Source organism: Macaca nemestrina, chromosome 15 (genome assembly GCF_043159975.1).
Source record: "Macaca nemestrina isolate mMacNem1 chromosome 15, mMacNem.hap1, whole genome shotgun sequence".
In the NCBI taxonomy this organism is placed as follows: Eukaryota; Metazoa; Chordata; class Mammalia; order Primates; family Cercopithecidae; genus Macaca; species Macaca nemestrina.
The window spans coordinates 86,122,573-86,366,365 of NC_092139.1; the positions used below are offsets into that span (position 1 = coordinate 86,122,573).

The window sequence follows — 243,793 nt, forward strand, 5'->3', positions numbered from 1 at the left end:
GCCTTCACCTGCACCAAAGAAATTCAGTCTAAGATGAAAGCTTACTAGGCTTCAAAATAGCTCGCTTTGTCTGTTCTTATCAGCCTGCCCAGGTACTTAGGTCATAAGTCAAAAACTTGAAGAACCCCTGAGCTAACTAGGATTGCAATGCATTGCGGGCTGCAACAAAATGCAGCAAGATAACCCTAAAAAAAAAAAAAACAAAAAAAAAAACAAAAAAAAACCACCTATAGCCCCTACCTAACAATCAGAACAATCAATAGGTGATGTCCAGAAAGGTTGTAACCCCATAGTACTCAGTGTATGAGGAACTGGGGGAGGGACCTGTGCACTAGGGGATAAATTGCTTGTTGAAACTGTGCTGGGTGTGCCTGTCTGTCAGAAACCCGCTCTTGCAAGACCGTCATTAAAAGTCTCATTTTGGCTGATCTCTGGGTCTCTAAGTCCATTCTTTGGGTTTGGATGAGTGAGTTTGTTTCTCACACCCAAGTTGGAGTGCAAGGGCGCGATCTCAGCTCACTGCAACCTCTGCCTCCCAGGGTCAAGCGATTCTCCTTCCTCAGCCTCCCTGGTAGCTGGGATTACAGGCACGCACCACCATGCTCAGCTAATTTTTGTATTTTTGGTAGAGATGCGTTTTCGCCATGTTTTGCCAGGCTGTTCTTGAACTCCTGACCTCAGGTGATCCACCCTCTTCGGCCTCCCAAAGTGCTGCGGTTACAGGCGTGAGCCACCATGACCGGCCAAGAGTTCTTTATATATTCTGGCTATTAATCCTCGTTAGATATAGGACTTGCCAATAATTTTTTTCATTCTGTCAGTTGCTATTACTCTGTTGACTGAGTCCTCTGATGAGCAGAAGTGTTAAGGTTTGATGTAGTCCCTGCGGTCTGGGTTTTGTTAAATACATGCTGGCCGGGGGAGGGAGGGGGTCAAAACCCTGCAGGAGGTTCTGTTACTTCTGGTGATGCATTGCTGAGCTGGGGCGTTCTGTGATCACATTTAACTGGCTTTCCTCGATTTCTTTCCAGCCTGAAACTCACGTGTGGAGTTTATGAAAGTTCTTCATGCAAAAGTGAGTATTGTCCCCAAGGTTGCCAAAGCCGATGCCCTCACCTGAAGGAAAGGGAGCATGTCATAGGAACGCTGGTTCCTGGATGTCTTTCTCTGGGGCCTATGTCATGGGGGACAGAGTCAGGTTCCACTGTTGATTCTAAAAGAGAAAACCCCCTTTGAGAGGTAAGCATTGTTGGTTTCCTAAAAGTAAGAAAAGTCTCTACTTGTCAGAGAGACTGTCTCCTGCGGTTGCCCGGACGCCCTTTCCACAGCCCACGAAGGGCACGTGGGAACCCTGCTCCTTTCCGGGTCCTGAGCCAGTAGTTCCCGGCTGTGCCAGGGGCAGCGCAGAGCATTTCCCACCCCCACACACACCTTGACAGGCCAAGTAACAAGAGAGGCCTTTCTAGAAAGTCCCTGGAAAAAGGCTCTTTCCTCCCAAACCGGGAGATTATGCTTTGTACGTCTGTTGTGACAAGAACCTTTTCTTGTTTTCTTTCTCAAAATGACAAATTGATGACAGGGCAGATAAATCGTATTTTCTTTCTTTCTTTCTTTCTTTCTTTCTTTCTTTCTTTCTTTCTTTCTTTCTCTCTGTCTTTCTCTCTTTCTCTCTTTTTTTTTTTTTTTTTTTTTTGATGGAGGCTCGCTCTTGTCACCCAGGCTAGAGTACGGTGGCACGATCTCAGTTCACTGTAACCTCCTCCTCCTGGGTTCAAGCGATTCTCCTGTCTCAGCCTCTTGAGTAGCTGGGATTACGGGTATGTGCCACCAAGCCCAGCTAATTTTTGTATTTTTAGTAGAGATGGGTTTCACCATGTTGGGCAGGCTGGTCTCGAACTCCTGACCTCAGGTGATCCACCCGCCTCAGCCTCCCAAAGTACTGGGATTACAGGCATGAGCCATCATGCCCAGCCTTTTTTTTTTTTTTTCTTTTCTTTTCTTTTCTTTTCTTAATAGACAAGGTTTCACTTCCAGTCACCCAGGCTGGGGTGCAGGGTTTCAATCCTAGCTCACTGCACCTTCGAACTCCTAGGCTCAGCTGATCCTCCTGCCTCAGCCTCCCAAAGTGCTGGGATGACAAGCGTGAGCCATCGTTCCCAGCTAAATAGTGCTTTTTCTTCTCCCTAACACTGAAATATAGAAAGTATGAAAAAGCCACTCATGGTCAAGCGGCATGTCCCTGCAGAGCTGTCAGCCACATTGCCTCCCAGAATCCAGGTTGGGGGCTTCTGATGCTGTCTGTTCCACATGACCCCGCAGCCTCCTGAACCGACTGATGGCACCAAATGCTTATCCTCATTCCAGATGGCACCTTGTGGTATGTAGGAAAGTGACCTCTGGGCTGTGAGGTGTGTAGCAATGTCCCTGTGGCCCATCCCTAGACCGTGGAGTGGGTGATGTGAACCACAGCACCCTCCAGGACATCACAGGGTCCCAGCACTATTGTGTATGCTGTGACTCTGTCACTCAACTACTTTGAGTCTTCAAAGACATTGAATTGCCATTGTTCAAATACTTATTTGCCTTTGGTTCCCACTCCTTCCTCCCTGTGATGGGAAGAAAATTGGGGAATGTGCACCCAGAGAATGTCGGGGCTGGATCAAGCCCCTTTTCAGTCACTGTCATTTATAGTTGAGATGTGAACTCTGCAAAGGCAGTGAGTCCAGAACATTCTTGTTTCCAGTGCATATCCACTGTGACCAGGAAGCTGCACCTAGGTCTCTGACTCCAGCCACCCATACCTCCTCTCCCTATACCCAGAGTCCTGGATGAAAGCATGAGTCCAGGATGCTGGGAAGAGGGCAGACAATGACAGCTCCCAGGCACTGTGGACCAGTCAGGCTCTGTGTTGGGCATTCCTGGCAGACAATGCTGTAGTTAGTTCATCCTCTCAAGGACACGTGAGATGAGGGTATCATTACCTTAGAGATGGACGATCTGAGCCCTCCATCAGATAAGCAGCGACCCCGCTGCAGAGAACTGAAAACGAAGCTACGCTTGTTGACTTTTTCCCCCATCAGCTGCCTCCCACTTCCCCGACCTGCTCTGTCTCGGCAGAAAACATCAAGAAGGCAAATCCACACAGCCCTTTGGCCAGCTCATTTGCACACACACTCACCTCGGGGATCTCTGGGGGTGTCTTGGATGCAGACCTCCACCCCTCACACCCTCACACCTGTCCGTCCAAGGGTCAGGCCACGCTGCAGTGCCTGGGCTGGCCTGATGGAGATGCTGTGCCAGCTGGGTCATGGCGGAAAAACAGCCAGGAATCACCCAATGTCTATTCCTTCCTTCCTTTCCATTTTCTTTTACAACAGCAAAACGATGCCAAGATTTTTCTGTGCTTCCCCTGTTATCGGCTGATTTATGGCCTCCCTCCCCAAGTCCCTATGTTGAAGTCCTAACCACCCAGTCCCAACCCCATATGACTGTATTTGGATAGAAGGTTTCTTTTTTTTCTTTCTTTTTCTTTCTTTCTTTCTTCCTTTCTTTTCTTCTCTTTTCTTTTCTTTTCTTTCTTTCTTTCTCTTTCTTTCTTCTTCTTCTTTTTTTTTTTTTTTTTTTTTGAGACACAGTCTTGCTCTGTTGACCAGGCTGGAGTGCAGTGGTGCGATCTCAGCTCACTGCAACCCCTGCCACCTGGATTCAAGAAATTCTTGTGCCTCAGCCTCCTAAGTAGCTGGAACTACAGGTATGCACCACCATGCCTGGCTAATTTTTTGTATTTTTAGTAGAGACAGGATTTCACCATGTTAACCAGGCTGGTCTTGAACTCCTGACCTCAAGTGATCTAGCTGCCTTGGCCTCCCAAAGTGCTAGGATTACAGGCATGAGCCACCGCACCTGGCTGAGAGAGAGTCTTTAAACAGGTAATTTATTCAAAATGAGGTCATGGGGGTGGGCCCTACTCTGGTCTGACTGGTGTCCTATAAGAAAAGGAGACCAGGGCCTAGCAAGGTGGCTCCCAACACTTTGGGAGGCCAAAGCAGGAACTTCCAGCCCAGAAGTTCGAGACCAGCCTGGGCAACATGGTGAGACCCCCATCTCTACAAAAAATTTTAAAAATTAGCCAGGCTTGGTGAGGTGCACCCGTAGCCCCAGCTACTTGGAAGCCTGGGAGGCTGAGGCAAGAGGATCGCTTGAGCACTGGGAATGTGGGGCTTCGGTGAGCCATGATTGTGCCACTGCACTCCCATCTGGGCAACAGAGCAAGATCCTGTCTCTAAAACTAAATAAAGAAAGAAAAAGGAGAGATTAGGACACAGGTATGCCCAGAGGGACAGCCCTCTGAGGGCATGGTGAGAAGACCGCCATCGACAAGCCCAGGAGAGGGTCCCTGGAAGACATAACCCTGCCCACGCCTTGATCCCAGACTTCCAGCCCCCAGAATATGAGACAATAAAGGTCTGCGGTGAGGCCACCAGCCAGTGGCACTTTGTAATGGCAGCCCCGGGAGGCCAAAACAGCTGCCTGTTCCCCACTTCCCTCTCCCAGCAGAAGCGCAGGGGCTGCTCCTGAGCCCCAGCTGCAGTCTGTCACTGTCAGCGCTAATGCGAAGCTCCCCTAAGGCTGACTTGACAGTATTGGCGAGTGGGCGTGACCGAGCAGCCTGCATCTGGTGCTGGTGAATGGGTACTTAGGTTCTTTATTGAAATGCTACTTGTAGCCCGCTGCTTCCCGGAGCTCTTGGCAACAGCCCAACTTTATGTTCCAAATAGGAAAAGGCTGCTTGATTTAAAGACTCGGACTTCATTAGGCGTTACCTTGATTTATGGAAAAATAATACTAAATGATTGCATAACAATGGCCCACTGCTCACCTACGTGTGGCCTGGGGCTAATAAAACCGGCACGTTCGGCTCTCCCGCGATGACATCAGCTTGTACCAACCCTTGTCTTCCACATGGGAAACGTGTTATGTGGTTCCAATTGTACCTTCACTTGGTGAAGGGTTGTGTTAAGTGATTCCAAAAATTGACTGTGTATATTTTCTCAAGGGAAGTTATTGTATATTATTTTAGCCGGGAACATCTCTTGCACACAATTACCAATCAGAAGTGAAGTGAAAATCAGGATTTGTCCCCCAGCCCACCTGGCGGATCTGACGCCGCCCCAGGCGCAGCCCGTGCGGGCGGGCGCTCTTCTTTCGGGCCAGGCACTAGGAGCCTTTGAGAGGCTGCAGGAGGAAGCCCGGCTTGAGGCCGTTCCTGTTTTGTCTCGCTGGAATTCAAAGATATTTGTTAATCCTTTCCCCCCACTTGAGTTGAGAAGGCCTGGAACGATGTTTCACAAGCTGTGCCCTGTAGAGCTCCTGGGGAAACTTGCTCAAAAGAATGACTTCTCCAGGAGGGAACTAATATTTGCTTATTTTCCCCCCACCTAACTTCCCAAGGGAAGGCTAATCTGTAGAAACACAGAAACTTTGGAGGCCAATAAAATTGCAAGCAAGAGAAGGGAGATTGTTTCATTGTTGCTACCATGAAGGAGAGTTTGTTTTTACTGGATTTCTTTTTCCCTTCAGGAAGGCTCTGGGTAAGAGTCCTGATAGATTATTCCTGCACCCCTGGTTCTGGCTTTCCCCCCATTGTTTCAATTGCCCTGTTAATCACTACGATCTCAGTCAAGGTCAGTGCTGCTGTTTCATGTACTCGTGCCCCGCCTGCCCTCCTCTGCCGCGGATTCCCATGGGGATGTGTGTGGCCCTATGACCACCCTTCCGTGTCACCAATCACACGGAGTAGCCCTGAGGCCAGAGTGGGGTATCGGCAGGGAGGCGGCACTTGGCATTTCCCAGCCTCCTCTTGGATGCCTGGGGTCCTCTTTGCGGGGTTTGGTGAGGTTCTGCTGGGGTGAGAGCGCTCGGCAGCCCCAACTGTGTCTGCTCACAGGCGAAGCATTTATGAGGCAGCTGGATCCCATAACAGAAACAGGGAAACCAGAGGCAGAAATGACATTACCGAGTGGCTTAGGGCACGGCCCTTGGGCATGCTAAGTCAGGGTTGGGGTAGCAAAGTATCATATAGGGAACTGAAATGCTTTTCAGTGCACAATGGCAGTGAACTGGATGGGAATCTTCCGGCCGGGAGAAGTCCAGACAGGGGGAAAAAAGTGTAGACAAGGAAAAGGAGTGAAAGACTGGACCTGGAGGGTGGGGCCTCATTCCCAGGAGAGTGGGCCCTGCCCCAGCAGCTTCCAGATGGAGACTTCAGGGACCTGGAGAGGGCAGGACCAGCCCCTCCACCCTCCCTGCCCCTCACCCTCAAGTTCACCTTCAGGGCTGTCTTCTTGCTTACTAAGGCCTGGGAGAGTTTAATTCCAAAGCAGAGGATGATGACTGGAGAAACGGGTGCCTGGTTGAGGGTTCAGCATCGGAATCCCTCCGTAACCTCCCAGAAGCAGAAGGGGTGGTGTCCAAGGGTTCCCAGGCCCCTCCAATGATGAGGAGCCCAGACCCTACAGCATGCCTTTGCCCCCTCCACACCTTTCCTGCTGACAGCCCCACCCCACGCTCCTCCCCATCTCACCCGCGTGTGTGTGTGTGTGTGTGTGTGTGTGTGTGTGTGTGCACGCGCCCCCCCACCCCCAGACCTCCCGAGACAGCTCTGGCAACCCCATCTGCCAGGGGTCAAGTGAAATTCCTCTGGAATTAGCATTTTTCACATGGAAACGTTCCTTTCTTTTCAGTAGTTATGGTCATCAGCGAGCCCTCTTAAAAGGGATCAGGTGTCCTGCTTTTGTTAAAATGACGTTGTCTCCTAACTCTCAGAGAAGAGGAAAACTGTCTGTCCCCAGCCGGCATGCTGGGGCACAGACCACTGAAGCCAGGGCTTTGGGCTCTTGGGGGTTCTGGAGGCTGGAGGGAGGGAGAAGGGGGAGCAGGACAGCGTGCTCTGTGTGCATAGTGCTCCAGGGACTCCGTGTCAGGAACGGCTGTGTGCCCACAGCAGGCTCCAGGGCCGTGCAGAGGAGAAAGGAGTCCCTGGGGCAGAGATGCAGGTCTGCCTCTCATCCTGAGCTCTTTCTGGTGCTGCAGGGAGACGTGTTTCTTATCTGAGATGTGGCAGACATTTAGAATTGTTGCTCAGAACTGTCTCATCTTAAACCTTTTAACCAGAAAGTACAGAACCATTGCTCCAGGGGAAATACAGGCCTGTGAGAGCTTCTGTTTGCAACATTTCATTCACTAATCCATACAAAACCTTGTTGTGTGTCTGTTTCTGTTGAAATATACTTTAATATATATTATTGCTTCTTTAATGTTGTATTCACGACCAGCAACACCATAACTCTTGCCTGAACGCAGCTCATCTAACACACATATTTAACACACATATTTTCCCTATACAGCTCATTGCAGCCTTTTTTTTTTTTTTTTTTTCTTGAGATGGAGTCTCACTTTGTTGCTAGACTGCAGTGCAGTGGCGAGTTCAAGCGGTTCTCCTGCCTCAGCCTCCCAAGTAGCTGAGACTACAGGTGCCCGCCACCACACCCAGCTAATTTTTGTATTTTTAGTAGAGATGGGGTTTCACCATGTTGGCCAGGATGGTCTCAAACTCTTGACCTTGTGATCTGCCCTCCTCAGCCTCCCAAAGTGCTGGGATTACAGGCATGAGCCACCGCACCTGGCCTTTTTTCTTTTTTCTTTTTTTTAAGAGATTGGGATCTTGTTCTGTCACCCAGGCTGGAGAGCAGTGGCATGATCACAGGTCACTGCAACCTTGACCTCCTGGGCTTAAGTGATTCCCCACCTCAGCCTCCCAAGTAGCTGGGACCACAGGCTCACGCCACCACATCTGGCTCATCACAGCCTCCTTGTGCTTAGGAACACTAGACAGCCCTCAGGGTCTTTACCTATAGAGATGTCAGAGGCACTTAAACCAGAGCAACTCCATCTTGAATAGGGGCTAGGTAGAATAAGGCTGAGACTTACCGGGCTGCATTCTCAGACAGTTAGGCATTCTTTTTTTTTTTTTTTTTTTTTTTTTTTTTTTTTTGAGACGGAGTCCCACTCGGTTGCCCAGGCTGGGGTGCAATGGCGCGATCTTGGCTCACTGCAACTACCACCACCCAGGTTCAAGCAATTCTCCTACCTTAGTCTCCTGAGTAGCTGGGACTACAGGTGTGCATGACCACGCCCAGCTAAATTTTGTATTTTTAGTAGAGATGGGGTTTCGCCATGTTGCCCAGGCTGGTCTCGAACTCCTGGCCTCAGGTAATCCACCCACCATAGCCTCCCAAAGTCCTGGGATTACAGGTGTGAGCCACCGCGCTTGGCCCCCTGGTTAGGCATTCTAAGTCACAGGATGAGATAGGAGGTCACTGCAAGATACAGGTCATAAAGACCTTGCTGATTAAAACAGGTTGCAGTAAAGAAGCCGGCTAAAAAGTCATCAAAACCAAGATGATGACGAGAATGACCTCTGGTCATTCTCACTGCTACTCTCACAAACTGTCAACAATTTGACAGTTTACAAATGCCACGGCAATGTCAGGAAGTTACTCTGTATGGTCTAAAAAAGGGAGGCATGAATAACCCATCCCTTGTTTAGCATATAATCAAGAAGAACCATAAAAATAAGCAATCAAGGCCGGGCGTGGTGGCTCATGCCTGTAATCCCAGCACTTTGGGAGGCCAAGGCAGGCAGATCACAAGGTCAGGAGATCAAGACCATCCTGGCCAACATGGTGAAATCCCGTCTACTAAAATGCAAAAAAATTAGTTGGGTGTGGTGGCGCACACCTGTAGTCCCAGCTAATCGGGAGGCTGAGGTAAGGGAATTGCTTGAACCCGGGAGGTGGAGGTTGCAGTGAGCTGAGATCGTGCCACTGCAATCCAGCCTGGCAATAGAGCGAGACTCCATCTCAAATTGAAAAAAAAAAACAAGAAAGCAACCAGCATCCCTCAGGGCTGCTCTGACCATGGAGCAGCCATTCTTTATTCCTTCACTTTCTTAATAAACTTGCTTTCACTTTACTCTGTGGACTCACCCCTAATTCTTTCTTCCTTGAGATCCAAGAACCCTCTCTTGGGGTCTGAACTGAGACCACTTTCCGGTAACACGGACAGCAGGGCAATGGCCAGAGGCCAAATGAGACAGTCAGTAGCGTGTGGAGGCAGCGGCAGGTGCCCAGGGGCATCCCCGGCCCACCCCCAGAGCCTGGCCTAACATCCAGGCCTCACAGGCTTCAGGCCAGGACCCCACCAGCAACCCCCCACCCCCAGCACCCCAGGTGTGTATGGGTGGGTGGGGCCTCCCGTCAGCACACACGGGGGCCTGTCACACCCCTGCTGCACACAGCCTCTGCACCCTGGACTGCATGCTGAAGCCTGGGCATCAGAGCCATGGGCTGGCCTTGGCAGGATGCATCTCCCAGCGACAGTGTGGTCACTTCTCCTGTCTTTCTCTGGCTCCGATGACACCGTGAAGCAGCAAACCAGGCTCCTGAAGGGACCTCTAAAGATACGGTGTGTGCAGGGACCCCGCCTGGGGTGAGAGCAGCTGGAGCTCTGGCCGTGATCATCTCAGGCTGCCCAGGTAAAGGTGTTTCCCCAACAGCCCTGGCCACGGCCAGCCTTCTTCCCTGCCCACCAGTCTCATGGCCCTCCAGCCTTCCCTCCTGCCACCTGGGCCAGGGCCAAGAGTCTTGGAGGGAGGTTCTCATTGCTACCAGGTGACCTCTGCTCCTGTCTCTGGCATGGAGGAAAGTCACCCTTGCTATCAATTTAACACAGATTATAGATCATGCTTGTTCCCATTCCCACCACCTGGACATCCTCCTCTCCTGGACCCTATGGCCTGTGTGTGGGGTGCATCTGCAGGAATAGACCTTGCCTCCCTGGAGTACTCCTTGGCTTACAGCCCCATCCTCCCTGGGGTCTGCTACCCTACTGATCTGAGCGTGCACACTGCTGACCTCCTGACCCACTGTTTAGGAAGATCGTTCCTCTCTAAGCCTCCTGTTTCCCTGCAAATACTCTAGAGCAGGGGTCCCCAACCCCTGGGGTCACAGGAATGGGCCACACTGGCAGGTGAGAGGCAGGCAAGCAAATGAAGCTTCGTCTGTATTTACAGCCACTCCTCATTGCTCAAATTACCCCCTGAGCTCTACCTCCCGTCACATCAGCAGTGGCATTATATTCTCATAGGAGCGCAAACCCTACTGTGAACTGTGCAGGGGGATCCAGGCTGTGTGCGTATGAGAATCTAATGCCTGCTGATCTGTCACTGTCTCCCATCGCCCCCAGAAGGGACCATCTAGTTGCAGGAAAACAAGGCCAGGCTCCCACTGAGTCTACATTATGGTGAATTGAACAGTTATTTCATTATATATTACAACATAATAATAATATTATAATGATAATATAATAATAATACAAGTAAAGTACACAATAAATATAATGCACTTGAATCATCACAAAACCACCACTCCACCCTCGGTCTGTGGAAAAACTGTGTTCCCCAAAACCAGTCCCTGGTGCCAAAATGCTGGGGACTGCTGCTCTAAGGCATAGCAGTCTTTAACCTTTTGGGGCACCATGGAGCCTTACAGAGCCTGATGAGCTCCATGGACCCCTTAGAACTGCTGACGCGTGTCGCTTACATTCAGAGATGGAGGAAATGCTAAACCTTAGTGAAAATAAAGATGTATTTTCTCCCATCCAAGCTCCTGAATGCCCTGAATGTCAACCGTGGAGACCTTGGGGAAGCTGGACAGGGATGTATGTACAGATTGACAGTTCAGAGTTGCCACCAGGGAGAAGCATTTGCAAAGCACAGGCTCTGCAAACAGGGTCTACCTCCTCCATCCCCCAAGCCTGTCTTCTGCTTCACTTTGCCAAGACTCTGCCTTGCCCCAGTGTTGGAGCAGGATGCCAGATGGCAAGATGGGTTTATGGGCTGGGTCTTCTGTTTGGTCAGGAGAGAGCCCATGGCAGCTGTAGGAACTTTGACGGGCAAGGGGCAGGGCGAAGTGAACCCATAGCATGAAAGTATGTGAACGCTATGTCATGGAGGGCACCCCAGGCCATGTCCAGGCCAGCTTCACCCTGTCTCTGGGAGAAGGGAGCCTGGTCAGAGCTGAGGAGGCTCCAGGGCACCAGGCCTTGTCCCTCTTGGGCCTGGGCATGATGCTCCCCAATGGTATGCGCCAGTCTTGGGACCACTGCTGCCGACTGTGTGTCTTCCTCCAGGGTGCAGAATCCCTTGCCAAGCTACGTGGGCCGATGCCAGCCCCTAGACCTCGAGGCTGCCTTCCTGATGGAGTACTGCCATTTGGAAGGGGTAACTTTGGTGGTCATTTAAAAAATCATGGTAAAATATACATAACATAAAATTTACCATTCTTTCTAACCATTTTAAAGTGTACAATTCTGTAGTATGAAGAACATTAACATCATTGCACAACCAGCACCACTGCCCATTTCCAGAAGGTCTTCATCTTCCTAAACTGTAATTTCGTGCCCATTAAACTCCCCATGTCTTCTTCCCCCAGCCCCCGGCAACCACGATTTTACTTTCTGTCTCTGGGAATTTGATGACTCATATAATTGGAGTCGTGCAACTTTTTGTGTCCGGTTGGTTTTACTCAGCAGAATGTCATTTCATCCACGTTGTGGCCTCTGTCAGAAGTTCCTTCCTGTCCAAGGCTGAGTGATGCTCCGTGGCAGGTTTACACCACATTTTGTTTTCCTGCCCATCCGTGGAGAGGCACTGGGTGGGTCCCTCCTTTTGGCTTTGGGAATGATGCTGCTGTGAATGAGGCAGTTAGAAGGTGGCTTTTAGAAGTGTGAAACCTGCCTCTGGGAATTTTAATTTCAGCTCCCAAAAACGAGTGAAGTTAGTCCTTCTGTGCCTGGCTTATTTCACTTAACACAATGATCTCCAATTACATCCATGCTGTTGCAAATGACAGGATCTCACTCTATTTTCATGGCTTTGTAGCACTCCACGGTGTATCTGTACCACACTGGCTCCATCCATTCGTCTGTTGATGTTCGACACCTTATTATTGACTGTAGTCACCCTGCTGTGTAATAGATCTCTTTTCTTTTTTATTGATATTTCACAGTTGTACATATTTTGGGGCACATGATATTTTGATACATGTATATAACATATAATGTTCTAATCAGGGTCATTGGGATGTCCATCTCCTCAAACATTTGTTTTTTCTTTGTGTTGGGAACATTCCAATTCTAGTTATTTTGAAATATACAGGCCAGGCGCGGTGGCTCATGCCTGTAATTCCAGCACTTTGGGGGACTGAGGCAGGTGGATCACCTGAGATCAGGAGTTCGAGACCAGCCTGGCCAACATGGAAACCCCGTCTCTACAAAAATACAAAAATTAGTTGGGCGTGGTGGCAGGTGCCTGTAATCCCAGCTACTCAGGAGGCTAAGGCAGGAGAATCTCTTAAACCTGGGAGACGGAGGTTGCAGTCAGCTGAGATCGTGCCACTGCACTCCAGCCTGGGCAACAGAGCGAGACCCCATCTCAAAACAAAACAAAACAACCCCAGAAATATACAATACATTATTGTTAACTATAACTTTCCTACTCTACTTTCAAATACTAGAACTTATTCCTTCTAACTACCTATATATATTTTTTATCCCTTGTAATCTCTTTTCTTGTGGGAGGAGTGTACACCCTGATGGTGTGGGGGGAAACCCGCCCCTTGTTGGAACCAGGATTGAATATCACTGCACGGGAGCTGAAAGTTCCCGCCCGGCAACGTCCACCCTTGGCTGTGAACCGGAGAGCCCAGGGCTGCTCGTTTCCAGCAGTCCTGGCAGAGCACCTCTGCGGAAGGTGGTGAGGGGAGGAGAAGGTGCATTCCGCAGGGAGAAGCATCAGAGTGGGGGCCAGGGACTCTCCTGCATCTCCTAATTGCCTGACTGTCATGTGGCCGATCAGCGCGCTCCCAGCATTACACACAGCAGTCATCCAAAGACAGGCAGCGCCTCACAGCCCTGGGCTGGAGAGGAGAATGGAGGCTGGAGGCCCCAGAGATTTGGGATAGGAGGAGAAAAGGAAACAGAGGTGCCCCTTACTGTCTTATGGCAGAGAATCAGTAAAACCACTACTGGAGTTCGCCGGCTTCTCTGAATCTTTGTAGAATCTGTCCCACCTCTCGCGCACCCGCGATCCTCTCCAGCTGCGGACACAGTGCCTGTTCAGTCTTCTGTGAGACTACGGACTCACAGAAGGGGGCTCTGGGGACCCCAGGTTCTCTCCCCTCGCTGAGGACAAGAGAGGGGCCCCCACCCCATGTTAATGACGCAGGGCCTGCAGGGACCTTAAGTGGCATTAGCACGGCATGGAACAAGAGAGAAAATTCAGAACCTCCAGCTCGTGATGTGCAACGACCGAGAATGTGGCTGAGTGTGGCCCCCTTGCAAAGGCCTGGGCCCTCTTTAACAGGCGCTGGCTGCCCTCTAGTGGAGAAACGAGGACTGGGGGCGGGCGAGCTTGCTCAAGGACACTCACCGGGGAAGGGCGGTTTGCAGACAGGTGTCGTGTGTAGCAACGCGCCCCCTGTTTCGGTATATCTGTGTGTATGCGTGTTATGTGTCAGGTGCTGCGGGCATATGAAATGAATTACAACGTTGTTATGGGCTGGACTGGGTTCCCCCAAATTCACTTGTTGAAGTCCTAAGCCCTGCTCCCTTAGAATGTGGTTGTATTTGGAGACCGGGCCTGTAAAGACCCGAATGAATTAAAATGAGGTCATTAGTGTGGGCCCTAATCCCATAGAATGGGTCTTCTTCTCCTTCTCCTTCTCTCTTCTATAACATCTAAACTAAGATTTATTTGCATTAAGCTTTCAGAACATTTCCTGCAGCTCAGGTAAAAATAGGTAAGTATTCACAGAATATGTCTATGAACTCTAAGTCTAGAGTTCAGAAAGGTATTTCAACTAAAATACATCAGTTCTCACATCAAAATCACTTAGACATTACTGATGTATTTGGAAGCGTTTCCGTATAGATGTTTTAGACTGCTGGTACTGAATGCTTTAGAGGGTCAGGTAAACACAGTTCTCATTTGTTCAGCAGTGCCTCATTTCCACTACATAAAATTTGGTCTCCAGTTCTACTACCAATGCCTGCTTTACATGAGGTCATACTGTGTTGGTACCACGTAAGGCGATTATATTACGAAAGACCTCTAGACCACCTTGTTCAAATGTAACAGCGGGTTTCAGTAATTCCAGGAGCAAGGGAATTGTCTCCAACAATTCTCAGGTTGATAAATTTGATTTTCCAAGTATTCTCCACAAAAGGGCAGCAGGTGAGCCCAAAAAATTGTTCAAAAATGCCCAAGCAAGTGTTCCCTCGATGGACAATCCTAGCAGTTCCAACCATCACCAGCCCATGAAGAGAATAAGCACATTTCAGTCCACGTGAATCTAGGTTGGGCTGAAAAAAAGAAATTCTTTTACTAGTGATGGCAAACGGAGACTCATGATTTCTGTCCCATGGTAGTCCATCACTTTTTTTTTTTTTTCTTTGAGACGGAGTCTCTCTGTCGCCCAGGCTGGACTGCGGTGGTGCGATCTCTGCTCACTGCAAGCTCTGCCTCCCGGGTTCATGCCATTCTCCTGCCTCAGCTTCCCAAGTAGCTGGGACTACAGATGCCTGCCACCAAGCCTGGCTTTTTCTGTATTTTTAGTAGAGACAGGGTTTCACAGTGTTAGCCAGGATGGTCTTGATCTCCTGACCTCGTGATCCGTCCACCTCGGCCTCCCAAAGTGCTGGGATTACAGGCATGAACCACGGCGCCCGGCCTCTTTTTTTTCTTTTTTTAGAAAGAGTCTCACTTGGTTGCCCAGGCTGGAGTGCAGTGGCGTGATCTCGGGGCACTGCAGCGTCTGCCTCCCAGGTTCAAGTGATTCTCCTGACTCAGCCTTCCAAGTAGCTGGGACTACAGGCATGTGCCACCATACCTGGCTAATTTTTGTATTTTTAACAGAGATGGGGTTTCACCATGTTAGCCAGGCTGGTCTCAAACTCCTGACCTCAAGTGATCCACCCACTTCAGCCTCCCAAAATGCTGGGATTACAGGTGAGCCACCATGCCCAGCCAGTCTATCAAGTTTTGTTCTGACTTGTAATAGAACCTAAGCTGGACATCATGCTGTGGTTCCTATTCATCTTGAGGTGGTCCCAGGAAAGAATTATGAGAATTAAGAAGTCCAAAGACCCGGTGACAGAATTCTCCCAGGCAATGAAAATCAACCTTTTCAGCTTTTTAATCTTTTGCCTGCTGTTGAAAGAGCTGGATGTCCTCTGTCTTTCTAACCGGCTCTGGTGTTTCCTTCAATTTTGGCTCTGATTGTTTTTGTATGCTGAATAAGACTGTTTTTTAGTAACTGGAGGTATAACCCCCCCCCCGGTATTGCCAAGTACTTAAATGTGACTTTTTGGTGGGAGTTTTTACGCCTCAGAAGTTCTGCCCTTGGACTCTCCACTAACATTGCATGAACGGCACTCCAAACCCTCAAATCAGCAAGTGCTGCCCATGACATGGATAATCCTGGAAGCTATGCCATTGTCACCACCACGACCTCCTGGGGGTCCCGGCTGCCCAAGCCTGTGTCGTGGTTCCAAAACGGGAAAGGTTCCCTTGTGTTCCTTGCAGGGTGTGGGATGGGGGTGTGGTTCGCTTCTTCAAGATGGGTAGGCCACAGGGCTCCAACCCCAAGGCAGTGTCTAGAGGTGAATGTTCACAGCTGAAGCCTCAGTTGGCATGTGCTACTGTTTGCTCTTTTAGTTTTGCTGTCTATAGGAAGCTTAGACCCTCTACTTGTTGCGTGGACAGAGGGCTTTGTGTATCCCGGGTTCTTGCCTTGGTGTACCGGAACAATCAGATCACACATGGGCTTGGAGAATGGGTGCAAGGTTTTATTGAGTAGAAGTAGCTCTCAGCAGATGAGGGAACCAGAAGGGAGATGGTTTTCCCCTGGAGTCGGGCCGCTGGGTGGCCCAGGCACTCCTCCGACTCCCCCGGCCAAACTCCACATCATTCTGTGGTCAGTGGCATGCTGCTGCCTGTCAGCACATTCCTCTTGCCATTCGGCCACTTGCGTGTCCTTCCGCCAGTGTGTTCCTCTCCACTTCCAGCCGCTCCTGCCTCTGTCTTGCTAGGGTCTGGGTTTTTATAGGTGCAGGATGGGATGTGGCAGCAAAGGTGGTCTTGGAAAATGTAACATTTGGTCAGGAAATGCCTGTCCTCACTTATGTTCGTGGGGGTGGAGGCTTAGGGACCACACCCTCCTCTACCGGGCACTTCCCTTCCCCTCTTCTGTATCATTTAAAGGGACCATGCTCCTCCCTTCTCAGCATTTCCGTATCAGTTCCAGAGCAGTGGATCTGCCATGGTGGCCGGGGTGCCCCAGGATTCTGCCTAAGCAGGGTCTGAGACTATCTGGGTGCTAGGCCTCGAACCCCCTCCACTCCTGGGCTCCAGTGACCTGGGGTCAGCGTGAGGCTTGGGATGGGGTGGCTGCCTTCCATGGCACAGCTCTGCCCTTACATTGGTGGTCTTCGGGCTGCACCAGGCAACTGGTGACGGTGTTGCACAGGGCCATGAATCTCCTCATTGTCCAGTAGCCCAAGTAGGTTACGACAGCCCTCCATCTCTGGAGAGCTGAGTCCTGACATCTCGACTCCCGGGACAGAGGGAGAGGACAATGGCAATAACGTTGCCCCTACGGTCCACCAGGCCCGTGCCTTGGCAACACACACAGAAGTCATGGCAGGTGTTCTTATAAGAAGAGATTAGGCCTGTAATCCCAGTGCTTTGGGAGGCCAAAGTGAGAGGATTGCTTGAGCCCAGGAGTTTGAGACTGTGTCCAGAATTGGTTCCTTCTGGTGGGTTCTTGGTCTCGCTGACTTGAAGAATGAAGCTGTAGACCCTCTGGGGAGTGTTACAGTTCTTAAAGATGGCGTGTCTGGACTTTGCTCCTTCAGATGTTCAGATGTGTCTAGAGTTTCTTCCTTCCAGTTGGTTCGTAGTCTCACTTGACTTCAGGAGCGAAGCTGCAGCCTTTCACAGTGAATGTTAACGGTAGTGCGAACCCAAAGGCTCATAAAGGTAGTGCGGACCCAAAGAGTGAACAGCAGCAAGATTTATTGTGAAGAGCAAAAGAACAAATCTTCCACAGCCTGGAAGCGGACCCCAGCGGGTTGCCACTGCTGGCTCGGGAGTAGCCAGCTCTTTTATTCCCTTATTTGGCCCAACCCACATTCTGCTGATTGGTCCATTTTACAGAGTGCTGATTGGTCCACTTTACAGAGTGCTGACTGGTCCGTTTTTACAGAGTGCTGATTGGTTTCTTTTTACAGAGTGCTGATTGATGTGTTTATAAACTCTTAGCTAGACACAGAGCGCTGATTGGTGCATTTCCTAACCTTAAGCTAGACAGAAAAGTTCTCCAGGTCTCCACAGGATTAGCTAGACAGAGAGTGCCGATTGGTGTGTTTACAAACCTTTAGGTAGACACAGAGCGCTGATTGGTGCATTTTTACAGAGTGCTGATTGGTGCATTTACAAACCTTTCGCTAGATACAGAGCACTGATTAGTGTGTTTACAATCCTTTAGCTAGACAGAAAAGTTCTCCAAGTCCCGACCCCACCGAGAAGCCCAGCTGGCTTTACCTCATAAGACTAGCTTGGACAACAAAGTAAGATCCCATTTCTAACAACAACAACAAAAAATAGCCAGGTGTGGTGTTGTGTACCTGTAGTCACAGCTACTCAGAAGGCTGAGGTGGGAGGGTCACTTGAGCCCAGGCAATATAGCAAGACTCTGTCTCTACAAAAAATTCAAAAATTAGCCTGGGACTATGCCTGTAGTCCCAGCTACTTGGGAGGCTGAGGTGGGAAGATCACTTGAGCCTTGCAGTGAGCTATGATCATGCCACTGTGCTGCAGCCTGGGTGACAGAGCAAAACTCAGTCTCAAAGGAGAAGAGATTAGGACCCAGACAGGCACAGAGGAAAAGGAAAGACTCAGTGAGAACGCAGGGAGAGAACGGCCATCAACAAGCCAAGGAGAGAGGCCTGAGAAGGACCAACCCTTCCAACCTCCAGGACTGCGAGGAGTAGGTGTCTGTTGTTTAAGCCGCCCAACCTGGGGTACTTCACGGCAGCCCCGGCAGACGAACACACACACGGATTCTGTCCTTCAGGAGCCAGCATTTGTAGATAAATCACGACTGAACGGCAACGGTGAGCAAAACTCAGTGGCCCTTGCCAGCTTCCAAACGCCCAGCTCTTTCTGCGTGCAGCCTCAGGCAGTGGCGCCGGGCACACAACCATTCCTAGCTCAGGAAACCAAGGGGAAGAGGTTCCGCTGCAGGCCCGGGAGCCCAGCCCATCCCTAAGCCTAAAGACCTAAGCCCGGGGTTTCCCAGGGGAGGGGCACAGCCTTTTGAAAGCAAGAGGAACTTCTGACAAGGTGAGCAGGGTGAGGAAGGTATTGATTTTGATTTTGATTTCCCCTGAATTCTGTGTAAAAATAGAGGGGGCAACCAGAACCCAGGTAGTGAAACCAAAGCCCACGATGGAATCTACAACCTAGTGAGGGGAGACCGCGGCCTCGGGGCAAATCCATGAGGTCTTGGCATCTGTGGTGGGGGAAGTGCTGGGGGAGGCTGGGGGGCGGGGCAGAGGGGTGGGGAGGGGAAGATAACACCTAGCAGAGCTGAACCAGGACGCAAGGAGAGGGAGGCGGCGGACTGCCGAACGAGCAGAGGAGCGCAACAGACGCTGGCAGGCCGCAGGGAGGGGCACCCTCCTTTAAGTTTAAGGATGCAAATTTCAAGGTCAACTCCTACGCAAAGGATTATAAGTGTTTTATAAAAGAAAATAGGACGAATAATGTAAAATGGATGAAAACTATGCCCCAATCATGTCCAAACAAACTTTAAACAAGTAAGAAACTGATACAAGATACGTGACAACATACATACATTTCTCTGAACTTAAAACTTTTTAAAAATCCAAAATGAATGGCAAGAATTTAGGGAAGGGTTATAATGAACATTTAAATAGCATTTCAGGCCAGGCGCGGTGGCTCACGCCTGTAATTTCAGCACTTTGGGAGGCTTTGGGAGGCTGAGGTCGGCGGATCACGAGGTCAGGAGATCAAGACCATCCTGGCAAACACTATGAAACCCCGTCTCTACTAAAAATACAAAAAGAAAAAATTATCCGGGCGTGGTGGCGGGCACCTGTAGTCCCAGCTACTTGGGAGGCTGAGGCAGGAGAATGGCGTGAACCCGGGGGGCAGAGCTTGTGGTGAGCGGAGATTGCGCCACTGCAGTCCAGCCTGGGCAACAGAGCAACACTATATATATATAAACAAATAAATAAATTTCATTTTAGAGATGAACATTACACAAGAAAAACAGGAGCAAATAAACAGACAAGGGCCTAAGAGAAATAGAAGTTGAAAAGAAAGAAAATGTTTGAGTCATAAAGAAAAGAGAAACACATAAACTCTCACTACAGACCAGTGCTAACAGAAGAACAGTTCAACTTGATGACAGGAAACACTAGTTTTGAATCTTGATTAAGCAAAGTTTCTCCTGTACACAAAAAAAGAATTCCAAGGATAACAAGTGTTGATGAGGTTGTGGGAAATTAGAACCTTTCTGAACTGTTCCTTGGAATGCAAAATGGTGCAGCCACCATGGAAAACAGTATGGGGATTCCTCAAAAAATTAAAAATAGGGCCAGGCATGGTGGCTCATACCTGTGATCCTACCACTTTGGGAGGCTGAGGCGGGAGGATCCCTTGAAGCCAGGAGTTCAAGACCAGCCTGGGCAACATAGTGAGACCTTGTCTCTACAAAAGAAAAAAAAAATTAGCCATACAAGGTGATATGCACCTGTTGTCCCGGCTACTCTGGAGGCTGAGGCAACAGGATCACTTTAGCGAAGGGGTTTGGTTTTGCAGTGAGCCATGATTGTACCACTGCACTCCAGCCTGGGTGACAGCAAGACCCTGTTTCAAAAAAATAAATAAACTAGAATGACCATGTGATCCAGCAATTTTACTTGTCAGTATACCCGAAAGGTTCGAAAAGCAAGGTCTCCAGAAGACACCTGCATACCTACGTTCACAGCAGCATCATTCACAACAGCCAACCTAACTTAGGTTGCTTGGGGTGGAGAAACCCAAGTGTCAGTCAACAGATGAATAGATGAACAAAATGTGGTTTACACATACACTGGAAAATTTAGCCTCAAAGAGGAAAGGAATTCTGATACATGCCCTTATATTGATGAACCTTGATGTCATTAGGCTCAGTGAAATAAGCCAATCTAAGCCAATCACACAAAAGACAAATACTGTATGATTCAATTTATATGAGGTACCCTGTGTAGTCAAATCCTTAGAGACAGAAAGCAGAATGATGGTTGGCAGGGGCTGGGGAGGTGGGGATGGAGCGTTGGCGTCTAATGGGACAGTCTTGGTTTTTTTTTTTTTGAGACAGAGTCTCACTCTGTTGCCTAGGCTGGAGTGCGGTGGTGCAATCTCGGCTCACGGCAAGCTCCACCTCCCGGGTTCCTCCATTCTCCTGCCTCAGCCTCCCGAGTAGCTGGGACTACAGGCGCCCGCCACCATGCTCAGCTAATTTTTTGTATTTTTAGTAGAGATGGGGTTTCACCATGTTAGCCAGGATGGTCTCGATCTCCTGACCTCGTGATCCGCCCGCCTTGGCCTTCCAAAGTACTGGGATTACAGGCGTGAGCCACTACGCCTGGCCGACAGTCTCGGTTTTACGCGACAAAGCCCTGGAGGTGGGTGGTGGTGAAAGCCGAATGTGAATGCACTTATTGCCCCTGAACTGCATGCTTAGAAATGGTCAGAGTGGTGAATGTTATGTGTATTCTACCACAAATTAAATAATTTAAAAACAATTCCATTCCTCTCATTAGTAGAGCTATCTTATGAAAAACTGTACAGTTATTATATTTTAATTTCGTCAATAAAAATTGTGTGGAAATGTGTTTCTCTCTTGTGATGTAAGTACCTACATGGTATCTCCAGTTTTGCCTCTTCTGCTGCAAGGTCTGAAACATATTCTCTCTGGCCCTGCACAGAAAACGGTTCCGGACCCTTACTCTAGAACAGGGTTCAGATGCCCAGGAAAGACTGAAGGACCAAGCTTCTTCTCTTCTTCACCGGATCCCTCTGGCAGCTTCCGGCCCAGTGAAAGAGAACCCAGGCCTGTCCCTCCGCCCGTGGGTCTCACCCCACAAACACCGGCCTCCCTTGCCTCATCTCTTGCAGCTTAAATCTCTTTCACCTACGAACCGACTCATGTCTCAGCCTTAGAAGGATGCCCTGGGCTCTGAACTCCCTGTTCCTCGGTCCATGCACATCCAGGCTCTACCCCGGGAGTTCCAGGCCACCTTCACTTCCTATATCCTGTCCCTGCTCTCTGTGACCTCTGATCCCATAGCCCCAGGGCTCTAAGGGTCCTCCCACCTGAGTCGATGCTCAGGCCAGCCATGAGCAGTCCTCTGGGGATCCTGATTCCCAAAGAGCATGATCGCAGGTCTTTCTGGGTCCCACCTTGCCCTACTTCATGCTTCCGTCTCTAGCCACACCCCTGCACAACCTGTGACCTGGCCTCAGGACATCTGTTTCTCAGGTCTGCTGTATAGGCTTGGCTGCCCATGGCAGCAGGAAGAATCTCGCCTCCCCTGCTCACACAGCAAAGGTGTTTAGGCCTCACATTGGGGAAGCCCAGGGTGGGAGGCCCCTGACTCCTTGGACCCATGATGATATGAAGGGTATCTTCTTATCTCTGCTCTGCCATCCTCAGCTGGCTTTCCTCCACTGCCATTTCAGTCTTCACACCAGATGTGATAGTGTCCCAGGAAGAAGAGGCCATCTCTTCCTATGGCTCTCTTCGTCAATAAAAAGTACATTCTAGAAGCCCCGTGGTAGGCTTCCCTGTGGCTTGCACAGGACTGAATCACAGAACTATGCCCTCAGCAGTCACTGGCGGGGGACAGGGGTCATCCGAACTGGGTGGAGGCCGGAACCTGACACCCCTGAGCTGTGCTAGGCAGAGGGCTACTGAACAGAATTGAGATTGTGAGGCCAGAGGGCCAGGCTGACTCCCTCCTGCCCCAGGTGCTCTTTGGTGAAACCCTGCTTGGTCTGCAAAGCCCAGCTCACTGCCCTCGAAACTGCCCTCCTCACCTCCTCTCTCCTAGGCCTCATCCACAGTCCTGTCTTGGGTCAGACAGCCATGTGCCACGTCTGTCCTACCATGCAGCATCTGCCCTGTGGGGGCGTGGGGGGATTCTCCGCCACGTTCAGCACCTCCAGGGCAGGGAGTGCATTTCACTCAGCGCCACATCCTGTGCACCCTCAGCCATGCCGGCAGAGTGCGTGTGGGGAAGGGTCCGAGGGACCCCAGGGAAGACAGCACTGTGTCTGCATCCAGGAGAAAGTTCTGAAAAAAATGGAAACCTCTGTGACTAAAATGAACTGACAACTTTGTAACGAAAACAATGACTTTGCTCTTCCAGGAAGCGCAAAAGGAGCCTGGGGTATTGCACAGGACCCCCAGGCAGTGGTCAGGAGCCCCAGGCTGTGGTCAGGAGCCCTGGGCAGTGAGGAGGAGGAGCCCCAGGCACTGGTTAGGAGACCTGGGAAGTGGCCAGGAGCCCTGGGCGGTGGCCGGGAACCTCAGGCAGTGGTCAGGGGCCCCAGGCAGTGAGCAGGAGCCACGGACAGTGGCCAGGAGCCGCAGTGTGCCAGTGTTCACTCTGGCACTCAGGCAGAGACATCTGGACCAGCGTCCTGCATGGGCTGGGTCTCAGGCTCCTTGCTCCATGAATTAGCAGAATCTCAGGCGCCTGTTCTTGAACATGGGAAGGTGACATAGTACTTCTAGTAGGTCTTTTCCTAACTTCTTCCCTTTGAGTTATTCTTTTTCAACCTAAGCATGCCAGGGCATGACCTTGTGATTCTCAAGGGGCCCTAACATGGGAATGGCAGGCATGGAGTAATTTCTACCTAGGGCGCCGTGCTGGCCAAGGCTTTCCCAGCTTGGAGCAGACCTCATGCTCAGCCAGGAGACTGCCCAAAGCCTTGGTGAGCTCCAGAGTCTCCTCTCCCTGCAGGGGTGTCTTCAGGAGCCCACAACTCAGCAAGTCCCTCCTCAGTGAAACGCACGGGAGGAAGCACTGCGAGGCCCCAGGCCTCCAGGAAGTTGGAAGGTGCTCGTGGGGTGTGAGGCAGGGCAGGGCTGGGGGTGCACAAGGTTTACAGAGGCAGTGAGTGGAGTTCTGTTAATAGGGAAAGGAATTAAAAGATGAGGTTCTTGGACTTTGGGTCTCGAAGCCCAGAAAACTGAGGCAAGGGGGCCAGAGTCAAACGGACAGGGCTTGTCTGCACAGGAGCCAGTTCAGCCAACATCAGAGATCATCTGTCTGCACAACGGCCTGCTAGTAAAAGTTTTCCAGTTATTGTTCACACGTGTCACCTTTGAGGGTTTGGAAACACTCCCTGGGAACTCCCAGGGTGCTCAGACAGATGCTGTGGACAGGTGGCCCGTGTGCACTAATGATCTTTTTTTTCTTTTTGAGACAAGGGTCTCACTCTGTCACACAAGCTGTAGTGCAGTGGCATGATCACAGCTCACTGCAGCCTCAAACTCCTGGGCTCAAGTAATTCTCCTGACTCAGCCTCCGGAGTAGCTGGGACTACAGGTGCGTACCACCACGCCCAGCTAATTTTCTATTTTTAGCAGAGATGAGGCCTCACTTTGTTGCCCAGGCTGGTCTCGAACTCCTGGCCTCAAGTAATCCTCCCATCTCAGCTTGGAAAATTGGTGGAATTATAGGCACGAGCCACTGCACCTGGCCTAATCATGCTATTTATATGTTACGATGTTTTGATATCTTGGGAGGCCAGTCTGGCTGGGAAGAAACAGTCCCTCCCAGAGGCAGCTAAATCCTAGAGATGATGAACAGCTTGCCTGGGAGCCTGTTTATTCACATGCAGATCAACCAGTCCCAAGTCCATACCCCCAACCACCCCCTCTATCTAACTCTCACAACCAAGCCACTATTTCCTGGGTCCTGAATCACACAAGACCAGGCAGCAGGCACTAGGGATGGCCCTATAGCCTGGCCAGCCAGTCTTACTCAGACCAGCCGATCCTGAGCTGTACCCATGCCCCTCTGGTCTCAGCTTTCCCTGTCTCTTCTCTGCTTCCTGACCCAACCTGGGTCGCCCCCTGTGGCCTTGTGGGTGGGACGAGTGTGCCCCTCCTCTCCAGAAGTATGAATAATGAAGTATTTCAGTGGCGCTGGCCACTCTGTGGGCGCTGACACCTCCGTGAGTTAAACTCCCACAGGCGCGGTGGGGACGCCTTGTGACTCAGCTCCTCAGCGCCAACACGGGCTGCCCCACCGGCCACGGCGCGGCCAAAGATCCCAAAGAGCGTTAGCATCTGTAGCCAGCCCCCCATTGCCACCCTGGCTCTCCCGTAACCTGACATACATAGTGCTGCCCTACTTCACCTCAGAAAAAGGACACACATTTACTCTCCATTTTTTACTTAAAAGAATTGTTTAGATTGTGGTAAAATACATATAACACAACATTGGCCATTTGAACCAATTCGGTGGCACTAAGCACATCCACATGATTGTGCCACCATCTCCACCATCGGTCTCCAGGACTTTTCAGCTTCCCACCATAAACTCTATTCCCACGAAGCACTCACTCCCCATCCCCATTGTCCCTGGCGCCCACCATTCTATTTCTGTCTCCATGGATTTGACTCCTCCACGTACCTCATGTAAGTGGAACCATGCAGTATTTGTATTTGTCTTTCTGTGACTGGTTTACTTCACTGAGCATAATGACCTCAGAGTTCATCCCCATTGTAACATGTGTCCGAATTCCTCCTCCTCCTCCTTCTTCTTCCCTCTTTTTTTTTTTTTTTTTTGACAAGGTCTCACTCCGTCACTCAGGCTGGAGTGCAATGGCAGGATCATGGCTCACTGCAGCTTCAAACTCTAGGGCTCAAGAGCTCCCCCCGCTTCAGTCTTCCCAGTAGCTGGGACTATAGGCACGCACCACCATGCCTGGCTAGCATTTTATTTTTGTACAGAGAGGGTCTTGCTAGGTTGCAGTCCTCCCACCTTAGCCTCCAAAGCGCTGTGATAACAGGTGTGAGCCACTGCACCCGGCCCAGAATTTCCTCCTTTTGAAGGCTGAGTGATGTTCCATTGTCTGCACACACACAGTTTGTTTGTCTTTTCATCCATCGATGGACACTTGTGTTGCCTACACCTACTCGTAGCTCCCTGGCTGTTATAAGTAGTGCACTATCTCTTGTGTGCAGATGTCTCATGGAGACCTTGTATTCCTGCCTGTGGCATTAGTGCAGGTGGCAGGCAGGTCGGTGGGCAAGCAGGTGTGCCCTGTGGATGAGGAGAAGCCTTTTCTGCTTAAAGCCCTGCATGGATGAAAAGTTGCAAAATACATTTGATTTTTACAATTTGTTCAAAATTAATCAAGCAAACACTGATTTTCATCTATTTTCTGAGCTCTCTGCTATAAAACAGAAAACCACCACCCTCTTTCCAGGGGAGCATCTTCTTCCTGGCTCTCCGCTTCCCTTCGGGCCGTGGCGGCATCCTCGGCTCCTCCCTAGCCCATTCATTACACACGGTTCTTCCTCCTCTGCATCTCGAGGCCACTGACTTCTTTGGGAGGTTCCTCTGAGCCACCTATGTGCGGGGTGGGTGGTCATGAAAAGACACCAGTTCCGCCTCCAGCCGGAAGTCCCTCAAAAGCGAAGGGCACTGAGGACAAAACCACCCACAAAACCACCCTTCCCTTCTCTAAAGGAGGAGGGGCGGTGCAAAACCCGTTCTTTAGAACAGGGTCCCCAACCCCTGGGCCGAGGAGTGGCCTATGAGAAACGGGCCTCACAGCAGGAGGTGTGCAGCGGACGAGTTAACCGCCGGAGCTCCGCCCCCTGTCAGATCAGCGGGGCGTTCCATGCTCACGGGAGCGCAACTCTATCGTGAACTGCGCACGTCAGGGATCCAGGCGGTGCTCTCTTTCCGGGAATCTAATGTCTGCTGATCAGAGGTGGAACAATTTTACCCCGAAACTATCCCCCACCCAACCCCATCGGTGGAAAAATTGTCTTCCACGAAACCGGTCCCTGGTGTCAAGAAGGTTGGGGACCGCTGCTTTAGAGCATGTCCTCCGGGTGGAGGCCAAGAGTGGTACTTGCTCTCCGCGTGCTCTCAGCATCTGCTTTTGTGGTGGCTGCAGTCCAGTGGGTCTGAGAGCGGCAGAGCGCGGAGGTGTAGAAGGAGAGGAGGGAGGAAAAGGTGGGAGGAGAAGAGGAAGGGAAGGAGAATAGGTGGGGGAGGGGACAGAGGGGCAGTGTTGGCCGAGTAAGGGGGTCCGCTCCACGACATCCTGCGGTGCCCACGCAGCAGCGGTGCCAGGTCTTCCTTCCCCACCCATGCGTGGTTACCTGTGGCCGAAGCGGCAGGCGTGCAGGGTGTGACTGCAGAACTGCATGGATCAGACACCGTCTGCCTCCTAAGGGGGCTATGGGACCGAGGAGGTGGACCCCACGTTGGCCTTGACCAGCTCTGCCCACCTCCTTTTGGGAACAGATGTGCCAAAAACAGCCAGGCTAAGGAAACATGGCTCGCACACCAGGAGCCCTGGGGAAAGACTACAACGATCCTTTTAAAATTACTTTTTCCTGACTGTAGTCATAGTGTAATAATTTTAAAAAGTTCAGGAACCATAGAAAAGTATACAGAAGAAAATTAAAATTACCTGGTGCCGGCCGGGTGCGGTGGCTCACGCCTGTAATCCCAGCACTTTGGGAGGCCAAGGCCGGCAGATCACGAGGTCAGGAGATCGAGACCATCCTGGCTAACACGGTGAAACCCCGTCTCTACTAAAAATACAAAAAAAAAAATTAGCCGGGTGTGGTGGCGGGCGCCTGTAGTCCCAGCTTCTCGGGAGGCTGAGGCGGGAGAATGGCGCCAAACCCAGGAGGCAGCGGAGCTTGCAGTGAGCTGAGATCCTGCCGCTGCACTCCAGGCTGGGCGACGGAGGGAGACTCCGTCTCAAAAAAAAAAAAAAGAAAAATTGACCTGGTGCCCCCACCAAGCCACAGTGATCATTGTTCATGCCTTAGCAAATTTTCCTGGATTTTGGTAAACAGATATAAGTGCATGTTTTAAGTGGCAATATTCTATATTTAGTTTTGATCCTTGTTTTTATCCCTTTAAAAGGATTTTTCATATCATTCAATCATCTCCTAATATACAGTTACCAGTAGCTGCCTTCATTCCATTAGACACTGAAATGGATTTAACTGTTCTCTGGTGGTTAGTTATACATTCTTGTATCTTTCTTCTTTCCTGGTATACATAATGTTGGGAGCATTCTGGAGCAAGATGGCTGTACTCAATTCTTGAAATTCCTAAAGGATAAATGCCTGAAGGAGAATCTCGGATCAAGGAGGGGCTCCCGGAAGTGCTCTGGACCCTGCTAGAGGCACAGGCATTGGCCACAGGCCGCCACGCATACCCTTTAGAAAGAGACTTTGTCATTGTGATGGGCCAAAAATGAAACCTCACTTTATTTTGAGACAGGGTCTTACTCTGTCACCCAGGCTGGACTGCAGGCTCACTGCAGCCTCGACCTCCTGGGCTCAAGTGATCCTCCCACCTCAGCCTCCCTAGTAGCTGGGACCACAGGTGGGTGCCACCATGCTGGGCTAATTTTGTATTTTTTGTAGAGACGGACTTTAGCCATGTTGGCCAGGCTGGTCTCAAACTCCTAGGCTCAAGGGATCCTCTCGTCTTGGCCTCCCAAAGTGCCGGGATTACCGGTGCGAGACACCACGCCCAGCCTTTTCCACTTAATTTTGAAGCTTGGAGATAAGTTTTATATAGGCCCATGTATAACTGCCTGAAATCTCACTTTAAAACTAGGTGTAATTGTTTGCTGCCTGCTGAGGCTGAGTGCTTGTTGCCTATTGCTTGGCTCTTTGTAGTTGTCTTTTGTGAATTGCTTTTTCTTATCATTTGCCCATTTTTGTACTGGAATGTTTACCTTTTCCTTGCTGATGTGCAAAAGCTCTTCAATTCCCTTGTCATATGCCTTCCAGCATGTTATCATACTACAGCCTGGCCTTTGCACGTCTATGGGTTTCCATAGCCAGACCTCTGGCTTCTTATCTCCACGGCATCACCTTTGCTCCTATGCTTAGATGATGCTTGCACATTTGAGGGAAAGGGAGCATTTTCCTGTTTTTCCCCTGTATTTGGTTTATTACATTTGGCTCCTAAATCCGGTGGTTCCCAATTAGGGGTATGCATCAGATTTCCCAGGAGTGCTTTTCTAACCATAAGTGCCTGCCTCAGTCAATCCAGATCTTCCCATCAGCCCCGAGGATGGGGCCGGCGATGGTGGGTGGGGGTACAGCCTCGCTGTTTTGGAAAAAGTGCCTCAGATGGTGCAGATGCAAGCCTCTGATTACGGGCTTCTTCCTTCTGCCACATGTGTGATGTAAGATAAGGATGCTATTTTTATTGGCTTATATTTTAAGAATAGCTGATTGCACAAGTATATTTACTGTGCATGCGTGCCTTCTTTTCCCACTCAGAATTTGGTTTATATCTAAACCAAATTCTCAATTATAACATGGGAGCATTTCCCTTTAGCCTGCAAAGACTCAGTGTCTCAGTTGTGGTGTTTCTGGTTCCCAGGCCACTTGGAAGACACTGGAGCTCTGCGATCTTGGTGGGGACCTCAGTCCCAGCTGGGACTCACTGCAGACCCTGTGTCCCCGGTGGGGCTGGGCTTTGCTAGACCTTTGGAGCAATAGTTGGTCAGGCTTGTGGCCCCAATCCAGCCAGCATCACACACTGTCCAGCCTCCCTCTGACATCAGCATAGGTCTAATGTCAGCTTAGGCCCTCTGCCCCAGGGCTGTGCCCAAGGACACCCTCCTGCTCTGGGTCCTAGGGGAGGGAGGATCTCAGGAGAGGCCTCTCCTCATCTCTGGCAGATCTCTCAAAACGGCCTTCAGCCAGGATTCCAGACACCTGAGCTGGTGTGAGCCCACTCCCCATTGCTGGCTCTCAGGCTAGAGTCAGGCCAGGATGTCACCAAGTTTCTCGGAGCTTGCAGACTATTTACCCCTCAGCTGGACCCCTGGCCCACCAGGGACTTGAGCAAAGCTGTTCCATCAACGCAGGGGAGGTGAGACCACATCTGATCAGGGGCCTGGTGTACGCGCCGCACCATCACTATCTAGGAAAGGTTCAGCACCCCAAGCACAAAGAAGCTGGACTTGGACAACTGACAGCAAAGCATGACCCATTTTACGTGAGGCAATGAGTCTGAAAGCAGGTAACTGGGACACCCGAAAGCTGAAAGCACAGAGGGGCTGGCGAGGCGTGCCTGGACCTCTCTCTCCCCAGGGGTGTCTTCCCGTCAGATTTATGCATGCTCTTGCCAGAGGGCAAGCTTGACAGCCGGCTGCCGCTTGATCGGCCCGCCCCTCCTGCCTCACCTCCTGTGCCTCGGCACGTGGCCACGTCCCCCCAAATCTCATACCCTCTCCACCGCACAGAGATCTATCTTGGGTCCCCAAGGCCACGTGGGCAGCCCGAGTCCTTCCCTTACTTGGCAGGTGTTTCCACAGCACTGGTGTTGCTTGTTCCCTCCCTTGGGGAGCTCTCTTCTGACATAAGCTCTCCTCTCGGGCTGCTGCCTCTCAGTCCCTGGCTGGGCATCTTCCTTTTCTCTGAGTTGATGCCCTCCAGGGCTCTGTCTCTGCAGCTTTCCTCACGCAAAGTGTTTTCATTCCTTCCCAGGCCTTGCCTCTCTTTTTATATGAGGGCCCCAGAACTTGTCTGGAGCCACAGACCTCTTGTCCTCACCACTCCTGGGGCCTCTGCAATTGGGCACACATAGATCTTTCCCAGTCTACTCCCACTCCAGTGAGCGATCCCACGGCCTCTTGCTGCCTTCACAGGCATCAGGGGCACAGACATTCATGTAGCCTGACGGCATCTCACCTTGCACTTCTTCCTGCTCACCTGTTGGGGGTGCCACAGAGGCCCCTCCATGCCAGGACATGTGGCTGAGTAGGTTTCCACACTTAACTTTTTTTTTTTTTTTTTACAGCTTTATTCAGGTATTATTTACTTAACTCCAAATTCACCCATTGTATTGAGTTTAAGTAAATTTACAGAGTTGTGCCACTATCCCTTCAGTCTAGTTTTAAAACATCTCTATCACCCAAAAAACATTTTCTTGTGCCTGTTTGCAATCCCCACTTTCTGCCCCACCCCTGGCTCAAAGCAGACCCCGATCTGCTTTCTACCTGTAGATCTGCCCCTTGGGATTTTTAACATTTACTTTTCACCAATTCACTGCAGGAGGTTGGGTCTCAGCAAGAATAAGGAATGGCTCTGGAGAGGTGATTCCAGCTAAATGGTGGAGTAAGGACTTCTGGAAATTCTCTCCTCCAGAAAATTGATGACAATGCTGGCAAAAAATCATCATAATCAGCTGTTTCAAAACTCTGGAAATTAACCAAAGGCACACAGAAGTTTAGGGAATGCTTATTTAAGAAAAACAGCTGACTTTCAGTAAGAATAGTGGGCCTCGTGGTGCTTTGTGTGTTTTAAGACACGTTCTTGCTCAGTCTCCCAGGCTGGAGTACAGTGGTGCCATCATAGCTCACTGTAACCTGGAACTCCTGGGCTCAAGGGATCCTCCTGCCTTAGCCTCCCAAAATGCTTGGACTGCAGGTGTGAACCACCATGGCTTGCTAATTTTCTAATTTTTTGTAGATATGGTGTCTCACTATGTTGGCCAGACTGGTCTAGATCTGACCTCAAGCAATCCTCCTGCTTCAGCCTCCCAAAATTTTGGGATTACAGGTATGAGCCATGATGCCTGACCTGTGTGATGTTTTAGCCTGCACTGTTCTCATCATTCTCCCCTCAGCTCCACAATGGCCCTGGAGACTAACAGCCCACCACTATGGTGAAAATGAACATATGGCAGCTGCTGAAAGGTGTAGAGAGGGTTGGAGCTCTTGCAGAGCCCCATTTCCACAGGACTGTCATTATTTGAGCTCTCTGGTGGTTCCATAACGACCCCACCCACAAGGCTTTCTTTATTTGATAGGACTTGGGGGATGCCCAGTATAAAGAACTGTTTCTCCAGGAGCATTTGTTGAAAACAACCAGAGGCGATTGTTAGATATCATGGTTGCCTGAGGTTGTGTATAACAGTTGGAGCAAATAACAGGCTAACTCAAATATTTAAAAGGAAAAGCTGGGAAATAAGATGTCTATATGGGCTTTAACAAGCTCTGACACATTCTTGGGAATCTAGAAGGCCATGTGTAGGGATGAGTGCATACTCAGAATCTCAGCTCTCACCTCTGGCTAACCTTGAAGCTCTGCACAAGTGGGAAGTAAAGAGTAAGGTGGAGTTGTCACCTGCTTGGCTGAGGGTCAAAAGTGTGTCCCTACCCATACACAGAGTCCCTCAGCAAAGGCTAAGAGACATACTGGTTCTAGGCATCTAAAAAAATTTGTGTCCAATGATTCAGCTGCCCATTAAGCTAACTGAATAGAGACTTCAGTGGCCACACACAAAAACAAATACAAATTTTACATAATTAGCCCAGGAAAGTCACTGAACAAACAAACAGCAACAAACCCTGGGGAGAAGGGGGTGCAGGAATCTGATTTCCAGAGTTGCCACATTGTATTATTTTAAAAGATCAGTTTTTAACAACAAAAATTATGAGACACTGTCCATGAGAAAGCCCAGATATTGGATTCACTGGACAAACACCTTAAATGAACTGTTTTTATTTTTATTTTATTTTATTATTATTATTATTTTTTGAGACAGAGTCTCACTCTGTCACCCAGGCTGGAGTGCAGTGGCACGATCTTGGCTCACTGCAAGCTTTGCTTCCCGGGTTCACGCCATTCTTGTGCCTCAGCCTCCCGAGTCGCTGGGACTACAGGTGCCCGCCACCACTCCCAGGTAATTTTTTTTGTATTTTTAGTAGAGATAGGGTTTCACCATCTTAGCCAGGATGGTCTCTGACCATGTGATCTGCCTGCCTCAGCCTCCCAAAGTGCTGGGATTACAGGCGTGATGAACTGTTTTTTGTTTTTCTTTTGAGATGGAGTCTCTCTCTGTCGCCCAGGCTGGAGTGCAGTGGCCAGATCTCAGCTCACTGCAAGCTCCACCTCCCGGGTTTACGCCATTCTCCTGCCTCAGCCTCCCGAGTAGCTGGGACTACAGGTGCCTGCCACCTCGCCCAGCTAGTTTTTTGTATTTTTTAGTAGAGACGGGGTTTCACCGTGTTAGCCAGGATGGTCTCGATCTCCTGAGCTCGTGATCCGCCTGTCTTGGCCTCCCAAAGTGCTGGGATTACAGGTGAAATCCACTGTATTTCTATACAGTAGCAATAAGCAATGTAAAAATAAAAGTAAGAAGATAATTCAATTATAATAGCATGAAAAAAAAATACTTGGGGTAAATTTAACCCCAAAAGTGAAAGACTTGTACAAAACATTGTTGAAAGAAATTAAGGAAGACCCAAGTAAACGGGGAGACATCCTTTGTTTGTGGATTAGAAGATGTACAGTTGGCCAGGCATGGTGGTTCATGACTGTAATCCCAGCATTCTGGGAGGCCAAGGTAGGTGGATCACTTCAGGTCAGGAGTTCGAGACCATCCTGACCAACAGGGCAAAACCCCATCTCTACTAAAAATACAAAAATTAGCCAGGTATGTTGGTGGGCACCTGTAGTTCCAGCTGCACAGCAGACTAAGGCAGGAAATCATTTGAAATCGAGAAGCAGAGGTTGCAGTGAGCTGAGATTGTGCCATTGCATTCCAGCCTGGGCAACAGAGTAAGACTGTGTCTCAAAAAAAAAGAAGAAGAAGAAGATATACAATAGACCTTTGAATGATGGTGGCAATTCAGGGCACAGTTGAAAATCCGCGTATAATTTTTGACTCCCCACAAACTTAACTATGACTAGCCTACTGTTTCCTGAAAGCTTACCAATAACATAAACAGTCAGTTAACACGAATGTTGTATGTTATATGTATTGTATACTGTATTCTTACAATAAAGTAAGCTAGAGAAAAGAAAATGCTATTAAGAAAATCACAAGGAAGATAACATATACTTCCTGTTCCTTAAGTGGAAGTGGATCTTCATAAAGACCTTCATCCTTGTTGCCTTCACGTTGAGGAGTCTGAGGAGGAGAAGGAAGGGTGGGGTTAGCCTTGCTGTCTCAGGGGTGGCAGAGGCAGAAGAAAATGTGTTCATATGTGGACCCGTGTCATTCAAAGCTGGGTTGTTCAAGGATCAACTGTAATAATGCAATACTCCCCAAACTGATCTACAGATTCAGTGTCACCTGACTTCTTTGCAGAAATGGGCAAGCTGATCTTAAACTCATATGGAAATGTAGGGGGTCCAGAATAACAAAAACAATCTTGAAAAACAAGTAAGAGCAATGTTGACGACTCACACTTGCTGATCCCAGAACTTGCTACAAAGCTATAGTGAGGGAGACAATGTGGCACTGGCATAAAAATAGACATATAGGCCGGGTGTGGTGGCTCACGCCTGTACCCCAGCACTTCGGGAGGCCAAGATGGGTGGGTCACCTGAGGTCAGGAGTTTGAGACCAGCCTGGCCAATATGGTGAAACCTGATCTCTACTAAAAATAAAACAATTAGCCAGACATGGTGGTGTGCGCCTATAGTCCCAGCTACTTGGGAGGCTGAATCGCTTGAACCCGGGAGGTGGAGGTTGCAGTGAGCAAAACTCTGTCCAAAAAAAAAAAGAAAAAGAAAGAAACCCCATCTCTACTAAAAATACAAAACTTAGCCAGGTGTAGCAGCTCATACCTGTAATCCCAGCTACTTGGGAGGCTAAGGCTGGAGAATCGCTTGAACCTGGAAGGCAAAGATTGCAGTGAGCCGAGATTGTGCCACTGCACTCAAGCCTGGGCAACAGAGTGAGACTCTGTCTCCAAAAAAAAAAAAAAAAAAAAGAAAAGAAGACATATAGATAATGGAATGGAATTTAGAATCTAAAATTAGACCCTCGTATTTATGGCTAACTGAGTTTTGATAAGGATGCCAGCATGATTTAATGGGGGAAAGAGGATTCTTTTCAACAATTGTGCTGAGACAACTGGACATATCCACATGCAAAAGAATGAAGTTAGGCTCCACCTCATACCATATACAAAAATTAGCTCAGAATTGACCAAAGACTAAGTATAAGAACTAAAACTATAAAAGTCTTAGAAGAAAATAGAGGTATGAATCTTCATGACCTTGGATTTGGCAATGGTTTCTAAGATATGACAACAAAAGCATAAGCAACCAAAGAAAAACAATCGATAAATGATAGATTATTCAATAAATTATTTAAAAATAAATGTATTCATTAAATCAATAAATGTAAATATTTTCATGCTGCAAAGGACACTATAAAGATGTGAAAAACACAACACAAAGAACGGTAGAAAATCTTTGCAAATCATACATCCGAAAGTCGCTGATGGAACTTGTATCTAGAATATAAAAATAACTTTTGCAACTCAGTAATAAAAAGACAACACAATTTAAAAATGTACAAAGGAGCTGAGTGTGGTGGCTCAGGTCTGTAATCCCAGCACTTTGGGAGGCTGAGGTGGGAGGATCACTTGAGCCGAGGAGTTCAGGACCAGCCTGGGTGGCATGGTGAAACTCTGTCTCTACTAAAAATACGAAAAAAAAAAAAAGCTGGGTGTGGTGGCACACACCTGTAGTCCCAGCTATTCAGGAGGCTGAGGTGAGAGAATCACCTGAGCCTGGGAAGTGAAGGCTGCAGTGAGCCGTGATGGTATCCACACTCCAGCCTGGGTGATGAGAGTGAGACCCTGTTTAAAAAAACAAATGCACCAAGGACTTGAATAGGCATTTCTCCAAAGATATGCAAATGGATAATAAGCACATGAAAAGATGCTCAATGTCATCAGCCATCCGGGAAATGCCAATCAAAGCCACAATGAGATACTCCCTAGGATGATGACTATAATCAAAAAGATATTACAATAATAAGTATTGGCAAGGATATGAAAAAATTGGAACCCTCATGCACTGCTGACGAGAATATAAAATGATGCAGCTGCTGTGGAAAACAGTTTGGCAGTTCCTCAAAAAGTTCAACATTGAGTTATCACAAGACCCAGCAATTCCACTCCTGGGCATATACTTAAAAGAATTAAAAATGTGTGTGGGACACAGTGGTTCACACCTGTAATCTCAATGCTTTGAGAGGCCAAAGCAGGAGCTTCACTTGAGTCCACGAGTTGGAGGCTGCAGTGAGCTATGATCATGCCACTGTACTCCAACATAGGTGGCAGAGCAAGATCCTGTTTCCACATATGTGTGTATAAACGTAGATACATAATAGTCAAAAGATGGCTGTCAACTGATGAGTGGATAAACAAACCGTAAAAGATCCATACGATGGAATATTATTTAGCCACAAAAAGGAAAGGCTCAGGCCCTACCTAAATACTAAGCCCCAGGTTTACACAGAGCCCCAGGTCACATGAGGCTCAGGTAGACACTGGACTCTAAGTAGACTTTAGGCCCCAGGTTCACGGCCACACCTCAGGAGGATACCACACCCTGGGTAGCTGTAAGACTCCATCCAGACACCAGTCCCCGGGTGAAGAATCTAGGCCCCACCGGACATCAGGTTCCAGGTAAACACCAAGCCCCAGTTGGGTATCTAATCCATAGGTGGACATCAGGCACCAGGTTGGCACACAGTCCCCACATAGATACCTACACCACAGGTGGACATGAGGCCCCAGGTATATACCCAGTCCCCAGGTGACTATCAGGCCCTAGGTGAACACCAGGTCCTAGATGAACATCGGGACCCAAGTGGATACCCAGGCCCATGGGAAACATCAGGCTCCAGGTGGACACCAGGACCCACGTGAGCAACTAGGTCCAGAGGTACATCAGGTTCCACATGGACACCCAACCTCCAAATGGATACCGAGCCCCCAGGTGTGCACGCCAGTCCCTCAACAACTGAAAGGTCATATATTCTCAGGCCAGATGCAATAGAGTCATCTCTCCCAAAAATATGGGTTTGGGAAAGCGAAAACTACACCTCCCAATCATTCTCAAGTCAAGGAACTCTTAATAGAAGGCCAAAGACACACCGAAAGAACCAACCATGAAACTCCCGCATCCAACACGAGCGCAATGCTGCTCAACTAGCCCCAGAGCAGGACCCGCCACAGGCTTTGCAGGGAGGACGCACAGATTAGAAGGGAAGAATGGAAATGTGGGACCTGAGATTGCAATGTAAGGAAAGAGAAAAACGCAACCGTGCATACCAGCATACCAAGAAACCCAAGAAAGAGAGGGTGACATGGAAAAATAACTAGCCCAGGCCCAGTTTCCCATGAAACATTAGAACCCACACTGCGAAATGAAATGGCAGGCCGAATCAAGCCCTATCTAGATTTTCAACTGTGGGTCTCTCCTAGACGACTTAAAAGCCTACAAATCGCTAAGGCCACCCTGAACATGTCCTACCCACCTTGCTGAAATTCACCACTGGGAAAAGATACCGAAACCTACGCGGTTCTGGAGCTCACCTTGAAGCAGCTTCCTGCAGTCCCTGGGCGCCACTGGCTGGCTCTGTGACTTTCTTGGAGGGCCCACATGCAGGCCAGGCCCCCTCCCTCAGCTCCAGTGTGTGGCTGCCAATGACCCAAGCGGCCTGGGCCTGGGCTCCTGGCGCCCTCGAGGAGCTGCCCTGCGTGCTCACACAGGCTCCCGGTGGCGGGCAGCACAATACTCTCACTCTTGGTCACCAGTCCTTTCCCCAGGGCAGTCTGGCGGGGCACGGCTCCAGAGCCCCAGGTTTAGCACCTGCCTGAGATCTTCATGCCATAGGCAAAGCAGTAGGGCAACTTACCCAGGCACTGCCTGAGCCAAGATGGCGCCTTCCTCACAGCCTGTGCAGGAGGGCGAGGTCCTCGATGATGAGGGACTGGGCCAGGGCAACTCCCAGCCCGTTCTTCCCAGAAAGAAGGCAGGTGCGTGGGGACACACCACCTACAGGTGGACATAGGCCCCAGTGGACACTGAGGCCACAGGAAAACATCAGGCCACAAATAGACACTGGACATCAGACACCAGGTTGACACCAGGACCTGGGTGGACACCAGGTCTCAAGGGGACTCCAGTCCCTGCACAAACATCAGGCGCCAGATGGACAAATCAGGTCGCAGTTTGGCACATAAGCCCCAGGTGGACACCAGGCCCCAGCTAAGTATCAGGCTCCAGCCTCAGGTAAATACCAGGCCCCAGGTGGACACAAGGCCCCAGGTACATACCAGGCCCCAGCCCGAAACCGGGTCCCAGAAGGACATCAGACATCTTGGTGAATGTCAGGTCCCAGGTTGACACATAGGCCCCAGTGGAACACAAGGCCCCATTTGCCAGGCTCCAAGTGGATGTCCAAACCCCAGGTAAATATCAGGGTCAAGGTGAACAGGAGGCCCCAGGTGGACAACAGGCCTCAGCTAGATGTCTAGGTCCCTGGCGAACTCCAACCCCTTGATGAACATTAGGCCCCAGGTGAACCCCCTAGTCCCAGGGGAACATCTGATTCCAGATGGACGTCAGGCTCCAGGGAAGTCTTTCCATCTTGAGACACCCAGTCTCAAGATGGAAATGAGGCCTTAGGTGAGCATCAGGCCCCAGGTGGACACCCAGGCCCCAGGTGGACACTCAGATGCAAGGTAAATACCCATCCCCAGGTAAACACCAGATCCCAGGCAGATTACAGTTCCCAGAAAAACACCCAGGCCCCAAGAAGAAATCAGACCCTAGGTGAACTCTTTTTTTTTTTTTTTTTTTTGAGGCGGAGTCTCGCTCTGTCGCCCAGGCTGGAGTGCAGTGGCGCGATCTCGGCTCACTGCAAGCTCCGCCTCCCGGGTTCCCGCCATTCTCCTGCCTCAGCCTCCCGAGTAGCTGGGACTACAGGCGCCCGCCACCACGCCCGGCTAGTTTTTTTTTTTTTTTGTATTTTTAGTGGAGACGGGGTTTCATTGTGTTAGCCAGGATGGTCTCGATCTCCTGACCTCGTGATCCGCCCGTCTCGGCCTCCCAAAGTGCTGGGATTACAGGCTTGAGCCACCGCGCCCGGCCTACCCTAGGTGAACTCTTGTCTACAGGTGGACATCAGGCTGGGTATCCACCTGGGACCTGGTGTTCACGGGGTGGGGGCCAATGTCCACCTTGGGCCTGTTGTTCATCTGTGGCCTGGTATTCACCTGGGCCCTGAGAGTCAACCTGGTGCCTGATAGCCATCTGGGGCCTACATGGCCACCTGGGGGCCTGTTGGTCACTTGAGGCCTGGTGTCCTCCTGGGGCCTGATGCCAACATGCAGCATAGGTATCCAACAGGGGCCTGATGTCCATCTGAGGTCTGGGGTTCACCTGGGGCTTGGTGTCCACCTGGAGCCTGGTATCCATCTAAAGCCTGAGGTCTGCCTGGGGCATTATTATGTCCCTTGAAGACTAAGTATCCAACTAGGGCCTGATTTTCACCTGAGGCCTGGGTATCTGCCTGAAGTCTTGGTATCCTCCTTGGGCCTGAAGTCCATCTGTGACATTCTGTCCCACTGGGGCCTGGGTGTGAACCCGGTGCCTGATGTAAACCTCAAGTCCAGTGTGCACCCAGCTGGGACCTGACGGCCACCTGAGGCCATATATCCACCTGGAGCCAGGGTGTCCACTTGGGGCCTAATGCTCACCAGGAACGTAAGTATCCACCTGGGGCCTCATATCTTCCTGGGGCCTAGGTGTTGATGTGGGGCCTGGGCATCCACCTGGGGCCTGATGTTCAACTGGAGCGTGGTGTCCACGTGGAACCAATTTTCAACTGGGAACCTGATGTCCACCTGGTGCCCAATGTCCATTTGGAAACTGGAGTCCACCTGGGAACTAGCATACACCTAAGACATAGTGTCCACCTGGTGTTTGATGTACAATGTTCACCAGGCTTCAGGTGGACACCAGGCCCCAGGTTGACACCCAGGCTCCATGTGGACACTGGGCCCCAGAGGAACGCCAAATCCCTGGTGAACATCAGGCCCCTGGTGAACACACAGGCCCCAAGTGGAAACCAAAACTCCAGATGTCCAGGCATTAGACCCCATGTAGATATCCAGGCCCCAGGAAGTCATCAGGGCCCCAGTGGACACTCAGGCCCCAGGTGGATATTCAGTCCCCGGTTGATACCCAGGCCTTAGGCGAACAGCAGGCCAAGAATTCCAGGCCCCAGGTGAATAGCAGGCCCTAGGTGGACAGCAGGATCCAGGTGGTATCCTATGTATCCTAGGTGGATACATAAGACTCTGGTGAACATCAGGCCCCATGTGGACACCCAGCCCGTAGAAGGATACCAGGCCCCATGAGGATACGAAAATTCAAATAAACACTAGGCCCCAGGCTGAAATCAGGTCCAAAGAGGACACCAGACCTCCAGTGACAACCTGGCCCCAGGGGGCTATGTGGGCCCCAGCTGGATAGCAGGTACCAGATTGACATCCAGGGCCCAGGTAAACACCAGGTCCCAGAAGAACAACAGGCACAAGGTAGACATAGACCCCAGGTGCACACCAGATCCCACGTGGATATCTAGGACCCGGGTGAACAACAGGCCCGAGGTGAAAATCCAGTCTCCAGGAAGGCACTAAGCCCCAGGCAGACACCAGGCCCTAGGAGGACATCAAGATACAAATGGACATCAGGCCTCAGATGGACACCAGGCTCCAGGTGGACATCAGCCCCTAGGTGAGTATCAGGCCCCAGGTGAACACCCAGTCTCAAGGTAGACATCAGACCCTAGGTAGACAGTAGCCACTGGGTGAACACTGTGCCCCAGGCAGACACCAGGTCTCAAGTAGACACTCAGTCCCCAGGTGGACACCAGAGACCAGGCAGCCTGATAAGACTCCAGGTGGACACCAGGCTGCAGGTGGTACCAGGTTCCCAGCTGATACCCAGGTCCAGGGGAACACCCAGGCCCCAGGTAGACAGCAGGAAGCCAGTGCACCCCAGGCACCCGGGTAGACACCTAGGCCGCTGGTGAACATCAAGCCTCAGGCTGGATACCCAGACCCCAGGTAAACACCCAGGCCCCATATGTCAGGTCATTAGGTCCCATGTAAACAACTAGGCCGCAGGAAGTCATCAGGCCCTGGTGGACACTGAGACCCCAGGTGAATATCCAGTCCCAGGCTGACACAAAGGACTCAGGTGCACACCAGGCCCCAGGAGAACTCCAGGCCTCAGCTGAAGATCAATGCCCCAGTTGGATACCCAGGCCCTAGCTAACTACCAGGCCCCAGGATTCCATCAGGCTCCAGGTTTTCATCAGGCCTCAGGTGGATACTACACTCTAGGTGGACGTCAGCAAATGCCCAGGTCCCAGGTCAAAACCAGGTCCCTGATGAACACCCTGAGCCCAGGTAAACATGAGACTTCAGGTGGACACGTGACTCTAACTGCACATCAGGCCCTGGATGGACACCCGGCCCCATATGGATACCTAAACCCCTGGTGAACATCAAGCCCCAGGTTCACATCTGGGTCCCAAGTAAACACCTAGGCCTCAGAAGTCCAGACATCAGGCCCCATGTGGAAATCCGGGTCCCAGGAAGTCCTCAGGCAACAAGAAACACACAGGCCTCAGTTGGACATCCAGTCCCAAGTTGACACAAAGGCCTCAGGTGGACACCAGGTGCTAAGAAAATGTCAGGCTCCAGCTGAGATCAACCCCTGGGTGGTCAGTACTGGCACCCGCTAAAACATGTATGAGCCTTGAAAACATCATGCTAAGTGAAACAAGCCAGGCACAAAAACCCACACAGTTTGTCATTCCATTTACATGAATGTCTAGAATAGGCAGATCCACAAGAGACAGAAAGTGGGTTAGTGGCTGCCAGAAGCTGGAGACAGGGGAGAATGGTGGGTGACTGCTAATGAGTACAGAACGTTATTGGGAGGTGATGAAAATATTCTGGAATCACATAGTTTATGATGTGGCATAACATTTAAAATATGCTAACAACTGCTGAATTATACACTTTAAAAAGGTGAGTCTTTTTTTTTTTTTTTTTTTTTTTTGAGATGGATTCTCACTCTGTTGCCCGGGCTAGAGGGCAGTGGCATGATCTCGGCTCACTGCAACCTCTGCCTCCTGGGTTCAAGCAATTCTCTGCCTCAGCGTCTTGAGCAGCTGGAATTATAGGCACCCGCCACCACATCTGGCTAATTTTTGTATTTTTAGTAGAGATAGGGTTTTATCATGTTGCCCAGGCTGGTCTCAATCTCTTGACCTCATGATCCACCCACCTTGGCCTCTCAAAGTGCTGGGATTACCAGCATGAGCCACTGTGCATGGCCAAAAAGCTGAGTCTTATAGCATGTAAATTACATGTCATTAAAAAAAAACCAAAAACCAAAAAACATGAGGTGGGTGTGGTGGCTCATGCCTATAATCCCAGTATTTTGGGAGGCCAAGGTGAGAGGATAGCTTGAGCCCAGGAGTTTGTGACAAGCCTGCTCAACAGAGCAAGACCCCATCTCTACAAAATAAAAAATTTTTAAAAACTTAGCTGTGTGGTGGCACGCACCTGTAGTCCTGGCTACTTGGTAAGGCTGAGGAGGGAGGATCGCTTCAACCCAAAATCTGAGGCTGCAGAACTAGTATTACACCACTACGTTCCAGCTTAGGTGACAGGGTAAGACCCCCATCTCTTAAAAAACAAAAAAGAAACTAATAAAATAAAAACATAAAATCCAAACCAAAAAGAGATGGGAGGGGAGGCAGGCAGAGACAGAGGGAGAGAGAGAGACCAAGAGACAGTCAGAGAAAGAGGAAGGGGGAGAGGCTTGGACTGACTGTCTGAGTCTCCATTCAGACAGATCGCTGGTGTGTTGTGGGGGTGCAGTTGGGGAAATGAGGAAACTCCAGGCATCAGGGGGCCCCATTTGAGATGTACCGTCCAGAGTGTGAGAATTCTAATGAGTAGGCAAGGACCATAAGAACCATTTTCTTTCTCCCTCCCTCCCTCCCTTCTTCCTTTTCCTTCCTTCCTTCCTTCCTTCCTTCCTTCCTTCCTTCCTTCCTTCCTTCCTTCCTTCCTTCCTTCCTTCCTTCCTCCCTCCCTTCCTTCCTTCCTTCCTCCCTTGTTCCCTCTTTCCCTTCTTTCTTTTGTTCTTTCCTTCCTTTTTTTTTTTTTTGAAATAGAGTCTCACTCTGTCACCCAAGCTGGAGTGCAGTGACACAATCGTAGCTCACTGCTGCCTCGAACTCCTTGGCTAAAGCAATCCTCCCACCTTAGCCTCCTGAGGAGCTGGGACTACAGGCATGCACCACTACACCCAGTTAATTTAAAAAAAAAATTAATAGAGATGGGGTCTTGCCATGTTGCCCAGGCTGGTCTTTAGCTTCTGGACTCAAGTGATCCTCCCACCTCGGCCTCCCAAAGAGCCGGGATTATAGGCATGAGCCACCGTGCCCAGCCTCTTTATAAATAAAAGATCAGCAACACAGAAAACAGTTTGGTTAAAATGCTTTATATTTCTTCTAAACTCTTCTCCCAAAGTAAAATAAATATCTTTTTAGTTATAAGTAAATCTGCTGTAATGTATTTCCACCTGGTGAGGCAAAGGTCCTGCCCTCCTCTGCCCGCTGCCCCTGGTCCTGCTGAGGGGCAGCCTTCCTCCCTCGCAGGGCAGACAAGTCACACTGGGGCAGTGTCTGCCGCTGCTTCTGGACTCCCTGCTCACGGACTGGGAGGGGGGCCTCTGGCCCCTGAGTGAGATGGGGCAACAGACTTCAGAATGTCTCAGCCTGAGAGTCACATCGAGAGCCACTGGGGAAACGCTGATGTGGGCTGATGCTGGATGACGGAAAACATTGTGTTTCTTGCTTTTTATTTTGTCAGGTGTGATGACAGTACACTGGGATGATATTTTTAAATTCTTTTTTTTTTTTTTTTTTTTTTGAGACGAAGTCTTGCTCTTGTCCCTTAGACTGGAGTGCAATGGCACAATCTTGGCTCACTGCAACCTCTGCCTCCCGGGTTCAAGTGATTCTCCCACTCCCGAGTAGCTGGGATTACAGGCGCCTGCCACCACGTCTGGCTAATTTTTGTATTTTTAGTAGAGACGGGGTTTCATCATGTTGGCCGGGCTGGTCTCAAACTCCTGACCTCAGGTGATCCACCGGCCTTGGCCTCACAAAGCGCTGGGATTACAGGCATGAGCCATCGTGCCTGGCCTAAAATTCTTATCTTTTCATGTATCTCAAAATATTTAGGGATCAAATGTGTCTGCGCCATGCTGGAAATACTTTAGACAAAGAAAAAAGGAGAGATGAAGCAGATAAAACAAAATGTTGATAATTTTAAATCTAGCTGATGGGTATATGGGGGTTCCATTTAATATTTTCTCTCCTACTCATATATGTGTGTGTGTGTATATATATATATATACCTTTCAATATTCTCATTGAAAAGTGGCTGATTGGAAGCGCATCCTCAAAGATGTTTTCTCCACTAACTCCCTTTTTTTTTTTTTTCTTTTTTTTGAGACCAAGACTTGCTCTGTTGCCCAGGCTGGAGTACAATGGTGTGATCTTGGCTCACTGCAACCTCTGCGTCCCAGGTTCAAGCTATTCTCCTGCTTCAGCTTTCCGAGTAGCTGGGTCTACAGGCATGCACCACCATGCCTGGCTATTTTTTTTTTTTTTTTTTTTTTGGTGTGTATTTTTGGTAGTGACAGAGTTTTGCCATGTTGGCCAGGCTGGTCTTGAACTCCTGACCTCAAGTGATCCACCCGCCTCGGCCTCCCAAAGTGCTGGGATTACAGGTGTGAGCCATCAATGCCTGGCCTGCTAACTTACTTCTAAATGATCTTGTTCTCTTTGAACAGAAATAAAGATACTATGATCTTACCACTTTAGAAATTAGAATGATGAAATTTAGAAAAACTAGAGATGATTAAGATGAAGACAGACATGAAATCATGCCAAAAAATGCCCATGCTGTGTCCAGCAGGGGCTGCAGCTGCAGAAATGCTCGAGTGGTCAGTGAGGGTACTCACTGCTTGAGCATCTTGGGCTGCCAGATAGTGTAAACCACCCCACACCTATCAGCAGGGCACTGGCTACATCCCACAGATTGCTGTGCCATGGTTTAAGGTCACATTGCAGCAGAGCAGGAAGCATGTGGCTGGAGGTGGCATGGGGCCAGCTTTCAGGATGTATGGTCTGGGCTGAGCTGCAGTCCTTGGAGCCTGGGCAGCTGTTCTGGCCCTGAGCCCTCCGACTCTCCCTGTGGTCTTTCTCTTTCTGTCTCTCTCTGTTACATAGCCTCCCTTCCCTCTCTCTGCTCTATTCTCCTTCCCCCATCCCCTCTCCCCTCACCCCTAGATCAATTTTCTTAGAAATCTCCAGGCGCAAGTTTGGAGGTTCCCAATTAGGGTGCAGGCTGACCCTCAGGTGCATGGGGATCCACCTTGTCCAGCCATGGCTGGCCCCAGTGCTGCGTCACAATGTAGGCACTGAGAGTGGATGGGGTGGAGGTGGGCATTTACCACACTATAAGGGATCAGTCAGTACAGACCAGGAACAGGCTGGATAGTCAGTAACCGTGCAGTTCTGGAAAAACCCACTCGTTTTGTGCAGAGCATCTTCCAGCTCCTTCATCTGCCAGGGCCCTGCTGTGCCTCCTCCCCTCTCCTGCCCCCTGGGACTCCGCCTCCCTCCCCTGCTTTCTTTTCTCCTGGCACTTGTCCCCATCCCACGCTCCACCGCGGGTTGTAGCAATGACTTATTTGCGTATTGAGGTCAGTAGATCTCCTCCCTATGAAGACGGGTCCCTCAGGGACAAGGCTGTCTGTGCTGGTGGCCACGGCAGGCCGGCCCCTGAAGCCTGCCCCACATGGTAGACAGGCAGCTATTTGCTGAATAAATGAAGGGGTCAGGGGATCACTCATAATATTCATTTTATTTTTTATGCTTTCCTTTTGGTTTTCAACTTTTCTATAAAGAAGACATTTTATACTAGAAAAAAATATTGCTTCAAAATGTAAATGTGCACGGAGCAACAGGGACTCTCATGACCGGTGGGAGTAAAAAGTGGTCCAGCCATTTTGGAAGACAGTTTGGCAGTTGTTTACAAAACGAAACATACTTTTACTATACAATCCAGCAATCACACTCCCTGGCATTGACCCAGATGAATTGAAAACTTAAGTCCACACAAAAACCTGCACATGTATGCTTATAGCAGCTTTATTTATAATTTTGCCAAAACTTGATAGCAACCAAGATGTGTGGATAAATAAACTGTGGTCCATCCAGACAACAGAATGTTATTCAGTGCTGAAGAGAAATGAGCTATCAAGCCATGAAAAGACTTGGAGGAAACTTAAATGCCTATTACTAATTGGAAGACTCCAGTCTGAAAAGGCTACATACCGTACAGTGCCAACTCTATGACAGTCTGGAAACAGCAAAACCATGGAGACAGTAAAAAGATCAGTGCTCCCCCCCCACCCCGGGCTCGATGGCTCATTCCTGTAATCCCAGCGCTTTGAGAGGCCAAGGCAGGTGGATCACTTGAGCCCAGGAGTTCGAGACCAGCCCGGACTACTTGGTAAAACCCTGTCTTCTCTACTGAAAATACAAATTTAGCCTGGCATGATGGTGGGTGCCTGTAATCCCAGCTACTCTGCAGGCTGAGGCATGAGGATTGCTTGAACCCAGGAGGTGGAGGTTGCAGTGAGCCGAGATCATGCCACTGTGCTCTAGCCTGGGCCACAGAGCGAGACTCTGTCTAGGAAAAAAAAAAAAAAATCAGTGGTTCTCATAAAAACATCAGTGGCTCCCAGGGGTTGTAGGAAGGAGGTGAACATGTGGAAAAGGGAGGGCTTTCCAGGCAGTGAAACTGCTCTGTGTGATTCTACAATGGTGGACACGTCATTATACATTTGTCCGAATTCACACAAAGCTCAGCATCCAGAATGAACCCTAGTGTGCACTGTGGGCTCTGGGGGATAGACCGCATTGACCTAGGTTCATGGATTTAGCAAGTGCGCCCCTCTGTGGGGTGCTGACGGGGGAGGCTGCGCCTGTGGGAGCGGAACATATGGCTCATCTCTGTAACTTCCGCTCAGTTTTGCTATGAACCTAAAACACCTCTAAAAACTAAAGTCTATTAAAACATTTTAAAAAGTACATTTCAGGCTCAGTGAGGTGGGAGGGGGTGGTGGGGGGTTCCCAGGCACAAAGGGAGCAGGCACGCCCTGCCCTCGAACGCTGGGAGAAGCTGGGCTGGCTGAACTTGGGGAGGCCTGGCCCCGGGACCTGCAGGGAGCCTCTGGAATGTGGACGTGCAGGCTGACCCTGCTAGTCCTGTGAATGCCAACCAACCTGCCACTCCTGGGCTCTCTGGCACGGTCGCCACAAGTGGCATCCCAGGACACTCGCAGATGCACCCTTATCTCCAGACCAGCTGGAGACCTGGCCTGAAGCTGAGGGTTGGCGGCAGGAGAATGGCCCAGGCAAAAGTTCTCCTCCTAAAGTTGCTTCGGAGGGAGGGCTGGGGAGGGCCCTCGGGGACCCTGGGAGCATGAAGACATCTCCACTGGACTGAAGACAGGGATAGAACCAGGCATGGCGGGCACAGCCAGGGTGCACGCAGAGGATGGCGGCCCGGGGCTCAGCATCTGCTCACCTCACGAGGGTGGCACTGCTGCCTGGACAACCCGCATAATTCCCCAGGCCTCACGATTTTGGATTGAGAGATGAGCTCAGCATCCCCTCACAGGGCTCTGGAGGGTTTAGCAAGAGGCTGCGGTGAAAGTCACACCTGGTCCACGGCTGTGTCTGCCACCTGGGACTCTCGGCTTCCTCTGCCTGTGACTCTGCAGCCAAGTGGCCCTGCCCCCAGTGCTGGGCACCACTCTAGATGAGCAGTTTGCCTTCCTCTCTGGGTACAGATGATGAAGGGCGTCTCCTGGCATCCTGGGTGTTTCTGGCAATCAAGTGGCCCCTGCCCAGGCAAGAGTCCTGCTAGGAATCAACACAGCCTGCTTGGGCTGAGTTCGTGGGTGGAGGGCATGGGATTCCTGGAGTCGCCAAGCCGGGGGGCCACCAAGCCTGTTTTCCGCCGTGGCTGCCTGGGTGCAATGCTTGTGGCTTTGGGTGCTGGCCTGGCCCGTGGGGCAGCTGCACGTTTCCCTTTTGATGGAATTCTGTCTCCTGCAGCCATACATTGTTTGACTTGAGCGTGTTTTTCTTGGCTTTAGGAAACAGGATTAGTTGCACCCTTTGTAATTTTTGGTATTAAAGGTATTTTTAACAAATGCAGTCAGTATCGTGGGAACATCCTGAAGTTCCTGGAATGTCTGTAGTCTGAAGTCAAGCCTGTTCCCACCCCCGGCCTTCCTCTTTAAAGGCCTGATGTTGTTCGATGGGATGTCTATTTTTGTTCATTTAGGTTTCAAATTGAAGCGTGACTAGCACTGGGAAACTGGCACTCCCCTGCAGTTAGCGCTTCTTCCTCTGGCCCCAGATGTGTGACGGCAGAGCAGAGGGGCAAAAAGATCTGACAGCACTGTGTGCTCTAGGCAGGGACAGCTGAGGGGCCAATGCCCCGTCCCTCCTAGCCAGAGGAAGATGCCCCCATCTGTTCACTGCACCCTCCAGTGGGAAACAAGAAAACAAGAGGCAATGCATTTGCAGTCACTACATTAGGAAGGGGTACTCACTTTCCACCAGTAAGTGATAAATCACTGATAAGAGAGTGCTGGGAAGGGAAGAACATGGTCCCTTTAAATGATACCAAGTGGGGAAGGGAAGTGCTGGGTAGAAGAGGTCATGGTCCCTGGCTAGGGCTCCACCCCCACGGACCTAGGTGAGGACAGGCATTTTTGTTGCATTTCCCAAGACCACCCTGGCCTGCCATGCCCCTGTCCTGTGCCTGTAAAATCCCCTGACACTCTAGCAGGCAGACACACAATCGGCTGGATATGGAGAGAAGCGGATCGGCGGAAGAAGACGCAAGCGGCTGGACGTCAAGGGGAGCACGCTGGCAGAAGAGCACACCGACAGAGCACACCAACAGACGCCGGCAGAATGACACAGAGTTTGGCTAGGCCAGTCAGAAGAGAGCCTGGGCCGCTGAGCGTCCAACTCCAGGGGAACACCATCTCTCTTCTGGCTCCCCCATCTACTGAGAGCTACTTGCACTCAATAAAACCTTGCACTCATTCTCCAAGTCCAGGCATGATCCAATTATTCTGGTACACCAAGGCAAGAATCCAGATACAGAAAGCCCTCTGTCCTTACAACAAGGTAGAGGGTCTAATTGAGTTGGTTAACACAAGCTGCCTATAGAGCACCCTGTAACACACGCCCACTGGGGCTTCAAAAACATTTACCCCTAGACACTGCTGTGGTATCAGAGCCCCACAACCTGCCCATCTGTGTGCTCCCCTATAGGTCTGAGCAGTGGGGCACTGAAGAAGCCAGCCACTTTCCCGCTGCACGCCCTGCGAGGGGGACAAAGGAACTCTTCCCATTTCATCACCACCAACAGCAGCTTGAGACGACACCCATTTGCAGCCTCACAATTCCACGAGGCAGGAATTTGAGTGTGGCGTAACTGGATGCTCTGCTTCCGGGTGTCTCCCGAGGCTGCAGTCAAGGTGTCTGCCAGGACGGTGGTCTCATCCAAGGCTCCGTTGGGTGTGGCTGCCCATCCAAGCTCACTCACGTGCTCTTTGACAGGACCCAGTTTCTCTGGCTGCTGGACCAAGGCCCCATCTCTTGGCTGTCTCTTAGCTGGAGGCCGACTTTGGTTCCTTGCTGCATGGTGGCAGCTTCCTGCACCAAAGCCAGCAAGGGTAAGATTCTAGTCTTTTGTAATCTAATCACAGTGTGACATCCTCAATGTTGCTACATTCTGTTAGAAGGAAATTACTCAAGGGGTGAACACAAGACCATGCCTTCCATGAGGCAGGATCATGGGGCCACCTCAGATACTGTCTACCACAGAAGCGTGTAGAGACGATCCAATCCTTGCTCATATGTGCATTCACCAGAAGGTGCTTTGGCCCCTGGTCCAGAGTGGGAGCACCAAGGTGAGGCTCTTACCCCCTGCAATCCTTTCAACTCTCCCATCTCTCCATCTCCTCCTCTTCAGAATGGGGGTGATGGAATCCACTGTGCGGTTTTGTAATGTTTTTAAATCAGATGTTGTACTGGGCCATTCTTGCATTGTTATAAAGAAATACCTGAAACTGGGTAATTTACAAAGAAAAGAGGTTTACTTGGCTCACGGTTCTGCACGCTGTACAGGAAGCATAGTGGCATCTGCTTTCACGGTGGCCTCAAGAACACTTCCCATCTTGGTGGAAGGTGAACGGGGAGCAGGCACAGCACATGGGGAAAGCAGGAGCTGGGGTGGCAGGGGCGGGGGATGCCACACACTTTAAAATGACCAGATCCATAAGAACCCACTCACTATTGCCAGGACAGCACCAAGAGCATAGTGCTAAACTATTCATGAGAAAACCACCCCCATGAGCCAATCACCCCCCGACCAGGCCTCACCTCCAACACTAGGGATTACATTTCAACATGAGATTTGGGGAGAGGCACACATCCAAACTATATCAGATGGGATGAGAAATAATGAAGAGCTGACCGTGGCGTTTTGCTCATAGTAGGCACCCAGGAATCCTTGAATGAATGAATGAGTTTCCTGTTGACACAATATAAGTGCTATGATACAAATGTATATGTCCCTCCCAAAGTTCATCTGCTGAAACACAACCCCCAAGTTGATGCTATTAAGAGGTTGGGCCAGGGGCCGGGCACGGTAGCTCAAGCCTGTAATCCCAGCACTTTGGGAGGCCGAGACGGGTGGATCACGAGGTCAGGAGATCGAGACCATCCTGGCTAACACGGTGAAACCCCGTCTCTACTAAAAAATACAAAAAACTAGCCGGGCGTGGTGGCAAGTGCCTGTAGTCCCAGCTACCCAGGAGGCTGAGGCAGGAGAATGGCATAAACCCGGGAGGCAGAGCTTGCAGTGAGCTGAGATCCGGCCACTGCACTCCAGCCTGGGCGACAGAGTGAGACTCCGCCTCAAAAAAAAAAAAAAAAAAAAAAAGAGGTTGGGCCTATGGGAGGTGATGGTCATGGGGGCAGAGTGCTCTTATAAAAGAGGCTCCAGGGAGCTTGTTCAGCCTTTCTGCCACATGAGGACGCAGCCAATAAGGTTGCTTGGAGGCAGAGCGCAAGACTCACCAGACACACAAAACCTGCCAGTGCCTTGATCTTGGACTTTCCAGCCTCCAGAACCATGGGCAAAAAAATTCTGTTGTTTATAAACTATCCAGTCTCAGGTATTTTGTTTTATTAGCAGCTGGACAGCCCAAGGCAGGGGCAAAGCCCCATTTTGAGACTTTGGCAGCAAGAAATACATGAGAATTCCTTCAGAATATGTGGATTCCTGTGGAAGTGAAACCCAGCTCAGCCCCCAGGGAGTGGGGAAGGTCAGGCCTCTAGCTTGGACTTGGTCACTTTGTTCTAGAGAATTAGACGCTCAACAAAGCTCACAGCTGAGGCTGAAGAAGGAACAACCCAGATGAGGAAGGAGCAACACATTTTTCTTTCTGGCTTATTTTATTTTATTTTATTTTGAGACACAGTCTCACTCTCACCCAGGCTGGAGTGCAGTGGTGTGATCTTTGCTCACTATAGCCTCTCTCTGCCTCCCGGGCTCAAGCAATCCTCCTGCTTCAGCCTCCCAAGTAGCTGGGACTACAGGCCAGTGCCACCAACCTGGCTAATTTTTCAATATTTTTTATGGAGATGGGGTTTCACCATGTTGCCCAGGCTGGTCTCAAACTCCTGACCTCAAGCAATCTGCCTGCCTCAGCCTCCCAAAGTGCTCTGATTAACAGGTGTGAACCACCGCACCTGGCCTCTGTCTTCTATGTTAAAAAAGAAACTTTTATGTGCTTATAAGTAAAAGTGATGCTGGCTAGCAGGAAGGCCCTAATGGAGAGGCTAGAAAGGAATGCAATCCCACTGCCCAAAGAGGCCGGCCTGGCTGTGCCAGAATCATAGAGTGGGGGTACACTTTCACCTGGCACAGCTAAGCCCACTCAGACCTGCCCAGTCAGAGCTGGGCAGGAGGTGGTTGGGGACACCCCCCAAGTGATTCTGACAACCTCCTGATTGCAAGCTCCCTCCATGCAGCATCTCCCGTGGGTGAGGTCAGGCTCTCGGAGCAGTTTTCTTGGTCTGCTTTTCCTCGTGTAGCATTATATCATCCACATTTTCCAGTGATGTTCTTCTCCCTGTAACTCTCACACCTGTAATCCCAGCACGTTCCATAACTCTCACGCCTGTAATCCCAGCACTTTGAAAGGTCAGGAGTTTGAGACCAGCCTGGGCAACATGGTGAAATCCATCTCCATAAAAAATATTTTAAAATTAGCCAGGTGTGGTAGCACTGGCCTGTAATCCCAGCTACTTGGGAGGCTGAAGCAGGAGGATTGCTTGAGCCTGGGAAGCAGAAGCTATAGTGAGCTAAGATCACACCACTGCACTCCAGCCTGGGTGACAGAGTGAGATTGAGTCTCAACATAAAATTCTACAGGTGTTCTCCCAGCTCGCAGCCCTCGTCAGGTTGGCATCTGACATCGTAGGCCTTTTCTTCTGTGTTTCCATAATTACATATTTACATGGAAATATAGTTTTGGATTGTTTTTTCTTTTTATATAAATGGTATCATACCATGAGTGGCATCCTGTGTCTCACCAGTTTCCCACTGTGATATGTCTTGGTATTTTTTCCAAGATTGGACGTGTCACTGACACACATTCTTTTCATTGCTTCACGTTTTCAAGGTTCCAAGCTTCCAGGATTCCATAGTTCCAGGGTTAGATGGTTCCATGGTTCACTGGTTCCAAGGCCCAAGGTTACATGGTTCAAAGGTTCCAAGGTACTATCATTCCATGCTTCCAAGGTGCAATGGTTCCAAGGATTAATGGTTCCATGTTTCCAAAGTTCCTTGGCTCAAAGGTTCAATGTTACCATTGTTCCAAGGTTCCATGGTTCCAAGATTCAGTGGTTCTAAGTTTCTATGGTTCCATGGCTCCAAAGACCAGTGATTTCACAGTTCCAAGGTTACATGGTTTCCTAGCTCCAAGGTACAATGGTTCCCAATGATCCAAAGTACCATGGTTTCATAGTTCCAAGGTTTCATGGTTCACTAGTCCCAAGGCCCACAATTACGTAGTTCAAAGGTTCCAAAATACCATGGTTTCATGCTTCCAAGGTGCAATGGTTCCAAGGTTCAATGGTTCCATCTTTCCAAGGTTCCAAGGTTCCATTACCAAGGTTCAGTGTTACCATTGTTCCAAAGTTCCATGGTTTAATTGTTCCAAGATTCAATGGTTTCAAGATTACAGAGTTCTAAAATTCAGTGGATCTGTGGTTCCAAGTTTCCAAGGTTCCAAGATTCAATGGTGAATGGTTCCAGGGTTCCAAGGTTACAGGGTTTCAAGTTTACAGGGTTCTAAGGTTCTGTGGTTCTGTGGTTACAAAGTTACATGGTTTCCTTGTTCCAAGATTACATGGTTCCAAGGTTCCAAGGTTTCTTGGTTCCGTGACTCCAAGGTTTCCTGTTTCCATACTTCCATATTTCAGTTGTTCCAAGGTTCCATGGTACCAAGGTTTCATGTTTCCTGGTTCGAAGTTTCAGTGGTTCTGTGGTTGCAAGATTCCATGGTTCCATGGTTGCAAGGTTTCATGGTTCCATGGTCCAAGGTTCCAAGGCTCGAAGTTTCCAAGGTGCCATGGTTTCAAGGTTCATGGTACCAAGGTTCAATAGTTCCCTGGTTTGTTGCTTCCAAGTTATCAACATTTCATTTTTCATTTGCCTCCACCTATTTGTAGACACCCAGATTACATCCAGAGATTTTACTCTTATCAACAATATCACCACTATCAGCTGTGCTTTTTGTTTTTCCCCTTGTGCACATTTGGGAGTGTTCCTGAAGGGAAAAAGTCAGGAGCAGAATTGCTGGATCCCAGGAAGTAATGTGTGAAATGTAATCAATAGCACCATATTGCCCTCTAATGCATCTATATTGGTTGCAGTCTTCCAGGAGTGTATCTGAGTACCATTTGCTCATTATCCTTGCTATGACACAATGTTATCAACTTTGATAATCTTTTTTTTTTTTTTTTTTTGGAGACAGAAACTTGCCGTGTTGATAGGCTGGGATGCAATGGTGCGATCTTGGTTCACTGCAACCTCCGCCTCCAGGTTCAAGCAATTCTCCTGCCTCAGCCTCCTGAGTAGCTGGGATTATAGGCGTAAGCCACCAGGACGGGGTGATTTTTGTATTTTTAATTAAGACAGGGTTTCGTCATGTTGGTCAGGCTGGTCTTGAACTCCTGGCCTCAAGTGATCCACCCTCCTTGGCCTCCCAAACTTCTGGGATTACAAGCATGAGCCACTGTGCCTGGCCAATCTTTGATAATCTGACGGATGACAAAGATATCTCATTTTAATTTTCACTTCACTTGAGTTTGAACTCTTGCAATTTGCTTATTGACCACTTGTGTTTCATTGTTATCTGTGAATTGTCTGTTTTTATTAGGTAGGTGGTCTTCTTGTTGCTATGTAGTTGTTTTTTTTTTTTTTTTTTTTTTTTTTTTTTTTGAGACACAGTCTCGCTCTGTCGCCTAGGCTGGAGTGCAGTGGTGTGATCTCAGCTCACTGCAGCCTCTGCCTCCTGGATTCCAGTGATTCTCCTGCCTCAGCCTCCTGAGTAGCTGGGATTACAGGTGTCTGCCACCATGCCCAACTAATTCTTGTATTTTTAGTAGAGACAGGGTTTCACCATGTTGGCCAGGCTGGTCTCAAACTCCTAACCTCAGGCGATCCGTCTGCCTCAGCCTTCCAAAGTGCTGGGATTACAGGCATAAGTCACCGCGCCCAGTGGTAAAGATTCTTTATGTGTTCTACTAGCAATTCTTTGCCTTTGTTATACATATTGCAAACATTTTCTCCGAGTCCCTCATTTCTCTTTTAGCTCTGTTTCTGGTGAGTTATATGTATTGCCTGATGTATCAGTATTTTCTCTCTAGGTTCAGAAACTTATGTATTGTATTCTCTACTTTACCAACAAAGTTTCCTATTTTTTTCTTTTCTTTTCTTTTCTTTTTTTTTAGATGGAGTCTCACTCTGTCACCCAGGCTGGAATGCAGTGACACAACCTCGGCTCACTGTAACCTCTACCTCCCGGGTTCAAGAGATTCTTTTGCCTCAGCCTCCCGAGTAGTTGGGATTATAGGTGTGAGCCACCACACTCAGCTAATTTTTGTATTTTTGGTAGAGACGGGGTTTCACCATATTGGCCAGGCTGGTCTCGAACTCCTGACCTCAAGTGATCTTCTCGTCTCAGCCTCCCAAAGTACTGGGATTACAGGCATCAGCCACTGCGCCTGGCCTATTTTTTTCTTCTGTATCTCATCAGTATTGATGTCCACCAGCCAAAGACCATCTGTAGTCAACAAAGTTAAGTTTATTGCTTTGTTGCAAGTGAGCCTGCACATTTAAAGGAGTGGGTCTGGGGACTACAGCTAGTCATCGGATGTCCTGCCAGGGTTTGGACAGAGTTTGTTAACTGAGGGGCTTACTGGAACAACGATGAGTGGTCTTGTCTTTATGGGTTTGTTTTGTTTTGTTTTGTTTTAGAGACAGGGTCTCACTCTGTTGCCCAGGCTGGAGTGCAGTGATGTGATCATAGCTCACTGTAGCCTCGAAATTCTGGGCTCAAGCAATCCTCCCACTTCATCATCCCTAGTAGCTGGGACTTCAGCTACTGTAGAGGCGGAGTCTCACTAAGTTGAGCAGGCTAGCCTCAAACTCCTGGCCTCAAGGGATCCTCTCACCTCAGCCTCTCAAAGTTCTGGGATTACAGGCATGAGCCACCATGTCCCACATGGTCATGTGTATTCATGGGCCAATTTGTCCATGGCTTATTTTAGGACACATAGATCTGAATGAACTGGCATTAAATAATGATGCTCACCGTGGCTTGATCTGGCACAGTTGACCTGTTTTGTGAGTCAGGGTATGTTTCACAAGCTGTGGTTTCTGTTTTAATCCTCAGTTTCCCCAAACAGACTGGGTGCAGCAGAACCCGTTGACACCTGAGCTGTGTCTCTCACACAGTCATTTTCCTGACCCGCCTTGGCTTAAGGATCAGCTGTTCTCTTCTGAACATGCCATCATCGATTTTTGTGCAAGTCAGATGGTAGCCTTTCCGACATCTGCAACATCCTGCCCCCTTGTTCTTTCTGTTGGATCATCTGGCAGGACATCAGCTTTGTGGTGGCATTCCAAAACGTGGATATGCATTTGGCTACTGCAACACAGATAAATACTAAGACAAGGGTTTTTATTCACAAGTGAAACGTATCTCCTATGTTCTGTGATCTATTGGGAGCTTTCTGAGATGACCAAGTGGTTTTTTTCCCTTTGATCTGAATGAGATTTGTTCAACTTTGCCAGTGTTTGAAGAATTAGTTCTATATCTGGTGATTGTCAAGAGTTAGGGTCTTGGAAGCACCAAGAATGGGGGTGTTTTCCCTCTCCGCGGATTCAGCGACTCCACTGACAATGGAGTCCCTGAATCCATGGAGAGGGAAAACAGCCAGGAAAATAAAAACCAGAGACACGCCTCATGCAGAGAAGCCCCAGCAGTGGGCCGAAGCGTTCTACTCCGCTGATCTCTGCTCGTGGACCACTCGGTCCTGGGAACCCTGACCCACACGAGGTCCACGGTGGTGGCCTTGGCATTGCCCCTAATTGAATTCCCTGTAGTACCAGTAGCCACCAGAGCCTGGAACAGTCCTTGACTGAGGTTCTTTAGATATTTCATCCACATGGCTCATTTCCAGAGCTTTGTGGATACCAGGAGCCTTGGGGAGAATGTAAGTAAATGTTCCATCAATGTCAGTTCAGCCCATCAGGTCTAGAGTGTAGTCTAACGTTGATGCTTCTTTGGTCATTTTCTGTCTGGATGATCTGTCCATTAGTAGAGTGGTACACTGAAGTACCCTACAAAACTGTAATAGATAGTAAGAATAAGTGTTTTTGGTTTTTTGGTTTTGTTTTGTTTTGTTTTGAGACAGAGTCTTGCTCTGTCCCCCAGGCTGGAGTGAAGTGGCATGATCTCTGCTCACTGCAAGCTCCACCTCCCGGGTTCATGCCATTCTCCTGCCTCAGCCTCCCAAGTAGCTGGGACTACAGGCACCCGCATGCCTGGCTAATATTTTTGTATTTTTAGTAGAGACGGGCTTTCACGGTGTTCGCCAGGATGGTCTCCATCTGCTGACCTCGTGATCTGCCCGCCTCGGCCTCCCAAAGTGCTCGGATTACAGGCGTGAGCGACCACGCCCGGACAAGAATAAGTGTTTTTGTTCTGGATTTGGGAAAGACAAAGTCAAAGAGTTGTGAGAGAACTTAATATATGAATAAGGCTAGAAATGGTTACAAATTATATATACAGATAAATGTATATAAAATATATAGAGAAAAATATATATAACAAAAAGTTATACATATATATACACATGTATGTGTGTGTGTATATATACATACACATGTATGTATGTGTATGTATATATACACACATATACATAGATTTTCCAAGACAGGGTCTCACTCTCATTGCCCAGGCTGGAGTGCAGTGGTACAATCTCAGCTCACTGCAGCCTCAACTTGCTGAGCTCAAGTAATCCTCCCACCTCGGCCTCCCAAGTAGCTGGGACTACAGGCGCATGCCCTCATGCCCAGCAATTTTTTTGTATTTTTAGTAGAGGCAGGGTTTCACCAATTTGCCCAGGCTGGTCTCAAACCCCTGGGCTCGTCTCGAACCCCTGGGCTCAAGTGATCTGCCTGCCTCAGCCTCCCAAGGTGCTAGAATTACAGGTATGAAGACTTCATTTTCTTGGCAGTCATTTTAGGACAAGTTAAGGATGGAGCCAGAATAAATCCAGCTGTATTAAACCCTGAAATTCCAGTCTTTTCTTCTAATAACTTTAACACAATGTTTTTCCTTTTAGAAATGAGGTCTCACTCTATCACCCAGGCTGGAGTGCAGTGGCGTGATATAGCTCACTGCAGCCTCGAACTCCTGGGCTTAAGCAATCCCCCTGCCTCAGCCTCCTGGGTAGCTGAGTAGGCACACACCACCACGTCTTAGTTTAGTCTTGTGCTGTGTAAGTAGAGCTCCCTAATCAGACAGCAATGTATTTTTCTGTGGGATATATGACCCAAACCTTTGTGTTTTCCAAATGGATAGCCAGCTGTTCCAATTTTATAGACTAGTGTGACTATTTTTCTGTTCATAAGAACACTTTAGAGAATATCAAGCACTTGTATCTTTCTGTTCACTTAGGCTCACTTTCTGGAGTTAAATTTCCTGAACTGGAATTACTGGGTCAAAGGAATGAGACTTTTGAGGTTCCTGGTGCACGTTACCAATAGTTTTCCAAAAAGGTTGTACCCATAGGCAGAAGTGTCCATCCTTGGATATTCTAATTTTAAAAGATATGCTTTTCAGCCGGGCGCGGTGGCTCAAGCCTGTAATCCCAGCACTTTGGGAGGCTGAGACGGGCGGATCATGAGGTCAGGAGATCGAGACCATCCTGGCTAACACGGTGAAACCCCGTCTCTACTAAAAAATACAAAAAATTAGCCGGGTGAGGTGGGGGGTGCCTGTAGTCCCAGCTACTCGGGAGGCTGAGGCAGGAGAATGGCATAAACCCGGGAGGTGGAGCTTGCACTGAGCTGAGATCTGGCCACTGTACTCCAGCCTGGGCGACAGAGTGAGACTCAGTCTCAAAAAAAATAAAAGATATGCTTTTCTAGTGTGGATGAGCAAAGTATCTTAACATTGCTTCCATTTACACATCTTTTTTAATTTAATTTTTTATTTTTGAGATGAAGTCTTGCTCTGTCACCCAGGCTGGAGTGCAGTGGCACTATCTTGGCTCACTGCAACCTCCGCATCCCAGGCTCAAGCAATTATCTTGCCTCAGCCTCCTGAGTAGCTGGGATTACAGGTGCCCACCACCACACCCAGCTAATTTTTGTAGTTTTTAGTAGAGATGGGGTTTCACCATGTTGCCCAGGCTGGTCTTGAACTCCTGACCTCAAGTGATCCGCCCACCTCGGCCCCCCAAAGTGCTGGGAATACAGGCATAAGCCATCATACCCAGCCCAATGTACACATCTTTAAAAAATAGTGAGAGGTCACTTCACACACATTGGGGGTGCTACTATATTTTAAAATAAAAACAGAAAACAAGCGGGGTATGGTGACTCACTCCTGTAATCCCAGCACTTTGGGAGGCCGAGGCAGGCAGATCACTTGAGGTCAGGAGTTCGAGACCAACCTGGCCAACATGGTGAAAGCCTGTCTCTACTAAAAATACAAAAATTAGTCGGGTGTGGTGGCGGGCACCTGTAATCCCAGCTACTCGGGAGGCTGAGGCAGGAGAATTGCTTGCTCCCAGGAGACGGAGGTTGCAGTGAGCTGAGATCACACCACTGCATTCCAGCCTGGGCAACAGAGAGAAACCATCTCAAAAAACAAAACAAACAAACAAACAAACAGAAAACAAAAGTGTTGGTGAGGATGTGGAGAAATTGGAACTCTTGTGCGTTGCTGGTAGAAATGCAAATAATGGAGCCACTATGGGTTCCTCAAAAAATTAACTATAGAATTAGCATTTGATCCAGCAACCCACTTCTGGGTATACACACAAAAGAATTGAAAGCAAGGACTCGAACAGATACTCGTGCACCTACTATTGCAACAGCCATGAGATGGAAGAAATGTTATTCATAACCCAAATGTCCATTGACAAATGAATGGTTAAACAAAATGTAATATAAACTTACAATGGCATATTATTCAGCCTTTAAAAAGGAAGGAAATCCTGATAGATGCCACCACATGAATGGACCTCGAGGACATGATGCTCAGTGAAATAAGCCACTCGCGGAAGGACAGATTCTGCATGGTTCCACTTATGCGAGGTTCCTACGGTAGTCAAAATCATAGAGACAGAAAGTAGAATAGTGGCTGCCAGATGCTGGGAAGAGGAGACAGTGGGGAGCAGTTGTTTTATGGGGACAGAATTTCAGTTTGGGAAGATGAAAAGTCCTAGAGACAGATGGTGGTGATGGTTGCACAACAATGTAAATGTGCTTAAGCCCATCAAAACGCACACTTAAAAATGATTAAGACGGCCGGGGGCGGTGGCTCACGCCTGTCATCCCAGCACTTTGGGAGGCTGAGGCAGGTGGATCACAAGGTCAGGAGATTGAGACCATCCTGGCTAACATGGTGAAACCCCATCTCTACTAAAAACAAAATAATAATAATACAAAAAATTAGCTGGGCATGGTGACAGGCACCTGTAGTACCAGCTACTTGGGAGGCTGAGGCAGGAGAATGACGTGAATCCAGGAGTTGGAGCTTGCAGTGAGCCAAGAATGCACCACTGCACTCCAGCCTGGGCAACAGACAGAGTGAGACTCTGTCTCAAAAAAAAAAAAAGATTGGTTAAGATGAAGAGTTTGTGTGTGTGTGTGTGTGTGTGTGTGCGCGTGTGTGTGTATAGGCCGAGCACAGTGACTCATGCCTGTAATCCTAGCACTTTAGGAGGCCCAGGCGTTTGAAACCAGCCTGGCCACTATGGAGAAATCCCAACAATTTTGTCATTGTATTACAAAATACAATTTTTGTATTTTGTAAAAACACAAAAAATTAGCCGGGCATGCTGGTACGTGCCTGTAATCTCAGCTACTCGGGAAGCTGAGGCACGATAATCATTTGAACCTGGGAGGTAGAGGTTGCAGTAAGCGGAAATCGTGCCACTGAAGTCCAGCCTGGGAGACAGAGCGAGACTCTGTCTCAAAAAAAAAAAAAAAATATATATATATATATATATATACACACACACACACACACACAGATATATATATAAAATTATTATTTTTTGAGACAAGATCTCCCTGTGTTGCTCAGGCTGATCTTGGACTCCTGGGCTCAAGTGGTCCTCCTACCTCGGCCTTCCAAAGTGCAGGGATTATAGGCATGAGTCACTGCACTCGGCCTGTCATGTATATTTTATCACAATAAAAACATCTGTGAGAGAACCATTTCTTCCAATGCTGATTAGCCAATCCTATTTTTGTGTGTGTGAGTTTTCTCTTCATTTTCTGAGCCCACTTATGTCTGAGCTCTGAGTCCCAGGAGGCCAGTGGAGGAGGGAAGAGGAGGACTCAGCCTGAGGGTGACGGGAGACTTGCAGAGGCTCCTGGCGGCATGGGGGAGGGGACAGCCCAAGGGAGGCAGTTCCGTAGGCCAGGCAGTGTGAACCCCAGGCTGAGGCAGGTGCTAAAGAAGAGGCCATCTCCTCGAGGCCCTGACCCTGGAAGGCATTTGCAGAACACCCAGTGCCTGGTGACATTTGGGGTCCTGAGCCCAGCCAGCCTCCGAGGATCAGCCCCACCTGTTATGCACGGAATGTTTGCATCCCTCCAACATTCATTGTTGCAATTCTAACCCCTAAGGGGGTGGTACTAGCAAGTGGGTCCCTTGGGAGGGGAAGAAGTCGTAAGGGTGGAGTCCTCATGAATGGGATTAGTCCCCTCGTCAGAGGGGCCCGGAGAGCTCTGCCCTCTGCCACGTGAGGATTAAACACGAAGTCAAAAATCTGCAGCTGGAAGCGGCTCCCACCAGAACCCAACCAAGCTGCGTCCTGGTCTCAGATTTCCAGCCTGCAGAACTGTGAAGAATACATTTCTGTGTTTAAGCCACTCAGTTTACAGTATTTTTTAATAGCAGTCCGATCTAACTAAGCTGCCACCCCTGGCTGAGCTCCAGCTAGACAGAAAGCCTGTCAGGGCACTCTCGGGTTTAACTCCCCAAACTCTGAGAGCGTGTTGGGGCCAGCTGGTGTCCCACACCTGGGCCACTTATCTGCAGGACAGGGGTGATGGGGGCTCCCCCGTGTGTCGTGACCCCTGGGGGAGGTTTTCTAGAAAGTGCATACACTTGCTCTGTACGCATCTCCGCCATGATCCAGGGTGCTCCCATCTCTGCCCCAAGCACCTGCTCCAGAGGACGCCTGGTCCCACCGCTGAGGGACAAGAACCCTGGACCAGGCCCTAGCCCGGTTCTGGTCAGGCTCGGCCACCAGGGGGCGGTGTGGGCTGCAGGAGGCTGCTGTCCCTGAAGCCTCCGCGTTCCAGACCAGGACCCCACCCCACTGGGTGGGCGTCTCCAAGGCCCTGGTGGATTCTGTAAGCTCCGACCTATTAATAAAAGTGGTTCTCTGTTGTCCCAGTCGCCTAAAACGCTGGGAATCTCTGAGGTGTCTACTGATGGAAGGGCAGCCAGAGCCGGCCAAGGCAATTCCCAAGCCCACTGCTCAGCCTCGCAGATTTGACTGTGCAAGGGTCACCCAGGGGAAAGGTTTCTAAAAATACAGGGACTTCCACTTCCAGGAAATTGAGTAGAAGTACTTTTCCCTGTTCCTCCCCCTATGTACGGCTAAAAGCCTGGACACCACACAGAAAGCAAACATAAGTGGACTGTCAAAGGTGAAGAGAAGAGCAGAGACCCGTCAGGGACCTCAGGACCTGAGGATGACGGGGCGGGCAGCTCTCTGTGGTTTCTTTTGGCCTCATATATCTCACTTCTGGAGCTGAAGAAGCCAGTAAGCTGGAAACAACAGACACACACGAAAGTTGCTCCAGTGAAAGCTGCTGTGTCTAGCCAAAGAACCAGGAGGGAGCAGCCTGGCAAGGCCAAAGCGCTTAGACAATAACCTGTCTACTCCAGCCATCACCACTGAAACACCCTCGGCCACCCCAGCAAAGGCTAAGTGGGAGCCTAGACTCCCCACTTTGGGAAGCCATGGCAAGGAACCCCAACATCTCCCCCTGTGGTGTCAGAGACGCCAAGGAGGGAGCCGAGACCGCCGCACCCACCCCTGACCCATACCCCATTGTGGAACAGCCTGAGCTTCCACGCTCCCTGCCGGTAATGCCGCTCTCTCCCGCTCCCTGCTGGGGGAGGTGGTGTCAGAGGAGGCAAAGCGAGGAGCCTGGATCTTCACTACTACCCAGTGGTAATGAGGCCACCCCGATGGGCTATCAGCAGAAACCACATGGGGAGCCAGACCCTGCCCAGAGTAAAGAGAAAAAGAGTTCCCTGGGTATAAATGGAGACTGAGTGGGGAACCTGGACTTTATTCCACCCTGTAGTAACAAGGGGCCAGAGCAGCATCAAAAAAAAAAAAACAGCACACCACCACAATGTTTACAAAAGCAACAATAGAAGACTTTGGGGCCAGGCATGGTGGCTCACGACTATAATTCTAGCACTTTGGGAGGCCAAGGCAGTGGATCACTTGAGGCCAGGAGTTGAGACCAGCCTGGCCAACATGGTGAAACTCTGTCTCTACTAAAACTCTGAAAATTAGCCGGGCATGGTGGCGCACGCCTGTAATCCCAGCTACTCGGGAGGCTGAGGCAGGAGAATCGCTTGAACCTGGGAGGTGGAGGAGCTTGAACCCGGGAGGAACTCAGTGAGCCGAGATTATGCCATCGCACTCCAGCCTGGGTGACAGAGCGATACTCTGTCTCAAGAAAAAAAAAATAGAGAAGACTTTGGGAAGTGATGGGTGTGTTTATTACCTTGATTGTGGTGATAGTTTCACGGGTCTGTATAGACATATGTCAAAACTCATCAAACTGCCTATTTTAAATATGTAGTTTCTTGGGTTTCAATTATACCTCGATAAAGCTATTTGAAAAACAGAAAATTTATATCAGATCCAGAGTCTCATAACACAAAAATGTCCACGTTTCAAAAGAAAACCGCTCATTACCAGGAAGATGGTTCTCAGTGTGATGCAATGGACTGAAACCGTTGAATGCAATTAAGTGAAAAGGGGTAATCAGTAGATGCCAACAGTAGGTGGTGAAGATGTTAGAATTAGCTCACAAAGAGCTGCTTTACAATCATAAAGCAGCCATCATAAAGATGCTTCAGCAAACAACTAAGAGCATATTTGAAACAAATGAAAAAATAGCCTCAGCAAAGAAAGAGAGAGAAAGTCTTAGGAAAGAAATCGAAGAAATAAAGAAATTGGAATGGAAATTTTAGAAGTGAAAAATACAATAACTGAAGTAAAAACTCAGTGGATGGGCTCAAGAGCAGGATGAAGGGGACAGAGGAAAGAACCAGTGAACTGGAAGACAGAGCAATAGAAAGTACCCAGTCTGAACAACAGAGAAAATAGACTGAAAAAGAAAAAAAGAACAGAGTCTCCGGTATATGTGGGACTGCAACAAAAGACCTAACATTTGTGTCATTGGTGGTCAAGAAGGAGAGGAGAAAGCATGCAAGGCGGATAAAGTACTCAACAACTGCTAAAACTCCCCAAATTTGGCCAGAGACACAAACCTACAGATTCAGAATGAATCCCAAATAAGGAAAACCCAAAGCAATCCATGCCAAGGCAGCACATCACAATGAAATTTCTAAAAACTAAGGACAAAGCAAAAATCTTGAAAATAGCCAGAGAAAGCAATGCCAATGCCAATACTCTATAGGGAAAAACCATTTGCATTACTGCAGACTTCCCTTCGGGAGTGATAGAGGCCAGAATGAAGCAGCACAAAAGTTTTCAAGTGCTGAAGGAAAGGAACCATCAGCCCAGAATCTTACATGCAGTGAAAATATCCTTCAGGAATGAAAGGGAAATCAAGACATTCTCAAATGAAGGAAAACTAAGAGAATTTGTTGCCAAAGACTTACCCAAAAAGAATGTCAGAAGGAAGTTATCAAATGGGAAGGAAATAATTAAATAAGGAAAGAAGGAAAAAAACCTAGTAAGTAAAAATAGGAGTATATGAGTAAATACAATAGGCTTTTCTTCTCCTCTTGAATTTTGTAAGTTATGTCTGATGACTGAAGCAAAATTTATTGCACTGCCTAATGTGATTCTAAGTGTATGTAGAGGAAAGATTTAAGACAAGTTACATTATACATGGGGCAGGATAATGGGATACAAAGAGAGGTAAGTTTCCTACCCTTCACTCAAACTGAAAAAAATGACACCACCAGTAGATTGTGATAAGCTGTATATAATGTAGAACATCCACTAAAAGGCTATACAAGGAGCTACACTCAAAAACACAATGGAGGGCCAGGCACAGTGGTTCACATCTATAATTTCAGCACTTTGGGAGGCTGAAATGGAAGGATTGCTTAAGGATAGGAGTTCAAGACCAGCCTGGGCAACATAGTGACAACCTGACCCCACAAAACATTAAAAAATTAGCCAGGCATAATGGCACATGGCTGTGGTCCTAGCTACCCAGAAGGCTGAGGTGGGAGAATTACTTAAGCCCAGGAGTTTAAGGTTACAGTGAGCCATGTCACTCCAGTCTAGGCAACAAAGTAAGACTCTGTCTCCACACACAAAAAAAACAAAAACAAACAAAAAAAACCCCACTCTATTGATCAATCAAAATGGAATTCCAAAAAATGTTAAACTGATAAAAAGTCAGGAAAAAGGAAACAAAAAACAGAGAGCAAACAGAAAACAGATCAGAATAAAATGGCACAATTATACCCTCACATATCAATAATTACATTAACTGCAAATGTCTTAACTCACCAATTAAAAGAGATTGGTAAGATGGATTTAAAACATGCGACAACTGTATACTATCTACAATAAATTCACTTCAAGATGTTTCACACAAATGTTAATCAAAGGAAAGCAGGAGTGGCTAAATTAGTATCAAATGAGGCAGACTTCAGGGCAAAGAAAATTACCAGGAATAACACTGACATGCAATAATAAAAGGGTCACTGCAACAGGAATGCATAGCAATCCTAAACATTTATGTAACAAACAACAGAACTGCAAAATATATACAACAAAAAGGGATAGAACTGAAAGGAGAAATAGACAAATCCACAATTGTGGTTGGATACCTCAACACTCCTCTCTCAACAATTGATAGAACAACTAGACAGAAAATCAGCAAGAAAATAGAAGCACGCAATGACATCATAAACCAATAGGATCTAATTGACATTTATTGAACACTTTATTTCAACAGCAGAATATCCTTTCTTTCCAAGTGCCCAGGAAACATATACCAATATAGACCATATTCTGGGGCACAAAACAAACCTTAACAATTTTCTAAAAATTGAAATCACATGGTGTGGGTTCTCCAAACACAATGAATTCAAACTACAAATCAACAGAAAGATAATAGAAAAACCTCCAACTACTTGGAAACTAAACAACTCATTTATAAGTAATCCATGGGAAAAAGGAGTTTCAAGAGATATTTTTAAAAATACATTGAGCTGAATGGAAATGGAATACAAATGTCAAAACACAGAAAAAGCATTGTGGATAGGAAAAATTTATACCATTAAACACATACATTAGAAAAGAGGAAAAGCCTCAAATCAATAAGCTCAAAAACCTCAAGAAACTAGGAAAAGAAGAGCAAAATAAACCCAAGGCAAGCAGAAGGAAGAAAATAATAAAAGATAAGAGCAAAAATTAATAAAATCCTTATAAAAGTAACAGAGAAAAATCAATGAAAGAAAGAGCTGATTGTCTTTTTTTTTTTTTTTTTTTTTTTTTTTTTTCTCGAGTCGGAGTCTTGCTCTGTCACCCAGGCTGGAGTGCAGTGGCGCAATCTCGGCTCACAGCAACCTCCACCTCCCAGGTTCAAGCGAGTCTTCTGCCTCAGCCTCCCGAGTAGCTGGGATTACAGGCACACACCACCATGCCCCGCTAACTTTTGTATTTTACTAGAGACAAGGGTTCATCATATTGGCCAGGCTGATCTCAAACTCTTGACCTTGTGATCCTCCCGCCTCAGGCTCCCAAAATCCTGGGATTACGGGTGTGAGCCACTGCACCCGGCCAAGAGCTAATTCTTTGAAAGGTCAATAAAATTGACAAAACTCTTATCAATACTAACCAAAAAAAAAGACATAAATTACCAATGTCAGGAATGATAACTCTATACATACAAATTTGACAACTTGGATGAAATAAACCAATTTCTTTTTTTTTTTTTTTTTTTTTGAGACGGAGTCTCGCTCTGTTGCCCAGGCTGGAGTGCAGTGGCCAGATCTCAGCTCACTGCAAGCTCCGCCTCCCGGGTTCCCGCCATTCTCCTGCCTCAGCCTCCCGAGTAGCTGGGACCACAGGCGCCGCCACCTCGCCCGGCTAATTTTTTGTGTTTTTAGTAGAGACGGGGTTTCGCCGTGTTAGCCAGGATGGTCTCAATCTCCTGACCTTGTGATGCTCCCGTCTCGGCCTCCCAAAGTGCTGGGATTACAGGCTTGAGCCACCGCGCCCGGCCCAATTTCTTGAAAAATACAAACTACCACAACTTACCCAATATGAAAAAGATAACTTGAATAGGGAATTGAATTCATAATTTTAGAACTCCTAAAAAAGAAATCTCCAGGCTCCTATGGTTTAAATAGATAATTCTATCAAATCTTTGAAGAAAAATTTATCACTATTGTTCCAGAAAATAGGTGAGGAGAGAAGACTTCCTATTGGTTTTATGCAGCTAGAAATACAGTGATACCAAAACTGAACAAAGGTAGTATAAAAAAAGAAAATCTCGGGGCCGGGCGCGGTGGCTCAAGCCTGTAATCCCAGCACTTTGGGAGGCCGAGACGGGCGGATCACAAGGTCAGGAGATCGAGACCATCCTGGCTAACACGGCGAAACCCCGTCTCTACTAAAAACACAAAAAATTAGCCGGGCGAGGTGGCGGCGCCTGTGGTCCCAGCTACTCGGGAGGCTGAGGCAGGAGAATGGCGTGAACCCGGGAGGCGGAGCTTGCAGTGAGCTGAGATCCGGCCACTGCACTCCAGCCTGGGCGACAGAGTGAGACTCCGTCTCAAAAAAAAAAAAAGAAAAAAAAAAAAAAAAAAAAGAAAATCTCAGACAAATATCCCTCATGAATATAGACCAAGAAAATATTTAATAGAATATTAGCAAATAGAACTCAGCACTACATACAAATAATTATACACCATTACCAAGTGGAGTTTACTCCTGGAATGGATGACTGGTTAAACATTCAAAAAGCAAACAATATAATTCACTGAATTTACAGGATAATGAAGAAAAATCGTATCAATTGATGCACAAAAAGCATATGACAAAATTCGGCTGGGCGCGGTGGCTCACATCTGTAATCCCAACACTTTGGGAGGCCGAGGCGGGCGGATCACGAGGTCAGGAGATCGAGACCATCCTGCCTAACATGGTGAAACCCCCAATTAGCCGGGCGTGTTGTGGGCACCTGTAGTCCCAGCTACTCGGGAGGCTGAGGCAGGAGAATGGCATGAACCCGGGAGGCGGAGCTTGCAGTGAGCCGAGATCACACCACTGCACTCCAGCCTGGGCAACAGAGCGAGACTCCATCTCAAAAAACAAAAAAGAAAAAAAAAACACATTTGACAAAATTCAACACCCATTCATAATAGAAATTCGAAAACTAGGAATAAAGGGGGAGCTTTGTCAGCTTTGTAAAGGGCATCTGTCAAACACCTATAGGTAATGTGATACTTTTTTTTTTTTTTTTTTTTTTTTTTTTTTTTTTTTTTTTGAGACGGAATCTCACTCTGTGGCCAGGCTGGGTAGAGTGCAGTGGCGCCATCTCACTCACTGCAAGCTCCACCTCCCTGGTTCAGGCCATTCTCCGGCCTCAGCCTCCCAAGTAGCTGGGACTACAGGCGCCCACCACCACACCAGGCTAATTTTTTGTGTTTTTAGTAGAGACGTGGTTTCACCGTGTTAGCCAGGATGGTCTTGATCTTCTGACCTCGTGATCTGCCAGCCTAGGCCTCCCAAAGTGCTGAGATTACAGGCATGAGCCACCGCGCCCAGCCAAGAAATGAAGTTTTTATCAATCCCTGCAACAACCGAGATAAATCTTCAAAGAATTATGCTAAGTGGAAAAAGCCAGGCCTGAAGGATTATATACTATATGATTCCATGTCCACTTACATAACACTGTTGAAATGACGTTATAGAAATGCAAGACAATCAGCCATTGCCAGAGGTTAGGAAGGGGATTCGGTGGGAGGGAGGTGCATGTGGCCATAAAAGGGCAGCAGGAGGGAGCCTCTGGTGACAGAAATACCTCATATCTTGACTGTACCAGTGTCAGCATCCAGGCTCTGATGTCCTACCGTTTGCAAGATGGTACCATTGGGTACAAGGGACCTCTCTGTGTTGTTTCTTACAACTGCCTGTGAATCTACAATGATCTCCACAGAAAAAAATTTAATTAAAAAAAATTTTAAAACACATAACAGCAGTCCTGTGTAATTTGGGTCACGCAGAACAAGTCTGGATCATGAAGTCTGTGAGGCTGGTGTTCACTTAACTGAGAGTGTGTCTAGTTTTAAACCAATATCTGCATTAAAAAAAAAAAAAGGCAGAGTCGGGGGCCACTCTCAGAGAGCGCTGTTAGGTGCTCACCAGCAGAATGCAGACGTTGCGTTTTCAAAGCTTTTAAGCTTTTCAGTTGCATTCTGAGGAGCCAGCTATGGATCTGTGTCCTTGATGCACAGCCTTTGCACCTCCTTCTGCCCTCACGCCCTACAGCCCCCTCTGGGCTCTGCACAGGGGCCTTGCTCTCTGGGACTCCACGTCCCTGCAAAATTTGTCTCCCCTTCCCTGGGTTCCTCTCCCGGGGCTGAGCTGAGGACAAGGGCCTGGTCTCCTCCTTGGAGAACCCCACAGCACCCTGCATTTCGGCGTGGTCTGTGGGCTCCTTTCAGGGGCTCCTCACGTTTCGCAAAGGGGTAAGGGAGCAGGGCCAGCTGCAGATCTCCCTCCCCTGTGACAAGGACATCCTAGTCGAAGAGCCCGTTTATCTTTGCTCTTAAGGCTGGGCTCTCTCAGGTCATCGTTGCCAAAGAAATGAATTGCAACACAGCTCCGCAGGTCCCTGCACAACTGGGGCACGGGCTGGCACTGGGCCAGTGGGAACCTGTTGGGGAGGCTGTGAGGCGCTTCTCTGCATCCGAGGCTGCCACGCCCTGTGCACGCTTTGGAACTGGGTGGATGGGGTGTGCTCAGGAGGAGCTCTCAGCCCTTGGCTGGGAGTCAGAGGTGTGGTGGGTGGGGCGGGGAGGGTTGTCACAGCTGCAGGGCAGCCTTGATGTCTGCAGTTGGCTTTTTAATTTGTGGTCACAGCCAACAAGTGTGGAAACTGCCACAGGACCGGCTTGAGTGGAGCGGCTGCAGGAGTTGCTTCATGACTGTGGTCTCACCCCGCGTTTTGCCACCCATCCCTGCCTGACCTGGCTTCCTTCCTTCCTCCTGGGTACATTGGCCCCTGGCTCTCTCCTCGTTAACTGGCCCCTCAGACCCCGGCTGGTCGGCCATCTGCAGCCTCCTGGGTGACACCTTCACCCCTGCCTCCTCGGGGATGTGCTGCCGCCACATCAATCTCCCTAACACTCTGGTCATGCCACCATTCTGGAGACCTCCCTGGTCTCTCTCGCAGGGTCCCCAACCTGCTCAGCCCAGGCCCACTGCCCTCTCCCTGCCCAGACACGTGTTCTGTGGCCTGGCTGTGCCTGCCCACACACCTGCCCTCTCTGAGGCTCATGTGTGGCATCCAGGGGCCCTTCCCCAACAGCTCCGCCTGGTGCAGCCTCCCCCTCAGCCTCCTCTTCCCCCCAAGCAGGGTCTGCAGAGGCCCAGAGGCTGCCAGGATTAGTAGATGTCGGGGTCGTGCTTACTGGGCGTGTCTTATCCCCCACAGCAATGGCCTTGGAGGTCAGGGACCCGGCATGGCTGTGCTGGCTTGGGATTTAGAAGCTGTCTCACCAGAGCCGGGCGCGGTGGCTCATGCCTGTAATCCCAGCACTTTGGGAGGCCAACGCGGGCGGATCACGAGGTCAGGAGATTGAGACCATCCTGGCTAACATGGTGAAGCCCCGTCTCTACTAAAAATACAAAAAATTAGCTGGATGTGGTGGTGGGTACCTGTAGTCCCAGCTTCTCGGGAGACTGAGGTAGGAGAATGGCATGAACCTGGGAGACAGAGGTTGCAGTGAGCCCAGATCGCACCACTGCACTCCAGCCTAGGGGACAGAGTGAGACTCTATCTCAAAAAAAAAAAAAAAGAGAAGCTGTCTCACCAGAACCCCGCCTCAGCCCACAGCCCCAGGCCTGTTTCCTTGAAGGCTCTCCTGAGCCCCATGCCTGGTTTTCTGGCCAGTGCCCTTGGCAATGACCCCTGCTCTCCGCCTGCGGCTCTAGGCGTCCCCTCAGCCCCAAGCCCCGACAGGCGCTCCCTGTGTCTGTGCCTGCAGCCCCCAGGACTGGCCCACACATTGGCTTTTGTCTCTGGGCTCTCTGTCATCTCCTCTTCCTCTTGCCACCCTCTGCTCCCAGGCTGTGGATGTGGGGCATCCAGGAGCTGGCTGGCAGAAAGAGAAGCAGGTGCCCTCACGAAGTAGGGAGCAGACATTTGTGCTGCTTTTCCCTTGGGGCTTGGGGTGGCCACTGGGGCAGGACATGAGGACAGACCAGCCCTCGTCCCCTCAGTGCAGGGGATAGATCTCACTGCCAGGTGAAACTCTGCTGACCATGTGTGTGATCCCCTCAGCTTGGCTGGAGGCAGGAGGTGGTGGCACCGATGCAGGTTGGGCATGGAGAGAATGGAGCAGCCCCTTGCCCCGACACAGGCCCCATTCCTGCTTAACCGGATGTTCCAAGGAGAAGCACAGCCCAACAGGTGTTCACGGGAAGCTCCCATCACTGCTGTCCTGGGAGAGGCCCATCCTGAATGAAGTGTGTTGCTCAGATCCGGAGAGTGCTGCATCTTCGCAGGTCAGGGTGGAAACCTCCTGGTGCATGGCCCGAGAGGGACACCCGTGGCAGGGCCAGCCCCCGTGAGACTGCACAGCCGAGCTCAAGCAGAGAGTCTGGGGCCGGTCACATCCCACGTCCGACCCTTAGCTGGGGTCCTGGGGGAGCCCCTGTGGCTTTTTTACCAGCCACACCTGCATGCAGAAAGCTGAGTGTCTGCTGTGGAAGACCACAAGTCACATGGCAGACACGGACACTCGGCCCAGGCGATGCCGACCCATCAACTCCTACAGGACCACAAGCTCCTCTTGTGGTGGCCAGAGACTCCCAGTGGGTACAGATCCACTCAGGGCTGTCTCTGGGGTCTTCTGGAGAACAGGAAAGCACAATGAGCTCCCTAAGCCTTTCACTTCAAGTTGTTTCTTTTAAACATTTTGCTTCGTGGCCTTTCTTGCTCTTTCTGTAAAAATCTACATTGTGCTACCTTTTTTTGTTTGCTTGTTTTTTTGAGACAAGGTGTTACTCTGCCACCCAGGCTGGAGTGCAGTGCTGCAATCACGGCTCACTGTAGCTTCAAACTCCTGGGCTCAGAGGATCCTCCAGCCTCAGCCTCCCAAGTAGCTGGGACTACAGGTACATCCCACTGCATTCAGCTGATGTTTTGAAAAATTTTTTTGGTAGAGATGAGGTCTCACCATGTTGCCCAGAGTGGTCTCAAACTCCTGGGCTCAAGCGATCCTCCTGTCTTGGCCTCCCGAAGTGCTGGGATTACAGGCGTGAGCCACTACGCCCACTCAAGATAGTGATTTTGTAACTCGTTTGTTTCTTCTCCATTTAATAGCTGGCTTTCCACTGTAAGGAAAACTGCCCAGTCTCCCCTCCGGTTACCAGCGAAGGCCTGTGCGGTTTTCTTTGATCCGGTGAGTTATATTCAGTGACTGTGGTGCTTGTTTGGATGCTGGCTGACCAGCCCCGTGTCCCCGGCATGGTGGAGCACGCCCTTGCTTCCTGGCACCACCGCTGCACCAGGCTCAGCCTGCACTTTAACTGCTGCAGCGCTGGAGGCAGCCACTTCCCTGAGGAGCCCTGCTTCCTTTTTTTTGTTTGTTTGTTTTTTATAGAGATGGGGTCTCATTATATTGCCCAGGCTGGTCTCAAACTCCTGGACTTAAGTGATCCTCCCACCTTGGCCTCCCAAAGTGCTGGGATTATAGGCGTGAGCCACCATGCCTGACCAAGCCCAGCTTTCTTAGAGCAGAATATTTCTTCCACTCTGGGGTCCAGGCGTGAGTTGTGCTCACTTTACCACAGTATCATTTAGATCCTAGAAAAAAATAATTTGTAAGATTATAATATGTATAAATATACAATTAATAATATTATTAAACATCATTGAATTGTGATTATATTATTAATATAGTTGTGTTATTAATATGTGATTGTACTATTAATTTTAATTGTCATTGCAATTAGTTATAATGAATCCATAATAACTCATACCACGAACTCACAGTCACTCCTAGTCCTGCCTGGCCCTGTAGGCTCCTCCTTGTGTCCGTCATTCCATATCTGTACCTCCTTCTACAAGAGAGCCCTAACTTCTAACGGCATCACTATATCTATCATCTATTTAGCCCTCCAAACACACAAGACACTTCCAGAATCTTCTTATTCTCCAGGGGGAATCGATTCATCAAAGCACCAGAGGCAGCCGGCGTTTTGGCAAGAAAACACAAGAAACTTCCATTTCTTTGGAAATTTGATCTAGGAAAATGTGTCTCTCTCTCATTTTGCTAATGGATGTCTGTTTATCAGTCAGAGACCGTGAAACGACTCCTTATTTTGAATATCAGATTTTTTTCTTATTCTCAAACCTCAAAACAGCTTGGTCATAATTTATTTGGAAATTGTCTGAAAGGTAAAAAAATAAAAACAGAAACAAGTAATATGCCTTGTTACTACTCTTTAATTAGGTAAAAGCCTGACTTCTTGGGCTGCTGGAATGTAAATTCTGAATAAAATGGCTGGCTTTCTTTTTAAGGCTTTGCAGCAATGTTAACATTCGGCTGCCAACTAAGTCGATTTTAATTGCCTTTACAGGAGCCTTCACTTTTTCTGTTTGTTCCATTCCACTCTTTCCTCAGTGGATAATCCCGCATGTGAAGATTCCTGTGCAGCCGAGGGAGGCAGCTTTTGGCTTGTGCTCTGGGTGTGAGCGTGGCCGTTGGGAACGCCTTCTGCTCAGAATTCCGTGGTCTCAGCAGATCGTTCAGTCTAGCCACTGGGACGGGGCCGACCGCACACTGCTGGACCTCTGAGCGGAAGACGTGTGGGGTTAGGAGGAAAGGAATCAACAAAGTCGCCTTCTTGCCTGCTGACCTGCCTTGGTATGTCACCATTACTCAGCTCCTTACAGAACAGGAGCTTCAAGCTTTCACTGGACAGGCTGGCTTCTTCCTGGGAGCCCCCGCCCAAGGTGGGGCCTGGTGGGGTGGGGTCACTGTCGCTGCTGGAAGCTTTAGCTCTTTTCCCTCAGCTTGACCTCCTTCGGCAACTAATTTTTTGAACTTTTTCTAATAGGTAACAGAGTCCCAAGATTCCAAGTTCCAGGAGCATGAAAGGACTCACTTGTGGAGATTCCTGCCTGGGGCTCTCACCCACCTAAGGAATGCCATCCTTGTCACCCGCTCACGGGGCAGCTCCTTGGTATCCTTCCAGGGTGGTGTGTACAAGTACAAGCACATGGATGCGTGAGCATTTTTTTCTTTTGCTGACATATTAATATACCCTGCAGCACTCTGGGCTCATTGGCCTGCAACTTTTTGTTTGATTTTTTTTTTTTTTTTTTTTTTTTTGAGACGGAGTCTTACTCTGTGCCCCAGGCTGGAGTGCAGTAGCGCGATCTCGGCTCACTGCAAGCTCTGCCCCCCTGGGTTCACACCATTCTCCTGCCTCAGCCTCCCGAGTAGCTGGGACTACAGGCGCCCGCCACCTCGCCTGGCTAATTTTCTTGTATTTTTAGTAGAGACGGGGTTTCACCGTGTTAGCCAGGATGGTCTCGATCTCCTGACCTCGTGATCCGCCCGTCTCGGCCTCCCAAAGTGCTGGGATTACAGGCTTGAGCCACTGCGCCCAGCCTGTTTGATTTTTAATTACTTACTTTTTTAAAAAAATTGTAATTAAATATGCATGACATATATTTACCATTTGAATCTTTTTTTTTTTTTTTTTTGAGACGGAGTCTCGCTCTGTTGCCCAGGCTGGAGTGCAGTGGCGCAATCTCGGCTCACTGCAAGCTCCGCCTCCCGAATTCACACTATTCTCCTGCCTCAGCCTCCCGAGTAGCTGGGACTACAGGTGCCCGCCACTGCGCCCGGCTAATTTTTTGTATTTTTAGTAGAGACGGGATTTCATGGCGTTAGCCAGGATGGTCTTGATCTCCTGACCTCGTGATCCACCCGCCTCGGCCTCCCAAAGTGCTGGGATTACAGGCGTGAGCCACCGTGCCTGGCTTAAGTTTTGTATTTTTGTAGAGACAGTATTTCACCACATTGGCCAGGCTGGTCTCAAACTCTTGACTTCAGGTGATCTGCCCTCCTCGCCCTCCCAAAGTGCTGGGATTATAGGTGTTAGCCACAGCGCCCAGCCCATTGTTAAGTGTACAGTTCGGTGATATTACATACATTCACAGTGTTGTGTAATTGTCACCACCATCCATCTTCAGAACTTTATGCATCTTGCAAAACTAAAACTCTGCCCCCATTAAACAGCAGATCCCCCATCCCCTGCCCCCAACCTCTGGCAACTCCTATTCTACTGTCTGTGCCTGTGACCCTCACTACTCTATGCATCTCACATACGTGGAACCACATGGTATCCGTCCTTTCGTCGCTGGTTTCTTTCTCTTAGTGTAATGTCCTCAAGGTTCTTCGGTGTTGGGGCATGTGTCGGGATTTTATGGTGTGTGAATTATGTCTCAGTTTAAAATGTTCTAGAGTTACCCAGTGGTGATGGATACACAACTCTGTGAATATGCTAACAACTTCTGACTGGTACACTTTGAGTGGGTAATCACTCTTTGAATTGTCTCAATAAAGCTGTCATTTAAAATAAAATACCGATCCATGCTGGCACGGAGAAGGACTGGGAGACTCTGGGCAGAGTGCAGGCCCCTGTGTCTGGAGGAGTGAGGGGCCTGCTGACCTCATCCCTGGCAGGCGTCCCAAGAGTCTAAGTTCCAGGCCTCAGGCCTCCTCACGTGAGTCTTGTGTCCATGGCTCGGGCGGAGTGGTGACCTGAATAGTCCACACTGCTATGTGAGGACAAGTGTGGCCCCAGATGGAAGGCCTGAGCGGAGGCAGCAGGGATGAGGGTGGCATAGGTGATGTTATGCACAGACTTATGTTCCCCCTTCCAAAACTCCACACCGAAGCCCTCACCCCCAGGACCTCCGAATGTATATTTGGAGGTAGGGTCTTTAAGGAGGTAGTTATGTTAAAATAAATTCATGAGGGGGTAGGCCCTGATCCCATATGACTGGTGTGCTTCTAAGAAGAAATTGGGACACAGACATGTACAAAGGGACAACTCCAGGAGGACTCAGGGAGAAGGTGGCCGCCCACAAGCCAAGGAGAGAGGCCTTAGTCAGAACCAGCCCTGCCCACACCTTGATCTTGGACTTCCAGCCTCCAGGACTACAAGACAATAAGTGTGTGTGGTTAAGCCGCCCGGTCTGAAGTGCCTCAGGGCACAGACACAGGTGGTAATGAAGCCAGGCGAGAACATTTTGAATGCATCTAGGGATAGAATCAGCAGGACTTGCTGATGGATCCAATGCAGGACAAGCAGGTGACCCTAAGGTTTTATTTGAGCAAATGGTGCAGTCACCAGTCAGACGGAGGACCCCCAGGCAAGCACAGTGCAGTTTCTTTGCAGGTGCATCCATGAAGGGTGCGATGCCTACTAGACATTCAGGAGCTGCAGCCAGGTGGGCGGCCCACGGGGGAGTCTGGGCTTCTGGGAGGAGGACGCAGAGCCATCCTAGGCAGGGCAGCGGTAGCACCAGCCCTCACTGGAGCCGGGGCCTGCAGCCTCCGTTGGTGGCACACACGGGTGAGGTCTTCACACCGCCTACACTAAAGCAAATGAACAACCAAAATCATGAGACACCCTTGGATCAGTTTTGCCTGGAAGAAGTCATTTCTTTTTTTTTTTTTTTTTCAAGATGGGGTCTCACTCTGTCACCCAGGCTGGAGTGCTATGATGGGATCTCAGCTCACTGCAACCTCTGCCTCCCAGGCTCAGATGATCCTCCCACCTCAGCCTCCTGAGTAGCTGGGACCACAGGCATTCGCCACCACACCTGGCTGTTTTTTTGTTTTTTTTGTTCGTTTGGTAGAGACGGGGTTTCGCCATGTTGCCCAGGCTGGTCTCAAACTTTCGAGCTCAAGCGATCTGGGATTACGAGTCACTGCGCAGGGCCAGGAGAAGTCATTTCTGTGCACCTCAGGGGAGCAGTGTGGACAAGGCCGGCAGGGCCCTGCTCTGGGGCAGACTCCCTTGAGGGAGAGCCTAATATGTAAATGAAAAATGAAATGTGCAGGAGAGTGACTGGTCAAGCAGCAGTGCCGGGCAGCAGGGCCTGTCCGGGCAGGGAGGCCAGCGGGCTCAGAGCACAGCCAGCAGGAGCCAGCCTCCAGACAAAAACACATTTGCTAAAATAACTTTGCTAAATTTTTAAATATTTTTCAAATGTATACCAAAATTTAGAAAAATTTCCTCTAAACTTTGCTTAAAACGTGCTAAAAAGTGGGGACGAGGCTGAACAAAGGCCTGGCGCCAGCAAAGGCCAGTGAGCAGTCCTGAAGAGGAGGGAAATATTGTCAGGAGGTGGCCAGGCAAGGAGACCACCCCGGGTGGGGAGCGAGGAAGGTCTCCAGAGCATCTCCCCACCCCCGATTGGACCCAAGGCACTGAGTAGTTTGCAGAGGGCAGTGCAGCCACCTTGGGCCAGGGTCCCAGCCGCTTGTCCTCTGTCAAGAGTGCTTTCTTGGAGATCTCCTTGGATCATGAGTTTCGGCGAGGAGGGGTTGTCTGCACAGGAAAAACGCCGCTGCCACTGGAGACTCACTGCTGCCCCCGGGATGCTGCTGATTTGGAGTGAGCTGGCCAAGCACAACACAGAGCCCCCTCCCCAAACTGGGCTGGACAGCGCCGGGCCCATAGTCACCATGGAACGTGCTCTCTCACTCATCACCTTTCCTGGAGCCTGAGCCGGCTTCATTCAGCACTGCAGTCCTCCCAGGGAACCCCAGCCAACCCAAACAGCCTTGTTTGTGCGGGGCTCTGTTTCCCAGTCAGGGTACAGGGCAGCAGGGCGGGAAGGGGCCTCAGCAACTCCCCAGCAGCCGGCCTGGCTTCCCTGCTCTGTTCCAGAATCTCCTCCCCCACATCCCCTGCAGCCCCCAGCCCCCAGGAACACATCCCCAGTGGGCTCTAGCCTCACCTACACAGCCCCCACCAGACCCCCTGCACCCGTGTCTCAGAGGCTGTCCCAGAGACAACTGACGGCCCTGCCCATCCAGCCGGTCGCCCCGATGCCTCCCCCACCTCCCGCACCACATCTGGTGCCACACAGCTGGGACACAGACATGTACAAAGGGGACGGCCCCCATCCCCTCTCCACTGTCACTGTCCTGGCCCCAGGCCTCCGTTGTGCCTTTGGGGAGTCCTCCCGCTGCCCACTCTGCTATCCAGAGACAGACCAATATACATTATCCAGTCTGTGACAGAGAGATAAAAGATTCACCAAAATTGTTTAAAAGGATGAGATTCTACAGATTGTATTTTTCAAAGACGGCCACACACTTCCTTCTATCCCACATGCTCTTCCAGAACCCTGATACTATCTGTGAATCTCAGTAATCTCATTCCCTTATAAACCACAGAATGCCACAGAACTGATGCTGCAGAGCTCCTGAGGCTGGGGCGCAAGAGATAATGCAGCACCTGCCTTGGGTGCTAGAGCACTATGCACAGAGACTTGGGGCCACCATGCTTTCAAGGTTGCCAGGCTAGCCCACCTGCACAGAGGTGGCTGCCAGGCTAGTCCACTTGCAGAGATGGTTGCCAGGCTAGTCTACCTGCAGAGATGATATAAGACTTCATGGAAAGAAACAAATCCAGCCAGTTGTTCCAGCTCCAACCACCGTCTACCTGGAATTGCATCAACTACCCAGCTGAGACATCCTGAATTCCTGACCCACAGAAACCATAATATAAGATATAGTAAGACTAAATTGCTACTTTTTTTTGTTTTGTTTTGTTTTTTGAGATGGAGTCTCACTCTGTCGCCTAGACTGGAGTGCAGTGGCTGGATCTCAGCTCACTGCAAGCTCCACCTCCCAGGTTCACGCCATTCTCCTGCCTCAGCCTCCCCAGTAACTGGGACTACAGGTGCCCACCACCTCGCCCGGCTAGTTTTTTGTATTTTTTAGTAGAGACGGGGTTTCAGCGTGTTAGCCAGGATGATCTCGATCTCCTGACCTCGTGATCCACCCGTCTCGGCCTCCCAAAGTGCTGGGATTACAGGCTTGATTCACTGCGCCCAGCTAAATTGCTATTTTAAGTCACTAAGTTTTGAGTTGCTATGCAGCAATAGATAATGTTATGCAGCATTTCATAACAGAATAAAGTCCACAAAGAGGCCCACAACATGTAGCCAATTGATTTTCATCAAAGATGAAATTGGCAATTAAATGGGGAAAATCAAATATTTTAAACAAATAGTGCTCGAACTATTGGATAAATTGGGAGGATGAACTTTGACTTCTACCTAACACCATACGCAAAAACTAATTCAAGGTGGGACACAATGGCTCCTGCCTGTAATCCCAGCACTTTGGAAGGCCAAGGCAGGTGGATCACTTGAGGCCAGGAATTTGAGAGCAGCCTGGCCAACAGGGCAAAACCCCGTATCTGCTAAAATACAAAAAATTAGCCGGGTGTGGTGGCGCATGCCTGTGATCCCAGCTACTCAGGAGGCTAAGGTAAGAGAATTGCTAGAACCTGGGAAGTGGAGATTGCAGTGAGCAGAGATCGCACCACTGCACTCCAACCTGGGTGACAAAGTGAGACCCTATCTCAAAAAAACAAAACGAAAACTAATTCAACATAAAATTATAGTCCTAAACAATAAAACTGCAAAGCTTCTAGAAGAAACAAAGGAGAATATATGCATAATCTTGGAGTCAGTAAGCAAAGATTTCTTGGAAAGGATGCGAAAAGCATGAAATATGAAATTTTAAAATTGATAAACTGGATTATCAAAATTATAAACATCTGTTTCTCAAAAGATAACATTAAGATGAAAATCATCCAGGTGTGGTGACTCACTCCTGTAATCCCAGCATTTTGGGAAGCCAAGGTGGGCAGATTGCTTGAGCCCAGGAGTTCAAGAGCAGTCTGGGCAACATAGCAAGACCCTGTCTCTACAAAAAATTTAAAAATTAGTTGGGCATGCTGGTGGACACTTATGGTCCTAGCTACTGGGGAGGCTGAGGTGGAAGGATTGCCTCAGCCTGGGAGTTTGAGGCTACAGTGAGTGATGATTGAGCCACTGCACTCCAGCCTGGGTGACCGAGTAAGATCCTGTCTCAAAAAAAAAAAAAAGAAAGAAAGAAAGAAGCCAAAAGTCATTGTCATAAGAAAATATTTTCAGGGGACGTATCTGACACTGAACTTGTACCCATATTTTTGATTATTGATTCACAGAAGTTCTGTGTATATTCAAAGTTCTAAAATAGGCAGAATTAATCTGTGGTTATAGAACACAGGTCAGGCCGGGTGCGGTGGCTCACGCCTTGTAATCCCAGCACTTTGGGAGGCCGAGGCAGGTGGATCACTTGCCTCCTGACTTGGAGGTCAGGAGATTAAGACCATCCTGGCTAACATGGTGAAACCCTATCTCTACTAAAAATACAAAAATTAGCCAGGCGTGGTGGCGGGTGCCTGTAGTCCCAGCTTCTTGGGAGGCTGAGGCAGGAGAATGGTGTCAACCTGGGAGGCGGAGCTTGCAGTGAGCTGAGATCATGCCACTGCACTCCAGCCTGGGCGACAGAGCCAGACTCCATCTCAAAAAAAAAAAAAAAAAAAGAACACAGGTCAGTAGTTGCCTAGACTGAGGTGGGGGTGGGAGGGTGCGAACTGACTGTGAAGGGACACAGAAAACTTTCTGAGGGTAATGAAAATAGGGTCTTGATTGGGGTTTTGGTTACATGGGTTTATATATTTATCAAAATTCATTGAATTGAGAACTTAAGATCTGTGTATTTCACTGCATGTAAATTTCACCTCAATAAAATAATTTAAAACAAACAAAAAGGGACATGGGTATACAATCTGCAGCAAGTAGCTTAAAATAACAATGATAGCTATTCCAGGTCCTTTGCCTTTCCATATAAATTTTAGAACAGTCTTCTGACTGTTTGAATATCCACTAAAAAACCTAGCTTGTGTTTTTATATTTTGATGTAAGGAATTTGATAGGAATATATTGGGGCATAACTGACATCTTTACAATACTGAGTCTTCTAATCCATGAATATGGTATATCTCTTCATTTATTTCGATATTCTTTGGTTTCTTTCATCCACATTTTGTTGTTCTCAGCATAAAAATCCTATACATGTTTTGTTAGACTTACACCTGAGCATTTTACTTTTTGAGAGATTATAAATGATATTACATTTTTAAAGAAATACAATTGATTTTTAATTTTTTTAATTTTTTTTTTTTTTTTTTTTTTTGTAGAGACAGGGTCTTGTTATGTTGACCAAGCTGGTCTCAAAGTCCTGGCCTCAAATGACCCGCCTGACTGAGCTTCCCAAAGTTCTGGGATTACAGGCATGAGGCATCTAGTCACAGTTGATTTTTGTATGTCAATCTTATATTCTTCAACTTGCTCAAGTGAGAAGAAACAATCTACCTGATTTCAAGGCCTATTCCATAATTATGGCATTTAAAACTATATGGGATTAGCAGAAGGGTGGACACATAGATCAATGAAATGGTAGAAAACCCAGAAATAGATCCACATAAACATGCCCCAGTGATTTTTTAAAAGTAAATTTTATTGTGTATATTTGAGGTTTACAACATGATAGTTTTTTGGTTTAGGGTTTTTGGGGTTTTTTTTGAAACAGGGTCTCACTCTGTCGTCCAGGCTGGAGTGCAGTGGTGCAATCACAGCTCACTGTAGCCTCGACCCTCCAGGCTCAAGCTATCCTCTCACCTCAACCTCCCAGACAGTTGGGGCTACAGGTGTGCACCACCACGCCCAGCTAACTTTTCATATCTTTTTGTGTAGAGATGGGATTTCACCACGTTGCCCAGGCAGGTCTTGAACTTCTGGGCTCAAGCAATTCTCCCACCTCAGCCTCCTAAAGTGCTGGGAGTACAGGCATGTCCCTAGTGATTTTTGACAGAAGTTCAAAAGCAACTCAATGAACGAAGGATACAACAAATGGTGCTGAAGCAACTGGACATATATAGATGTGTTAGGCCATTCTTGTATTGCTATAAAGGAATACCTGAGACTGGACAATATATAAAGGAATGAGTTTAATTGGCTCACAGTTCTGCAGGCTTCACAGAAAGCATGGTGGTGGCATCTGTTCGGCTTCTGGGGAGGCCTCAAGAAGTTTTCAACCATGGCTGAAGGTGAAGGGGGAGCAGGCATCTCATATGGCAGAGCAGGAGCAAGAGTTAGGGGAGGTGCCAACACTTTTAAATGAGCAGATCTTATAAGAACTCACTCACAATCATAAGAACACCACCAAGGGGATGGTGCTAAACCAATCATGAGAAATCCACCCCCATGATCCAATCACCTCCCACCAACCATCACCTTCAACACTGGGGATTACATTTCAGCATGAGATTTTGTGGGGACACAGAGCCAATCCATATCAATAGGCAAACAAAAACAAAACCAGAAACCTCAATCTCACATTTTATTAAAAAATCAACTCAAAATAGAATGACAGGCCGGGTATGGTGACTCATGCCTGTAATCCCAGCACTTTGGGAGGCCAAGGTGGGCCGATCACCTGAGGTCAGGAATTTGAGACCAGCCTGGTCAACATAGCGAAACTGCGCCTCTACTAAAAATACAAAAAATTAGACGGGCATGGTGGCGGGCACCTGTAATCCCAACTACTCAGGAGGCTGAGGCAGGAGAATTGCTTGAACCTGAGAGGTGGAGGTTGCAGTGAGCTGAGATCACACCACTGCACTCCAGCCTGGATGAAAGAGTGAGACACCAGGCTGAGCATGGTGACTCACGCCTGTAATCCCAGCATTTTGGAAGGCTGAGGAGGGCGGATGATCTGAGGTCAGGAGTTCAAGACCAGCCTGGCCAACATGGCGAAACCCCATCTCTACTAAAAACACAAAAATTAGCTGAGCGTGATGATGGGTGCCTGTAATCCCAGCTACTCAGGAGGCTGAAGCAGGAGAATCTCTTGAACCCAGGAGGCAGAGGTTGCAGTGAGCTGAGGTAGTGCTATTGCACCCCAGCCTGGGCAACAGAGCGAGACTCCATCTCAAAAAAAAAAAAAAAAGGAATCACGAACTTAAATTTAGAATGTAAAACTATAAAACTTTCAGGGAAAAAATACAGGAGAATAATCTCTAGGATCTAGAGCTAGGGAATGAGTTATTAAACTTGACTCCAAAAGCAGGAGCCATAAAAAGAAAAATTGATAAATTGGACTCCATTAAAATTAAAACTTTTGCTCTGTGAAAATTTCTCTCTTAAAAGCTGTTCTGTTCTGAGAATAAAAAGTCAAGCTACAGACTAGGAGAAAACAGTTGCAAAAGACATATCCAACAAAGGGCTAGTACTAGAATAGATCAAGAACTCTCAGGCCAGGCACAGTGGCGCATGCCTGTAATCCCAGCAATTTGGGAGGCCAAGGCAGGTGGATTACTTGAGGCCAGGAGTTCGAGACCAGCATGGCCAACATGGCAAAACCCGTCTCTACTAAAAATACAAAAGAAAAAAAAAATTAGCCGGGCGTGGTGGCACACATCTGCAGTTCCAGCTACTCAGGTGGCCAAAGCACAAGAATCACTTGAACCCGGGAGGCAGAGGCTGCAGTGAGCCGAGATCATGCCACTGCACTCCAGCCTGGGCGTCAGAGTGAGACTGTCTCAACAAAAACAACAACAAAAAAACCCTCTCAGACTCGACAATAATAAAAATCCAATTAGAACGTGGACATGAGACATGAGCAGACATTTCACCAAAGAGGATACACAGATAACAAATAAGCACATGAAAAATACATAATTAATCATTAGGGAAATGCAAATTAAAACCACAGTGATATCACTATACATCTATCAGAGTGGCAGAAAAAAAAAAAGGCTGGGCACAGTGGCTCATGCCTGTAATCCCGACAATTTGGGAGGCCGAGGCAGAAGGATTGCTTGAGTCCAGGAAGTGGGGCTTTGGTGAGCTGTGATTTCACCACTGCACTCTAGCCTGGGTGACAGAGTGAGACCCTGTCTCAAAAAAAAAAAATTTATATATACTTTTTTTAATTAAAAAAAAGGGCCAAAAAAGGTGATACTGTTAAATGCTGCAAAGAATTTGGAGAAACTAGATCACTCATATACTGCTAATGGGAATGTCAAATGGTACAGCTACTCTAAAAAACAGTTTGGCGGTTTCTTTTTTTTTGAGACAGAATCTCTCTCTGTCGCCCAGGCTGGAGTACAATGGCGCCGTCTCGGCTCACTGCAACCTCTGCCTCCCCGGTTCAAGCGATTCTCCTGCCTCAGCCTCCCCAGTAGCTGGGACCATAGGTGCATGCCAGTACGCCCAGCTAATTTTTGTATTTTTAGTACAGAACTACTTAGCAATAAAAGGGAAAGTTGTCAACACACAGTAACCTGGATTAATCTCCAGAGAATTATGCCAAGTGAAAAAAGTCAATTCTAAAACTTCCCACACTGCATGATTCCATCAATGTGACATTTGAAAAATGCCAGAATCGTGGAAGCGGTGATTGAGAGACTCAGGAGGGGAGGAGAGTGCAAACCAGGCGTGGCTGTCAAAGGGTGATGGGAATGTTCTGTACCTTGCCTTGATCAATGACAACATCTAGCTTGTAGTATTATGATATTATAATACAGTGGTTCAAGATGGCATCCTTAGGGAAAACTGGGTGAAGGGTATCTGGACTCTCTTTGCATTGTTTCTTACACTCTATCTCAAAATACCATGTTTCATTTTAAAAATACACAAACCCTGATGACTAACTTAATCGAAGTATCCTACTGGAGATATTTTCTGGGGAGCAGTGGGGAGCCTACCACACTCCTCCTTGTGGCTCCATTAGCCTCTTCTCAGTTGGACCAGGGATGATGGTGAGGTGCTGCCGAGGAACGTGGTGGGTCCAGCTCTGCCTCCAAAGTCAGCGAGGAGCAAGGAGGAGGTGTTTGCTCTGTCCCTTCAGCAGTGACCAGATTGCAAACAGGGAGGCAGGTAAGACTAGGACTTGAACTGTGTGTGGTCGAGGCGAGGAGTTGAAGAGTTGAATCCTCATCCTCTGGAATGGTAAGTCAACATAGAGCTAAAAATACTTGCCATGGAAATGTCTCCCACTGTGAAAGTGTTTGTACACCTCTGTTTTGTTTTGTTTTGTTTTGTTTTGAGACAGGGTCTCACTTTGCCACCCAGACTGGAGTTCAGCAGTGTGATCTTGGTTCACTGCAGCCTCTATCTCCTCCTGGGCTAAGCAGTCCCCAGACCTCAGCCTCCCAAGCAACTGGGATTACAGGCGCACACCACAGTGCTGGTCTAAATTTTTGTATTTTTTGTAGAGACAGGGTATCGCCACGTTGCCTAGGCTGTCTTGAACTCCTGAGCTCAAGTGATCTACCTGCCTCGGCCTCCCAAAGTGTTGGGATTACAGGCATGAGCCACCCGCGCCTGGCTTCCCTCTGTATTTTAATAGTCTTCAGAATGATGTTGGTCATGTAATAAATATCTAGACACCAATGTCTCTCTTTATAAAGATATAGATAGACTGATAATATCATAGATAAAACATGATATTTTATTATTATTATTATTATTTTTGAGACAGAGTCTTGCTCTGTCCCCCAGGCTGGAGTGCAATGGTGCAATCTTGGCTCACTGCAACCTCTACCTCCTGAGTACAAGGGATTCTCCTGCCTCAGCCTTCCCAGTGGCTGGGACTACAGGTGTGAGCCACCACGCCCAGCTAATTTTTGTATTTTTAGTAGAGATGGGGTTTCACCATGTTGGCCAGGCTGATCTCGAACTCCTGACCTCAAGTGATCCACCTACCTCGGCCTCCCGAATTGTTGGGATTACAGGTGTGAGCCACCACACCTGGCTGATTAATTTTTAAAAATGCTAGTGGGTAGCTAGCTTTTTTTTTTTTTTTTTTTTTTGAGACGGCGTCTGGCTCTGTCGCCCAGGCTGGAGTGCAGTGGTGCAATCTCGGCTCACTACAAGCTCCATCTCCTGGGTTCACACCATTCTCCTGCCTCAGCCTCCCAAGTAGCTAGGACAACAGGCGCCTGCCACCACACCCGGCTAATTTTTTGTATTTTTAGTAGAGACGGGGTTTCACCGTGTTAGCCAGGATGGTCTCGATCTCCTGACCTCGTGATCCACCCGCCTCAGCCTCCCAAAGTGCTGGGATTACAGGCGTGAGCCACCGCGCCTGGCCGGTAGCTAGTATTTGTGAAGCCCCTTCTCTGAGGCCCCATGCTGAGTGTGTCACCCATGGTCCCATCTGACCTCGCTGCACCAGGGAACCACCTTCCACTGCTGTCCCACTGTACAGATGAGGAGCCCAAGCTCTGGTCCAGGTGTGAGCAAGTGACAAAGAGCCCTACAGCCCTTCCCTTCACAGGTGCTTCCCTGCAGGTGGAGTGGCCGGGTGTCCTCAGACCGGGTGGCTCTCCCTTAGGGACCGTGGTGGGGCAGGAGGGAGGAAGGAGCTGTTGAGCATTCGGCACAACCCACGCCTGCTCTGCAGTCAGCCACATGGAAGCTTGATTGCCATACAGCACAGATTGCTGCCTTTCTATGTTGCTGATGGTTTTTAAAGAGAGGGGTTTGGGGAGGGGTGGTATGAAATTGATCATTTCTCTGTTTCCTCACTACTGTTCGCACCTATTTTGGGTGTTTTGTTTTTCCCTGTCCTCTGTGCACTATGGAAGCCTCTCAAATGGCCACAGAAAGTGGTTAGTTTCTTTGAAGAGCATTTGAACTGAGTGAATTTTCAAAATGCATGGCACTGACAGAGCAATGAGAGTCCCAGCATAAAGTCCAGGTCAGTTGCCATGACAGATGGCATCTGTTGTTGACAGAAACATGGAGCCAGACTGAAACTCCAGCGGCCGGAGGGCTGCGCACCTGGGCAGGGCAGTGCCGAGCAGAGCTCCCAGTTTGGGTAGCCCGTGGGACTGGGTCTGGCACCAGCCTTGATTTCAGGCTGGAGCAGAGTCACCCGGTCGTGCCTCTGTTTTGTTTTCTGCGGAGCAGTGGGGGGCCCACCACACCCCTCCTCGTGGCTTCATTAGCCTCTTCTTGCCTGAACCAGGGATAATGGTAGGTGGTGCCAAGGAACCTGGTGGATGCAGCTCTGCCTCCGGAGTCAGCCAGCAGCAAGAACGAGCCCCTGCACCGTCACTGCTGCAGTGACCAGACTGCACCCCCCAGAGCTCTGATCGCCTCTCTGGGGGCTGCTGTGAGAAAACACCTGGGTGGTCTCAGACCCCAGCACTCGGGTGGCTCTTCTGAAAGAGCTGTTGTTCCCGACCCCCAGCCTGTGAACAGAGAAGGTGCCAATCCCACAAGAGTCTCTAGGCCCTGGGCCTGCTTGGACCTCATCTGCTTACAGTTCATGCAGGTTCTCTATCCCGGCCTTGCCCTCCTCCCAGCTGTTTCCTAGTCTCCTTCGTCCTGCAGGAGCTGCTTTTGGTCTCACTCTACTTTGTTGAGTGGGAGGCATAGCAGCCTTGAGAGCTAGAAAGCTCCCCAGTCATCACCTGGGCCAAGTCCCGCCATGGACAGGTGAGTGTCTACTGTTTCGTAGAGGCAGAGACTCACCCCAGGTCCCACGGGCCGCTAGCACTGGCGTGGGGCAGACCATTCACCTTGGCCGCCACACAGGTCACATCCTCCCCTTTCAGCCAGCGTGCCGGCCCAGCCTGGACTGGCCCAGCACCTCTTCTCTGCTTCTGGGGTCCTGTTCACCCCACGAGCCCTCTCTCCAGCTCTCCTTGGATAAAGCCCCACGCCCAACCTGGTCCCAGGCACTGGTGTGTGGGGCAGTCCTGGGATCCCCAGCAGACTGAGCTCAAGGGGGTCATGCAGACCCCATCCAGGCCTGGCTCCCAGGAGGGAACTTCCCACCCATTGAAATGCAAACACTGGAATTCCGAGAAGCACTTCAGATCCATACGGGGCCCCGAGTGGGTTTGATTCCGCCCCTGGATGGAGGGCTTCCCTGTCTGAAGTCAAATGACGAAGCAGAGGCCTGGTTCTGGTGGTGTAACCCAGGGACCCTGCCTGCCTGGCACTGGTGGTGTTACCTGGGTACCCTGTCTGCCTGGCAATGGTGGTCTGCCTGTGTACCCTCTGTCCAAGTCTTGGGGTGCCCCTGTTTGTGGTTTGAATGCTTGTCTCCACAGATTCATGTGGTGAAATCCTACCCTCAAGGTGATCATACTGGAAGGTGGGGCTTTTGGGAGGTGATTAGGTCATGAGGGTGGAGCGCATGATTGGGATTAGTGCTCTTATAAAAGAAAGCTGGGGGTCAGGTGCAGTGGCTCACGCCTGTAATCCCACCACTTTGGGAGGCTGAGGTAGGTGGATCATTTGAGGTCAGGAGTTTGAGACCAGCCTGGCCAACATGATGAAACCCCATCTTTACTAAAAATACAAAAATTAACCAGGCATGGTGGCGGGCGTCTATCTGTAGTCCCAGCTACTCAGGAGGCTGAGGCAGGAGAATCACTTGAACCTCGGAGGCAGAGGTTACAGTGAGCCGAGATCGTGCCACTGCACTCCAGCCTGGGAGACAAAGCAAGACTCTGTCTCAATCAATCAATCAATCAATCAATCAATCATTCAATAAAAGAAAAAGGCTGGGGTCAGACACAGTGGCTCAAGCCTATAATCCCAGCACTTTGGGAGGCCCAGCTGGGAGGATCACTTGAGCCCGGAGTTCAAAACCAGTGTGGGCTACAAAGAGAGATCCCGTCTCTACAAAAAATATTTTAAAAATTAGCCAGATGTGGTGGTGTGTGTCTGTAGTCCCAGCTACTTGGGAAGTTGAGACAGGAAGATTCCTTGAGATTGAGGCTGTAGTGAGCTGTGATTGGGCCACTGCACTCCAGCCTGGGCAACAAAATGAGACTCTGCCACTACAAAAATAAAAATAAATAATAATAATAATAATAGGCCGGGCGCGGTGGCTCAAGCCTGTAATTCCAGCACTTTGGGAGGCTGAGACGGGCGGATCACGAGGTCAGGAGATCGTGACCATCCTGGCTAACACGGTGAAACCCCGTCTCTACTAAAAAATACAAAAAAACTAGCCAGGCGAGGTGGCGGGTGCCTGTAGTCCCAGCTACTCGGGAGGCTGAGGCAGGAGAATGGCGTAAACCCGGGAGGCGGAGCTTGCAGTGAGCTGAGATCTGGCCACTGCACTCCAGCCTGGGCGACAGAGCGAGACTCCATCTCAAAAAAATAAAATAAAATAAAATAAATTGAATAATAATAAGAAGAAGAAGAAGAAAAGAGGGCCGGAGAGATACCCCTCACCCCTTCCACCATGTGAAATTACAGAGAAAAGATGATCTAGAGCTAGAGGGCTTCACTCTCTCCAGACACCAAATCTGCTGGTCCCTCGATCTTGGACTTCCAGCCTCCAGAGTCGCGAGAAATAAATGTTTATTGCTTAAGCCCTGCAGTCTAAGGAGTTGTGTTATAGCAGCCCAAACAGACTATGACACCCTGTATTCATTTGCTGAGGTTGCTATAACAAGGTCCCCCCAACTGGGTTGCTTAAATGGGGTGGTAATGATGGAGGGCATTCAGCCTACACTCAGAAAGGTCTTTGCAGGTGGCTGGGGGCCCTGGAGCTTGGGAGGAGGTGGGTCTTGGGAATTCTAACCCCCCCACACACATCTCTGGCCAAATCAAGTTATTTACCCATTTTTGAATCAGGTTTTCTTGTTGATGATGATAGTCTCTCTTTGTGATTCTCGAAGTAACCTCAAGGATCAGGGCAGCCAAGACAGTCCCAGTCCACTGAGGCACAAGTAGGGGTACTGAACCGGGCCCCTCCTCCATGCTGCAAGATGACTGGGCCCTGGCATGGGACAGGGGCTTCTGAGGATGCAGGGGTCTGTGGTTGGACCCCCGATTTGACCAGTGTCTGTCGCAGTGTCTGTCTGGGAGTCATGGGCTCTGGTCGAGACCCTGGGCCAGAGGTCGGGCAAGGCCTTGCAGGCTGTTTTGGCAGCAAGGCCCAAACCTGGCCGATGGCATGCTGGCCCTGCACCCGAAGAAGGAGACCCGCTTAATGAGGCCCTCACCCAGGCCGAGCCATGTGCATCAGCCCTGCCTCCCTCACCCCACCTGCCATGGCCAGTGCCTGCCCAGGGCGCCTCTGCTGGGCTCCAAGTGCCCCCACCCCCAGCCTCTGAGCCAGCACTGGAGGCCCAGCCCCACCCTCCTGGCTATGAAGGCCTGTGGGGTGTTGATCCCCCAATGTGAAGCCCCAAGGAAAGAGGGTCTCTGCCACCACTCCGGGTGTATGGGGCCCTCCGATCTGTGCCACTGTGAGATCTGGGGCTGGCAGCTGCAGTGCAGACCAGAGGTACAAGTCCTGCCCTCACCAGTGCCCCCGCCTGCAACCCTCGCTGGCTGGCAAGTCCTAGAGGGAGAACTGGGTGGCATGCTGGCACTGTCCTGCCAGGAGGGCCACACGCAGCTGCTGCTCACCAGGCGAGAGGGGGCAGGACTCACTCAGGATGGGCCTGAAGCTGCAGTGGCTGTGAAGATCCCTGGCTGCAGAATGAGCCCTTCGGCAAGAGACCCGGAGGGGCGACAGAGTGACTCCTTTGTCCTGCAAGGCCCCACTTGGGTCTCCCCAGGTTCATCTCCCAGGTGCACCTGATCATGCTTCTGTCTTTGGCCGAAACCTGCTCAGCCACTTCTGAGAGGATACTGGTCAAAGCGTGCAGGGTTAAGGACTGGGTTCTGTACCTCCTCCCTGCCTTTCCCGTGAGGACGAGGGGCCCCTCCTTTCCTGCAAAAGCAGCCCCTGTCTTGGGGGCTCTGTCTCCTGCTGCTTCCCCATCTCTAGGGGACCCTAAGAGGCTCCACCACTTTAAAGGCAGCCTTTGGAACAAGGAGGGGCAGGAATCCACTTCAGCCCAGGATGTGACAGCTGGCTGGCCACTGGCCACGGAGGTCCAGCAACATGCTTTCCCAGTCGAGTGGGAGGACTTTGGCGGCATCCTGGTGTAAGGTGTGTCTGTCTCCACCAAACGGGAGTCCCCTGCCCAGGGCCAATCATGGCTCCAGCCTACAGTGGGTGCAACACATGCTTGATGGAAAATGGGGTCCAATCTGGGGCAAATGAGGAGGAGGGCAGAGCCACCACTACACCCTGCAAGCGGGAGCAGGAGCCCTCACGCAGGCCCTGGCCATGGCACCCGGGGAAGGCCGCTCCTCACCCTCCCAACCCCCCTCATCAGCCCCCGCAGCAATGTGTGCTGTGCAGTCTGGGGCACGCAGAGCTCTGGCTGTTCTCCATGGCAGAGGCGGCCTCCGTGGCGTTCAGTCCTGGGGGCTGGAGAGGACACAATGGCAGGGAATGAGCTGAGACTGGAGTCCTCATCCTCACCCACGTATGGCCATCACCTGAGGCCTCGAAACCAGGTGATGGGCCGCCAAGTTGAGGGCTCTGGCAACCACCTTCCCCATGGGAGCCTGGGCGTGCAATGGGCAGTGCATTTGCATGCAGCACCATGGCCCAGGGAACAGAGCTCCCGAAGATGGGAAGGCAGGGTCCTGTTTATTCCAGAGTGATTTTCAGATCTCTCTTGCCAGACTGGGAGGTGGATGCAGTGGGGAGCTGGAGCCAGTCCCTGGAGCCCAGCGCTGAGCTCTTTGTGATGGAGGGGTGGGGTGAGCCACAGGATCTAGGTCACCATGCTCTGGCCCTGCTCTCTGCCTTTCGCAAGCACGTGCTCTTGTGGGATGTTTGTCATGCTTCGATGCATGACATAGGAGAATATCAACATCGGTGCCATTTCACATCTCTTCATTCATCTGCTATTCTTCCGCCTTCAGCTTCTCACAAAATCACAGAACTGCAGTGAGGACAGAGAGCCTGCCGGGACAGCCTGGGGATGGTCCTGTGCAGCCCCCTCAGGCAGCATCCCTGTGGGGGTTCCCCTCCGCCCCCTACCCTGGGGAGCTCTTCCCGGCTGAGTCACACTGCACACCTGGTCCCTGCCCTGGGCTGCTCTCTGCATTATCTTGCAAGCGCTGTCCCAGACCCCTTCAGGGGACTCTGAAGGCCCATCAGATGTGGCTGCGGACCCACCTCCCTCAGAACCTCAGCTCTGGATCCCAGGCTGGCTCCCTGCCGTGGAGCACAGGCGCCCTTTGTAGCACTCACTCCAGCTGCCCAGGGAATCGGGGACTTGGTGTGGACCGAGACTCAGCCCCCTTGAAGCCCTGTTCTGTCCACCCCTGCAAGACATAGGCGGCTTTAACCAGGGCCAGGCAGCACCCTCCAGGCAGAGACAGCTGCTGTGGATTCTGTGCTCTTCTAATGGGCACGTCTTCCCATCAGTGACGAGGACTGATTTGTGTAGTGACCCCCTTACATTTTTCTGACAAGGAAATCAAGGAAAACATTCTCCAGTAGAATCCTCACTGTACACACACTTCCCCTTGTGCTCGGTGACAGCCACTGCTTTCGGCAGCAGGGAGGACGCCCCAGAGCCTCCTGGTCTCCGCATACCCCGCTGAGCTGGGCTGAGCACACAAGCACCCCCTCTGCAGCCAGGAGAGGTTTTGGGATTCAGAATATGCAGTCTGAAGCTCCCCAGAGCCTGGCTCTTTAGTCAGGCCCTCCTTGCCGGCCCTGTGAATCCAGGCCTAGGAGCCTGTGCCTCCACCCAGCAGGAGCTGATGCTGCTGAGCTTCCCAGGTGCCAGACAGGGGCTGAGTGTGGGGGCCAGGGACCCAGTCGGGAGTCAGCTGCCTGCCAGGCTATGCCCTGCAGAAGAGAGGCAGGCATAGGGCATGGTGTGCCCAGAGGGGCTGGAGACAGTGCTCCTGGGTCAGCAGGGCTGGAGAAGGGCAGCCCAGGCAGGGGGCACACTAGTGCCAAGGTGCAGAGGCATGAAGCTGCAGGTCACACTGCCTGCCTCGGAGCCCCCAGGTGCTGGGGGTGGGTTCAAATCCCACAGGGTTGGCTGGGCAAGGGCTTCAGGAACAGCAGGGACAGAAGCATGAGAGCAGTAGAAAAATGCAGGGGTCAGGAGGGTCATCCAGGCCCCATCAGGTTACTGGTGAATTCAGGGGATAGAAGGGATGTGAGCTCAGGCCTCAAGCAGCTGCCTGCCGGACAGCCCCTGGCCGGGCCGTGACCAGGTCATAGCCCTCTGCAGGAGTCAGGCCTGGGCTCCATGGTCCTGGGTTCTAGTCTCAGCTGTTTAGTCTCAAGCAGATCTCCACTGCACCCTGACCTCCACTTCCTGCTTCTACTCGGGGTGAAAAAAACACCCCATTCCCAGCACAGGTCAGGGTTGCCCGAGTTGATCATGCAGGTAGGCCTGTGGGGCTCTCTGGTGCCTGACACCCTGCATGCATCTTGGCCTCTTCCATCTTCCTCGGCCTCAGATGGACTGAGCCATCTGGAATCCGTCAGTGGTAGCCTCAGCCCTACCGGCAGGTGACAGGCTTAGGAGTGTGGGGACTTGTGTCACCTGGAACAAACTGCTCCCCCTCTGAAGCCTGTCACCTACAAGACCTGCTCCCAATTGGCAGGTGCCTTATTCTTTCGTTGCCATCACTGTTGCCACCTCCCCACCAGCTCCATCCTTCTGCGGGTCCCAGCCCGGCAGCGCTCACTCCCCTGTGTGCTGAGGGAGGCCCAGCATGGTTCAAATACGGCCTCTGGAGAATTTCTTCACTAAGGCTTTTTCTGAAAAGAGTCAAGCTATTTGTAGCCCAAGTTGGTTGAACAGATTTTTCTTGGTGTAGCTTATTTTTTTATTCATTAACTTCTTTTCCTTATGAATTAAAAAATAGCATTTTTTTTTCACACAGGAGTGCTTTATTTACTTCTTTTTGTACCATAGCCAGCGCTTCCTCTGCTTGCTGGGGAAAGTGGATGCACACACCCACTTGGGCAGGCATTTTTCTTTTAAGCCATGGCATCTTGGAGAGGCAAGTGTGTGTGTTCAGACCACTACCCCGTGACTCCAGCCCCCCTGATATCAGCCACAGGCCCAAGGCTTGGGTTTTTGTTTGTGTTTGTTTGTTCGTTTGTTTGTTTTTTGAGACAGGGTCTCACTCTGTTGCCCAGGCTGGAGTGTGACAGCACCGTCACGGCTCACTGCATACAGCCTCAAACTTCCAGGCGCAAGTGAGCCTCTGGCCTCAGCCTCCTGAGGAACTGAGACTACAGGCTCATGGCACCATGACAGTTTTTTATTTATTTATTTTTTTATTTTTTGTAGAAACGGGGTCTCACGTTCTCGCCCAGACTGGTCTCAAACTCTTGGCCTCAAGTCATCCTCCCATCTTGGTCCCCGAAAGTGCTACAATGATAGGCGTGAGCCACCAGGCCTGCCTGGTTGGCTTTTTGGTGAACAGGAGCCTAATAAGGGTTTCACTGGGCTGTCAGCCTCCATTGTGGTGGCCAGTATCTCAAAGCCTCACCTGGCAGAACTGGAGACACATCTGCTGACCGATGCCCTCATGACCCATTTTCCTGACTTCAGAAACATCGCATGCAGACACTTTGCCACTCAGCAGGCCTCCCAGCTAGACAGGGTACAGCCTCGGTGTGTCTGTGGAGCGACTCGGGCTGTCCCTGCACTCACAGTCATGGTGACCAAAGTCCCAGAGTAAGGGAGCAGATGCCGCTCCTCCTTCCAGCCCAGATATTTTACATGAGGCGCTGACCCAGGACCACCCTTGACTTCACTCGTCCAGGGAGTGGCTCCCAGTCTTATATATTCCATCAACCTCCAGGCTGGCCGTCCCTTAAACACTGGTCTCCAATCTAACTGCATTTCTGTAAGTAATCTTTTGGGACAGACTTTTTTAAAAAGATCATGTTTATGCTGTACTCCTCATCTTTCTTGTCTTCTATCTGCAGACTTGTTTTAAAACCTATTACTCCTGTATATGTGTGCCTCCCACCCTTTGTCTGAGCTATGCCCTTGACCTGCTGTACACTTGCCTCAAGGCCAAGTTCAAACCCCCTAACCCAAAGCAGTCCAGAGCTGCCCTGCCACCTGAGCCATGGGGAGGGGCGCTGCGCTGGTCCCTTTCACAGGCTGTCTGCCTCCCCCTGGGCAGGGCTTCTGTCTCTCCTCCTTCGTCTCCACAAGCACAGGCTTGCCTGGGTCAGCACGCAGTGAATAGCCAACCATCATTTTCCAATTATTTCCAAAAAGTCTTGTCTATGCTTAGAAGTCCTGCCTGTTCCTTTGAGTGTCCCTACCTGCCCCCACACACACTTCTTTTCTTTCTTTTTTTTTTTTTGAGACGGAGTCTTGCTCTGTGGCTCATGCTGGAGTGCAGTGGTGTGATCTCGGCTCTCTGCAACCTCTGCCTCTGGGGTTCAAGCGATTCTCCTGCCTCAATCTCCCGAGTAGCTGGGACTACAGGCGTGTGCCACCATGCCCAGATAATTTTTTGTATTTTTGGTAGAGACGGGGTTTCATGGTGTTAGCCAGGATGGTCTTGATCTCCTGACCTCGACACATATTTCTTTATCGAAATTCCAAATTCTCCAAAGCTCAGAAACATAAAGGTTTTTCAAAACTCAGTGGCAAAGCTGGATCTGAACTGATGCGCCATCACTTACTGTCTTTCTTTCCAGTTTACCTCAATACTCATGTGTTTTGTCCCCAAAATATAAATGGGTCTGATTACGAAGAACAGTCCCAGGCCCCAAAGAGGTGCCACATAATGTATGAGTATACAAAAAAGCCTGAGTTCCAAACACATCTTGGATGAGGAGCTGGGATTGCAGGTGGCGGGTCTCCACACCGGTTGGAGTTCTAGACCCAGAGGAGGGTCATGGTTGATGGGGCTCTGGCCACAGAATGCAGCAGAGCAAGGACTGTGGAACAAAGACGCGCTTACATGAATTTTTCGCTTACTGTGCTGGGTGCTGGTGATTCAGAGATGGAAAGGTCCTAGCGACACCCCCCTCCACCCAGGGAGCCCATGGGCCAGCAGAAGGACCAAGGAGCACAGAACGGGTGGGGAGCAGAGGTGGGTTCCCTGGCTGCGGAGGTACTGTCCATACGGGGTGCAGGAGACATCTCCATACAAGGGGGCCCTCACCTGGGGATGTGATGACTGCAAGCCTGACAGTCTCAAAGCCTTCAGAGGTGCTGCCTGGGGACACTTTGGGGAAGTCCAGGCGGAGGACACCTGGGAATGTGATAGTGACACAAATGACCGGAGAGACTTGCTCTCAGCCACTGAGTCTGGCTGACTCACTGAAGATTAGGGCCTGAACTTCCCCCTCTGTAAATGGGGTGCAGGCTCAGGCCCTGCCTTCACAGTGCCCCTCGGTCCCCTACAAGCCTTTTCTGCAGGGTGGGATAGGGTCTGCCTGGAGCATCCCCACAGCCTATGGGTCAGCAGAGAAGCAGGCGCAGAGTTGGGGTGAGATGGTCAGGGCCGGTCCTGCCCGACACCTCAGCTCACTCCTCTTCACAAATAATCCCATTTTACAGCCCAGGAAAAGAGAGGCCGGACCACTGCCCAAAAGCCTGTGGTCTGCAGCCTGCCAGGTGCGTCTGCTCGCAGAGCAGGTCTGCTCAGCACCGAGCGGTCAGCAGAGGAAAGGCTGGGCACTGGCCAGCCGCACCGGGACCATCCCTGCCCAGGCTACCGCCTCCGGAGTCCACCGCGACCTCGGCGGGGTGGGGCGGAGCGTGCAGGGCCTGGCCGGGAAAGCCAGGGCAGGCTTTAGAGAAGGGCCACCGGACGGATGGTCCGCGGGGAGGACCGGCGTGGCCCGGGTCCCAGCGAGGGCGGAGGGAGCGCGGGCCGGGCCTGGGCTGGGGCACCGGGGAGGTTGCGGGGAGGAGGCCGGTAACAGCCTTGCAGGGCGGGGGCGGTGCGGGTCTGGTCCGGTGACCCCGGGCGCGGCCGGGGCTGTGGGAGGCGAGAGCGTCGCCCCGAGGCCGCGGGCGCGGGTCCATGGTGGGGGGCCTGGGTCCCCGCCCCCCCCGGGCCGCGCCGGGTCGCGCGTGGGCGCGGCGGGCGCCGATTGGCTGCTGGGCGCGCGGGCGGGGCGGGCGGCGGCGGCGGCGGCGGCGCGGAGGGGCCGCTCACCCCGCAGCCCGGCCTCGGCCTCCGCCGCTTGTCGCCGCGCCCCGCCCGCGCGCCCGCCCCGCACGTCCCCCGCCGGCGGCCACCATGAGCACAGGCCTGCGGTACAAGAGCAAGCTGGCGACCCCAGGTGAGCCCAGCGCCTGCCCGCGTGCCCGCGCGCGCCTTTGTCCCTGCCGCCCGCGCGCCTCTCACCGTGTCTCTCCGTCTCTCCCCCTCCCGCCGGCCCGGACCCGCCCGGAACCGGACCCGGACCCGGACTCGACCCCGACCCCGATCCCGCAGAGGACAAGCAGGTACGTGCGCGCCATCGCTCCCCTGCCGGGAGACCCGGCCGGCTGTCACCCATTGTGACACTAGCGCCGCGGGCGCCCAGGCGCGACCCCGCCCCCGCCGGCCCTCACCCAGCCCTGTCGCGATCACCGATTGTCAGCCGGGCAGTGCCGCCGCGCCTGGGGCTGCAAAGGGGAGGAGTGGGGGCCCTGGTCCCCTGACCACCGTGCACCCCTCCCCAGGATGGGGGGATGGGCAGAGTGTCCCCCTCCCAGAGGGCCAACGCCAGCATCTCCTGCTGACCTGGCCTGTAGGCCATGAGCTGGGGGTCCTGGGTGAGGCCATGGTCGTGGAAGGCCACGCTGGGGGAGGGGACTCAGGCTCCATCAGCCAGCACAGTCCCTGAACAGCCCCACAGCAGAGGGCCTGTAGTCACCCCACACCTCCCCTGCACCTTCATGCCCCTCTCCCTCCCCACACACAAATTCGAATGTTCGGGTCTGCAGCAGGGCCTCTTCCCCAGATTGGGAACCCCCAAGGTCTGGTCTGAGTCATTCTTGGTGCCCAGATGGGTCCTGGGACCCCGTGGGTACAAATAGGCTTGTGGCTTCTCCAAAGGGTTGGCCTGGGCCCCGCCCTCCAGGAAAGCAGGACTGGACAGGAGGCTGGCCTAGGCACTAGGTGAAATCCAGCCGAGCTCAGGGTTAAACAATGCTGTGAGACCCGTGGAGTGGGGTGGGGGCTGACAACCAGGTGGCCTCGGGGGGGCTGGGGGAACCCTGCTGGTGGCCTCTCTGGCTTGAGCTCAGCCATCTTTGGGTGAGAAAAGAAGAGCCCAATTCTGGCACCAGGCTGGCATTGGCAGCCCCCATCAGGGATGGAGTTTCTCAGGAGCCATGGGTGCTGAGTGGAACTCCAGAGTCTTGGCCCAGGGTGCAGCAGGCAGGGCAGGAGGGCTGGGCAGGGGGGGCTGGGAGCTGGGGGAGTCATTGGTTGACCAGTGCCATTCTCCTGGAAGGGACACACCCTGCCCAGAGGTGGGTGAGGCTCTCTGGGAGGGGCTCCTTGGGGAGCCAGGCTAGGAGCTGCCTCCCCGTCACAGCAGGTCAGACAAAGCCTGAGATGCAGGGACACATGCGTCAGGCTATTGTTTGAGGGAGATGGAAGGAGCTGAGGCTGGGAGACCCGGGAGGCCAGGCCTCCGAGGCTTCTCCTGGGCCTGCAGGTGTCCCCAGCTTGACCCAAGGGCACTCTGAGACCCTGGGCTCCAGCCACTGCTGTTCGGTGCGGCCAGGCTCTCTTGCCCTTTACTGCAAGGTGGGGACCCCCTCCTGCTGAGGTGCCCATCCTTTGAGGTCAACTGGGAGTCCACCTCACCCTATCCCAGGCCTCCAAGCCCAGAGGAAGAAGGCACTGTACGGCCAAGGGAGGGAGCCCCGGAGCAGGAGCCAGGTCAGGTGTCTGGGGCGACCAGTGGGTCTGGGGGAGCTGGAAGCACATTTCAGTTTCCCTGCTACCACAGTCATCGAGCCTCAACCTGTCCAAGCATTCTTTTTCTTATTTGAAAGGGGGCTGTAGAGGCATTGGGGGAGCACCGTCACTACCCTCTGTGCCCCCGCCTCCTCGCAGGCAGCACCAGTGGTTTCTTGGCCCTGGCTGCTGCTCCCAGAGCTGACTCCAGTGATTCTAAGAGTGGAAGTGGCTGAGAGGCTGAGGCATCAGGAGGAGGTGGGCGCAGCTGTGTCATATGGCTCAGGAAGCCCTGGGAGTATCTTTTGTCACTTGAGGACCAGAGAAAGGGGGTGGTAGGTAGGGCCCCTTCCTTGAGGCTCCCCCAGGGAATCCACAGGCCCTGACTGGGCCCAGTGGGTGGCAGGGCAGGTGGGTTGAACGCTGAGAGTGAGATTCTTGCCCTCCTGACCTGGGCCTCCCCAGAGCCTGTGCCTTACCAATGGGGAAACTGAGGCAGGCAGTCTGAGAGCCACACACTGTTAGATACCTCCTAGCCTGAGGCCTAGGCCTAGGGCTGTCTGTCTTCCTGGAGATGCCCTGGGCCCGAGATGCCAGCCTGTCTGGGTGGGTGCTGGGCTTCGAGGTGTGGACCCTCAGAAACTGGGTGGGACTCAGCCTAGAGGCTTCCTGCAGGTCAGGGCCATGGAAGGCTGGGGCCCGTGAGGAGGCTTTTCTGGCAGCAAGGACTGAAGGATGCACTGGTAGAGCCAGGGGGCCTGGAGCCACCCCCTTTCCCTGGGATGAAAGGCTCTCCTGTTCCCAGCTGTGGGCCTGCCCCTCCTCCCCAGGTGCCAGTGGCTTCCAGGCCCCACAACAGGACCAGGGCCTGGACGGGCAGTGGAGAAGGTCCCTCAGCCAGGAGGGCCTAAGGGAGGGCTGGTGGCGGGTGGGGTGGGGCTGGGGCCTCCAGCTTCTAATGTTCTAACGTGCAGGGACTGGGCCTGTCCGGTCCTACCCTGGAACTTTTCTAGGCCCCATGTCCTGCTCTGCTGGGCTTGCCTGTTGGGATTCTACTGGGGTCAGGAAGGTGGGTGGCCCACAGAGCGGAGCTCAGGAGACCCCCGCAGTCCCTGGAGTAGCCACATGGGAGGGAGGCCCAGCTGGCAGGAGCTCCGAGTCCCTCCAATCCTGTGGGTCAGAGCTGATGAAGAAGCTCACAGGGTAAGGGAGTGTCCACGGAAGCACATGGGAGATGGGTCTCATCCCACCCCCTACCCCTGTCTCTGAGGGCAGGGCCACCTGGGGGCTGCAGGGCAGCGCATGGGTGGCTGGTGTTTATTCAGCAGGCTGGCAGGGGCTTCCAAGTTTTGCAGGGACCTCCAGTACTCTGGCAGCCTGCACCCTTCCCTTCCCTTCCCTTCTGTCCACCCTAAGCCTCCTAGGGGGCGGGCCGGGCTGGACTTCACAAAAGGGCTCTGCCCTCCTCCCGTCCCCCGAATGTCTTGGGGCGCCGCACCGGGAAAGAGTCCACCAAACACACATGCACACACCCACCCACACGCGCGCACACGCACATACCCAATGCACGCACTCACACACGCGTACACACACACGTGCACACGCATGTATACACGCACATGTACGGGCACACACGCAGGCATTGCACACACGCAGACATTACACACACACCCGCACGGACGCGCACACACAAACACGCGCACACACGCACAGGGGAGGTCAGCCCCCAGCAGGGCTGGGGAGGGGTGCAGGGCGCGGCGTGTCTGTGGGCGCCGTGACGCAGCCGGGAGGTTTTCGGGCAAGTCTGCGAGAAGACTGCCGGCCCTGAATGGGGCGGGTTCCCGCGCGGTTGCGCGTGGGTCCCGGGAGCGGCCTCCGGCGCCCTCTGGCGGGCGGAAGCCGCGCAGCACCTCTTGGGGTCGGAACGCGCGGCCGCTACCGACTCCCGGCCCGCCCCAGCCCGCGTGCAGGACCCGGTCGTCCCCTTCTGCTGTCCTGGAGCCCGGACTGAGGCCCCAGGGGCGCGGCGGGCCTCCCGGTCCCCGCAAGCCACGGCCCGTCAGCGCCTCGGCTCAGCCCTGCCCTCCGCAGCCGCTTTCGGGTGGCTCCGCCCGCGGCCCAATTTCCAGGCGACCGTTTCCCGGCGACGGCGGGCGGGGCCGTCTCTGCCGCCCCCCGCCGCGCGCTCCGCGGGCGCCTGCGACGCCCCGCCTCTGGCTCGGGTGCGGGAGCGGGGCCTGCCCGGGCTGCGACGCCGCCACAGCTCGGGGCCAGTCCGCCCAGTCAGGGGGATGGCTCGGGCGGCCTCGGGGGTCGACGATCCCCCGGGTGGGCGACGTGCCCTGTCCAGGCCTCACTTCCCGCGTCCGCAAAACGGGGCGGAGAACGCAGCCTAAGGCAGAGCCGTGCCAAGGTCCCTCGCCGTCTCCGGGCTCTGGCGGCCTGACCGGGCCTGGGGTCCGAGCGCGCCCGCGGGCCCGCAGGGGTCGCCGCGATGGACTCGCTGGCAGCGCCCCAGGACCGCCTGGTGGAGCAGCTGCTGTCGCCGCGGACCCAGGCCCAGAGGCGGCTCAAGGTGCGTGTGTGGAGAGGGCGGAACGTGGGTCTGTGATCCCGCGGGCCCCGAGACTCGGCAGGGGGTCCCCGTCCCCGCGCGCTGCCCGTCAGCGGCTAGGTTCAGCCCTGCCCTCCGCAGCGGCCTCGGGGGGTTCACGGCCCAACGGTGGCCGATGTGCCCTGTCCAGGCCTCACTTCCCGCGTCCCCAAAACGGGGCGGAGAATGCGGCCGTGGGACCCCTCCAGGGGCCCCAAGGGTCTGCGGGGGCTGGGCGCCGGGGCGCGCGGGCGGGGTAGGCTCGGCGCCGCCGTCTATAAATAGGCGCTGCTCCGCCGCCGCCGCTGCCGCCGCCCCCGCGGCTGGATCCAGGCCAGGTGGGGCCTCCCGCCCCCTGGCACTCTCCGGAGGGGTGAGTGTCGAGGCCCCGAGCTTCTCTGGCTTATGGAGGGCCTTAAGTGTGTCCCAGGGGTCCCAATCCTGTTGCCCTGTGCCCGAGGAGGGAGGACACCGCCTGTGCCTGCTGCAGCCTGACATCTCCCCAAGGGACAAACACAGCCTCGGTCCCTGCAGAGCCCTCCCTAAGGTTGGGGCCAGGGGTGTCCTCTTCTGCCACCCCCTGGCCTGCCTTCTTATCTCCAGGCTTTTGCCCACGGGCCCTCCCCTCATTTTTGCCAGTGAAATGCCCCACCCTGGGAACCATACCCTCTCCTGTCTCCTCATCCTTCATTTGGTAAGAGACAGGGTATTGGGCTTCCGGAGAAACCTTTTTGTCCCTAACTTGTCCCACCCTGCCCCCAGGACATTGACAAGCAGTACGTGGGCTTCGCTACACTGCCCAACCAGGTGCACCGAAAGTCAGTGAAGAAAGGCTTTGACTTCACGCTCATGGTGGCTGGTGAGTGGGCTGGGCTCCTCAGGGGAGTGGCTGGGGTCCCTGGCCAGCCAAGCTCTGTCGTTGGAGCCCCAGACCTAACCCAACTCCTTCTCTGTACCCGTGTGCAGGTGAGTCAGGACTGGGGAAGTCCACACTGGTCCACAGCCTCTTCCTGACAGACTTATACAAGGACCGGAAGCTGCTCAGTGCCGAGGGTGAGTGGCCCCCAGGAGGCCCTGGCACTGATCCCCAGCCCCCTTCCATGGGACCTCTCCAAGCACTCCCTTCCAGGTCCAGCTCCCACTGTTCTGTTCTTGTGGGTGGGTCCCCCCGGGGGTAGGGCCAAGGCATCAAGATGGATGAGGACAAGGGTCCTGGCTGCCAAGGGTGAGGGGCTGAGGGTTGGAGAGGCCCCTCCAGTGGCCCCTTCCCCGTAGAGCGCATCAGCCAGACGGTAGAGATTCTAAAGCACACGGTGGACATTGAGGAGAAGGGAGTCAAGCTGAAGCTCACCATCGTGGACACACCGGGATTCGGGGATGCCGTCAACAACACCGAGTGGTGAGCGAGGCCTACTGAGAAAGGCCCTGCCTAGGCGGCCACAGCACTCCAGGCCTGGCCTCACCTCCCTCCTGCCCACAGCTGGAAGCCCATCACTGACTATGTGGACCAGCAGTTTGAGCAGTACTTCCGCGACGAGAGCGGCCTCAACCGAAAGAACATCCAAGACAACCGAGTGCACTGCTGCCTGTACTTCATCTCCCCCTTCGGGCATGGGTGCGTGGCTGTCCTGGGGCCAGACTCGGGAGTGCACCCCCTTACAATATGGCCCCTGGCTGTGCCTATGCCCACGCTTGGCTGCTCTCGGCAGGCTGCGGCCAGTGGACGTGGGTTTCATGAAGGCGTTGCATGAGAAGGTTAACATCGTGCCTCTCATCGCCAAAGCTGACTGTCTTGTCCCCAGTGAGATCCGGAAACTGAAGGAGCGGGTGAGCTTGCCGCCGCGCAGGGGCCTGGCCAGGGCCCTGGGGCTGAGAGTACAAGGGGGACTTGACCGGCCTCAAATCTGACAGCCCTTGCCCCACCACAGATCCGGGAGGAGATTGACAAGTTTGGGATCCATGTATACCAGTTCCCTGAGTGTGACTCGGATGAGGATGAGGACTTCAAGCAGCAGGACCGGGAACTGAAGGTGAACATGCAGACTGCTGGGGCAGGGCGATGGAGGTGGCAAAGGCAGAACCAGAGGGCCTTGGCCTTGTCTCCTTCACACTGGGCCTGCTAGAGGAGGGCAAGGTCAGCCCAGTTGGGGGCAAGAGTCATTTGTTCTAGGAGTAAAGGACCTGTACCCCCTTCATCCAGAACTAGAAGGTAAAGGTCACCATGTCTTTGCTTGGCTGGGGTGGGTCATGCGGGCCCCACATGGTGCTTGGCAGGTATGGAGCACTTGGCCAGATCCAGAAGTGCAACAGTGGGCCAGGCCCTCAACCCCAACCCTCTTTCCATGGGTTACCAGAGGAAGGGGCTAGCCCAGTGGCACACCCTGGCTCCCAGATTTCTGACCTCCAGGGTTGGTGGCTTCAGGTACCCCAGCAACTCGAGTGGTGATGATGGAGACCATGCCAGGGGAAGGTGGCCACCAGGGCAGGGGCATCAGCACGGGGAGACATAGGCTTAGCCCTGGGGAGGGAAGGGGCAGCTGGAGGGTGTGGTTCTTGATGAGGGAGGAGATGAGGGTGGAGCATGCCTGGAAAGGCCCTGCAATGTGAAGCCCTGGAAGGCCATGGGCTCTGTCTCCAGCCAGTGGCAGAAAGGCCAGAAAGGGGCAACGCCAGGATCTCTTTGAGGAGAGGTCGTTGATGGTGATGCTGGAGGGGTGCCCTGGGAATTACATGCCCGTTTCCCATCAGTAACCCTGCAATTACGCTGACCGGGTGTGAGCCCTTCTCCCTCCTTCCCCCAGGAGAGCGCGCCCTTTGCTGTTATAGGCAGCAACACGGTGGTGGAGGCCAAGGGGCAGCGTGTCCGGGGCCGCCTGTACCCCTGGGGGATCGTGGAGGGTGAGTGGAGTCTTGGGGTACCAGGTCTGGTGGGGGAAGGCTGTCCTAGGCTGGCGCCAGCCCACCACCCACTCCCACCCCGCAGTGGAGAACCAGGCGCACTGCGACTTCGTGAAGCTGCGCAACATGCTCATCCGCACGCACATGCACGACCTCAAGGACGTGACGTGCGACGTGCACTACGAGAACTACCGCGCGCACTGCATCCAGCAGATGACCAGGTGCGCTCCCCAGCCCCGAGCCAGACCTCGCCCCTCCGGCCCCGCCCACGTCTCCATGACTGAGGGCCAGTCCTGTCAGCCCACTCAGACTTGAACCTTGCACAATCCCCCAAATCGCCCCCCCCCCTCCGAGTCTGGTTTCCCTAGAACCAGTCCAGGGCTGTGAGGGCTCCGGAGGGCAGGGCCTCAGCAGTGGTGGGGATGGGTCAGGCATCGCCAGCCCACGCTGAGCCTCCGGGTGGCGCCGCCCCGTCCCTCCCTTCCCCCGCAGCAAACTGACCCAGGACAGCCGCATGGAGAGCCCCATCCCGATCCTGCCGCTGCCCACCCCGGACGCCGAGACTGAGAAGCTTATCAGGATGAAGGATGAGGAAGTGTGTGGGGCGGTGGGGGTGGCGGAGGCGGGCAGCAGGGATGCGCTTCCACGGTGCTGCTCACCGGCCCGGTTGTCTCCGCCCGCCCGCCCGCCCGCAGCTGAGGCGCATGCAGGAGATGCTGCAGAGGATGAAGCAGCAGATGCAGGACCAGTGACGCTCGTCGCGGACACACCGTCCGTCTCCGGGACGCCCTCCCACCCCTGGACCCCAGACCGGACTGTTCCCGACCCGGAGACGCGGGGCCACAGCCCCCAGCTGACCCTAATTTATTCTCAGCACCACCCCCTCCCAGGTCATTCGTATCTGCTTCCGAGGGGCCTGGACTGTAGCCCCCGCCCAGCTGGCCCTCTCTGGCCTTGGGGGATCAGGAGCGAAGTTGGGCGGGACTTCAAAGATCCGCCTCTCTTGCCCTTCCCCCGCCCCCAGACGGTCACACCACCCAAACTGCAGGCCCTGCTCTAGCAGGCAGGCAAACCTAGGCAGAAGAGGATTCCCAGGGTCCTGGGTCTGTTCCCTGCCCCAATGCTGCAGAACGGATTTGGGAGCCCTCCTTTGCCTGCTCCCGCGGGTCACCCAGCAAGTGCTGAGACCCCATTTTCTGTCGAGGCGGGCCGGGTCTTCCTTAGCCCCAGAAGCCCAGCGGGCAGGGTTGGGCTGAATCAAATGGGAGCTCTCCAGACTTAAGGAGGTGAGAGGCTGCAAGGAGGGCGGGCCGTGACCACCCACACCCCTTCTCCACAGCCCGGCCTGATCTGGAGGCCCCCCGGGGCACTGGGCGGTGAGCCACCTCCTGGCAACTCTCGGTGCCGTCCCCTGCCCTGGCTCGAGGCCTCCCCAGCACAGCTGTGGTGTGCCGGGATCCCGAGCCTCGGCCTCCTGATCTTACCACCCGCATGATCCCTTCCCGCCACACGATGCTCCGTTTTGTTCCGTTGTGAATGCCGCGTCCTGTCCTGGTGACAGGAGAACAATGTTGGTGAACGTCGCAGCGGGTGTCCGAGTGCTCCGTGTGCCCCTGAGAGCGGGTGGGAGCGGAAGCCAGGGCGGCCTGCGGCCTCCGGCGATAGTGTGCTATCTGCCGCTGCAGCACGCGTCCGCGCGGCCTCTGGGCTATTTCTGGCCGGGCCGCAGCACTGTGGTCGGTGCGGGCGTGGCGGGGGCGGGAGCGCTTTATCGCTCGGCTCTCCCGCCTACGCGTCCCGCTCCAGAGTAAGCTGGGCCGCCGTCTTCTAGCCATGGGCTCCGGTGAGTCTGGAGTCCGGTCGGGCCCCCGGCTGCTCCCTAGGCCGACCCGGGTTGAGAGGCGCTCTGGTCCTCTGGCTGCAGCTGGGAGAGACTTGGGTCAGACTTAGAGGGGACTTCCAAACGGCGCGCGGGGTGGTCAGGGTGGAGAGGCTGGCGGGCTACCGGGATGCCGGGCATCAGGGGCTGGATGGAGCCGGGCCGGCGCTCTGGGTACTCAGAGACGTCGCCCAGGTGCCCCGCCGACCGCCCGGCTCACTGCGGCGCTTCCCTTGCAGGGCCGCGCGGGGCGCTGAGCTTACTGCTCCTGATGCTGGCGCCGCCGAGCCGCCCGGCCGCAGATTGCCCGGCGCCCTGTAGCTGCGCGGGGACGCTCGTGGACTGCGGGCGCCGGGGGCTGACTTGGGCCTCGCTGCCGACCTCCTTTCCTGTCCACACAACCGAGCTGGTGCTGACCGGCAACAACCTGACGGCGCTGCCGTCGGGGCTGCTGGACGCGCTGCCCGCGCTGCGCACCGCACACCTGGGCGCCAACCCCTGGCGCTGCGACTGCCGCCTTGTGCCGCTGCGCGCCTGGCTGGCCGGCCGCCCCGAGCGTGCGCCCTACCGCGACCTGCGTTGCGTGGCGCCCCCAGCGCTGCGCGGCCGCCTGCTGCCCTACCTAGCCGAGGACGAGCTGCGCGCCGCTTGTGCTCCCGGCCCGCTCTGCTGGGGGGCGCTGGCGGCGCAGCTTGCGTTGCTGGGCCTTGGGCTGCTGCACGCGTTGCTGCTGGTGCTGCTGCTGTGCCGCCTGCGGAGGCTGCGCGCCCGCGCCTGCGCTCGCGCCCGCGCCGCACTCCGGCTGTCGCTGACCGACCCACTGGTGGCCGAGCAAGACGGAACCGACGAGTCCTGAGGAGAGAACCGGCGTGTCCTGAGGAGAGAACCGGCGCTGGGCAACGCGGACCTGCAAACTCGACAGGACGCTACCCGAGGGGCCCTCGCGCCAACCTGGACCGGTCTCCGCCTCCTCCGCTGTCCAATCTCTCATACCCACCCCACCTGCAGGCCCAGACCACGTGGGACAGAACTCCTGCCCACCCTACCCCGAGGGAGGCGAACCCACACCTCCAGGCTTGGGAGGACCATGGGGCACAATGCGGTCCAGACCCTGCCTGCGTCTCCCCTCCAAACTCTGGTGCTGAATAAACCCTTCTGGCCTTCTCTGCACGACTGACCTGGAAATTCCCCTCGCCAAACCCAGGAAAAGTCTCCAGGAGGCGGTTCAAGGGGACACAAATACTTCCTTACATGCCCACCCTAATCTCAGGGGCAGACAGGAGTCAGTGGGTGAACTCTCCCCTTCCAGTCACACTCCCAAAAGGCTACATGGGAAGGCATGAGAGAGATGCTAAGTGATAACTTGGGGGCCAGCGAGGACGCTGTGGGGAGAGTGAGGACCCTGTGGGGGCAGTGAGGACGCTGTGGGGACAGTGAGGACGCTGTGGGGGCGGTGAGGACGCTGTGGACACAGTATGCTGTGGGGACAATGGGGACGCTGTGGACAGTATGGACGCTGTGGGGACAGTGAGAACACTGTGGAGACAGTGAGGACACTCTGGGGACAGTGAGGATGCTGTGGATACAGCATGCTGTGGGGACAGTAGGGACGCTGTGGACAGTGAGGGCACTGTGGGGACAGTGAGGACGCTGTGGACAGTGAGGATGCTGTGGGGACGGCGAGGACGCTGTGGGGGCGGTGAGGACGCTGTGGACGCGGTGAGGACGCTGTGGGGACAATGAGGACGTGGGACAATGAGGACACTACACAATGAGAATGCAATGGAGACGCTGTGGGGATGGCAAGGACGCTGTGGACAGGGCGCTGTGGGGGCAGTGAGGGCGCTGTGGACAGTGAAGACGCAATGGGGACACTGGGGGCAGTGAGAAGGCTGTGGATGCGGTGAGGATGCTGTGGGGTCAGTGAGGACACTGTGGGGACACCGTGGGGATAGTGAGGACGCTATGGGGACAGTGAGGACACTTGTGGATACAGCATGCTGTGGGGACAGTGGGGACACTGGACAGGATGCTTTGGGGATGGCGAGGATGCTGTGGGGACGGCGAGGATGCTGTGGGGGTGGTGAGGACGCTGTGGACGTGGTGAGGACGCTGTGGGGACAGGACGCTGTGGACAGTGAGGACGCTGTGAGGGCGGTGAGGACACTGAACAGTGAGGACGCTGTGGGGGCGGTGAGGGCGCTGTGGGGGCGGTGAGGACACTGAACAGTGAGGACGCTGTGGGGGCGGTGAGGGCGCTGCGGGGGCGGTGAGGGCGCTGCGGGGGCGGTGAGGGCGCTGTGGGGGCGGTGAGGGCGCTGTGGGGGCGGTGAGGGCGCTGTGGGGGCGGTGAGGACACTGAACAGTGAGGACGCTGTGGGGGCGGTGAGGGCGCTGTGGGGGCGGTGAGGGCGCTGTGGGGGCAGTGAGGACACTGAACAGTGAGGACGCTGTGGGGGCGGTGAGGGCGGTGAGGACGCTGTGGGGACGGTGAGGACGCTGTGGGGGCGGTGAGGGCGCTGTGGGGGCGGTGAGGGCGCTGTGGGGGCAGTGAGGACACTGAACAGTGAGGACGCTGTGGGGGCGGTGAGGACGCTGTGGGGGCGGTGAGGACACTGAACAGTGAGGGCGCTGTGAGGGCGGTGAGGGCGCTGTAGGGGCGGTGAGGGCGCTGTGGGGGCAGTGAGGACACTGAACAGTGAGGACGCTGTGGGGGCGGTGAGGACGCTGTGGGGGCGGTGAGGACACTGAACAGTGAGGGCGCTGTGGGGGCGGTGAGGGCGCTGTAGGGGCGGTGAGGGCGCTGTGGGGGCAGTGAGGACACTGAACAGTGAGGACGCTGTGGGGGCGGTGAGGGCGCTGCGGGGGCGGTGAGGGCGCTGCGGGGGCGGTGAGGGCGCTGCGGGGACGGTGAGGGCGCTGCGGGGGCGGTGAGGGCGCTGTGGGGGCGGTGAGGGCGCTGTGGGGGCGGTGAGGACACTGAACAGTGAGGACGCTGTGGGGGCGGTGAGGGCGCTGTGGGGGCGGTGAGGGCGCTGTGGGGGCAGTGAGGACACTGAACAGTGAGGACGCTGTGGGGGCGGTGAGGGTGGTGAGGACGCTGTGGGGACGGTGAGGACGCTGTGGGGGCGGTGAGGGCGCTGTGGGGGCGGTGAGGGCGCTGTGGGGGCAGTGAGGACACTGAACAGTGAGGACGCTGTGGGGGCGGTGAGGACGCTGTGGGGGCGGTGAGGACACTGAACAGTGAGGGCGCTGTGGGGGCGGTGAGGGCGCTGTAGGGGCGGTGAGGGCGCTGTGGGGGCAGTGAGGACACTGAACAGTGAGGACGCTGTGGGGGCGGTGAGGGCGCTGCGGGGGCGGTGAGGGCGCTGTGGGGACGGTGAGGACGCTGTGGGGGCGGTGAGGACACTGAACAGTGAGGACGCTGTGGGGGCGGTGAGGGCGCTGTGGGGCGGTGAGGGCGCTGTGGGGACGGTGAGGACGCTGTGGGGGCAGTGAGGACACTGAATAGTGAGGACGCTGTGGGGGCGGTGAGGGCGGTGAGGACGCTGTGGGGGCAGTGAGAACACTGAACGGTGAGGACGCTGTGGGGGCAGTGAGGACACTGAACAGTGAGGACGCTGTGGGGGCGGTGAGGACGCTGTGGGGGCGGTGCGGGCGCTGTGGGGGCGGTGAGGGCGCTGTGGGGGCGGTGAGGACACTGAACAGTGAGGACGCTGTGGGGGCGGTGAGGACGCTGTGGGGGCGGTGCTGGCGCTGTGGGGGCGGTGAGGACACTGAACAGTGAGGACGCTGTGGGGGCGGTGAGGGCGCTGTGGGGGCGGTGCGGGCGCTGTGGGGGCGGTGAGGACACTGAACAGTGAGGACGCTGTGGGGGCGGTGAGGGCGCTGTGGGGGCGGTGAGGACGCTGTGGGGGCGGTGAGGACACTGAACAGTGAGGACGCTGGGGGGGCGGTGAGGACGCTGTGGGGGTGGTGAGGACGCTGTGGGGGCGGTGCGGGCGCTGTGGGGGCGGTGAGGACACTGAACAGTGAGGACTCTGTGGGGGCGGTGAGGGCGCTATGGGGGCGGTGAGGACACTGAACAGTGAGGGCGCTGTGGGGTTGGTAAGGGCGCTGTGGGGGCGGTGAGGGCGCTGTGGGTGCGGTGAGGACACTGAACAGTGAGGGCGCTGTGGGGGCGGTGGGGGCGGTGAGGGCGCTGTGAACAGTGAGGACGCTGTGGGGGCGGTGAGGGCGCTGTGAACAGTGAGGGCGCTGTGGGGGTGGTGAGGACACTGAACAGTGAGGACGCTGTGGGGGCGGTGAGGGCGCTGTGGGGGCGGTGAGGGCGCTGTGGGGGCGGTGAGGACACTGAACAGTGAGGACTCTGTGGGGGCGGTGAGGGCGCTGTGGGGGCGGTGAGGACACTGAACAGTGAGGACTCTGTGGGGGCGGTAAGGGCGCTGTGGGGGCGGTGAGGGCGCTGTGGGGGCGGTGAGGACACTGAACAGTGAGGACGCTGTGGGGGCGGTGAGGTCGCTGTGGGGGCGGTGAGGGCGCTGTGGGGGCGGTGAGGGCGCTGTGAACAGTGAGGGCGCTGTGGGGGCGGTGAGGACACTGAACAGTGAGGACGCTGTGGGGGCGGTGAGGACGCTGTGGGGGCGGTGAGGGCGCTGTGGGGACGGTGAGGGCGCTGTGGGGACGGTGAGGACGCTGTGAACAGTGAGGGCGCTGTGGGGAAGGTGAGGACGCTGTGAACAGTGAGGATGCTATGGGGGCGGTGAGGACGCTGTGGGGGTGGTGAGGGCGCTGTGGGGGCGGTGAGGGCGCTGTGGGGGCGGTGAGGGCGCTGTGGGGACGGTGAGGGCGCTGTGGGGACGGTGAGGACGCTGTGGAGATGGTGAGGACCTCGTGGGGGCGGTGAGGATGCTTTGGGGGCAGTGAGGATGCTTTGGGGGTGGTGAGAATGCTGTAGGCCGTGAGGACAGTCCCAGAGCTGTGCCTTGTCATCTGAGCATGTTCAGGGGCTGGTTCTTGTGGACAGTGCCAGCCATGAGGACACCGAAAGCATTTCAAGGGTTGGATTTCCTGATGCAGGGACTGCGGTGTTGGCAGTGTTCAGTTCTAGGGGAGTGTTGGGGCAGGTGACCAGGGTTGGTTCGGGTCTGTTGCTCCATCTAGGAGTCCCTGGACCATTGGAGTGAGAAGACGGTCTCTACGTGAGGGAGCCATGTGCAGTGGGGGTTCATGGAGGGCCCCACAGGATGAGTGGACCTCAGGGGTTGCAGGGTCTCTGGAATCATTGTGTCCTGGAGTGAGCCTGCCCCCACCACAGGTTCCACCAACACCCCCAAACCCTCCTCCTGCCATCCCTCCCCATCCCACAGCAGCGGCCCCAGCCCCAGACCCCTTCTTCCAGGAGCAGGCTGCCAGCCGAGAGCCGTTCCTGTCCCTACCCACAGCTGCTGCCTTCCCCAGGCTCCCAGGCTGTGCCACACGGGGCCTGCATCTCGGCCAGGCCTCTGCACACTGTTCCTTCTGCCTTTCACACGGTGCCCTTCATGCCACTGCCCCTTACTCATCTCCTGTGCCTCTGGCGAGTCCCCCACCAGGCCACCACTTCCCTCAGGAAGTCCTCTCTGACTGCCCAGACCAGCAAGGGGCTTCTCAGAGTCCTCCAGTCTCTGGCCTCCCACTGCCCTGCCCGGATTCTGGAGCTGAGCAACCAGGTCAGCACAGGTGCCCAACTTAAGGGGTGACTGACGCCTTCCTCACTACTGGGGCTGGCCTGGGGTGCCAGGGACAGGGTCCCTCTGCCACCATCCGTGTGGCCCCCACCTGGCTGGCCCTATGAACAATGGAGACTATTCTCCATGCATCCCAGAGAGGCCCCAGATGAGGAGCCTCAGGTCCCGGCCACCTGGCCCAGGAAGGCCCTCAGCCCCCAGTGGCCATCACTGACCACCACTGACCGGGTCGAGGAGGCTGCCACTGACACGGCCTTTGTCCTGGCCTTTATGGGACAAGACAGATGGCCCTCCTGCAGGGCTGATGCTATCTTGAGGCTGCCGGTCAGACGTGAGGCAGGAGCCACCCCTGCCTTTGTGAGCAGGTGCAGGGCATCCGGCCCATTGTGGGCTGCAGCCGGCTGTGGTTGTCCATCCGGCCTTATCACCACATCAAGGACAGTGGCCCCCTTTACACAAATGAACTGCCCGGCTTGCCCTCCCCAGCAGTGGCCTGGCATCTCCAGAGCTCCTAGTGGAGGTCAGAGGTAACCATCGTCATAACACCGTGCGTGTGCAACACTCTAAACTCAGTCCAAGCAGGGCATGGGGAGGGGGTGCGCTCCCCACTTTCTGCAAGAAACCAGATCCCAGAAGAGGGCTCTCTGCTGGGCCCCAGAGCATTTTTTGTGACTGCACTGGAAGCAGAGCTGAGGCAAGCCCCTTGGATCCCCTCTCTGCCTCACTGAGGTCTTTGGGGTGCAAATGCACGGCCCAGAAGAAAATGACCCGGGGTCCTAGGTGGCCCCCAGCCAGGAGAAGGACACTCCCCTGGTCTGTGAGAAAAGGCCCCCGCAGGAGATTTGGGGAGTGGGCAGCCCACTGCCTGCAAGGCTTGAGGTCTCCTGGGCCAGTGTCTCGCTCAGGGGCTGGCAGGGGTCCCTGAAGCAGGGGCTGCAGAGGCACAGGGCCTCCTGTTGGGGAAAGCGGCTGGAATCACTGTGTGGTTAGACGTAAGGAAGAACTTCCTGCCTGCTGGTCAGTGGGGCAGCCGAACCCTATGGTTCCTCCACAGCCCCTCCTCTTGCCGGCTCTCCGTGGTCTAGACTGGTTTGTGCCAAGGTACTGAGCACGGAAGGCACAGGGCTGCCCTCGCTGGCTGACCTTCCTTGGCTGCCTGGGAGCCCCCAGTCCCCACACCTGACTCTGAGCTGACCCTCCACACACACTGACCCTGGGACCTTTGCCTCCAAGGAGTGTGGGGAAGTGGATAGTCCCAGCTCAGCACCCCTGAATGGCCCTGTGGGGACAGGGGAAATGCACGTGCTCCCTGCAGACCTGGGCACCACCTTGACCCCAGCATTGTCCTTCATTTCACAGACAACACACCTGCCCCTGGGCCCCCTCCCCACTGATGAGCTGGGCCCTCTGTGACCTCAGATTCTTCCTTCTAGGCAGGAACAGATTAGGGGTCCCCTCTCCAAGCCCTGCCTGGACCCCACACCTCCAGCTCCCAGGCCAGCTGATTCAGGGCTCCTTGCCCTGCAGCCCAAGGGCCCTCTCACCACCATTGCCCGCCGCACCTCCCTGGGCTCCTGTGATCTCAGCCTTAGGTCAAGGCCCAGTCCTGGCGTACCCTCCCCCGTGGGCCAGGCCCTCCATGCCTTTGCCCGTGCCAGTCCCTCTGCGAGCACACCCTTCGTGTTGTGGCTACTCTTCAATCTTAGAGGCCCCTCTCAAGCCCATCCTCACAGAGCTTCCTAGGCCTGCCCTGGCCTGACACATAGTGCAGGACAGTGTCCAGGCCTGTGTCCCTAAGGTCCACCTGGGGTTCAAGCCACATCTTCGGCCTGTACACAGCCAGCTAGTAAGTGAGCGAGGCCCTGCAAGATGGCCACCCGTCTTGTCCCACAAAGGCCAAGACAAAGGCTGTGCCAGCGGGGTCTGTGATGGCCAGTGGTGGTCAGTGAGGGCTGGACCGGGAGGCTTACAGCTCAGGATGCACAGCTCAGACCCCGCCGGGAAGCTCCCAGGGCAAGGGCCTAGTCGTGTTCTCCTCTCAGGCGAGCAACCCTAGCCAGGCACCAGAGGGCGCTCGCAGTCTGCAGGAAACGCTGACTAAGTAAGGGGTGAGCGCGGAAAGAGGTGGGAGCTGTGGGTGCAGACAGCTGGGGTCCGCGGAGAAACGGAGGCCTGGAGCAGGGACGCTGGGTTGCCCAGGCTGGCGGCGAGCGGCACCGAGTGGGACGGGCAGACCGCCCCTCATGAGGGCGGGGAGGGGGTCGCCGCGTGGCGGCTGACAGACGGGGCGGGATGAGCGCAGCCCCCGCCCCTGCCCTGGCGCACTGACAGCCTGTCAACCGAGAAGATAAGGGACTTCTTCCGCCGGGCGTGGGGTGGGGGTCAACCCAAGTGCGCTGTCCCCCTCCCGCCGGTGTTTGCTCGGTAAACACTTATTGGGCCCTGGCTGTACACACCGCCGCGGGGGAGGGGCGGGCGACCTGAAGGCCTGGGCTCCACGGCTCCTGCCAGGGATGCCGGGTCCACGGGCCATCAGTGATGCAGGAAAAGAGGCTCTGTCACCTCTGGCCCCGCCTGGGGAGAGTTGCCTGTGGGGTCCTTCGTGGGCCCCCTCCAGCCTGGAGTGGCACTAGCCTCAGCTTCAGAGCTGGGCCGACCCCTACTAGCCGAGGCCTCAATGGGGCCCGGTGGAAGAGGTCCTGGGAAGGTCTGGGGAGCTGAAGCCCTGGCCACGTTGCGGGGGACTGCACCCCCTGCCCAGACGGAGCAACAACATTGGGGTGGGTGGCGGGGCCCTGGGGGCCCATAGCTCAGCGCAGCGTCTGCGCCCACCCCCTGTGTTTCCGATGGAAGACAGGCTGAAGGTGATAAATCACCAGGTCCCACCCCCACCCACCCCGCCAACGGGTGGGAAAGGGGGGCTGCATGTGACAGAGACAGGGACTGAGACAGAGACGGGAGCCAGGTCTACAGGAGAGACAGAGACAGTGGCACTGCGGTGGCCCCGCTGACATGGGCCAGGACCCTTGCTAGGGTGTCCGGCCTCCCTGCTCTGGGCGCCCCTTCCACAAAGCCCATCTGGAAACCAGCTGAGAGCCACCATACCCCCACCCCGGCTGACCCCCAACAGAGAGGCGAAGGAGGGAGGGAGACCTTTGCAGCCATAACTCCGTCCCCCCTCCGGGAGAGCCATAAATCAGCAGGGGTTCTCGAAGCACTACCCCACAGGCTGAGGGGGGCTTCAGGGCCGCTGGTCCTGGGGACTAGGCCTGTCCTTGCCTGTGTCTGTCCCTCTTTAAACAGCCTTGAGGCCGAGGCAGGCATATCACTTGAGGCCAGGAGTTCAAAACCAGCCTGGCCATCATGGTGAAACCCTGTCTCTACTAAAAATACAAAAATTAGTCGGGCGTGGTGGTGGTGGGCACCTGTAATCCAAGTTACTCTGGAGGCTGCAGGGGGAGGATGGCTTGAGCCCAGGAGGCAGAGGTTGCAGTGACCCCAGATCACGCCACTGCATGCCAGCCTGGGTGACAGAGCTAAACTCTGTCTCAAAAAAAATTAAAATTAACAGCCCTGAGGGGAGCCCCAGTGGCCCCCACCCCCAGCACAGTTGAACTGACTGAGCACTGTCTACACTGGATGTACACACTCACATCCTCACTTTCTCTCCCCAGACAGGAAATGTCTGCAGGGAGTGACTCTGTGTCCTCATCAGGAGACCCCTGTCTCTGGCCCCTCAGGAACTAGGGGTCAGCATGTCCTACCCAGTGAAGCCCTCCTGGGCTCTTTCTGCCCACAGGAAGTGCCTCCTTCCATCCTGTTTTCCTCTCACCACCACCCCCCAGGGCGCTGAGGGCCAGCTGGACAAAAGGTGGTGAGAGATGGGCCAGGTGGGTCCCCTGCAGGTGAGTGCACCCCACATACATACACACAGGGCAGGTGCAAAGTCAGTACCCAGTGGGAGAGGCTTGAGAGGGCCTGGGGGAGTGCTCCCTGGAGCTGTGGGGTATGCTTGGCACCCTAGTTCTAGCTGGGCCAGCCTCAGCAACCCCTCTCCAGGGTCCATCCTACAGACAGCTCCCAGGGTTCCTGCGGCGGGCATGAGTGCAGTGTACACCAGGAAACACAAATGTCCACCGTGACATCACCCCAGCTTGTCTCAAGGAGCCGTGGGGTTGGGGGTGGGGGCTGCTGCTGCTCCTTGTCTAGAAAGACCTTCGGAGATGTTAGAATTCTATACCTGAGACAGGCACTGACTGTCCCTGGGCTGGCTTGGGCCTGGTCACCTGGACTGTCGCCTTCATCCTCAGAGCAAACCCTCTAGCACTAGTGACATCTCAGGGGATGGTTCAAGGCATGCAATGGCTGGAGGCATGCCCAGCTCAGCCTGTAGGAGGGTCTGGCTTTTCCAGAATGTCCCAGGGAGAAGAATTCGAGGGGAGAAGGGTGCTGGGGTATGCAGGGGGCCCCATCTCCCATCATCTATTCATGCTCAATCATTCAGACCAGTGTGTCGTCCTGTCTGGAGCTTGCTGGCTGCCGGGGTCAAGGGCTGGGGGGTGCAGATCCCTTGGCCCCAGACCCCCACCTGGCAGAGACACCTCACTCCTCTTCCATCCCTCCTGAGAGGGCCAGCTCCCTCCTCCCCACACTGGGATTCCCCCTAGTATGAAGTTCTCTGGGGCTCACCTAGGTGTGTTTAAGCATGTCTGACAAATTGAGGGACTCCAGGCCTAACAGATTCGAAACAGGCCGGGGAGACAAGAGCTCATTCAACCACAGGGGCCGGTCTGCGCTGCCCTCCCCAGGTCGCCCAGGTGCGACTCTCTCCACTGTCTGTCCCAGCCACACAGGACCTTGGGGCCAGCCCCACAAGATCACTGCTCTCCTGGTGGGGTACAGGAACCCTCAGAGATGGGAGGATCTGGAAGGGAAGCCTTTGAACTTTGCCTGATGGACCCCTGGGATGTGGGGGTATAGACCCCAGGTGGGCACCAACAGGTCCCCATGACAGCCACTTCTCTTGGCTGGGCCACATTGACAGAACCAGGGCGCCCACTCCTGGGAGAAAAGCCTCAGTCTAGGGCTGGGGGTCCAGTGAGCCAGGGGTGAGGGTCCCAGGGCAGCGTCAGCTCGAAGTGCAGACCAAGGCTTCGGCCCTTCACCATGTGGCAGCTGTACCTGCCACTCAGGGGATCCCAGGCTGGGCTGGGGCTTCAAGGAGGTGCTTATGGGCAGATCCAGGGCCGAGCTCTGCCCCGGTGTCTGCTTCAAAATCTATTTTGATGTGATTTGTATTTGGGGGGGTTGCTTTTCTCTATGCTTTGTTTATTTAAAGATGTTTGTAAACGCCGAGGAAGGGGCTGCTGTCTGAGCAGGGCTGGGGAGGGCAGGAGCCCCCGATAGCCGCCTGTCCCAGCATGCCCAGCGTGCCCTTATTGCCCACTGAAGGTGCTCGCTCGGCACCGACTGCACTGGCTTCCTCCAGGAGAGTAGCCTGGGGGCTAGGACCAGGAGGCACCAGTGCCCAGAGCAGTACGTGAGGCCAGGGACCTGGCCACTCTGAGACCAAGCAGGTTCCAGGCGTCCATGCTGAGGGGCGTGGGAGACCACTGACTTTCTTTGTGGCAAAAGTGGGGATGGACCTGTTTGTGGGAGCCCAGGGCCTCTCTTGGCACTAAATGCCTCACTTGGGCATCCCCTGTCCTGGGGTCCTTGGCATGGGACTCTCTGGTATGGAAATCCCTGGTCTATGGAATGCTAGTCTATAAGTCCCTGGTCTGGGGTTCTGAGCCTGGAGAGTCCTGCTCTGGGTCCCTGCTCTGGGGGTCCCAGGTCAGCAGGTCTCTCACAGGTGCCTGCTCAGGGTCCGTAGTCTAGGGGTCAGTGATCTGAGTGATCTGGCCTTTTCTCCCTAGGGGTGCCAGATGCTGTGTGCTGCCGTGGATGTCACTGGGATATCAGTCAGCCCATTCTCTGTGGGCCAAGGAGTCACTGCTAACAGGAGTTGTCCCGGAGGGTCACACCCTTGAGTCTTGTGGCAAGGCCAGCAGGAGGACCAGCTGGAGCACGGAGAGCATCCTCAGATCACCAGCAGAAGGGTGATCGTCTGCCAAGGCCAACTGGAAGACTCCACAGACCTCCCAAGTCCTGGCTAGGCTCAATCCTGCTGTTATAAGTCCCCCTGGGTCTTCCCTGAATCCTCCCAGAGCCCTCCCTGAATCTTCCCAAGTGCTCCCCGAATCCTCCCCAGGTTGTTTCCTGGAGTCCTCCCAGTCCTTCCTGGATCCTCTCCACATCCTCCCTGAGTGCTCCCAGAATCCTCCACAGTCCTCCCCGTGTTCTCTCAGGTGTGGGCTGCTGTACCTGGAATTGGCCCTAGCAGGTGACTGGGGCTGGAGTTTTGTTGACACCAGTGGAGCCACAAGCCTGCAGTGCACAGGTGTGATGGCAGGCCTGTGAGCGTTTGGGGATGCATGGCCTTGCTCCCTTTGCGCTGGTGTCTGGATGTGCTCAGAGACCACCTGGGTCCCCTGGCCTCTGGGACAAGGCCAGTCAAGCCTCGGAGCAGGTGGGACCCCAAGCAGAGCCAAGGCATCCCCAGCCCCAGCCCTTGTTCCCGTGTGCCCCATCTTCCGATGCACTTCCCTATGTCATGTGGTACCAGCTCTGCCTCTGACTCCCCATGCAGTAGCCCTAGGGCCCCTCCCTGCCAGTGTCCTCCTGGGCCTTCTGGGATGGGCGAGAACCTGCTCACGTGGGTACATGCACAGCAAGCATCGGAGGGTCTCCTTCCCTGGGAAACATCACAGCCCCACAGTGGGTCACCCTCAATGCAAACCACTCAGCTTCCGGGTGGCAAGCCTGCAGAGTGGCCCCAGGCATGCTGGGCCACCTTCTAAGTGTGCCAGTCCCATCGCTGTGTGTGTGTGGATGTGCCAGAGATGTACAGTCCCACCTCCCTGTCTGTGTCCCATGCCCCCATGAGTGTGTCCTCACACCTCTTGCCCCGCCTCCCCGCCGTGTGCCCCTCGTAGCAGCTTGGCCCTGCCCGCTGCACCATGTGTACACAGAGGCTTATTTTCTCTGCCTTTAGGGCCAGGGGTGTGCTCATAAATCGCGCAGTCGATGACACATTTATCCCGCGGGCGGCTGGCGGTGTGAATTTATGGCTGCACCCCCTTCCTGGCTGAGGCAGGACAGGGGCCGGGATACCTCTCAGGCAAAAACCTCCAGTCCACTGCACTGCGCTGTTGTGGGGCCATGGGGGCAGGGGCTGGGCCAGGAGGGCTCAGAAGTGCTCCCAAGGTCTCGTCTTGCTCAGAAACCCTGCAATTTCAGGGTGCTTGGGGCAATGAAAGGTGAGGCCGCTCTGCCTGCGTGAGGGCTGGGGGCACAGTGGCTGCCCACCTGCCGGAGACATGGAGGCCCAGAGCCCAGCCTAATGTCCCAGCCTCCATGCCCCCTTCCAGTCTGCTCCTCATCTTCCCACCTATGAAAGAGGGAACAACCTGGACACCCCAGGGAGAGCAGGTGTGCGGGTGGCTCCCCTCAGGTGCTGATTCAGCCACCCACTGCCACTGGGCCTGCTGGGAGCATTGAGATTTGGGGAGGACTGTCGGAAAGGGTGGGGGCCTCGAGGGCAGCTGGATCTGCACACAGGGAGGAGGAGCGGAAATGCTGTCACATCAGAGCAGAGAGCCCCCCAGAGCTCACCTGCCCTCCTCTGCGTTGTAAAGATGGGGAAACTGAGGCCCAGGGAGAGCAGAGGTCCCAGACCACATGGGTAGAATAACAAAGCCTCAAGATCCTGGATTCCTAGTATGCAATAAGGGGGGTCCTAGGCGCACCCCTCCCTGTTGAGCCTTCTTTGTCCTGCAAAGTCTGGAGGTGGGGCCTCGGGCTGAAGGCTCAACAGGGAGCTGATGGAGCAAGTTGGCAAGCTGGTCCCATCAGGGCCACAGCTGGGGGCTGGGACCTGGCTGCCTCCCCTCCGTCCGTCGGTCTGTCTGTGTGCAGGGTCGGGTCTCCAGGGGACCCTCTGTCGGCTCTCAAGCTCCCTGCCATCTCGGCCCTGGCCCCCCCTCACCGCCCGCTGTCAGGATGAGCGATGGCCATGCCCCTCCCCGGCCCTCAGCCCCAGGCCCGGTTCCCGCTCATTAGCCGCTGACACTGTTTGCTTTCCCGCCCTGGACGCCCACCCCGTCACAGGCCATTTCTCCTGGCGCCCCCCACCCCTGAGGACCTGCCCAGGGGTCCAGGGTGCCGGGTCGAGGGGGCTGCCGGGTGCCAGGCAGGACCTGCATTATGCTCACAGAGCAATGGCCACATGGAGTGCCGGCCCCACCCTCACCTGCACCCCGAGAGACGGGGAGCCACGGGTCACCTGGAGTCTCCCATAGCCCTGTCCACATCCCACAGGCCAGACACAGCCACAATGAGACTGGACCGTGCCTTGCAGCTTGGATGGCTTGGTGCTATACACACCGGGAGGGTCTTTGATGACAAGTACCGGGCCCACCGCACCCGTCTCTGTCTCTCTTTATCATTGCCCCTATTTCTGTCTTTGCCTGGGTCTCTGCCCCCAGCCCCATCCTGTGGAATGACCACTGAGCCACTGGCCCATTCGGAAAGTACATCCCCCACCTGGAGCCCCTCTGTTCCCCCCAGGCAGCCCCAGTACACAGCCTGGGGGGGTGGGTCCTGAGGCAGCAGGCACCCCTCCCTCCTGCACCACTCCCGCCCCCGATATGGCCACAGCTGGGCGGCATCAGGGCCCGCAGGCCAGTGGCAGTCAGTCCTTCACTTAAAAATGTGTTTGTGATTTCGGCGGCGAGGCAGATAACGGTGACGAATGGCCCGCCCGCCCCCCAGGGCCCTCAGCCCATCTGGTTTGACTTTGGCCTGTCGGAGGTGCCCTTGGGCCTCACCCCTGCCCTCTGGCAGTGCCCTCTGAGTGAGGCACCCTCAACCTTTGCACACTCTGGTCCCTTTGCTGGAAACGGCTCTCCCGTCCACCCGTCTGTCCCCCCATCATGGGATCCCCTGGCTATGCCCATAGGAGCCACGCCTGCAGCACTCAGGGTGGCAGGCCCTGGGCAGTGCTCGGGTTTGCAGGGTGGTGGGAAGGCACAGGCCCAGCAGGGAGGGGGCATACTTTGCCTGGGGCCTGCATCCCCTCTGTCCAGTAGGGAATAGTGAGTGCCCACCTGAGGCCAGAGGGGCCGAGGCTAAGGTGATGGAGTGGGCCAGGACCGAGAGAGGTGGCCCGGTGGCCGGGGCAGGGCCTAGCCCTGTGAGACAGCCCATGTGGTCATTGTCAGCAGGAATTTCTGACAGGCTCGGGACCCTCCCGACCATCGATTATCCAAGCAGGAGGAGTGGCTTCCGGGTCCGGCCATGGGCTCAGCTGGGAGGTCATTGAGGTCAAACCTGAGTGCCCCTCCTCCTCCAGTCTCCCCTTCTACTCCCTTGGGGCTCCCCAGGTGGGCTGAGGTGCCTGGAAGGTTACTCTGTGCCACTGGGCCCTTGCTCCTGCCCAGTTTGAATCCTGGCCGGCTACCACAGGGAGTGGTCAGGGGTCCACTAGGGACTGGGGCTCGTGCATTCCTTAGCACAACTTCCCCATCAACCCCTGCATGCCCAGGTCATAGACAGGAGTCAGACCTGGCCCTCAGAGAGGAGATAAGGAGAGGTGGGGGTGCTTCGAGGTCCCTTGGCCCATCTCAGGGGTTGAGAAGGGGCTTGTGTAGAGGGAGGGCATTCAGGCTGGATGGAAGAGGCAGCCCTCCATGGGGATCTGGGGTCGCCTCTAGGAGAGACACTGCTCCGTTCCCCACTGCACCCTCCAGGCCCACTCCTGCCCTGTAGCGAGGACAGCTGTAGGGGGTGGGGAGGGGCGGCGCCATGTCAGGACCCCCACTCCCTCCCCAAAAGCAGGAAAATCCCTCTCCCTTAGTATCACATTGTTGAGAATTAACTTTGTTGAAATAAAAATTGGTCGTGGTATTAACTCGGCCTCGAGGATTTTCTCTGGGATCCCGGAGGCCGCAGAGGGGTCAGACGCCCATTCCCAGGGCCAGCCGCTGGCTCGGGTTTCGGGGGCTCCAGCGACCTCAGATCCTTGGGACACGGTGCCTGGTTCTTTGGGGTTGAGGGAGCCATCCCAGTCCTACCTTCTACAACCCTGGACACGAAGGGGAACGGCCCAGACAGTGTGGGTCTTAGGCATCCATCCGTGCCCCTCCCCCATGTCTCCGTGTCACTTGCAGCCACGGCTATTGAGCCACAAGATGCCCCTGCCACTCCTCAGGGGTCGGCCATGGCCTTGGTTTCTCCACATGTAAAATGGGAGATTCACCCCAGCACAGGGTGTGGGGGGCCCTGGGCACAGATAGGCAGCCAGATGGTCAGACATCCCAGAATCCTGGGGTGGGCACGGGTAGGGAGAGACCCACCCAGGTCTCTCCAGAGGGCACCAGGTGGCCACACAGGCACTCTTGGCCTCAGCACAGCCTTGCTGGCCACAGAAAGAAGTTAGCAACCCCAACTGTCTGCCAGCAGGGTGCGGGCACCTGCTCCCAAGGAAGCAAGCAGAGAGCCCACGTGTGCTGCCGAGAAGGTTCAGCAGCCCCCAAACGACATGATTCCACACAGACAGATCCGTGTGAAACTGCTCCGAGAATTGCTGGGGTCCTGCCCCCTCACATGGTCCCTGCTGGACAGGGGGCACGAGCGCTGCCAGTTCCCACGACCCCACTCTGGAGTGGGTATTCCTGCAGGGAAAGTGCCCATGAACACAAGCACGAGGGACAGAGTTGGGGCCTCTTGAGGTCCTGTGGGTGGCTGGTCCTGCGTCCCGGTAGCCAGGGGACAGGCGAGAACTCCCAGCCAGTGGTCCCCTGGAAGCTTCCTCTGCCCACATCCCAGGCAGTGTGTTTTCGGGGGTGGGGTGCAGCCTGGGAACGGGCTGGTTCGGGGGCCTGGGAACGGAGGCAGGGGCCCCTGGCGGGGGATGCACCAGTGGGCCCAGCTGTTGCTGCCCGGCTCCAATTCCCACTCTGCATCGGGGCCTGTCCCTGGGGCCGAGGCCGGTGGTCTGCCTGGGAGGGAGTGAGGGGGCGTGGGGCCATATCTTCCTCCAGTCAGTGGTCCCTGGGCAGCAGAGGTAGGACAGATCCGCCTTTGAGCTGAGTGGCAGAGCCCGCAAGCAGGGAGTGCTCTCCTGTCTCCCCAAATCCCATGTGCAACAGGTCCCAAAGCCTGCTCTGAGCATTGGAATCACCCCGAGGCCCAACCCCCTCACCCAACACCCAAGCCCACCTCCTCCCTGGGCCTGTGTTGGTGGACCAGGGCCTCCCTTATACACCGTGAGCCTGGCCCCAGTCCACGACCTCCAGGCCTCTGCTGTGGCTGCTCCTCCTATCAAGGGAGCCTTTGCACCAGGGCCATCCTAAAACTCGTATTTAACCTTCAAGACCCCATGCAAGTGTCCTGCCCCAGGACCCCTCCCCAAATATTGGGCCCTACACCCAGCTGGTGTCATTCTCTTTATAAGACTCCTGATGCCCCTCATCTGGCACAAGGCCGGACACCAGAGTTGGGGTGCACACTTCCGCCCCCAGGAGCAAAAGGCTCACTCTTCAAGGAGGCCTCCTTCCCAATGCCTCAGTTTCCCCATCTGAACTGTCCTTGGCTGACAGTATCCATGGTCCTGTGGCAGCAAGTCTGAGCTCTGGGTGAGAACCAAGGCCACTGGGGCCTGGCCACCACCTGTCCAATGTTCTGAGCAGGGCGAAGGGACCCCGAAGAGGCCAGGCCAACTGGGGGCTCCTCCGAAGCAGGAGAGTGGGTGCCCAGCCAGCCACCCCACAAACATTTGGCTCGCTTCAGCTGAGGCCGAGGGCTGGCAGAGCTGCTGGCGGGGTGGGGGCCAGAGTGGGATTCTTCTTACTCCTAAAATCCCTCCCGCCTGCCCAGCGGGCCCCGAGGGAAGCCCCGTGATGCGGGAACCTGATATTTTAAGACTTAAAGCAAATGTTTCTGGAGCCCGAGCTGGGCCTCGGCGCCCGCCCGGGCCTTGTGGGGGCAGGGCCAGCAGGGAGGAGAGGACCCCTCCCCTGAACCAATCCTGCCCCTCCCTGGACTGCAGTTTCTGGTGACAGGAGGCGGGGGCAAGGCTGGAACCCCTTGGGCACCTTGAGGTTCCCGAAACCTGAGGGTGGGGGCCCCGGTGTTGGCTCTCCGCTCTGCTTGTCCCTCTCTTGGCTGCCAGCACCTGAGGAGGCCCAATGGGAGCCCAGAACCCCTCTAGGGCTGGCTTTGCCTGACCCAGAGCCCAGGGATACTCCCTTTCCCACCACTAGCAGGGTGGGTGTGTCCAGGTGCTGCTTTTGAGCCACTGGCAGGAGCCTCCTGGAGCTCAGAGCTGACACCAGAAGCTTCCTGTCTGGGAGGACAGGAGATCTGGGACCCACTGGCGATGTCTGCCTGGGGTGCTGCAGGCTTCCTGTGCTTGGAACCGCAACAGATAGGATCTCGCTCTGTCACCCAGGCTGGAGAGCAGTGGCACAATCACAGCTCACTGCCGCCTTGAACCACTGGGCTCAAGGGATCCTCCTACCTCAGCCTCCTGAGTGACCGGGACCACAGACACACACCACCATGCCTGGCTAATTTATTTTTTATATTCTGTAGGCAGGATCTTGCGATGTTGCCCAGGTTGGTCTCAAACTCCTGGCCTCAGGTGATCCTCCCTCCTCAGCTTCCCAGAGTGCTGGGATTACAGGCGTGAGCCATGGCACCCGGCCATGATAGGGTTTCTTTCTCTATATATAGAAAGGACTTCCCATCACCTGGACCACAGAGCAGCCTGACGCTCAGCTGAGGCTGAGTGAAGCTGGCCTGGGCTCAGGGGCATGAGTTCCAGGCTCCAGGACCCACACTGGGACTCAGTGGTGCCATCCTCCTTCTGGGAACCTCCTGGGGGCCCTTGAGGGCTGGAGCATCACAAGTGGAGGGGTGACTAGGTCGGAGACAGCAGAGTAGGGAGGCAAGGGCTCTGTTGGGCAGTGAGGAATTAAGGCCTTAGGAATGAAGGCCTTATCTCTAACAAATGTTTCAGAGGCAGGGCCAGCCGGGCCCAGCTGGGAATGTGGGGGTGTAGGGGAGAGATGTTCTCCAGGTTCTCCCAGGACAGGCCATCCTAAGGACCCCACTAGCCAGCCCAGCCTTCCAAACACTCGGCACCAAGGCCCTGGTCTGCACTCAGCTGGTGGGGCTGGGCTGAGCTCCCGCCCACCAGCTGACAAGCCTCCTCTGGACCATCTCTGCCATTTTACAGATGGGGAAACCAAGGGCCAGGGTGGCAACAGTGCTTCCAGAGAGCCTACAGCTGGCCTGGCTGTGTGGACTCTTCCTCACCACCCCCTGAGGCCCTCCTGCCTCAGTCTGGAGGAGGGATGGAGCTCTGGCCAGCTGTTCGGGTTCGGGCAGACCTGAGCGTGAGTCCAGCTTGGCCATGTCCCGCCTCCAGGCACTGTCCGCTCTCCTGGAGCCCTGGCTGTCCCATGGGGCCTTGGAGGGTGTCACCACCTGACTTTGGTCTGCTCTTCACTGGTCCTACTGCCCTGGTGGACTCCTGTGCACCCTTGAAACCCACTGGAAACCTGCCTAAATCGTGAGCCCAGGAATGCTCCCCACTTCCTAACTCCAGCTCAGGCACTCAGCAGCCCTCCCCTGATGGGGGAATTCCTTGTCCATTGCCCCCAGGAAACCCACCAGCCCCCGCCTCAGGGAGTCCTAGGCCTGGCCCTGCCACTCACCTCTCTGGACAGTCTTGGATTCATGCTGTGAGGACAGACACATGACGTCACGCCGACTCAGTTTCCCCAGCTCTGAAATGGAGATGGTAAATGTTGGGCAGGTGTTGAGCCCGGGTGTCCTGAGCTGCCCAGAGGAAGGGCAGCTGGTAGGAGAGCTAGGGGTGGTACCTACCCTGGGCCTCTGCAGCCCCACTTCCCACTTTAGGGGCCCAGATGCCATCCACAGACCCTTGGTCTAGCCTCTCACCAGGCCCGGAAGCCAGGCTGCTGCTGTGGGTAGACTCCTGCCAGGCTGTGGGGCCTGGGGAAATGTGCCCAGCGGGGACTGAAGCCAGGTTGCCTGGGGAACCAGTGCTCCCAGGGGGCCTACTGCTGCTTCCAAGGCCCCATGACACCCCTGCCCACAGCTCCACCCAAGCCCCCATTGCTTTCACTCAGCATTTTCTTTCATCCTTTGGGCCTCAGTTTCCCCACATGTGTCTTGGGAAATGACAGATGGCAGATTTGGAGGCAAGGAAAGGAGAGGGTATCCAGGCACTTAGTTAGGATTAAGTGGAGAGAAGAGGTGGTCAGTGGAACATGGGGGGCCAGAGTGGGGAGGAAGGCCGCAAGACCCCCGTCTGTCACCTCCAGAGGCAGAGTGAGGTTAGGGCCAGGACGCCACCGTGTGAGTGGAGGCTCCCTGTGCCTGGGGCCTGAGTGCTGGCCACCACCTGCTGTCTGTCCTCTCCAGTCCACACTGACCCTCAACCCCTGTCCCAGGCTCTGGCTCCCCACCTGTCAAGTGAGGTCCTTTTGAGCCCACGGCACTGGGGTGGCCTGAGTGGAGTCCCTGCCCCCTCCCAGCCTTAGGCAGCATCCCAGGCACACAGAGCCCACTTCCTAGGCCTCTCTGAGGAAGGTCAATGGCCGAGAACTAAGGCTATGGATTACCAGAAACCTGTCCCATCCTCAACCCCAGACCCTCTGACCACAGAATCTCCCGTGGGGCCCCTCCCAGGCCTGTGACCCGGCCAGAGGCTGGAGGTAGACAGGCTCAAAACCAGGCCCCCTCCTCGAAGTCCGTGGAAGCCCGTGCGATGTCCCCCAGCACCCCAGGATGGAGCTCACCCACCTTTCCACAAGCAAGGGCAGGCGAGGGCAGGAGGTGGCAGTGAGGCCAGGCCCAGGAATGACCTCGCACTAGGCCCAGCCCCTACCCACAGCCCCCCTCTGCCCATCCCCAGCCCCCAGGCCCAGCTTGGGCGTCCAGGCTCCAAACCAGAAAAACTAGACAGAGAGCAAACAAGCCCACGCTGCAGGCTCATATGTCTAGTGGACCAGGGTGGGCAGGGCCTTGGAGCTGGGGTTCTGCCCCGGCAGGGCCCTGAGGGTCAGGCCAGGAGTGATAGGCCCATCCAACCCTGAGTTCAAGGCCTGTCCCACCAGGCACCCCACGATGGCCCTGTGCATCCCTCAGTGGAGGGGGATTTCCACCCACCAGCCTGCAAAGTGAGCACCGCCATGCCAGCTGCCCCGACGCCACAGGCTGCCTCTGGGGAGTGGGCTTGTCATCACTAGGGGTGTGCAAGTGGTGCCAGAAGGCACGGCAGGCTGGCCGGGTAGGACGAATTCCCCAAGGTTCTGTCCAGAGTCCCTGGACCCAAGACTCCCTTCTGGAGCCTAAGGCTCTGGAATTCTGTCCCCTGAGATGGTGACGTGTTTCACAGTGGGCACAGTGGTGGGCACATCATAGGGGCTGGACAAACACCTGCTTATTCAATCAGCACACACCTCAGTGGGGTCCAGGGGCGGCTGGGTGCCTCAACCTCGTCGCCCTTCACCCTCCCCTCCTCCAGCCCTCCCCATTCCCTCTCTAAGGGTCAGGCCAAGCACTGCAGCCGGCAGTGCCTCACACAGGCCTCTCCTCCCCAGCAGTCGCTCTTCCTGCCTCAGGACCCTTGCAGGGGCCACCGCTGGAACCTGGGAAGGGTCCATCTCTCCCGGGTCTGCTTGGTATTTTCCAGTGTATTTGCAGATTCTTAGCATGACATTTCCTCTCGGCAGAAAGGATAGGGAGAGAAGGCTATGCTTTAGGGTGATGGCAGCATGGCCAGCTGGTCAGAACCATGAACAAGGGTGGCTGGCAGAGGGATGTGACATTGGGTGCCCAAACAGGCCAGGGGACCTGGGGCCTAGGATGCCACCTGAGAGGCTGGGGAGGGCAGCTGAGGATGGGAGGGGGCAGGGACTCCACCTAGGCCAGCCACCTGCTGTTCTCGCAGCCCTGGGCCCAGTGATGTGAGGCTCAAGGGGGCCTCACCTGACGGTCAGTTGGGGAGCTAGAGGCAGGGACAGGAGTTGAGGGCCAGAGGGGACTCCAGAGGACACTGGATTAAGCGCCATCAGCTGGGCTAGTTGAAGAGAGTTTTGTAAGTTTTTTTTTTGTTTTTTTTTTGTTTTTTTTTTTGTGGGAGGGGTGGGGCAAGGACCAGCATGCAGAGCAAGATGGGGCCTGAGGGTGGAGGCGACGGAAGAGCCCTGCCGGGACAAGGGACAGAGGGACATCGGTTAGTGTTGCACCCATGCACAAGGGCTCAGTCACGCTGCCAGTGGTGGACTGGCCGCCCTTCCTGGGGCCTGGCAGCACATTCAGTCGTGGGCACAGGCAAGGGCAGGGGCCAGGGCTGCCTCGAGCAGGGCAGGCCGGGCACCCAGCTGTCCTGTGAGGACACACTGCCCCACCCTCAGACCGTGCCACTGGACACTCACATGACCCAAGTCTGGCTGCTCGCTCACCGGCACCCCTGCCAATCATGCTGACCTTCTTCCCACTAGCACCTGCTGGGAACTGACAGAGGTCTCTATTCCCGGCCAGGCGCCTGCTCAGGTTATATTTAGGCCACAGGGGTGGGAGCTGAGCCTCTGACCCCCTCCAGGCCCAAGCAGGGGCAGCTGGGCTGACTCCGTGGGTTGCTCACTGCCTGCAGGGCCCCTCCCTCCAGGACTTGTCCTCTCATCCATTGGCCATGTGCTGGCTGGGAGGCACGGGCGCTGGCCATGCTTCATACGGGAAACAGGCTGGTCCTGGCTTTGAGTTCCTGGCCTCAGGATGATGGGACTGATGGCACCAGAAACTCTAGGGAGGCCAGCACAAGGGGACAGGTTGGGTGGGGGGCTGGCGGGAGGCCCAGCCCAGCTTTTCAGCTCCAGAGGCTCAGACGTGCCATGAGGTCATTCCCTCCTGGGAACTCCCAGAGCCCTGCCCGAGGGGATGCTGAGCCCCAGGCCCTTCCTGCCCAGCCGGGGCTGGAGCCCTCTTCCCTCCTGCTGCCCAGGCAGGATGTTTCCAGGGAGGAAATGGCTCCTGGGAGGCCACCCCACCCCCGCTGGAGTCTAGGGCCACTTCCTGCCCTGCATGGGCCTTGGTTCTGCCCCCAGTCTGCCAGCCTGGGCTAGACCCCAGACTTCCTGTCCCTACGGCATGGAGAGGCCGAGGTGTCTCTCTCGGCCTCACCTAGCCTGGGAGGCACAGTCGGAACCTCCTGGACCCCAGGACCTGAGAACCTCCCCCTGGGGCCCCACTTCTGTTGTCCTACAACCCTGGTCAGAGGGAGGCACAACCCGCTCTGCCCCCATGCCCAGCCTTCCCCAGCGCCACAGAGCCTCCTTCAGATAGGTTCCACTTGGGCACCACCTGCTGCCCCACCGCCCATCTCCATGAGGCCTGCGGGCCTGAGCCATCCCCAGCCCACCCCCGGAAGCTGAATGACTGCATCAAAGCACGCTTTTGGCTACAGCTCTGCAGGGCTGGCCTTGGACCAGCGGGCTAGCCTGGATCCGATGGGCCCTCCTAGCCGAGGTCATTACCCGGCTCCGTGGGCAGCCCCATCCCCAGGGGAGGCCACTTGGCTCAGTCCTCACCCACCCTATTCAATGGGGCTTCCTGCCGACCCCAGATCTGGGTGAGTGTCCTGGTCACTGCCCCCTCGACCACCACCCCCTGCAGCAGGAAACACGTAGCTTGGGGGTTGTGTGGGGCTTCAGCACTGGGATTGGAGAGGCTGACAGCAGGGCTGGGGGCTCTGGGCGGAAGTGGGGCCTCAGCCCACTCAGAGGTCCAGGAAGCGGGGGTCTCAGAAGCTTCCTCTTGGCCAGACGAGCCGGAGGGTCAGAGGCCTGGCCGCAGCTGCCCCTTCCTCTTCGGCCAGCCAGCCGCTGGGTGGCCCGTGCTGCAGCAGGCCTCAGACTGGGGAGCTGGGTGTCCTTCAACCCCCACAGGTGGCCAGCATCAGGACCGGAAGCCTCTGAATTGGCCCGGTCTAGAGGTATGGGCAGCTGTGGGGGCCACTGGGCAGGTGTAGCAGAGCTCAAGACATGCAGCAAGGGCCACCTCAGCCTGGGCCTGTGTTCCCTTCAGTCAAACCTCCCCCCAGCCTTGGCTCGCCCATCTCTCCAGTGAGGTGACAATCTCGGGCCCGGCCAGACAGAGACGCTGACCAGGACAGAGGACCCTGGGGCCTTCTAAGGCCACTGCCATGTGGGCCAGGTCCTGTCAGACCCCCCAGTCCTCAGCCTCTGACCAATTTCTGTTCATGCCCTGGCCCTCCACTGTGCCCACCCAACCCCACCGGAACTCAGAGACCCAGCCCCCACAAGGTCTTTTCTTCACAGCCAGGACCAGGCCCCCAGACCTGGTACTCCCTCAGTCCTGCAGACACACCTCCCAGGGAAGAAGCCCAGACCCAGCCCAGCCTGCGTGGGCCCTGCTGGGGGGCCTGGGCCATGGAGGTCCCCAGCCCCATGTTTCAGGGGACTGCAGCCCAGTCAGCCCAGACTGCAGAGGTGTGAGGAGGGGGCTCTTGCCCTTGGCAACTAGCAGGAGCCGAGGAGGTGCCTGGGAGACCCTATCCTCACAGATGCTGCCATCCTGGCACATCCCCACCTGCAGCGGGGACCTGGACACCTCATGGCACCAGTGGGAGCTGAAGGCTCCAGGGACTGATGTGCTGGGCCTCAGTCCCCATGGGTCCCCGCCACGGGAGTGTCTCAGAGTGGGATGAGGAGTCTGTGTCCGTGCCTGGGCCGAGGCCTGGACGGGCCCCACCCCCGGCCCACACATGATGGGCGGTCGTCCGTCAGCACAGCCAGCCCCTCTGGCCATCCATCACCAGCCAGCGGCCACAGGAGGAATGGCCTGTTTGTTTTGCCAGCTCCATGTCGCTCCCTGGGGCGGGGGCTGGAGGAAATGGCCATTTTCTGCCTGGGCGGGCGGGTGGACAGCAGGGGCGGGCAGGGCACCAGGGGTAGGGATGTGGCAGGACCCTGGCTCATCCCGGCCCTGCATAGATGCCCACAGCCTTGCCCTGTTCTGTGCCTCAGTCTCCCCTCTGGCATCAGGGTGAGTGACACTGTGATTTTCTGACTCTTCCCATAGCAGCTCTCTCCAGCTGGGTCACTCACCCCTGCCCCTTGCCACTGGGTAGGGTGGGCTCAGGTGTCAGCTGCCACCAGGTGGGGGGTCCCCCTATCTGAAATCCAAGATGCTTGATGCTGGCTGTTCTTATAAACCATGGGGGGGAGGCTCTGGGGCTAGGTCCAGGCCATAGGCCAACTCTTGATTGGGGTTGGGGTGGGGGCTGTCAGGAGGTCTGAAAGGGCCTGGGCACCGATTTGGAGACTTCCAGTCTTAAGATCAGAGCAGGGGACAGTTGGGGCCAAATTAAACAGGTAGTAGCACGTGTAGAACGAAAGGGGGTGACATCCTGTACCAAGAGGCTGGTGTCCAGACCCCGGGACAGTGTCCTCAGCACCTGCACAATGACCCTCGCTGCGTCCAGGATATGATGTAGAGGTGTGCGTATATGTGTGTATAGGTATACATGGCACGTATAATTTGCTGACACCACGCTAGGGGCTCTACAATCATTTTATCACTTCTCACCACACCTACAAGGCTCCAGGGAGTCAAACTGGGATATGTCTTTTACCACTGCAGCCTCAGACCTCTGCCCTGGTCCTTGATCCAGAACACAGTCACCCCACACTCCCCTGATCCTGGGCTAGCAAGGAGGGTTGTGGAGGAGGCAAGCAAGCTCCACAGTCTGCAGCACTGAGGCCGGGGCAGAGACACTGAGTGTCTGAAGGCACCTCCATCCCCAGGAAGCAAAGCCAGATACCCAATTCTGCAGTCAGAAAAAAGCCCTTTAAATTCCATCCCTGCAGCCCCGTGTCCCACCACCCTCAGGGGAGAAGGGTCGCCTCACTCTCCCGGGGGCACTGTGTTTGCTTACCTTCCAGGCAGCTCTGATGTCGCATAGCTCTTTTGCATTTAGGAACAGTGACTTCCTTCCCAAAATTTCTTCCCTTAGACCTGGGCTGCTTCCTCTGACCCTGCACAGCCCCGCAGACGTTTGCAGGGTATCAACCTATTTTATCTCCCTAACCTAAAGCATATTCTGTCCTGAATTAAGACTCTGGCTGGTTGTAGCCAACTTTAGGAAAGAACTTAATTACAAAAATTCACTCGAAGTGTGGGAGTGACTAAGACTTATCATGTCTTGAATGTGCAGAGACGGCTGGGAGGGGGGTTAGTGACATTGAGGCCACATGAGGGACTCTCCTGAACACCAAGTTGAAGGGCTCTGGAGTTGGGAGGCTAGTGAACTAGTCCCACCAGTGCAGGGCTGACGGCCTTGTGTCCAGAGACCCCCAAGCCCAGCCTGTTCCTTGAGCCCAGGGCTGCCGTGCATCTGCCCAGCCTCTAGCTCACGAGGGCTGGCTTAGCGGGATTCACGTGCCACCCCCTCGGTGACATCTGAGACCATGCACGTCTTGGTTGCGCCTTGTTGCTCCCTGCTGCTCTACACATGTGACCGGCTGGTCTTTTTGGGGGTTACCTTCCCTGGCCCCCAAAGCCCTGGTGACCCTGAGCCTCACCCAGAGGGAACAATGACACAACAGCAAATGCCCTGGGGCGAGTACCACCCTGACAGCCCCAAGGAACAGACATAATCAGCAGAGTGCAGGGCCCAGCAGGTGCAAGGGGAGCAGGCTGGCTTATCTGGAGGTGGGGACAGGGCACAGGGCTGGGAGGGAGGGGACAGGTGGCCAAGGGCTCTGTCAACATGGGAGCCACATGGGGGTGCGGATGGGCACTGCAGGGAGGGGCCCTGGTCATGGGGTCCACAGGAGAGCCAAGCCGGCCCAGAGGATCCAGGGATGGCCCAGGTGCTCCTGCCCCACCTGTTCCAGGCCAGCTCTGTCGTGGGGACTGCGTTGGCTTCTCCAGGCTGGGACCTCCACTGCAGTGGGTACCTTGGACACTCAGACCAACCCCAGGGCCTGGGAGTTCCTGGCGAAGCCCGAGACAGCCCAGTGCCCGTCCACACCCCCACCCAGGATGGGGTGGCCGCTGGGTCACTTAGTCCTGGCAAACATGCTGGATGGAGAAGCTGGACTGGCTTTAGGGCACCGGTGAAAGCTCACATCCATCTGTCTGTCCACCCAGCACAGCTGGTGCCAATCTCCCACTTAGCAGGATGGGGCAGCCGGCACCTCCATACTGCGCATGCCCCTCCCGTCTCCCAGGACGTCCACACTGGAGCCACATGTGTCCTGGACCCATACCCCCCGCACTGTCCCTCTGTTCCCTGAGCTGGGCTGGTAGGGAAAGCTGAGGGGTCCAGGGATGGCCAGGGTCTCCTCCCTCCCCACTGCACCCCCAGCCCCATTGACATTACCTCAGAGCAGACAACAGCTTAGTGGGGACCCAAGTGAGGGGGCATCAGTGGCCCAGGCCCTGCCCAGTCACTCAGGCAGTTAAGAGAGCAGGAAGGGCCCAGATGACACCCCCACAGACACATGCCAGCCCCTCCTGGCGACAGAAATCATCCCAGTAAAGGCAGATGAGGCCAAGCGAAAAGGGGTGGGTGGAAGAACCAGCTCTGAGTCTCAGCCCACAGACACTCATCGGCCCGGTAGGCAGGGGTTCCTGGCGGCCTCAGGCTGTCAGGCCCGGCCCCCTCCCGCAGCTGTCTCCAGCTCCCACCTCCCCCGCCCACCCCCCAGGACTCCTATTTCACTGAGGAGATTAAGACCACCTGGCGAGAACCCCTCCCACCCCTCCCCTCTCCCCAACCCTCCCTCCTAACCCTTGAGGTGCCCTCCTGGCCCCGGCCCGCCTCTCCCACCCCCACGTTCCTCCACAGCAGCCTCCACGCCCTGCCCTGCCCTGCCACGGGCCTGAGGATGTCACCACCCGCTGTGATGGCCACCTCGGGTCACCTCCCCTCAGCCCATACCCTGGCCTAGCCCCCACCCTGAGCCTCCAGTCCCTCCAATTCTCACCCTCCACGTCCCCCAGCCCTGCATCGGTACAGGCATCGTCACCAGCCACGGCAGTGGATCCCGTCCACCTCCCACCCGGCCACTCCAGACCCAAATTCAGCACTGACTGCAGCCTCCTGCCATCCTTGCTGGGTCTCAGGAGGGAACCAGGGCAGCCAGGTGCTCTCTGGGACTGTAGGCTCTGAGCCCGGTCCCTGCTCAGGTCCAGCAGCCAGTGGGCCAGGGGGTGCTCAGCTGAGGCCCCCCACTCCATCCAGCCTGCCGTGGGGCAGCCGGCCTGGCCTGATGCTGGCTCAGACAGACCCATGAGGAATCTGAGCTCTGAAAACCGCAGCTCTGAGCTTGCCTGTTTGTTTGCTTTTGAGAAATTCCAACCTGGTTCAGCAGAGCCTTGGAGGAGGGAAGGGATTTGTCAGGGCTGGGGTGGGGCTGGGGCAGGCATACGGATGTGGGGAAACCAAGGCTGAATCTGGGCATATGGACCCAGTGGGGAAGCCAGAGGAGGGTGCCTAACTGGGCCTCCTGGGGGGTCCAGCTTGGATGCCCCCTCCCCAAATCTCATGCCAGGCCTGGAGGCTCCACAGGGGCTATGGAGGCAACAGCCCCCCTACTCACAGTGCTGGGAGGACCTGCGGGGCTGGGAGGGGCCCAAGGAGGCCCTGCAGCAACAATGGTGACATCAACAGGGGAGCTGCAATTGAGGGCCCACATGGGATGGCTCCATCCACCCATGGGGCCTGCAGCATTCTCCCCACTTCTCAGACAACATCGCTAAGGCTTGTAGAGGCCAGGGCGTGTTCCCAGACACAGAGCCCTGAAGGGTGAGTCTCGCTCCTGGACCCAGCTCCTGAGACTGGGTGACATCACCACCCTGGCTCCTCCCTGCGCAGAAGGGTCCAGAGTACAGGGGTCCTGCCGAAGGAGTCCTGTTCTCCTTTGAAATGAAATATTCCCAGCCTTCTCACCAGCTCCTTCCCCTGGGTAGGTGGGAGACCAGACAGGGTTGGCAGCCCCCAGCCCTGCATTGCCACCCCTACCAGGGAAAGTTGCCTGTGCTCCCAACTTCTCCAGGCCCCGATCCCCCTCTGCCTGTGGGCTTGGGGATCCTCCACAGGTCTCAGCAAAGGAGTTCCCATGCTAGAGCCTCGCCCACTGGGGACACTCCCCAAAGCCTGCCCCAGCCTGGGCAGCCCACCTGCCTTTGGCCCCAGGTCTGTGAGGGCTCCTCAGGTCAGCCCCCACAGGCACAGGGGGAGATACGAGCAGGGTCTGCCCAGAGCAGTGGGCAGCGAGGCTCGAATGCAGCCTGGGTCCCTAGCAGGGACAATCCAACAGCCTTGGGGACTCGGCCAGGGAGCAGAGTGGACAGAGAGGCACAGCGTGTGGGGCCAGTCCTCCCCTGCACTGAGATGGGATTTCCACACAGTCTCTCCCAGCAGTCACCCAGCAGTCACTGTCACAGTGACAGTATGGACCCCTTGAATCAATTGAGCATTTAATGAAAACTGCAAGTGTGATATATTTGATTACTTTAAATGCTTAGAGCATCTTTAAAGAGAGATACGACATATCCAATGTTTATGGGGGCATGGCCTCGTTAGGACCCATTAACAAAGGTGCTGAGGTCACCGGCTTAGCTGTCATTCCTCATTGCCTCTGGCCTTGTCCCCAGAGCCTTCCTTCTCAGAGCTTCCCGGGGCTCATTCACCACCAAGCAGGATTCAGGGTTGGGGTCTGAGCATGGAAAGTGGCCTCCCAGGGAGTTCCACCCAGAAGGTTCCCTGTAGAGCGATCTTGTCTTGAGAGTCTTTTCCAGTATCAATGTCCAAGGAAGCAGCCTGGCCTGTCAGACACCATCATCGAGTACATCCCCTTCACGAACGACCCAGCAGGAGAGGCCTGAAATATTGCACTCCTCCTTCCTCACGCAGCAGCAAGCTTCCACAGTGCTTCACCCAACTCAAGTCAACCCAAGGCGCATGTGAGCATCATCATTATTACAGAAGGGTTACAGCGGTCACTGTGAGGGACAAGCCTGCACATGTGTGTGCCTGTAGGTATGTCTGCTACACATGCCGGTGCGTGCACACTCTCCCACACTGGTGTCTGTGTTGGTGTTTGCTACGTGCACGTGTGTGTCCATGCTCACGTGTGTCTGTGTATGTACAGAGGTGCATGCATGCCCGTGCTCACGTTTGTGTACATGGAGAGTGCCCATGCTCACGTGTCTGCAGGTGTACAGTGTGCGTGTGTGCGTCCGGGCCCAGTCCATGTGTCTGCATGCAGTGTGCCTGTGTGTGCCCATGCTCACTTCTGTGTGTCCGTTGTGTGCATGTGGACACATGTACCCACGGTCAAATATTGATATGCTCACATGTGTAGGCATATGTGCCCACACTCCCATGTATGTGTGCCTGAGTAGGAACATGGTGTGAACACACACATGCACTCATGCCCATGCTCGTGAGTGTGTGTGCACGTGGTGGTGTGGGTCCTTGAACATGGGCAAGTGGGAGCTATTGTCCAGTCAGGGTTACTTGCTGCCCAGAGGAACTGGAGGGGCGTGTCTGCACGTGTCCATCTTCTGGCCACTCACCCTCAGCCAACACTCCTCCAGGGTCTTTTGGGACAAGTCCCTTCCCCTGGCAAGTGTGGCTCCCCCTGCTGGGGCCACAGAGGGGAAGGGGGCTAGCAGGGACTGGTTCCTCAGCTAGCCCCCCAGGCTGAGATCCAGCCACCTCAGCAGCCTGCATACAGGTCATCCAGGGTCTCAGAACCTCACCTCTGCCTAGCTGCACCTGGGGTGGAGGGGCTAGTGTGGCCAGGAGATGGACAGACAGATGGACAGCCAGCTCCCCATGTGGCTAGGTCCTCCCACCAAGTGGGCAGCTAAATCAACAGCCTCAGAAATTGGAGAGGGGTCCAGGGCTGGGCTGTCCATCAGTCTGTCTGTTTGTTTGTTTGTTCTGGAGTTGTGGGAACTTCCAGTCTGCAGGGAGTCCTGGTGCCTGGCGAGGTCGGGGGACAGAGGGTGCCATCACCCATCCGGCCCAGCCATCCCTCTCATCATCTCCCCACATCTGTCCTCCTGGGAACTTGGCCCAGAACACTGCACCCATAATTGCAGGGGGACAGCTAGGCCTGGTGACAGGAGGTTGGGGGTCAGCTGTATGCGGCTGGCTGTGCAGACCCTGACCTGTCCCCTCCCAGCTGGGAGGAGGCTAGTGTCACAGGGCTGTGTGCCTCCCTGTCCAGTCTTCTCTCCACCCGTTACCCCCTCCTATGTCTGCCTCTCTTAGGGTCTCGCTGTTCTCTTTGTCCATCCTGTAATTATTTGTCCCCTAGGGTCCAGGCACTAGGACTCTGAAGTGGATCAGACCCTGCTCTGGGACCAGGGAGCAGGTGGCGTTGGGGCCTAGGAAGAGTCCCAGGGAATGCCCTTTGCGGGGTGAGAGGGCCACATCTCCTATCATCCTGTCCAGTGTCCTCCCAGCCACAAGGTGTGCACACCAGGCTGTGTCTAACTCCCAGGCCTTTGCCAGCTATGTGGTCAGCTGCCTGACCAGGCTCACAGGGACACCGCCTCGAAGCCCTGGGCCCCTTCCTGGGAACCTGGCTGCAGGCCTGGAGCTCCTGGGCAGGGTTCCTGTCTGCTGTCTGGCACACCCCGCAGAGCTTGGAACCAGCCACAGTAACCCACCACCCTAGCAGTTTGAGTAAAGGCCCAATGCCAAGGACACGTGGGGATGGGCTTGGTGGGGACGGGCTTGGTGGGGACTTCCATGTCAGGAGGCGGGCACTAGGGAGGAGAGGAGCCCAGGGAGGGCAAGGTCAAGGAGCAGTGGGACCACCTAAGCCACAGGTTGGGGAGGACTCCCATGGAGACCCCAGGCTGGGTAACAGGAACAGCATCCTCCCTCATCGTAGGCAGTGTCTGCGGTGGCACAGGAGATCTGGCAGTGGACCCAAACGTGCCCTGCCCTGGCAGGCAGGGTAGGAAACTGCTTCTGTCTCCAGCCCTCCCTGGACTCCCTGGAGGCAGACCTGGCCCCCATTCTGGCTCTGGCTTGGGCCACTCCACTCCAGGAGTCCCCACAGCCCCCCAGTTCTAACTCAGCACCCTCCCCAGGGGCTGTAAGCCCACTGCCTATGCACTGGGGCAGACAGCACTCCTGCCAGTGCCTCCGCATGCAGGACTGAATGTCCGACCCCGGTTTTGATGCAGACCGCCGAGCCCGTGCCTGCTCCCGCTCCTGCTCCTGCTCCTCCCCCGCTATCCCTGCCCGAGGTTCTTCTCCCCACTCCGCGGCTCCGAGGCTGGGATGTGACTAAGGATCCGCGGCCACAGGTCAGCGGCCCCGTGGGCAACCCTGGCATGTGGCCCCACCAGCCTGCCTCCCAGGTTTGGGGTCTTGGCTCGTCCACGCCCACTAGGGTCACCCGCAGTGTCGCGTTTGCCAGTGTTGTGGGCCAAGCACTTTCGTGGGATAGAGGGACGATTGGGGAGCGCCAAGGCTGCTGTGTTGGCGCCTGTGGCAGAGGGCTGGGAGTCAAGAGGTGGGAGTGGAGCCGGGAGGAGAGGGCAGAGCCTCTGGGCGCGCGGGCCTGTCCCGGCTCCGGCGAAGTTTGGGCCCCCAGCTGCCTGCCCTTCTCTGGGGCCCTGGGGCAGAGCGACTGATGGCGGCAGGGAGGATGGTGAGGGCAGCTCCTGGCGGTGGGCTTTCCTCGAGACCCCCGAGGCGGTGTCCAAGCAGGCGCTGTAAGCAATTCCAGGCGGTCCATCCTGAAACGAATTAGCAGGGTCAAGTAAAGCCCGGCTCCTCAGTGCTTCCCTTTGCACGGTGGGGGTTGCGGGGGAGCCGGATTCTGCTCTCTCCATACTCTGAGGCCTAGAGGAGGAGTCCCCAGCGGACTTCGAACCTCCGACCGGTCCCTTCTTTGTGTATATTTGCCCCAAGTGGTCTGGGACCAATGCTGGGAGCGCAACTTGCCTGGGAAACCCAGCTCAGCCCAAAGATCCTGGTATACTGTCTGCCCACCAGGGACGCACGGGGGCTGCAGGAGGGTGTGCGGCAACCCAGCCGCACTCAGAATTCTGAGCGGTGGGGAGGTACTGTGCCTTTATGGACAGGAGGTGGGGAAGGGGGTCCTGCTGGGTGGGCCTGACGGAGCCTGTCTGGAGGCTCCCCTGAGGGAGCCACGTGTGCCCAGGGGAGGCGGAACTGGGCGGACAGATGGGCGGCCACAATTCTCCAGAGGCAGCCTACCTGCGCTGGGGAAAACACTTCTGGAATTAGGGCTTGCTTCACCCACAAGTACGAAGACGGGGGTGGGGGGCCAGTCTCAGCACACTAGACTCCCTTGGGGCAGCGCTGAGGTGCAGCCCAGACAGCAAAGGCCGCCGCGTATCCTGGGTCGCATCCATCCCTCCAGCCTCCTGCACTCAGCCAAACCTCTGCTCCCCACCCCTTACCTACCCCCCGCGACTGGAAGCCAAGCTTCGGTTTTCCGGGCTGTAAAATGGTATCATAGCTCCCACCTCGCACCCTGCTCTGGGAGAAATGGGGGTCTTGTCTTCACTGTTCATGGCATGCAGAGCAGACGTCTCAGCCCAGGCCCTAGCCTTGCATCGAGCCCCGAGGAATCAGACCCGGCGACCCTCACCCGCGCCTCACCTTCCTGATCCACGCAAGGGAGCTCCCAGTCAGGCCTCCTATCGCGCGGCAGTGGAGGTGCGGCCGGCAGGGGGAGCGAGGAGGAAGGGAACCGCGGCCGGGCCAGGTGAGGGTGGAACACTTGCCGCGGGCCGTGCCGAGGCGCTGAGTTCGCGCGCGAAACCCGCATGTGCGGGGCTAGGGCCACCCGACCGGTGCTCTCCCTCCGGGCTGCGGGAGGGCACGGCGGGTGGGGTGGTGGCAGGTGAAGAGGGAGGATGGGTGGCGGGGCCGCGGAGCGCAGCGGGGTGGTGCCCTAGGCGGGAGGGAGTATCGGAGGAGCCCTATCTCGCTGGGCGGTGGAGGCGGCGGCTCCAGCTGGAGGCTCAGACGGCCTCGCGCTTCGAGGGCTTCCGGGCCCCTTTAGCCGAGGGCTCCCGAGGGTCCCAGCGTTGAGCAGCGGTGTCTGGGGGTCCGAAATCGAGCGAGTGAGTATAGGCAGCCGGCGGGGCAGGGTCGGCGACGGAGCTGGGCTGGGTGGAGCCCCTCACCTCTTCCCGTCGCCCTTCTGGTTGACCAGGGTTTCCTCCACCCTGACGGCCTCTTCTTTGCTGTGTGGCGCTGGCCGCCCCCGCCTGCCTTCAGGTCCTGCTCAGGCACTAAGGGGTTAATGGGGGCTGGAAGGACTCTGCTCCTCCCTACATACCTCAGGCGCAGAGGTCTGGGGACCTCTAGACCGATCCTTGAGGGGCTGACCCAGAGTCTCCAGGAGGCCCCAGGGTTTTTCACTTTCACTTCTCCGTCCTCAGTGTTCGCCTCACCCACAGGCCCCACATCTGGCCACTGCCCTGAGGTGTGTGCAGATGTGCACAGCACACAAGCTTGGGCACACCCACAGGCTGGGGCACATGCAGGAGTCCCACCCCCATACCCCCACCGACCAACCCAGGCCTCTCTGGGTGCAGACCGCCAACATAGGCATGTCTCCTGCAACACTACCAAATCTGTGGCCACCAGCATCCTTCCCACCTGCCTCCAGCAAGACTGTCGCTTCCCGCAGGAGCGGCTCCTAGGGGCAATGACTGGTCCTGCTCAGAGAAGAGGGAAAGGGGCCTGGAACCAACTGGTCCATCCCCACACAGCACTCCTCACTGGACCCGTCCCTGGGTCCCCTCAGTGACACTGAGAGACACAAGTCATTGTCACTGTCATGGCCCAGAATGACTACTCAGGGCAAGAGAAATGCACTGGGGACAGCTTCCCTTTTCTGACATGGCCCACAAAGCTCCAGCTGCAGGTGGCAGGGGCTGCGAGGGGCAGGACCTGGGGCACCCCATACAGGCAGTGACACACACCACATCCCAGACAGGCAGCACTATTCATATACTCACCCGCTGTGGCCCTGGACTCACATGCATTCCTGGACCTCAGTCCCAGGGCCAGCCTCCCTACTGGCACCCAGTCCCCCAGCCCCAGTTACCGGGCCTTCCCAGTTCCCAGCCAGCATCCTCTGCAGCCCAGGGTCTGAGGCCCTGAGATCCTAAAAAATCTGGGAGAGGCTGCCTGCCTCTCACTTGCATCCCAAGCACACGAAAGTGAAGGCTACACTTGATGAGGTTGTATACAGACAGGCCTTGCAAACCGTGGCCCTGACCACCAGCACTAGCTCCAGCAAGGCACAGAGATTCCAGGGTTGACACCCAGCTGGAGAGACCCTGGACAGGAAAGCCATGGGTGCGCTGAACTGGTCAGAGGAGACCCCGGATACAGTAGGTGGGGGAATGCACAGGCCAAGTCAGGCCTTGGCGTATGGGATGCCTGGGCCTAGAAACCAGGCTGAGGGGCGGGCCTTGGCCTCACTCTGCCCAGCCTGGTCGCGCCACAGAGCTTCTCCCGGAAGGCAGGCTGGCTGCTGGGTGCCGAGGGGCAGCATCAGATCCAGTGGCCTGAAGTTCTCCAACATGTCCTCGTGTCCTCGGCTCCCTCGGCTGGCCAGGCCCCGCCCCCGGCCCTCCCTGCACCCGGCCGGTGCGCAGGGAGGTCGGAGGAGCGGGCACTGCCCACCCTCCGGATGTATAAGCGTCCTGGCCAGAGGCGGGCGGTGCGCGCAAGTGCGCGTGACGCTTGGGCTCCTGGGCTGCGCAGCCTGGGCAGCGTCCCTCCGCTGGGGTCTCCAGCGACGATAGTGAGCCAACTTCAGGGGGCTGTTGGGCATTTACTGGGTTGGGTCCTATCCTGTTGCGCCGAGGAACAGAGGACGCTGTGGCCCTGGGGCTCCTGCCAGTGGCCGGTGTGAGAGCCCAAGCTGCCCTCTCCTCACCCAGGTGCAGGGGCAGCCAGGGAGGAGGTGGAGGCGGGAGGGGCCAAGGGCAGGGGCAGGGCTGGGCCCCAGCAGCCACTGGGTGCTTCATGGGTGCCCTGCCACCTCGGGCTAGGGCTGGGTGCTGCTGGTATAGACACCTCTCCTCGGGGGGCTGTAGAAGCTGATGGTGGCTTCGCTGTACAGAGGAAAGCCGTGCCTTTGCAGGAGCAACGGGATGTTCAAGGGGCGTTGGTCATGGAGGTCCCTGGGAACGGACGAAAGGGGCAGGGAGCTTGGAAAGCAGGAGGGCCCTGTACTTCCAGGGTGCTCCACCCGTTTGGGCCCCTCCGCTGCTACCAACCCCAAGTGGGGGGCCCATGACGCCATAATCCTCTGGGCCAAGGGCCCCGGGCTGTGAGTGGCACCACAGGCCCCCGCCCCCGGGCTTCGTGGGCTGGGCTGGGCGCGGTGAGGCTGGGCACACGCAGTGGAAGGCGGCGCCGGCCAGGCCGCCGGGCGCCTATGGACGCGCGGAGCCCGCTGTCTCCCCGGGCCAGTGCGTTCAGCATCGCCTCTCTCGTTGCAGCCCAGGCAGCGGAGCGCACCGCCCACCAGGGCTCGGGGTCCTCCGACCGGGTGAAGCTTCGCTGGCTGCCAGGGTCCCCGACCGGGATGCACTTCAGCACGGTCACCAGAGACATGGAAGGTGAGCCTCTAGGCCGTGTCTACACTGGCCCGCCCGCCAGATCCCCTGCCTCAGCTGCTATGGGGCCCGCGTGAAGAGTAGGTGGAGGATGCTCTTGGTAGGGTGGGCTCCAGGCTTCTGGCTGCGGCTCTGGGGCAGAGAGGAAGAGCTAGCATCCCGCCCAAAGCCTGTCCCCTCACCAGCCTGGGGGCCCAGCTTTGGAGATGGGCACGCAGGTAAACACAGGCCCGGAAGAGGGCAAGTGAGGCTGGGAAGAAGAGCAGAGGTGGCCGTGAGCTTGGAGAGAGGGGAGGAAAGTTAGTAAGAGAGGAGAGTGCAGAAGAGTTTCACAGAAGGAGAGAAAGCCGCGAGGAAGCCGAGGAGACGAAATTGAGCAAAGGGGAGAAAACACAAAAAACCCGAAGAAGAAGGTAGTAGAGAAACAGAAAGACACGAAAAGGCAATAAAAAGCAAGAGCGAAAGAGAAGAGAGGAAATGATGGGAAAATTTAAGACAGAAAGCAAAGTCATAAAAAAGAAAAAAAGGAAAGACTTTAGTTTTTTTTCTTTTTGAAAAAAAAAACATAAAAAACAAAGAACATACAGAAATAAGAGGAAAGGCGCCGACTAAAAGAAAGACAAAGAATGATTAAAAATAAAGTGAAAAGGAAGTCGAGGATGGAGAAAAACGGGAAAAGGCGGAAAGTAAAACAGAAATAAAGAGAAACTACTGAGATAGGGGAAGAAGGAAAGATGATCGGGAGGGAAAATTTAAATGAGGACGACAAAGGTAAAATAACAAATTAGGAAAAGAACGTCTGGGAGAGAGAGAGGAGAAACGCACGCGGGCGGGCGGCAGAGCGAGGGCCGGCCGAAGGGCCCGGCGCATCGGTGAGCCGGTCCGGGCGGTCGGGGGGCCCCGGGCCGAGCGAGCCGCGGCGGGCGGGCTGGGGGCCGGGGAGGGGGAAGGGGCGGGGGAGGGGCGAGGGCCGGGGGAGGGAGCGAGGCCATTGTCTCGGCGCGGGGGTGGGGGGGCGCGGGGCGGGGCGGGGCGGGGCGGGGCGCCTCCTCGGGGCCGGCCTGCGGTGTGGGGCTGCGCGGCCCGGGGCGCACGCAGCGCGGCGCCCGCCACTCGGCCCGCGGCGCGGGGCAGCGCTCAGCTCGGTGGCGGGGGCGGCGGCGGCGGCGGCGGCGGCCCGCGGGTCATGATCTCCGCCGTGTCCAGCCCGTGGCTCACGCAGCTCTCGCACTTCTGCGACGTTGCAGCCTTCACGGCCAGCAGCCTGAGCAGCCTGGGGGCCGCGGGGGGCTTCCCGGGCGCCGCGTCGCCCGGCGCCGACCCGTACGGCCCGCGCGAGCCCCCGCCGCCGCCGCCGCCGCCGCCGCCGCCGCGTTACGACCCGTGCGCCGCCGCCGCCCCCGGCGCCCCGGGCCCGCCGCCGCCGCACGCCTACCCGTTTGCGCCGGCCGCCGGGGCCGCCACCAGCGCTGCCGCCGAGCCCGAGGGCCCCGGGGCCAGCTGCGCGGCCGCAGCCAAGGCGCCGGTGAAGAAGAACGCGAAGGTGGCCGGTGTGAGCGTGCAGCTGGAGATGAAGGCACTGTGGGACGAGTTCAACCAGCTGGGCACCGAGATGATCGTCACCAAGGCCGGCAGGTCAGGGCGCCCCTCCCCACGCCGCGACCCTCCCCACGTGCTGCAGCCAGGGCCGCGGGCCTCCGCCGGATCCGCGCGAGCGGGGCCGAAAGCCGGGTCGGGGGCGCGGCCCGGCCACCTGCGGGCCCCTCTGGGCCCCGCTGCCTCCCTCGCTGTCCGCCGTCCCGGCTCCGGCGACAGCCGCCCGGCGCTCCCCTCCTAACACTCACCTATCCTCCGCCGGGGCGGGAGGAGACGGCGCGGGCCACACGGGAACCGGCGAGGAGCCCCGCGGGACTCGCCCGCCCGCCCCGCCAGCGGCCCCAGGACGCCGCGCGGCCCAGAAACCGGCCCAGCTTGGAACGCACCCGGCTGGGGACAGGCAGCGGCGTCCAGGGGACCTCGCCGCCGGGCCGACTCCTAGTAAATCCCACCTCAAGGAAACGCTAGTTCGGTTCTGGAGTTCAGTCTATGCGGGGAAGATAATAGAGCAGCAGCCAGGCAGCTCTCTGAACACTTTCAGGAGAAGATTGCCCTTAAAAACAGCGTGCACTGTTCCGTGGAAGTTGCTACCCAGTTTCCTTCAGCCTAGATCCCCATAGTTGTGAGGCCTGGCTCTGTAGCCAGCGGCCCGTCACCTTCCAACCGGCCTGTATTTGTTTTAAAGACCAAGAGAGAAGGGGAACAAGTTTTGCAGATGCACCCGATTTGACCATTAGACAAAGGCGGGTGCCGGGCTGTGTCTAAATGTACACACCAGCTCGGAGTTCGAACAGCCAAGGGGAGCTCAGGGCCTGTTTGCAAAGCCTTCTCGTAGTTTCTGTTTCCCTGCTGCCCGCGTCCTTCCTGAGGAACCTGGGCCTGTGCTCCGCTCCAGCTCTGTGGGTTTTTTTCCAGGCCCTCCTTGCTGTCCCCAGGCACACAGGCCCTCCTGAGGACAGCGGCAGCACAGCCTCTGGCTCAGGCCAGCCCGGCAAGGGCCTTGTCCGTGCTGGGCTTCACCTGGGAACCTACGTTCAGAGGCTTCTGCAGGGAGTTGCTTGTGAGGGGAGGCAGTGGGGAGGGCAAGTGAGGGCCAATCCTTGTGTTGTCCTGAAGGGCCCCACGGCCACTACTCCTGCGCCATCATGTGGGGGCTGCCCATGGCCTACACCCGTCCAGGTACCACAGAATGTCCTTTCAAGAGCCCTGATCGGTTACTGAGCCAGGGTCCAAAGCGGGGGAGATTTGAGGAATGGGAAAGACATAAGCTGCGTCCACCCTGGGTAGCCGCGTCTTGGGGTTATGTGTCTTAAGGGGAGCAGAAGCTTGCCTGTGCCCTGAGGAAGGTGGGGAGACTCTTTCATGGGGCCATGATAGAGTGGGGCCCTGAGTGTCAGGGGAGTGAGGGCTCTGGGCCCTCGCCTCACTGAGGGGATTGGGTAACAGCCGAAGACCCAGCTAAAAGGGCAGTGAGTACGCCTTGAAATCACACGGGACTACCCGGTTTCACTTTGTTGGAGCCGGGAGCTGCTTTCATCAATTTGGGGAGGCTCTGCTAAGGGCGCATGTTAGGCACCCTGCTGCCGGCCGAATCTGGGACCAAGAGGCCAAAAAATCAGCAAGGGCAAGGTCGGCTTTATGCAGTCCAAGGTTGCCGAAGGTGGGGTCTCCAGCGCTGGGCCTGCCATTTCTGTGTCCAGGAATGGCCCAGGAAGCTCCACTGCTGTGCCGAGCTCCCAGTTGAGTAGGGGCCTGCTCAGATTATAGCAGCTAAGCCAGGAGAGATGGAGCCCAAGGGTTGGGATGACACAGCAGCCCCCAGAGGCTGGAGGGAAGGGCCAAGCAGAGGGGCTGCTAGCCCCAGGCAGGTTAAGGGGGGCTGCCTTCCACCAGCTGGGGTGACCGGAGGCCTCATCACCCCCAGGCGGATGTTCCCCACCTTCCAAGTGAAGCTCTTCGGCATGGATCCCATGGCCGACTATATGCTGCTTATGGACTTCGTGCCGGTGGATGATAAGCGCTACCGGTGAGCGAGCGGTTGTGAGCGTAAGGGACCTGGGAGGGCACCCTGGAAAGTGGCAGGTCTCTGCCTGGTGACCCAACTCCAAGGGTCGTCTGCACCATGAAACTCTTCAGGCACCTGCGATGCTGCCCGATCAACCCGCTCCCTCCTCCACTCCCATCTGACCCCAGACCGACAATCCCACTCCCTGTGCTCTCAGAACCCGCCTCTGGGAGCCCCTTGAGCCGCAGGCTGCAGACAGCTGTTGCGCCCCTGGGCTGGTGTGGCCCTAGGGTGGTCACTCAAGTACCCAGCCCCGGACTTCTTAAAGTCTCTGTCTCCCAGGAGGCCAGCCTGAGTGCCTAGTTCCCTTCCCCCATCCCCAGGGAACTCTGGGTCCTGGAGCTGGGCCGGAAAGGTGGGGTGGCCGGGAGAGATTATGCAGGGCGGGCCTCAGCTGCCTGGACAATTAACAGCAATTAATAAAGAGAATGAGCACTGCCCTGTGCCTGAGGCCCGGCAAGACCAAGTGTGGGCTCCCACCGCAGCGGCACCGGGCCGGAGGACCCGCATCCAGCGAAATGAGATGGTGGGAGCGCTCAGTGCCCCACGGGGTGTCCAGTTCCTTAATTGTTTTGAGTGTTGGGGTGGGTGGAAGTTCTCTGTTTAGTCCATAGGCCCCCTCGGAAAAGCTCCCAGCATGTGTGGCAGCAGAGGGTTCAATCTCACAGGCGGGGAAACTTCTCAGAGGCATTTTTAGGGTTCATCCAGCACAGTGGTCAAGGCCCTCTGGGTTCACCTCCACATGCACAACCCTGCTCCGTGCCGCTCCAGGTACGCCTTCCACAGCTCCTCTTGGCTGGTGGCAGGGAAGGCTGACCCTGCCACGCCAGGCCGCGTGCACTACCACCCCGACTCGCCTGCCAAGGGCGCACAGTGGATGAAGCAAATCGTGTCCTTCGACAAGCTCAAGCTGACCAACAACCTACTGGACGACAACGGCCACGTGAGCGACCGCCTCCCCAGGCTCCCGGTGTCCCACAAGCAAGGCCTCGTGTCCCCAGGCACCCGCCTGTCCCTAAGAGGCCTGTAGAGTCCCCAGGCCCTCGGCTGTCTCCAGGAGGCTCTGGGCTGCCCCTGAGGAGGCCCTTTAGAGTCCCTGCGAGGCCAGAGGCTGAGGCAGAGCTTGGGCAGCACTGGCGGGCCGATGGGGAGAGCAGCCTCTGGTCAGGGGTCACACAGCCTAGTGGACCTGGGCCCTGGGAGAGGGGTCGCCCTCCTTCTCTCACCCCACTCCTGATTTTATGCGGGAACCTTTTTTAATGGAAAGGATGGGGCCGTGCAAGGGGGCTGGAGAAAGGCTTTATGGAGTCCAGGGCGGCGAGGCCGCTGGGCAGGCACCACAGAACCTAAACCCAGATCTTTTGCCGCTTGGAGCTCATTCCTGGCAGTTGCCAGTGGGTCACAGCCTCCTCTTGGCCCAGTGACCCAGCCTCATCTTGGAATTAAGGGTTTTGCCCAACTTATCCAGGAAACTCATTGCCAACTCAGACCTCAGCCCGTTTCCTGGCTCCCACCCCAGATCCTCAGCCCAGCCCCACCACTAGAGCTGATTCCCCACCTTGTCTTCCAGATTATTCTGAATTCCATGCACAGATACCAGCCCCGCTTCCACGTAGTCTATGTGGACCCGCGCAAAGATAGCGAGAAATATGCCGAGGAGAACTTTAAAACCTTTGTGTTTGAGGAGACGCGATTCACGGCGGTCACTGCCTACCAGAACCATCGGGTGAGGGCCTGCGGGGAGGACCTGAGCAGCTTCAATGCCTCTGGGGAAGCGGGTGTAATTTTCAGTTGCCGTTTGGGGACAGTAGGTTCGCTTAGACCTGCAGGCTGTGGTCCCAGTGGAGCCCAACCCAACTGGAGCCCCACTCCCAAGGGCCTCAAGCAGCCCCCTCCCTCCAGAGGCTGGCTGGCCCAGCCTCCTATCAGCTTGACCTCCAGCGGCAACTGTCCTGAAAGTTTGTTTTCCGAACCATTCCGGAAACTCCCCATCAGGGGCCTGATCTGAGGTGTACCCAGATTCCTAGGGAACCCGCTCTGTTCCCTCCGCCCCGCCCCGCGCTGCACAGGGAGGGGGGCGGTGACCACATTCCCGTCCCAGTCAGGGGCATAGGGTCTCCATCCCCATCCACTTGGGGGACACCAGAGAGGGGTTCCCTAGTGAGAGAGGAGGTTCCTCAGACCCCCGCCCCCTGCAGGAGGGAGCACCAGCTCCGTAGAGGAGAGGCAGATGTGGGCTGCTGCTTGTCGGGGCAGCAGAGAGGCCCTTGGTGCTCTTCTCCTAACACTCCCCTATCCTCCGCCGAGGTCGGGTGGCCCAGGTTGCAGGGCTCCAGCGGCTTGCTCTCACCCACCTCCCTGCAGATCACGCAGCTCAAGATTGCCAGCAATCCCTTCGCCAAAGGCTTCCGGGACTGCGACCCTGAGGACTGGTGAGTGTCCTCCCCAGAGAGAGTGAGCGCTGGGCGCCTGGTGCAGGCGCCGCCCTGACCCGCCTCCCGCCCACAGGCCCCGGAACCACCGGCCCGGCGCGCTGCCGCTCATGAGCGCCTTCGCGCGCTCGCGGAACCCCGTGGCCTCCCCGACGCAGCCCAGCGGCGCGGAGAAAGGTAGGGCCGGGGTCGTGGGATCCGGGTCCCGGCCCTGTGCGCGCTCTTCCCCGGGCCGGCGGCCTCGCCCGACCTCGCCTGCGCCCCCGGGGCGCTCCAGGCTTTCGCGCCGGTTGCACAACTGCAGCGGCGGCGGGCAAGCGCGCACTCGCCCGCCTGGCCCGACGGCTGCGCCCCGCCCGCCGCCGCCGCCGCCGCCCGCAGAGGGGCGCGGGCCCCGGGGAGGGTTCGGGGCGCCCGCGGTGCGGGGTCTCGGGCACGCTCGCACCGACTGGTCGGGAACACCGAGGGCGGCCGAGCGCTTTCTCCCCGCCAGGGCCTCGAGTGGGGCGTCGGAGCTCCTTGGCGGCCACGGCCGGCCGCGCTTACTCCTCGGCCCTCTCCGCAGACGCGGCTGAGGCCCGGCGAGAATTCGAGCGCGACGCGGGCGGGCCGGCAGTACTCGGGGACCCGGCGCACCCTCCGCAACTGCTGGCCCGGGTGCTAAGCCCCTCGCTGCCCGGGGCCGGCGGCGCCGGCGGCCTAGTCCCGCTGCCCGGCGCGCCCGGAGGCCGGCCCAGTCCCCCGCACCCCGAGCTGCGCCTGGAGGCGCCCGGCGCATCGGAACCGCTGCACCACCACCCCTACAAGTATCCGGCTGCCGCCTACGATCACTACCTCGGGGCCAAGAGCCGGCCGGCGCCCTACCCGCTGCCCGGCCTGCGCAGCCACGGCTACCATCCGCACGCTCACCCGCACCACCACCACCACCACCCCGTGAGTCCGGCTGCCGCCGCCGCCGCCGCTGCTGCCGCCGCCGCCGCGGCTGCCAACATGTACTCGTCGGCGGGAGCCGCGCCGCCCGGCTCCTACGACTACTGCCCCAGATAACGCGGGCCCCGCCCCGCCGCGCCCCCGCCCCGGCCCCGCACAGCCCCGAGGTTCGCGGGGCCCGACCCCCCTGCCCCAAGGGCCAGCAAGAAATATGTTTCCTCAGTCCCAGGGGCCACCTCGGGTCTCCCCTTCCCCAGCCTCGAAGCCATGGGGGCCCCCTCGCCACCCCCCAGCCCCTTGGGCTATCGAAGTATCCCGGTTCCCCAGTCCCTGGAGCCACCGCGGGTCCTTCCCCGGCCCCGAGGGCCACGGGGTCCCCGCCCGCCAGTGCCAAAGCGCCCGGTCGCAGGCGGAAGGAAGTGATATTTATTGTTCTCCCCGAGACCGCGTCGCCCGCAGCCCGGCCGGCAGTTGCAGTGTAGACAACCCGAGAGCCCCGCCTGCAGGCGGTGTAGATACGTGTAGATATTGTAGATACTGTAGATACCGCGCCGGCGCCGACTTGATAAACGGTTTCGCCTCTTTTGGAAGCCGCCTGCGTGTCCATTTATTTGCGCCCAGTTAGATCGCGTTGGGAATCTTCGGGACAGCGAGCCCAGGGTGGCTCGGGGCCCTCAGGGCCTCCCCATCCCCAATCCCTGCAGACTAGGTCGGTCCGGGTCCCACTGCGCCCTGTCCGCCACGCCCCCTGCCCTCTCCCCGCCCCAAAGGGGCTCCCACTGCCCCTCCCCTCTCCGAGGCCCTTCCTGCCAGGCCTGTGCACTCCCCCCACCTTCCCACCGTCCCGTCTCATCCCAGCCTCCCCAGGGCTGGTGGTACCGCCCAGGTGTGCATCCTGCCTTTTTATTTAAATTCCTCACACCTGCAGTTGTCCCTCTTCTGGGACTTGGGCCTGTGCCCTGGCCTGTTTTCGGGACAGATGCTTGTGCTTTTCCATGGAAATTGGGAAGAAGGGTCATGACAGACACTGCCGGTCGCTGCTGGGAGCGGGAGAAGCCTCTGACCGGGATGGGATCATGGAAAGACAAAAACAGGCAGCACTGTTTTGCTAGCATTTCCCCTGCCGGCCCAGGCCCGCCTGTTCCCTGCTTATTGACTTTATTTGCTGTGAGTGTCCCTACGGAGTGACCTGGCTAGGGGGCACAATGACAGTGGCCATGAGTCATCTTGAGACCTGTGTGTGAAGCATTTTTCCCAGGCCAGGTGGCTAAGGGACCTTTCCCTGTTAACTCAACACCAGGGATGGGGCAAGAGGAACTCTTTGATCCCTCCCTTCCTGAGTGCAAGCAGGAAGGGCTGACAGCCGGTCAGCGCCAAGGCTGCTGACTTGGACACAAGATGAACGGGAAGTGCACGTGGCCGAGGCTCTGTCCCCCACCTCCCGCGCCTGTCCCAGTGTGTTTGTGGCAACTGCTGCCTTCTAGGCCACTTGGCTCATCACTCCACATGGTAGCGGCAGCCTGAGTGCTACCTCTCCGAGGGCACAGCCAGGAGTTTCCAGATGTCCACTCTCGATGGACCTGTTCTTCGTATCCATGTTTGCCTTGGCAGCGTGAAGTGAGCGGGGTCTTAGTAACTGAATGGCAGGAACCATTCCCAGAGGCCAGTCTAGGGTGGGAGGGGTTCTCCAGGGGCCATCTAAAGCTTCAAAGGGTAGCTAACACCAGAGCGTGAAGACCTCTGCAGCATCTGCCCCGGTGGCCCACAGGCTCCGTGAACACGGCTTTGGAGATGCATTCTGGGGGATGGCTGTGGATGCCCATTCCTGAGTCCTGATCCACACCTGTGTGAACTTGGGGCAGCCATTACCCATGTGCCCCACAGTGGGCGGGGCTTTGCACTGCAGAGGGCCTCCCTCTCCTGCGGTCAGAAAGCAGCCATTCCATACTCCACATCCAGGGTGTGCGGAGGGGCTGCCATTCGACACCTCCACCTTGGTTTTTTTCAAAGCTAAAGGGAGGAAAAGCTCTCCCCTGAACAAAGAGCAAACACAGTGTTTGTCAATGAGGGTGGGACACACAGCAATGTGCAAGGACCTTGGCTGTGCAGCAAACTGGCCTGTTAACGTGCCCCTCCTGTTGGGATGGCCACGCTAAATGGAGCACCCAGCTGTCCAGCAGGGCCGCCACTGGCCATCCAGGGCTATTCACATTCTTTTTTTTTTGAGACTGAGTTGCGCTCTGTCGCCCAGGTTGGAGTGCCATGGTGCAACCTCGGCTCACCGCAACCTCTGTCTCCCGGGTTCAAGCGATTTCTTCTGCTTCAGCCTCCCAAATAGCTGGGACTACAGGCATGTACCACCATGCCCGGCTAATTTTTGTATTTTTAGTAAGAGACGGGGTTTCACCATGTGGACCGGGTTGGTTGTGAACTCCTGACCTCAGGTGATCCGTCTGCCTTGGTCTTCCAAAGTGCTGGGCTTACAGACATGAGCCATCACACTCAGCCACGTGTCCTAGTGAACCAGGATTCATTAAACATTCAGGTCCTCACTGGCCCCATTCTAGGTGCTCTGTGGCTCACAGGCCACGGGTCACCACAGTGCTGCTGTTGCTGCTGAAGGCGCTCCCACGCTGGGCAGTGGCCCACAGAGGCGTGGGTTTCCTCCTCTCCACCCCCATAAATAAGTTTGTGCATCTGAGAACTTCTTGTAAATGAGAGCTCGCAGGCCGGCGTCTGGGTGGCAGCTTCCACTGGCTGTGTGTCTGCAAGACTGGTGCACGCCGCTGCTCACTGTCCCTCATGTGCTCAGTCCTCAACCAGTGCCTGGTGATTGCCTGCCCGCCGCGGGCGCTGTCTGGCCAATGCCCCAGCCATTGCCGTGCCGTTCCTGGCCGTTCCTGTGGAGCTGACGTTCCTGTGGGCAGCTGCCCTAAGGCTTGGCTTCCAGCAGCTTCCTCTGTGACAGCTGTGATCTGAACGTTCACCCCCAAGGTGATGGCGGCAGGAGATGGAGCCTTTAGGGGGTGATTAGGTCGCGAGCGTGGAGCCCTCATGACCAGGATTAGCTGAGTGCTACCCTGCTTACAGACCTCCAGCCTCCAGAACTGGGAGAAATAACTGTCCACTGTTTATAAGCCACCAGGTCTATGGTGATTTGTCCTAGCTGCGCTACTGGACTGACAGTGGCCGTTCTTCCTTCCCCTTCTTGTTCCCTGTTTTAGGTTCCTCGTCGAGCACACCTGCCCTGCCCCTTCTGTACGCTACTGTGCTGGGCAGTACGGTGTAGGGGATGGGGGCTCGTCCCACTGCTGTTCCCCTAGAGGCTCCCCCTCAGCTGTTGGACTTCCCCCAAGCATCCTCCTCCAGGTTCCCTAGCTGGTCCAGAGGCCCCGTTCCCCTCCCCTAGCCTGGCTCCAGACGTCCAGCTGCCAGAACTCAGGAGGACAAGAGACCAGAAGGGCCCCCAGACTCCTCACTCCCAAAAACTCTCCAAATACAACAGATGCACAACGAAGGAAATAGATACATTCTTGACTAAGAATGGACCATCCACACCCCCTTCACACCACTGCATCCCACAGAAGGGTTCTAGGACCCCAGGGCCTCAGGGTGTAGCTGGGCAATCCTACAGTAGCCCTGTTCCCTGTTTTCAGAGGACCCCCCACCGCTGCCCTCTGCAGCATGTGCCCCTTTGTCGAAGGGATGATGGGCACCCCACTGCTCAGAGGGGCTTCTCACCCAGGAAACCATTGGAGGGGCAGAGGCAGGAGCACCCTGGGGCTTGGCTGTGGGACAAGGCGAGACTGTTTGGTGGCACCTTGAGCTGCGGAGGAAGACAAGACCCTGGCCTGGTGGAGATGAGACCCTGGCCTGGCGGGCTCCAGGCCCCACCCTGCGGCGCACCCTCCAGCTGGGGAAGTCCATGGGGTGTGTGGGATCCATGCGATGACAGTTGTGTGAGGCTGAGGCCCTGATCTCCAGGTGTGCCGCAGATCAAAGCACCCGCATACCAGAGAATTCCACGTGGCCACAGCTGCCGAGGGCAGAGAGAGCCTCACCTCTCGCTGGTGGAGGGAGAGTGGTGGGCGAGGAGCTGCTTCTAGGAGAAAGGGATGGCTCCAGTGTGTCAGGCAGTGCAGCCCAACCAGGAGGTGGGCACCAGGGCAGAGCATGTGGCCTGTGTTTCAGAGACTCCGTGTTCCAGAGACTCAGTTTCCCCTTCAGCTGGGGTGCTGACCTCCGCCTTGTGTGGAGAAACTCTCTGTCAACAGTGGAGGCCTGTGTCAGCCATGGGCACAGGGACGTTCATTCCTACTTCTCTCCTCCCTGTGGGTTCCAATGAGTCTGTGTGCTCGGGCAGGGTCCGCAAGCATCTGCACCATCCTGCCCCTCCTCCTCGCCAAGCTCCTTCACCCCCCTCCCCGCCGAAGGGGCATCCTGCAGAGCCCCGCCAAGGAGCAGGTGGGGACACGGACCCCCAGCCTGGCATAGTGGCACGCAGGCCTGGGGGGGGCAGGATGAGACCTTTTTCCCTGATGCTACCTCACACATTTTCTGGATTTCAAAAAACACAACTGGTGCCTTTGATTCAATTCCCTTTCCTGCTTGTTGTACTACTTCAAACCAGATGGGCTCCTCAGATGAAACTCCGGAGACTCAGTGTCTCTCTTTAACCGCTGCCAGGTCTGTGTGTGGGAAACAGCAGAACCAGAATATTTTGCTAAAACCAGCCCATGTGGGGGAGAGGCTTAGGTTTTAATAGCAGTAATTAAATTATCTTCTTAATTATAAAGGGTGATGGCATTGTCAACATCCTTTATCTATCAGCTTTCAATTGCACAAAGTAAGCACGTAATCCTCTCCTCCCGGCCCCGCCGGCATCCTCTGCTCTGTGGCCAGCCCAGGCCCCCCTCCTGCAGTGCAGACCCCCGGAAGCTTTGGGGTGCATCTCCCCATTTCACCAATTCTGAGTTGCACAGGGTTTTTTGCCTGCATTTCAACACCTCTGAAGTTGGTATCTCTCTTAATCAAAGTGGGGGGTCTCAGCCTAACTGAAGGATCTTGGCTGCACATGAAACCATGATGCAGTGGCAGTTGCCAGGATCCTGCAGTTGAGGCCCATGTCTGTGTGCCCACTGTGGCCTGGGGCAACGCTGGGTGCCAGCATCTTGCTCTGGGTGACTTTCTTGCAGGTGGTGACCCTGGCTTCTGTCTCCAGCCCCTGCAGTGGCCCTGTCCTTTCCAGGACCTCACTCTTCACTCATGTCATTTCTCAGGACACCCCTCTCTGCACATCCCCAGTCTTCCCCATCTCTTCATTCCTCTGTCACTCTAGCCTCAATTCCTCTCAACGGTTTTTTTTTGTTTTTTGAGACGGAATCTCGCTCTGTCGCCCAGGCTGGAGTGCAGTGGCACAATCTCGGTTCACTGCAACTTCTGCCTCCTGGGTTCAAGTGATTCTCCTGCATCAGCCTCCCAAGTAGCTGGGATTACAGATGTCTGCCACCACGCCCGGCTAATTTTTGTATTTTTAGTAGACATGGGATTTCACCATGTTGGCCTTTTTTTCTTTATGAGACAGGGTCTTGCTCTGTTGCCCAGGCTGGAGTGCAGTGGTGTGATCATGGTTCACTGCAGCCTCGAACTCCGGGGCTGAAGCTATCCTCCAGACTCAGCCTCCTGATTAGCTGGGACTACAGCCATGTGCCACCACACTCTGCTAATATTTTGTAGTGACATATGAGTCTTGCTGTGTTGCCCAGGCTGGTCTTGAACTCCTGGCTCTTGAATTCTTGGCCTCAAGTGAGCCTTCAGCCTCAGCCTCTCAAATTGCTGGGATTACAGGCGTGAGCCACCGTGCCCAGCCCTGTTCTCAAATAGTTTTTTTTCCCCTCCATTTCTGAATTCATCCTTTATCTCAGAATGTGTTTTCTGGATTACTCCCCAAGACAGCTTTTTTTCTTGTGACATCATCACAGAACGAAGATGGTGATGGCAAACAGTCCCCAGTCTACCTGACTGCTCATGGCCGTGGTTTGGACCTTCAGCCATGAGGCAGTACATCCTCCCAGAGCAGGGTAGGGACCTTCACCGCAGGGCTGGTTCTCAGGAACTGCCGGGCGCCCTTCTCCAGTCCACCTTTGTGATAAGGGACAGAATCGGGGTCAGTGGCAGGACACAGGTCCCCTTCCCTGTCGCCTCAGGCTGGTGGGATTCCTGCACTCGAGTGCTGCTGGGGCTGCAGGCGAGGCCTGGGCTACACAGGAAGCCCGGGCACCACAGAGTGGCTGCTAGCTGGTGGCATTGTTCCTCTGCGGATTCGGAGCTGTACGAGCACGGGCGTTGAGCTGAGGCAAAATACGGAAACAGCCACTTCCATGCAAATAATCACCCTTCTGATAACAATAAGTCAAGTCTCAAGGGACTTAGAAAAACAAGCAGCTTTATTAAGATGCAGCTGACCGATCTGAAAGCCTGCCTGCTCCGCCACCTCCTGGGAATGGACTGTCACATTCACCTTCCCTATGTGAGGTTGACACCAACACATAGGAGCACATCCCAAGACACCCATCACCCTGCGTGGTAGGTGCTGGAAAGAAACAGCCTAGTTATGAGAGAGACTTGCAACTGGGGGCCCCCTAGCACCCCACAGAGGCATTTCCAGGTAGCCCCTCCAGCTTGGCTGTGTGGTCCTCCTTGGAGGACCCTCCCTCCTTCCAGGTGGCCAGCCAGAAGGGGCCATCTTCAGGCAGGCACCCGCTTCAGGAGAGCCCATGCCCAGTCACTGCCTGGGAAGTTTACCCCAGCTGCCCCTGTCACCTCCTGGCCTCCACCTGCTCTCCTAGGTCCTCAGGCCTCACACAGTCCTGTCCCTCTAACAGGTGACTGCAGGATGGAGCCCCAGGCATCTCGGCACCCTGATGCAGTCACTGCCAGGAGGAGAGTGGTCTCAGGGTGGGCCAGACCCCTGGGCACCAGTGTGGCGTCCTTCCTGAGCTGCTGGGGGAGATTTGCCTGCAAAGCCCACCTTGCCCCTCTACCCTCAGCTGCTGAGTTTCCCTCCAGTAGTGGCTATTCCAGTAGTAGCTGTTTCCCACGCACAGGTCTCTTCCCCAATAAGAATTGGTGCTGCAGGACAGAGATCCTATCGCATGTATACCCAGAAGGTGATTCAGGGTGAATATTAAACACCTGGATATCCATTAGGATGATGATGATTTTAAAAAACAAAAACAGAAAACAACACGTATTGGTGAGGACGTGGAGCCCCTGGAAGCCGTCTACACTGCTGGTGGGACTGTAAGATGGTGCAGCTGCTGCGGGGAGTAGCGTGGTGGGTCCTTGAAAAATTATACAGCTGTTAGGGAGGGTGAAACAGGAAGAATTCTTGAAGCCAGAAGTTCAAGACCCGCCTGGGCAGGCCCAGGCACCTGTAGTCCCAGCTACTTGGTAGACTGAGGCAGGAGGATTGCTTGAGCCGAGGAGTTCCAGGCTGCAGTAAGCTATGATCACACCACTCCACTCCAGCCTGGTGACATAGCAAGATCTTGTCTCTAAGATAAATTAAAATTCTACATGGAATTACCGTATGATCCAGCAATTCTACTTCTGGGAAAATACCCAAGAGAATTGAAAGCAGAGTCTCAAAGAGAGATTTCTCCATCCATGTTCACAGCAGCATTACTTACAATAGCAGCATTACTTACAATGGAGGCGAGCCGAGTGTCCACTGATAAATGAATGGATCAACAAAATGTGGTGTGTGTGTGTACCATGGAGTATTATCCAGCCTTAAAAAGGAAGGGAATTCTGTCACATGCTACAACATGGATGAACCCTGAGGTCCTTATGCTCCATGAATTGAGCCAGTCACAAAGGACACATATTGTAGTGTACAATTCCATTTGCATGAGGCACCTCAAGTAGTCAGATTCAAGAAACAGGAGAATGGGGATTGTTAGGTGCTGGGGGAGGGGAATGGGGAGTTGGTGTCTAGTGGGGACAGAGGTTCCATTTTGCATTCATCTGGAGGTGGATGCACAGCATTGGGAATACACTTAATGCCACTGAATTGTGTACTTCAACATGGTGACAATGGCACATTCTTTATTTTTTATAGAGACAGGGTCTCACTGGGTTGCCCAGGCTGGCCTCGAACTCAGGATCAGGCTCAGGCTCTCCTTTCACCTCGGCCTCCCAAAGTGCTGAGATTATAGGTGTGAGCCACCACACCTGGCCAAATTTATGGGTTTTTTGTTTTTAGTTTTTTGAAACGGAGTTTGTCCCTTGTCACCTAGGCTGGAGTATAGTGGTGTGATCTTGGCTCACTGCAACCTCCACCTCCTGGGTTCAAGCGATTCTCCTGCCTCAGCCTCCCAAGTAGCTGGGATTACAGGCACCTGCCAACACACCCAGCTAATTTTTGTATTTTTATTAGAGACGGGGTTTCACCATGTTGGCCAGGCTGGTCTCGAACTCCTGACCTCAGGTGATCCGCCCACCTCAGCCTCCCAAAGTGCTGGGGTAACAGGAGTGAGCCACTGCGCCTGGCCAAAATTTGTGTTTTTAAACGTATGTGTAACAATTTAAAAATCCTGGATCATCCACAGGTTGCAAAAGCCACCGCTCTTCATCTTGGATTGACCAATTCCCTACCTGCCTCTAACGCAGTGGTTTTTTTTAGCAGGAGCAGTCTTGTCCCCCGGGGTGTCTGACAGTGCCTGGGACACTGGGTCGGGGTGCTTCTGGCATCTGGTGGGTGGAGACGGGGGATGCCGTCCACCCTCTGCAGTGCACGCTCGGAGCCACAGGTCCGGAGCCACGGACTGCTATGGCGAGGCCTTCCCACATGACCGCACCCTGTCTGAAGCAGCTAGTGGTGCAGCCCCGAATATTCTGAGGCCAGAAGCTCCCAAGTACCACCTGGCATGAAGTGGTGCTCCAGGGCCCTCTCCGCACTCCTCCCCCTGCCCAAGTGGGCCCAGACTCCCCAGTGAGGCAGCACAGCCTGGAGTGCTCGCCTGGAGCCTGAGGGGTCTGGCTGCAGTGAGGCGGGCTTCGAGGGAGGCTGCCAGGCTGTGCTGGAGAAGGCTGTGCTGGAGAAGGCTGGTGACAGCTTTGCACGGAGACGGAGGGTTACCGGAGCCGTCCCTGGAGGTGGCCCCTCCAAGCGCTCAGGCCCCAGGCAAGTCCCACCAGCTCCCGAGTGGAAGGTGTAAGCCACGTGGGCATAGGTGGGAGGGAGTTCTCACCATCCGTGGCTGCTAGTGCCCCTGAAACCACCTGGAAGTCCCAGTGGCTTCCCCAGGGACAGGCAGTGCTGTGGCCCGTGTCCACCCCAGCTCTGGGGCCTGTGCTCCGTGCCTGCCCGTGATCTCCCTCTCTCTCAGGGGTGGTTTCTCTGTCCCTACACAATATGGTGCTCTATAGCTTTCCTTAGGAATTCAGTTCCTCAGGAGGAAGATGTGTGGCCCCTTGCTCCAGGAAGGCCCAGTCCTCCCTCGCTAGGGGTGGGAGGGTAAGGCAAAGGTGCCGAAGTATCCATCCCATGAACGCAAGACACACAGTGCCTGCTCTACAAGCGCTCATGTTCCGCCAGGCAGGGACAGTTGACACCCAGGGGCCTGCGGAGGGTGGAGGGCTCTGCAGAGGCAGGATCACCTCGGAGATGGGTGTAGGAGGGGACCTCGGGCCACTCCAGGGCCAGGCCTGCTTGCCCTGCTTAGGAGCTGGGTCTCCCACCCAGGGAGGGAGGAGTCATGTCTCAAGGGCGGCCACTGGGCCTGAAAAGCAGAACCGCATGTGATCAGTCTGGGTGTGCAAGGCTTCAGGAAAGCACGCCTACTCTCAAGGGATGGAGGCAGAGGCTGGTAGCCGACGTCCATGCCAGCCGCCAACTCAGAGCCAGCACACTACCCGCGTGTGCCTCTGCCAGTGAGAGGATGAAAAGCAATGACCTACAGACGCAGGCAACCTGGATGAGTCTTGACTTTATCTCGCTGAGGGGAGGAAGCAGGCTCGGGCGGTGCCGTGTGCATGGCTCTGTTTATAAGCTGTCTGGGAATAGGCAAAACCACAGTGCAGAACACAGGTCAGCCAGTGCAGGCAGGAAGGGCCGGCACACGGGAGGAGGAGCTTCCTGGGTAACGCTCAATCCCATACGCTGCGGAGGGTGCACGTCATTGAACGTTAAGTTCTATTCCTTTTTTTTTTTTTTTTTTTTATGAGACGGAGTCTCGCTCTGTCGCCCGGGCTGGAGTGCAGTGGCCGGATCGCGGCTCACTGCAAGCTCCGCCTCCCGAGTTCACGCCATTCTCCTGCCTCAGCCTCCCGTGTAGCTGGGACTACAGGTGCCCGCCACCTCGCCCGGCTAGTTTTTTGTATTTTTTAGTAGAGACGGGGTTTCACCGTGTTAGCCAGGATGGTCTTGATCTCCTGACCTCGTGATCCGCCCGTCTCGGCCTCCCAAAGTGCTGGGATTACAGGCTTGAGCCACCACGCCCGGCCCAAGTTCTACTCTTACAGATAAAGAGCGCGCTGGCCTTTCCCACGCCCTCTCTGTTTTGACCCATTCTGAGTATCGGTCCTTTTTGTCTCCCCCTCTCCATCCTCTCTCAGCCCCTTTCACTGGGTTTCACAGTGTGCTGGGCACAGGTTCAGGATGTGTTGTTACTCTTTTTTTTTTTTTTTTTTTTTTGAGACAGGGTCTCCCTCTGCCATCCAGCCTGGAGTGCAGTGGTGTGATCATGGCTCACGGCAGCCTCGACCTCCTAGGCTCAAGTGATCCTCCCCCCTCAACCTTCCGTGTAGCTGGGAACACAGGCACGCACCACCATGTCCAGCTAATTTTTAAGTTTTTTGTGGACATAGGCTTTTGCCATGTTGCTCAGGCTGGTCTCAAACTCCTGAGCTCAAGTGATCCTCTTGTCTTGGCCTCCCAAAGTGCCAGGATTACAGGTGTGAGCCACCACGCCCAACCAGGATTTGTTACTCTTAACTAGTAAAACAGCACATTCCTGCTCCTTATTTCAAGAGACAGGATCTTGCTGTGTCACCCAGGCTGAAGTGCAGTGGCATCGTGATCAAGGCTCACTGCAGCCTCAACCTCCCAGTCTCAAGCGATCCTTCCTCCTCAGTCTCCCGAATAGCTAGGACTACAGGTGTGTGCCACACCTGGCTTTTTTGTTGTTGTTGTTAAGAGATGAGGTCTCACTATGTTGCCCAGGCTAGTCTCAAACTCCTGAGCTCAAGTGATCCTCCTGCTTTTGCCCTCCAAAGTACTGGGATTATAGGTGTAAGCCACTGCACCCAGCCATTGCTCCTTATTTCTTTTCTTTTCTTTCTTTCTTTTCTTTTCTTTTCCTTTTTTTTTTTTTTTTTGAGACGGAGTTTCGTTCTTGTTGCCCAGGCTGGAGTGCAATGGCGCAGTTTCAGCTCACTGCAAACTCCGCCTCCTGGGCTCAAGCAATCCTCCTGCCTCAACCTCCCGAATAGCTAGGATTACAGGCTTGCACCACCACGTCTGGTTAATTTTTACATTTTTAGTAGAGACGGGGTTTCACCATGTTGGCCAGGCTGGTCTCGAACTCCTGACCTCGGGTGATCCGCCCGCCTCAGCCTCCCAAAGTGTTGATTTTATAAGCGTGAGCCACTGTGCCTGGCCTGTTGCTCCTTATTTCTAAAAGTAGATAAGGGGGGCCGGACGCAGTGGCTTACGCCTGCAATCCCAGAACTTCGGGAGGCTGAGGCAGGCAGATCATTTGAGCCCAGTAGTTTGAGATCAGCCTGGCCAACATGGTGAAGCCCCATCTCTACTGTTAGCTGGGCGTGGTGGCAGGCGCCTGTAATCCCAGCTACTTGGGAGTCTGAGGCAGGAGAACTGCTTGAACTTGGGAGGCAGAGGTTGTGGTGAACTGAGATTGCGCCACTGCACTCCAGCCTGGGCGATAATAAGACTTCGTCTCAAACAAATAAAATAAATAAAAGTAAGTAAGGGGGAGATCTAGTTCCCTGATCTGACGTCTTTCCTTGGGGTCACTGACTGTGGGAAAGGCACATGCTGTGCTGAGGTGGGACCTGGTGTGGCTGTGGAGGCCGTATTTGTGTCCTGTGGGTGGCTCGGCTCGTTGGGAAATCCAGTCCTGTCCTGCCCTTGCATGCGGTTCAGACACTGGACATTTGTGCAGTCTCATCTACAAGAAAAGAGGCACCTCTGACACGGCACTTCATCCACTCCCATGGGATGGGGTTGTCACCCATGTGAACATGTCCTGAAGGACAAGGAAGGGAAAGCTGAGGCCGGGCGTGGTGGCTCACACCTGTAATCCCAGCACTTTGGGAGGCCGAGATGGGCGGACCACGAGGTCAGGAGATCGAGACCATCCTGGCTAACACGGTGAAACCCCATCTCTACTAAAAAAAATACAAAAAACTAGCTGGGCGTGGTGGCGGGCGCCTGTAGTCCCAGCTACTCGGGAGGCTGAGGCAGGAGAATGGCGTAAACCTGGGAGGCGGAGCTTGCAGTGAGTGGAGATCGCGCCACTGCACTCCAGCCTGGCCAACAGAGCGAAACTCCATCTCAAAAAAAAAAAAAAGAAAGAAAAAAAGAAAGCTGAGACGTCCAGGAATGCACCAGAGAGAGCAGTGGAGCTTCTGAGGGATGCAGGTGGCTGTGTGAACCTGGGGCTCCCCTGCCCCGCAGAGTGCCAACCCTTCAATACCCAGGGCCTGGTGGCTGGGAGGACGCCGGGCCATGGGCACATGGAATTATCGTGTTTCCCTTCACTTTGGTTCATGTTTGAAATTTCCAAAACTAAAAAACAGTGACTTGTTCAGTAAATTCCAGTATGAATAAATTGCATGTTTTGTAATAAATACTTCTCTACAGAGTCACACTCTCAGTTGATAAATCAAAACTTGTTGGATAAAACAAAGTAAATTTCTCCTCACATTTAAACATTGACTGTAAACTCATTACAAACACTTCTAAATATTTAATGAAAACTACAAGCTTAACATATCTGATCCAAAAATGCCTTAAACACCTCAGCCCAGACTCCCACACACTGAGGATGATTCCCTCAAACTGGTTCTGAAAGTAGTAGCCTGCTTTTCTCTAGCCCGTTCTTATTCTTTCTCAGACGTGCTCTTAGCACCCTCCTGGGGATTAGCATCCGACCCACATCACTCGGGAAAAGCCCTGGCCGGCGGCTGCCAGGCGGGGGCACCACACTGAGGCCACGTGCCGCTGCCCAGTGAGCCTGACTGCCCCCTCGAGCTCTTTCCTTTCACATTTACTTATTTATTTTTTAAATTGACATATAAAATTGACATATTTATTGTGTAATGTTCTTACTACAAAAATTAGAACTATGTCAGGTGAGGCCGGGCGCAGTGGCTCAAGCCTGTAATCCCAGCACTTTGGGAGGCCGAGACGGGCAGATCACGAGGTCAGGAAATCGAGACCATCCTGGCTAACACGGTGAAATCCCGTCTCTAGTAAAATACAAAAAAAATTAGCCGGGCGTGGTGGCGGGCGCCTGTAGTCCCAGCTACTTGGGAGGCTGAGGCAGGAGAATGGCGTGAACCTCGGAGGCGGAGCTTCCAGTGAGCTGAGATCCGGCCACTGCACTCCAGCCTGGGTGACAGAGCGAGACTCCGTCTAAAAAAAAAAAAAGAACTATGTCAGGTGATGTATTTGCTAATTAGCTAGACTTAACCAGACCTTTAGTTTTCAGTTTTTAACGTTGAGTTAAAATACACGTAAATCAAATTTCCCATCGTAGCCCTTTGTAAGTGTGCATTTCAGTGGCATGAAGTCCATCCACATGACTGTGCAGCCATCTCCACCATCCATCTCAGAACTCTTCATCTCAGAAACCTGAAACTCTGTCCCCATTAAACAAGAAGTCCCCATTCCCCTCCCCTGGCAGCCAGCATTCTGCTCTGTCTCTATGAATCTGACTAGGCCCCTCATGTAAGTGGAGTCACACAGCATTTGTCTTTCTGTGGCTGGCTTAGTTCACTGAGTGTGAGGACCTCAAGGTTCATCCGTGTTGTAGCCTGTGTCGGAACTCCTTCCCTTTATAAGGCGGAACACTATTCTGTTGTATGTCTGTACCGCATTTTGTTGATTCATTCATCTGTCAGTGGACACTTGGGTTGCTCCCACCTGTTGACTGCTGTGAGTAATGCTGCTATGAACGTGGGTATAGAAATATCTTTGCAGCCCTGCTTTCGGTTCTCTTGGGTGTTCTGTCACAAGAGGAACTGCTGGCTCATATGGTAATTCTATGTCTAAGATTTTGAGAAATGACCACACTGTTTTCCATAGCTGCTACTCCATTTTTACATTCCCACCAACCATGCACAAAGGTTCAGATTTCTCCACACACTTGTTTTCTGTTTTGTTTTTATTTTTGGTGTACCCATCCTCATGGGTGTAAGTCAGTATCTATCTCATTATAATTCTGACTCGCATTTCCCTAATGAATAGTGATGCTGTGCCTGCTGGCTACTCATACATCTTCTTTGGAGAAATGTCTACTTATTTGTCTATTTTCTTTTAATTTTTAATTTTTAGAGACAGGGTATCACTATGTTGTCCAGGCTGGACTCCAACTCCTGTATTAAGTGATCCTTTTGCCTCAGCCTCCTGAATAGCTGGGTACATACCACAGCACCCAGGATGGCCCATTTTTGAATTGGCTTTTTTGTTGTTGTTGAGTTTTAGGAGTTCCCTATATATTGTGGATATTAATCCCTTATCAGATATATAGTTTGAAAGATTTTCTCTGTAGGCTGCTTTTTTACTCTGTTGATGGTGTCTTTTGATGCATATAACTTTTAAATTTTCATGAAGCCCAGTTTGTCTATTTTTTTTCTTTTGTGACATGCGCCTTTGGTGCCATATCCAAGAATTTATTGCTAAATCCAATGTCATGAAGCTTTTGGTCTATGTTTTCTTCTAAGGGTTTTATGGTTTTAGGTCTTAATTTAGCTCTATTGTGAGTTTATAGGGTATGAGGTGAAGGATCAAACTTCATTCTTTTGCACGTGTAAATCCAGTTTTCCCAACATCATTTGTTAAAAAAACAGTCTTTTCCCCCATTGAATGGTCACCATATTAAAAATCATTTGGGGCCGGGCGCAGTGGTTCACGCGCCTGTAATCCCAGCACTTTGGGAGGCCGAGGCAGGGGCGGATCACGAGGTCAGGAGATCGAGACCATCCTGGCTAACATGGTAAAACCTCATCTCTACTAAAAATACAAAAAAATTAGCCGGGCATGGCGGCGGGCACCTGTAGTCCCAGCTACTTGGGAGGCTGAGGCAGGAGAATGGCATGAACCTGGGAGGCAGAGCTTGCAGTGAGCCGAGATCACGCCACTGCACTCCAGCCTGGGCAACAGAGCGAGACTCCGTCTCAAAATAAATAAATAAATAAATAAAATAAAAAATAAAATAAAATAAAATCATTTGGCCAGCCAGGTGCAGTGGCATGTATCTATAGTCCCAGCTACTTGGGAGGCAGAGGTGGGAGAACTGCTTGAGGCCAGGAGTTCAAGACCAGACTGGGCAACACAGTGAGACCCTGTTTCTAATTAAGAAAAATATCACTGGATCATATACAGGATGGTTTATTTCTAGGCTGTCTATTCTATTACATTGGTCTTTACATCTGCCTTTATGCTAGTACCACACTGTTTTGATTACTATAGCTTTGTAATAAGTTTTGAAACCAGGAAGTATGAATCCTCCAACTTTATTCATTTTAAGATTGTTTTAGCTATTAGGGGGTCCTTGAGAGTCCATATGAATTTCAGAATGGCTTTTTCTATTTCCACAAAAAGTGTCATTGGGATTTTTGAAGGGAATGCATTGAATCTGTAGATTCCTTTGGGTACTATGCATATCTTAACAATATTAAGTTTTCCAATCCATGAACATGGGATGTATATCCGTTTATTTATGTTTTAATTTCTTTCAGCAGTGTTTTACAGATTTCAGTGTACAAGTCTTTGACCTCCCTGGTTAAGCTAATTCTTAAGTATTTTATTATTTTTAATGCTGAGTCTCTTTTGATAACAAAACCTCTTGTTACGTTGAGGAACTCTTTAGCCCATCTTTTGTATTTGCTTTCAGTTTGTGACACTTTGGTATCTCTTCCCGAGATGAGCGATTCTTTGGGTTTCACGGATGAGAGAGCCCATTGCATTGTCCTTTCATTTGGAGATATTGCCTGGTGTGTTGGGACAAGGAAGGACTAACCTTCCTTGTCAGTGTCTTATCACACCCGCAGGGCTGAGTGACAGGGTGGTCCTGGGCAGGCTTCCTGTGGCTGTGCAAACTGAGTGGGTGCACATTGGACTTTTCCCACCTACTGATGGTGTGTGAGGCCGATGTTACTGGGGCCTCAGCTGTCTGTGTTCACTCTTTCTCGCTACACAAAGAGAAACAAGGATAAGCCTTATTTGATAAAGGCCACAAACACTTTGACCTTCCTCCACCCAGTGTGGGGATCTGTGTCCCTTCTCCTTGACTCCAGGGCTGGTCACAGAAGGCTCTGGGCTCCAGCCTGGCTTGCTGGATGTGCTCTTGAAGCTCCCAAGTAAGAAGTCTGAGTCCCTGAGACCACTACACTGTAAGGACACTTGAAGGCGCTCAGGTTGATGGTCCCCACTGTGCCCAGCCCCTGAATGGAGCCAAGGCTCCAAGCACTTGAGTGAAGAGGCTGTGGTGGAAGCGGATCCTCCAGCTCTGGCCATCACCCCATGGAGTAGACAAACCGCTCAGCCCAGCCTCTCCCAAATTCCCGACCCACAGAGCCCACGTGCACAGCATGGCTGTTATGCTGCTCTGTTTGAGGTGGTTTATTAATGTAGCAAGAGATAATGGCACCAGGATGAACTCGATTTCTCAACACCCCACATTTTACAGGTTTCAGAATCCAAGTCAGGAGGTCAAGTGTGCGTGCAAGAGGTGGCAGAAGACAGATGTGCTGCTGTTCCCAGGCCACCTGCACAGCTGGATGGTGGAAGCTTGAGGTACTCGGGAGGCTGAGGCAAGTCTCATTTTATTCCATTTTCAAGAACAGAATAAAGCAAAAGAACATATTCAGTGCTTCCTTACAATGTTATCCTGTAGTCAGCTTTAATGATTTCTCTTTGAGCCTATTAGTTGGAGGCTGCAGTAAGCTATGATCATGCCACTGCACTCCAGCCTGGGTGACAGAGTGAGACCCCTACTGTCCCTGGTCTCTTAAAACAAAACAAAACCAAAAAACAAAACAAAACAAAAAAAATAACAGGCTGAGCACCTCCTACTAATTTCCTCGGCTTAGCACACCCTGTGGCCGTCGTCCCCATCGTCCGTGGCTTCATCCCTCATTTGATGCTTTCCTATGTGGACTTCCTGGCCAGTGCTGTGGGACCTCCCCCGTAGAGTTGGCCAGCCTCATGGGCTGGGCTACCCGTCCCACTCAGCAGTGGCTGCCTGGCCTCCCCTCTGTCTCTCTTGCCCAGCTCCTAATGGGCCTCCCGTAAAAGCTGATGCGTGGGGGCCAAGCCACACCTCGCTGACCTGGGGAAGCTGACAGAGTGACAGGGGGTCTCAGGGACCCTCCACCCACAAGGTGGGAAGGGGGATTGCTGGCAAATCTGACATAGAGGTTGAGACCCCGAGGAGAGGCAGGCCTGGGGGATCTTGCAGCAGCTGTGTCCGCCTAGGACCACAGGGCTGGTGGGGCTGGCGGGGCTGGCAGCTTGGTGGAGGGCAGGTGCACGGCAAAGTTTTCACCGGTGCCGGCTTGTTGTCTTCCACGCTGGGATTTCGCATGAAGTTCTAGCTAATTGAGTATAAGCGTTTCTAAAGAACCCCCGGAGGGTTGTTTTTCTTTGTGCAAACAGTCCTTTTGTGCAGAGGGTGTCCTGTGACTTCTTGGCAGAGACACAGGTGGGAAACACCTGATTGAACATCATTGCCTGGGGAGTGGAGACACGCACAGCACGTCAACATGGAGCGCCCAGCAGCGGCGGCGGGTCCTGGGCTGTACTCTGGAGCCCTTCCTGGGATCATTTCCTGGCATCGGCTGACCCCTCAGTGTCTACGTGCTGAGCCCAATCTGCCTGCAGGGACGCCCGCTGCCAGAGGCAGAGGCAGGCTCTCCTGGTCTCAGAGCCGGGGCTGTCTGTTAGCCTGCCAGTAACACGCAGGGAGGAAGGAAAAGGCTCTAGGCACAGCTGCTTGTCCAAGAGGGGACCCTGTTGGCGGCGCATTACTGGGTGAGTGCTGCCCGCCTGTGAATGGGGTGCTGACCGAACCTACCTCATAAACTGGGGCTGCACAGAGGTCACATGGTGGCATCACCATCAAGAGGGGAGGCCCCTTGGCACTGGAGGCAGGAGGCAGGGCCTCACCAGGCAGACATGCCAGGGCCCGTGTCCCTGCACACAGCTGCCTGCCGGCCAGTGGAGTGAGACCTGCTGCCCCTCTGATAGCTCCTGGTAATCAGAGGGGCCCACTCCACCTGCACCAGAGGCAGTGGCTGGGGATGCTGGAGCACGCGGCTCCAGCCACTCAGGATCCCACTCTGGGCCATGAAAGTTACTCCATGGAACACCCCAAGGCCACCCCTGCTGGCTGTGAAGACACCACCATGCGGACAGTGCCCAGGGCTGGGGCTCACAGCCGCAAGAATCTGGATTTGAACAGAAAAGGACCCCAGCCCTGCTGCCACCCTGACACAGCCTTGCGGGGCCCTGAGCAGAGGACCAGCTGCATTGTGTCCGCGCCTCGACACATGGAAAGTCTTCCAATAAGAACAGGATGGTGGGCCGGGCACAGTGGCTCAGTCCTGTAATTCTAGTGCTTTGAAAGTAGGCTGAGGTGGGAGGATTAATCGCTTGAGCCCAGGAGTTCGAGACCAGCCTGGGCAACACAGCGAGACTCCTTCTCTATAAAAAAATAAAAAATTAGCCGGGCATGGTGGTGTGCAACTATGTAGGTGGTCCTGAGCTCCTCGGGAGGCTGAGGCAGGAGAATCGCTTGAACCCGGGAATCGGAGGTTGCAGTGAGCCAAGATTGTGCCATTGCCAAGATTGAGCCAAGATTGTGCCTGGGGGACAGAGACTCTGACTAAAAAAAAAAAAAAAAAATCCAAAAAACACAGGATGGTAGAACACACCTACCTGAGTCGGCACTGAAAATGGCAAGACATGTCCACTGTTATTTTCAAACACAAGTTCTCTCTGGCTTGAGAGACCTCACTGCTACCCAGGAGCATTATGGAGGAAGACGAGGAAGGGCCGATGAACAAAGGCTGCGTCTCTCAGTTGGTGGGTTGGCTGGGGGCGTGATGGCAGCGACCAGCCATGCTGCCAGGAGTCACCTCCCAGGTTCTTCCCAGGAGCTGCATGCTGACCCTCGGGCGCTGCCTCCGGGCCACCCCTCCTCCCCACTAAATGTCTTCACTGCCGGCTCTGGTGGCATTCCTGCCAGCCTGCAGGAAGCGGCTGTTTGCTAGGAAGATATCGCCAATGTCCAGGTACATCTTTTCCAAGCTGGATGTCTGGAACTGGGACCCTGTTTCTTCTTCTGTTGTGGGGGTTTTGAGGCTAGTCAGACGCATGGTGATTCATCACGACCCAGGTTCTGTTGACACAAAGGCCAGCCTGTCCAGAGCCACATGGCCCTGCTGTAGACGCCACAGAGCAGCTCAAGAGAGGAACAGGACCAGGAGGGCCACACTGCTCTTGGCCGGCTCGGACCCCAGCACTGGTTCTGCTGCTCTCCCAGGCAGCTTAGCCAGGTGAATGAAAGTCTTGGGCCCGCCCTCCACAGGACGTTTATAAGGCCTCAGAAGCTGGATCTGCCTGGCAAGGGGGACCCTGTCTGCCTAGCCACCCAGATGCGGGCACCTGGCCCTTTTGTGCACTGGAGGGGTGAGGGCTGTGTCAGGCATGCAGGACTCACGCTGTCCCCTGACTCCACCCCTGCACACTGAGATTCGGAACAAGATGTGCCTGGACACTGCTCAACGCCACGTGGCCTGGGGCACGCAGCTCAGGGCCAGGTTAGGGGGCAGCTGCCTGCCATCTGCCCTGCTTGTGCCTTTGACTGAACGCACAAGAGCCAGGGGTCGACTCAAGGTCTGTACATCCCTGCCCATAGCTCTTCATGGCCTGTAGGTAAGACACCGGCAGGCAGCGCCACTCGCCAACCTCATGCTGGCACGCACACCTGGGCCCTCATGTGGGATGCACGCCTTGTGGCTGTGGGACCTAGGGAGTTTTGTAACTATAGTGATGATGCCAAAGATAACAGGGACATAAAAAGGGGAAGGGGCAGAGGCCCAGAACCCTCAGGGTGGGAGCTGAGGTGGGGCAGATGTGCCCAGTGGCATGGCTTTGGCAAGGCTGTCAAGGGCATGCAGGGAGACTTCAAGGCCAACTCCCACTCTACCTACCCTGCCGCTGTCGTGGGGATGTCAGAACCTGACACCTTCCCTCACCGTGACAGCCTATGATGAGTGCCCAGGGTGCAGCTCCCTCAGCACCTGCAGTCACTGCAGCCTAAACCCAGGACCCTTCCCCTCCCTGACACCTCAGTGATGTGAAAATCCCTCCCGGAGTGCCCCACGCATCCCGGTGGCTGGCTACGGGACACTCAAGGAGAAGCAGCAGGGCCCCCCTCTCTAAAGGTCCTGGCACCTGGTGGCCACCCTTGTCCAGTGGGGCCAGGTCAGTGCCCAAGTCGGGTGGTCTCCAAGGTTGGGCCAGGGGCTGCTTTCCCGGCCAGCACGGACATTCCCGTTTGGTGGAACCAACAGAGAAGAGTGGTCACAGGACCCCTCGAGGACTCCGGGCCCCCCAGCAACCATGTTCCTCACAGTGGGGTTGGGAGGCGCGGTCTTGGGACCCCCTGCAGTGGGTGCGCAGGTCTCACTGACAAATCCAACACCCTCATCCCCAGGCCTTGGAAGCCCTCCTCGACCGTACCCCACGGCGGCTGGTCACATCCACTTAACCCAGTGCAGCCACCCTCAGGCTGTAATCCAGCCCTCCACCCCCAACCCGGCACCGGAGCCTTCCTGGCCCCAAGCTGCAGCACCCAGTCCAGCCCTCCGTTTAGCAGGTCTGTTCCAGGAACTCCCCTAATCCACCCATGCTCTGGCCACCTGGATCCCACACCCTTCCGATCCATCCCACACATGTTCTCCAGATTTCTGCCTGGAAACCTGGAAATGCCACGTGGTCCTGCAGGAGGTTGGCGCCCCTCTCAGGGTCACCCTCTGCACCTCACCCTGGGGACCTGCCGGACTCTAGTCTAGTTCTAGGACTAGAAGCCTGGGTGGGGGTCCCAAGGAGCATTGGCAAGGCCTTGCAGGGCAACTGCCCCGGGCCTTCAGCTAGAGGGGCTCTTCTGGCAATCAGGGCAGACACAGGCGTTTGTGGTCCCGGCTTCTCTGGATCTGCCCATGGGCCCCACTCCAATAATCAGGGTCATGGTTCTTTCCTAATCAACACCTGCGTTTAGGAGGAGACGACCAGCCAGGCTGGGCCTGGCTGCCTGCAGTGTGAGGCTCTGGCTGCTAAGTCCTGTTCTTGCTGTGTTGTGCCCTGGGGGCCACCCTGTGTGCAGCTGCAGCTGTGACTGTGGCCTTGGCCGCTGTGAGGCAGTGCTTGTCACTCCCTCGCTGCTCTCGTGCCTTCTGCCCAGCACTCACCTGGAGGCGCACCCTGCGTGCCTTCCCCACTGCACCCTCTCTGGGCAGGCATGCGCTCCTGGATCCCACATCTGGCCTGGCCCTGTGCGCTGCAAGCCCCCCTTGCCATCCCTCACAGGCATCTTTCTCTGCATCAGCTTCACTCTTTAGGGAGTTCAGTTACTTCCTGATCCTGATCCTGGCCTCAACCTATGTGTTGGGAGCTCCTGGCTTCCTCAGGGCGAGGGGTCACGTGGACATCGACAGGCAGCTGTGGTTGGGGCCTATCATCTCCGGAGGCCTGGCCCAGGAAACCCACACTTGGGGTGGCCCATTCAACAACGGGTGAGGGTGGGGCTGAGCATCCTGCCTGGTGGGGGTCTGAGGGCACTGATGCTAAGTAGGGGACCAGGGCCTCCTCAGGGAGCTCCCACCTCAAGCCTGCAACTTGGCAATGGAAATTTATTATAAAATACCCTCAGCTGGCAACACAGCAGGCCCAAGCCAACATCTCCCGTAGGCCTTGGACAGCCAGGACTCTGGCTGGCCCCCAGAGTCACCGTCCTGTGATGACACACTCCACAAAAGGAAACACCAACCTCGTGGTCCTTGGGCCATGATTTGCTGGTCCTCAGAGGCCCTTGAGGTTTCAGGTCAAGGCTGGGGCCCGATGCCCACCTCCCTGCCCGCCCTCCTTGTCTCCCGGGAGGGGAGTGGGTGAGTCACGCGCGTGGGTAGAGCGACCAGAGGCTGATCCGCTGATCCTTGGAGCCCGCGGCCAACAAGCCATCGGCGGCGAAGGCCACGCACTGGACGGCGGCGCTGTGGAAGGCCAGCACGGCCAGCGGCTGCATCGTCCGCCAGTGGAACACGCGGATGCGGTGGTCCCAGCCTGCGGTGGCCAGGATCTTGCGGTCTGGCCGGATGGTGATCTCGGCGATCCCGGGATTGGTGAGTTCATGAGTCCCACGCACCTGTGAGAGTGAGGAGAGGCGTTAGGCCACTGCTTAAGCCCGTGAGGCAGTGCTGTCCCCGGCGCCCCACCTGCAGCTGGAACCAGGAGAGACGCAGGCCCACAGGCCCGGGACGTGAGGGGCACACACTCCCGCACAGCTGACCTCCTACTCTTCCTAAGACCACGATGGGGGACTCCAGCCCTCCCCTCAGACTGGTCTTCGGCCCTGCCCTGCTGCTCCTTGCACCAGCTCTGACCGACTCCTTCCCCAGTCAGAGAGCAGCAGAGAGACAGGGATGTCCCAGCTGTAGGAGAGGGGCTGGATCCTGGGGCTCCTCACCCCGGGGAAGACACTGCACCCTAGTGCCTAGTGAGAGGCCACGTCCTGGGCTTGACGGCAGCAGAACGCTGGCACTTCTCCCAAGAGAACCTCACAACCACCCCAAAGCTGATGAGGATGAGAAATACAAACTCCATCTTCAGCAAAACCATGAGGTATGTGAACCCCCAAGCTCAACAGGGCTGGGAGCACTGCCAAGAGCAAGACCCAGTGGGGGGTTGGCAGGATGAGGCGGGGACAAGGGGGAGACGTCCTGGAGGCTGCAGGAACCACACAGTGCCCCTTGCCCGGTGGGGGCAACATCCCCGGCTGGGTTCTGAGAGGGGGTGGGGCACTGCACAAGACCCGGAGCCACACAGGCAGATCCTATGTGCACGGGGCTGTCGGGGCGCTGGCCTCTTCCTGGGCCGAGCGTCCCACACTCGGCGCTGGGTGCGCAGGAAGCCTCCTGCCCCGGCCCCTCCCTGACATTCTTCTCCTGCAACAAGCAGGGAGCTGGGGAGTTGGGAGATTAGCGCTGCCTCTGTGGCCACAGCACTTCTTGGTTCCACAGGGCGATATGTCCCATGTGCTGCAGGAAGTTTGGCACCTCTGTGCCCACACACTGAATGACAGAGGCACTTTGCCACCATGACGACAAGAAACAAGGGCCACTTCCTGCCACACCAGCCCCATGCACTGTGAGCTTTCCGTCAGCACCCTCTTCTCTAAGGGCCTCCCGATGGGGGCCACGCTGCCCTCAGTTGCGAATCACACATCTCTGCAAAGACAGCACAAGGAAAAAGGAAGAAGAAACAGGAAAAAACAATGGCAACATTCAGCAGAGGCCAATGGAAAGTGTCACCAAGCAATGCTGTCATAAATTAACAAAAGAAAACTTCATGAATTAAGCTCTGGCTCTGCGTCCCGTCTGTAAAACAAGAACCCAAAGCAGAAGAACGCGGAGGAGGAAAGCTGACCTGGCAGAGCTCAGGGGAGAACTGGAAGAAAACTCAAAGCAATGAAGGAGAATCAGCAGCAGCAGCGACTCTAACAGGACAGCCAGGGACACAAAGGGCAGGAATGATGGAGAGTGGGCAGAATGGGCTGGGCGTGGTGGCTCATGCCTGTAATCCCGGCAGTTTGGGCGTGGTGGCTCATGCCTGTAATCCCGGCAGTTTGGGCGTGGTGGCTCATGCCTGTAATCCCGGCAGTTTGGGAGGCTGAGGTGGGAGGATTGCTTGAGTCCAAGAGTTTGAGACCAGCCTGAGTAAAACAGCATGACCTCCATCTCTATAAGAATTTTTTAAAAAATTAGCTGGAGGTAGTGGCATGTGCCTGTAATCCCAGCTACTCAGGAGATTGAGGCAGGAGAATCAGCTGAGCCCAGGAGATGGAGGCTGCAGTGAGCTGAGATCACTGCCACTGCACTCCTGTCTGGGCAACAGAGTGAGACCCTGTCTCAAAAAAAAAAAAAAAAAAAAAAGATACGCTCTAATAAAGTTATTGGACTTCATAGCTAAAAAACTTTCGATGGCCAGACAAAAAGACCGTGTTGATGATGAGGGTGCCGTTTAGTCCGTCCTCAGAATGTTCCGCAGCCACATGGGTGCCAAGGGATGATGGGGTGATGCCCGCAAAGGCTGAGAAGGAAAGCAAGGTCCAAGCATTTTATATCCAGCCAAACTGTCGCTCAACTATGAAAACAACAGACCAACATTTCTGAACATGTAAGAACTCAGAGAATCCTGCAGCCATAAGCTGTTCTTGAAGGACTAGGAGATTAACTCCAGTCTCATAAGAGATAACTGGAGAACTGCTGCAAATGGTCTGGCAGGGAGCACTGGACCCACTTGCCTATAGGATTAGCTCTAAGACAATATGGGGATTATGGCTGTGAAACCGGTTATATAACTCACAGAAATATGGGAGGCACTAAGAGAGATAGGATGGTTGTTAAGTTCACTGATTTAGCTCAGTTTTTGTCCTTAGGGGCCAAAGATATAATAGTCAACCTCATCCCCGAGAGATTATCTGAGCTCCCCCACCATAAGTAATGACAAAAATAGCATCATTTCCTTCTCCTATCCCACCTCACTGTAGGTGCCTTTGTTTCCTAGTATTTCCCTTGTATATCTGCATAAAGTTAAAAAAAGATCTAAATATACTCAACAGGCTGAGTGTGGTGGCTCATGCTTGTAATCCCAGCTACTTGGGAGGCAAAGACAGGAGGATTGCTTGAGGCTGGGAGTTTGGGGCTGTCATAAGCTAAGATCACACCACTGCACTCCAGCCTGGGCAACAGAGTGAGACCCTGTCTTTTAAAAACATTACAAATTAGCCAGGCGTGGTTGTGTAGTCCCAGCTACTTGGGAGGCTGAGGTTGGAGGATCATTTGAGTCTAGGTTTATGATTGAATTTCAAAGTGAAATCCAAATCTGTGCTATGTACAAGGGAGATTCCAAAGGAACTCTTGGCAAAGATATACTGGGAAAATGCAAACAAGAAGAACAGGGTAATCTGAATAACAGGAACATTTGAATTTAGGGCCAAAGCATTAGGTAAGGTTATATAAAATACTTAACAATGATAAAGAGTACAATTCCCAGCGAAGAGCTATATAATCCCAGCACTTTGGGAGGCCAAGGCAGGAGGACTGCCCGAGCCCAGGAGTTCAAGACCAGCCTGGGCAACATATAGAGATCCTGTCTTTACAAAAACAAATTTTAATTAGCCATGCATGCTGGCATGTACCTGTAGTCCCAGCTTCTTGGGAGGCTAAGGTGGAAGGATTGCTTAACCCAGGACTTTGAGGCTGCAGTGAGCTATGATCACACCACTGCACTCCAGCCTGGGCGACAGAGCAAGACCTTGTGCCCCCACCCGCAAAATAACTGTAAATATCTGTTTAGCCAATAAACTGACATATCATCCATAAAGCAAGAACAATAGGAAAGTGGCTATAATTGAGTAACTGGTACCAGACTAGTCCTCTTGATGCAAACAACCATAAAAAGTGGACAAAATACACAAGGCAACTGTTTACAGGCAGGAAACACTAGGCAGAGAAGGGGAGCTGATGAGGTGGGCCTCCCAAATGCCCCCACAGCTCTCTGCCTGGAGACAATGCCCTCGGCATGAAGTCCACGCAGAACATAGTGGTCACATTAAGCTGAGGAGGCAAAGATCAGAAATCTAGAGCAGTCAGAGGGCTGAAATCCGTGGGGCAAGGCAAAGGAACGGAGGGAGCTGAAGACTGTGTAAGGGGTCCCTATGAGTCTTGTGTGAGGGCTGGACTGCGCATGCCCACGGTGGACTCCACAGGGCTAACCAGAGCTGCAGAGTTAAACAGAACAGGTTCAAGAGGTCAACACTGCTGGGGGTCCAGTCAGCCTGAGTGCAAAGACTGTGTGACAGCCTGAGACCAGCTGAGCTACCAGAACGGCATCACTTCAGGAACAGGATTCTGTCTTAGAGTATGGCCTACCCTAGATCTACCAGAACAAAACTTGAAACCAAGCCCTGACAAGGTCTGCAGGAGAGGCAGAGTTTGGAAGTTGAGTTCCACCCCACTTAACAAGCCTGGGAATGAACTTTCCACAGACCTGCCCTAACAAAGCCAAAAGCCAAGCCTGCACAAGCTCAAGGTGAACAGTCAGTCACTGAACTGCACACCAGAATGAAAGCAAACACTCTTCAGAGCAAAATAACAGAACCCAGAGATTCAGCATGTATCGTTTACCATGTCTGGCACACAAACAGCAAATTACTAGACGTGCTAAGAAGCAGGAATATATGACCCATAGTCAAGGGGAAAAAGCAGTTAATAGAAACTGACCCCAAAATGGCAGAGATGTTGAACATATCAGATAAAGACTTTAAAGAAACTACTTAAATGTGTTCAAAAAAAATGAAAGGAAAATGTATTCAAATAATTACCAAAAAAAATTGTCTTCAATGAGCAAATAGGAACTATTAGCAGAGAAATGGAAATTATAAAAAAGAATCATAATAGAAATTATAGAACTGGAAAGCTCAATACTGAAATGAAAAATGTATCAAATAGGCTTAACAGCAGATTGGAAATATAGTTATTTTTAAAGTCAGTGAACTAGAAGACAGATCAACAGACATTGCCCAATCTGAAGAGGAGGGAGAAAAATGACTGAACCAAAACAAACAGCGCCTCAGGGGGCCATGGGATGCTATCAAACTGCGTAACTCACAGAAGCCCCAGAAGGAGGAGAAAGTGAAAATGGTCAAGAAAAAACAGTGGCTGGATATTTCCCAATTTTAATGAGAAACACGAATATATAGATGAAAAGCTCACAGAACCCAATCAGGACAAGAAAAAAAATCTGTCTAGGCACATGATAGTCAAACTGCTGAAAACCACAGATTAAAAAAAAAAATCTTGAAAGCGGCCATGGTGCAAGACATATTACATGCATGGAAATGATAGGATACCATGAGTTCTCATCAGAAACAAGGAACAACATCTTTACAGGGCACGAGGAAAAATAAAACTATCATTCCCAAGTTCCATAGCCAGGATTCTGTAAAAAGGAGGGTGATGAAGACATTTTTTAGATAAATAAAAGCTAGAGAATTTTTTGCCAGCAGGATTGCACTACAAAAAAATGTAAGAAGCTCCTTGGGTCTATAGGATGAACAGCAGAAATGGCAAAGGGGTGAGTAAATGTAACATGTTACGTTTTTTATTTCTTGTAAGTGTTTTTTTTAACTGATGATTTGAAGGAAAACTGGTCAGATGCAGTGGCTCATACCTGTAATCCCAGCATGTGGGATTGCTTAAACCTAGGAGTTCAAGGCCAGCCTGGGCAACACAGTGAGACCCTATCTCTACAAAAACTTAGCCAGGCATGGTGGTACGTGCCTGTAGTCCCAACTACTCGGGAGGCTGAGGCAGGAGTTTGAGGGTGCAGTGAGCTGTGATTGCAACACTGCACCCCAGTCTGGGTGACAGAGCAAGACCTTGCCTCAAAGAAAAGGAAAACTAATATTGTAAGGTGCAGTTTTGAATGTGTGTAGATGTAGATCACAACAGTCACGGAAAGACTAAAAGGATGAGTAGGAGGGATTGCACCAGCACAAGGTCATGTTTGTGAGACGGGATGTGAACAACACTGATTCTAAGGAGACTTTCAGAAGGGTGCACACTCTTGAAGTGCAACCACTTAGGAACAAAAGTGGTAAGAGGTCTAGCTAAGAAGCCAATAGAGGAAATAAAACAGAATACTAAAAAATAAATATTTGATTACCACAAAAGAAGGTCGAGAAGGAGGAAAAGTGGTCAAAAATGGAAGTGAGAAGTGGAAAGTAAGTATAGAGATGTTAAATTTAATCCCAGACATGTCAATAATTACAGTGAATGCAAACAGACTAAACGTACCAGTTAAAAGGCAGAGATTGTCAGAAAGCATCACAAAGCTGTCACCTGTCTTCTAAAGATACTTTTTATTGGGAGGCCGAGGCAGATGGATCACGAGGAGGTCAAGAGATCGAGACCAGCCTGGCCAACATGGTGAAACCCCTTCACTACTAAAAATACAAAAATTAGCCGGGCGTGGTAGCACAAGCCTGTAATCCCAGCTACTCGAGAGGCTGAGGCAGGAGAATCACTTGAACCTGGGAGGCGGAGGTTGCAGTGAGCCGAGATCATGCCACTGCACTCCAGCCTGGGAGACAGAGTGAGACTCCGTCTCAAAAAAAAAAAAAAAAAAGTAAAAAAAAAAAAAAAAGATGCTTTTTAAATGTCAAGAGGTCAAGACAGATTGAAAGTAGAAGCAGGGAGGAAAATGCAAAGGGCAAACCTAAGAAAGTCGATGCTACTGTTTAGCATCAGACAAAGCCAACTTCAAGACAAAGAGCATTACAAGAGACAAGGGACACTTTGTGTTGAGAAAAAGGCCCTGCACCAAGACGAGGTGACATCTCAGCGCCTACACACCCGCACTCAGCCCCAGAGCTTCAAAGCTCATGAAGCAAAACTGGCAGAGACAAAGAAACAGGCATGTGTGCAATCACAGTTAAAGATTTTAAGAGCCTTCTCTGCGTAACTGTTAAAAAAAAACTAGACCAAAAAATCGGTAAGGATATTAAAGACTGGAACCACGTCCACTGACCTGGGTCAGGCTGACGGAAGGCTCCACCCCACAACTGCGGAACACACGCTCCTTTCAAGTCCATGTGGTGCACTCCCCGACACACACCATGTGCTGGGCCAAAACCAAGCCTCCATAAATTTCTAAACACTGCAATTGCACTGCGTGCATTCACTGACAACAGAATTAAGCTAGATTAAAGATATAGCTACAAAATCAACGAATATTTGGAAATTAACACCCCCCCCCCCAAGGAAACAACAGATCAAAGAGGAAATCACAATATTTTGAACTGAATTAAAATGAAGACACAATAAATCAAAGCTTATGGGACTGAGCCACACGGAAGGTGGCCAGGCTGGGAGTTGAATTCTCAGCAGCCCAGGGAAGAGGCAGGACCTAGATCCGAGACCCAGCAGCTGCTGCTGCTGAGAGAACGGCCCCTCGGCATCCAGGCCCGTGCACTCAGAGGCCACCAGCACAGCCACCAAGAAGCCCCTGCCCGAGGAATCCCTAAAGGATGTACTTTTTGGCTCCCAGAAGGAGGGCCTGAGATGTAAGAATGCCCAGGGCAACGCTCACACATGAAATGCAGTTATCGACGTGAGAACTGGTTTCATAAGAGATGTGTCTACACCTGGAGGGCCAGGAAGGTTGGAGGTAAAATGATTAAAATATAAGGCTATAAAGGGAAGTAGCGACCAAAAGAAACCTGGATTGAGCCATATTAATTAGTTGGAAAAATAGGCTTTGGGGCAAATGTCCTTTCTAGAGATGATGAGGGGGAATGAAGAGAAGATCTCACTCACTAGGGAATTACCATTTTAAACTGGCATGTTCCTAGGTCAGCTTCAAAGTGCATAAAGCAAACACAGACAGGCCCCCGGCAAAAGGGAACTGGACAGGCCTCTCTGCACCAGCAAAAGGGAACTGGACAGGCCTCTCTGCACTTGCTGGGGACCCTGGTCCCCTGCAGGATGACTTAAAGGCCTAAGAATCAGTAGACACATGGGCCTGGCACTCACGTGTGCAGCGGGGCATCTGACACCCAGCACCGCCTCCCTGGCACATGTGCAGTGCTTATGAAAATTGGACGGCCCTGCATTTCAAAGAACTGATATCATTCAGACCTTGTTCCCAGACCACAATGTTAATTAAGTTAGAAATTGAAATCTAAAAAATAACTGGGGGAAAAAATCAAACATTCAGAACCATAAAAACATTCTAATTAACTCAGCAGCCAGAGAACAAATAAAAATGGGGTCTTTGTGTCAAATGAGGAACATGGGAAAAAAAATAATAAAAATGGGGTCTGCCTGGAAGTGAGGGGAGGAAGACAATGTCTTCTTGCACCAGGGAGCCCAGCTGGGTGGTCACCTGTGGAAACAGGCTCCATGTGGGGCGGGCAAGGGAAGGCTGAGTGCCAATGGGCTGTGCACCTGACCCCAGGCAGGGCAGCAGATGCAACCCAGGGGACATGGGATGGAGGGAGAGCATGGCAAGGACAGAAATGATGAACAGAAAGATAGAAATGCTCAAGGACAAACACATACAAGACTGATCAGGAATAAAGCAGGGACAGAGCTTTGAATGCGGCAGAAATTTAAACAATCATCACAAGCAGTCCAAAAAAGGTCACTAGGAATATAACCTTGAGGATTTGTATGCCCACACATTCCTAGAAAAATTCCCCAAATTGGCCGGGCGCGGTGGCTCAAGCCTGTAATCCCAGCACTTTGGGAGGCTGAGATGGGCGGATCACGAGGTCAGGAGATCAAGACCATCCTGGCTAACACGGAGAAACCCCGTCTCTACTAAAAAATACAAAAAAAAAACTAGCCGGGCGAGGTGGCGGGCGCCTGTAGTCCCAGCTACTCGGGAGGCTGAGGCAGGAGAATGGCATAAACCCGGGAGGCGGAGCTTGCAGTGAGCTGAGATCCGGCCACTGCACTCCAGTCCGGCACTCCAGTCCGGCACTCCAGCCTGGGCAACAGAGCGAGACTCCGTCTCAAAAAAAAAAAAAAGAAAAGAAAAATTCCCCAAATCAGGAAACCTAAATTAGTCCACAAAGGAAACAACCCAGGCAGAGAAAATAACTGCCCAGTAATGGTGCAGGTGAAGACCAACCTACAGTCACTCACAACCCCCTACCTCCACCGCCCAAATGTGTCCATCCATCGGGAGAAGAGGGGACGCTCCCCACCAGCTTCCTGAGCCCGGGGCTCCTGTCACTAGGCAGGTGGTGGGAGAGGGAGACCCAAGTCAGTCTGTGGCCCTGGGCAGTTCCGGCCCAGGCCAGAGGAGTGGGCAGAGCATATGTCACACATGGGGGGCGCTCATGGTGATTTCAGGACTTTTCCCTGAGATCCAGCGACAGACTGAGGATATTAGTTGTTTTAATGTTTAAGAAAACGCCAACAATGCAATGAACAGATTCAAGAAGAAAACCTGTATGAGTCAGAGAGATATAGTGAGAGCATTTGGTGACATCAGGCACCCATTCAAGACCCAGATTCTTTCCCCAGGAGAGGTGGGAGGAGCCTTACCTGGCGAGGAGATGCCACTAAATAACCCACAGCCCTCACCCCGGCCTGGGATACCACCGCCTGCGCCCCCTGACGCTGCTCTAGGCTCCTGCTCAGTGAGGTCGGTGCCTCGCCATGCCCTCTCAGCCACCTTGCCCTCCTACCTCAACACCAGCTTGTCCCTCAAGGCCAAGCCCCTGCAGGCCCATCATCCTGCCCTTTCAAGGTGTCTCCAGGGCCCAAGCCCCCTTGTTCATGGACTTACCAAGGCCTGCAGCCCTGACCCTTCTCATGGCCCCTCCCCTCCCATCCCCCACTATAACCAGCACAGTCCCAGCACATCCCAGATGCTCTGCCTGCCCTCTACCTCTCTTGCCTGGCAGACCTTGGCTCTAGGGGTCTTGGCAGCGTCCTGCCTGTGCACACACAAGCAGCTGAACGTGCTGCAGCACAACACACAGCCATTGGTTGGCAACCACAAGCCAAGGCTGGCCTCAGTGTGCAGAGCACCCGGCCTCAGGGCTGCCTCCCCTCCCTCCACACCAGCCCCTGCCTCCCCACTTGGCTCCCTGTGACCCGGCTGAGGGGCCATCAAGGCCAGCACCTGCTGTGCAGGGCCGTGGGGGGATGCTGGCATGTACGTGTCACGCGTGTGGGGTTCACCGCCTGTGCTTGCAGACCCAGGAGCCTCTCCCTGCTCTCAGGGACCAGAACACAGTGGCCCAGGGAGGGAACTGGTGGCTGGGAACAAGAACAGGAGGCTGATTTGATGCCATCGTCACTGTCTCCCATTTCTCTCCTATGACCTCTGCCCTAAGTCAGTGGTAGAGAGCAAACACCGGGCCCCACCCCATGGCCCTCACTTGAAGCCACTGGGGCCTGCTCAGGGCCCTCTTGATAGGAATTTGCCGGAAGGTCCTTCCCAGGGAGAAAAGAGCTGCTGAATGCCTAGAGCCACTAGGCGCGCAGGGAGGTTTCCGTAGGAGTCCTGACGGCGTGTCTTCACCTGTGGGAGGCTGAGATGCCCAGTTCCTCCTGCCCAGCAGCCCGGCTGTGCCTACCCACCAGCCAGGCGGCCACTGCCTGCAGGGACAGAAGTGACCCCACACCCACCTCAGCCATTCTCAGAAAGCAGTGACAGCATCGAGGTAAAGAAAACCAGGTGCAAAGACCAGCTTCCCGCAGGAAATGAGGACGATGCAGGAAGCCTGGTGGGGCCTCCTGGAGAAAGACTAGGGCCTGCTCCAGCCCTGTGTTCCTGAAGAAGAGGACCGGTCCTGGCCCTGCAGTGATGGCAGCCAGGGCCCTGCATTACTGTGCTCCTGATGGCAGGTGGGACCATGCCCACGCCCTGCACAAGCCTCTCCTCCTGATGCCATGCACGGGGAGCTGACCCAGGGCCCTCTGCCCTCCCTCCTGGCTGCCCAGCAGCTCTGCTACTGCCCTCTAAAGGGCAGCCTCTGGCAGACGGCGGCAGCAGCCACCACTGCTGTGCAGATGGGAGCGCAGCTGGGACACCTGGCCGTGCCTCATGGGAGAGCCACGGTTGGTCCACTTCCCAGGCCAGGGCTGTCTGGAGTAGGGGAGCCTCATCATTACTTAAAGGCCTCAGAATATGGCTGGCTGTAAATCAGTCCCCGCTTCAAGGCTGTGGGCGCTACCCCAAATGTGGGAGGGAGAGGGCCTGCGTACCACCTGTATCTGATGACAACGCAGGCTCTAACTGCGACGGCTCGTGGGAAAGCCACCTTAGCAAGGCAGGGCGCCAGTTGCCACTTGCCTCCAAGGCACCCTCAGGTGGCATCCTGATGTGGGCAGCCTCCTCGTCACCATCGCAGCCCCTGGCCAAGCCCCAGCCTGGACCTGGCCCTTCCAGGAAGGATCTCTGGCCACCAGTGTCTCTCATAGCGCATGACTTCAGGTGCCAGGAATGCGTGGCGCGGCCAGGCCACCATCTGGTTCCGATTACCCATGCTCTGCTCCGGGAACCTCATTTGCGTCTCCACTCCCAGCACCCGCTGGGGGGAGACTGATCTTGGCTTATCAGAGGCTTCGGCGGGAGGGTGCGAGGGACACACAGCCGCACCCACGTGGCTCTTGGCCGAGGAGTCACAGTGCAGGCGGTGGGTGAGGACACCTGTGGGTGCTGAGGACCTTCGGTCACCTTGCTTGCTCTCAGCGGCAAGAACGCTCTCAGGCAGCTCACCTCTGAAAGCGCCCCCAGAGGCTTTCCCTAAGGCCTGGGCTTTACAGAACCTGCAGTCTCCAGGGCCTCTAAGATCAATGTTAAGACATGACATTGGGCAGAGGGTGGCATGTCAGCCTCTCCAGCTCCCTGTCCCCTGTCCCTGGGGTCGCCTGTCCCCTCCCAGGCCTTCTCCTGGCCCATGCAACACAGGGCTCAGCAGGGGAAGCGCTTCTCCTTTGATGTGCACCACGGGCCGATGCCCTGCCCAGCACGCCACAGCCACGCCAACCACTTCCAGTTCCTGGTTCTCCCTTCTGCTGTCACTTTTCAATTCATTAATACCTGGTCCCCCTTTTGCTTTAACTTTTCAGTTCATCAATCCGGTCAAGTTCATCTCTGGGCTGGAACGTGCCCCATAAATTACAGTCTTAAGTTCCAGCAGCTGTTTCCCAAGCACGCCAGGAGAGACGAGGCAGATCTGGGCCAGGACGGCAGGAGGGCCCCTTCCCGGGGTCTTGGGCGCAGGGGTGGGGACTGCAGGGAAGAGCCTTCTGGGGGCTCTCAGGGAAGCTGCCTGGGTCTTCAGCCCTTTACTGTCAGACTGGTGAAGGACAAGCCAGTGCCAAGTGAACACTGGACCCCATGGGGGCGCCCTGCAGGGTCCCTGCCAGGCTTGAGGAGGAGGGAGGGAGTGGGAGGGAGATGCCCCTTCCAGACATGCAGACCCAGCACCCAGAGGGGCTCAGCCTCCCAGCGCCCGGAGCAGCTCAGCTTCTAGTTGCTAAGAATGGGCATCATGATGACTCTTATCCACCCATCACACAGGCCCACTAGGCCTCAGGAGACCCTTCCTCCCAGGGAAACACGAGAAGCTCTGCCACTTACAGCAGGGACTTGCGTCTCCACCCCCAGGACAGCTGACGGATGGGCAATGGATGGACACAGCTCTCCTGCAAGTCTGCCATGTGCCCACACAGGTTGGTGATGCCCACAGGGCACTGGGGCCGCTCACAGAACCCCACCCCCTGTGTATCCTGGTCTCACCAGGGCCCGTCCTTCGCAGCTCCACCATGTGCTTCAAAGGCTCTGGTGGTGCCTACTCAGGAGTGGGCCTGACGGACCCGAGGTGAGCCCTCCCCGCCCCACAGGGGCCAGGGCTGGGCGAGCGTGAGGTGCAGCAGGCTTGCTGGGGCTGCTGGCAAGTCTGCCCCGCCTGGGGGGCCCAAGGGATGCCTTCCCTGTGGCCTCCTGTCATACAGACAGCCCGGACCACAGCCCCACAGAGAAGGGCAGCCCCAGGCCCTGTCCTCAGTGAGGCTGGGAGCTGCTGCTGCTGCCAGTAGCCACCTCACGGGACATGCAGCTCCCCCTGGAGGCCCTTCACCCACGACACTGGGCAATCAGGCCACTCGCTGGCTGTGGGTAAGTCTCTGGCTTCCAAGGCTTCTGGTGGATGGGGGCTCCTTGTCCACCCCCCAGAAGCCAGGATGTACCCAGGCCACACCCAGCACCTCATCCCCCATGGTCTTTGCAGCCCCGAGACCTGCACCAGAGTGAGACCTGGACAGGAGGCTCCCCTTGCTCCCACCAGCCTGACCCGATCCCTCCCATCCCAAATGGGGCCACATGTGTAGGCCAGGCTACCCTGTGTTGAGCCCTGGAGCCACAGGCCCAGAGAGGGACACCACGGTGCCCCTCGAGCCACGCCAGCCAGGAGAGCCCAGGAGACACCCCGGGAAGATCTTTAGCAACCGCCAGGCGGCCCTGAGGCCTCCCTGCCTTCCTGCTGGGCTTTCCCACTGCCCGTGAGCAACGGCCTCCCTCGGGCCAGCTCCAGACCACCACGGGGGCCACAGCTCCTTGTAGTTTTCCACACTGGGTTTTTTTTTTTTTGTTTTTTGATTAATCAGTTCCTTACTGACCAAATTCCTCTGAGTTTTCACAAAGGGGTTTGAGTATTCCTGGACTCTGCGTGCCTTTCTCTAGATGGACAAGATGTAATGGAATGAACCCGAGGTCTGGGCGAAACCCAAACCATGTGAACACCCTGCCAGCGCCCACGCCCCCTTCTTCCTGCACCAGCCATGGACAGCCCCCCTGCACCCGCCTCCAAGTGATTAATTAGCCAGGGATCTGCAACAGCTCCTCTTCATGCCTAAATATTGTTTCAGCCTATCAGACTGTTAGTGCAGAGGAGGATAAATGAGGCCCAGGGCCTGGCGCACTGACCTGCAGGGCCTGCTGCCCGTCCAGGCTCCAGACAGCCAGCGCCTTCCCCGCGGAGCCCGAGATGCCCCTGGCCTTCTGGGAGTCAAAGTCAAGGTCCATGACGGGCTCCTCGTGGCAGGCGATGTGGCTGCACACCTTCTGCTCAGAGACGTCCCACAGGGCCACCGATCCATCCTCATAGCCGGCCAGAAGGAGTGGGCGGGGGTTGCAGTCGGCCTGCGGGGAACAGCAGAGCAGTCAGCTCCTAGAAGGACTCTGACTTCAGTGAGTTTTGGGGGAGAAGGGGCTCTGGAGATCTCCTGCCCCTCCTGCTGGCTGGGGCTGTCTCCCATGTCTTCCACGTGGCTGCCACAGCTCAGAAGCTCTGCACCGCCAGTGCCCTCCTGTACAGCCCCTGGATGGCTGATGCTGTCAGCATGGGACTGGCACGGCTGCCCTTAGGGCACCCCGAGGACATAGGGGCGGAGGGCACAGAGCTGAGCCCGAGGTCTCCCACTGCTGTACCACTTCTCACCAGCCCTGCAACCTGCACGTGCTCATCCTGGGTTCTGCCCAAAGGGGTGATGCTGGGCACTCGCCAGCCACTGTGAGTGCTGCCAACCCTCTCCACCTCTCCCATGCACAGGGACTTGTCCTCCCGCCTCCTTTCCCCAGGCCTAAGATGTGTGGCCACTGCTCACTGGGGCTGGTCACCTGTCTAGAGCCGCCAGCCAGAAGAAACCGTGAGCTCCATCTCCATGAAAAATGAACTCTCTGTGCTTTGTCAACGTGGCTGCTGAAGCCCCCGCCCCTGAAGCCTGGCGCGAGCTGCCCGAGCTCTCGTGATGAATGAGGGCGCAGGTCAGAGGGCTCCGAGCCCTGGGCAGACGCCTCGTTTGTTAAGCCTCTGGAATAATTGCAGGAGGAGAGCGCTGCAGGATTCCGCATCACCCTGGGGACAGAGCCGTCAGTCCCCGGCACCGAGAATGACAGCCCAGAGAAACCTGGCATGGCTGAGCAAGGAGACCTGGGGGAGCCGGAAGGCACCAGGGTGTGTACCTAACAAAGGGATGCTGAGTCCTCAAACAGCACAAGGACCAGGGCTCCAGGGAACCGGGGGAGCCAGGCCCGGAGCCTGAGGCCAACTGCCCTGACCTGGAGGGGATGGCCAGGCCAGGGACAGAAGGACAGTCACTGTGCCCTGCAGGATGTGGGCATGTGAACCCGAGGCCAGAGCTGGTCCAGTGGTCCTCATACATGTCCCTGGAAAAGACTTGTAAAACCGCTGGGTTCTAATAACAGAGTTCACACAGACGAAACTGAGAAGAGTGAGGCTCCGGGCGGAGGCAAGTGGCGGTCGATGCGTCTCCTCCCGGGGCATCTCCTCCCAGGCCTCGTCCCAAGTCATGCCCTGCTGCCAGAGTCCACATTGTCCCTGGGAGGCAGGGCTGCCCCAGGCCCCCGAGTGTACTCAGCGCCCTGGCCCTCCCCGCAGAAGCCCTGGCCATGCTGCTGTGTGTTGCTGTTTTATCCCCGGGAGGAGCTCCACGTTGGCACCTTTGAAATCACCTGCTGGGAAATGAGGCGTGCAGGACCCACAGTACCTTCCTCCTTGACATGGGTGCCACGCCCTCTGCACAGGAGCTCCTTGCAGGCAGCCCTGGCTCCCTGGAAGGGCCTCCCCCTGGTAAGCGGTGTGTCTGAACTCAGAGTGGGTGAGGGCCAGGCGAGAGCAGCTGGGAACACTCCGCATCCCAACCAGGAATGCAGACCAGCCCCAGAAGCTGACTCCAAAGACTCTCCCCATTGGACCCGCTCCCCTCAGGCAGTGCTCTGTGGCGGTGCCTGTTCCCAGCCTGCGCCACCCTCCTCCCTGGCACTGTCCTCCACTGCCAGAGCTGAGACTGCCTGGGGCTGCTCCCGTCACTGACGTCCTTCTGGCAGTCTCCGAGCCTAGCGCCTGTGTGAAGCCACTGCTTCTGAGTTCAGATGCCATGGCCAGCGCAGGGACTGTGTGTGTGACTGACCTGCCTGCCATGGTGCCACAGGGTGGCCGGAGCAGAAGCCAACCTGGCCTGGAGGGGCTTGCCCTGTGGTTGCCAGCCTCTGCTATGCCCCTGGTCCCTGCAGCTCCCCAGTGACAGACACCACAGGCAGGGCAGTCCTCTTGTGGCTGGGGCACTTCGGTGCCCACAGCCTTGATGCTGCCCGACCTCTGCTGGGGAGAGGATCTGAAGTCTCCCAGATCTGTTCTTCTCTGCCTTCTCCCTGCCTGCAGATGAGACCTGGAGGCCAGGCCTCACTCTGCACCCCTCCTATCGACTGGCAGCCTTCCCACGGCAGGTCGGGGGCCGTGGGAAGCCCTCAATGCACCGTACCCCAGGAAGCAGGGCAGGGCTGGCTGGAGGGGCCCTTGCCCTGAGGGCTGTGCCAGTGACTGCCTCAGGCTCGACATAGGTCCTGATCTTTTATATATTAATAACAATTATTCTTATGTTGCAGGTCAGCTGCTTTAAGGAGCAAAATAAGAATATAATAAAGATTTAAAAATTTTTTAAATGTTTAAATAAAAAATGAAAATGAGATTGCCCCCCGCCAAAAAAAAAAAAGTAAAAAAAAGAAAACTCTCAGTGTTTGAGAAAAAAAATAGCAAGTCAAGCCACTGTGCCACAATTGGATTGACAAATTATAACCCGACCCTCAGGCTTGGGGATGGAAAAGGGAACTTGTGGAGTTAATGTCGGCTTTTCTTAGCGGAATGCTTCACGCTGGATCTCCATCGCCAACAGAAACGCGATTTGTCCTCTGTCAACTACATTAATTACCTTAACAAGTTTGTACATCCCTTTCTACGCATTTTTCTGTTGGAATTTTACATGATTGTGCAATGACCCACGTTTCCCAAGCGGTGGAACAGGAGCGGTGCGGCCCCGGACACCCTTTCCCAGGATCTGGACGCCCTGCCCACTGCCTGTGGGGTTGCAGCCTTGGGGGGCGTTTTTCCTCCCAGCAGAACCCCTGTCAAGCTCTTGGAGGAGGCTTGTCCGGGCACATGGAGGCCAATGACCCAGGTTCCGCTGCAGCCCCTGTGGCCCGGCTGTGAACCTGCTGGCACCGCGTTTCATCATCCCAGGTGAGCCCCCCGGAAGCTGCCCTGACTCCCATGAGGGCTTCTCCCCAAAAGGCCACAGCCGCAGAAGTAGCACCACAGGATCAGCCCACGGGAGACCCCAAATTCCAAGTGAACCTTCTCAGTCAAGAAACCACAGGGGGAAGCTGACTGCAGTGAGGGGCGCCTGCTTTCTGGTCACATGGAGAGAGAGAAAAGCTGGGGGCAGGGCCTCTGGGGGTGCCCGTCCTGGTGGGCCTTGCAGGGCATGCAGACGCCCACCAACTGCAGAGGCCCGTCCAGTCTTGCTCTCATGAGGAGGTCAAAGAGGCAGTGAACCAGAGTCACCTCCTGGTAAAGGCCCAGCCCAGGGCAGTTCTCAGAGTCGAACAGAAAAGGAGGGTGCCTGGGCCGGGCGCGGTGGCTCACGCCTGTAATCCCAGCACTTTGGGAGGCCAAGGCGGGTGGATCACGAGCTCAGGAGATCAAGACCATCCTGGCTGACACAGTGAAACCCCGTCTCTACTAAAAATAGAAAAAATTAGCCGGGCGCGGTGGCGGGCACCTGTAGTCCCAGCTACTCGGGAGGCTGAGGCAGAAGAGTGGAGTGAACCCAGGAGGCGGAGCTTGCAGTGAGCCGAGATGGCGCCACTGTACTCCAGCCTGGGTGACAGAGCGAGACTCCGTCTCAAAAAAAAAAGAAAAGGAGGGTGCCTGGCATGACCTAGGGCCCCGGAAAGGGTGTTGCTGGTGACCCCTTACCATGGGCTTCTGAGGCAGCTCAGGGCTAAGGGGCTCTTTGCAAGTCAATGCATGGGACCACTTGCTCTGCAGCCCTAGACATGAGCAGCCCCGAGGAGGGCAGCTACACCTGGCCTGGAGGGTAATGAGGGAGGAGGCTGGCCTCAAGGAAGCTGTGCTGCATGGAGGCAGCTGGCCCAGAAGAGTCCCTCCCAGCAATCCCGACCTGGGCCCCGGCTGATGCCTTCCAACCCTGTCTAACCACAAAGAACAGTTGAGAAGGAAGGAAGTGTTCGTGGATCAGAAATTCCAAGTGCGGCCTCAGGGAATGTCATTGTGTTAAGTCCACTCCTGCCTCTAAGAGGCAAAGAAGTAACAAAAATTAATTCCAAGCAAAGCGGGGACATGCAGGCTTGCTGTAGTTAGTCAGCGTGGCCCGCCCTGCCCTAAGCAGGGCCCCAGTACTGAGGCGCTGGCAGACACCACCGTCCCCTCCTCACTGCTCACTGGAGGGCACCACTGGTTGCGGGGTGAACCCACCCAAGCCTGCAAAGGACAAGGACCTGCTGCCACCGCTGCTGGCTGAAGCCAGGCCTCTCCTGGGACGCTGACGGGAGGCCCCTTGCAGCAGCGGGAAGCAGAGGGCCATGGGGACACTGAGGCGGCTGCACAGGTTCCCTGCGGTGGGGGGTGGGGGGAGAGTTGCCTGAGTGGCTTGACGATAAATCAGATCCTGAATGGAGCATGACTCATGGCCATGGGCGTGGCCGGCAGGGCGTGGCTGGTGCACGCGGGGCCTTACCTGCCACAGCCGCAGGCACATGGGCATGCCTAGCTTGGCATCTGCCTTCGGCTTCAGGGCGCACACTGACGTCTTGGATGGCATCTCCAGAATCTGAACCTGACAGTAAGAAAACAAGTTGATTTGGGCCGTTGCCAAGTCGAGTCTGCACTATACAAACAAGAGACTCTTAAGGCGATTAACCAGGGCTGCTGTGAGTTTCTGTCTGCGCCCCTCCCCGTGGTCACCTGGGAGCCCAGGCTCCTAATTAGGCTGCATGGGCCCTTGCAAAACGCTTGCACCATTCCCAGGTCACTGCCTGGCAGCTGCCCCGGCCTCTCCTGACGTTACCGCGCAGGCTGAGCAGGAGGCTGGTTCCCTGGTCCCCTGACAGAGCCCACCGATTCTCTCTCTTTCCTGGTGCAGGCTTTACATACAAACCACTATGAGTGATCTCAGGCATAGCCATGGTTCTAAGACTTGCCTAGGAGCACCTAGGGACTTGCCACCCACTTGAGAAATGAATGTGATGTGCCTCCTCTGAGGGCAGCTCCTGGAAACCTGGCTCCCCCAGCACCCCGGTGTGCCCTGTGCATCAAGGCTGCATTCCAGGTCCCCTGAACACAGGCCAGGGCCCTCCTACACCTGGGCTGGGAGATGTGCCGTGCTGGCTTGTGGGGTGCAGGCCCGCTGATCACCCATCTCCTGAACAGCCAGGTCAGGGGATGGCCAAGGCCACAAGCAGCAGACTGCCAGGTGGTTCTGCTGGAATCCAGGTCCACCTGCACCCTCTGCCCTCCCTCTGGGAACTGAGGAGGCTCAGTCAGCCCTGAACTTCCCCAGGTGCGAGCAAGAGCAGCTCACTGGCCCCTGACAGAGCCTGCCGATTCTCTCTCCTCGGTCTGCTTCTCCTTCCTGGTGCACGTTTTACACAGGACCACTTGGAACGAGCTACCGATAACATGGCAATAACATCAATGCACAGTCACCTTGGGCAGAGCCTGGCATACATGGGGCATCACCCAGTTTACACACAAGGAGTCCGAGCCCCAGAGGCTAGGGGCTCTGAGTAGGCAGAAATCATACCAGTTGGTCCAGTGGTCTCTGGCCTCTCTATTCTCCTGAGCCAGGCAGGGGGATTGTGTCTTAGGGGCCTGTGCCTGTGTGGGTGAGAAGCTTGCTGCCCTCACTAACACACACAGAACAGGCCCGGGACCCCAAGTCTGAATCCCAGATCTGCCACAGGCATGCTGGGGGTGTGCTGAGGTCACCTCCGGGCAGGGCAGAGAGCTAGGCCCACAGCCCAGTCCTTCCAGCTACAGAGTTCTGCTGAGGCGCCCACCTCCAGTACACGGACCGGGACCATGGGACTTCCTGGGCAGGCTGTTCTTGCCAGGGGCCCCCACAGCAGCTCAGCCTCTGACAGCAGGGCTTCTACTCCACTCAGCACCAGGAGCTCAGCCTGGAACATAGGGCTTCTGCCCCACTCAGCACCAGGGATGGCTCACAGATCTAGGCCCCACACAAATGCATGCACACACACATGCATGGGTAACATGTACATACCTGCACACACAAATAGAGCCTCCTGCCCATCAAGCCCAGAAACCAGGGGCCTCAGGGTGAGCCAACCATCTGACGGAAGAGGTCCCCGGGGAACAAAGAGAGCCACACAATGAAGGGGACAAAAAAGAACTCAGCACTGGGAGAGGTGATTATAGTCAGGAACCAAGAGGCTCAGTGATGGTAAGACCAGGCCTTCGAGCTCTGGGGAAGGTGGTCAAGCCTGAACTCCAAAGCCGGCCAGAATGGTAAGCAGGAGGGTAAAACAGAGGTCTCCGTGGACACCAAGGATTCCTTGTGGAAAAACCGCTCAAGGAGAAGCTCTAGCAACATGGAAAAACAGGAACAAGGACGTCCAAAAACCAAGACGAGGCGCCACTGAGCCTGGCACGGAAGAACATGGAGAACCCAGGAGAAGCCAGGGTGGGCTTAGCCGTTCTTTGTCTTCTGCAAGTTTCTCTTCTTAGGATCAGCATGGCCACTGTGTGAAGAGCTATAGGCACCTGGGTGGCCTGCAGGGACCACAGTTATGACCCATGTGCCGCCTCCGTGATCCCAGCTAAGGGAGCAGCGGCAAGCTGTCATTGGGTGTTGCCACCATTGTCCCTTTGCTGTTTTCAGGAAGGGTCTGTGAGAACCACCGTCAGGGCTGTGGGGAGGATCTGGGAGGGTGTAGACCACACTGTGTGGCTCACTCCCCACATTTCCAAATGATACGGGAGAGGGGCAGGGAAGTGCTGGGAAGGGAAGTCCCCTGGCAAGGGCTCCACCCCTGGCCTGTGCCTACAGACCTAGGTGAGGACAGGCACTCCTGCATTCATGCCCAAATGCTGCATTTCCCAAGACCACCCTGGCCCGCCACACCCCCATTCTGTGTCTATAAAAACCCCCAAGACCCTAGCAAGCAGAGACACAAGCAGCTGGACGCTGAGAGGACGTTGAGAGGACATGGAGGGGAGCATGGCGGTGGAAGAGCACCCCGACAGAGGCTGGCACGCTGGCAGGCCATCGACCAGCAGAACGAGGTGGAATCTGGCCGGGCAGTTGGAGGACAGCCCAGGCCACCAAGCGGACCGACTCCAGGGGAAAACCATCTCCCTTCTGGCTCCCCTATCTGCTGAGAGCTACTTCTACTCAATAAAACCTTACACTCATTCTCCAAGCCCACGTGTGATCCAATTCTTCCGTTACACCAAGGCAAGAACCCACGATACTGAAAGCCCTCTGTCCTTGTGATAAGGCAAGCATCTAATTGAGCTGACTAGTACAAGCCACCTATGGACAGCTAAACTGAAAAAGCAGCCTGTAACACACACCCACTGGGGCTTCAGCTGTAAACGTTCACCCCTAGACACTGCCGTGGAGCCGGAGCCTCACAGCCTGCCTGTCCGTGTGCTCCCCTAGAGGTTTGAGGCGTGGGGCACTAAGGAAGTGGAACACGCCCCCGTCGCATGCCTTGGGAGGGGATGAGGGAACTTTTCTCGTTTCACGACCTGTTTTCCCCATATGAAACTGAGAAGTTTTGTTTTGTTTTAAAGTCAGAGTCTCACTCTGTCACCCAGGCTGGTGCCATCGCGGCTCACTGCAGCCTTGAACTCCTGAGCTCAAGTAACCCTCCCACCTCAGCCTCCCCAGTAGCGGGACTACAGGTGTGCGGCCACCAGGCTTAGCTAACTTTTTGTAGAGATGGAGTCTCACTGTGTTGCCCAGGATGGTCTCGAACTCCTGGGTTCCTCCTGCTTCGGCCTCCTGAGTAGCTGGGACTATGATTTCCTCCTTTTTGCACTCCTCTGTGCCAGATTTCTTAAAATAAGATCTGCTCCTCTTGTCGCTATATCAGGAGGATGGGCTAGTTCCAGCAGTTAATGGGGTGGGGAGGTGAGGGACTTAAGCCAGGGGCAGGAGGAGCTGCCCTGAGCACACCTGTGCTTCTGTGGGGTGGGGAGGGCTGTGGAGGAGGCAGGCACTGGCTACACAGCCTACACAGCCATACACAGTCCCCAGCAAGGGAGGGCCTGTCTCAATTTGGGCTCAAAAAGACCCCTCTGGGGAGAGTGAGGGGACATCAAGGGCAAACGACTTGAGCAGGCCAGTGAGGGCAGGGGCAAAAGATGATGGTGGGGCGCGATGAGGGCAGAACCCAGGGCAGTCCTGATGCCCCACTCTGAGCGCTGCAGGAGGGAGTGGGGGTGGCAGCGCCTTGAACCACATCCTGGGTGCAGGGGAGCGGTGAGCCCTGGACCTAAGCACCAGAGTTACACACCATGTCCACCTGGCCTGGGTCCTCAGCCCGGGGCCGCCCCTGCCTGCGCCTGTACTTGGAGCCTCCTACAGACACCCATGAGCTTTCTGCCTGGCATCTGACTGCAACTTTTGTTTCCAGAAGGAAAGATGTTAGGTTTGGGCAAGTGTGGCCACCCAGTCAGCCGAGTGGGGTGGGAGTGCGGCTCCCTGGGCGTTGTCTGGGTGCAGTCCAGCGAGGCTTTCTCCCACCCAGTCCGACAGATTCCAGGTGGGAATGTGGAAAGCAACTGTTTTCCCAGGATGTGCGAGGTCTCCAGACAGGCTGCCCCCGGAAAAGACAGATGCCGCCCCATGGAGAGAGCCGAAAGCCAGGAGGAGGGTTAGATGGCCTTGAGCACAGGGGACATGGGGCCGGGGGCAGCGCAGGCTGACCGAGTGCTGGCTGGCGCCCTGGGGGTGGCTGAGACCAGCGCATGGAGGACAGCAGGACAAGGGAAGAGCTGACTCAAACTCCTGCGGCATTCCTGTGGGTCTGCAGACCTTGGGTCCCGGGGGAGGAAGCACACCCCTCTTTCTGACATAAATACACCTTGTAACAGGTTTTTGGCAGATTGGCAAGAAAAGTGTATGTAGCTCCTAATTGGTTATTTAAATGCAATGAACAAATAAATGCCTGTTCCTATCTCATTATTTATGTACTGGATCTGCCTGAAGACAGAACGACTCTCCTTGGGCAGAGGCCAAGCCCAATTGTGCGTGGGGGCCGCCCTGCCCAGTACCAGCCCCAAAGACAGCTGGGGCACAGGGAATGGGGACGACTTGGCAGTGGCCATGGACAGTAGCCCCCACGTGTGCGACCCCTACTCCATGGTATGTCCTCCCCACGCCTTGCCCTCGGGCCACCACACCCCACTCACCAGGCGGGACAGTCACCACTCACAGGCTCTTCTCTGATTTCCCTTCGGCTCTCCCATGACCTGAGCCTCCAGCCACGCCCTCCACCACTATGACACCCTCCCTGCACATCTTGGGCACCCCTCCCTTGGCAGACCCTGCCTCCTGTGCCACTGGGGGTGTGGACACCACTGTCCAGCTGGGCCAGTCCTGTGTTACCAACACCTCTGGTCATTCAGGCCTAAGTTCCACCTAACAGTGGCCTCCCTGCTTGGTGACCTCCCATCCCCGTGGGTGTTCCCTAGCTCATCTTTCTCCTGGGGACTGTGATCACCACCCTGTGCCTGCGCCCACCCAGCCCAGCCCTGGTTCTGTGCCCTGAGACACCACCCTCCCTGCTGCCCTGGCTCGGCCCTCCCCAGGCCTCCAACTTCACCAGGGCCTTGGTCTCTCTCCCACTGCCTCCTGCCAGCTGCCCCGGAGCGTTCCTCCCACGTGGGTCTAAGGTCCTCAGGGCCTGCTGAGGTCTCTACCCTGCCGGCCTCGGGCCTCCATGCTTGGCCATCCCACGCTGCTCTCCTCCATGTGCAGAACTGTGCTGGGTGTCCAGGCCTCCAAAACACTGGCCCCTCCCCCAACGCCTCCTGATTCTCCCTCTGCCCTAGGAGGATGGCTCATCAGCCGGGCCACCCCGAGGGGACAGGCCCAGGCCTAGCTGGCTGTGCACCAGCCCCGGCCGGTGGAGCTGCCGTCGGGTGGGCAGCTCCATGGGGTCCCGTGGGTGGGCGCAGGCGCCTCCTAACCAAGTGCAGGGGATGAGCACAGCTGTTTGGAGAACACGGGGCCTCAGGTGGGCTGGCTCTCACCTCGTCGCCGCCCTTCCCTGGCACGGCAAGCATCCAGCGCGGCTGGCCCCCGGCCAGGATGCTGCTCCGGCAGAAGCCCACGCTCTCCAAGCGCACGGAGTCCACGACAGCGTTCCTGCCCTCCGCCAGGTCCCACAGGCACAGCTTCAGGTCTCGGCCCTGACTGCCAGACAAAGAGGAGACAGGCCTGAGACTCCCCTGGACAAGTGTCAGCTCCTGTGGCCCCTGCGGCGGAAGGAAGGCAAGGCCACGTTTCCAGAGAGCGGGTGCCGTGAGCTTGGATCACCGCAGGTCAGGAGCCTCAGCTGAGGAAGGGCCTCACCGCTCTGGCATTGACACATGAGCCAGCACCAAAGTGTCCGAGGCCAGCACACGCAGTGGACCAAGGCTGTGGACCGACGGCTGCCCAGCGTGGCCCCGGGGTGGGGGACACCAAGCCTGAAGTGCTGCACAGCACAGACAGCAAACTTCACTGTGTGCATCCTAAAACCAGCAAACACCCAGGGTGCCAGGCCCCCAGGAAGGACTGCAGACTGACAAGGGAGAGAACAGAGGGGAGCCAACCTGAGGCGTTTTGGGGTAGTGCTCATGACTAGATGCTTATGAGGTTGAAGACAAAAATAACTGTGCAGAAATTGCTCCCGTGGGTGAATTAGTTTCTCAGAGGAGTGCAGGTTACAGTTAGGGATCCTCTCCACGCGTACACCTGGTAGAACAGATGAGGAAACCAGGGGTGGCTCACGGGCTCGGGGTCTCACCACAGGGAGATGTGACAGAGAGGCACAGGGAGAGATGGGCTGGCGGAGTCAAATTAGAATTGTAAAGTCAAGACAAGCAACGAGTGGTCAGATGCACAGACAGAAATGAGTGCAGACGGGTGTGTAAGCACAGGTCACCCTGCAAGCCAGGCGCCTCCCACTGCTGTCCGCTGAGAACACCACACCTAACACCAGGTTTTGGTTTCTTATCCTGTTCTCCAAAGACAGGAACCAGGGCTCTGGAGAAATGGCTGACTCTAGGACAGAGTGGAGGAAAACCAAGATGCTAGTCTCAAGCATCGTGTAGTGCCAGGCAGTGAGAAATGCTTCAGAAATAAAATAAGGCTGGGTACAGTGGCTCACGCCTGTATTCAGCACTGTGGGAGGCCAAGGCAGGCGGATAACCTGAGAGGTCAGGAGTTCAAGACCAGCCTGGCCAACATGGTGAAACCTTGTCTCTACTAAAAACACAAAAAGATCAGCTGGGCGTGGTGGCGTGCGCCTGTAATCCCAGCTACTTGGGAGGCTGAGGCATGAGAATTGTTTGAACCCGGGAGGCAGAAGTTGTGGTGAGCCAAGATTGAGCCATTGCACTCCAGCCTGGGTGACAAAGCAAGACTCTGTCTCAATAAATAAAAAATAAAATAAAATAAAGACTGGGTGTGGTGGCTCACACCTAAAATCCCAGCACTTTGGGAGGTCAAGGCAGGAGGATTGCTTGAGCCCAGGAGTTCCAGATCGGCCTGGGCAAAACAGTGAGACCCCTATTTCTACAAAAGACACAAAAATTGGCCAGGCCTGGTGGTGTGTGCCTGTAGACCCAGCTACTCAGGAGGCTTCAGTGGGAGGATTGCTTGAGCCTGGGAGTTGGAAGCTGCAGTGAGCCATGATGGAGCCACTGCACTCCAGGAGGCCCTGTCTCAAAAAATAAAATAAAAATAAAAAAGGAACAGGGATGTCAGAGGGACACGGGCTCTGAAGCTGGAACAATCTGAGAAATCAAATAAATCATGGTGGTATTAGATTTTAGCTCAAAGAAAGAAGTAAATCTGCATGAGCCCATCCTCACGAGTGAATGTGCATTATGTATCAGAAAGAAGGAATAAACCTTCCTTCCAGCTTCTTATATTCCAATTAAAGTAGGAATCTGCCATGGCTGGGAGGGATGAAGGAAATGAGAACACCCCAGTAATAACTAGTGCAGGCAGAGTCCACAGATGGATGCTAAAATCAGCGGCAAAAGTGTAAGGGTCTCAACATATTGCCAAGGCTGGTCTCAAACTCCTCGGCTTAAACAATCCTCTCGCCTCAGCCTCCTGAGTAGCTGTGACTACACTCCCCAGATGTTAGTAATTACTGCGGTGATTGTAACACAGGGCCACACATCCTTGGCTCTCCTCCCCACAGGAGGTGGAGCTTCATTTTCCCTTTGCATGTGGACTGCAACTAGTAAGCAAAAGCTATACCTTGACAGTGAAGTCAGGCAGACACTTCCTGCCCCAGCGACCAGGGTCGTCCTCGCCAAGCCATGGGCCATCAGGGACCCATGTGCTCAGCATGGACGCCAGGATGATAGGATGAGAAACCTCACTTCTGTGGGTTTCTTCCCAAAACCCATCACCCCAGTTTTAACCTGAGAAAATATCAGACAAACCCAACCTGAGGGGTGTTCTACAAAACATCTGCGCAGTAACTCTTCAAAAGTGTCAGCTAGGTGCGATGACTCGGGCCTGTAATCCCAGCACTTTGGAAGGTGGTGGTGGGAGGATTGCTCGAGCCCAGGAGTTCAAGACCAGCCTTGCTGACATAGTGAGACTCCATCTCTACAAAAAAATTTTTTTTAATTAGTCAAGCTTGGTGGCGTGTGCCTGCAGTTCCAGCTACTCAGGGGGCTGAGGTAGGAGAATTGCTTGAGCCTGGGAGATTGAGGCTGTGTGAGCTGTGATGATACCACTGCACTCCAGCCTTGGTGACAAAGCAAGACCCTGCCTCAAAAAAAAAAAAAAAAAAAAAGACCAAAATGTTGAGGTCACGAAAATAAATGATCACACACCCAGAAGGGACTAAGGAGACGTGACAGCTCAGAGGATCCTGGAGCAGAAACGTCATTGGTGGACAAACAGAAGAAATTGAAACAAAGTCTGGGTCCCAGTTATTATCATGCACCCATGTTCTGCGGTGTGCGGCGTCCACGCCAGAGAACTCAGCACCACAAAGACTGATCTGGGCAACTCAGTCGCTGTGCAAATCTCCACGGGGGTTTTGGAGAACCTGCCAAACTGATATCAAAATATACTTGGACATTTGGAGCACAAACACTCGCACAGCCCCCGGGGCTCTGCTAGGCAGCAAGGCTCAATGTGACACTGCAGGGAGGCCGAGATGGGGGTGTCCTCAGCATGAAGAGGGCCAGGGCCAAGGGAGGGGAGATGCGGCTGCACACCACGCTCACAGGGAGGGCATCCATGTGCGCCTGCGGGGAGCGGAGGACTGACTTGTCTTTCCAGGAACTTTAACGTTTTTTCTTTGAGACAGTGTCTTGATCTGCTGCCCAGGGTGGAGTGCAGTGGGGTGATCACAGCTCACTGCAGCCTCAAACTCCCAGGATCAGGTGATCCTCCCACTTCAGCCTCCCAAGTAGCTGGGATGACCAGCGTGTGCCACCACACTCAGCTAATTTTTGTATTTTTTTGTAGAGACGAGATTTCATGATGTTTCCCAAGCTGGTCTTGAACTCTAGGCCCAAGCATACCTCAGCCTCCCTAAGTGCTGGGATTACAGGAGTGAGCCACTGTGCCCAGCTTAACTTTTTTTTTTTTTTTTTTTTGAGACGGAGTCTTGCTCTGTCCCCTAGGCTGGAGTGCAGTAGTGTGATCTCGGCTCACTGCAAGCTCCACCTGCTGGGTTCACACCATTCTCCTGCCTCAGCCTCCCAAGTAGCTGGGACTACAGGCACCCCGCCACCACACCTGGCTAATATTTTTGTATTTTTAGTAGAGATGGGGTTTCACCATGTTAGCCAGGATGGTCTTGATCTCCTAACCTCGTGATCCGCCCGCCTCGGCATCCCAAAGTGCTGGGATTACAGGCTTGAGCCACTGTGCCCGGCCGGCCCAGCTTAACTTTTTATTTTGAATCAGTTTTGAACTCACAGGACAGTTGTGAGAACAGCACAAAGACTCCCTACGCCTCCTGCTGCAGTGGCCTGCTTCTCCCGGCCTCTCCCAGCCCTGTGCACACAGGTGAGCCTGCCACCAAGAACCCCGCCTTGTCACCACCACATCCTGACCAAGGGTGAACCCCAACAGCCCGCAGTCATCCTGGGGCGTCGTGGCCTGTGTGGGGTCTCGCGGGGCACACATTGCGTTGCTGTGGGCCGCGGCTCCCTCTGACCCCTGCACGGCCCCTTCTCTCTCCCTGTCTCTGCCTTTCTCTCATGTCCTTGCACTCCTTCCTTCGCTGGTGACAAGGCCCAGACCCATATTTCTCAGGGGACACCAGATGATGCTGCCTCTCCTCAGTCATCACGCTGCGAGGCACCCGACGTGCCCTGCCCACCATAGGGGGTGTCAACCCTGGTCGCCTGGTCAGGACCCATCATATTCAAAGGCTCATCACCCCAAATTCTGATCATTCATTTTCATACTCATATTGGCCTAGGCTAATGGGAGCCCCTGCAGGCTGGCTCAGAATCCTCTGACATGTGGCCATCCGTGAGATGTCCAGACCTAGAATCTGCCATCTCCTGGGGAACCCTCACTCCACCGGGACACACAGGCATTTAGAAGCCAGGACCTGGGTGTCCAACTGCTCACAGCTAGAGCATGCCCTGGCCGCCAGGCCCCTCCATACGCAGGCGAGGGAACACACACACACCTCCCACGCATGCACACAACACACAATCACACACACCACACACCTCAGACACACCTCACATACATACACACCACACAGGCATCTCTCACACACACAACTTCCATACGCAAACCTCACACACACAATACACAGGTTCTTTTTCACTTTCCCCCTTCCCGTGTTGGTAACTCTCCTCTCTGGGCAGGGACAACCCTGGCCTCTGTTCTCCTGGAGATGTTCACTGACACGCTTAACCAGTGAGCCTGCCCGCCTGCTCTCACCAACCTCCTGGCCTCCCAGGCTGCCGCTGCCACACCACTCCCCTGACCCTGCTTCTTTGACTGCCTGGATCCCCTTCCTGCCCCATCCAAGGGGCATTGAGGTGGGGGAAGGCAGGACCGCTGGGTACCCACATGGAAACACAGAGCCTTCACTGCACACCGTAGTGAATTCCAGCTGAACCATGGACCTACAAGGGACAACAGCAAAGCTCCGGGGAGACATGGAGAGAGGTCTCTTGGACCTCGGCGTGGGAACTCCCTGCAAGACACAAAGGCACTCTCCATAAGGGGAAAGCCTGGCAGACGAGAATCAACTCCATTAAAATGAGTAACCTTTGTTCATTAAAGACACCATTAGGGGCCAGGCCCAGTGGCTCACGTCTGTAATCCCAGCACTCTGGGAGGCCAAGGCAGGCAGATTATGAAATCAGGAGACCGAGACTGTCCCGGCCAATATGGTGAAACCCTGTCTCTACTAAAAATACAAAAATTGGCTGGGCGTAATGGTGCATGCCTCTAATATCAGCTATTCGGAAGGCTGAGGCAGGAGAATCGCTTGAACCAGGGAGTCGGTGAGCCGAGATCGCGCCACTAAACTCCAGCCTGGCGACAGAGCAAGACTCTGTCTCAAAAAAAAAAAAAAAAGTAAGAAAAAGAAAACAGGCCGGGCGCGGTGGCTCAAGCCTGTAATCCCAGCACTTTAGGAGGCCGAGACGGGCGGATCGCGAGGTCAGGAGATCGAGACCATCCTGGCTAACACGGTGAAACCCCATCTCTACTAAAAAATACAAAAAACTAGCCGGGCGAGGTGGCGGGCACCTGTAGTCCCAGTTACTTGGGAGGCTGAGGCAGGAGAATGGTGTAAACCCGGGAGGCAGAGCTTGCAGTGAGCTGAGATCTGGCCACTGCACTCCAGCCCGGGCGACAGAGCGAGACTCCGTCTCAAAAAAAAAAAAAAAAAAAAAAAAACAGCGACAGCTGACTGCAGCTACGTGCAACACAGGGAGCTCAAGGAGACAAAGCTGAGTGACAGAAGTCACATACAGATGCTGTTCCTTATGTCTCTACACTTTCAAGGAAAAAAGCAGATGAAACTAGTCTATGCTTTTTAGAGACAGATATTCAGAAATAAAGCAAAAATGAGGCATGAGGGGCTACATCCTGGGGCATGAGGGGGCTGCCTCCAGGGAGAGCAGATGGCAGCAGCTCGGGGTTCGGAGGCTCGGGGGCCCTGCGCTCTACTTCCTGACTGGAAGGTGGTTGCTCAGGTGCCCACTCAGCCATAATACAATGCTCTGAGCACACTTGTCTTGCGCTTTTCTGTGAGTACATTATACTTCACAAGAAAAAAGATAAAAATACACCCTGCTGAGGTGGCTGTTGAGGGCACAGGTGCGTCCTTGGCATGCGGGAGGCTGAGGGCGTCCTCCCACCTCCCATCGACATGAAAGCCATCACTTCCTTCAAGGGCCACTTGGAGAGACTTGGCTTCCAAACACAGCTGAGTGCAGGCCGGGTGGCGGACCACAGGCTCTAGTACAGTGCAAACGCACCTGGCACTCCACACCTGCAGTCTCCATCCACAGACCCCCTGACCCGTGGCTGGCCCTGCCTGGGAAGCGGCCACTGCAGCACCATCCCAGCAGGAAGGGGAGGCGCCCTCGAACGCCAGCTCCCAGACTGCCCACCAGGCCTGGCACAGCTCCCGTCTGCAGGACAGCCTGATACCACGAGGCACCTACGCAAGGGACCACCAAGGGCTACACTGTGGCTGAAAGCTCAGGAGGACCCTTACAAACAGCAGCTCCCGATGCACATGGCCTGGTGGGGTTGCAGAAATGAAATCTACTCTGACAATCAAAGACCAAACCCACACTGAGGCCCCCTGCACCAGCGGTGGGGGATCTGGGTCGTCTTGGCCAGTACGCAGGCACGACCACAGGGGGTTCCGCAAGCACACAGGCCCGGGGTTCCGCAAGCACACAGGCCCGGGGTTCCGCAAGCACACAGGCTCGGGGCCTCTGCTCTCCAGGACAACCCTGGTGCCTCCGTCACCTGCAGCCATCTCCCAGGTGGTAGGCACCGCATGAGTCTGGCACAGACATGTTTTGCAGACTGGTGGGGGCCAGACAGGCCTCATTCTCCGGGGACTGGACTCCACAGTGCCATGAACCACGCACCGAGTCCAGAGCAGGAGAACGGGCCTGTCGTTTTGGAGTTCTGGGCTGTGATGGTGATGGCACGGAGTTCCCTGAATATGAAGCAAGGCAAATCCCAGGACAGCAGCAGGCCCGTGCTCAGGATTCCTGGGCTGGTGGCAGCGATCCCCACACAGGGGCAGATGTCACTGTGATCAAGGACAATAGCCTGCTCTGGCATCCAGGCGGCCCAAAGGAGGACTTATTGCCAGCCGCCTGCAGGCCTTCCCTGTCCCACCATACCCTGTCCCTCCCACTCCCCATGGGAAGCAGAGAAGCCCCTCAAGCACCTGCCCCCGCCTGCTGCTTCCTGGCCTACCTCCGGCCTGTTGTCCTAGCCCCGTCACCTCCACAAGACCATGGGGGTAATGTCAGAACCCAGCATTGGGCTAACCCCCAGGGGCTGCCCCTCCCTGCTCTGCTGCCAGCTGCCCAGCACCCAGCCCCACTGTCCCTCACCACACTCACAGGCAGGACCTCCAGGGCCTCAGCACATGGGATCTCCCCAACCAGGAATGCCAGGCCCTCTTGTTCCCCCGCCACCTCCTGCTCACCCAGTAGTGCACCAGCGTGTGGAGCAGGGCCCTGTGAGCCAGGTAACCTCAGGATGAGGCTCTGCCACCCATCAGGAGGATGGTGTCATGGCCATGGGAGACCAAGCTGCAGAAGGGTCCACAGAGGTGGCCCTGGGACCTGGGCCCACGGGATGGAGGCAGAGGCTCCTCTGAGGAGAGGCCTGGGCTCAATGTGGACCCCTGGCCAGGGAGAGCTCTGCTGAAGGCACAGGCTGACACTGCAATGGCGCCACAGCCATCCTCATACGTTCACTGGGCTCTTCCCAGCAGGCACCTGGCCAGACAGCACAGCAGTCATGGAGGGTACGGTCACACTGTCTCGGGATGGGCTAAGGGCTCGTGAACCGTGGGGGCATCCAGAAACCTGCCCTTGTGCTAAGCAGAGGCTAGAACAGTGGGGTCTGAGTACCAACGAAGACAGGCCACCTCTGTGGACCCTTCCTGCGGAGGCACATTCTGGACAAGTCATGCCCAAGTGATGTGTAGAGGACAGAACACACATGTGAGCTCAGGGCCCTGAGGGAGGAGACTGCAGGGGCAGAAACCATAGGATACACTGCAGAGGAGACTGGATGGGGAGATGGCCCTCACTACCACGCCCACTTCAGAAACACAAAACACACCGCTATGGGACAGCATTACACTCCCAAGCCCAAGTCCCACCCCCGGCCACTCAGCCGCCATCTTGCTGGCCACATAGCCGTATGTGGCACATCAGGGGCTGGGTCCTCTTGGGAAGAGTCAGGTGCATTGTCATAACCTAGTGAAGGGACACACACGGCCAGGGCTCAGCTGCCAGAACACCCAGTTCCCAGGGCCTCCACCGGCACCGTGTGTGACCTGCCATGCTCATGGCACACGGCTCAGGCAGGAAGGGCAGTGGACAGGGAGGACCTCCTTGGGACCACTGCCTGCATCTCTGAGCCTGTACTTTGTCCCATTCCCCTCCTCTCAGCAAATGCCCTCACCCCTGCCCAGTCTCCCAAGCCACAACCCAGTGCCCTTGTGAAGGCCCTCCCACCAACTTGCACCTGGGCTCACCTCAGATGTCACCAGCCCTGGAGCTCTGGCCTCCTCAGCTGGCACCTCCTGGCTCCAGCTTGGAGCATGAAGGGTCCAGTGGAGATGGTGGAGATGCAGAGGCAGACCTGCCTGCCTCCCCACGACGAGGGGCTGGTCCTGCACACCCTGCCCTTGCTGCGGACCCTCTTCTGGCCCCTTCTGGTCCCCCCACTCCGTTCTGCCACCCAGTGATGGACACTAGGGCCTCCATCAGAGAGTTCCTGACTCCCCTGAAGACCATACCTGGCTCCCGCACCTTGGAGACCCACCTGAGGAGCTGGTGCCCCTGGGGCAGCATCTGCAGCCAGGTTACACACTGGCCCCCGTGACCATCCAGGGTGGCGACCGCTCTCCGTGTCTGCAGGCTCCAGACGTGTACCAGGCCACTCTGAGACCTGTTTCAGACAAGCCGAGCAGGGCATCAGGGGGCAGAAGGGTGTGCTGAATGCTCCGGGGCCAGCCTGGAGGCTACATTGTGGGATGAGGGCATCTAGGCTGGTAGAGCTGAAAAGCCGACAGCTCTAAATATGAACTAAGGGGCAAACTGGCAAAGTGCTCCTCTTCCAGAGAGGGCAGTGGGGGACCCTCAGGAGCCTCTAGGTGTGACTCAGGCAGATCTGCTTCTCTGGAGGTGGGGGGAGCCACACCACAGAAATGCATGCTGGGTGGTCTTGCCTGCTCCTGAGTCTGTAACAAAGAGTGTGCGTGTCTCTGCCTCCCCCAAGGGACAGTGTGTCTGTCTGGTGGGTGCGAGCCTGGGTGACGAGCAGTCCATGCCCCTTGGCCAGCACCCTCAAACAAGTGCTGGGCTCCTTGCTAGGTCACGACCTCCTGACTTGGCCCTGGGTGGCCTGGGGCTGGGGCCGCAGCTACTCACCCTGAGAAGAGGACCGGGTGCCCCTGAGCCTGGGCTCCTTCCCAGAAGTGCAGTGCATGCACCGGTGACTGGGTGCCTCGGAGGACAAACTGGGGGTCTGGAGGCGGTGGTGGGCAGGGGGCCGCCATGCTGGCAGGATGCAGTTACCTGGGCACCAAGGGAGGGCGTGTGAGTGACTGCGTCCCTACTCCCATCCTCTAGGAAGGCTGCTCAGGCACAGAGGTGCTTGAGATGCTGCCCCTGCTCAGTGTCCCTGGCCCTCTGCCCCTCCTGGGAGAGACACCCCTGCTCCCCAGACATTGATGAATGGCCTGTGGCTGCAGAGGCACCAGTTCCCTGCACGGCGGTGAGCCCAGCAGAGAGCACAGAGTTCACCCTTCCCCCACTGCTGGGGGAACCTGGGAGCCCCATAGATGCCAGCCCTCCTCGCATTGTGCCTGTTGGCCTCTGCACCTAACTGGTGCACCCGCTTGGGTCCCATCTGAGCCATCCCTGGGTGGGCACAGCAGTGTCCAACATTCCCTCAGTCACCCTGGCCTCCAGGCCTTCCTGTCCACCACTGGCTGTGCCCTCTGGCTCCCTAGATCCCAGCAGCCACACCGGTGCTTTCCCACTCTGGCCATCTGCGTGCTGGGACTGCTGGTTCTGCCACTGGGCTTGGCTGAGTCCCACCCTCTGTCCAGGCCTCACTCCAGTGTCTCTCTTGGGAGCCACCCTCCCTCCCCACTGGCAAATCCAGTCTCCTTTCTTCTCTCATCCCTGCTGCCACCTCTGCCCATGGCCAGCTCAGGGATCAGGGATCAGGGGAAAAGAGGGTCCCAGGGGGGCTGCTAGAAGGAGCCTTCCTCTCACATCTGCTGGGCCCTGGGCCTGCCCCACCACAGTTTCTAACTGCCATCACCACCCTGTGAGGCGGCAGCACCCCTTTTCCACTTGGGGAAACTGAGGCAGAGAATAGTCACTGAGCTGCGCCAGGCCCCTGGCACTGAGGCCTGAAGTACTCTAGGGTTTCGTGGCACCACTGAAGGGCAGAGTGGCCGGGGCAGAGTCGCCATGCGGCTCCTTGGGAGAGCTGCGGTCACCAATGAGCAGCTGCTCCCCGGACCACTGCAGGCCACCACTCACCCAGAGAGGCTTCCCCGGTCCCTGCCCAGCCCACCCAACCACTCAGCCCCGCAGAGCCTCTCACTCCACCTCAGCCCCACAGCTGGCTGCTCTGTGGGGTGGCCCTGGAGCCAGAAGCGACCTGTTCCACGTCTGTCTGCCTGCAGGCCCTGAGCTGGGCTAAGGCACAGAGGGAAAGGCCAGGAGCAGACCGCTGGGTGGCTGGGGCAGCCTGTTACAGGGGCCCTCTTCCACTGGGCTCTGGGACAGTGGGACAGGCCCCGGCCCAGTCGCCTACAGCCTGCACACAGGGCAGGAAGGATGGCCCACAGCAGCCACAGCCAGCAGAGGGACTGGGGCCAGTAAAGGACCAGGGCAGGGGAGGTGGGAAGGACTCTTCCAGAAGGTGCTGGGTAGGAGGCAGATGGGGGTGCAGGTGCAGAGGCAGGAGTGCTGTGGATGTCTGGAGGTGGCTGTCCAGGGTGCCCCTTCAGTGGCACCACCACCGCCAAGCCCTGCCTCTTTCTTCCTGAATACTCGTCAGCCCTCTCCTTACTCTCTTCAGGAGAGGCAGCAGCAGCCCAGCTGGAACAAAGGTTCAAAACACCTGAGAAATGCCCCTGCCAAGGTGTCCTGCAGAGTGGAGGGTGGACAGCAGCCAGGGCCCGCACAGGCTGCATGGGGGAGGGCGGGAGGCCTGGGAGGGGCCAGGCAGTGACTCCAGGGCGCAGGTCCACCCTGGCTGGAGAGAGACCTGGGGCAGCCACTCTACCTCCCGACCCTGCCTCTCTCAATGGATCCCAAAGACAATGTGGAGTTCCCTGGGATGTCCTTTACTAACTGCCAAGTTCCATTTTTCCTTTTCTTTTTTGAGGGGGATGAGAGGGGTTTCATCCTCTCTCACCTCTGGCTGAAAGCCAACTGACCATGGCCAAACTTGAGAGTGGCTTCCAGGGGAGGTGGAGGGACCAGACCCCACACTGTTCCCAAGACCCACGGCCCCTGCTCCAGCCTGGGATGGGGAAGACTCCTGAAGACACAGCCGGGCCAGGGGCTGGAACAGCTGCCCTCAGCGGGTTGGCTTGGAGGACAGTTCTCAGAAGCCACCGCCCGCTCGTGCTATGCCTGCCAGGTAAGAAAGGCAAGCTAGTCAGGTGGACAGGGAGACAGGGCCCCAGCTCCAAGAGGAGCCAAAGAATGCAGACCCGGCAAAAGCATCTCCACCCAGCAGGAAAGCACCGAGTCCAGGATGGAGGGCCCCTCTCATGACTCCCGTCCAGGAAGCAGAGCCTGACAGGTCACCTCTACACAGGCTCCCCGTGCAGTCCAGGCACGGACACACATTGGACACACGCTATGCATACACATACACACAGGCACACACATGCACATGGTGCACACACACATGCAAAACCCACGCATAGGACACATGCATACACATACATGTTCACACACTCATATGTGCGCATACACACAGGCACACACACATGCACACATTCATACCTATACACACATACACACATGCAGACTCACACACTCAGGCACAGGCATTCACGTATGTGCACACACCTGCACACACAGCACAGAGAAGCACACACACAGACAGCTCGGCGGCCTTGGGCGGTGCCAGCCGAAGCCCGGCCCCCACTTGCCACCTGCCTGGGGCCTGGTGGGAGTTTCCAGAACCTCACCAGTAGAAGGCTCATTCTCAGGTGATGAAATCAAGTTCTCCTCTATTGTTTCCCCAGAATTGCAGGGAACAAACCCGTCACGTTGTTACAACAACCAAAACACACAGGCCAAAATGATGCATCGGCAATTAAGGGCTCCATCATTTCAAGTAATTAAAATAAATGCTTTATTTGAAAACTAATTAATTCTAGCTACATATTTTTCCCATGACAATATCCCAGGATTGCTTGATTTATGACATCTAATTATTCTTTATTAATTTAATTGAGAATCATCACGTTCCCCTATCTTGCCTGGCCCCAGGCTGTGGAGCGAAGGCCGCCCTTGCGCAAGGCCTGTGTGCGCCCAGCCGTCCTTGCGGTGGCCCCAGCCCAGCCCTGGCCCTGTCCTCCCGGAGGCAAAGGAACAGGAAACTTAATTCACAGAGCACAACTTTGGCTTCTGCCTGCTCTTCCAGGTGTCAGAGTGAGCCACATTCTTTGAAAAATGAAAGACAGTCTGACACAATTTGTGTAACTCTAACAGCCTTTCCAGAGAAGCCACAAACACCCCTGAAGGCCCCAGGGCACAAATGGACGACAACGGCATCTGCCTGCAATGTGCCACTGCGGAGGCAGCTCGGCAGGCCCCAGGGCTCTCCCAAGAGAGGTCCAGAGCGCTCCTCTGGGTGTGGGGACCAGCGGGCAGGTGCAACTGGCACAGAGGTCCACGGACACCGCACTCAAGGGAGGCAGGGGCAGGCCTGCAAACGTCCTGCTGGCACACACCCGCCCACACCTGCAGGGCCTTCCTCCCTACAGATGAAGCAGGCCTGGGGCAGTGGTGGGAGCCCAAAAACCACAGGTCTCTACCCAAGACATTCTCGGGCTTTTGGAGGTTCATACCAGACAGGCCTCAGCTCAGCCTGGGCCCCCGCCCTGCCCTTGGGCTGCACAGCCCTGTGCTCAAGTCCCCTAACCCTTCTGTGTAAATCAGCAAAGAGTACCACGAAGTGAGTCAGTGTGGGGAGCCACCACCCAGAGAGGCCACTGGTACCACCCCTGCCCGCCCCACCCCACCAGGTCCTGCCTGTCCCATTGGGCATGTGACAGTACAAGGACAGGCCACACAGGCTGCTGGGAGTGCCTCAAACAGGACCTTCCGCCCCGCTGCATATCTCACACAAGGGCATGGAAATAGCTCCAGCATCCCCCGAGGAAGCTCCAGCCCATAACCAGCAAGACTGAAGACTAGGTCAGCACCCCTTTACACCAGGACGGACACCCTGGGCGGCCGTCTCCCAAAAAACAACTAAAGATGTTGATAAAAGTTTCTTAAAAGGCCAGGCATGGTGACTCATGCCTATAATCCCAGCACTTTGGGAGGCCAAGGTGGGAGGATTACTAGAGCCCAGGTGTTCAAGACCAGCGTGGGCAACATAGGGAGACCTTGTCTTTACAAAAAATAAAAATAAATTAGCCAGGTGTGGTGGTGTATGCCTGTGGTCCCAGCTACTCAGGAGGCTGAGATGGGAGGATGGCTTGAGCCCAGGATGTCAAGGCTGAAGTGAGCCATGACCGCACCACTGTACTCTAGCCTGGGGGATAGAGTGAGACCCCATCTCAAATAAATAAAATAAAATAATAATTATCTTAAAATTTTTTTAAACACAGCCAGGCACAGTGGCTCAGGCCTGTAATCCCAGCACTTTGGGAGGCCAAGGCAGGAGGATTGCTGGAGGCCAGAAGTTCAAGAAGAACCAGGGCAACATAGTCAGACCCCATATCTACAAAAAATAAAAATAAATTAGCCGGGCATGGTGGTGGGCACCTGTAAGTCTAGCTACTCAGGAGGCTGAGGTGGGAGAATCACTTGAGCCCAGAGTTCCAGGCTACAATGAGCCACGATCACACCACAGCACTCCATCCTGGACAACAAAGCAAGACTCTATCTCTGAAAAAAATCAAAATCAAAATCTTAAATGCATCACTAAGTTGACAAAAAAAAGTCTGAGCTGCCAGAGGCCAAACACTAAGTAAAAGTGCAACCTCAGGAGACCTGCCAAGCCTGCCATGAGGGCATTTGCTGCACTAGTGACCTGGATTTCCAGCTCTGATGGCCTCTGGGGTGACAAAAGGCAAAGCTTAGGGCCCTCCTACGGTGGCTAACCTCCTAGGAAAACCCCAGTAACTAGATGCTCAGTGTTAGGCTGAGCCAGCACTAAACCTACAACCACGGATGCCAGAAAAACACCAGTCCTCAGGTTTCAGCCCTAACTCACAGCACCCTGAGAGATCCCCCACACCTCAGTCTGTCTTCTCAGAAGGAATCCACCTGAAACCCAGGCCTCAAGGAATTCACTTTAGAAAAAGTCCTAAGAAGTACAAGGTTGTAGTCGAAAATCACAAAAATCAACAAGGAACCATGGCACTGTGAGCGAGAGTCATCAGAGGGAACAGAAAACAGAACTAGACCCACAGAGCAGAGCATTCAGGTACACAAGGCAAGGGTGCTTAATGCTCTTAAAGAAACTGAGAGGGAATTGCAACTACAAGCAGAGAGCAAGGGAGGTGAAACATCATCACACAGATCAGAAAAAGGATCCAACTTGGTGAGAGGTGGTTGGGAAGCAGGAGATGTGTGTTGTGCCAAGGTATTACTCTCCAGACTGTTTACTGATCACAAAAGGAAAATGTGTACCTTCAATGGAGACATCTGGCTGTCACCACTTTCACCACTGAGAAAAGCTGGCACTGCCAATATGAACAAACTGGCATTGCTTATCTCCTGACGTGATGCCACAGATGTGACACCATCCCTGGGTGTCCATGCCAACAATGCTCAACCTGAATCCAGCCCTAAAGGAAACAATCAGACACATCCATATGACAAGACACTGGATAAGACTACTAGCTTGGACTTGCCAAAAAGGTCAACATCAAGAGAAACAACCAAAGGAAGACGCCAGGTAACTTCCACATTAAGAGACCAAAGGGGCATGATGACCAAACACACATTAACCTTAGATCCTGGCTCTTAGATCAGATCCTGGATCAAAAAAAGGGGGCTATAAGGGATGTCTGGGGACCTTTGGGGGTAATCTGAATATGGACTGCAGATAATGAGGTGTTATTAATTTCCTTGGGAAGGATAACCGTATTTTCTGTAAAGAATGTCTTTATTCCTACGAGATACATCCTAAAGTATTTAGGGGTGAAATGCTATAATGTCTACAATCTGTTTTCAAATGTTTCAAAAAAAATTCTCTCTCTTAATATCTCTACCTATCTATGTATGAATATATAGGCAGAGAAGTAGCACAAATGTGGCAAAATGCTAACAACTGGTGAGCACAGGTGAAGGTAGGTGTACAGGTATTTATTTTACTACACTTGCAGCTTTTCTGTAGATATAAAACCATAAAGGCAGGCTAGAGGCGTGGAGAAAGACAAGTCCACACTGGACTCGTATCCAGAATATCTAAAGAACACAGAGGTCAACAGAATACAAAAGCAAACACCAAAAGAAAAATAAGCAAAAGGCCTGGACAGATATTTCACAAGCAACGTAAATGTCCAATACATATATGCAAAGATGTTGAACCTAATTAATAATCCTGGGAATGCCTGTCAAAACTACAATGTGATATAATTATACTCTCAGCAGATTAGCAAAAAATTAAACAGTCTGTCAAATGTTGATGAAGACAGAGGACAACTGGAACCTTCTACCAAGCTAGAAGGAGCACACACGGAAACGACCACTTTGGAAAACAATCTGGCTCTATCTCGCATTCCGTATGACTCAGCAACCCTACTCTTAGATAAACACCCTGAAGAAATTCTCACAAGTGTGTGCAAAGAGACTCACACAAGAATGTTCCTAGTAGTATTGGGTATAATAACAAAAACCAAAACCAACCCAAACAGCTAGCAACTACAGAAAGGAACACATTGGGTAAATTCGTATGATAGAATACTCCACAGAACTGAAAATGAATCAGCTCCAGTCTTACATGGATGAAGCTCAAAGTCATAATTCTCATCAAGAGACATTAAGGGAATCAAAACTGAAGTTACAGACAGAAATAAAATGTTCACAACACATATCTGTTAAAGGATTCATTCTCAGAATTTACTCCTTGACTCAGAATATGTCACTCAATAAGAAAAAGAGTGTGTAACACAAAGTAGTTCCAAAAGGCTAAAATTAGAGATGGGCAAAAAGGTATACGGGGCAAACAGAAACAATAAGAAAGCAGGAGTTGAAATACTAATAGCGGACAAAGTTGAATTCCAGCCAAAAAGCATTAGACTTGACAAAGATAGTTTTTAATTCTTCGTTGCAGTTTACAAAATGTAACAGTTTATGGCCAGGTGTGGTGGGCTCACACCTGTATTCCCAACACTTTGGGAGGCTGAAGTGGGAAGATTACTTGAGGCCAGGAATTCGAGGCCAGCCTGAGCAACAGAGTCAGATTTTCATCTCTCAAAACAAATAAAAATTAGCTGGGCACAGTAGTGTAGTCCTAGCTATTTGGGATGCTAAGGAAGGAGAATTGCTTGAGCCCAGGAGTTTGAGGCTGCAGTAAGCCGTGATCACACCACTGCATTAAAGCCTGGGTGACAGAGTGAGACCCTATCTCAAAACAAAACAAAACAAAAAAACTATACATATAACAGTTTTTAATATCCATATATAATATATAATTAATATATATAACAGTTTTTAATATCTATGCAATATATAACAGAGATACCACCTTTATACAGCAGAAATTACAGGAGATGCAGAGTCACAGAAAGAAGCCTACTAATGATTGGAGAATGTGACATACTACTCTTTTTTTTTTTTTTTTTTGAGACGGAGTCTCACTCTGTCACCGAGGCTGGAGTGTAGTGACGTGGTCTCGGCTCACTGCAACCTCTGCCTCCTGGGTTCAAGCAATTCTTATGCCTCAGCCTCCCAAGTAGCTGGGACTACAGGCATGCGCCACAAAACCCGGCTAATTTTTGTATTTTTAGTAGAGACGGGGTTTCACTACATTGGCCAGGCTGGTCTTGAACTCCTGACCTCAGGTGATCTGCCCACCTTGGCCTCCCAAAGTGCTGGGATTACAGGCATGAGCCACTGTGCCCGGCCATAACATACTACTCTTAGTACAAGTCAGATCCTGTGGACAATAAGTAGGCAGATAGAAGATCCAAAAAATACAACCAACAAGGTAGATACTACAGATCTATAATGGAACTTTACACTCTCATAACAGAGCCTACGCCGTCTTCTCAAGGGTACATGGGACATGTGTAAAAATTGACTATATATTGGGTCACAAAGAAATATCAGTAAGTTTCACAAAGAAGAAATATTTATAAATAAAATTCTATGACTACAGTGCAATTAAACTAGAAATTAATAAAATAAAAAACGAAGGCCGGGCGCGGTGGCTCAAGCCTGTAATCCCAGCACTTTGGGAGGCCGAGACGGGCGGATCACGAGGTCGGGAGATCGAGACCATCCTGGCTAACACGGTGAAACCCCGTCTCTACTAAAAAAATACAAAAAACTAGCCGGGCGAGGTGGCGGGCACCTGTAGTCCCAGCTACTCGGGAGGCTGAGGCAGGAGAATGGCGTGAACCCGGGAGGCGGAGCTTGCAGTGAGCTGAGATCCGGCCACTGCACTCCAGCCTGGGCGACAGAGCGAGACTCTGTCTCAAAAAAAAAAAAAAAAAAAAAAAAACAAAACAAAAAAAAAAACGAAAAGGTCTTATCAAATAGAAATTTTAAAACAACTTTTAGGTGAAATGGGATAACTGAAATCACAAATTTTTTTTTTTTTTTTTGAGGCGGAGTCTCGCTCTGTCTCCCAGGCTGGAGTGCAGTGGCTGGATCTCAGCTAACTGCAATCTCCATCTCCTGGGTTCACGCCATTCTCCTGCCTCAGCCTCCCGAGTAGCTGGGACTACAGGCACTCGCCACCTTGCCTGGCTAGTTTTTTGTATTTTTTAGTAGAGACGGGGTTTCACCGTGTCAGCCAGGATGGTCTTGATCTCCTGACCTTGTGATCCGCCCGTCTCGGCCTCCCAAAGTGCTGGGATTACAGGCTTGAGCCACCGCGCCCGGCCCCAAAATTTTTTTTAAATGAAAAATACTACATACCAGTATATATTTAAAGCTCTGATCAGAAGAAAAGTATAGACCAATACCAGTTATGACTATCACACAAAAAAAGTAAGTAAAATATTAGTAAACAGAATCCAATATCACATTAATATACAATAACCAAGTGGAATTTATCCTAGAAATGCAAGATTGGTTCAAACAGGGAATTTATGGATGCTCCACTGTATTAATAGATATAATGAGAAAAAGCATGTAATTATCTCCACAGATGCTGAAAAAGCCTTTGACAATATTCAATGCCCATTTTTTATTAAAATACATAAACAAATAGAAATTGATGCATTTCTTAGAGATTATTTAAATATATATATACATCCCCCTTGGTCCTAAATCCAACATATTATTTTATGAAGAAATATTGGGGACATTCCCACTAAGATCACAATGTCCACTATCTCTACTACCATTCAACATCGTAGTGGCAGTTTAAGCCAAAGCAATGAGACAAGAAAATTAAGTAGAGGTTTATAATCGGAAAAGAAGACATTAAACGATCTTCCTGTTGGGTATACTGGTACATGCCTATAGTCCCATTTACTTGGGAGTTTGAGGCAGGAGGATTGCTTGAGCTCAGGAGTTTGAGGTTACAGTGTACTATGATCACACCTGTGAATGGCCACTGCACTCCAGCCTGGGCAACATCGCAAGACCCCATCTCTAGAAAAAGAAAACAAAACTATATTCCAAATTATATGATGGCATACATGGAAAGCCCTAGAAAATCAATGATAAAACAGATTCTAATAATAAAAAAAGAAACTTCGATTGGCAGCAGGATGTAAAACTAACATAGAGAATTCAATAGTCTCTGCGTTATTTATATACAATAACAACAACGAGCACAATATTACTTGTACAAAAATAATAACCAATCAGAGAAAATTCCATTTATACCAAAGAAGATAAAATACTTAAGAACAACTTTAATAAATAAGAAAAACCTATATGAAGAAAATGTTAAAATTCTCCTGGAAGACACAAAAGTAGATTTGAACAAAGGAAAAATAATCCTTTGTTCTTGGTTAAGACAGTTCAACATCAACATAAAAGATGTCTTGGCCGGGCGCGGTGGCTCAAGCCTGTAATCCCAGCACTTTGGGAGGCCGAGACGGGCGGATCACGAGGTCAGGAGATCGAGACCATCCTGGCTAACACGGTGAAACCCCGTCTCTACTAAAAATACAAAAAACTAGACGGGCAAGGTGGCGGGCGCCTGTGGTCCCAGCTACTCGGGAGGCTGAGGCAGGAGAATGGCGGGAACCCGGGAGGCGGAGCTTGCAGTGAGCTGAGGTCCAGCCACTGCACTCCAGCCCGGGCGACAGAGCGAGACTCCGTCTCAAAAAAAAAAAAAAAAAGATGTCTCTTCTCCCCAAGTTAATTTATAAATTTAACACAACCCCAGTAGAAACACCAGCAAGCTTCCTCATGGAGTTAGAGAAGTTGATATTAACATTCACTTGGATAAACAAAAATGTAGAATGCACAGGAAAACACGGGGAAAAGTTAGCTGCAAAGGAGCCAGCCCGATCAGATACTAACATGCACTAGAGTCTTTAGGATTAAAAGTTTAGTACTCCTGTATAGACAGACGGATCAGTGAAATAAAAAGCCTAGAAATAAACCCAAGTACATGTGGAAGTTTAATACACAGAAGAGGTGGTATCTCACATCACTGGAACAAAAATGGTTAACCATTTGGAAAAATGATAAAATCAGACCCATATCTTATAGTGAAATCCACAAGAATAAACGCCAAGTGAATCTGGGATCCATATGTAAAAAATAAACCAAGCACTAGAAGAAAACATGGAAGAACTGCATTAACTTGATCGTGGAAAAGGTTTGAGGTTTCTTATGACTCAAAATTTAGATATAACAGTGGCTGGGCATGGTGGCTCATGCCTATAATCCCAGCACTTTGGGAGGCCGAGACTTGAGGTCAGGAGTTCAAGACCAGCCTGGCCAACATGGTGAAACCCCATCTCTACTAAAAATACAAAATTAGCTGGGCGCGGTGGCATGCGCCTGTAATCTTTGTACAGCAACTTGGGAGGCAGAGGCAGGAGAACAGCTTGAACCCAGAAGGCGAAGGTTTTAGTGAGCCCAGATCATGCCACCGCATTCCAGCCTGGGTGAGAGAGCAAGACTCTATCTTTAAAAAAAAAAAAAAAAAAAAAAGATACAATAAAATAAAATGGATAATTCTGACTATAGAAAAATAAAAATTTTTTGGCCGGGGACGGTGGCTCACGCCTGTAGTCCCAGCATTTTGGGAGGCCGAGGCAGGAGGATCACCTGAGGTCAGGAGTTCGAGACCAGCCTCCACATAGAGAAACTCCATCTCTACTAAAAATACAAAATTAGCTAGGCATGGTGGTGCATGCTTATAATCCCAGCTACTCGGGAACCTGAGTCAGGAGAATTACTTGAGCCTGGGAGGTGGAGGTTGCAGTGAGCTGAGATCGCGCCATTGCACTCCAGCCTCGGCAACAAGAGTGAAACTCCGACTCAAAAAAAAAAAAAAAAAAAGAAGAAGAAAAGAAAAAAAATTTTTTCACGCCTGTAATCCCAGCACTTTGGGAGGCTGAGGCAGGTGGATCACAAGGTCAGGAGATTGAGACCCTCCTGGCCAACATGGTGACACTCCATCTCTACTAAAAATACAAAAAATCAGCCAGGCATGGTGGCGGGCGCCTGTAGTCCCAGCCACTCGGGAGGCTGAGGCAGGAGAATGGCGTGAACCTGGGTGGAGGAGCTTGCAGTGAGCTGAGATTGCGCCACTGCACTCCAGCCTGGGCGACAGAGCGAGACTCTGTCTCAAAAAGAAAAAAAAAGAAGAAAAAGAAAAATTTTAGCTTTTGCACGTCAAAAGAAATTTAAAAATTAATATCTTTAAAATATAAATAAACTTTTCAAAATTAAGGAAAGGCTAAAAACTCAACAGAAAAATGGGAAAAAGAGATGAATAGACAATTCACAGAAAAAGCTATGAAAATCAAACATATGAAAAGACGTTCAACCTAAAGCTTACTAATAGAGAAATGTAAATTAAAACTACAGAAAAGCTTCTTGTTCTGGCAGGATGAAGTAAGCTCATTACAGCCTCTCTCTCAGGCTGACTGCAACTAAAAACTCTGTACAAAATATAAAAAGCAACTGCCTAAGGCTGGGCACAGTGGCTCACATCAGTAATCCCAGCACTTTGGGAGGCTGAGGTGGGAGGATCACTTGAGGCCAGGAGTTCAAGACCAGCCTGGGTAACATAGTCAGACCCTGTCTCTATAAAAAAATAAAAAATATTAGCTGGGTTGATAGCGTGTGCTTGCAGTCCGAGTTACTTGGGAGACCGAGGTGGGAGGGTCACTTAAGCCCAGGAGTTGAAGGCTGCAGTGAGCTCTGATTGTGCCACTGCACTCCTCCCTGGGCAACAGAGCAAGATTCTGTTGCCCCTTTAAAAAACCCAAAAAACAATTCTCTGAAAACAGAAAAGTGGGCAACAGCAGCCAGCCAGATTTTGGAGGAAAGCAAAGCTTAGGACGGTGACCTATACAGGGACACGTTTCCTGGATTATTTGTATGTGTGTTTTGGGGTGCCGCCCTGTGGTGGGCCCTGGTTGCAGAGCTACCAGGCAGCAGTGGCTAAAACTTGGATAAAACTCCAAATTTCTGGATAGAGATACAGAGAAAAAGTACACTATGGCCCCAAGAATGTGAGGGGAAACCTTGAAGGTTTACTGTCCCCGTCTCTCATGGTGGTCTTCCGGGGAGGGCCTTGCACCCAGACCCCGGGGGAAAGGTGACTGGGAGAGAAGCTTGTCTTTCTGGTCAGGGGAACCAAGGAAAGGGAACCCTGCAGGATGGCAAGGGGGGAAACTACAGAGTGGGGAGAGCTAAAAATCCCCAATTCTGCGAATAAATACACAGAAGCCTCAAGCTCACCCCTGAGCTGTGTATACACAGGGCAGACCCAAAGCAGCACCAGCTGTAAGAAGGGAAGTAGGCCGGGCGCGGTGGCTCACGCCTGTAATCCCTGCACTTTGGGAGGCCGAGATGGGCGGATCACGAGGTCAGGAGATCGAGACCATCCTGGCTAACACGGTGAAACCCCATCTCTACTAAAATACAAAAAAAAAAAAAAATTAGCCGGGCGCGGTTGTGGGCGCCTGTAGTCCCAGCTACTCGGGAGGCTGAGGCAGGAGAATGGCGCGAACCCGGGAGGCGGAGCTTGCAGTGAGCCGAGATGGTGCCACTGCACTCCAGCCTGGGCGACAGAGTGAAGACTCCGCCTCAAAAAAAAAAAAAAAAAAAAAAAAAGAAGGGAAGTAAACCACCACTCACGTCTCAGGCTGAGCCCTGGGTGGCTGATGTGTGAGACAGAACCAAAGCAGCATGTCAAAAGCTCTGAAAATAAAAATGAGATTAAAATCACAGCCCATGGAGGGCGAGACGTAGCTTGTGCAAATCTAACTGGGTTGACTGCCTGCTAGCGCCAAACTCAGCTCTCTCTGGACGACCCCACATAATGCTCAACCCAGGATATGTCTAGGATATCATCCAAAATTATTCAGCATACAAAGAACCCGGAAAATGAGACCAGTTCTCAAGGGAAAAGGCAATTTACAGATGCCAACCTTGAGAGGATTCAGATGTTGGAAATATCTGATAACAATTTTAAAGCAGCTTTATGATTATGCTCCATGAGGCAAAAATAAACATCCTTGAACTGAATGGAGGGAAAGGATCTCTCAGCAGAGAAATAGAAATTATTTTTTAAAAAACCAAACAAATACAAATTTCAGAACTGAATAATATCTGAAAAAAATCAATAATGGAATGGAAAATGACAGAGTGACATAAAGTGGGCCAGGTGTGGTGGCTCACATCTGTAATCTCTGCACTTTGGGAGGCCAAGGTGGGAGGATGGCTTGAGGAGTTCCAGGCTGCAGTGAGCTATGATCGTGCCACTGTACTCCAGCCTAGGCAACACAGCAAGACCCTGTCTCTAAAATAAAATAAAATAGGCCGGACGCAGTGGTTCACGCCTATAATCCCAACACTTTGGGAGGCTGAGGCAGGAGGATCACTTGAGGTCAGAAGTTCGAGACCAGCCTGGCCAACATGGTGAAACCCTGCCTCTACTAAAAAAATACAAAAATTGGTCAGGCGCAGTGGCTCAAGCCTGTAATCCCAGCACTTTGGGAGGCCGAGACGGGCGGATCACGAGGTCAGGAGATCGAGACCATCCTGGCTAACACAGTGAAACCCCGTCTCTACTAAAAAATACAAAAAACTAGCCGGGCGTGGTGGCAGGCGCCTGTAGTCCCAGCTACTTGGGAGGCTGAGGCAGGAGATTGGTGTGAACCCGGGAGACGGAGCTTGCAGTGAACTGAGATCCGGCCACTGCACTCCAGCCTGGGCGACCGAGCGAGACTCCGTCTCAAAAAAAAAAAAAAAAAAACAAACAAAAATCAGCCGGGCGTGGTGGCGGGCGCCTGTAATCCCAGCTACTCAGGAGGCTGAGGCAGGAGAATTGCTTGAAACTGGGAGGTGGAGGTTGCCGTGAGCTGATATCATACCACGGCACTCCAGCCTGGGTGACAAAGTGAGACTCCGTCTCAAAGGAAAAAAAAAAAAAATAATAATAATAATAATATAAAAATAAAAATAAAATAAAAGAGTGAGTGAAATTATTCAATACAAGATCAGAAAGAAAAAAGATTGAAATAAGTCGTTAGCATAGCAGGGACTTGTAGAATAACAGTAAAAAGTCTAACATTAAGGGCAGTGGAGTCTGAGAAGTAGAAGAGAGAAACAGATTTGTACCAAAAAATTAATTGAATAAATAATGCCTGAAACTTCACAAACTTAAAGACAAAAGCACCTATGTTTAAGAACATGATGAACCATAAACGAACCACAAGATAAATTCAAAGAAAACCATATTAAAACATCATAAGCTGCTGAAAAATAATAATGAAGCCATGGAGGCCAGAAGAATGGAACATCTTTGTTAAAGAACTGAAAGAGGCTGGGCGCAGTGGCTCATGCCTGTAATCCCAGCACTTTGGGAGGCCGAGGTGGGCAGATCACAAGGTCAGGAGATCGAGACCATCCTGGCTAACTCGGTGAAACCCCATCTCTACTAAAAATACAAAAAAAATTAGCCAGGCGTGGTGGCGAGCGCCTGTAGTCCCAGCTACTCGGGAGGCTGAGGCAGGAGAATGGCATGAACCCGGGAGGTGGAGCTTGCAGTGAGCCGAGATCGCACCACTGCACTCCAGCCTGGGTGACAGAGCGAGACTCTGTCTCAAAAAAAAAAAAAAAAAAAGAACTGAAAGAAAACAACTCTATATCCAGCAAAATATTCTTTGGGAATGAAGGCAAAATAAAGATTCCCAGATGAGAGAAATGAGAATTTCTTGCCTGCCGATCTGCACTAAAAGAAATGCTAAAGTTCTTCAGGTTCAAAAGACATGATACCAGAAAGAAATGTAGAACTTCAAGAAGGTAGGAGGAGCAATGGCAAAATGTGGGTAAATATTAAAGACAGTTTTATCTCTTCAGTAAACATGTATGAATGTTAAAATCATATTATCTGTTGAGGTTTTCAATATGGCAGTTATAACACAATGGAGGAGGGTAAGGGACCTATGTGGTTGTAAGGCTTCTATATTTTATTTGAAATGGAAAAATATTAACTTTAAGAAGACTGTGAAGGGTTAATTAAGTGTGTACACTGTCATCCCTGCAGCAACCATTAAAAATGTAACAAAAAGAGATACTGCCAAAGTTCCAACAAAAAATCAAAACAATGTTTTAAAATACCTAAATAATTCAAGAGAGGGCAGGAAAGAGGGGATAGAAGAAAAAGAAAGAAGAGAAGAAAAAGAGAAAACAACAAAATAGTAGACCTAAATAGAACCATATCAATAATTACAATAAAAATAAAAAGCTGAGGCCGGGCGCGGTGGCTCAAGCCTGTAATCCCAGCACTTTGGGAGGCCGAGACGGGCGGATCACGAGGTCAGGAGATCGAGACCATCCTGGCTAATATGGTGAAACCCCGTCTCTACTAAAAATACAAAAAACTAGCCGGGCGAGGTGGTGGGCGCCTGTAGTCCCAGCTACTCGGGAGGCTGAGGCAGGAGAATGGCGTAAACCCAGGAGGCGGAGCTTGCAGTGAGCTGAGATCCGGCCACTGCACTCCAGCCTGGGCGACAAAGCGAGACTCCGTCTCAAAAAAAAAATAAAAAATAAAAAATAAAAAGCTGAAAAAGATGTGCTATACAAATAATAACAAGTTGGAGTGGATATATTAATATCAGGTAAAGTAGACCTCAGAGTGAGGAATATTACCACGGACAAGAAGAAGATACAATGATAAATGGCATCAACTCATAAAGAAGACACAAAAGTTGTAAATACTGAGCTAATAAGACAACTTCAAAATGCATGAAGAAAAAACTGATGGAACCGATAGTAGAAATACATAACTACATAATTATAGGTGGAGACTTAAACTCCTCCTTAGTAACTGACTGAACAAGTGGCCAGAAAGTCATACAGAAGACCTGACTAATACTATCTACCTCCTTGACCTAGTTGACATTTATAGAACATATGCCACTCAGCAGAAAAAACACATTCTTCTCAAATGCACATGGAACACTCATCAAGATAGGCCATATCCTGGGTCATAAAAGAAACCTTAAAAATGTAAAAAAAAAAAAACAAAAAAAACTCACACCTGTAATCCCAGCACTTTGGGAGGTCGAGGCAGGCGGATCACGAGGACAGGGGTTCAAGACCAGCCTGGCCAGCATGGTGAAATCCGATCTAAAATTACGAAAAATTAGCCAGGCATGGGGGCGCACACCTGTAGTCCCAGCTACCCGGGAGGCTGAGGCAGAATTATTGCTTGAACCCGGCTGGCAGAGGTTGCAGTGAGCCAAGATTGTGCCACTGCACTCCAGCCTGGGCGACAGAGCAAGACTCTGTCTCAAAAAAAAAAAAAAAAAAAGTTAAAAAAACAAAGGATACAAAGTATGTTCTCTGATTATATGGAATTAAACTGGAAATCAATAACAGTAAGATAATGAAAATCTCCAAATATTTGGAAATTAAACAACACTCTTTTATATAATCAATGGGTTCAAGAGAAAGTCTCAAGGGAAATTAGAAAATATCTAAACTAAATACAAATGAAAACACAATATATCAAAACTTGTAGGATGCAGCTAAAACAGTGCTTACAAGGAAATTTACAGCATTAAATATTTATATCGACAAGAAGAAAGGTCTCCAAATCAATGAATCAATGACCTGGTTTATGCCTTAAGATAACAGAAAAAGAGGAACAAAATAAGCCCAAAGTAAGCACAAGGAAGGAAATAAGACTAGAGCAGAAATAAATGTTTTAAAGAAGAGAAAAACAAATGAGAAAATAAAGTAAGAGGTTGGTTCTTAAAAAAGATCAATAAAATTGATAAATTTCTAGCTGAAATGGCAACAATAAAAAGAGAAAAGAGACAAGTTATAATAATTAAAGAAGGGTTATCACTACAGACACCAGAAACATTAAAAGGATAAGAAGGAGATACCATGAACAACTCAAATAAATTCGAGCTAAATAAACCTAGCTGAAATGAAAGTTGAAAGACACAGACTAGGTGAAGAAAGAGATGACCTGAATAGTCCTATATCAATTAAAGGAATCACAGTTTTAGTTTAAACCCTTGTAGGAAAAAAAAAAAATCAAAACTCCAGCCCACATGACTTTACTGGCAAATTCTACCAAACATTTAAAGAAGAAATAACACTATTCTATATAATTTTTTTCCCAGAAAACAGAAAAAGAGAGAACTTTGATGAGGCTAGCACTACCCCAATACCAAAACCAGACAAAGGTAGTAGAAAGAGAAGAAAACCACAAACAAATATATTTCATGAATACAGACATACAAATCCTCAAACAAAATAATAGCTTGCTGCTTAAGTCTCAAGTTGGGGAGGAAAAAACAGCAAATCTAATCCAACAGTGTAGAAAAAGAATACACTGGAGCCAACTGGCATTTATCTCAGGAATGCAAAGCTGATTCAATATTCAAAAGTCATTCAGTGTAAACTCTCATATTAACACTAAAGAAAAACCACAGGATCTTATCAGTTAATATAGAAAAGGCACTGGGCAGAATTCAACATCCATTCATGATTTTAAAAAAACCCTCAGAAAGCATAATCCATAAGATAAAAAACACAAATTCACTTTCTGCAAAATTAGAAACTTTTGCTCTTGAAAAGAGATTATTAAGAAAATGAAAAGGCAATCTATACAGATGGGGAAAAAATTTTCAAATCATGTATCTGGCAAATAATTTATATACCACATATATAATTTTCAAAATCCACAAAGAAAACACACACACTCACAAAATAAAACATCTAAGAATGGGCAACAGATTTGAACAAGCACTTCACCAAAGAAGATACGCAAATGGCAAATGAGGACACGAAAACATACTTAACATCTTTAGTTGCTAGGAAAATGTAAATTAAAACCACAATAAAACACCATTACATACTTATCAGAATGGCTAAAACAGAAAAGACTGACCATTCCACTTGCTAGAAAGCTTGTGAAGTAATTGAAACTCTCATACGCTGCTGATGGGATTATAAAACGGTACAACCCCTTGGGAACAAAGTTTGGTTATTTCTTTAAAAACCAGTCCCATACTGGAGACAACCCAAATGCCCATCAACAGCAGAACAGACAGAGGTATCCTGACACCTGGATATAGCCATCCTTGACAATGATAAAGTAGGAAGTACTGATACATGCTTTAATGTGAATACATCTCAAAATAATCGTGTCAGGTGAAAGAAGCCAGAAAAAGAGAGTAAATTCTGTGATTCTATTTATGCAAAATTCTGGGAGATAGAAACTGACCTATAATGACAGAAAGCAGATTAGAGGGAACCTGGAGAAGAGAGGTGCAGGGAGGAGGAAGGGAGGGGCATGCAGAGAGGCAGGAAGAGACTTTAGGCACAGTGGGTATGTTCGTTGTCTTGAGTGTGAGGATGGCGTCAGAGACGCTGCACTTGTCAAACTGTCCACTTGAAATATGTGCAGTTTATTGCATATGCAATTTAATTGCACAATCTATTTTTGTGCTTATTAAAGGAAATGCAAGAGCAACTAAACAATCCAATTAAAAAGGCATAAAAGATTTGACCAAACACTCCACCTAAAAAGACGTGCAAATAAGCACAAAAGGAAACTCAACATCATAGCCATTAAGGAAATGCAACTTAAACCCATAATGAAATACCACTACCTACCTATTAGAGTGGCTAAAATTCAGAAAAAAACTGACAAAACCAACAAAACCAAGTGCTGGCAATACTGTGGAGCAACTGGAACCCTCTTACACTGTTGGTGAGAATGCAAAATGGTGCACACACTCTAGAAAACAGTATGGCAGTTTCTTACACATGCACACACACACACACACACACACATATATATATATATATATATATATATATTTTTTTTTTTTTTTGAGACAGAGTCTTGCTCAGTCTCCAGGCTGGAGTGCAGTGGCACAATCTTAGCTCACTGCAACCTCCATCTCCCAGGTTCAAATGATTCCCCTGCCTCAGCCTCCCAGATAGCTAGATTACAGGCGTACACCACCACACCCAGCTAATTTTTGTATTTTTGGTAGAGATGGGGTTTCACCATGTTGGCCAGGATGGTCTTGATCTCATGACCTCGTGATCCACCGGCCTCAGCCTCCCAAAGTGCTGGGATTACAGGTGTGAGCCACTGTGCCCAGCACAGGTTCTTATAAAATTAAATATGCATTAACATGTTGCCCAACAATTCTACTCCTAGATATGTATTCTAGAGAAGTGAAAACTTATATGCAAACAAAAACCTGTACATGAATGTTTATAGTAGCTATAACTAACCACCCAAAACAGAAATGTGTGAAACATATAATCGCCTAAAACAGAAAATAACCCAAATGACTATCTATGGATGAATGGAATACTATTCTGCAACAGAAAGGAGCAAACTATTGATAAATGCAACAATGTGGGTGAATCTCCAAAGAACTGAGTAAAAGGCTACATACTATTTATATGGCATTCTGGAAAAGGCAAAAGTATAGGTACAGAGGACAGATTAGTGGCTGGCATGGGTCAGGAGGAGGGGGAGGGGATCACTGTCAAAGGACAGCAAAAGGCAGGGTTTTGAGAGAATGAACAGTTTTCTGTGTCCTGATAGGGGTGATGTTGACATAGACATGGATTAAGACTCACTGTAAGTGCACACAATAATAAAGATAATAACAATAATACAGTAGTTCCCCCTTATCTAGGGAGGATGATGAATGATGATGATGAAAACTAGGGGTACTTTTCAAGACCCCCAGTGGATGTCTAACACCATGAATAGTTCTGAACCCTATATATACCATGTTTTTCCCTATAGTGTATATATATATACCTATGGTAAAGTTTAATTTAAAAATTAGAGCCAGGCACAGTGGCTCATGCCTCTAATCCCAGTACTTCGGGAGGCCAAGGCAAGAGGATCACCCGAGCCCAGGAGTTCAAGACCAGCCCTGTCTTGAACAAGGGAGACCCTGTGTCTGCAAAAAATAACTAGCTGGGGCCTGGTGCAATGGCTCACACCTGTAATCCCAGCACTTTGGGAGCCCGAGGCAGGCAGATCACCTGAGGTCAGTAGTTCAAGACCAGCCTGGCCAACATGGTGAAACCCTGTCTCCCAGACTAAAATACAAAAATTAGTCCAGGCGTGGTGGCAGGTGCCTGTAATCCCACCTGCTCAGGAGGCTGAGACAGGAGAATCACCTGAACCCGGGAGGTGGAGGTTGCAGTGAGCCAAGATCGCACCACTGCACTCCAGCCTAGGCAACAGAGAATCTGTCTCAATAATAATAATAATAATAATTAGCCGGGTGTATGTCTACTGCATGTCTGTAGTCCCAGCTACTCAGGAGGTTGAGGTGGGAGGATCACTTGAGCCTGTGGCGTTTGAGACTGCAGTGAGCTATGTTCACACCACTGCACTCCAGCCTAGGCAACCTTGCCTCAAAAAAAAAAAAAAAAAAGTATACTGTGATAAAAGTTATGTGAATGTGGTCTCTCTCTTACAATATCCTGTTGTGCTGTACTCACCTATTTTCAGACCACAATTGACCATGGGTAACTGAAACCTCAGCAAAACTGTAGATGAGCGGGGAGCTAGTGTCATAATAAAATGCTCATGAGTCCACACTGAGGTAAAGAAATTACTAAATAAACAAATCTCCCAAACAGAAGAATTCCACTTTATGCAGACACTCTACCATCAAGGAGGAGTAGATAACTCCCAGCCCTTTAAGTGTGGGCTATGCAGTGACTCCCTTCCTAAGAGGACAGTACGGAAAGGAGGGAAAAAGAGCCACTTTACAGGGGAAACACCTGACAGACACCGCCTCCGCCAGGTGATAACACTCAGCATCAGCAGGGCCAGGTTATGCTGACCACACCTACCACGGACATGATGGAAAATCCAGGAATGGGCCGGGCCCATGGCTCACACCTCTAATCCCAGCACTTTGGGAGGTTGAGGCGGGTGGATCACTTGAGGTCAGGAGTTCAAGGCCAGTCTGGCCAACACGGTGAAACGCTGTCTCTACTAAAAATACAAAAATTAGTCGGGTGTGGTGGCACGTGCCTGTCATCCCAGCTACTGGGGAGGCTGAGGCAGGAGAATCGCTTGAATCCAACAGGCAGAGATTGCAGTGAGCTGAGATTGCGCCATTGCATTTCAGCCTGGGCAAAGAAGCGAAACTCTGTTTCAAAAAAAAAGAAAAAAAGAAAAAAGAAAAAGAAAATCCATCCAGGAATGGCACTCAGCCTTTGTGCTTTTCTTCCTAAAACCCATAACCTCAGTCTAATCATGAGAAGAACACAAGAAATCCCTGTAGAGGAACATTTTACAAGAGGTTGACCAAGGCTCCTCAAAACTTAAGGTTATCATCAACAAAGAAAGTCTAAGAAGTGGTCATAGCCAGAGGAGCCTGGGAAGACGGAGAGCAAATGCAGTGTGGGGTTCTGGATGGGATTCTGCAACAGAAAAGGACATTAGGGCAAATTCAGGAACCCTGGATGAGCCTGGACTTCGGTCACTAACAATGCATCGATCCTAGTTCATTAGTCATGTGCAGAGCAAGATGCTGACAGGAAAGAGGGCTCAGAAATGCCTCCGTGCACAAGGTTCACACTCAACTGCTGCTCTTGGCCACAGTCTCACAGGTAATGTTTCAAATAAAATATATGGTACAAGATTCTTGTGCTATTTTTTCTTGTGTTACAGTTAATGGTATTTAATTTACTACTAATGTACTATGAAACCTCAATTCCTGTTTAAAGTTTCTGGCTTTGGAGTTAATTTCTATCTCTACTCAAGGTGACTTAAACAGACTTAATGAGCCTAGGCAACATAGCAAGACCCCCATCTCTACAAAAAAAAATTGTTTTTTAATTGGCCAGTTATGGTGGTGCCCGCCAATAGTCCCAGCTATCTTGGTGGCTGAGGCAGGAGGATCGCTTGAGCCCAGGAGATTAAGGGTGCAGTGAGCTATGATCACACTACTGCACTCCAGCCTAGGCTAAAGAGACCTGTCTCTAAAATAAACAAACAAAAAAACAGACTTGATGCCAATTTTTACATGCTTCTCCCATCCAAATAATTTACCATCTTATTTTTGCCCTAATATAAATTCATCAACAGTGCCCCCTCGTACAAGCTAGTACTATTCGGTTAAGCAAATGAGCTGATGACTTTTATGACCATCGTTACTTCCAGAAGGTGTCCTGTTTCTATGACAGTAGAGCAGCCAGCTGGGGAAAGAGCACTGACCTAACCACTGTTGCCCTGCACCAGCTCAGCCCACCTAATTTCTCTATGAAGTAGCACAGCCATTCTAGCAGGAAGATGTTGAATTGGCTGGTCCTTCAGGCCAGCAAGAACACGAAGCCAAGGCCATGAGGCCTGAGGCAGGCACACAGGTGGCTGGTGAATGGGCTCCCTCCCACCTCCTGCTCATCCGGCACCTCCCAGGCTATGCCTGGAACCAGAAAGGCGCTCCCTAGTCAGGCCTGTCCTGAGTAGAGACCTCAGTGTCATCCCCTGCCTTCCTGGTGAGGACAGACAGCAGTAAGGCCCAGAATCTCAGAACTGTCTCCTGCATTGCAGCCTCAGCCGGCAACCTTGACCTCCCAAAAAGCCTCACACACACCACTCCAAGAAGCTGCATCAGACACAGCGCCCCGGGCTGTCCAGGTCAGTTCACTGGCACACATCTCACTGCTGCTGCTTCAAACCAGGAAACTGAGGTCTAGGCACACCCTTCCCCATCTCTGAAATGCAGGGAGATCAGTGGGGAGTCAGTGGCGGCAGTCAGAGACTAGCCCCCAACAACCCTTCTCAGTCACTGAAACTGTCTGCCCACCGAGGCCTCGGGGGCCAGGGTTGTTTCCACGGCCTTGGCTCTTGGCCGGCCCAGTACGGGGGTGGGAGCAGCCTGGTGAGTGATGCCCAGGCCCCCAAGAGGTGATCCTGCCATAAATAATGCCAAGGACACATCCCCCTTCAAGGGAGGCCAGACCTGCCAGGGAGGGCTGCATAAAAGCTGCACTCTAGCTACAAACAGGAAGGGATGAGCCTGCTCAGATGGTGAGGTCCCTATCCTGTTACCTGCCACTCACGGCCACAAAGGACCAGACACCCTCCCCGGGCCAAGGAAAACATGCTGCACCTCCCTGTTTGGACCCACGGCTACCAGGGCCAGCTGCTGGAGATACCAGGACTCTGCTGGTGTCACCTGGCCTGGGAAGGACCTGAGCAGCTCAAGCTGGCCACACACCAGCCACAGCCTGGCCATGGCCCCCCACCTGCCCACGCCCACTGCAGCCAGCTCCCTGTCCTGAGCGCGGGAAACAGGTCTGCCAACACTAACTCAAACTTCACAAAGAAACCATTTCTGGAATGGGGCTCCGTTTGGCGATTCGGAGTCAAAGGCGCACTTCATAGCTCCTTTCCAAATCCCGTGCATTGTCAGGCCCTGTTCCCCTTTGAAGCCTCGCTGAGTGATTGAAGCGTCTACTTTCTGAGGGGCAGATAGCACCGGGCTGGTAATCTGACTCTAAGCCACGGGATAAAGGTAGTTTGTTTCCTCTCAGCCCGTCTGTCAACACCTCCTCAGTAATTAGCCCTAATTATTACAGAGGGCCAGCCTCCCATTCGGTTATTAAATCAGAAATAGTATCACGGCTGGGCATCTGTCAACGCCCCGACTGGCGACCTTCGATTCATTGAATCCTCTGTCAGTATCCGCCTTTGGAAGCGCCCAGGCGGGCAGGGAGGCAGCGGCTTCAAAGATGCAGATCCCAGGAAGAATTCCAGGGAGGCAGGTAGGCAGGGAGGGCCGGTGCCCAGCAGCCTGATGGCGAGGAGGAGCCAGGCACCACCCCCTGGGCAGCAATACACAGCCCAACCCCAGCCATTTCCCACCTCCCAGGGCTGACCGATGTCAGTCTCTTTGTGGCGGGGAATAAGGTATGCCCCCAAGAACTCCTTCCCTTGGAGAAGAAAGCACCTCCGGGCCTGCATCAGGCACATCCGTCTCAGGGAGTGGCCTTGACTGACAGCTTGGCCTGAGGCCCAGCAAAGCCCTGCACCATTTCAGTGCAGAAAGGGGAATCCGAGCCCTGGCTGCCCAGAGCACTGGAAAGCTGGCAAATCTGCAAAGCAGAACTCAGATTGCAGCCGTAGACACGATTTCCACAGTGGAGCCAACAGTGCTTCAGTCCTGTAGGCCCCGAGGAAGGACAGCCACCCGTCTCCCTTCTGGGTCTGGGTCTCTTCTCCATCCTAGAGAAATGGCCACATGCTCTGCCACAGGGGCCTTCTGCTCTGGCAAAGCACCTCCACCCTGCTCCCCCAGGGAACGGCTGCCCCCCAGCAAGATTCACAGCCTCAGGCCAGGGGCTGGCACTGACTTCACCTCACTTGGGGCAGTGGCCCACGTCCCCCAGGGCTGGCCACCAGCACTTCTCCAGAGGCTGAGACCCACAGTGCCCCACCCGGGGCTCCTGGCCTGCAGTGAGCCAGGTGGGGCCCAGCACGGTGCCTACAGGCTGAAGCCCACCAGGTCTGTGGTGCCCCTTCCAGACAGGCCCTGCATGTGAGGGAGGGTCCCAGAGATCAGTCACTTGTGCTGGGGACACGGCCCAAGGGGCATGATTCGCTCTCGAGCAGAGGCAAGCAAGTTCCTCTCGACAGCCCACTGCAGCCTGTTCTCCCCAAAGCACTGCCAGTGCCTGCTGGGTGCTCTGCCAGCACTTTGGGTCCTCGTGGCCACCAACCACCACGCTGGCAGGGCCAGGCCCCACTCAGCAGGGGGAGTGGGTCTCATGGAAACAAGGACATGGGTTAGTTTTCTTCCTTGGCGATGCCTGGAAGCCTCATGGCTGGAGCATGAGTGACCTGCTGGCCGGCCCCACAGTCAGCGGGGGCGCCAGGCAGACGCTGAGGCTGCAAGTCAGACTTCTCCTTCGCACTGGGATACGCGCTGCCTCAGCTGAGCCAAGAGGAAATGCCAGAGTGAGGAGCCACCAGGCTGCAGAGGCAGGCAGGATGGGCAGGCGGGGTCTCTCTGTGAGCAGGCATCTCTCGCTGTGGCTGGGGATGTCCGTCGCCCCAGGAGCAGGTCCCAGGAGCCTGGCAAGATGGCAGGAAGGAAGCCTGACTCGGGCATTTTTAGCCAGCCTGCCCTAGGCACTTACGGGCAGAGGCAGGAACCCAGCCAGCAGAGGGGACCGGCCTTTTTGCCCCGGGTGAACACACGGAAAAGCTTGCTGCTTTACGGGAAGCATGATATTCCCATGCACCAGTCCGGCCTCTGCTCAGAGGCCTGGTTCATGTAGGCCAGCTGCCGGTCCCGTCAGGGAGAGAGACAACACTCACAGAGGGTGCAGGATGGGGACCAATCCCCTGGGGCTGGTGCCACTGGCCTAGGGGATGGGGACGTGCCCTGGGAACTTGGTCGGAGTTGGAGGAGGGTGCCTAAGCATGCTGGGGCTGACACTTTCTGACAGGGGCTTGCCTGTGTGGCTCCTCCTGTGGTGGAGGCCACCTTGGGTAGAAAGGGGAAGTCCCCTAACACACACAGGTGATGGTGTGGCCAGGTGTATGTCTCATCAACTCCCGACCACCCAGCTGTGTGCAGTCAACTGTGTACATGCTTACACATGCATGCCAGCAATGTGCTTGCCACACCCACATCCACAGACACGCGAATGAGGACAGAGGCCAGCCTCCCACTCGCTCTGCCCCGTGGGTACTGCGTGTGGACCCCTCACTGAGGGGTCCCCCACGCACAGCCTGTGATGAAGAGTCCTAGCTCCACAACCCACAAACACTCCCCAGTCCCCTGCACTGTTCAAACACACAGGTAAGGTGGGCAGCGCCGGCACAGCAGGGGGCACGGGAGTCAGATGTCCTCTGCACCCAGCTGGCAGCTCCGCCAATGGAGACACAGAAGAATGTGGCAAGTGCATGAGCACCCACCACCCACAGGCCCCAGGCCTGTGATGGGGGGTCCGTGAGGCCAGGAGGAAAGGAGCAGGCCAATGAGAGCACCCCACAGGCCTGGGCTCTTCCCTGGCCAGCCCCACCCACCACGTCCCTGTAACAGAGATGATGTAGCCCAAAGAAAAACTAAGGGAGCAACGGGCCCTGCCGTCCTGGAGAGGCTGTGCAGTGACACGGCACCCCCAAGGCCTGCACCAGGAGAGTGTGAGCACTGCTGGGGCTGGGCAAGGGCCACGACACCATCATCTCTGCCTCTGCATTTGTGATCCAATGTGTTTTCAAATTTGCCAAGACAACTGGAAGAATAGGGGCATGGAGGGCTTCCCTATGAGATAATCAAGACTTAAAAGCTAGAATAACTAGTAAGGGACAGATCAGACCAGAGAGCAGGCAGGTAGGCTAGGCACGGCCCATGGGTGGCTGCGGCCAGGCTGAGTTGCTGCAGCCAGCAGCTGATGCTGAGGCAGGCTCGTGCCCTATGGAAAAAGGTGAAATGGGATCCCCTGTCGGTCAGGACATAATAGGTTATGCTGTGGAAAACACAAGCCCCAAACTCAGTGGCTTCACACATCAAAAATTTATGTCTTGCTCATATTACATGTGCATCGCGGTCGGCAGAGGGGCTCTGCTTGTCACAGGCTCTCGAGGATGACAGCAGACCCCTCCCTTCCGCCAGTTACACTTACAGGTGGACTCATGGTTGAATGTCAAAGGCAGAAAGTTACAACCTGGGAATACAGGATAATGCCTTTGTCCCCCCAGGCAGGGAAAGATTTCTTAAGTGAGAAACAGCGTCCCATACAGCACAACTGGGCACTGCCCACCCAAGAGCCAAGGCTTGGCCATCCCCACTCCTCAGTATGGGCCCCAGAACCCGGGGCCTGGGGGACTCTGCACACAGGCATGTGGAGACCATGGAAGCCTGACCAAGATAGCGCTGCCAGGAACAGCAAAGACAAAATCAAAGAAGCCTATCTGGGGCACTGCTGTGGGCGGAACTATGTCCCTTCAATATTCTTAAGTTCGAGTCCTAACCCCTAGTACTTAACATTTGAAGACAGGGTCTTTATTTTTTTTATGTTTTGAGACCAAGTCTCGCTCTGTCGCCCAGGCTGGAGTGCAGTGGTGAGATCTCGGCTCACTGCAAGCTCCGCCTCCCGGGTTCACGCCATTCTCCTGCCTCAGGCTCCCAAGTAGCTGGGACTACAGGCGCCCACCACCACACCCGGCTAATTTTTTTTTTTTTTTTTTGTATTTTTAGTAGAGACGGGGTTTCACCATGTTAGCCAGGAAAATCTCAGTCTCCTGACCTTGTGATCCACCTGCGTCGGCCTCCCAAAGTGCTGGGATTACAGTGAAGACGGGGTCTTTAAAGAGGTGATTCAGGGTTAAATGAGGTCATGAGCGTGGGCCCTGATCCAATAGACTAGTGACCTTATGAGCGATTAGGACACAGACACAGGCAGGGACATGGCAAGAAGGTGGCTATCTGCAGGCCAAGGAGCAAGGCCTCAGGAGAAACCAATGCTGCCCACACCTTGATCTCAGGCTTCTGGCTCCAGAATCACGAGGAAATGTCTGTTGTTTAAGCCCCCCCGCTAAAAAAGCTGGGGTGGTCCTTTGTTGGGCAGCCCCAGCAGACAAACAGGTATGTTGCCCTGGGATGGATGCAGGCCCCTCCCATCCTCCCATCCTCAGCAGCACCAACCAGCCCCACACTGGGTGGCTGCTCGTACTTCTCCATACTGAGCACCCCAGCCCACAGGATGATCAGCCGCTTCCATCCTACAGAACTCAGGTGTGGCTCTGTGGCTTCCTCTGGCCAGGGAAATGGAAGTGGGGTGACATACATTACTTGTGGCCTGCTGTGGCCTTTCCCCTGCCTCAGTGAGCATGGAGAAATACATCCAGGTAGGCTCTCGTCAGCACAGGTCTGACAGGCCCCAGCCATAGTGGCACACAGGTGTGAGCAAGAAATAAGCAGAGCCAACCATAGCGGCACTGTTGGAGATCTTTGTTACTGCAGCACAATCTGGCTCATGCTGACTGATCCTGCAGGGTAACAGCTTTATTTGCCTTGCTCCTTTATTGCTGGATCTTTGGGCTTTTCCAGTTCTGCTGTTCAAAAAATAGTGACACCCATGAGGTGGACATCAGACGGCCCAGACCCCAGCCAAGGCACTGTGTGGGTACCATTCTCATTCAACCCTACTACCCACCCCATGAGGAAAAACTGTGGTCACAGCTCAAAAAGGTCAGGGAAAGATGCTCAGCTTGTGAAGGGAGAGGAGAGGGCAAGGCCACCCTCCAGTCCCTGTGTTTTTTTTTGTTTTTTTTGAGACAGAGTCTTGCTCTGTCACCCAGGCTGGAATGCAGTGGCTGGATCTCAGCTCACTGTAAGCTCCGCCTCCTGGGTTTACGCCATTCTCCTGCCTCAGCCTCCTGAGCAGCTGGGACTACAGGCGCCCGCCACCTTGCCCAGCTAGTTTTTTGTATTTTTTAGTAGGGACGGGGTTTCACCGTGTTAGCCAGGATGGTCTCGATCTCCTGACCTCGTGATCCGCCCGTCTCGACCTCCCAAAGTGCTGGGATTACAGGCTTGAGCCACCGCACCCGGCCTCCAGTCCCTGTTCTAAACCCCCATGTAGTGGCACCAAACCATGACTATCCCTGACAAGAGTCTTCATGCACCAAGTAAGTAGTCACAGAACGTGTGTGCCTAGAATTGTTATGTGGTCAAATTGTAATATTGTATACTCCCACTAATAGTATAGAAGGCCCAGTTCTCCATACCTCCACAACTTTGGGCATCTAAAACTTTTAAAATCCTGGAATCACAGGCAAAAAAAAAATTCACCCATATTTCCCTCTAGTCCTTTTATAATTTTAACATTGAAATCTTTAATCTGGAATATATACTGGCATAAAGAGGGAGGCACATACATGGCTTTACTATTTTCCAGAGGGCCAACTGCTTTTACTGAATAATCCATTTTACCCTCATTAATTGGAAACACCTCTAGCATGTACTATATTTCCATATTTATTCAGCCCTGTTTCAAAGTTCTCTATTCTCTGCTCATCTGTTCACAACATCTAAGTGCTTTAACTATTGTGGCTTTATAAAACATTCCAATATCCCATAGGACCTTATCCTTAGGACTTCCTATTTTAAAGTTTTCCTTGGAGACAGGTACTTTAAACACCATCTCAGAGGACCCATCATATCCCATCTTCAGGAAATAAAATCTCTGGGTATTTCCAAGGGAAGTGAGGGACAGACACCATGATTGGAAAGCAGAGCCAGCACCAAGGCCTGTCCCTGAGCACGTCCAGCAAACCCTGCCAGGCTCTGCGGCTCCTGAGCACCTGTCTTCGGGTCTGCCAGTGTGTGGGGGCCAGGAGAGAAAAAACAATCCCGGGAGAGTGCCTCCTCTCCTGGCTCTTGGTGCGCCTCCTTCCCCAAGGAGCAGGAAAGCAGCTTGGTCATCATGTCTGAAACCAGGTGCTGCAGCAGCTGGCAACAAAGCCACTCTGAAAGGGGCTGTGTGCACTGCCTGTCTGGAAGGCTGTGCCAGAGTCCATCCTTGCCTCCACCCTACCTGTGCAGGAAACCTGGACGTCATCACTTCGAGACCCTGCCTCCCTTTCTGGGGAAAGCCCAACCACAATAAACAGGACCCGTTTTAATTAAAAACCAGGTCACCTGAACTCTCCCGTGGACTCTCACGCCTCCCCCGCTGGATGCTGCGTGACTGGCCCGCAGACACATGGCAGACCGTAACTCACACATGCCCAGAAGTTGCCTGGGTCCCAAAGGCGGAAAAGGCCCAAACCCCAGTGGGACAGGGTTCAGAAGAGAAGGCACCAATCTCAAGCTGAAGGATCCACTTCAGGTCCACTAAAGGGAGATGGGGAAGGTGGCCCGTCCAGAAGCCTGTGGGACAGGGTAAGGGTCAGCTGGGTGACTAGGCTGTCCATCCTAGAGAGCAACTCCGGGTTCTACTGCCAGACCCACAGGCAATCCAGGCCACAGTGCACCGGAGGCAGGCATCAGGGAGCAGTCTGACCCGACCCACAAAAGGGTGACTGGGGCCTGAGCCATCAGATGGAGGGCAGCTGTGTGACCTGGCACAGAAGCATGGGGCTGGGCCAGGATGTCCAGGGACTTCCCGCATCTGACCAGAATCAAGACTGAACATGGGTTTCTTCTGCCAGCTCACTTCCTTTGCTACCAGGGCTATACCCCCTTTCTAAAAATAGCTTCCCACCTATTTCCAAGGTTTCCAGTTGTTTTATCTACAAGGTATCTGTGCCCTGAAATAACTCACACATAAAACCATCTGAACCCAGAGCCTTTTTTAGTGATAGTTACCATAAAATAATCCCAACAATTTCTATTTTTCTAAATAAGTTTTTTTTGTGTGTGTGAGATAGAGTTGCACTCTTATTGCCCAGGCTGGAGTGTAATGGCGTGATCTTGACTCATCACAACCTCTGCCTCCTGGGTTCAAGCGATTCTCCTGCCTCAGTCTCCCAAGCAGCTGAGATTACAGGCATGCACCACCACACTTGGCTAATTTTGTATTTTTTAGTAGAGACAGGTTTCTCCACGTTGGTCAGGCTGGTCTTGAACTCCTGACCTCAGGTGATCCACCTACCTCGGCCTCCCAAAGTGCTGGGATTACAGGTATGAGCCACTGCTCCTGGCCAGTTTCTGAGTAAGTTTAACCAGATACTTGCTAATTAGTTTTTTCTAAAATAGTTGGCTGTATTTCCAATTCACATTTCTGCTTTTTCTTCCAACTTTTCAGGAAGGTGTTTTGTTGTTTTCACAACTGTAAAACGGAAAGGGACTTGAACTTCTTGTCCAAGCACCAGAGTGGAACACACTGCACACACTGGGCGGCTGTACCTGCCCATCCTGTGGTAAACGGCTCCAGGGACTTCCAAGCTCAGCTTCCACTAGAAAACCCGTCCTTGTGTGGAACAGGTCTTTCTTCATTCCAACCCTCTGGGCCTGGGGCCTCACAGCTCTGGACTGCTGCCTGGTCCTCACTTCACCTCCAGCTCTCGGAAGTCAGTTCTCCACCTGCAGAGCCACCCACCCCCACCTACTCAGCCCCAGCTCCTTCGATCAGACCCTTGGACCCTCAAAGCCCCTGCTAGAAACCATACCTGCAACGCTGACCTGGAATGCTCAAGGCCAGGCCTCTAATCCTGAGAGAATGGGAAACAAAGACTCGCTGGTAGGCAGCCACTGCACCACAGGCTCAGCCAGTAATCCAACACATGTTTAATGAGCACCAATTGTGTACCAGACCACAGAGCTAACTAAGACAGAGCCCCTGTCCTGGAGGGTCACAGTCCGCCAGGAGGGAGATCCGAGCCATTTACATCACTGGGGCTTCAGTGCTGAATCGACGATGCATGCGAGTGCAGAGTGCGCAGGGGACAGCAGCACAGCAGCGGGGAAGAGGAGCCTGCTTCAGAACACCAGGCCCGACTACTATAGCGTTAACACACAAAGGGGGAAGGCCTGCCGCTGAGCCTGGCAAGGGGCTTGCATCCTATCTTCCTGCATCCAAACCTCCCAGTTGCCCAGGACTGCTGGTAAACAAACCCACAGGAAACATCATTCTCTGCCAAGATGCTATCCCACTCATGCAGCAGAATCAAAGTGACTACTTCCTCCAGGCAGCCTTCCTCACATTCCAGCTGGGACAGAAATCACAGGGAGCAGAGAGGGTGGGGTTAGGGGGACAGACACAGAAACCTCATTCAGGAACCAGGTCCCAACAGGACAGACGTGGCAGACCCAGTTCAGTCCCAGCCAGTGTGGAAGACACCAAGGGGGGTGTTTTATGGGGGTGGAGGTGACAAAGATGACGCAAGTATCTGCTGAGAGCTGCCCTACAAAACGACCCCCTCGTGGGAGCAGGCCTGGGTGGGACGGCACTCCCAGGAGATGGGCAGGGATGCAGCCGAGAGCAGGAAGGAGCAGGGAAAGGGCACAGGGTGGAGGTCAAGCTCTGCTGGAGTAGGGGGAGCTGGTTCTGCTCAGCGCAGAGTCCAAAACAAGAGCATCTTGCCCAGCTATGGGGTCTGAAGTCATCTGGGGACACCACTCTGCTTTGACTGGGGACTATGGGGCTCCTGAGCCACACAGGCCACTTCATCACGAGGGGCACCATTGTTCCCGCCTAGGCTGTGCTCAGAACCCAGGAGAAAGTGGTGGCTCTCCTGGGGTCTCCAGGGCCTCCACCACCTACTGTGGGGTACCTAAGGACACCTCCTGGTCTCCCTCTGTCTCCAAAACCTCCTCCTCTGTTTTCTGGGGTTTTGGACCCCCTGGATGAGCGGGGTCTGGTCTCTGGGCAGGAGGATTAGCTGACTCCGACAGTCTAGGTTCAGGTGTGGGGGCTGCCTCCTCTGGCTGGGAAGAGGCTGGTTCCACAGGACCAGGCTTGGAGCTACATGCAGAACTGGGCAGAACTGGGGGCTCCTTGGGCCCAGGAGTGCTCTCCTTGGTCAGCTGCTGCTCGAGCAGAGCACTTCTGGATATAGAGTTGGACCCAGACACAGCAGGGGTGGCCATGGCGGCTGGTAAAAACCTGGGGGCAGTACCCATGTCGAGTGCCAGGCCCTCTAAGAACCTAGCTAAGTATTGCCTCACCACAGGCAGCTGAGGGGCCACTGGCAGCCGGCTGGAGGCCAGGGGCAGGGGACAGGGAACCACGGCGTGGTACTCAGCAAAACTGTTCGGGTCTTGAACAACTTCCTTGAGATCCTGGCAGAAGAGCTCGTAATCGTCAGGCAGGGGCAGGTCCCCATCAAGGTAGGGGGCTGCCCAGGCCCGGGCTCGGCCTGTCAGGCGCCTGAGGATCTCGCAGACACGGCTGATGTTGTCCTGATAGTGCTCAAAGCGGAAGGACATGTAATCTCCCAGTTGGGCCAAGAAGCGGTCCAGGAGCCACGGGGAGCCATCAAAGGTGCCTGGGTCTGAGCCTGGCACCCAGCAGAAGTCCACCCTGTGGGGTCGGGAGCCGGGCAAGCGCCCAGCTAGGGGACCCCTTTCTGCAGGTTTACCGCCACGAGAGCCACTAGCTGTGCTCTTCTGCTCCATGGTTGTTCGCACACACACGGGGTCCCCGCAGCAGGGCCGCTCAATCCAGGGATCCACAAGGGGGGTGTATGCCACCCCAGGAGACGCTTGGTCCATCTGCTGCCATGGGTGTGCGTTGGCATAATTGGCAGCTGCCCAGATGGGAATGCGAGGGCCCTGCTGACGGCACTGGCCACGAGGCATGCTGGGCGCAGAGGGCAGAAGAGAGGAGAGCCAGCACTGCGGGGGGGGGCGGGAGGTGGGGCGGCGTGGACAGACGTGGCTTGCACGACACAACAGGACAGGGATGGCTGAACAGGGCGTGGTAGACCCACACTGGTCCAGGCAAGTGCTGAGGATCAGGGAGCTGACAGCTGCAGCCTCAGGAGAGCTGAGAAGAGCTGAGGGACTGTCAGTCGCAGGCCATCATCCGAGGCAATCTGTCCAAAGACAAGGTGGGGGAGAGCAGGAACTAGGCCTAACCATCACCCACTGAACTGGTGGGAAGAGGTAGCAAGCGGGCAACCCTCTGGTACCCAACTAGGAGCTCTGAGTGGAAGGAGGTGCCCAGGGGGCTGGCCTGGGAGGTCTGAGAAGGTGGGCAAATGCTGCCTATGACATTGCAAGGGCAAGGTAGAATGACAGACGCTGTCAATTTCAGAAGAAAAGGGGCCAGATCAGAACTGTCAGGGAATTTCAGGATAGCAATAGTAGCAACCTTTCACCGAGTGCCCCATTTGCGCCACCTCCCCAAAATGAAGTTGGTACTAGTATTGTCTTTGGGGCACACAGTGGTGAAGTAACTTGTCTGCATAACACACCAACCCATAAGTGGTGGAAGCAGCAGAAACTGGCTGGAGAGATCACAGGCTTAACCACTATACAGCACGCATATTATAAACTACGTTTGTCAGGCCAGGCGCAGTGGCTCAAGCCTGTAATTCCAGCACTTTGGGAGGCCGAGATGGGAGGATCACGAGGTCAGGAGATCGAGACCATCCTGGCTAACACGGTGAAACCCCGTCTCTACTAAAAAATACCAAAAACTAGCTGGGCAAGGTGGCGGGTGCCTGTAGTCCCAGCTACTCGGGAGGCTGAGGCAGAAGAATGGCCTAAACCTAGGAGGCGGAGCTTGCAGTGAGCTGAGAGATCCGGCCACTGCACTCCAGCCCGGGCGACAGAGCAAGACTCCGTCTCAAAAAAACAAACAAACAAACAAACAAAAAAAAACTACATTTGTCTGCTGAGTAGGCTCTAGCCACCCCAAAACTCTGAACAATGCACAGACTGCGTCATTAGGCTCTTTTACATCCCAGCACCAGGCACACAGCAGGTCCTACCTGCATCCCCGACAGCAGCAGTGAGCCTGCTATTATCTGCTCCCTCCTGACCCCACATGCTTTCCAAATTCACCTCACAACTGAGTACCACCTGCAGGCAATGCCACCCCCACCCCCAAACGCCACCTTTCCACAGTCCCCATTCCAGCCACAGCAGAGTATCCCAGCCCCCCCACTGTAAAATCCTGGAACCCCACTTGCTGTGTCTGCTCCCACAACTCCAGTCACTTGTGCCCAGGGTCTGGGGAGTCCCAGTCTGATGGCTGGACCTGCCCCGCCTTCTCCACGCAGCAGTTACCTAGGAAGCTCCACAGCCAGCAGCCAGTTCTATTCCAGTGCAAGGAGCCCTCCCCTGGGGCGCTCACACTCTCCAGCCTAACTCTATCCAGCCCCCTCCCCAGTCTCTCTGCAAACGGAGGCCCACTCACGACCTCCATGAAACTCTCTGCTTCACCCCGCACACAAACTGCACTGGCTCACTGGGAGCACAGGGCCTGCACACACCTTCATCCCAGATCTCCTATCCGCTGGCCATTCCCCCTCAGGGTGAGTTCCTCCAAGGACCTCCCAGGGTGGCCTGCAGCACTAGAACCTGCCAGGGCCACTGGCCCTACCTCCACCACCCAAACACTCTGGAACCCCTCAGGTCTCACCCCCCTCTGGGGGGGGGGTCTTTACCTGAAAGCCCAGCCCATGACCCTGGCTTCCCATCTTACTGCAGGATTATACTAAGGCCTGGGGGCAGCAAACCCACAGGACAGCACGTGAGTCCAGTACACTGACAGAAAAAGCAGTAACAGGCCCGATCCAGGGCCCAGCTCCTACCACCAGCCAAGGTTAGGTATCCAGATTGCCCACAATGACCACACCCCATGCCCAGGAGTCACAGTGTGCTACCCAGATCTCTGCCTTCCCTTCTTCCCAGCCCCCACCATGCCCACTCACCTGCGCACCTGTGTCCCCTGCAGTCTGGGAGAAGGCTTCCCTGCACCAGCCAGCCGGGTGTGCTTCGGGCCTGAGCTTTCCTAACCCTGGGCCCCACTCTCACCATTTTGAGAACCTTAGCACTCCCACGCCTATCAGTCTGTTGTTCCCCCTACTTTTCTCCCCACACTGCCTGGCACAGAAGACTTTCGGCCCTTCTGGACTGGTCAGCACTATCCTAAAGGGGCAGGTACCACGGCGCATGTGTATTTGCGCCCACAAGGCCAAAGGCAGCACCTGGAAAGCTGGGACGTTCTCTGCTCTGGGGAGACACAGGGGCCCCAAGAACAAAACCTGCCCAAAGCCTTAAAGCAAGGTGAGTGCAGACGACTGCACCGCCCGCCCCCCAGCAACCGCCATGCAGGAAATACGAGCTCACAAGGCCCACGGCAATAAGAAGCCCACCCACCTGCGGCTACGCGAAGCGCCCGCGAAGAGGGTCCAGGGATCCGTAGCTAGAGACCGGGGGACGGGCCTCCCTCCGAGGGCGAGAGTCCAAGTGCCACCTAGAAAGTGGAGAACGAGATCGGCCGCCGTGAGGCCAGGCAAGGCGCGGGCGCGACCTCCCGAGACTGCGAGAATGGCCCGAATGTCTCCAGGTGCCCCCACAAACCCCCGGCGCGGACCGAGAAACTGAGGCCCGCAGACCGAAGACACTGCGACCCAGGCTGGGGCTCCGAGTGCCCCTCCGCGGATCAGAAGTCGGGAAAAGACGGAGGGGCGTAGCTCCAGGCCCGCGCCCACAGAGTTCCAAGCCGGCCGCCCGGGCTCCCGCCTCCACACTGACCCTCCTGGAGCAGTCGGCGACGCCTGCTCCGAGCTGCGCCGTGCGGCGTCCAGCGCCCGACTACGCAGCGCAGCCACGCCCCCAGCGTGCGCGCGACCGCCTTACGACCCCGCGCATGCTCCAGGTTCGCCCCACGCGCACCTCCCAGCCAGGCCGCGCGCCCGCGCGCTCAGCCCGCCGCGCCTGCGCTGTGTACCGTGTAGCTGATGCCTCGCAGGCGCTCCGGGTCCCTGCTGTCGCGGTAGCGCCGCGCGGTGGGTGATGGGAGAGCGCGCCCATTCCCACGCCGCGCCAAGTGCCACGGGAGCAGGTGGGGCCGCGTGTACAGGCGCGGGGCGGTTGGGCCAAAGCTGCCTCTCATGATCCTCAGCGGGCGGTGCCCGGCGGTCCCTCAGATCCGGGAAATCTGCACCTCGCTGTGGCGTAGACCAAGGGGCCGATGCTGCTTCAGCCCGCAGTTACTGCCCTGGCGTCAGCCAGACACTGGGGTGCTGCTGGGCGTCGAGAGGGCTGCTGCGGGGCCGGGCTAAGCATGGGGGGCTGCAGGTGTCGGAGCGGATGGAGGCATAGCGTGGCTGCTGGGCCTCGGGAGCGCTCTGGAACGGCATGCCCGCAGAGTGCGTCTCATCACCCGTTGCCGGTGCCGGGAACCTCGTTAGGACCCGGTTCGATGTAGCTGCAGCCCGGGCGCGAGAGGCAGGGGGCAGGCAGGCCGAGAGGACCCTGTACCTACATGCCTGGGGGCTGCAGACGGCTCTGGGCCTCCTTGTTGTGGGTGTAAGTGTGTGCTTCCGACTCAGGAGAGGAGAGCAAGGGCGGGCTACCAAGGCCTCCCCACAGGGCTGTGCCCAGCCTAAGCCTGCCGAGTCAGCACCCAGATCCGGGACAAGATAGGTGAGGATGAAGTGGTGCTCTTCTCACTTGCACGAGCCGCCCCACGCCACCTCTCCTCGGTTTCACGGTGCCTAGAGAAGAGGTGGGAGAGGGTGCAGGCGCCCCAGCTCAGGATCTAATGCCTGTGGGCCAAGGACCTGGATGCAGGCCAGGAGTCTTTGGGGCCACGGCAGGCAGCCGGATTCACCGGAAAGTGACGCTTCTCAAGGGGAACACACACGTAACACACCAGCTCCCCTTCTGCCCTGGTCCAGTGACTCCTTTCATGAAAGCTCTCTGAAATGTTATCTGCATTTACACCCAAACTCACTCACTTTGATCCCTGAAACGCGAATCAAAGATCACATTGTACCTTCCCTGGGTCTGTGGGGCTTTCAGCAGCCTCGGCCAAAAATAATAAAAGTGGCACCGAGCCAGGAAACGCCTCCTTGAAGTGGGAATGAAACTTGAATTTTTTTCGGTTGTATCTTTCCTAATTGACCTGATAATTTAAACTTCCTCCCTCAAGGGAAAGGTGGGGGTTCCCACAAATTCAGCTTACCTCAGCCTCTAGGCAGCTCAGCCTACAGCTTAGCGCCCATCAGCAGAGTGGGCAGTG

The 243,793-nt window shown here is 54.1% G+C and overlaps 5 protein-coding genes and 1 long non-coding RNA gene across 11 annotated transcripts; 3 read left to right on the forward strand and 3 right to left on the reverse strand.

Annotated features, from left to right (window-relative positions):
• Positions 1–96,949: 96,949 nt before the first annotated feature.
• SEPTIN5 (septin 5) lies at positions 96,950–105,766 on the forward strand. Of its 5 annotated transcripts, XM_011739855.2 has the most exons (12): positions 96,950–97,079; positions 97,235–97,245; positions 102,048–102,144; positions 102,252–102,338; positions 102,561–102,684; positions 102,766–102,900; positions 102,995–103,112; positions 103,214–103,315; positions 104,087–104,183; positions 104,269–104,404; positions 104,676–104,778; positions 104,879–105,766. In XM_011739855.2, the coding sequence occupies exons 1-12, from the start codon at positions 97,037–97,039 to the stop codon at positions 104,933–104,935; spliced, it is 1,110 nt and encodes a 369-aa protein (XP_011738157.1). In that variant the 5' UTR covers positions 96,950–97,036; the 3' UTR covers positions 104,936–105,766. The 5 variants fall into 5 exon arrangements, 4 of the variants coding, with proteins under 4 accessions (XP_011738157.1, XP_024648327.2, XP_011738156.1 ...); XM_024792559.2 differs by lacking the exons at positions 96,950–97,079; positions 97,235–97,245 and adding an exon at positions 99,657–101,020; XM_011739854.3 differs by lacking the exons at positions 96,950–97,079; positions 97,235–97,245 and adding an exon at positions 99,658–101,267.
• LOC105480723 (glycoprotein Ib platelet subunit beta) lies at positions 105,675–107,232 on the forward strand. Its single transcript, XM_011739851.2, is given in 4 exon segments — positions 105,675–105,711; positions 105,714–105,877; positions 105,880–106,260; positions 106,262–107,232. Coding segments are annotated over 4 exon segments (1,239 nt in total). The 3' UTR covers positions 106,919–107,232.
• A 28,193-nt stretch (positions 107,233–135,425) lies between these two features.
• LOC139358663 (uncharacterized) lies at positions 135,426–142,169 on the reverse strand. The gene is made up of 3 exons (XR_011613887.1): positions 140,148–142,169; positions 139,618–140,062; positions 135,426–138,725 (listed from the first exon to the last, which is right to left on the reverse strand). It is a non-coding gene; the product is annotated as an uncharacterized lncRNA (long non-coding RNA).
• Positions 142,170–143,711: 1,542 nt separating this feature from the next.
• LOC105480720 (T-box transcription factor 1) lies at positions 143,712–166,297 on the forward strand. Of its 2 annotated transcripts, none has more exons than XM_024792561.2 (7): positions 143,712–144,236; positions 146,122–146,223; positions 147,034–147,205; positions 147,833–147,988; positions 148,627–148,694; positions 148,771–148,871; positions 149,260–150,226. In XM_024792561.2, the coding sequence occupies exons 1-7, from the start codon at positions 143,788–143,790 to the stop codon at positions 149,739–149,741; spliced, it is 1,530 nt and encodes a 509-aa protein (XP_024648329.2). In that variant the 5' UTR covers positions 143,712–143,787; the 3' UTR covers positions 149,742–150,226. The 2 variants fall into 2 exon arrangements, with proteins under 2 accessions (XP_024648329.2, XP_070936116.1); XM_071080015.1 differs by lacking the exon at positions 149,260–150,226 and adding an exon at positions 166,173–166,297 and having other exon boundaries at positions 143,727–144,236.
• A 5,477-nt stretch (positions 166,298–171,774) lies between these two features.
• Positions 171,775–242,019, reverse strand: LOC105480719 (G protein subunit beta 1 like). Its single transcript, XM_011739849.2, has 7 exons — positions 241,924–242,019; positions 205,454–205,600; positions 204,846–204,971; positions 195,848–196,010; positions 190,302–190,400; positions 185,671–185,886; positions 171,775–172,303 (listed from the first exon to the last, which is right to left on the reverse strand). The coding sequence occupies exons 2-7, from the start codon at positions 205,579–205,581 to the stop codon at positions 172,052–172,054; spliced, it is 984 nt and encodes a 327-aa protein (XP_011738151.2). The 5' UTR covers positions 205,582–205,600; positions 241,924–242,019; the 3' UTR covers positions 171,775–172,051.
• RTL10 (retrotransposon Gag like 10) lies at positions 232,648–242,018 on the reverse strand. Its single transcript, XM_011739848.3, has 2 exons — positions 241,924–242,018; positions 232,648–239,630 (listed from the first exon to the last, which is right to left on the reverse strand). Exon 2 carries the CDS (start codon positions 239,392–239,394, stop codon positions 238,354–238,356), a length of 1,041 nt encoding a protein of 346 aa, XP_011738150.2. The 5' UTR covers positions 239,395–239,630; positions 241,924–242,018; the 3' UTR covers positions 232,648–238,353.
• Positions 242,020–243,793: the final 1,774 nt, after the last annotated feature.

Excerpts from the sequence above, each read along its gene's own strand:
- SEPTIN5 (XM_024792559.2), top strand. The coding sequence starts at position 99,995 with ATGGGTGGCTGGTGTTTATTCAGCAGGCTGGCAGGGGCTTCCAAGTTT. Across the intron at positions 103,113-103,213 it reads TCCGGAAACTGAAGGAGCGG|ATCCGGGAGGAGATTGACAA; the intron begins GTGAGCTTGCCG and ends GCCCCACCACAG. Across the intron at positions 104,405-104,675 it reads TGCATCCAGCAGATGACCAG|CAAACTGACCCAGGACAGCC; the intron begins GTGCGCTCCCCA and ends CTTCCCCCGCAG.
- LOC105480720 (XM_024792561.2), top strand. The coding sequence starts at position 143,788 with ATGATCTCCGCCGTGTCCAGCCCGTGGCTCACGCAGCTCTCGCACTTC. Across the intron at positions 147,989-148,626 it reads CTGCCTACCAGAACCATCGG|ATCACGCAGCTCAAGATTGC; the intron begins GTGAGGGCCTGC and ends ACCTCCCTGCAG. Across the intron at positions 148,695-148,770 it reads GACTGCGACCCTGAGGACTG|GCCCCGGAACCACCGGCCCG; the intron begins GTGAGTGTCCTC and ends TCCCGCCCACAG.
- LOC105480719 (XM_011739849.2), bottom strand. The coding sequence starts at position 205,581 with ATGGCGGCCCCCTGCCCACCACCGCCTCCAGACCCCCAGTTTGTCCTC. Across the intron at positions 204,972-205,453 it reads CACCCGGTCCTCTTCTCAGG|GTCTCAGAGTGGCCTGGTAC; the intron begins GTGAGTAGCTGC and ends TGTCTGAAACAG. Across the intron at positions 172,304-185,670 it reads ACGGGCAGCAGGCCCTGCAG|GTGCGTGGGACTCATGAACT; the intron begins GTCAGTGCGCCA and ends TCACTCTCACAG.
- RTL10 (XM_011739848.3), bottom strand. The coding sequence starts at position 239,394 with ATGCCTCGTGGCCAGTGCCGTCAGCAGGGCCCTCGCATTCCCATCTGG.